General features: G+C 40.6%; 8 protein-coding genes across 18 annotated transcripts; 7 read left to right on the forward strand and 1 right to left on the reverse strand.

The window, feature by feature from the left end:
- Positions 1-11,398: 11,398 nt before the first annotated feature.
- On the forward strand, positions 11,399-31,299 carry LOC139814673 (uncharacterized). Its single transcript, XM_071781110.1, has 8 exons — positions 11,399-13,798; positions 14,102-14,332; positions 21,963-22,076; positions 22,284-22,370; positions 29,102-29,302; positions 29,438-29,623; positions 29,718-30,427; positions 30,597-31,299. Exons 1-8 carry the CDS (start codon positions 13,495-13,497, stop codon positions 30,636-30,638), a joined length of 1,875 nt encoding a protein of 624 aa, XP_071637211.1. The 5' UTR covers positions 11,399-13,494; the 3' UTR covers positions 30,639-31,299.
- Positions 31,300-63,735: 32,436 nt separating this feature from the next.
- Positions 63,736-138,339, reverse strand: LOC139814497 (uncharacterized). 7 transcript variants are annotated; one of them, XM_071780784.1, is made up of 8 exons: positions 138,141-138,339; positions 103,587-103,659; positions 76,919-77,686; positions 76,524-76,754; positions 72,125-72,250; positions 68,099-68,293; positions 65,683-65,976; positions 63,736-65,265 (listed from the first exon to the last, which is right to left on the reverse strand). In XM_071780784.1, exons 3-8 carry the CDS (start codon positions 77,229-77,231, stop codon positions 64,919-64,921), a joined length of 1,506 nt encoding a protein of 501 aa, XP_071636885.1. In that variant the 5' UTR covers positions 77,232-77,686; positions 103,587-103,659; positions 138,141-138,339; the 3' UTR covers positions 63,736-64,918. The 7 variants fall into 7 exon arrangements, with proteins under 7 accessions (XP_071636885.1, XP_071636887.1, XP_071636886.1 ...); XM_071780786.1 differs by lacking the exons at positions 103,587-103,659; positions 138,141-138,339 and adding an exon at positions 82,857-82,988; XM_071780785.1 differs by lacking the exons at positions 103,587-103,659; positions 138,141-138,339 and adding an exon at positions 82,115-82,837.
- On the forward strand, positions 106,507-110,350 carry LOC139814714 (segmentation protein Runt). Its single transcript, XM_071781185.1, has 4 exons — positions 106,507-107,153; positions 107,247-107,360; positions 108,779-108,883; positions 109,349-110,350. Exons 1-4 carry the CDS (start codon positions 106,835-106,837, stop codon positions 109,795-109,797), a joined length of 987 nt encoding a protein of 328 aa, XP_071637286.1. The 5' UTR covers positions 106,507-106,834; the 3' UTR covers positions 109,798-110,350.
- A 6,311-nt stretch (positions 138,340-144,650) lies between the features above and the next one.
- Positions 144,651-173,684, forward strand: LOC139814715 (uncharacterized). Its single transcript, XM_071781186.1, has 6 exons — positions 144,651-145,656; positions 146,463-146,693; positions 151,005-151,118; positions 155,973-156,284; positions 171,606-171,776; positions 172,303-173,684. Exons 1-6 carry the CDS (start codon positions 145,401-145,403, stop codon positions 172,776-172,778), a joined length of 1,560 nt encoding a protein of 519 aa, XP_071637287.1. The 5' UTR covers positions 144,651-145,400; the 3' UTR covers positions 172,779-173,684.
- Positions 173,685-177,476: 3,792 nt separating this feature from the next.
- On the forward strand, positions 177,477-192,252 carry LOC139814247 (brefeldin A-inhibited guanine nucleotide-exchange protein 3). Of its 2 annotated transcripts, none has more exons than XM_071780374.1 (22): positions 177,477-177,625; positions 178,013-178,146; positions 178,650-178,784; positions 178,949-179,114; positions 179,373-179,502; positions 179,570-179,854; positions 179,992-180,225; positions 180,400-180,627; positions 180,836-181,212; positions 181,333-181,517; positions 181,597-181,759; positions 181,881-182,189; positions 182,270-182,492; positions 182,579-182,752; positions 182,958-183,366; positions 183,450-183,662; positions 183,739-184,621; positions 184,727-184,859; positions 186,165-186,393; positions 188,704-188,933; positions 189,154-190,723; positions 190,942-192,252. In XM_071780374.1, the coding sequence occupies exons 1-22, from the start codon at positions 177,541-177,543 to the stop codon at positions 191,083-191,085; spliced, it is 6,639 nt and encodes a 2,212-aa protein (XP_071636475.1). In that variant the 5' UTR covers positions 177,477-177,540; the 3' UTR covers positions 191,086-192,252. The 2 variants fall into 2 exon arrangements, with proteins under 2 accessions (XP_071636475.1, XP_071636476.1); XM_071780375.1 differs by having other exon boundaries at positions 179,585-179,854.
- Positions 192,253-193,852: 1,600 nt separating this feature from the next.
- LOC139815270 (C-mannosyltransferase dpy-19) lies at positions 193,853-198,513 on the forward strand. 2 transcript variants are annotated; one of them, XM_071782061.1, is made up of 9 exons: positions 193,853-193,952; positions 194,052-194,164; positions 195,177-195,314; positions 195,399-195,467; positions 195,538-195,897; positions 195,988-196,807; positions 196,871-197,033; positions 197,128-197,256; positions 197,322-198,513. In XM_071782061.1, the coding sequence occupies exons 1-9, from the start codon at positions 193,853-193,855 to the stop codon at positions 197,539-197,541; spliced, it is 2,112 nt and encodes a 703-aa protein (XP_071638162.1). In that variant the 3' UTR covers positions 197,542-198,513. The 2 variants fall into 2 exon arrangements, with proteins under 2 accessions (XP_071638162.1, XP_071638163.1); XM_071782062.1 differs by lacking the exons at positions 193,853-193,952; positions 194,052-194,164 and having other exon boundaries at positions 195,237-195,314; positions 195,542-195,897.
- Positions 198,514-198,833: 320 nt separating this feature from the next.
- Positions 198,834-216,324, forward strand: LOC139815269 (uncharacterized). Its single transcript, XM_071782060.1, has 9 exons — positions 198,834-199,030; positions 199,133-199,551; positions 206,403-206,627; positions 206,970-207,547; positions 212,130-212,310; positions 212,948-213,082; positions 213,662-214,148; positions 214,535-214,799; positions 215,220-216,324. The coding sequence occupies exons 3-9, from the start codon at positions 206,405-206,407 to the stop codon at positions 215,592-215,594; spliced, it is 2,244 nt and encodes a 747-aa protein (XP_071638161.1). The 5' UTR covers positions 198,834-199,030; positions 199,133-199,551; positions 206,403-206,404; the 3' UTR covers positions 215,595-216,324.
- Positions 216,325-217,696: 1,372 nt separating this feature from the next.
- Positions 217,697-226,956, forward strand: LOC139815280 (uncharacterized). 3 transcript variants are annotated; one of them, XM_071782086.1, is made up of 4 exons: positions 217,697-218,009; positions 218,747-218,810; positions 220,995-221,100; positions 224,441-226,956. In XM_071782086.1, the coding sequence occupies exons 2-4, from the start codon at positions 218,769-218,771 to the stop codon at positions 225,175-225,177; spliced, it is 885 nt and encodes a 294-aa protein (XP_071638187.1). In that variant the 5' UTR covers positions 217,697-218,009; positions 218,747-218,768; the 3' UTR covers positions 225,178-226,956. The 3 variants fall into 3 exon arrangements, with proteins under 3 accessions (XP_071638187.1, XP_071638186.1, XP_071638188.1); XM_071782085.1 differs by having other exon boundaries at positions 217,698-218,652; XM_071782087.1 differs by lacking the exon at positions 218,747-218,810 and having other exon boundaries at positions 217,699-218,009.
- The last annotated feature ends 8,833 nt before the right edge of the window (positions 226,957-235,789 follow it).

Below are 235,789 nucleotides of genomic sequence, written 5' to 3' on the forward strand. Positions count from 1 at the left end.
TAAGCAATACACGTTCGAATATGGTTGCCTACATAGTACCGTCATCCTCCACGAGAAGCGCTACATTCGAACTCATTATAAACTACTATATATTCAAACTAAGCAACATTTTATATTGTAAACGAAAATATATACATACTTAAACATGTCTGAAAATTTAATTCAATAATGAAATTTCTATATCGTGGAAATATCGTACTTTGATTTCCTATCAAACACAAGCATAACTGAATAAAATACACGCATAGCTGAAGACTACGTCTTTCAATACACAGCAGAAATTGTATTTGCCCATTATTTACTCCCGACCTCTATTTGTCGAACAATCGCCGTGTGCATTTACCGATTTGGTTTCAACAAGGGGAACTGGGAAACGTCTGCAAATATCTTCCCACCTCGTCTTCGGCTTATTTGGACCGGAATATTTTAGCATTTCTATGCACGTGAATGAGATAAAAATACGCGCTGACAGAATTTTTAAGCTCAACTTTTCTCTTCAGTTAATATCGAAATACAGAATAGAATCATCATTTTTGCATTCTCTCATAATTATAAATTTTGGTATAATCGTAATATAAATTTACTTCGTGATAATTATGTGAAACATATTAAATATGTATAATCATGTATGTTAAAAGAATGCATAAAACGAAAATAATATTCTATTTTATTCTCCTCAGTCTTTATTTCTCCAAGTAATTGTCTGCCTAATTTGATCATTCATTCAACTGTGCGTTTGATAAATTGAATTTATCACATGTTCGGCGGCCCATTCCAAGTATTATTACTGCATATTGATGCAATTCATGGCACACAGTGGTGCTCAGAGTTGCGTAGTCATTGATATCGTACGTGACAGGGAAACATAAACAAAGAATACTAAAATCTCGCTGACACGTCGGTTCGTATAGGTAACCGGTCTCCCTGTGGGCGTTAAATAATTCACCACAACTGGGACTGAGAGTCGGACGAGAAGCGGGGTTTGCGGAGGAACGAAGGAGGCGGGGTTGGTTGAAGAGCCGATTAAATATTCAGATGTCCCTCAACGCAAATAGAGTAAAGTCAAGCGCGACGTCGAGCGCAGAAGCGCATGTAATCTAAAAACTAATGCGAGGTCGAAACGAAAACAGATCTTCACTTCTGATAATAGACTTCTTACAGCGTTGCGACGTATGTATCTCTGGCAGATCGTTTCCAAAAATCCTGCCGATGAAGAAGAAGATTGCCGAGGGATATCGTCCTCGCGGAGAATCGCGATGAATATTCCGGTCGGACAAATGTGCCATGGAAGTTTTTACGACAGCTACACATTTCCGGTCAAGCGATCTCACGGGGCGCCGACTTCAACGACCAATCGCACAACGTCGTAGCTGCGGCGCATAAAAATATGTCACTAGGGTGCCGTAATATCTCCGTTGTTGAGACTTATTGACGAGGAAATACGCCGTGCTCCCTGGTCTTGATTCCAGGGCAATAACACGCTCAGCGATCGTATCTTCCCTCAGTGGGCACTTTTGTTCCTTTATCGCTTCGCTCTCGAAAACATGAAACCGACCGCCGGCCGGCTAAAAAGAATCGTTCAACGAGGCGTGCATCGCTCATCGTTCTAATTATCTCAGTAACCCAATCTATCCGTCGCGCCCCGTGTCTTGGCTTCCCGCCTCCCTTCGGAACTTCTCGATTCTCTCGTCGTCTCGGTCTGCCGCCGCGCCGCGCCGGCCTAGCAGCAACCCTCCTCGACTCTTCTCCGCCGTCGTTGCCATCGTCTTTCGTACGCGGCGATCATCCTTCTTCGTCTTTCTTCGTCCCATTCACATTGGACGTCCGGTCGCATCCTTGTCTCTTCTCCTCTCTCTTCTTAATAGCTCGCCATCTTCTTCTTTCGATCTCGTAGTCTAACTGCGGAATCGTCGACGACCGCCCATCTAAGTTTAACAATTAACGCTCGAGCGGGGAAAAATAAATTAATTGCACACAGCCGGCGCGCGAGACATGTCACGAACATTCGATCTAATCGACGAAGATTCCTCTATCTGGTATAGAAGATAAATAGGACTTCTTTTGCCTACTTTGCGGTTAAAATATTTTTTTATGCGTATATTCTTGTATCATCTAGTTGTTTATAACTTTACATAAGATTAACATGTATACTGAAATGTGTTGAAATACTGGTTGATTGATTTTTAAGAAAACTGTATTATCAAACTTAATTCTAAAAATTAAATCATAAATGGATCTTTGAAAAAATGTCGAAATCGTCGTATCTTCGCCCTCAATCTTTTTCCCTTTCTCATCGTTCTTTTGTCCCGATTGTCAGGGATGTCAGAAACGACAAGACGACAACTAGCGGGAGACGAGAAGGGTGTTTGTCATATGTCGATAGGCGTCAGAATTGACACATTCGTCGAGTGCGAAACGGAAGTGGCGTTTGGGGCGACGTACTAGAGGGATTCGAGGGTGCAAGACAGATAAATATTTGAGGAATTTGTTGTCGGATGAAGGCGGCGTAAGAGACTCATCGCTTGTTTGGTGGTTCTGTAAAAGGAATTTGGAGCGACTTTTATAGTTTTGCATACAGAAGATGCCAAAAACTGCCAAAAATATATATATTTTTTAAATTTTAGTTTATATTGTCAATCATCGTCAGAAAAGTGTGATCTTGTGAGGAGCGTGATGTTTGCTTTACTTTGTGCTTAAAGTGTGCTACAATTAATATCTGATTACTTATTATCATTGTTCAAGAAGAAAGAAATGCTAAATTTTAGCAAAGTGCCAGACGTGAATGGAAGAAAGACACAACAGACGGAGGAGCAATGAGAAATTTCTAACCCTTCGATATACAGCGTTACACCCTCGTGTGCGGTTCGTAGGAAAAGTTTTAGGTGAACTGCGTACGAGGGTTGGAGACAGACCTTTTCGCAAAAGGGTCTAACGACAGTTTTGTATCCCATGGAAAATCACTGTCAACCAACAAGAGTCTGTAAAGTGTCGCATTATACAAATACATACATACGCACGCTTGTAGAGTCGTAGTCAAAAGTGCCGATAATCGCCGCGTTGGAAACATTTCTAGAATAAAATACATAAATATATGCAAAGTTTAATTTGCGAAATGTACAAATAAAGATATAAGTACATTTAAAGCTTCATCTTGTGTCTTAACATTTATGAACATTTAATATATTTTAAATAATAACGCATTACATATGATTAATCGATTTCTCTTTACTGTGGTACTATATAATAAAGATGTAAAAATGTATTGAGATACATATTAAAAATTATCTACACAGAGAGAGCCACAAATCAAAGTAATTGAAGCAATTTTAATTTAAACTTTTGTCAATGACCGTACGTGAAGTAAAGGCGCATACTCTCACATACACGTACACACACTTAACGGCGGGATGTAACAGATACAGACGGCGCCTGCGAAAAGCCCGGATACCCAGGGTAAAACGAGCCTGGGAAGTTCATTAATGGATTAAGAGTGCTCGATCGATACGATTAGCGCGACGTGGCCAGCCGCTTCTGATATGCACAACATGCATTCGAACGTAACCTAGAATCCATGATTTTGTCGTGCATAGAGGTGATTAATTGGAAAACAGGGAAATAAAAACGTTTCGTGAAAAGAATTATGTTGTCAATTTGACTCCGGATAACTACATTGATCTGAATCGCTAGTATTTCAATCACATTTTTTATTTCATGTTACGTAGAAGATAGAAGCAAGAGCGTTTGTTATATTTCATTCTAGAATTAGTGAGATTATAAAACTATGTATAATACTTAATAAATGTAATTATTTTAGAATGGCAATATCGTTTTTATCGCGCGATATAATTAAAAAATATATTAGAAACCAATATATATATCTCCCACCACGCCACGAACTATCACAGCTTCATATCGATCTTCGGGATTGATATGAGTGCCGTGTAACACACATCCCCCTAGTCCTTCGCATGGGGTTGAATTTTAAAACTATCCTCCAGAGAGAAGCAGGAAGCTCTGCGTCTTTTGAAATCAGACTGTGTGCGGTTCTGTTCTTGCGTAAGAAACTACATATCCCTCGGGATCGCGCATCGATATATGCGTATATCCCTCGTTGTCATTCAGAAGACTGACATTGAAGTTCTCTCAGAACTAGATAATTGTGATACGTCAACATATGCGTAAATAAATACATATGCGTAAATATACGCTGCTTTCCGATCACTTAGAAGACGGCCCTCGTAGTTCGATCTCTTTGAAGATTAAAGAGGAACACCAAGTATTTTAGTTCCATGCGACCCTTTATGTCGGACCATCTTTTTCATGGTGTTTGAACTATACGGTCGTGAACTGGTAAGATGAGAAGATCGCGACGAAAGGGGGTGTAAGGAGCGTCGAAGACAGGTGGTAGGAGAGGATAGATGGAAGGAAGCAAGGTGGTAAGACTCTGGCAGAGCGGCGGTTGGCCGGAGGTTTCAAGGTGGAGTCGGGGTCGCTGTCGCGGCTCTAATAAGCTACCCCCTCAAACCTCGTTCCACGTTACGACCCTTACATCCCTTTACGGGTACCGAGGGCAGCCTTGCAATTTGATAAACTGTCACGAGCGTACGACCATGTTATCCGAAACTAGCCGAGAACTTGAGAGAATTTCTTGACTATTGAATTTCTTCGTTCAATACCCATTTTGGTTTTCCAACGTTGAAAATTTCATGGGTATGATGAAACACGGTTTTATATGTCAAATCATGAGATATAATTTTCGTGGAACGCAGAATTATGCGGGGCTCTTTATGCGAGGTTCAAATGGATAACCCGGTAAATTAACAAACGTTACGTTTCCATTTCCATGTAAATTGCGTGATCATAAGTTGGCTACACAAGATCTTAAGAAAGATTGCTGCATTAGTAGTTAGTTCCGGGTGGAAGCCTGCCTTTGATGAAACCACCGGAGCATAAACCAGAATAGAGATTGTAAGGAAGTATAGCTTTATACGACAGCTTTTAAATCTACACATATCGATAAAGTATTTAGATTTACTCATGATAGGTTCTCTTATTATAAATGTCATTTGATGAAAATAATTGTAAAAATATTAAATTATCTGCACGTAGGAAATTAAAAAGATATTTCAAAATATATTTCTTCATAAATAAAAGAACTAAAATCGATGATCGATCCTTATGACTAGGCTAGCTTCATCGATTGAATGAATGGAGAAGGGAACTACTGGCCAACACAGCTGTGCCAGAGAACCCGAAGGTCGGGGGAACGTAGACTCTTGGGAAATGATTCCACTTTGCAAGGGGCAAATGGAAATGACCCTGGGACAGCCTCCGCACCGTTAGCTCTCTAGGGTTGTTCTTGGTCAGACGCGATGACGATTGCGAAGGGCAGAATAACGAAACTATCCTGATTAAGGAGATTCTGTTTCTCGAGCAGCTATAACCCGCCGTCTGCGGTCGATACTTTATGCAATAATATGATTTTTTAAATTATTATAAATTTAGTATTAAATTTCAATTGATATTATTTATCTTTTATCTTTGTATATTATTTATCTTTGTATATTATTTATCTTTTATAATCAATGCTACAAAATTTATAGGTATAAATAAATTCTTATTCGTTTGCATGTGATTACCCGTATATGCAATAAAATGGAAGAGTTTGAGATCCAAATTATATAAATCATACATAATGCAAATCATATATAAATCATATCAATTAATTTTTCGTGAAAATGGAAAATTTTATGTAACTACGCTACGGAGGTTGCTTGGAAACGATGAAGAAGTTAGAAGATAGCGTGTTGAAAGTGGCGGAACACGCGGCACGCTCACCCTTCGGACAACGAGTCATCTCGCGACGCTGCTAACGGACCCTCGTCGTTTCCTCGTACTTGCACCCGACAAGACATTACTTGATAGTTACAAGACATTTTCATCATACATCATCCTAGACAACCGTCTTGCTTGAGACATCTGCTACTTCAAGATTTAGTAGCAAATGTCTACGCGTCATTATATTGTAACTATATTAAAAATGAACCGTAGATATTTAGCATATAATGAAAATAAAATTAATAAAAAAAAATATTTATCACATACATATATTTATGTATGATCGGTGATCGTCAATTCAGTAATATAATTTCTAAAAGCTTGTGCAATATTCGACCTTGTCTTATTGTTAGTTATAATTTAAGACATGATTTAAGAAAGAGATTTTCATTGGCACGCGGTTTGTCCCATAGATATTCGGCAAAGAGATCCTTTAATTACGCTAAGTAACGTCTCCCACAGGCGTCGCGTCGCGGAAGACTGAGCCGGTCATAATATTTAATCACTACTCGTTTCTTCTCCCTCTGAAGGCAGTTTCTGTAAGAAGTTCCGTTGCGAGCGGAAAATATATCGTCCAAATTGAAGAAACTATAATCGCAATATTATATAAAAAATTACACAAATAAAACTATTTTATTATTTATTACTATCGCCAAGATAATAAATCAACGATGACAAGAAAGAAAAATAATAAATGTCATTGATGCCAAATTGTTAAAAATTCAACAAGATCAAGTTTGACAATATTTTCACATCACCATGAATACTTCGAACCCTTCCGATCTTAAAGATTACGAAACAAACAGGAGCGCGAAGCTGGCAAATGGGGTGACTATGTCGCATCGGGTTCGTGCCACCCCTTCGAGATTGTTTCACGAAGGAAAGCAATCGTTCAACTAAAGTCACGATCCTATATAACACATTTATATAAAACAAAAATTTATGGAGCAGCAATAAGATACGTAGAAAAAAATTTAAATTTCAATATATTATATAAGTAGATTATATGGTGTTGCAACATAAGAGCAAAATATAGAAAAATATGAAGAATGAGAGTTGTCTTGTTTAATATCTAATTAAATATCTGAAGCACATCGGACATCGAAGGAAAAAACGATCTGCGATCTTTTATCTGCGAAGAGCGGCGATCTTACCCTATTACGGCTTTTCTTTTCCTCTCTTTCGTAACTCACCATGATCCCATCCTCCCATCAAAAAGGGGGTTGGCAAGGAACGCAGTAGGGGTGGCATTTCATTTTTTGACACCCGGTGTATTTGATTCCACCCTTGTAATAAACCCCAGGGGTTGCCACCAGTGGGTCCCCCTCTCCCTCTCCCTACATGTCATATCGACACCTCACCCCGAGGGTAGGTGACTGCTAGGTAATTTGCTTTCTTATTTTCTCCGTTACGGAGCTCCTGCCGTGTTCTCTTTTCTCTCTCGCTCTCTCTCTCTTTTCCTTGGCTTTCACCATTCGCTGAATGCTCGTCGCGTTGCTACCCTTGCTTAAGAACCCGATTTCTCGCACCCCGCGGACTCCTGCTTCGCCAATTTTCCTCTCGATGCAGACAGCTGATGCCTACAGAAACGCGCGAGAATTAAATCACGACACGACTGACCCGAAAGGATTCCTTCCTTGAAATAAATTCTTTGAGAATCCTTATTCGAAAGAATTCTTCAAGGAATACTTTGACTGTATTCCGAGATCTTTTCTCTGCAACTTTTCTGAACAAATATAAGGTGTAGCTTTATAATCAAAATAAGACACAGTGAAATAAAAACGATAATTAAAAGTCACTGTTCTCAAATTTTAATTTGTTATAATATCACTCTCTTGGAAATTTTGAGAAAATTTTTTGCAAATGTTGCCTATTTCATTAAAATAGCGGTGCACTATTGAAAATAGATTAAAATGTGTTTTCGTCGAATGTCATTGTGTTAGATCTTTTCATGAAGACACAATGTCCGATAGTGCGAAAGACTGATGAGAAGCCCCGGTACCGATTACTCGTTTCATTGCTAATCCGATTTCAGCTACCTCTAGACCGAAAACTCCTTAACGCTACTCCGTTGGTTTCTCTCGATAATCTCGTTACCTCCATTAGACAGCCTTAGGAACCTCGCATCGTTTGCATGTAGAAAACGTCACCCGAACAAGAAAGTCGTAACCACGACAATTCTATGAATGGATCATACCTCCAAATAATTTGGTCCATTCGATTCTATTAATCATAGATGTAGCTCTGAAAGTACATTCAAAGATGTAACCTCGAAAAAATGCTTACAAGGCCATTCAAAACTCGTCATAAAGTCCGCAAACGCCGCAGCTAGTAGATACAACCCTTTTGAGTCAGACGAGTCGAAGCATCCGCCGACTCCTCCGCGACAACCGTGCGGCGGTGTGAGTGGGTGGGTAGGTGGAGGGCGCCTCGCAGGGGACAAAACTCACCCTAAGAAGCTTCTAAGAACGCCAAGGCGGTGGTGACGCTCTGGTGGGGAATAAAAGTACCCGCATGCGCAAACTCCTGAAAAACTGCGGCCCGCCTCCGGCGCCGCCTCTATCGTCTCTGACATCCCTCTGACCCCCCTCGAGCCCCTGGTCCATGGAGGGCCCCGAGATCTCTTCCACCCCTGCACCCCTTCGCCCCTCATAAGACGTCGTCCGGAACGATCCGCGACCTTTTTCGAGAATTGCCCCCCGGGTAACATGTGCTAACCGTGTGTGATTACCTTCGCTCTACAACGCGGACGCACCCGCGCTATCCGCACTCCCCCGTTAGCTCGCCCCGCTATCACCGCTTTATCACCTTCTCGTCGGTCTGCCTTTTTTGCGCCCGCGAAAATCAAAGTGCCGCAGCAACGAGAAAGACTGTGATTAACAATTTTTTCGGGCCGGTAAACAGGTGCATATTGTGTCGTACAAGCGGATAATCACCAAGAAGTAACCGAACTCACGTTAGAGACATAGTTTTTCACTAGCGAACCCACCAGTGACTGTGATTAAACATCAGGGTGTTGTGGGAATATAATAGTTTATTAAAAAAAAAAAAAAGAAAGAAATTTTGTGTGCGTGAAAAAAATGTTCCAATACTTTATATACTTTTTAAGCCAACGATGTCAATTTATCGCAATTTATATTTTTCACAATTTTTTATAATTTTTTTGTCGAAAAGTTTACTATAAAAATGAAGGTAATTTTATAAAATATGTCAAATATAAGTTTTTAACTATTGTTAAAATAACACGCTTAAAATGTTCTCTAAGGCATTAATATATTTTTTAATTCACGATTATTTATCGAAATCATCTTGCAAATTTTGATTAAACCGATTATCTATTAACGTAACTTTTTACTGGTTCTTTTTTTTTCAACAATGTATAAGCTCCAATTATTCCTTGCTAGGCAACACGTCATCGACAAATCCTGTCGATCTAATTGGTCGCCAGCAGATAATTGTTCGGCATCGATAATTGGTCCAATTAATTTGAACGGAAAAGTGCGTCGATAATCGTCGTGCATTCATCGATTCACCGATTATGTGAACCGTGTCGTATGCGGGTTATAGAATATCGTTACCGTCGAAAGGACATCGGCGAAAAAAATAGCCGAAACGCAAACAGAAACCAATCGTTTTGGCTGCGCGTGGTAGTGAAGTTATTGAGTTTTTATTTTGTTGCTATTCACATCGTATGATTACAATGCTCGTCAACAGATATTGGAAGACTATTAGATTTTAAGCGCATATAAAATAAAATAAATATAATATCATACGTATTTTTTTGTATAAAGACATGATAGTTAATCAAAATTTTGCTATCATCGAGGATATCAAAGATATAAAATAATGTAATATTTTTAATTGTTCTTTCTTTTAAATAATCAGCAAAAAGTCATATTTATTAAAAATAATTTAATATCGCAGCATGATTAAATATAAATTCTTTTTTTTATATAACGATTTTCAGATTATGTATCAAATCTACAATACTTGATATCGCACGTTATGTTCGATCTTTTGACACTATTTGTCTGCCAACGGTTAAATTGCCCTAGAGTTTTCTTGGCATACCAATCGCATTCTCTCTCACTACATTCTCACCCTAACTCGTTTCTCCTACGAGACAAAAATTTAAAAATGTCACGCAATTCCGAAACATTTTTTGACATTCTCGAAGGGTGAAACTATATTTCTCATCTTTTTCTAACATCTCTCTTTTATTTCAAAGTAAAATTTATACAAAAATGCAACATTCGCAACATTGATATTTCTTTTAAATTTTTTCCTGGAAACATGTCTATTAAACTATAATAAATAAGTTACAATGCTCTTCTCTCAATGTTATATCTTTTGTAAAATACATACACCAAGGTCCGGAATACTAGCGGATGTAATTGAAAGGGGACATCATTGCACAGTGAAAGAACCTACGCATGACGAAATGCATCTCGGAAGGTCTGCATTTAGGGACGCGGAGGCGTCGCATTGTTCCTCGTAGGGGCGCAGGATTATATAGGGGGCTCGTCTCGTTTAGGGGTTCTCGGCTCGGTACAGATACGTTATGATCGATAGTCTCGTGTTGTCTCTCGAAAGAGTGACGTGTTACAATTCGCGCGTCGCGTTCCGTTTTATTCAGTAATCTACAATCCATCCTTCAAATTCCGTCGGCCGCCTCTTATAATATGACAAAATTGCTTTCATGATATAAGATCAATGATTGATGAAATTAAACGTATGATCTTTGTCAAAAAATTAATAATAACGTAGAAAGAACACAAATGTAAAAAAAATTCACATTATTAAAATTTTCGTAAATGCAATGTTTGTATTGTGTTTATATCTGCTATAACGGGTCACCTTATGTCATGTTGCGTACAAAATTTTTGTGATATGTCTTACCATAATTTATACTATATTTCTTTATTTAGTCTGCTGAATCTGGTCTGGGAATGACTACTTGTGTGTTACAACATGTCCCTCTCTTTCTCTCACCCTGACTGGCGGCGTTCGTCTTCGACTCCGTTCCTGGCCCACACTCTCCGAGAACCCCCAAGCGTGGCACAACCCCCGTATTCCTCGGTGCTAAACGCAACTACACAAGGGGCCTTTCTGCAGTCTTTGTTTTCCCTTTCTTCCCAGTGTCGTTTCGCAGTCTCGCGCGGGGTGATCGTTGAACGACGGAAGCAGGAAGAAATCAACCGAGAAGGGCAAAAAGCCGACCGACAGACAAGCGATCGCGCGAAAGAACCATCAAAAATATTGTTTACTTCTGACAAATGGATCTTCAAATATTGCACAGAGTTAATTAATTGTCTTTATTTGATATCTGCATAATCAAATCACTCTACTAAAGTAGATTAAAAAGAAAAAAGAGTTAAATTTCTTTCTTCGCGAATATTAATACAATATTAATATTAGGTAAAAATTTCATTAATTAATTTATTAATCATCATGTATGAATAAGTGATCGGATCTAATTTGTGAATAATTTAAAAAGTTTAAATAGTGACACTAAAAGTAAAACATCATGATGTTTAAAGTGTAATTACAACGCTTCATAAATACTAACAATAAGTAAAAATATCACAATAAATAATTCGTGATATGTTTCACATATAACGTACGTGCAAAAAAATATTTTTCTCGAATGTTATTGTTGTTGAATGGCAAAGCGAAATAATTTGTTGCGTAGTGCGTGCTATCGTGCACCGTGTTTGGATCTACATCCTCCAAGACGTTGTCTATCCGTGCTTCACGTAAAATGTCTCACGACTGTGTATAGTTAAAATCATCGACTATAGAGTGTCAATCTCGCACCGCAATCATGCGGCGCGGTGATACGCGGTGCCGAGATTCATCTCCGGAAAATCATCTCCCCCTGAACATCCCACGAGTCTCCCGTCGTCCGGTGCAACGACGACGGAGTCCGGAAGACAGCGCGAGGTTTGAGTAGTCCGCGAGTCGTCATCGGCGGCAGTATCGTCAGGAACGCGGCGGCAGTCCTGCGGGAGGTTGTGCGCGCAGCAGTGACGGGACAAAGAGAGAAAAAGAGAGCCCAAGTTCCAGAGAGAGAGGTAGCGAGATTTTTCCCCACCGCTTGGAAAAACCAACCCCCCACCAGCCGGGTACCGTGGGGGCAGGCGGCGGTGGCGGCGGCGTGGAAGAGACGCGCGGCGGGCTGCGGGGGCGACGAAAAGAGGGGGCGAGGAGGGTTACCCAGGGTGGTCTCGGTGGTGGCTGGGGGCGGCAGCCTCAAAAATACACCGCAACCACACCGCGCGGCTCCACCGCAGAAGCCGCCATCTTCCACCGCCGAACCGAAACGAGACCGCGCGAGTTAAACACCCTATCCTACTTCCTCCGAGTAGAAGCTGCCCTGCCACCCGCTGAAGCAACGGCCAGGTGAAGAATCACCATCGCCGCGACGGCGACCGATTCTGACGGCGAAGGACATTTGGGATAGACATCTGCGATCCTTGAAGCAGAAAAATTTCGGATCGGTGTTGATGTGCGCGAATGAAGATATACCGCGCGGATTGTGATCATCGCCTCGATTGCAAGTTGAAATTCCAACGTCAGTGTTCACGAATTTTTAATCGTTATTTGATATGTACAGATAATACATTTTCGTGATTGATCAAGACTTCGATCGACGAGAGAGATACACGTGACGTGCGCGGTCCTCGCCAAAGTTCGGTGAAACTTGGCGCGGTGAGCGCCACGTACGGAAACATATGGTTTGATTTGAAAAGCTTTCTGATATATATCCTAATGAAATTTTAGTGAAAATACAGAAAAAAAAGAAAGTGTGTGAGCATGATGCCATCAATGATAAGGATCACCGGTGCGAAACAGTGTTTTAAACGCGCGGTAAGAAAGCCATCTCTCTAAGTCTGTTTCTGAAACTGAACTTTCGATTCGATGATCAGATTTAAGTGTTTCAAACAGTCGCGAGTGCTCCTTCGGCTTCGATAAGAAGACGGCAGGCTGAGGACTCGATCAAAGAATCGAGAATACGTGGAAAACAAGGGTCGTCGAGATTGCCGACGATTCCAATAAAACGAATTTTCTCCGCGAGTTGGCAATCGAGACGAAGAAGAATTTGCAAACGGATGCCCTTGCCTCCGCCCCGCAGCAGGATAATGAAATAAGGATCAAAGAAACCTAAGGCCCGCGAGGGAAAGCCCGAGAAAGCCGCCGAAAAGTCGCGCGTGCCTCTCTATTCCGAAGAAAACAAATCCAATTCTCGCCGGAAGAAGATATCGGCGTACATTCGTAATGTGTTCCTCGCCATTGGTGAGACCAATTTGTGCTCGTAAGATTCTTAGACTGTTATCGAGCAGACTCGATATATTTACTGATCGCGCATGTCGAATATAACAATCAATTCTAATGACAAAACTTCAGTTTGTGGAATAAGGGATTGTAACTACTTACATAATAAAGTATATCACAAACGCAGACGTATCATCAAAGGACCAAGCATCATATCGAAATTGATTACAAGGATCGATCTTCTCACGGGGATCACGTGTACAGATACTTCATCTAGAATTCGGGAAAGACAAGACGTTAACAATTGAGCAGCCGAAATCATTCGGAAAGCTTGCAGGGAAAGGTAACATCTCGATCAAGAGAATCAATGATATCGTTCTCATGACGAATCCTTCGCGAGATGTTCGACCCGAGGAACGGCCTCCCGGCCTAGACTATCCTGATCCTAGATCAGTACGTGGCAGTCATCAGGCACATCAAACAGTGAGTCAAATCGGCGGGCCCAGAATACGGAGGACCCGGGCTTCGTCCTCGAGGAGAAGAATGCACTTGGCCAACGAGGTTCCTCCTCAAGGTTCGGCCGGCGGAAATCATCTTCCCGATTATGCTCTCACCGCCGATTTGCTTGCCGAGAGAACATTGGATGGACTTCTCGCCGAGCATCCTGGCGAACTTGTTCGCACAGGTAAAATTATATTTAAAAACAACATTTATAGAATATATAAAAGATTCGTTATTATATTTTTATCATAATCATAGTATACAAACGAAGTAAAAATAAAAAATGTAGAAATGTAATTTTAACTTCTTCAGAAAACTATATAGAAACGTTTTATTTTTTTAAAATAATCTCAAGTTTCGGAAAATAATCTTCTAATATATGAGATGTAAATCCGATGGTACTATATGATTGATTAATAAACTTAATGAAAACAAATTTGTCAATGTAGATAAAGAATATAGCGTTTTATTTTTATGTTAATATAAGGTTCCCCACATGTGGTGTGCACGGTATTGCCGTCACATTGGAGATCGAACAAGACTTTGCCGGTAGCCTTCAAAGTAGTAGCCCTCGGCGAGGTCGGAGATGGTACCCTCGTGACCGTTCGGGCTGGAAACGATGAGAATTGCTGCGCGGAACTACGAAATTCTACTGCTCTAATGAAGAACCAGGTCGCCAAATTTAATGATCTTAGGTTCGTCGGTCGAAGTGGTAGAGGTAAGTCCTACACCGCACAACCTACATTTCCTTATGTAACAATTATTTTAAAGTAATCCTTACCTTAATCTATATAATTACGCTTTAAATATTAATATGATAAAACACTAGAGAATATATTTTCTCTTTTCTCATTCTTGATATCTTTGTATATTTGCTTTATAAAAATAACTCTCACTGATTGACGTCGAAAACTTGATCAGTTTTCTGCTGGTTCACCTTCTCTTCCTATCTTAAATCATTCAGACCCCGCTACATTAAGGTGGTGCCCCGACTGATGGCCTCGTTTTTCCCGTGTCGAAAGCCAAGCACGGGCTACCACCTGGCCCCTCATTCCATCCTCATTTTTAATTCACGCGACAAATATCGTGACCCGGTATCTCCTCACGACTGCCACCCACTCCATGCCATGTCAGGATAAGAGAGCGCACGCGGAGATTTTTTAATTCCCGGCTCCGCGTTTCAATAATTCAACGTTTCTTTCGTCCGAGAAAGCGGAACGTAGGGCGACGAGGGGAGAAAAAATTGGGGTCCGAGGTCTCTGAATAATGCTCCCTAATAATCGCAGCCATTACGGACGGTTAATGCAAACGTTCGCTCCTTGAAGAGGAGCTGAAGTAGGGAGAGGGGGGGGGGAAGAAGCGGCACGAGAGAACCTAGATCGCAGCAGGAAAGGAGCAAACTTTCCAACATCCTTTTTTTTCTCTCCCTCGTCTCTCCTTTTTCCACGTATAGGAGTCGAGGTAGAGAATCGGAAGATACGAATAACGAGGCGTCCTTTAATTCCTTTAATTCGACCGAGTTGCACCACCGTTCTTTTCGTCCGCCTTCTCCCGTCGCTCTCCCTTTTCTCATCTTTTTCCGACGACGTCGAACTTTCGAGAGAGCAGTCACGGGCGTACCCGGTTAACGAGGGGGTGGTCGACTTGTTTATGGCAAATTGGAAAAGGAAATTGCGGGGTTTGCAATATCGGTGGGTTCCGCACTACTTTTGTCCGACGGTAGACCCTAAACGGTAGACGGCACTCTCCTCCCTCCCATTGACTTATTTCGACGATTCGTTTGGGGCGCAGAATGATAAATTATTATTATTTGTTGTCGTATTTCTGTCTGCATATCAACCTATTTACGAGCGATATCTATTTGAAGCGTCATCCAAACGGCGCAGCGGCGTGTTAGGATACCATTGGTCTCATTCCACATTGGCCTCTTCCACTCCAAAAATGGAGAGATCCAAGATACTCGTTATAGAACAATGGAGACCGGGAAACGGTTTCCAGAATTTTTTAGCGGGACTCGCGAATAAAGATATCGCGGATATATAGGAAATTGTGGGATGGGATGGCGAAGCGCGAGCGAGAAGGACGGAGTGCGAGGGAGATAGATGGAGGTAGAGTGGTTGGCTGTAAGCGGCTTTGGTTTCCATGGCAGTAAGCCCTCATTACTGTATTACGGGCAGCCCCTAACTACCGCCGGTATGCAACGATTTGCCTCTAGATTCCCTATATGAAAGTGATGCAAGATCGTTCCACGCGCGTATCACAATCGCCGCTGGATTTTTCTTTCCGCATATCTGACGCCAGCAAATTTCCGTGTTGAGATAAATTTGAATCCTGTCCATCGCAATATGTTTCAAATATACAAGTTGGAAATTATGCGCGCGCGCGCGACAAATGCAATGAAAGAAAAGAATATTTGAAAAAAGGGGAAAGAAAATTAAGCGCGCTGTGTAAAAGACCAACTATAGAAGAGGTGAAACGTTATTATCTGCAAAAGAAAGGGCAAACAGATCCTGTTAAATAAATCAAAAATTTATGATGTTTGTTAACGAGTCACGTCGCGCATATCGCGCTGCATAATACCACAACGAGACGAGGAGCCCCGGATGCATTTTATATACAGATTCCTCACGCGTTCCACTCGCTTTTTTGCCTTCGTTGTTTTGCACGCATCCCGTGCTCGCGCACTACCGACTTTTTCGGCTGCAAATATTTGTCTCATGCTCGCCCGCGGGCTTTGTCAGGCCAATTTAATATTGCGAATGCGGACGTAGAGAATTGATCGTGGTCGAAATGCGTGACGACGTTGATGGGGTGGCGGCCGAAATCCGCGTACGAAGAAAACGAAGAGTAGAGCTTATCTGCTTGCGTAGTTCTTTGTGTCGGTGCAAAATTGCCAGTCATATTCGCCGAACAGCAGATTAGTTTAATAAAGTATAAATTTTTTTAACTCTCAATTTATACGGAACAGAGCTCTTGGAATCTTGGAAATATTTCTAAATACATAATTCTGCATAAAAATAATTTTCTATATAAAAATAACGGATGATGATGAATTTAGCATATCGTCATGTTTTTGGACGAGATACCATTTGTCCAGTTTCTCTCGCAGATGCTAGTTGATTGTTTCCCGAGAAATCGTCATTTTTGTTACGGATAAACACGGATAAAGTCGAATGTGAGAAAAACTTGGACGGTGTCAAGCCGACAAGTTTTTTCCTGACTCGTCGATTCGCTCCGACCCTTTTTAATCGACTATAATCGCTTTCATTCGGTCTTACGCGCTGACCCAAAAGAGGGACCTCTTCTAGTGCGATGTGTGCGGCTAGCGAGTGTAACGACTACGGTCAGGGGTTACGGGGGTGACGGCGGAATATTATCATACCGGCGCAGGGGCGTATATCACTCGGCCACCCCTTTCGCTCCCGACAGGGATTAGCGTCAACCTCCGACTGCTAGGAGTCACGGGCCGTACGGAGACGCGGCTATATATATACGTGTTTCTCTGCGATGCATTGGTGTTGGGGCGCGGATGAGCGGAGAGCACGGCACGGCGCGGCGCGGTGCGGCGCGACGGGAGAGGGTGGCGACGGGCGTAAAAACGACGGGCATAAATACCGGAGTTACCTGTGTTTTATGACGGTCCGGCCGAGGTATAGGCAGGAAGAGAGCGCGAGAATCCGAGGGAAAGCTCCGACTATCGACAGCCAGATCCTGACCGATGTCCTGGCGCAATGGATCCCCGTCTCGCCCGTAGAGCCGCCTCCGCTCTCCGTTCTCCGTTCTCCGTTCTCTCTTTTTCTCCCTTCTCGTGGAAGGAGGACTCGTTTTAGATTCGCCACCGCATGGCAAGCGTTGCAACATACGAGCTCGAGTCTGCCGCTGTCACGAATGCAGATCCGAATCTTCGATATCTCCTTTATGAGTCGAAAGAAAAACGCGTGGTTCGAATATATCGAACCTTTGATCATTATTATCACACTATAGAGTGCTTCTAAATTGCCAAGATTTTACTGCGTGCAGCGATATTACTTGCCAAACAAAATAATATGTTCTCAGTTGATTAAAACTATAAACAAATAATTATTATTTTATGTAAAACAGCACAAAATTCTTTCATGATAACGGAACTGCGAGAAGCTATTCGTGGAAGCTGCCGTGAAGAGTTTCGTACGAGACGAAAATGATTTAATAAGTCGTAAAGGTCCGTCGTCGTTGAAAAGGGTCGACGTTCGTTTTCATCGACCTTTTAAAATAGCGGATCTCTGTTCGGTCGACCGAACAGCTGTTGCAATCATTTGCCCCTGCATCGGCAATACTTTGCTTTGAAGCGTGTCCAATCCACTAAAAAGTTCCCCTCGATTTACTAATCTCCCGAATTATAACGAGGCCACAGGCACTTCATTAGTAACTTTCACCTAAAAAAATCTGCTGAATAACAAATAAAAGCGTCTTTTTTCAAAAAATAATAATTGATGTAAAACAATTATGGTTTCATCCAGTTTTCTAATAGATTCACTTGAAGCTTTAACAGACGTCAACGTTTCAAAATAAATCTAATTTTGAAATACGAAAATTAATTTCCGGTGACAACGATAAACAATTCCCTAAAGAAAGACTATAACTTCCAACGTCAGAAGATATTTTAGCGTTTTCAAGAATCCGAATACGCCAGTTTTAAATCTGCGAGAGCGGTTGGCAAATCTCGCCAGCGACCATCTCGCGGCGACGTTTTTTGCCAATTAAAAATTAAAAAATCCATCCCTCGGTCAAGTAAGGGATCGCGGAAGGGACTGCAAGGGCGCGAGGGGAGTCGAGGAACGCACGGTCCTATGGCGGATGACTGCGCCGAGATTTTCTACCGATTAAACATTATTTTCCGCTCTGGTCTGTAGTATGAGTCGCATACGTACGTACATATCCGTTTCTTTCACATATATTAATTCCACGTTTCCCTACTTTATTTTCTCGATATTTTTCGCTCCTCATTCCGTCGCGCCAACAGCAAGGCAGGCTTTTGCAAACGCTTCAATGACCGCTCGCCCGGTCGCGCCGTCGCATCTAAAAGTCGTTATGCTCGACGTTGCGATTATTGCCAGTGGGAATTGATCCTGACAGAAATTTATTCTGCTGCAAGATTCCGGCGAAATCATCGCGGAACAATCACCAAACATATTTATACGATGACGCTTTCTTCTTGCAATCAATGATCTATTTTCAACAATAACGCCGTACCGTCAAAAAATTGATAAAAATACAAATTATTAGTATTTATAATCAAATTCATAATAACCAATTTTTAATCCTAATTCCCAATATTTGTTTAAGACTGAACGAATGCGCGTGTGAAATAAAGATAAAAAAGAATTTCCTTTCAAACATGTCACGGCGGCACACGCTCAGCCTCGTTTACCATGATTCGGGTAGTCAAAACGTCAGAATCTTAAAACACGACAAACACTCCGAAATAACGATCCGAGCAACCCTCACACTCGCACTCGCTTCACCGGCAAACATGGGGAGTTTTTAACACTGCATGATCTCTGAGTAAACTTAGGGTAAACGCCAGCATTCTCGTGTCTTCTAGCACAATTTTTGTCGTGTAAGTGAACGCGAGCCAACTTTGCCCGAATTAACTTCTCAGCCGATTCGTTTGAACTCATCCGAAGGATATCTGAGAACATTTTGCGTTCTTGCAAAAACTTAAAACTGGACGCATCCCAGTTACAATCAATCGCCTTATGCAAGAATTGCATACCCGCATTTATCCTTTCAACTTTAGATAGTAAATTTTAAACTCTAAATTTAAGAAATGCTAATACAGGATATTGCCGCGCAAAAATAGCGAGCCCTTCAGTAATCTTTCGAAAAAGTCCAGTATGACGAAAAATTCTACATCCCACTCGGACATCATAATCTTTATGGATCCTCTCAATCGCGTCTGCGACCAGGCAATATTTTGTTGGATAAAAGTGACGTACGATGCGTGTGGATTAGTAATTTTTTCAAACTTGTTTGCGAGTACAAAGGATGCTAGAATGAGTAAAATCCTCGGTACATAAAGAAGCGCTTAAAGCAAGAAAGCGGCCAAAAAAGTTTTGCACAATGTTTTCCAATCTCATAAATCGCGTGGTAAATCAGAATCAATTTTGTTGCAATCGGATTATTGCAAAACTTCTAAGACTGAGAAAGCCATTTTCACGTGCAATTGACCACCATGAATCATTCGTGTACAACCGATGAATTAGAATCTCGCTAGACGTAGATAAGTCGGGGAAGAGGGGAAGAGGGGAGAGTGTTGTAGACCCCGAAGGGTAGATCGTTCTTCCAGCGAGTTACACATAATGCCTCATAAACACCCTCAAAATGCCTGCCATCACCCCTGCCATCACATTGCCGTCGCCCTCTCGCGCCTGACACCACGTTGGCAATAAACTTCGGTCTCGTTAACTCTCAGCCACGAAATCTCTCCAACGAAATCTTTCACACCCATCGTGAGACACGTGAGTTTCGATACATCGTTTTCACATTAAAGATGTGTAGTATTTAAATACGTATGACAAATCACTTATTACTTGGAAAATTGATTTTTTAGGAGAAACGAAAGAAATATAAGATCGAGATCACCTAATATCTTGATATGAAACAGAATACGAGAAAATCAGTTCTGATAGGACTTTGGATGTTTGGATAGACATCGTGAAACAACATTAGCGCGAAAATAGCGGCCAATCACCGCGCGACGCAAAAGGGAACGCGCTGGAAATGGCACGGCTCCCTTGGCGAAGTTTAAGTCCGGTATTTCGCCCAGCGACGGGCGGTAAGCCGGTTAAATGTCGTGGTTCACCGTAAAAACGCGGTCGTTTACCGGGGGCCAGCCGCGCCACCATAAAATAAAACTACCCGACCACGCGCGTGTACATACTATACATACCGGCCGCACTTGGCGACGCCATTATAAGCTGTATAACTTTATTGTCGCGGAGCGCGGAAAAGCGCGTAAATGCCCCGCTTTGCCCTGCATATATTTCGTCGCTGCTATTTTCTTCGTTTGGTATTGCAATGCGACGCGACGAGATGGCTGGCCGCCCCCGTGTTTTATTTCGCGTACGCGCGATTACCGGGACCGAGTTCGATGCGTCGAACGCGTGACGAATTCCATGCGACGCGCGCGTCATCGATTGAAATATTTGTGCCGAAAACATCGAAATTTAGTAAACGGCCCGGCCAGTTACGAGTCGCGCTTCATCTGCGCGTTTGCCAATATTGTTCCAGGTCATCGACGGACTTGGAGAACGAAAAACGCTAACGTGCGAAAAACATATTAACACACGCATACGAAATATTGAAATTATAAAAATCAGAATCTGTACTTCAATGTATCGTAACTTCAATGTGACCGATGAAATATGTAATCATGAGAAAGTATATCGTTGAAAAAAAAATAAATAAAATACAAATATGTACATTATACTTAAAAACTATTGAAATAATAAAAATAACAATATAAAGTTCACAAGACAGTACAATTATTATACAGTATTGTAAATATATGTTGTTAAAAGCAATATTTCAAGATCGGGCAAATTATCGTCTCAAAATTTCGAAGGGGAGGATATCTCATCTATCGAACTACCGAATGTTGTTGAAAGATAAAACAACGAAATCGCGCGTGACGGGAGACTGCGTATTTTAGGGGGTCGCGTTTAGCGCCGGGAACATTAACATATTCCAGCCTATACGGGAACAAACATCGACGCACTGGCGTCACTCGTTCACCCCTTACTTCCGGCACATTTGTGTTTTGTTTCCAGCGAGCGCACCGCGCGCGCATTGCCGTTTTGCTCGTGCATGCCGTCGAGCACATATCCTTCGCGATAGCAACGGATTAAATCTGCCAAGAAATTTCAATTCAATCAATCGCGATAGCTGCCAGCCCCAAACCGTTCGTGTATTAATTCGATGAATACATAAAGTGGCGGTCATCATTACGTAAACGCTTGTAAAATACATTTGTTTCACTTCAACATGCAAATGTAGATAGAGTATTTGGTTAAACGTTAAACAATGCAGAATATAAATTGCGAAAGCGAATGCAATTCATGAGATTGTGCGTCCTGAGAATATTTCTTTTCGTGGTCGGCGAATTGGATATGAATAATAGAGTCTACGAAAACCAAGGAGCGCGGAATCAACCGTGTCTTTATGGTTTTTGATCTGGCAACGGAGCCAAAGCACGATATGCTACATCGTCCCATTGGGAAAAACTCGTCTCTCGTTTTACCGCCAGGGGATAATTCTTTCTCATCTCATTCTTTCTCCCAACATCTCTGTGTTGATTTTTGTTTCAGGGAAAAGCTTCACCTTGACGATCATGCTGCAGACATCGCCGCCGCAAGTGGCCACCTTGTCGAAGGCGATCAAGGTAACTGTAGACGGTCCAAGGGAACCGCGATCGAAGACAAGTGAGTACAACGTTATCTACCGAGGATAATAACTTTTTCCTAAAGTCGAGCTATGTCTATATGTGTGTAGAAAAAGTTAATTAAGAATCTTAATTAAGTAAGCAAACCGACGAATATTATTCGACGGGAAAGATGCACGATCGCGCACTGTCGCGATTTATCATCGAATAGCACGACGACAATTCATGAATTCATCCCACGTTGTAGGACACCAGGCCTTTCATCCCTTTCACTTCGGACCTCGTCCATTCCCCTTCGGACACCCACAGGACCCGTTGGGATTCAAACTGTCGGGTAAGTCGGTACTCTCTAATCAAAGACACACGCGCGGCCTCCATCATCTTCGTCGCGACGAATTTGCGCGGATACCTGGTTCCAATGAGGCTCACCTTCAGCCTCTCGGCACGTCTCCCCGTCGATAGATAACTAAGTTTACAACCCCGTGCCGTGCTCCTCCCGAGAGGAGAGCAACTGCGGCAACTTCGGCGGGCCAGGGTCGACGCCCTCTTCTCGCGCGCTAGCTTCGTGGCTGCGAAGGGTGTCAAAATTGAGCGTCGGCAGGCACCGACTCAAAATTGAGTTTTGCCACCGGCCTCTAAGTGAAGAAGACTCTGATTAAGCCCCGGGCGCGAACTCTGCCTTTTCGTTTCGAGGAAGCCGCTCGGTCCCTGCTTACGGAGAAGTCACGAATAAACTTTAGCTCCCTTAACTTTGCCATCGAGTGGCTTACGACGCGGTAAAATACCTCACCAACTTAAACGATCAAGTTGAAGCATTTTTTTTTCTTTTTTACTTTTAATATCACAATTTTGATATTTGCAGTACTATTCGTAAAAAATGTTTTCTTTCATAAAATATTTCATTAAATAAATAAATAACGAAATATTGCTGCGGATTGTTTTTAGCGAGTACTCAATCAGTCTTTTTCTCGGAGGGCCGATAATGCGTTCGCTGTAATATAAATGATGGTTTAAACGATTTCACCGTCGCCAACGTTTTCAAAAAAGTTTTCAGGTATCCGGCCGGTTCGACAGGACAGTCGGGTGGCACGAATTCCATTGAAACTCGTTCGAAGCTCCAAATTTTGATGGGACTAGCCCGGAGCAGTGAGGGTCGGGTACTGATACTGGTGCACCGACAGTGTATTGTTTCGGCATGATAAGCGGCTTAACGGAGCTTCGCTCCCTCCTATCCCCGAGGCGTACTACGGGATGGCAGTCCTGCCGTCGATTTCTCGCTGCTACTCCCGTCCTACCCCGCAACCCCGGTCTGCTCAATCAAGAATCAGCCACTACCGCGCCCGGTAGTACGCCGGAGCTTTAACTTTTCTTCTCTTTGCGTCTCTTGCCATCGCGATTCGATCCACGGATTGTTCTAACATGATTTCTCAACAAATCATTGGCACTCGGACTAAATAATCAGAAAAATCATGCAACATTTTTAAAATAAATCCCAGGAACTACTAATAGAATAAAAAAAAAAAAAAATTACGTTATGAAAATTTTCACAAGCTCAACTTCGTTGGAATGTCAGAGTTCTTTGTCAATATTAAAGTATATCAATTCGTTAGAGATATAATGCAAATTATTGACGTACGGTTTTAGCACGTCATCGGATTAATTGTATTCGCACAATTGGGTCACCTACATTGTTTCGGCTAGGGTGCAAACGGCACTCAACGAATATCGATCGGTTTATTTCGAGTGATGTGCTCGCGAGTTTTTTCAACCCTTTCGCTCGGGGTTCGCCGGTCGGCTCACAGGTTGCGCCTCCATCCAGTCCAGCAGAGGGTCGGTCAGTCGAGCACCTTTCAAACTTTCAAAGCCACCCAGCCGCTGGGTATCGCTGACTAGGTAAGGGTGTTCAAGAGGTGGTTTATTAGATATCTGCGCCAGGAGGGTTGATAAGGAGAAAGGGAAGAGCACTATCGAGGGTGTGAGACGAGTGGCTGGCCGTGCAGGGTTGTTAAGGTGCCCATTGAGGTGTAACTAGGGGGATGTTATTAAATTTCGTTTGGGCCTACCTCGACAGCAGGGACGAATTTTATGATCTCCCCAAGGGCTTCGTGAGAACGCCGAGGTCCGACGGACGGGCTATGCGTCTTTTCTTCCTTTCGATCTCCGATATCGCTTTCAATTTCATCTTTTTCATCAATCTCAATATATCGAAATGACATGTTACTCACTTTTACAATGTAATTAATTTTATATTGCACAAGTATCTTTGTCTTGCTTAGAAAAGCAACATTTACAATTTTTATTACAAAAACATTTTCTTCGATAATCCATGTAATATTTTTCTTATTTTTACTAAAAATCACTTGCATTAATCATAATAGATACGTGAAGTATTAAAAATAGAATTATAAATGGCAAAAATTTTGTAATGTTCCAAAAAGCTGTGAAAGGTGAACTATTTCCGGCTTTTCTGCTACAATAATATTTAAGAGCTTCACAATACATTCAGGAGCGATCACTAGCAAGCTCAGGGAAAATTAATGTATCCGGCGACAGATACCACACGGTAGATCGTCGCTGAGATTGTCCACGAACGAAAACACCCCGATCGCGCGCGTCCCGGGAGGCCGAGCCCGTCGTCTTTGTCAGTCTGGCTAAGGGGATGAAAAATCGCGAGGTGCCAAGATTCGAGTTAACAAGAACAGCTCGTGCAGCCCCAATCTGCCCTCCCTCTTTCCGCTCTCCCGTGTCAATTAACCGCCTACGAGGGAGAGGCAGGGTGGTAGAGGAGTTGAGGAGAGAACCGGAAAAATCGCGACCCCTGTTTCAATAAGGTGGCCTTTACCTCATTTGGGGGAGATTGTTAGGAACGCTCAGTTTAAAACTGTCGCTTCGTTTCTGGATCGTTTTGCAGTAAATTCGCGACTTTCTTTAAAGCGGATCTCTCTTCTTATCGAACATATAATTTGCGACCAACAATTATCATAAGTGTAAAAATTTTATTCTATATACTGTATTACTGAGACTTTTATTTTATGCATATATATATATCGCTATTATAATACTACTGCTATAACTCTAAATGTGAAAATAACGTAAATCTTATTGACTGCTAGATTGGCCTAATCGCGACAAGTTCTATCGCGGTCTGCTACGATCGTCAGATTATATTCCTCTTCCAAACTTGGGTACCATCGTACTTGATTTACGATGCGACGCGTTTAAAGGGCTCTTTCACGTATACGGAAAACCGTACGCGGCGGCGGCAACCCTTCGGGCGTGCGGTCCTTAAAGGGAACCTTTTTAAGGGTTGTTCCTGTCCACCCCCGTGTCGAATCACTGCGGATCCTTTAAATTCGCGTCACATTTCACCCCCTCAGTGCGTCTTGCAAGGGCGTCTCGGGGTGTTCCGTCTTTTAATCAGGTCCGGCTACCGGGACCTTTCTCTGGAAGCGACGGTAACTAATGACGCTCTCTCTAGCCTCAGTCTCATCTCTCATCTCCTTTCCTATCGTCGAAAATCCACCGAGCCTAAGAGATAGAAACCCGATAGCGTCTCGCGATATATTCTCGAAATCGATCTATCTCAATCCGATTTCTCTTCAACACTATTCTACATTTATGTGATGTCATGGGATCAAATCCACACAGGCTGATACGCGCAGCTATTAAACTTAATTTTTTAAAACGCTTTGTTAATAATGATTATAAAAAACTTACGTACAAGTAGCAAAGTTTTAATTATTAAATGAAAGAAGTGCTATGTGTGTTGATAAAATTATTCTTTTTAATTTACATGATCAATTGTAAAACAGCAGCTTAATAAAATTATATAATTTTTTAGCGCACCCATTGAATCAATTATTACACAATTAATGATGATAAATCAACATTAAAATTAAAATTATTTATATAATCATGGAACATAATAAATGATAAGAATGAAAATTTATGCACCACTGAGAATTGCCAATTTCTTAAAAGATTCGTCATTTTTGCACTCTTTCTCAACTTCAAAGAGAAAATCTCGCGACAGCAGGATAAAGATAGAGTAGAAGGGAGAGAGAGAGATAGCAATTTTCTCGTCCTTTCTCGAAATATCTCCTCGTAGAGCTTAGATCGGTGCCAGGGACCTTTCCAGGGTGGCATTTTAGGGGTTGCTGCGACGCGATAATGAGAACGGGCGCAAAGGGTGGGTGTGCAAAGACATCCAACCAGCAGTAGCTAGAGGATAGAACACGGGGTGGAAAGAGGAACGACGAACGAGTTGGAGAGAGTAACAGAGAGGAAACGAAGAGGTTGTGGAAAGGGGAGGAGATCGAGCTCCGCAAGGGTTAACGCCTTAGCAGCAAGAAGGGCGTTTTTAACGCCTGTTTTGCATAGATTTGAATAGATAAGACAGACAGGAAAATACGCGAATTAATTTATTATGTATCTCAGAGTGGTGAGATCAAGGAGGTTTAAGGCGAAGAACTTGAAAGACTTCCCTCTTCGTTCACAAGCTGCGTGACAATTTTCAAATCAATGTCTCTAAAACATTTCTTAAGTTTCATCGCTGCAAACCCACGCGTAAAAGTTAAGACGTCGAACATTCAAGACAGTTTATAAGATACGATCCGTTTATAAGATATAATCTACGCGATTTAATTTTAGGCTCAAAAAAACGATATTATAATAGTAATTTAGTGAGCGAGTGAAAAGTGTAGTCGAAATTTGAAATCGTGTCGCGCCAACGAGTTCTGTAATCGACGTGACCAAATTTAATTCACCCCGCGGGTGGCTCGGCGGCGAAACGTATATAAAGCTACGCTTAAAAGCTCATATTACACGTGACGTCACATTACCGCATCTCGGGAACGGCGCGACCAAAGTACGTAGCACATTTTGAGCACGCTGCTCGATAATACATCATCCCTTAAAGCCCCCGATGGAAGGCACACGCAAAGGCAACTAACCCTAGGGCCGTAACGTTTAAGCTTAACATTTCTCACCCCTTAAAGGGTAGCAGCGGCTCCTTGAACCCTTTCAGCCTCGCGTCTCCCGCGCTCTGTCTCCCTCGCTCCTCTCACTCTTTCCCAGATCTCGCCGGGTCCCACCCCTCATTAGTCTTCATTTGTTTTCGGAATTATCGCCCGCCAGCCGAACCCAACCCGGCACGCGAGTTCCGTCGAAAGAGGGTGCACGGCATTTTCGAGGTTTATTAAATTGAAAATATGTTACATCCGTTCTAAAAAGGATGCATGTCGTGTCGAATGTTTTTACTTCATGCAAAATTGACAAAGCTGTTTTCGGTAAAGAGAGAGAGAGAAAGAGAGAGAGAAGTTTCTAAATATCCTTTATATATCAAACATTTTTTCGAAAAAAATTTATATTATCTTAGTAATTATAGAAAGCCCATCATAATTGTTACAATTATTAAATCATATCTCCTTGTGTAATTTTGTCACACAAATGTTTCACCATTGCGATATAGTCAATAAAATCCAACCTTTATTCAAACTTTATCGAAGATACTGGTGAAAAATTTTATTTTTAAGGTGACAATCTGATTAACAAACAAGAAACTGATTGTCAGTTATCGAACAATGTTCGCACAATGCTTCCGTCATCTAATAAGAATCCGGGTGTCTGGAGAGCTTACCGAAGCGGTTCTTATTCATGCACCTGCCAACAGAAGCCGTCCGTTGGCCTCCGTAAGCTCGGTGGCAGCGGTGCTTTCGCGCGTCTCTTATCGTTTTCTTAATCCCCCTCATAAAGCAGGAGGGCTACGAGCTCTCACACGGCTAGTCCGTTCAGTGTGCCACGCCGGTGTGGTAGAACGCGAGATAGCGGTGTCCTCCCTGGCGAGCGCGCGCGGCTTAAAGAGAGCTTAAAAATCACCCCTTCGACCCCTACCGAGCTTTTTCACATCCCACCACCCGTCGCAGCGCGACTGGTGGGAGCGTACGAGCAACCAATGGGGCGATCTGCGCGTCTTTATGGTCACGCCCTCGTGCCAGTGACCGGACAATTCTCCCCGCTCCGTCGAAGCAAATTTCCCCTGTTTGCCACCCCGCCGGAACTCCTACCCCCGTCGTACACGGTGGCTTCGCGGCAGCCTTCACGGAATTTTTAAACTGCCCCGCACAGATGACGGCATAATCTGTTATTGATCAAGGTCTTTCGAAAAACCGATACCACGTTGATGATCACGGTGCTTACTTCTTGCATCGTTCTTCTTGCACCGCGACGTGCCGAAAATCAATCACGTTACGCGTTACTTACTCATTATGTAAATCAAAAGAAATGGAATTTTCTTTTCATAATCTTTCGATAATCCAGGTAATCTTTGTGAAACAAATACGTTTTGCTTGTAAAAACATGATGAAAATCAAGTTATTGTTTTATAAATAAATACGCAGTAAGAGCAGTGATGCGACTTATGTCAGTTGGTTTGTCCAACCGATCACCCTTGAACGAACTTTTTGATGTCATAAATTTAATTGCATTCAAACACATGCTTGTGCGGCCGCGCGATATTGGCTATTATCGAAAAAAAGGTGATCGATCGTCTCTGCATTCTCTGTTGGATAAATTTAACTGTCCATCCACGTCAAAACCGCCTCTACGTCAAAGGGATGCGTTTCTACGACTCCAACTGTCAGTCGATCATCGTTTACCTGCCAAAAATTATACAACGCCACCGTGATGCCCAGAAATATGTTACGTCTTGTCACAAAACGATCGTATCAGTCACTTTCAGATGCTGTCGTCTACATTGCGTTACTCAGTTCTAAAAAATCGTATTCTATTGTGTGTATATATATATATATATATACACATATATATATATATATATATATATATATATATTTAATTTTTCATATAAATGATTATTAAGATATCTAAACATCTTCAGATTATTTTAATGTACAGACGTATATAAATTACACATATATTATATGTGTCTTTCATCGCAAATATTTCTAAACGATATGGAGGTCACCGCGGCGTGGCGTGATGACAGCGGAGACGCTGAACAAATAGAATCCTTGGAAACGTGTAATCTGCATTTCTTTGATTGCACAGGATTGCAACACCTGGGTCTGGAGCAAGGCGCGGGCCAGGGATGGGGTGGGTTACCTCGAGGATCTCTACCACCGCATTGTCTTCCACCGCCTCCCGGTCATCACCCACACACACATCCACAGCCGGTTGGTGCATCGGCCTTCAACCCTTTCCATCATGCCATCGAACAGAGATCCCCGAGGCTACCTGGACCTAACGCCGGTAAAGATACGAAATTCTCGTTATAAAGTATAAGAATTTCAGAGAAAGTTTAATTCGAACAAGAGAACACTTTATTTGAGTAAGACGGCATTTTCTCAGTCGATTAATAGACGTGTAATTTCATATGTCTATAAGAATCTTCGAGGAATGACTTGGGTCCTATCAGTGTGTCGGTGAGGGAAGTAACGCCGACAACGTCACCCGGGAACCCCGGACCGGGCTTGCTGACGACAGCTTCTGTGACGGCACCGACGCCTCCCGCCGAGTCGACCACTACTACTACGACATCCAGTCCGTCTGGACATCATTCGCACTTTCAAGGTAAAAGACACACAAACACGAGATCTGCTTAAAGATCCGATTCTTCATATATTCTTCATGGCCCAAAGAAGCTAATATCTTGTTTATAACACAGGTCTTCATCTGCTGGGTGCTACGGGATCCATCTTCGGATCGATATTCGCGCCATTGTTACCACAGTCCTCTTGGCTCTACAATCCCCTGTATCACACGCAACAGTACATCCTGGAGCCGGAATGGCACGCTCTGGCCTTGAGAATGGCTCAACAGCGATTGCAGAGGCCGGATCAGGCCCGATTGGAGGAACTCAGGAAACTCAGAAGCAGCAGCGACAGTCCCGAGAGCAGCACGAAAGACGAAGAACGGAGAGGAGACGATCAAGGCGCTTTACGTCGATCAGGACTGGATAGTCCTGACGATAGTATCGAAGTGGACGATAAGAACGATCAAGATTTGAATAGAGACCGCGTTAGAAGCGACGAATCTATACCCGAACAAGATTCCCCGAGAATTTCGCCGATCAGAAGCGACCTGGAAGATGCCGCGTCCACAGACGCCACCTTCCAAGAAGCATCGATCCACCTACGGCAGAGCATAGAAAATTTAAACGACTCGGACCTCCAAATCGATCAGGATCAGATCGCCCGTCGCGGTGACCTCACTGTAAAAATTCGTTTAGAAGGTACGGTCGATCTTAGCACGAAAAAGGGTCAAGATAAGGAAAATGTCGGTCAAGATCTGACGACGCGGAGAAAGGAGGATGGGATAGATGTCGAAAGAGAACCCATTAGATCACGAAGAGAAAGAAGTCCTAAGCCTAGACAGGTGTGGAGACCTTATTAAGAATTAAAGTCAGTATATTGTTCTGCGAGAATTCTTCAAGCGCGATGATTTTAACGAATTCGATAATCAAGACGAGGAATTTGATTGTCGAACAAGTCGGAATAAATTTAGTATGATCTAGGCAAATTTTATCATGTGTTTTTTTTTTCAGAAAAAACTTTGTTTCATTGAGAAATCAACGAATATTGATTAATCCCGTCGATAATCTGAGACTAATCCCAAAAGTGGAACTTGCACGATGTTGTAGAGTAGTTTAGCAATGCTAAGCGATATATCATCATCGTCAAGTTGTCGAGAGATAAACGGAACATACCCGTTGGGTGCTCGAACATCTCGCGGTAATCGTCTGCTTGGAAATTAATTATCAGAACTTTCGGACGAACTTTTTTGTCAAAGTTATTTATCTATTCGTGTGCCCGTTGCGGTATCGTCTAAGAACTGTCATGGACTCGAGGACTAACCAGGGTTTACGTTCGCATATAGTATGTACATATATACAATGACGTCCGATTATTATATAAGTTAATGTTTCCAGTAAACGTTAAGCACACTACCCTCTTGTCATTCCAATTAAGAATACTTCAACTTTCTGAATGTCTTATCGACTACACGAATATGCTATTGAAGCGGCGCGAGGCGCGCATACATGTGTATCTTAATCCTGAAGAACGAATTTCTTAAATTAGAATATATCTTTTTCCGTGATCGTATTTATTTTACTTCTATGAAATATTGTCGATTTCAGAAAAGAAAATACTCGTGTGGCAGATGACATTTAGGGGGTTTTCTGGTACAAGCGAAATTACGAGCAGCCTACGTTGTAAATATCACTATATTAAAAATTTCAAATCCTGGCCGAGTCACATCCTTTATTAAGCCATTGTTTTCTTTTTCTAAAACAACGTCATTTTTGAGGTACAGAGATATCGATATCCAGAAAAATGTCATTATACAATTATCATTTACATGATCTACAAGTCGTTTTGACGACGCTGTATGTATTCGTGAGTATTGGCTTTAATCAAAATCATTCATTGTTTAAGTACATCATCAAATAAAGTAATATCATCCGTTTCCATGATATCGATTTACTCTCTTATGTAATCAGAGTAGAATTGCGCTGAAGACGTGTCATGCAATTCAAATTGGTAAGTGCAAATTGTTTAATTATATATCATAGGATAATTATTTGTCAAAGCGTTATCTTTTCATGAAAACAATAATTATTTTTAAAATAAAACATCTCATTCTTTTGATACGCTTTGCGCGATAATTAGTTAAATCACTATACATCAAATAACTGACATTAATATACTCTTGTTTGAATACATATATACATATACATGTACATACATATATATGTATATATATATATATATATATATATATATATATATATATACACGCTTGAACAATCTTACTTCCATTACTTCTTAAAAATGCATTACACTTGAAATATTCTTACAGCGTTTCGCGATAAAGTGAACAAATTGCAATCGTGTATCGAACGACCCACGCGTGCAACCTAATCCGGTCGGACGAGATGCAGCAGATTCAATAATTCGCCACGATTGCAATCGAGCGGGATGCACCGCACGCAAAAACGGGCAGGCTCGATATCCGCACGGTGAAAAGGTCCGCGTGATTGATGGAAAACAGACAAAGCACCCGTCGGCCCCGCGCGCTGACCAGCGTCCCTGAAATCGAGATAAAAAGACCGCAAAACAATTTTCTACATTATTTTCCGATGCGCGCCGGATCAAATGAGCAATAATGCCAACACGTCGCCTCCACGAATCTCTCTTTGTTTCACATTTTTCAACGAGTCAATCTATCTCCGTCCTGCGATCACTCGTGACATCTTTATATCACAATTATTTTTGTTACAGGATAACTGTCTACATTTATCTAATTATAAATATTTGTACGAAATCCGTAAACGGAAACTGAATCAGTTTGTGCGATTTGCATAAATTGTCGAGAAATATTCGAATTTCCGCCATACAAATAAATTTTAGTCAACTTTTACTTTCGTACCGTTAATGAATGCAACGGGTAACGCGTGTCGTGCTTAGTACGTGGTCGATGTACTGTCCCCCAGAAGAGCACGAAAAAACGTATAAAAAAAAGGACGGTTATGTTCGGCGACGGCACGGTTTTCCACCCTTCGTTCTCTTTTTTCCCCGAAATCCGTATATGTCTATACTGGTCGGGTTATCGCAACAAACTACCCCAATGACGACACGATTAAAATTTCACGGCAAGCTGCATGAGCTCGAACGCGCTCTCTCACTTTCTCTTGCTCTCTTCTCCTTTCTCTCTCTCTCTCTCTCTCTCTTTCTCTCAACAAACCGTTTCTATATGATCCCTCTCTGCGCCGTGACTGCCCCCGATCGTCCGGTTGCCGTTCTATCCGATCCCCGTAGCCCGTCTCTCGTCCCACGGCTCCGCCACCCCCTCGTCCCTGTTGGGTGATTGGTACGCGACCGCAGCCACCCCCGCTTTTTAATACACCCGCACCTGCATAGGCTGCACCCGCAACCGGTGAGCTGCCATACCATATATATACATATATACGTGACGGGGTGCATCCAACCCCTCTACGCGAGCGATATCCCCCTCATTCTCCCTTTCCGGCCGGTTCCGGCATGGAACTCGTGGCCCTCGTCTCCCTCGCGCCAACGCGCCGCGTCAACGTCACGGTATACTGAGTGATTCATCGATCGAACGTATTCGCGTCGTCCCTGCGTCCATTCCCCAAAATGCGACAAAGACTAGTCCTCTCATGGCGCGTAGTTCGTATACAGGCTCGCGACACTAAAACCGCCGCCAGCAAGTCGCCGGATATAGGAAAATGCATTTCGCGACAGCTCGTAGGCTGATTGGCTGATTCTTTCGATCACGATAACGAACGGAGCTTTGTGTGCCTTTCACAAATCCTGACAGCTATTTTAAATGCAGAGGAAGTACAACTTTGTTTAACACATTAACCGAATTGGTCTTTTAGGTCATTTATGTTACTCTTAAATCTCAAACATAAAATTTGTATTTGTGTAGTTCTTAATTAATTAACTTTTTAAATAAAAGTTTATGAGAATAATGTACGCTTTCTATTTGACGAATAATAAACATTGACCAAAAAAAAAGTTCAACACACAGAATCAAATATCTATCAAAATTAATCGTAAAACAGACACTGAGGAAGAAGAGATAAGAATAAACATGTGCATATCAATAGAATAGGAAAAAGAAGAAAGAAGCAATCACGGATCGAATAAGAAAGGCAGATCGCTTAAGGGATGCTCGTTTATTTCTTTTTCCACGTTGGCGAAGGTGTTGAAGCTCAGAGAAAAATATCTCAGCCATAAATAAATTATAAGAGCCGAAAAAAGTTCCCCAGCACACCGGCGCGGCATCCCGTATCCCGCTGCCGCTCCGAGTTCCGGATAGCGCGACGTTCGCTAGGAGAAGGTCAGAGGTGTACTTTAGTACTTTTTGTCCTTCCAAGCTGCCACCGGTTCCGCCCGACCCTCCGCCTTTTCCGTTAGGAGAGGGTGTTCTTTTTTATTTTTTCGCTACCCTCTCTCGCCAGCCGAGCACTTTAGATAATAAGGCCAGGGCGCTCGCTACGGACGAAAGGGTAAATTGGGTATTCGTCCGAGGAATTATCTCTCTAATTTCTTTAACGTACCAGTCTCTCACCTTCCGTTCCTCTTATGTATGTATAATTTCCATCGCACCGCGCGCGCAACCCCCTTGCCTCCCACTTACTATCGGGACAAGCTCGAACCCTATCAGCGGATATCAGAGTCTCCTCGTGCTTCCTGAAGATGAAAGCTTCAGCCAGAAAGATTAGGAATAGCCGACCGCCTGACGTAATTATCCTGTCGATTCTTTTGATGCGGTTCGGCCAGTTAGATTCGCCACAGCCATTATCATCTTTTCAATATTCAGCATGTTAATTGCTAGATAAACGTAACTTATCTTGAAATATATTAAATTTATACGCAAATAGAAAATAGTAATCTCTTTCTATTATGCAAGTATCTTAGTATCAACTATCAAGTATATCAGCATTAAATTATATATATCAGAAACGTTTCAAACATATAAACAAAACTGTGTGCAATGTAAGACGTCCGCTTCCATCTCTTTTTCTCTTTTGTAGAAAATATAACGAAACTATTACATGCTGCACGTTGAAGCTAATAATAACAAACGATCGACGATGCAAGGAGGGATGGCGATGTAATTCGTACAAATGATAGTTCACGACTATCGGTTGACGAGGGTGGAAGCTCGTATCCATCGGAATGGCCCTGAAATTAGATCCTACCCTTGGCGCAGGTCCGAGTTCGACAAATTCGGTTAGCCGGATGAAAAATGAAGCGCTACTATCGACAGCCCAGCAATGAGATCAGCCGGTCGTACAATTTCTTTTGCAAACTAAAACTAATCTTTTATTGAACCTTAGTTACACGCGATTGTAAACGCAAAATTTCTAAGATTTTATTAAATTTTCAAAATTAATTTTACTTTTAAGTCTTCTCAAGTAATGTTAGCGTGCACACTTTTTATATTACAATGATCAGTTTTGACTCGAGGATTGCTTTACAAAGGATCAGTCCATCGTGACTCTCCCGCGGATCAGATGTCAACGCAGAAATAACTGTAAGAGAAGAGGTTTATTCCTCGTGTAGCCCGAAGCGTTCGTCATATTATGTTTGCTTCTGGTGTTTGCGACTCCCCGTGCTCCGGATGACGATATTTCGAATGAAGGGTGGCTCGGTAAGGTGGATATATCTGTATTTGTTTCCTGGGCGTACGAAATATTTAATGATATGCGACATATATAATAATCTAGCAATTAAGAATTATGTTAATCCTGATGGATATCATATCTCTATATATATATAATATATTTTTTTTTCTAAAAATTATAAAACTAACCAAAATCTCAACGGTGATTTTAATCTTAAGTATTGTTGGTAAATCTTGAAATCCTATTTTATTCTAGATATTCAGCGGTAAAATCGAACTGTACAGCAAACCGTCAACGACCTTAATTCCATTTAGGTGCGCTTTCCAAATCGTCGGCAGCATCTTTTCAATGGTTGAGACGAACGAATCGAACGGAACGAGTCGATGAAAGGGGAAGCGAAGCAGGAGGTGGCAGCATCGCCAAAAGCGTAACTCTGCCAAAGACAATATAAAAGTTGGGAGGGTCTCGCGGGATTGGAAGTCGTAAATATCATCTGCTAAATAAAGCTTCATCCTCGAGTACGACTTGGGTGAAAACCCCTTTGCACCACGCGCAGGAGGGGGACAAATCCAAGACAAAGACCCGTAACGCCGACTAACATTAAAATATTGAAAGGAAGAAAAGTGGAGTGTACTAAACGGTGTCTCTGCTCAATCCCTTATTTTTTGCATTTGCAATATATGTTTCGATTTTCATATTTTAACATTAAGAAAAATTTTACTAGGCTCGATTATTTCTTTCCCCTGAATGAAAATTTTAAATCAATATATTGCAACATAAGGCACATTTTTGCGTTGATATTTCGATCGCCCATTATTCAAAATGCAAGTAGCTTAGAAATCGTAAATGGCACAGAAGAAAATATAAAGCGTTTTAAAATTAAAATCTCCCCATCTCCGTGCATCCTAGAAACTTATTCTTCCGCATCGGAGTGTCACATCATGGTTTGCTTAAGGCATCCCTTCGAAAGAGTCGCGCGAACCATTAAGCAGAAGCGTTTGGCTAACCGAGACAAAAATCCAGCGATATTTTTCTATTCCCTTCCCCGTGATAGGCGGGCGACCGGAGGGTGGTTAAATTCCGTGCGTGCCAGCACGGACGAAAGACAAACGCCGTTGTCGTCGTCTTTCGTTTGTTTCAAGCGTCATTTGTTTGGCGGCCTGGATGGGCTCGTGGCTTCTCGAGATTCGAGGGGGTGAAAAAGAGTTCGTGGTGCATTCGCGGAGAAAGACGCGAGAAACATAGGGTTGTATGGTTTAAAAAGGCTACATTTGAATGCCACCGGAAAGAAGTACTCTTTCATCTAAGGCTTTACTGTGCCATTCCAATGTCCATTGCATACCATTTCAAGCACGATCAATGTATAAATTTATTATTATTAGAAGCGAACTAATAACAACTGAATGTTTTTACGAAAATTATAACTTGAAAATCGTAATGAGATTGAATTTTAGTGAAAGTAATTATATGAGCGACGGTGAAGTCAAGGAAAATTTAAGCCTGACCTCTTTTTGAGATTTTTGAGATCGCCGAGAACATCTTGAACATTGGAAAGTTCGCAAAAAAAAGAACGACAATGACGAAAGACGCAGCAGGAAAAAGAGCAAGCCACGTCGGGAAGGGGATTTCTTTCATCAAAAAATAATTAAGGTTTTCTATGGAGATGATGGATTCGACGAACCTGCCGTTCGTTCAGTCAATGTCAAAAGTTGACAATAGGTTCAATGGTTGGAACGCTCCTTTATTTAAAGTAGCTTTGTGTCCTCGCGATTGCCAAACCCTCTTCTTGCCCCCTGGTCCATGGATTTGGATCTAGATCTGGATCACAGATAGATTTGACTCACGGATCCGCTTTTCTATGTGGATGACCAGCAAAATTAAGAAAAGAAAAAGAAACTTATATACAGAATCGTGTCTTATAGTTAATTATATGAAAAATCTTAACAAAAATTGACAAATTTAATCAAGAAACACCAAGATCTTTTATATCGATCTATTTTTCCATACATACACGTTTATCGCTTATTTTCGTAGCAATTATAAATCTTATTCTTTCGAATATCGATCTCGATCAAGCACAGAAAATTTGCCTCGCCGTAAGTCAAGGAGAATATTACAAAGCGCGATACAGAGGACGATCAGTGCCAGTTTTACGTCTCGTACCGAATCGGGCTCGAAACGAAAACAAAGACGAGCATTTAACGATATTGTCACAGGAATCCCCTCGAGGGACCAGAGATGGTTCCTCCGAGCCGTGGCTGACGGGAACCAGCGCCGGATGTTGGGTGCCGGGCGTTCGGCTGGGTGGTATTATTCCGAACCATTTGTCACTCGGGCAAGCCAACAACCCCTTTCGCTTCTCTCGCTCCCTCGCGCGTCTCCGTTTTCTTCTCCCGCTCGCCGCCTTCGTGAGTTTTTATAGCCGCGAATCGTCGCAATATGCCGACAAGAAGCTTACGACACCCGCCTTAAGAAGAAACTCGACGACAGATTAAGAGGGTGCAAGGATTTTTTTCACTCAGCCCTGTTCTTCTTACTTAGTCGTCGAACAGATTAAGTCCACCTAATCTAGACTTGGCGAAATCATTTGGTGAAAAAGGAGACTCTACTTGACGAACTGCTTAACGCGAAAGGGTTCTACCAGACTGACGAAGACGTATAGTGTTTGTTTTTGTATTTTTTTTTTGGTCACGCGTACAATAAAATGGAAATGTTCTCAAGTACTCTCGTCGTCGTTCAATGTTTCGTAAAATAACGACGTTGCGTGCGATGCAAGCAACAAATGCGTAAATTTTCCCAATTCTCCTGAGAAGTCGAGATCTGAAATCACGGAGAGAGGAGAAAGATACTCGAAAACAGTCGTAATCTTGCGCTTCTTCTGAGCACACGGCGCGGCGTCCGAAAAAGAATCCTTGACGATTTGTCGCGACAGTGCACAGAATGGACCAGCGTGTGCGAAATCGCGAACATGTAATCTGCTAAAAGTCTGCTTAATTATGAGCGGTGGTGGCGCGGGGATATCCGAGGCGAGTTGGCGCGGGCATGCTTCTGTTTTCGGACTTTTCCATTAGCCGGATGAATCGTTAGTCTTTTGTTGACTTTTATTGGGGGATGCTGGCAGACGCGCCTGTGTTGGTACGTGGCTCCCGGTATCCGACGGTGCGAGACCGTGATTAATAAAGTAAGACATCTCTTTTTTGCAACGCGATATAATTCTCATCGTACGTTTCACGTGACGATTATTTTGTTCTTATTTAAGCGAACGAACGGAATTTAAGCGACATTAATTTTGTTAGGAATGTAACTATTGTTTCATCGAACATCGTCAATTGAAAACGCTACTTGCTCGCTCGGCGACAATCAACCAGATTTAAAAAGGTTCGATATAAAATGAAAAAAGATTGAAAGTACTCTACGCGAAAAGTTACCAAGGATTTGGCCGGTTCTCATGGTCTAGCTCCATTGGATCGACGGGAGGGTTAATTTTCTGGTCAGTTGGTCGCTTCTGGCTCTCCAGGGTTGTAGTGGCGATCTCAAGGCCCGTAACAACCCCTACTTTACCCCCACATAAATATCCGGAATTAGCCATTTCTCCTGGCTTCTCTCTCTCACTCTCTCTTCTTCTTCATCGTCCCTCCTTCTGTCTCTCTCTCTCTCCCCCTCTCCCTCTCTCTCTCTCTCTTTCTTCGCGCTCGCTCGGACTTCTCCTGCTTGCATTCCCCTTCTTCCTGCCGCGACTAGCATGGACTTCGGTCATCGAGTGGGGTCTACGATCACTTGACCGATTAAGGACCAAAGCGGAGGGCTTCGATTCGAGTAGTCGCTCCGTTACGCGGGGGTCGTGAGTGGATTGACGTAATTGAGGAGAAAACACGATGCAAACCGTCATTTCGCGGCAGAGTCGAGTAAAGCTCGCATTTCCCCCTCTCCTCCCTCCGCGAGCGTTTTGACCTGCGATTAATCAACTTTCGGCTTACCCTTGGTCGAATAACTTTTCGTGCATATGGTGATTCCGTTCGACCCAAAAAATCACGTTCGCACTCGTGCTCACCAAACATTTACCCATAAACCGTTTGCAATTTTATTCTAAAATGACCAATTACATTTCAACTTTTAAATAAAAATATACCTATATAAGGCAGCTAATTAAAGATTGTGATAGACATATAATTTCAATTTTCTCGAAAACAAAAATATTTTAATGATATGCGTGCCATAATGTTTGCTATTATTTATTTTTCTTGTTCTTTGACAAGTATCATTATATAAATTGATATTATCTCGCGCGCCACGGCGCGCGGCGAGCCATAACTGAGATTGCAACGCGTAAGGAGATTCGTCGAGAAGCTCTCAAGCGTGAAACGTTTTCGGTATTGCATATTAATACGTATAAAAATAAAAGTAAAGATCATCGGATACTTGTCAGTTCGATGCGAGTTCAAAGTTTAGGGAAACTGTTCCTCAACCGCTACTGATGACGCTGTCAGCTTCCGGCTTGATCCTACTGCCTTCGCGTCGGCGAATAGCGGGGATTTCCTCGCGAATGAGAGACCGAGGAGTGACTGCGGCACCGAGCGGCCGGTTAGATCGCTTCCTTTCGTTTTTACTCACTCGGGATTAAACAAAAGCCAAAGCTCCTTAAACTGCGGTAGCGGCTAAGCTGGATACATGCGAGGGTCCCACGAAGCGGCCTGCGCCAGCTCTCGCTCTTTTGTTCGACCCCGTGATCCTCTTTGCTCTTCGCGAACTGCCACGTAACAACTCTCTCGATACGACACAAGACTGGACCGGAACCTATGTTTAGCTTATTTGGCGAGCGCATTAGTCGAGTACAACCGACGTTTCGAGAATTTCCGAGGCGATTCGGAGAATGAGAAACTCCGACTCATCAAATGTTGCATTATTCAAATTTTATTCGTTTATAAAATTGTTGTCTTTCTATTTCTTTCGTTTACAGATTTTTTTAATGATTCATGAAAGAAATTCTTCATTGTCGAGATATCGATTTTGTGTTACAAGCAATAAAGATTCTAAAAATTTTTGCGAGTAAAATTTTAGAACGCGACACAATCTAACGCAATTGTTTAAAGATGACGAATAGATATTAAAAAACAAATAAAATGTAACGTTTAACTTAACATACTGTATAAAATTAAACCACTTTGCGAGCAGAAATCAACTAATCGATATATGTATCATAAAAGAAAATATGCAAATGTTATGATCAGATCAGCTTGCTGGATGTCCAGCCAATTCGCTTACCCTAGAAGAACAGGGGGATATTTTTCTCCTAATATGAATTCCGTCGGCTCCACAGCCGTGAATCACTCTGATATCTCTGTCTCTTAGCATCGGCTATGAATACAATATCGAATGGTAAGAAGCGGGGATGGCTGTGCCGGATGGGATAAAGTCAGAATTGGCGATAAAAACGCCAAGGCGAAACAGCCTTCGACGCTTTCGTTCGTTTCCTGCCATATCCGAGAGATATCCATATTTTTAATCTCCGTTGCAACAACTATTTTAACGTGCTAATCTCGCGTTGTGGCGATACGTAAAGGAACGTGCAGTTTTATCACAACGCAAACGCTAGCGAAGAATAAAAAATATAAATTATCCTGAGAGATTGATCGCCGGTCATTCCGTCTTGGTTCTCGCGAACCGTCGGCCAAAAACTCGTGTGGGAAAATTCAAGTCGCGCGGAGCACGTCGCGAATTCTCGAGGCTCTTTCCATCCCCTTCTCCCTCTATGCGACAAGACGAAAAGTTCTTCTCCCGAAGCAGCCAGCGGGAGAGATCGAGATCGGGATCGGGATCAGTTACGGGGTAAGGTCGAAGAAGGACTGATCCTGTATTTGAATACGGGACTCTCGGAGGACTACATGCATTTTAACTACCGGCCAGATGCCGTGGCTCTCACGCTGTCCCGTCGCCCAGGCATCGTCAAGTTTCTAAACTATCGTTACTCGGGCCAAGGATGTGGGGCCTTGAATCCTAAAGACAGCCTCCACTTTGAACTCCTGGCTATACTCAACACGAAAGCGATTCCCGTTAGAAGCTCGTCAAATAATAAGAAACCATCTCCATTGAGAATTTTTTTGGCTAATTTAAATCAGAAATTACATTCTAGTTTTAAGTTTGCATTATGTTTGTTTTAAAAAATTATTAAATTGGCAGCACCGCAAATGATTAAGAAGAATTAAGCATTAACGATAATTCAAACAACAATAAAGCATTAAGCAATATTTTCAGTAGATATTTTTTTGGAGACAAATTCATCAGCAGTGCGTTATTATTATATTAAAATTACGAATATAATTTTCATGATTTAAACACGATCTACGATTATAGAGTGGACGATTCGTTTGATCCTATATGTAGATGTCGATAAAGCGGGCCGACGAAGCGGGTGTTCCACAGACACGGGGCTTGCGAGGCATCTTATCTAGCGCCCGTTGCGAACATGAACGGCGAGAGGATAGCGTAGATTCTAAGAGAGACAAAGTGGAAAAGGGATAGAAAGAGAAAAGGAGAGAGAGAGAGAGATAGAGAGAGAGAGAGCGCATGCGAGAAGGCGAGAGGGACGAGAGGTTGAGTGACGGTGCTCGAAGGAGAAGGAGTAAGAGACGAGTCGGGGTGGAATGTGGGGTGGGGGTTGGTGTTGTAGCCGAGTGGGTACCACCAGAGGTGGGTCTGGTTGGCCGCGGCGTCGGCGGCGGCGGCGTCGGCTGTCTTGGACAAAATCAATACTGTGGCCACCCATCCCTCGACACCCCTTTGCCTCATCCCTAACCCTCCTCCCCCTTCCTACTAATCCCCCCCACCTCCCCCTCCCCCTCCGATCCCATCTAAGGCTGTGGGGCAAGTCGGAGGTAGAGGCGGAGGTGGCGGACGCAGGGTAGTGTGGGCTGGCTGCAGATGCCGCGTAATTACCACCCTCAAGACACGTGTGGCGCTCGCGCATCCAACCACCCCCTATCCCCGCCGGTCGACGCTATCCGACCAGCACATTGGTGTGTCGGCAATACCGAGGCTGCTGATGGTAGTGGATATCGTTTCTCGGTAGAGATACTCAGGAATCTCTTTATTAAAAGTATAACTTCTGATATCTATCCCCATCGGCATTGATCACGGATTTCACTTTTCCTTGAACCTTATAAATTTTCGCATTACTGTTGCACGAACCTCGGAAAAGGTAGCGTGCTACAATGTGTTCCTGATGATTATTTCGTAATACTCACATTAATTTTATTTTCACCTCTTTTAATATACGTAACGTATTTGATATTGTTAGACAAGCTTACTCGTGCTTGCTTTTATCTACAATGTGTTATTTTATTTTATACTTGATTTTTTTTCTTAATAAAAATATCATGTGCCGTTAATATTTGATATTCTTATAATCCGCAACACAATCCTTATCAATTACGCTAATATGTAAAAAATTGTCAATTAAACCTAGGTTATAATTGAGGTAATCACATGCGACGAAAAATCGTGAAATCGCGGACTCCAGTTGGTATTCCCATCCCACCAGCGCTCCCTAATAAATTAGCATTCTCGTTCTAACAAGGTCCAGACTTCATCCCTCAGGGGGCTGCGTCGAGGACTATCTACAACATACCACCCTTGCCGGACATTGCGAGCATAGCTCTTGCCAGACCCTCCCCCGCCCCTATTCCGCGGCACGCCAGGGCGGAAACTACCCTTATTAATATTATAAGACAAACCAGGAGAACACCAGGGCGCGGAAGAGAGAGATGCGCCCGTATGTAAATAACCAGGATATTTGTACGAACTGGCTGGCTCTCTGGACTCTGGAGAACTCGGACTTTAATTGCGTTTGTAACATCTTGATTTTCAGACCATTTTAACCAGGAATATCTGATCGTTGTATTTGATGATTCAACGAGCTCAAATTCTCATAAAGATTCATAAATTCTAACTGATTAAAAATAATTCTGTATGGGATATAGATGGCAATAAGCAAACGCACATATGTCTTTGTCACAATAAAATACATTGATAACATTTTCTAAAAGATCTAGAGTAAATATTCTAGAAGATCGACGGAGTTTCAAGGAGTTTCGATTAGCAGAATTATTATAGATATAAAATGTCAAAGATAAATTTGAACCGATTAGAAGACATATCTTTGGTAGGCATAATGAGCTATTGATGTGCGCGAGAAAGGGTTACCCACGTGACGTGATACGCGGTCCTCAGCCCCTAAATCAAGCAAACAACCCCCAAAAACACGAGAACCAAGCAGTTACGCAGCTGGTTGGTCATTTGCGGTTCCGACAATGTCCAGAATTACGATGTCTCTGATTTTTCGGTCATTCAGCAATACTGCCTCTTTCTGTATCTACTCGCGAGCGTTATGACATTGAATATAATATTTATACGAAGTTTTTGTCAAATTATACAAAATTTATTTGAACGAATAAATTGCTTGATTATTTGATATTGCATTTATATAACGTTACGATAAGTAGAAATGCTCATATATAGAAATAGATAGATATATTGATCTATAATAACGCAAATCTCGTGTCAAAACCAATCGGAAGCTTCGAATACGTGCTTACTTAAAACGAAACCAGCGCACGTATTCGACTAATCATACCGCCATTTCCTTTAATATCCGTAGGTGGCCACCCTATCGAAATCCGTACCCAGCGACCTACAGTACTCTCGCGAGTCTTAGGAACTTCCGGCGGGTTCATGCCACCGGCAGGCGTCTCGCATCCGGCGTCTAAATGTTTGAACCTTGCGTACGAAGGGTAAAAACGGCAGCAAAAATACTTACGCACAAAGCTTTATTTTAACACAGAATCATAATTCTCCATATTCCAATTCAAAAAGTTTATAAAGTATTCAACCATTGAAAATATATATTGAACAATGCTTTCTGATATTAATATATTATAATTATATTATAATATAACTTATATTTTACATTAAAGAATCTATTATTATTTGCACAATCAAGAAATGTTAAATAATTTTATATCTTGTACTTTTATTATAATAAATATACCATTTATAGCGTTTAATAAATGAAAAATGTCAGTAATATATATAATACAATGCCGCACAACTCGGCAAATTTATAAAATTAAAACGACATTAAAAATGTGTTTTAAGCATTAAATTGCAAAAGAATTGTAAATTTATCTTTTTCTACTAGATAATTTGTTATTCGACAATCGACACGATGCAAAAACTATATTCGGTTATCTGGCGACTACCAGACACCATTATATCATTGTCGTTATATAAGAGAGCAATAGGCTTTTTATTCGCTTAACACGATCCACGCACTAGCGTCCAGCATAGGCTAGGTATCGATAGTCCGAGCATGCTCTAATGACGTGCGTGTGCTGTGAGAGATTTGGCCAATGAAGAGAGAAGGAACGAAAGGGTGCATGGCGCCGTAGATTTAAGCCAAAAAAGGTCCAGAAGGAAACGCGGGATGTCCTTTCGTTTCAACTAAACCATTGCAACAATTCCCACAAATTCCCGTATTGCTTCAATTTCATATTTGTTATTTATTTAAAATGTTTTAAAGTCTATCGCACAAAACAATTAATCACAGTAATGTCGCGAAATTACGGATAATACTATGACAGTCAAAAACACATTCTATTCCATATCTAAGAAATAAAAGTCGAATAGGACGCTATATAAAACAAGAAAGAAGTAAATTTTTTTAGACAATTTCGCAAGCACGCTCTACGCGTCCTCTAGTTGTACGATCTAGCGCGAGCTTTATAGCTCCGGGTTTCCAATAAACCGCTACCACCCTTCTTTTTTATCCATTCGCCCTCATCCACCCCCGCCCACGTTCCCGTTTTCTCTTACACGGGGTTTAACATCGATCCCGGGCACGCATTTCCAATCTAACGAGCGCATCTACACGTCTAAACGGCCCCATCAAACCGAAACAAATCTTCCTTGGAATCCTTGCCCGGTGATCTCCTACCGCCCGAACTAACGGAGAGACACAAAAGCGAAAACCAGCTACAGCGAAACCTAGGACGATCTCCGCGGATGGAGTAGCGGCATAAAGGGAGCCAAGAGAAGGGGGGGCAGTGGCGGATGGTGGCGGGTTCGTGTGTATAGTTTCTCTCGGGGGTTGAAAATGTGACGACGACCCGGCCGCCCGAGATATTAAACTATAAATCCTTATCCCGCTTCGCGCGGACCGCCAGAACCCTCCGACTCCGTGTGCACGTCGAGGATCTTGTCCTCTGTCGCAGGATTCGCGTTATGCTGGATTCACGCGCCCTTTGTCCGCTCACCACGGTCTCCTTCCGACTACCGAACCGCGGTAACGAACTGATGCTTATATGAGCAGACTGGATTTATGTTACGCGCGGCTGTTTCATTTTATAAAAATCAATTAGGTATCAATTAGGTTAATCTATCTAAAACTCGCACAATTGTTTATTCTTTACAGTTTCGATCACATTTATTTATTATTTAATAATTATAATACCATTTTCTTAAATACCAAAAAAAAAATCAACTAATTTTATAATTTTCTTTAATTGCGTATATACCTAATAGCGTATAATAATAACATAAATAAATACGCGCACATGCACAATTTTGAGATATATTATCTGCGTATATATACTGAAAAGAGAAGACGCGAACGAACAAAGATGAGAAAATATAGCGGCCTTCCCCGCGAACGAGTTAACCCTTCCCATTGAACGCCGTTTTCACGCCGTGCGTATCTGAACGCTCACCCCATAACAAGGGTCTTTCTCTTTGTGGAGCAAAGTCGATGAGGTCGTCAGGTCGGACCTCTTCCGACTTCCTCCTTCCTTCTACGTCGAGTCGTCTCCCTAGCCAAGGTGTATCGTTACTTCATGGTGCTTTGAGTCAGTGGCAAGGAGTTGGAGGAGGTCGTACGGGTTGGCGGAGACGTAAGAGGGGTTGCTCTTAGCCGCGTTAATGCCTTGAGAGGGGAGCGTTAATTAATAATTGCAGGAGGGTGCCACCAGTCCCTCGAGGGAGAGAAAGAGAGAGAGAGAGAAAGAGACGGGTGAGAGAAAGGAGAAGGGAGAAGAGAAAGAGGAAGACCGAGAGGTGAGAGCCAGAGGACCATACGTGCAGCTAACAGCAAGTAGAGATCATCGATCGTCGTCAACAAAGTACGTTCACCTTTCTTTTCTCGAGTCGCGTCTTTATCTCGTTACAAAGTGCATCCATCGGTTGGCGCGAAAGGCTCGCCGATAATTCGGAGCAAAGTGCATTCACCCGCGCTATCGCGTTCTTGCCTTACCCTTGCAATCTCGATAAATTGCATTTTTCAAATTAGCAGAAAATGTAAGTATACTTTGATTTGCAAACGATATTTTCATTTTCAGATTGAAAACAATAATCGTGATAATAATCTTTAAAAAAGCGAAGCTCTTAAGATAAAGAAATGCTAATTTTATCAAGACTCGTTTGTATCTTTTCTACCTTAGTAATTATAAGATCATTAAAGACTGATTAGATTCAATTCATAGAATGTTTTGAGATTTTGTGGTACCGATAGAAAGTATCGATAGAAGGTGGATACCGATGGGATACCTACTCTGTCGTTTATACGCAAAAGGGTTTTGCCCTTTCGGCGAGTCTAGAATCTAGTGTCGCGAGGTTTGAGGGACCGAAAATCCAAAGGAGGAGGGAAAGAGGAAAGAGGGGGTCTAGAAAGGACGGGGTTAGCTGTCAGAGAGATAAATCGGTCCCGGCTTAATTAAATCTTCTTCCGTGCTACCCGCCCGGGCCAGTGCCTGCTGCCGGACACCATCCTCGGAGGGTCGAATTGTTTCGAGGATATCAACCCTGATTTAGGGCCACGCGTATTCCCCAAGTACACCGCGAGTACTGCCTAACCAGTCTGATCTTTCAGTATTTTGCGGATCCGCGTTATTCTCTTCGACGAAATGTCGCGCCCATCAACTTAATCGCCAACATCGCTCGTACTTAAAGGTATTTCATAAATATTAATATTAGTTTGAGTTAGACTGATCTTATATTAATTTCTTATACTATTAATATCGTAAGTGTTACTTATTCTCAATAGTTTATTCCCCCCCCAGTAGCAATATCTATATAATAAATAAACTTGAATACTATATACGAATAAAATATAATTACGATCCTTAATGACATTGTAGATTGTATATAATATTAAAGCAACGAATTCTATTATATCGTTAATTTATACGAATTTCAAATAAATAATTTCGCGATAAATTTAATCTTTCTTATTCCGTTCTCGTGTGTGTATTCAACGAAAAACTCGTTTCATATTCGGATTAATAGATTATTTTCCGCAAGACTTTCATCTTGCTAAATTATTAGATCTGGTCTATAGTCGGCATAATCTACGTCTAATACTACGTCTAAAATGATAAGACACGGAAAGCCCTAATTCGCCGACAGACGTCTCAATAATGTGTTGATTTCGCTCGTTCGTAGGCTAGGCCTCGCAGAAGGCAAGCAGCCGAGGCAGTCCTCCGACTGCATCTATATTCTCGCTATCTCGGCAATCGCGAGTTACAGAGGTCGGTGAAGCGAATGTGTCGGAGAGAAATCCGGATAGACGGACGCGGGAAGCATGTCTAGGAGAGAAAAGGACGGAGAACACGAGAGTATATCGGAAAGAGGAAGACCGCGAGGGAGCGTGAGGCCAAGTCGGAAAGAGAGAGAATAGGAAACGGAGTGGAGAAGGTGAGGAGGTGAGCCGAGGGTGGCTGTACGTCGATAGAGCGGCGCGCCACGGAGGCCAAGATACGACACCGCCGCCACCGCCAGCAGACCCGTAAAGGGGCGGGGGTTCTCTCTCTCTCCGAATGGGTGGCGAGGGGTTAACGGGGCAGCTTGCCTCACCAGGGTAGAGACGACACAGGAAAAGCGGGGTTTCGTGTGAGGTGGGGGCAGAGACGCAACCTCGCTCCTTCGCAAGAAGTACGACGGAGACACTCGGCAAGGTCTTCCTCCTTCCTCGCTTCGTCGCCTCCTTTTTGCACAGGCGGCGCAGATGTTACACCGACGGACGTGGATAAGAGTGCGTCGACTGCCTTTTCGGTACAGGATAGACGGAATTTTTAATCGGCCTTCTACCGTCCGATCTTCTTCTGCCCTTGCCATTCCGTTGCCGTTATCGCTGACCGAGAAAAACTCGGTTCGAGACGGCATTAACGTTACACTTTTCACCCACGGATTTTCGGCCGTCCAATTAATATCAGACGAGAATACGCGCAGAAACGATATCAAATATGAAACACTTTTCGTAGAACCTATACGCTGCAAGATTGTTTTATGTTAAACAGATAATGATAAAATCGTAAGTTGGTTCGACAACAACTTGAAATGATATCCATGTTTAATCTATATACATCCAACATAGAGAGACAATCTTCCTTTTATCTTTATCTTTATAATATTTAACAAGATAGTTTAGTTACCAAACTTCTACGTATATATCTTATTCATTTGCAAATATTCTTCTGTTATCGCATTAAATGGAAGTTCTATAAAAGGATCTGCCTTTTTTTTTATGAAAAATGCATATGACACATAATATACTCTCGCATGGACAGGTGTGCGTAGAATTACGCGCTGGTGGCTATATATGCGTCGCGTATGTCGCAGATGGAGTCGGGTAAGCGGGTGAGTATCGGTATTCGGTTAATTATGGTCCCCCATCGGGCCTGCATGAATTCTTGACGCGGGGGGTGTTGCAACACCCCGTGCCATGCGCGCCTGTCATATCCCCAGCAGCATTACTGCCAACGTCACGCGCCGATCGGTACGATAGGATCGTACGCTGACGCGATCAACCTAATGTAGGATAACGCCCTTTCCTCCATGATATATGTATATATGTATATGTACATATATATATTATATATAGTGACTGCTGTGTGTACCTGCGAATGATAAACCTCTGGCAATCAGCTTAAAAATAAACGGAGATAACCAATCGTTTCTCATTACTATTCAATAGCAAATATCGAAGAACCAGTAATTGCCAGTTATCTATCCATAAATAATTAAATTCAGACATGCGAGAGACGTCAAAGGATGTAAAAAGAAAAAACAAAAACGTAATTCAAATATTAGAATACAAAATACTGCACATTTTAATTAAGATATTTTAACGTTTAACGATATTTATCATGTCTGACTTCTGACACTGAGGCCAGATATGAGCTCATCCGTTGAGGCGGTTTTCGTGAAAAATATTGCTCGTTTTACAGGCGGTAGAAGCCGAGCCACGTCGGAGTGGGGGGGTTGTATTTAATTAAACCTCCAGGGGCTGCCTGATCGAGCATCAATACCCAGCGGTTCTCAGATCTTTCGAAAAAGCCAAACATTTAATAATCTGCACATCTGTACAAGTCAACTATGCTATCTCAAAAGAAGATGCAAGTGTATATAATAAAGATAAAAAATAATTATATATAGTACACAATTATATACATAATTTTGTAATTATCAACTTTAAAAAAATCTCCCAATATTTCTTTCTTGGTAAAAGAAATCTCACAAAATTTCTTTTATGGTAAAATGTCAAGGAGAGCTCTCTCTGTAACAAAGACACATATTTGCGCTTGCTGTAATTACATAATCTAATCAATTGACAGCTGGAAGCAATATTTTGCACAGTATAAATTAGGAACAGGATCGATCGGCGATGTGTATGCGAGAAACTCGACTGCCGAGTAAGCAGATTGTTTCTTGCAGCAAGAACGTATCTAAAGCATAGAAAGTCTACGGATGCAGCTGCAGCAAGAAAATTAATTGCATCGAGCTGCTGCGGCTGCGAATTACGGCTGATGTAAACCAATTTTCTCGGAACATTTATACAACAGAGATTTGTTTCAAGTTGGCGCAAAAGCGACAAAATTTCAATAATTACTAAAAATTGCGATTAAAATTTACAAAAAAAAAATACACATTTTTTATGTAATTTTGTGAAAAGTAATTTTAAAACGTACGTATCTCTGAAAAACTTTTTTGTAATACATTAACGCGAAAAAAGCGTTTCAAAATTGAGTCGCCAAAATTTGCTCTCCCTTGCGATAACTCTTATCGGGATTCGTCTGGATTAATCGGATGGCCGCGTGTAGCATTCGGGATGAGAACCGAGTAGGAAAATCCCTGTCGGCGGGATGTACGGAGGCTTGCGAAGCCTTATTAGTGATTTAGGGTGGGCCGCCCCTTGTATTGGCTCCAAGCGCCCGATCCTGGGAATTAAAAATCGCTAAATTCGGTTACGCAGACGCCGCCCGTCGTTTTATTTCGCGCAACCCCACGCAATTGCAGCGAAGTCTGGCCAATCAAGTTGAAAAATCCGTCGAATTAAAAAGTCACGTCGTCAAGAAGCGAAGAGAAATTATTTTGCCAAATAACAGGAAAGAGATTCCTATGATTTAAAGAAATCCGAATAATAGTCAGTTTCACCGAGAATAAAAAATAGGATTTGTCGTCATCATTTAAACAAATAATCGCATCGCACGCACCCTAAAATATAATCGCAAATCGCTTTGCGGATTCATCGATCGACAAAAATCTGCAAAAGTGTCGATTGGACAGTCCAAAGTTATTTTTTTCGGTTAAGCTCTCGCGGTTAAAATCTGGGATGACTTTCCAGTTAGTTGAATCGAAGCGGCCTGTGGAGGGACGAACGAGGCACGTGGGTACAACACCGCGAATTTTATTCGGCTATAGTGGCTGCTTCCGTAGACGCGACGAGAACATTTCCTCCACATTACATTAATTCCATGCATTTAAATGGTCATTACCTGCCTTGCAGAACAAACTGCTGTAGCACTGTGCACCGAGCCGCTGCTTTGTGCTGTCTCTTCTCGAAATGTATCGCGCCAATTTTAAGCAAAACACGACATACATTTCTCCTAAATTTTTCTTTTTATTTCTCCGACATTTCCAAAAAACTGACGGAGATATTATATTGTTCACATATTAAACCTCCTAATCGGTTTCATTGTGGTTCATCTCGGTATACGATAATTAAGGATGATGGGGCTTATGAGAACTAGAGATATTGGATGGTCTCGTATTTACACCCTTTAGGGTATTCGTATTAACCTCCCTTAAAGCACGATGCCCTTGAGTTTGTTGACCAACTAAGTAGAAAGGGGCAAACTTCAGTATCCCTTATGTTTGTAGGAGTAATTCGCAGATTACCTAGTACATGGATATTAATTCTATCTTATACTGTAAATAACAGATTGTCATTTATCGAGTCTACCTTTTCAAAATTATAATTAATCTCATTGTAAGCTATTGCGTATATACTATATATACAAGAAATGATTTCACATTAACTTGAAAATCTCGCATATAGATTATGCGAGACCATGTTGTTGGCACTTCAATCAGCTCCTTCCTTCGCGTTTCTGCCCTTCGTTACACCGGTCGTCATCGGGAAACTCGAGACGCGATAAAAAGAAAGCGCGAAATTCATGAAGAATGGCGATACTCAATCACGCCAAAGACAACCGCCTGGGAGTCTGGCGTCCGAAACAATACGAAACAAACGGCCTCCGGGGGCGGATATTAGTTTTTCGATTTCTCGAGCCCCAATCGGCGACCCCCTCCCTGTCCCGCTTCTCTTCAGCCCCTTCGGCAACCCGCTCTCTTCCGCCAAGCCCTCGGCGTTATTTTTCTCAGTCATATTCCCAACTGCGCATTTATCACTTTTAAACGAGACTGGAGAAGCCGATGGTGCGGGCGCTCTCCTCTTCTTCGGCCGTTCTTCTCCTCTGTCCCTTTCTTCTTTTTTTTTTGTCACCGGGCGCCGGATGCAAAAAAGAGAGGGCTCTTCGAGAGCCAGCCTGGAGACAAGCTCTCCAGCGACACCTCCAAGGGCCATAACTCTGCCACATGGAATTTCCCCTTTCGTGAGGTGGTGGCGGTGGTGGTCGGTGCCTCTGTGTTCTACGCTTCGGCATACAGACACCTCCCTCTCCCCTCCGTCCTCTTCGACGACGATCGGTAGGTATATCTACGCTCCGGTTTGTTTCGCACTCATGATTCACCGCGTATTTTTTTTTAAGAGTCCACTTCGTTCTCAAACATATACATCAACAAATTTGATAGCAAATTCAACGAGATACTTATACACGTTTACAATTTATACTCCGATATAAATAAATTGTTCTTCATTCTTCGGACATCAAGCAATAAATATTTCATGATATCTTAAACAATTTTTGTTTAAGATATGCTAACCATAATATCCGATATATCACTTTGACGATTCTTAATTACAATACAAGTCTGTAATTTATATGCTCAATTTTGTGACGTATAAAATCTAAAAGAATTGTGCAATATCACTTTTTATTTCAAGAACGGTTTATCTTAAGAGTAGTTTTCGGCATTAAATGACGACCAAGGCCCAAGATTCTCGCGTTTAAACCTGCAGCTAGGAAAGCATTCGATTCTATCTCTGTCCACTCTCTTTTGCACTCGGCTCGCGTGCACTCTGCCTTATTAAGGGCTGATTCGCCCTCGCCATCGTCTCCTACCGATAGACCTCATCCTCCGGACTGTCCCACAACCGCCGTACATCACCGACACTGGCTCCGGGGGATGAGTTATGCCCCCCTCAAGCGCACGATCCTACCTCGTACCTACCACCTACACCCCAGCAGACTCTGACTATCTCGCGCTCTCTATCCTCTGTCTGCGAGGTCTGGATACATGCCGCTGTTTTCGATATATATATCAAGATCTGTCTGAGGTTTGCCGGTCGAAGATTTGTTGACCCTGACTGCCTTACCTTTGCCCACAAGTATTCCAGTGTCTCGGATAAGATTAGGATCGATTCCCCGATTAAGTCTCGCCAATGTAAAGCACGCAGGAAATTAGCCATCCTCCTGAAATTATTAAAAGTATAAATTAAAAAAAAAAAATATATATATATATATAAATTTATCAAATATCCATTCATATTCTCGATAAATTAATTAGATATTTTTAATTTACATTATAATAACACTAATCAAATAAGATTATCATATGAATAAACTGACAGATGAGAAAATGTGCCGAAACGTCTCAAAAGCATCGTGATCTCCTATAAAGTTTAGCGCTAACATAGAGAATCCTGCTAGCCTTGAAATCAAGGGATCACTGACGTTGTTTGCCCAGAACGGTCACTTATTAATGCGGGCGCAGGGCCAAGCTAATTCCCTAGCCAGAGCACAGCTTAGAAAGGACTTAGCCGATATTTGGATCCTTGCTAATACCCGACTCGACGTACTTGGGGCCTGCTTGTCTTTCAAAACAGCAGCGGTTCTATTCAGTTCTTGCAGCCATTCGCGAAAATTTGTGAATCTGATATCCAGAATAAATTGAATTAAGTTTAAGTATTATCGTTCGTAACAACTCGGTCGGATTAATCATTGAAACTTGAAAAAAATACATTCTAATGGTAAAAGATTAATCACTTCGACAACGAAAAGATTTAAAAATATACGAAGAAGCATTTCATATAAAAACAATTCGTCGTAGTTTTCGACGATAGCAGGAAACCCGATGTTAAGATAATCGCCGATAATAGTCCGGCTACGCTTATAAAAACGGGAAAACTTTTCTTCGTTGAGTCTCCTGCCGCCGAGTCGACTTCCCACTTTCTCCAAGGCGGTAACGTCCCCCACGCGGTGCCGACCGAGAAGTTGGTTTACCACCCCCGGGGGTGGTTAGCGGGTCTAGTTAAGGGGCGTCTTAATTACCCACGGTAATGAACACCTTGTCGTAAAAACTTGCGTCGGTTTAATTATTTCAGCTGGCTCCCTCCTTGGCCGCCTTGCTCGGTTACCCTCGTTCACGAGCCTCGGTCTCGGTTTCCCTCAAAACTAAACGACGTCGACGACATGCGGTATAGATTTTCTCTCGATTATCGAACATCATCTCGACGATATCACTACGTGCACTGATTTCTCGATGCCTAGTATATGTCTGAATACAATCGCTCGATTAATCCCTTACGTAACAGCAATTGCTCACGAATAGTTTTTGTTTATATAGCACACTCGTAACTGCGTACAACTATTGCAATGTATCTCTACTGAAAATTTAAATAAAATATTGTTAAAACGCAGGATTACAAAGATACGGGCGAGGAGAGTGGCAATAAAGGCGCGTGGTCCTCCTACGACAGCGTCGGATCCAATTACGGGCACGTGGGATGGCAATACTTTTTAAGGGTGAGTCTGCAACGAGGAGGAACACGGAAAAGGCCGCGCAACGGGTATTGCGGCACGGTTTGTCGTCTCTCGCTCCTATAAATTCGCGGGAATTAAACGAAAGAATGCGGTCTGCCTCGACGTACAACCTACCCACCCTTAACCGTGGCCCTCTGGCCCCTTCTCCTTCTCTCTTTCGCGGGGAGAGAGAGTGCCCTTTCTCTCTGAGCGCGTCTCTCTTTCGCGCGCTACCACGGGGGCTCATTTTTGGGGGTTCGTTGGATTTTTAATTAAGGGCGCGGTGGTGACTCCCACGGCAAGAATGCGCGGTATCGCGCGAGGTATTTCGTCGAAAAACCTCCCTCCGCCCACCAAAGCAGCGCTTACCCCTTCTCGCGATGCGCTTCGACTTGAACGCAGCGTTATTTAATCATTTATGTTAACTTGTATTGCTATCGACAAACGTGATGCTTTAAATGTTTAAATAGAAAGCATAAAAGTAACGTATATAACGTTACGTTTGTTATATACGTTACATACGCACATATTGTGAAAATTATAGACGCTGTCTAAGCGAGGAAAGTATGAGCAGGTTTTGACAACAACAATATCTTATAGCCGTAGCGCTGACATTCTAACGATAAAATATTAAAATGATGAGAGTCAAGTTCATCGACGAATAAAGTGCACGTTAAGTCGTCTAAAAGAATTCCAGGTTCCCGCGCGGCATCAAAGCGCGCGCAAGAAATCAATTTTTAAGAGAACGAAAGATGTCGAGCGGATGTTGCAGACTCTACCAAGAGGGTACTTTGCTTCTCCTCTCTCATCACCGCGTGGATCTCTCTCCGCGGACCAGACCAAGGGAGGGTAGTTTTGATTTATGGAGACCGGCCGGCAGATTTACGAATATCAAATTCGCGTTTAAGGGAGTCGATGGTGCCACCGTGGAGAGGGCTGCAAAGGCTACAATGCTACCTAGGGGTGGGTCGCGTCTCATGTGTGTACATTACGTGGGGATTTACAGTGTTGTAGGGTACGCCAAACGTTGCGCATAACTTTCGAAGGAGATGAGGGAGTTCTTATTGGACCCTGCAGTCTGCCGAGGAATTTCTAGGTACATGCCCTTCGCGACCGTAATACCGGTTATAAAATTAGTTTCTAGTTACGTACAACTCTGATGAGATATCTGAGAGAGCGTTAGCTATCGGTAACGTGAAATGATTCTTTCGTTTGTAACTATAAAAAAATCGCTCAATAGTAAAAAATTATTTTCATAACTAAAACATCAGAAGAAAAGCATTGAGAATCTAACTACAGAAAATTTTTGCTGGTAGGAAAGAAAATCATTACATTTTTGAGTGCAAATAATTCGCTGCTGAAATGATTTCAAAGCCTGCCGAACCGCTCGTTTAAATAGTTCACTGACTGAGGATGTACGTGAGAATGCAAATTCCGTCTCGGGTAAACCTCACAGTCCGGGTAGTAACGCGACGAATAAATCATGCGAGACACTCCGAGCGACTAAAAGGCGAGTCGGTGCAGGGTGCCCTCGTGTTTATGGTGCCAGAATCGACATATTTCAGATGCGCTTTTAAATATTAAATCCAACGGAGGGTGCATGCCCTACCTTCGTTTCGCGGCAGCCGTTCCTCACATAAAGCACACTAATGCGCAGCCCGCTCAGTTGAACGAGGAACAAATGCTACACACCGACATGTGCAAACTTGTAGAAACTCTGCGACTTCCGTTGCTCGGAAAAACGACGGCTCGTTTATTACGATGGGAAATACTTGGTTGTACCTATAGTTCGTGGTGTGTGTGTGTGTGTGTGTGTGTGCGTGCGCGTGCGCCTAACTTCTTTAGTTTAATAAGAAAGAAAAAGAAAAATAGCACTTATTTCCTATTTGCATAAAATAAATTTAACTGTCATAAGTCAATCATTGAATTATGGAGATACCTGATTATGTAATACCTTTTTTAATTACGGTATATGTTATACTTTAATTTAAAATTGCTTTAGTCTCGGCGTAAAAATTCACGCACGCAGTAATCAGTGATCGCGAGCGAATAATTTGGATGATGCATGCGCAGTGAAGCGTGCTCGTCAGATTTCCTTTTTCTCCAACCGGCAAAGATAATTCTCGCTCTCCTCAGATGTTCACTCCAATCTCTTGGCGAATATTTGAAGAGGCCAGATCAAAGTGCGTCTGGTCAATTTCATCAACATTTGAATACGTGCCTCCTTTTCCTCTGCGAATCGATCTATCTTTCTTTCCCTTTCTCTCGTGTTTCTTCTTCCTCCTCCTCCTTCCCTCCCTTCCACCCTCTCTCTCTCTCTCACCACTTTTCCAGATCTACCTAAACAACCTCCAGCCCTTTGGATCTTTTTGCGTAGACGGCCAGCTAGCGAAAAGAGCTGAGAAAAGCAAAATGAATGAGAAGGGACGAGCGGGTTGGGAAGTTTTCAAAAGTGTTGGTTGAAACGAAAAGCGTTAAAGGAACACGCTCTGATAACGTAAACCTCGTAGTTTTCTAAAAGATACTCGGTTCGATACGATGCTCTCTTCACTTTCCATGGATTTCTGGTTTTACTTTGAAAAGATATTACGCTCCTTTTTAATTTTATTTTCCTTAACTCTTACAATCCAAAATTATTTATAATAATCGAAAAGCAATTTATATTAATGTATATTAAATTTAAGTATAATACTTCATAGATTTGGTATCACGGGGAAAGATAAGGACTCTCTGAATGATACCATATATTAAGACGGCAGACGGTGCAAAATGCCGTCGGGGAAACGGTATTAAGTAGGGGCGGGCACTGCGGCGCGATCAAAGCGTAATTTTAATTAGGCAGATTATACAGAAAGATAAAAATTATTAAAATTATTGCCTTAATGAAAGGGAGCCTTCGTCGCTTCACGGAGGGACGCGTAATTAAACGTCGGGAGTAGCTTCCCCAGGCGAGGGTTGTTTCAATGCTGGCTGAGTGAGCCAAGTAATATACAAGCCTACGAATTTGAAAAGATCGTTTAATTTCTACCCACTTGCTCATGTTAGACATACGGTACGCGCGTTGAGCGTATCACTGAGCCAATCATTGTATTCTATAACACGCAAAAGATTGCGGCAACTTGTTATATAAAACCTCGTATTTATGTGCATTATATCTCAGTATAGGTACATCTAGAACTTATCCAAGGAAAAAAGGAATGTTTTTTAAATGTTTCTAATTTATATTATTTAATATTTCGTATTAAAATGTATTAGAAAAATAAAAAATACTTCGTTACTTTATGATCGCTGACTGTATATTTTAATTATAAAATAATTGTATACAGTTTTTCTTCCCTTGTATATAATAATTAGTAAATAATAAAAAAAAAAGAAAATAAGTATAGGGAGACTACAGAACATAAGTCAGCATGTTGATTGAATCCTTCACTCTACAGTCAATTCCTCACCATCGTAAGGAGAACCAATGGAAGGTCGATAAGAGGGCCGCCCCCTTCTGGTGGCAGATCAGCCCGCAAACCGCAAGGTGCCACCACACCCCCAAAAACCACCCCTGACACCCCCGCGGCCAATGATCGGGCCTAGCCACCCCCAGAACCACAAACCAACCGCAAGACGATGCGCAGAACCGCCTCGTTCATGCACGCACCGCGCATTCCAACCGCAAAACAAAATGGAGCCCAGGAAACTGTTAAGATTTTCAACGGTAGGTCGGCATTCAAGGCGATTCTCCGAGAAATTTGAATTAAACGCGATAATTGTGAATATTATAAACGAAAAAGGGACTTATTGAGCGGATCATCTTTTAAAGAAATCATGACAAAACTTCTTATCGCTCATAATTAATACACGTCACCCACATTTCTTATTAATACCATACTCTACCTAGTCTACATGGCCAACAGAAGTGAATGCCTACGTTATGCATTAACTTGCTTCACATAATAGACTGCTAAAATTTTAATATTCATCTAATACGTATATCGGTCAGCATAATACCAATTTAACATAAGCTCAAAAAAGATTTATCTTTTTATTCTAATTTTATTTTTATCTTGAAAAGAAGGACAATAGGACATCCGTCATGACAATGTAGAGTGCGTTCACGTAGAAATCATGTCGCGTCTCTGTTTCATCTCCCCGGTGATGCCCGTTCTGAATAGCCGTCGTCAAGTTACGGCGATCGACTAGAATTTTTCCATGAGAGTTCTCACGAGTCTTGACACCTCGCGGAGGTGGGCAACCTGGCAGGTTGCAGCCTGGGGGTTCTGAGGTACCCCAGCGTGGCCGTTGCGGCAGCGACTGGGGGAACCCGCGCACCCGCGGTGAGGGAGGTGAGTGCGCGGCCGTAGGGGGGTGCCGGATGGATGGTCGAGAAAGCAGAGGGGGGGAGGATTTTGAAAGAGGGTCGGTGGTCGAGGTGGTAGTGGTAAAGGTAGTTGGAGGAGAGAAAGAGGAGGAGGAAGAGGAGAAGGAGAAGGAGGAGGACGAGGAGAAGGAGAAGGCACAGTCTCGTGGAGGAAAAGGTGGCAAGGGGTAGAGAGCGAGAGTAGAGATGAGGAGAAGGAGGAGACGGTGGGCCCTGGGGGTGGGTTGCCTAGCTACCGGCGAGACCCGGCCAAGATACTCCGAGATCTCTCTCTACTGCTTCAGGTCAGGCTCTCGCATATTTCTCTGGCGCGTTTGACCAGGTTCTTCGGAGTCGGAGAATCGAACGCTGAGAAATGGCTAACCGACCAACTTGACGATGACCCGATGCGCGGATGCTCATGATTCACACGAAAACTCGGCGGATCAAATATTGTTGAATGTCGCATTCAGAACAAGTAATATACTAATACTCTTGCACGTCAAAATTAATGTATAATACTAAAATATATTTATATTCAGAAAGTAAAGAAACATTTCTTGTATTTTCTTTTTGAAAAACAATCTTAGAGACGCATTTTTTTATGTACTTAACAAATAGCAGATATTTTAAAATATTTCCTTGGATAAATATCTTCTCGTAAGAAAGTTTCTTTCTAGTAAAGTTATTCAGATGTCGCAATGGCGAGAAATAAAAGGATAGAAAAATTATTCGCGGTGGAATAAAATAATTATAAACTTTATTTTGCAATCTCTTTTAAATAAATAAATTTGAGATAATCAGCGCTCATTATAGGAGAAAAAGTTCTCGCTGCAACTCACCGCGAATTAAACTTTGCAAACTCGTTATTAATGACAAAAAACTGAAGTCCAAATTTGAGGAAATGCAAAGTATACATAATCAGATTAAGATAATCTCATTGTCTTATCAATCTTTTTTCCTAAAGCGATACTGGTGTCGCCCTCGTACGAGGAAGATGGTAAAGACTTTTAAGAAAACTCACCCTCCTCCTTCTCGCAGCCTTCTTTAGCTCTAAGAAAACGTCACCCTCGTGGTAAGGCAGCTCGCCAAAAGGTCGGTAAAAAACGAGTTTCTAAAAATGCAAGAAACATTTATCACTAACGTAATATAATTCATTAGTAAATTCGTTAACTTAACATCTTTAAGAGAGGCCAACCTTCCAATTTTTTATTTTTCAGAGATTCAGAAATATTTTTTCTCACGGAAACTTGGTTTTCTTAATTCAGAAAAATATTTAAGAATTAAGAAAGACAGTATAAAGTCCCTCATTTCGAAGACTCGACTTTCATAACTTGTACATTTGCTGCTGAATCGACGTAAGATTAGCGGGTGAATAGCTATTAAACTTGGAGCAAAACGAGTCGGTAAGAAAGAAAGAATAAGGATATTTTCTTAAAGAAGGTGCACCGCCGGCAAGCGTCTTTTAAGAAGCCACCAGTACGCTTAGTCACCACTAAGAAAGATGGCGCCTTCTTTAAAGAATCTTATTAATACAATAAATTATACTTTTTACATCTTATCCAAGTTCTTTTCCTTTTCTATTGCTGTAAAATACAAGAAAAAACCGTATGTATCTTTCCCGGTTGCGAATTGTTGCAACATTGCTTATATTTCAACGCTATAAATATTTTGTACCGTTGATAAATTGTAACAGGTCTAATTTCACTTCACAATCCGAACACGCGAAAAATCCCAGGATCACCGTACAAGCGAAGCTTTTTTCCCCGACGTTCCCTCTTTTCCCATTCCTTTCGGCGTGTCGGCATTTTCGCCACGCTGCACGAAGAACAAAGGACGGCTTCACGGTCGGTTAATTTAATCTAAGCAAACATCATACAGATGGTACGGCAATGCGTTTCAGGGGGTGTCAGGGAGATCGAGAAGGGTGGAATACCTCGGATGCTGCAAGCGAACGGAGACGGGGAACGGGGATCCGCGGGCCATGGATCTAGATACATACGTAAGTACAAGAGTATTCAAGACGGTGCCGTGGAGCGATGTTTAGCATGTAGATGAAGATCTTGGTAATCAAGGGCTGGTGGCCCCGCGGGCACACTTCGTCAAGTCTCTCTCTTATTTCCAGGCATCGTCATGCAATGCACGAATCAGCGTGGAATTTAATACGATGCTGTCTACTAAGAATTTAATGCGATCTTAAAATATGAGAATTATGTTCACATATGTTGAATAAAAATTTGAATAAAAATGTAGGAAATTAAGGGTCTAATTTATAAAATATAAAAAATATAATAACGATCTCTCCTCTACTTTTTAACATCATCTAATAACTGACCTCAACGTAATAAAATAAAATAAATTCTATGATAAGTATATTTTAGTAACTGCGGTAAAAATAAAATACAATAAAAAAGATTAATTTCTTGGATCAACTAATTATTATTTGCTTAATTATTACTGAACCAAACAGCTCGTAACAAAGAATGGAACGTGGTTTATCACGATATTCATACGACACCCTTTCCCCGAGACGTCTCGAATCCGAGTCGTATCTCGTTCGAAATGATCGGGTCTCGTCCGAAAATTCACCCCGTAATCGACGGACAAAAAGTAATTTTCCATCGAGTGCGACAAAGGGTGATTTTGCATGGAGGAGGGGGAGTCGTGTCGGCGATAGCCAGGGGGTGGCAGTGACCGGTGCGTGTAACGACCATTCTCCCCTGCCGCCTCGTCACCGCGATTCCCTCGCTGCCACCTCCAAAACCACCCCCGTACCGCCGCGGCCACCGCCGCTGCCGACCAGAGAGAACGTTTACGGGGAACGCCACGTGCGCCCTATGCGTGGAAAAGATGTGGGAGGTATGCGTACGTGTGTACAACGCGTTTAGTTCGATTATGTGTTGGTATGTAGGGTTCTGGGGCATTTTTTATACGTGCTTTTTCATCTCCAGTTTCTTTCAAAAGAAAATCAGTCCAGTTCATCTCCAGTTTCTTTCAAAAGAAAATCATGCTGGGACAATTGTCTCATTAATGTAATAACTAAATAGCGTGTTGATTAAATGATTAACTCAGTTACACAAAATTGATGTCATCCGACATAATTAATGTAATTTTTAAAAAATTATATCAGAAATTATGCGAAATATAGAAATTGTACGTACAGATGCTATTATTTATATTAATAGTATAATTATGAAAATTGTAATGAAATATTACTATAGTATTGATATATCAATAATATTACTATCAATTGACTTCAAAAAAATTCCTTACAAAAATTTCTTATTGCATAATTTATTGTACATTCGAGCCATTCTTTTATAGTCTCTTCAGGTTTAACTTTTTTCATCTAGGGTCGACCACGTCATAAATTACATTACAGCAAGTAATTATTGCTATTCTTTATTACTCAGGAAGTACGCGCAGTTGCGTGCGCAAGTTGTGAGAAAAAAGTTTCGATATTCGAGATTCTTCCTTCTTCACCGTTTCTCTTTGTACGATGTATGATAAATTCTCATGCCACAAGGATGCCCGTGAGATAAAAGAGTAAGACAAAAAAAACGTGAGAGAATCGCACGGAAAAAGATGAGCACCAAGCAACGCCGACAGAATCGTGGATTTAGCGCGGAATCGGCAGCGTGGCGTGGCTGCGAGACGATAAATCGGTATGGCCAACTGCTCGAGTCAACGAGCCGTGTCCAGTTTGCTACCCCTCACCAGAGAGTGGCTCGGTGGACGCGAGTTCTCGCGAGGAGGAAAAGGGACAGGGAAACGAAGAGTCGCCGCGGGAAGCGGAAGGGTGAGAGGGACTATCCCGACATTCACCACACGCTATTCTTCATACTCCATTATCCGTGCTCTACTCCACTCTACTCCATTATGCCGGCACCGCGTATAAACGACGAGTCGTTCCCACTCCCGCCCCCGCCTCCGATCCCGACCCCGACCCCGACGCGAACCGCCATATGTCCATCAGGTTACTCGTCGTTCTCGCTGTGTGCAACAGCGATAAACACTAGCCCGTGCGCGGTAGCTCGGTTATCGAATGAGAAAAGTACGTTGCTTTATGCAGACCGCTTCATAATCCGCATCAAACTTCGCCAGAGTGTATCCTTTGACCAATTTCAAGTCAACTTTTTGTTTGCGATATTCAGATATAATTAATGTCGAGTGTTGTTTGGTATTAATTATTAAGAGTTTGGACAAGATAAAAATTGCTCTACGAAAATTATGATTTGCGACGAATAGCGATTACTCCATTCTTCTTCCAAGAATATTATATGTAATTATTATTATCAGCATATCTGCATTAGTAATGTTATAACAATACATAGTTAAAATTGATAATATTGATATTCGAAAAAGGATGAAGTTCCACTCCTTAAAAAATATGTATGTCGCTGTATTACCGAAATGTACCACATTCACGGTAATAAACTTAACTTGGTGTACTAAATATGAAACACGCCTTCATCATATACGAACATATGACTTGGCTAAAGCTACGAGGCAGACACAAATTCCCCTCCCGAGACCAGGTTTAATTAAATCTTTTGCAAATTTGCATATACGCACTTCCGTCAGTGAGAATCCTTTAGAACCCTTGGCGTTACCGAGACCCCTGTAGAGATTCGTTTCCCTATCTACCTGTTATGTAGATCTGCCACTAGTCCTCCGAGATGATGATGATAATCTGAGCGAAGACGACTTCAAGAGGAAGGATACCGTCCAAAAAATAAAACACAAAAAAGAAAAAAAAATTAAAATGTAAATATTACGCCAGAAAAAGAACAAGTTTTAAAAACGTATATAAAATTTTGATGTAATAAAAAAGACATCTTCTAAATTGAACAGGAATGTGAAAATTCTAGAATAATAAATCGAGGACGGTTGGAAACAGCGCAGGAGATTAAAGAGAAAAGTCATGTGTGAATTATATTTTGAAATACACTTTTACTTCGACTCGGTCAAAAACTACGATAACAATAGGTTGGTAGATATGTATATCGGAAATCATTTTCGGAAACGCAGAGTGCCCGTCGCCGGTTTACAAAAACGGATAAGCTTCTTGTCGGCGCGGCGCGGTGCTTCTCGCAAAACTATTTCGCGAGTTGTTCCTCGAGAGCTTTCGTTTCTTTGGCAGAAATTTCGATGTAAGATCTTCGATGCCGGCACGTTCGTTGAATACTTGCGAACATTTTGCCGCTCGCGCGCTCTCCGCGGCGACATTTTCATGCGACAGGGAACTTTTTCACTTCACGCGAATTAAATCCCATTCGATTTTATCGTTGGCTTGACCCGAACGTGACCGCACGTGATAGCCTTTCGCGAATCAGTCGATTTCTCAAGATAAGTCAGGGTCGCTGCAAATATCTCGCCGAAAGCGTGGAGCCGGATTTCTTCAGTCCAAAAAGATGGATTTTGAGGAAAACGCGGGTCGAAGGGAAACTGAACGCGTAACGTGGAAGATATATGTATTTACAAAAAGAAAGAAGCTAATCGCCGACGCCAGTTTCGACGATATTGCACGATCCCGCAGCAATCGTTCGCAATTATATACTATGAAAACGTAATCGATGAAACTAAATCGCATCGCTCAAAACGGCGAATAATAATTCGATGAAACGACAATGTTCTAGCTTTATGTACACGTATATACATCCTGTGGATATCATTATTGTAGTCGTCATCACACATCACATCCGTGCTCGCTCTTTCGTACGCAATTCGTTCTCACTTAATTACAAATCTCCCTTCGTTCATTTGCACCTCTAATTATAAGATTCATTGGCGTGAGACACAACCGATAAAACAATTATTATGTCTCGAAGCTTCCCGAAAAAATGTCCCTCGGTGAACGAACTCTCGCCCCGAGTTCTTTCCGGATCAAGTTTTAATGCCCACTAGTGCTAATTCGCCATCGAGACTCGTCCTCGACACTTGGATAGTTCTCAAAGAGAGAATCACCACGTCACACATTATAATTATCGATCTCGTCACAATAGTTGATAGCCTCAAGAGCAATCCGTTAAGCGTTACTTCCCTCTTGCCTTCCAGGAATTCCCCAATTTCTCGATAGTCGAATTGTTCGATAAGAAATCGCTCGCTTCTGCCTCTCAGTACGGTCTCCACACGTTGTTATCCGGTCTGACTTCCTCTTGCCTCACGCTGCAACTATCCGCGACGGCTCTCTGTTCGGCGCTCTCGGGATTCTGGAACTGATTCCCATAGAGCTGCGAGTAGAGAATGCTGGGAAGCACACCGGGCGTTGGAAAGTAGTTGCCGTAATTCTGTCCAAAGCCCTGCTCCTCGTGAACCGGACTCTCGGTTGTGCTAGAGTCAGTGGACAATGATCTGGGTGACACGTAGTCCTGATATCTCTGGGTGGAAGAGCTACCGGACATGAGGCTGCTCAGCGGATCCAACGGATCGGACTGACCCGGTGTCGTGGTGTCCGGTACGACTGTGACATTCGAGGAAGGAGAAGCTACGCTATTTCAGTTTGCCAAAGACAAACAGGACGACCGATCTAACTTTTTGAGAACTAAGATTCTACTCATCTTCCGAATGATTAGATTTTCAACCGTGAGGCATAGCCCATCACTCATTTATCGGTACTTCCGATTTATTTCTCAATTGGTTTTCACACAAGTAAAAAATTTGACAAATTATATTTCAGTCTGTATAATCTCGTTGCTCTTAAATCACTCTTAAACTTGATTTCAATCATAAAATTATCACACCTTTGGACAGTCAAAGTTCAAATAAACAAAACACGTAGTGAACAAACTACATAGTGAACAGACAGTTAAGCGATACCTCATGGTTGTTCATACGTCAAAATCATGGCAAAATTCGACGTAGAACGAGGTAAACTTACGAGAGGAGACCGCGGAAAAAGCATCCTGCTGCGGCGTGGTGCCGGTATTACCGGTGCCGGATGTGACAGTCGAACCCGCCGTCGAGTCCGGTGCTGTCGGCGTAGTCATGGAAGCCGTGCCGGCGAAAGACGCCAACGTGGACGACGGCGGTGGTGGCGGAGGGGGTGGTGGCGGAGGTGGAAACGAGGCCTGTGCAGCGCACGACGAAAGGGGACCCGGAAGGTAACCGGCATAGCCGGCCGTGCTACCGTATCCCCAAGAGTTGCTCGCTGTCAGGCCAAACTGGGACATATCTAGAGAAACCATCGATTGTACGTCTCGCCAAAAATATGAAATGCGAAGAATCGATAATCACACAAAGAGAAAGCGACGAAAGTCTTGGTAAAAATTAAATTGCGGAAGCGTTAACGTGGTCGAGATGTCCACTGCAAAAAATCAATAGACGACGAGACAAGCAGCGCAAACAAACACGTATAAGAAAAGCGTGCTAATATAAAAACATCGATAGCAATGCCGGATGGTTTCGGCGGTCACATCGGTGGAAAAGATAAATAATAATTGCAACAATCAAATAAAACAACACAGAAGGCTGAAAAGGCACGGCAAAGGCAAATTTTCGCCGGATTATATGCCAATTCGAATCACTTGGCGAGATGCATCGGCGACGGCGACGGCGACGGCGGCGGCAGCGGCGGTTCTGTGCGCCCCTTGGCGGATGTATTTTTGCGGGGTATAGGCAGCATCCCCGATAGATTTTCCAATGAGTCACGGGGGTTGAATGCAGAAAGGACTAGCACAAACGTTCGCGAGAGGGACACGGGCGGACACGGCGGAAAGTGAGGGGAACGGAAGAGTACATCGAGATCAAAGGGTTGGTCATCCCCCACGTAGCTGGGGCCAACTCAAATAACCGAGCCCGCCTCGGCGAGCGCCACCGGACCGTCGTCACGAGAGCTAACCCTAAATACTGCTATCCGCCCGGTGCTTTCACATCCTTCGGCATTACCGGATTCCTTGCGGTCCGAAAAGGAGCTTCCCTTTTTATGGAAAATCACCGAAAGTTGCGCACGAGTCTGTCCAAAGTATTCGGAGATTCGATGCGGGATTTAAATACCTGACTGAATCCACGCTTCAACCCCAATTCGTCATTTATAGAAAAGTTTATCAAGTTGCGTTGTCATATTTTTTAAACAAAACTTGTACTTTAGTTATATATTAATTATGTCGAAAAAAAGACAATTATATCGCAACACAATGTATCACAATCTAAGTTTTGGCAATTTTATTACAGAGAAGTAATACCGTGTACGCAAGTGTCTCTCGAAATCGAATCCGCCAAGCGTTATAGCGTGAGAATAATATGGCCACGTACGCATATTATATCGGACGACCAGATGCCCGATGAGGGAAAAAAGTTAATAAAGGAAATATTCGGCGTGCTTCGTATTTTATCGGGAAATTTGCTAGTAACGGAGCAGTCGGCCCTCATGTCTGAGGTAACTCATTAAAACGGCTGATCTCGAATTATTGTTTAAGCTTTTTTTTCTCGTCTCTTCTTGCGCACTACCGGAACCCAGAACCGTTTATCGATATACGCGCCCGAGAGAAGTATTAAAAATTTTATCGTATAGATTATATATGTATATTACGGATTATTATAGTATCGTATAGATTACATTATACATATATATATCGTTCGCACGTTCGGCGGCTAGATTTGACCAACTGCATAATTTTAATCAACGAGCAACAGCTTCTTTTTTTAAATAATCAAAATCAAAGAGCAACATTCTCTCGACATTACTTTGCCAATGCATTTTACACGCAAACTCGCGAATCTACGTTATAAACGCGGAGAGAAGGTGAGGCTGCGCCCCCAAAACAGGGAGCCAACCGACTGGGACGCGCGCTTCCGTGGCAACCCCTTTAATATAATATTTAATCTAGCTTTGAACAGGCTTGCGGTTTCCGCCTCTGAAGCCGAGAAGCTTGCTGCCGAGCCTACCCAAAAGCCGTGCTTCTGTACTCAGACCAGTAGCAGTCTGGCTGAAAATATTCCCAAACTCGACAGAAGCCACCTACTCGATGACAAAAATTATCTAAATTTCATAACGCCACTAAGCGAAAAATTGTTATAAAATAAAATTTTAAAAAGATACTTCTTTGCGTATCTATTCAATTTTTTGCATATCTTACTTTTTATATATGCTTTTGCTACACATATACAGGCTACTAAAGTAGTACATTTAAGAAAGTTTTAACACTAACAACAAGTGCTCATACACAAGTCGGCTACATTGCAAAAAGAATGATACATGCATACACAGAGAATAAGTAATTGACGATAAATTTAAAGCTAAGCCGTATAATTGAAAACGAGATTACGATCATGCGCAAACGCGGTCAATTACTTACTCTGACAATTGCCAGGCATCGCGTGTCTGAAAGAAGACAACGGATCCCTTGGCTGGAGCGGATTTGGTAATGGTTGCAACGGGTTTGGCAAAGGTTGCAGCGGATCCACTAAGGGCGAGGCGAAGAATGGACCGCCTCGTTGCGAAGCGAACGCGAAGGCATGAAACTGTTGTTGCTGCCCTAAAAGAGACAGCACTGCGATCAACCGTGCGCCTGTCCACTGGACCTCCGATACATGTGTCAATCGTATTTTTTTTATCTATGTATAATTTTCTTTTTATTACATTCGATTCGAAAGCGAACGTTTCAGCACCAACTCAACACTTTATGTACACATACGAATGTAATAGGAATAATTCTTGCAAAATTTAAAAATGGCATAATTTTTGAATTTTTCTGATAAACACGTGAAAATAAATTCGTACGTTATCTAGTCCGACAATTGGTGCAAGGCGCATCTTTCATTAACCAAAACGACAAACGGAACGATACGGGTAAACGCCAAGGCCGTCCCTTCGGAAGCCGGGAAACGAACGAGGGAGACACGAGAGAGGCATCGATACATTTTATTTCCCTGCAACGCGACGGTGTCGCCAACCCAATTAAAGACGTCCCAACAGGCGGACGTCCTATCCGGCTGTCCCTGGCTAGAGGTCGCCGCACAGGACAGCCGTGTGCCATACCATACAGGTTCGTTCTCTTCCCCTAAAGGCAACGATTCAACGTGGAAGGCACCGGAGGCCAGAGAGACCGACACGAAGCGCGAAGGGTCGCTGGGCGGAAGGGAGGTGGCGGACTCCCGCCGTCCTGATAATCCAATCGAAGCCCTAATTCTAACTCGGCAACCCGAAATTCCCGCCGGTTTGCTGAATAGGGTACGCTCGATCCGGGGACACAATGGGGGCGCGACGGCGGAATACCGACGGGTACCGAGACTAACGAGATCCTGTTAAACGACCGGCGATTCGTGCACGCTGCAGGACCCGAGCGAAGGAGAAACTCGGCAGAAAATTCTATGGCTCGTGCCGAATTTCTTAGGTAAGGCACCTTTTTATTTCCTTTTAAGAAGTAAATAATTTGTTGCGTCATAAGTTTATATACCTATAAAATCGATTTTCAACGTTACCTTTACGGGATGAGAAATGGGCACCCGCCATGCGACCGGAACGCGATCGGAAAGCGGCAACTTTGAACGAGGATTTGTTTTGAGATACCGGCAGTTTCCTACGTTGGCGGCTTGATAGATTTAATAAATTATGCCGCTCGACCCACGCATTTATCACGCCACCCTAACCCTTTGAATTCGGCGCACCGCCGCGCCGTTCTTCGCAGTATTTCATTAGGCGTCGAGCACTCGTGCGACCCTCCGAATAGACATACGTGCGATCGTTCGCTCTTCTAAATCTCCCCCCCCCTCCCCCCGATGCTTTCCCGTTTAAACGAAGTAACAAATAATCAGTGGTCAATCTTTCACGTAACTATCCCGATATTACTCTATAGATACACGAGCACGTATTTTTACACGATCTTTCAAGTATCTCGATCAGTTACAGATTATGCTCATTCTGGTTTATGGCAGCGGACGATCTTTCACCGTATTTTCAGATTTATTCTTTCGCAAAATGGAAAATGTTTGGCAATTGGACGACGTCGTAAGTCCTCGGCAAGTCGCGGCTATCGATTTCATTGGACACCCTCTTTGCGCGTCGTGACTGCCAGGGAATTTCTCGAGAGTTAGCAGCTGGCAACGACAGATCCTCATTTCGTCCCGTCGCCAATTCCCGCCTCTCTCCCGCCCCGCTCAACCCGCGTCCCGAAATCAGCTTCTCTCGATGTGAGCTGGTGCTGATGCTGGTAAGCGCGACGAGTAAGCCCATTTTCGATCTTTCCCATTGCCGCCGAGAATCGTTTCTCTCTCATTCGCCGAAGATGCATCCCGCGAACCCATTCGAATCCCGGTTTCGAATGGGCGAGTCCTCGCGAGCAGCATCGAAACCCAGGCTAAACCTCCCTCAATCAATTTCCTTGGCCCCGCAGCCTTTCCGCGGCAACGGCCACCTTCGGCTACCAGACGAGGGTAGAATGTGTAATGAATTGCTTGTTTAATTAATTACAACCCTTCGGAGGCATTCGCTCGGTATTGTCTTAGATAAGGTTCATTCGTTCATTCTCGCGTTTGATCGTCGAATGCACGAATGCACAATTTGTAGCATTTCTCTGAATGCACATCCGCTCATACATGTGTATAAAATTGCGATAATTTTCGTTACAAAAAATACATCAGGATTACCAATTAAAGTACAAAAAAGAAACATTTCAATAAATTGTATAAAAATAAACTTGTCACATACTGAAATATAATAATTAGAAGCCCTTACAGCCTATTCAAAGACAAGATGAGACACGTGGAACGTGGCCTCGAAAGAAGAGGACCACCCAGAAAGCCGAATCTCTTTCATCTCGCGCCGCCATCCTTGAAATTGTCCCTGATTCAGTAAACGGTTTGTTTTCATAGAAGATTCAAAGCGCCGACATGACGAATATCTATTTCCGACATCCTTACGCTATCTTAACGATCTCTAAAAATTCATATCCGCTGTTCGCTTTCAAAAACGTGATGCTCTGCAAAACATATTCTCAGACCGGAGTGACTTTAATTAATTTTAATTAAAATAAACTATCAATGTGTTTAAAAAAGCGATCTTCATAGTAATCCGTAATTCGTATCTCGTAATAAAATATCCCGTTTTTAATTCTGGATAAAATAACGAACACAGTTAGTAGCATTAATATCGCAAGAGAAATTACTTCTCTGAAACGTTACGTAGTGTTTTGCTTGGATGCGCGTCTCCGAGCGGTACACCGAAATTTCGCGTTTTCATATTTTGGATTTATGACGGAAGTTTCGTGGGTGGTCCGCAGATGCGGCCAAGCCGGCGGATGTGGTCGCAATTTCCCAAGGTACCAAACTTATGCCGTGCTACCCAGAGCGACCGCCTCGATATATTAAAGCTATCGGATATTTTTGGTACGTCTTCAGGGACGACATTACGCGTATTAGCGCTCTAATATTTGAGGTAACAGAGCAAGAATGGGATTGTATCGCAAATAAAGTCTCTTAAGAAAATACAATTGATTTTATAATCGATTCGAAGTACAAGCGTTACCTGTCAGAAATTTTCCGACGCGTCTATTAGGTTGAAATTGCCAGACCAATAACAAAATGTTTGTTCTTTGTCAAATATCCAACCTTGGACTAAATCTTTTCAAGGAAATCTTTGGCCTTGCAACGCCACAAATTGACATGCTCGGGACTCTCGGAAGCACAAAACGTACAATGCGTTATACGTGGTAGGTTACATGGTAGGTAACAAATGGAGAATGAGAAACGTCCCTTTCTCTTCACCCCTAAGGAGGGAACCCCCTGCAGACAGGCTCGACAGCGACCTACCGAAATAACGGGGAGAATTCTCGGTAATTGTATGTCTCGGCACTAGCTCTCGCGGAGGAGTTCTCGCGACCGGATATCCGTGAAGTTTGTAGGCGTCGCTCTGCGTTTTGGCGAAAGCGCCGCGATACACACCTCCGCGGGCAACGCCCGCAGCTTTGTCAATGTTATGGCGGGACACGGTGCCCCGCGGTTATAAATAATGACAATTGCACGAAACTTAGCCTTGGAGGGGTAACGGGCCGACCAGAGCGAAGCCGCACGCTGGAGCCATTTCGAACTTGCGGCTTTTACTGCCTCCGGTGCCACGCCGCTCGTTCGTTAGGCATTACGATCGTGTCGCGAGAGTCCCGTAAAACTCGTTTTCACGTGTATTTTACCCGTTCACCGAATTCCCCCATCAAATTATAAATCGCGCGATCGCGTTATCGTTGAGACGTCTTGATTATCATTACGAGAAATACGTAATTATGGACGAGGACATCCCGCTTGTACAATATACTTGATAAGACGCTACTCCTATTAACTAGTAGCAAGAATAAAATATAATAAATATGTATAAGAACAGCAATGCTTACAGTGATACTCACTGGTCTTGGATCGCGGCTCGCGCGGCCCGTCTACTGTCACCTTAATCGCTTTGGTATAAGTGGCGACTTGAGGCGGCGTCGTCGACACTGTTATCGTTAAGGTGAAACTTTTGCCTGAAACAGAGAATATACCTGTTACGTGACTGATCTGCGATGTTCTACATCTGAAAGCATGCAACTTTAACTTTAACGCACCGCGACGCCGACGCAGGTGTGGAATGAAAATGCTGGAAATTTGGCTTCTAAAAACAAGGCAAACGCGACGTCAGGTGTACGTCAGGTGCCGGTTTTTAGCGTCGGTTTCTGCCCCGCGACGCGTCGATTCGTGGACGCGCCTATTCAGCCGACGTCGAAAGTTCGCAAACGCGGTTAGCCGGGCGAAACTCCGTGGTAACCGAATTATACGTCGGTAATGTATCGAGGGCGTCGTCGACGGTGACAGTGGCCAGCCAGCGCGGCCGAGTTAAGGGAATAGAGGGTGGTCGTTCGTGGGGGAGGATTGGGCGGTGAGGGAGGAAGTCGCGTGATGCTAAAAAGCCTCGGTTGAGCGTGAAATAATGTCGTGGAAAAAGCGGGGCGGACCATCGGGTGAAAACGCGCGTGCAACGGTACACCGCAATTTCATCCCGCGAGCATTAAGCGCCAAAACTCTGCCGCGAAAACTCGCTCGCGCGATCGCTATCGATTCAACATGCAAAAACACGCGATAAAGCACACGAGAATTACGAGGAGCGTCCCAATGCGAAAAGTCACCGCAACAAAAATTGCACGCGCAAGAGGTTTACCGCAATTTTAACCCTTCCTCTTTTTCATCACAGCTGTGCATACCCAGTCAAATACACTTTTCCTTCTCCGTCGTATAAATTTTATTCACGATACAAGGATGGGTATTTACAACATCAGCAGTATACTACTTTATATTATATACTTTACATGAGACAGAGATGTAATAATCATCTTACTAACCCACATACCGCTCTTCGTGCGACAGATGTATCCTTCAAAATATATTTTCTTGAAATTAGATACGATAATGCTACAAAGGTACCGTGCTTTTATCCGCTACCGGTTTACAAAATGAAGAATAACACATTATGTTGTTTATATTTGCCCCTAAACGAGTCCTTTTCACTAATGCATTACAACGGTCGCGTTACCCTTTCAAGCAGCCATTATCGTATTTTTCTATCAGATCCATTAGATACGTTTCCGTACGTGGCGAATGCGATAATCGATCGGGTCAGAGTTCACCGTCGACTTGAACTCACCGGCGCGGTGGCGGCGGCTGCGGCGGCGACGTCGATAGAGACGGTAAAGTCCGCGTCGTGCTATGACGTAAGATGATCGATGGCGGGGAAAAAACCGAATGGAGGTGGAAGGTAGAGCATCGGAGAAATAATGGCGAGTGTCGAGCGTGGCCACACGGTGGTTCGCCACGCGAGCTTTTCGTTTTCTAGCGGGGATTCCCCTTGGTTTTGGCTGCGAGTCACGCCATTCTCGCCATGCCCTCACCCTGCCAACCAACCTTTTCACTTCTGCTGTCTCGGAGTCGATGGTCCCAGTTAGGTAGGTACGCGTAGGTACACGGGTATCACCCTCGGTGCCAGTCGCCGTACAGCCATTAAAGGCCGTTCGCGACCGCCCGAGCTTGAACGCCCGCCATCCTTACGTAGGTATATTTTAAACGCTCGACTTGTTAACTTATCCGAACGAAATTCCGACATTACAAAATTTTTTTTCGATCCCGCGAATTCTGATTTCACTCAGCGCGGAATCGATAAAAATAGATTTGATCTCGAAGAATTGTTTATACGCGAGCAACGATAAAATAATATGATTACACGTTAAGAATTTGTAGAATATCACGCATAAGAATATTCATCGTCAAATTTAGAATAAACGCAACATAGAGAAGCTCATCCTCGACCATTCGCTGATTATGCTCGTTAGCATATAGTCCTCTGCAAGCATGTGTGGAACTACGCGTGCGTACACATGTCTCGGCATTGTACGCTGTCGGTGTACTGTCGGGCCAATTAATTAATTTCAATTTTCCCGGAACGAAACGCAAATGCGCAATTGCAGTCTGATAACGAATTGATTACGGTCTGAAACTGCCGCCGTCACCGCGAGTGAATGCCGTTTTTCTTTTCGGAGTGAAACGAGTCTCGTGTTGTGGTCGATAAATCAACATTTCGCGAATAAATACGTTTCACCAATTCAATATATCTCATACATTTTTACATTCAAAAAGTCAATAAATTACCCAAATATATCTTGTTTAAACATTGCACGCGCACTCTTTCGAGTTATTATGAAATAATTTATATATATATATATATATATATATATATATATATATATATATATATATATATATATAGATCTGTATCTCTGTTTATTAATAAATTAAACCATATGAAATTTTTATTACAGGCAGTTAATGCCTTCAATTATTATTTTTTCTTCTTGTTCATGTTACATATCACAAGATGATTAATAGGTTTAAGAGAAAGTGTGTTGTAGAATTAGAGCAACTTGGTTAGATTGTCGACGTTCCCGTGACGAAGTTTATTCGCGGCAGCAAAGTCGAAGGATATCTTGCCTGCTATGGGTTGGAACTATAAGCGTGCAAATGATCTATCTCGTTAAAGGGCTTAGGGCCGAAGGGGTGGAAACAATCCAGTACCTTCAGGGTAGACTTTGCAGTGATGGAGCAGGCATTACGGTCGAACGTGCGGGAAGGGGGTTACGGCTTATCATCGATATTGCAAAGCTCTCGACTATCGTGGCAGTATGCTCAATCTTGTCCGGGCTAAAAGCGGTTTTAGGCGAAGACAAAAGCATGGTGCCGGCGTTGTATTTAATGATTCCTTAAATTTATTGCAATAGCAATATAACGAAATGCAAAGGCAGCAGCGATATTCTTATTTTCGTAGATTGCGTAAACGCATCACGATTGCAAAATCTCTATCTTTCTACATATTCTAAATGTAAAAAGTTTTTATAAAATTATTAATGTATTAATTACATGCATAAATAAGGCAAAAAATGTAACTAAAGAGAATCTCTAGAAATTTTCTTCCGCGAATCTCGAAAGGACAAAATCCTCACAAATTCATACATGAGAATATTTCCAAGCTCGACAAACAAGAGGATCATTAAGAATTCCCGAGAGTTCGGTGCACATCGGTTTTCAGGGAATATTCAAGAAGCCAGGGAACCGTTAGGAATCCTGATGAGAGAGAGACACTTCTCTTACATTCTTCATCCTAGCTTATGTTAATTCCGTGCTCGGCGAAAACAATTGAGAGCTAATCCCAGACAAATGACTGACGCGTTCCCGTGAACTTGGAAGAGAGTTTCCTGCTTCCCAGCTAGAGAATCTGCGAGTTTCCTGATTTTCAGGCGATTAGCCTTCCCTTATACTATACCAATACTATATCAAAAATATGACAACAATAGCATACTGATAATTATTATAATAGCATATTTCCAATAATTATCACGTTAAAACTAAGTTATAGTTTTAGAAAAATAATTTAGAAAAATAAGTTATAGTTTTTTCCCCCTATATTTCTATGTTAATGCTAATTTTAATATTGATATTAAAAAATTAATATAATATAAAATAAATTGCACGTTAAGTTGTTTAATAAACCAAACAACTTTGGTTGTCGAAATTGTTAGAAGTAGGTCGGATGCACATACAGCTACTTTAAGTTACGTTCAATCGAGGAACTTTAGTGTAAGTTCAAAAGACGCAGTTAGACGAAATACCGACTCTAATAACGTTAATTAAAACTCAACTGAAACCTCAATTAATATCACCCGCCCCTGTGCGTCTAGTCAACGCCGGCGGCTTCTACGATGCTCGGTCCCTCCCGTTTCGCCCTTTCCTCGACGAGGCTGGGCGGCAAAGTGAGAAGGTCGCACGGTGATGCGGACAAATAAAAGCCATTACCCACCCCAAGGTCTTTTCGACGCGAGGAACCAACCCTCAGAGCTAAGCGGAGATGCAAGACTTTTCCTCGAAGAGCCAAGGAAAAACGAGGGTTGTCTCAAGACGTCCACGACCTACCCTTACTACGCGGTATACACCAATTCTTTGAAGGGGTTTCCACCGTCGGTGCTTCACCCCTCCGGCATTTTCTTCCGGTATAAAAGGCAAAGGGCGACACGCTTCAAGCAAAGACCAAGAAACTTTGGAGTTTTATGAATGGAGAGGAAAGTAGGACAAGAAAATGTCACCCGACACTTGGACTTTTATCACTCATTTCGTTGCGATAAATTATTTCGAATGCTACGGATGCTCACCCGTGGCCGAATTTTTAACCAAAACAATATTAATAATAATAATAATAATAATAGAAGACACACGACTCACCTCTTCCGCTTCTACCGACGAACCTTAAGTCGTTGAACTTGGCAACTTGATTCTTCATCAAAGCTGTCGAATTTCTAAGCTCAGCGCAACAGTTCTCGTCATTGCCAGCGCGAACAGTCACTAAGGTACCGTCGCCTACCTCGCCGAGAGCTACAACTTTGAAAGCCACCGGAAGAGTTTTATTGGACCTCCAGTGTGCGGGCAGAACGGTACAGACCAAATGCGGCGAGCCTATAACCAAAATGTTTATGATCTCATTAGCTGCAACGTGGCTAATATTATTTATGCTTAATACATTATTTTATCTATAGGTTAGAATAATGTATTAAGGTTTCTACAATCTTTATAATCCTCGATAATCTCTAGTTATAAAAGCATTATCGTCATTCAATTACCTGTTCTAACTAGTTCGCCGGGATGTTCGCTAACGAAGTCACCCAGGGTTCTTTCAGCGAGGATATCGCTGGTCATCTTGGTGTAAGCGTCGGTCAACGGAGAGACGCCTGACTCCGGCGAGGCAGCCGCGCCAGGAGCCGAGGCTCCTGTCAACTGCATCCTGCCGCTTGCGCTACTGCCGCTCTCACTGGTACCGCTCGAGGTTCCGCCGCCACCCGCGGATTCGTTGCTGGACGTTCTTACTGAGCCAGCACCGTTTCCGGCTACCGTGCTTCCGCTGCCGCCGCCGTTGCAACGGCCGAATATATCCATAGGCAGTCAGAACGCCGGATGAAACATCCTTCCATTCGGTTCAGTCGCTGAACCAGGAGAATCTCGCGAGCATTCTTCAAGAACGCATGACCTTTTGAACCAGGCTCAACGGCCTGACATTTCTCTGCATAAAAGTTCAGTCTCTTTTCCAATGTTCTGAAGCGTAGTTTACTTTCGAGACGTCATTAATTTTAGCAAGTCTCCTTTATAATTTTGGCAATGAGGTGAATACTCAATTCATAATTTTTTTCTAGTTGTTTCATATAAGTATGCATTGTTGTATAAATCTGGCAGCGGATTGTTTATTCTGTTAATCTTTCGTGGTAGACTTATGAAGATTATTATTTCTGTTTAACGTCAACTTTTGTAGAAGTTAAACTTTTCGATGGGACGAACCAAGGCAATTTTATTCTTCGGAAATTTTATCTTCTAATGCACAGTTGTATTGCAAATATCTGAAATAAAACACAAAACAATCTATATGTAACGATACGTAAAGTTTCTGCTATCATTTATCGCAGGTTTTTAAATAAAATTATAAAAAATTACTAATTCTACAATTATTTATACATTTCTAATACATTAATCTAGAAATGTAATGCTTTAGAATAGTCGAAATGTTAGATTATCAAGAAACCGAAAGACTGATTTAGCAAGGAGAGTTCTTGCCGCGCGATAGTATCCTCGCGGCCGTCGGTGATCAGCGACGCTTTAGCCATCCTTAACCCATTTAATGAAATCTTTTACGTGCTGTTATCTTAAAACTGAAATGCTTTAACCAAATTGTCTCTGACCCTCGTGACGACTCGGGGACGATCGAGAAAAGCGGATGGAGTGATCGAACGGCAGGTAACGCGCGAAGAGAAACGAAAGGGGGTGAAAACGGTTGACACGAACAGGAACGACTCGCACACTTTTCACGCGGCTGGCTCGTGACGTCACCGTTCATTCAGTAATTTTTGCGCACGTCACCGGGGCTGACACGCCAGATCCAGGTGGTTCCAGGAGGGGCAGACTGGCATGGTGGTGGGGACGGAAAAAATAGGGGAAAAAGAACGCCCGCCGGTAGGCACCCCCCCACACGAATGCCCAACCCCTACGCACGTACGACCGCGTGTCAAACTGCACGTGGCTACGTTTACCACGTTGCTTCCTGTCAATGACGGTCTCGTAATTTCAAAATTACGAATCAGCTCATATTAAATTGCTAAGATGAAGATAACTGTAATCAAAGCAATTACGGACACAGTCTATTATATGGCGAACATGCTGGTTAGTAATCAAGATCGATAATTATATTCGGTCGCACATGAAGAGCTTCATAAAACAACGTTCGAAATAATTTTACTATATTAATTCTATATGACATACAAATGACAATTAATTACTTCAACTCGTGAGTATATGAACGGATATTCATATTGTTAAATGTCACTCAAAATACTGCGATGAAAAAAGCGCCTGCTACGTTTTCAACATTTTTTTAAAGACAAGACCGAAAGTTGACGGAGCATGTATGAAAACAATGCAAAATGTTTCTACGGCTAAGAACAGCAATAATAATGACTGCGTTGATTTTCTTATAATTCTTTTGTAAGAACGCTCAACGACGTTGCGACGACTAAGATTCCCGCTTAACTTCGCATTCAAATCTCTTACGAAACTCATTCTGTTTACCGTCTTCCGGAGGAATTAAAATACCGATCACCGTATTATTAATCACTTTCAAAAATCTTTTAAAGAGAAAAAAAATTATATTGCGATATTATCTCTTCAAGCATTCCAGAGAAAGAAACTAACAAGCTTGATAAAAAAGAATCCTATCTAAAAATATTATAATAAAATACAAATTTTTTTTTAAAGACACGATATAATATTAATTGAAACAAAATTATAACTGATTATTTAACAGTTTTATTAAAGCGTTTGACTTAATCAAAATGTATCAGTGTATCGATGCTGAAAGGTACCCCCAAAAACACACTTTTGGATTAATCGCGCAAGTAACGAAAAATAACTTTCCGAATATTTCACTTACTCGCGTCTCAAACAGTCGATTATCCGCCTAACCGAGCGACTGCAGTTACCGATCAAATACATGACATCACATTCGTCGTTATTCGACACTGAAACTCTCGCATAATCACGCACTTTAATGTACAAATATAATTCTATCGAAATAAGAACAAATATTCGTCAGCCTTTTCAAACACTTCACTGAAACAATTTATCAATAATCGGTAGAATAATCTAATCTCTCGAAACGCGTTTCATCAAAATCGCTCGGCCGTGCTCGAAAGATGGTCTTGGATGGTCCCCCCTTAGGTGATCCCAAAGGGATCCCTTTGGCGGTTCGTTAGCGGCACCCTCGAATCATCTTCATCTTCCGCGTGTAGTATGAAAGTGGCAGTTCCACCTCGGTATAGCGTTCTCGGTAGTCGAGAGTATATTCGAAGTATCCGTTGGGGGTCACTAACTATAATTTCGGCGGTTCGTGTGAGGCAACAGCCGTTGACGCACTGGTCCATGCCAACACACGCAGCATCCCTTTCCCCTTACCAGGTTCCTCTCTCATACCCCTCTGCCACCCCACTCCTTCCAACCTTCCTTCCCTATTTGGCTCTCTCTCTCTCTCTCTCTCTCTCTCTCTCCCTCCCTCCCTCGCTCTCTTCCTCGCCCTCTCTCTTTCCGTCCCTCATTCCGCCTGGCGTAACCTCTTTCTCTCGCGCGCACGCCGCTCTTTATCGCTTTATCTCCCACCGGACCCGACCTCTCCCTCTCGCGACGGCGACTCTCTTTCTCTCGACACTCTCGCTCTCTCGCATGCTCTCTTTCCCCTCGACCCTTTTGCGGTATGGCTCGCGTGCTGGACATCGGTGGGGAGCCGGGAGCCTTCGATCGATCTATCGAACCCTGATTTGATCGGTTTTCTCCGTTACGGCTTGTATGCGCGCGTGTACATTTTTCTCTTCTTTCGCGTGCGTAACTCGCGATCTGCGTTGCAACACCTCGATACTTCCAATTAGGTTCCCCGAGCAAAAGTTTCCACGGAATTAATCACGTCAAACCCGATGTTTGATTTTGCGTGCGTGCGAAATTTCCGGCATCCAACAACAACGTACAAGTGAAAATATCATTTGTGTGATTTCAACAATCGGCACACGCTCGTTCCGGATCGATCATTCCTTTCAATCGAGATCTGCGTTTTTTCCTCGAAACGCATCGTTGTTTCATATGCAACGGAACATTCGTACAACAGTATCTCGTACAATGAAGCTTCACTTTCGAAAATCAAACAGAGGTCCCAGCGCATCCTCGCAGTTGCACTGTTTGTACGAATGTGCAAACAATGGAACTACCCATTTCCTGCGCGAATATATCCTGACGATATCCAACCGGTCGCGAACCTGCCGGCAGGCAAACACTCGAGGTTCTACGGATATGTACGGATCCACTTATAGAAAATCCACACAAATTCAAGATTTTTTTCGCTTCAGTTTAGTGCTTTTGTGCATATTGAAATATCTTAATAATTGAAATTAATCAGATAAAAATTCAGAAAAAATGCTACTTTTTTATTTTTATTTTTAAAAAAGTGCTGAGTAGATTATTACTCCAATTTTTCTTTGACGTATTTTTATATTTTTTTATTTTCTATTATATAATTCTATTATAAAAGTGTCTATAACGCAGCTGATTAAATTCAACCTGTGTATACTGAGAGGTGTAAAGTTAAATTCAGACTAAAATCTTATCTCAAAAATGTTTTCTGTCTTTTCTTTCTTTCTTGCAAAAGAAAGGCGAACAATAATTTACTGATGACGATCAGCCGTAATATTCTTCGGACGGTTTGCTGTGTGTTCGACGTTTAACAGTACACCATGGCTCGCGAAACAAAACGAAACGCGCTCACGCTACAGAAGTATGCACCGGGTGTATTCAGTGGCGAACGATCACCGACGAGACGGTGACAAACAGCGATACCGCTGGAAACGTGGAAACTGGACGGCCGCCGTCGTATTGACAAACGACCTAACGCCCGTGTGGACCGTTGCGTTCGACGAGATTCGAATTATCTCTGTTGGAGCTTGTCAATGCAAATGCCATACCTACATTCAATTACCGCTCGTCACGCTCCGATCAACTGCCGGGCACGGCAAACCAGGTACTCCGCTATTCCACGAGTACGGTTTCTTTAGCCGCGCGCTCAAATCCGCGAATCTGCCTTCCGTTTTACAGCCAAGTCTGAGCTTGCAGAAGGATACGAGACAATCGCGGTTCTCAATATCGTAGACGTAATGATAGTTTTATACAAGCGTCTTTGAGAATATTTATATTTCAAATATCATAGCTATTTTATTTAAGATCTTAGATGGCTTTTATTTATTTATTCATAATATTGAATTAATCCAATTGCTCCATAATACTTGGATATTTTACTGATATATTAAAAGAGATAATGAATTATTTTACGTATTTCTGTTTCTAGATGATGTCATTGTAGGATACAACCCGATATGACGATTCATTAAGGGACGTTAATTAATGAGTCGCGCTATCAACATAATTGCCTCGAGTTACTAATGTCTAACGTGTTTAGGAAATTAAATATGAATATTTGCCTACGTCAAATGGTAAGTATTTTTACAATCTCATAGCCGTACTTAATAACAATTTAACTGAATGAGAATTTATTATGGGATACAATGATATAACATTATAACATGACCGTCTGACTAGAGACTAGAACATCTTATGTCACGAAATAAAGTAGTCTTTAATAATCGCTGCAATAATAACAACTCCAATATTTTCATCAAATTTCCGTTAATATTATCAAGCACAAAAATTAATAAAATCTTCTAAGGCAACGTTATACTCACTTAATCTTTTATATTTTGAAATAAAAAATTCCTTTCCTCTCTCCTCGTAAATCGAATACAATCTTTCGGCACAGTGCCACGAGTTGCAATCGATCGAAAGAACCATCATTCACCGCAGATCCTGACTAGTCAATTCCAGCACGACACTCTTCGTTCCTCGATGACTCTCGAGCTCACAAACGTCCCACCGACACGTGACAACCCCATCAAAGCTTGATGGGTTTTACAGAAGACCACAATCAATCGATGATAACACTGCTGGTCCACGCTGATCTTCGAACCCAAGCACGAACACGTGGTAGCGAAAACGAACAATTATTGCGCGGACATTGCGAAGAATTATTGCAGATTCGATCAGACAATCGTATGTGTAACAATCGTAGAAAAGTTACAATTATCGTTCACTCTTGAGCACCAGAAAAATGACAAACGGATCACCAAATAAAATCCAACGCACCACACGTATCAGAACAACGTTCGAAGAATCAGACTCTCATGCGTTCGCCGCGGTCTATAATAAAAATAAATACACTAGCTAAGGATCTAGCACCATTGCTGATCGGTGCGAATTCGATAACCTACGATCACGTGCGGATACCGCGAATCGTCGATAAAATCGTTGCAATAAATAGCAACGTCACCAGATCTCCGATCCCAATGCACGCGAGCATGTGTCACGGCGATCGACCAATAACATCCCGCTGTTCAATGACCGCCCACCCAAAAAAAGCTCGTGCCATACCGTACGAGCGATATTGGCGCGTGTGGTCCGGCTTGAAAACCGGTTCGTCGGTACGCTCGATTGGACAACAATACACGAAGAACGGCAGACCGGGGCGCTAGCAGAAGCAGCAACAACAGCAGCAGCACCAGCGATCGTGCCGCGTGAATACTACACCACCCCCTTGCCGAACCCCTCCGCGTCATCCCTGCCAACCCCCTTTCCCACCTACACGCCGCATCCGCCCTGAATGTATTCCGTCTCGGTTCCACGTCGATCTCCTCTCCTCGCCATCCACGAATACCCCACTGGCACTCTCTAACTCGTTCCCCTCCCCATTTCTCCTCTTCGCCCCCTCTCGCGAATGGCCACCCCTACTACGTGCCGTAGCCACCCCTACGCTGCCGTCGAGGGGGGTCGTACGTGCCGTGAGTAGGGGGCGCCCACGGACAGAACATGTGTAACGCGCAGCCTTGATTACACGCGGGCTTGTAAAAATTATTATTATGGCCGCGCGCAGCGTTCCACGCCGCACTGCACCGACCGAATGACGGGGCACAGCCGGACGGCTGATTTTCCGCGCCCTCGTTACCCTTGATTCTCTTTTCGTCGTAGCATTCAAGCGGGTTGATAGATCGGATACGCTAAAAAGCGCCCAACATTTTTCTAATGATATTAATCCTATGATTCGAGTCGCAAAAAATTCTTTGAAACAAAATTAATTCTTCCTAGTTTTGTTCCCTAATTGAACATTTTACAGTTAATCGTGATCGCGTTGATACATGGGATACATTTCTCGTGATTAGAATAAGAGATTAAAATAGGCTAATTCTACGAGAAATTATGATACATATATGTAGGTATGCGCACAATAAAAATATATTATTGTATTAAATATATTTTGTTATGATATTCAAATAATATTTATGCAACTTCGTGCATAATATTAATGCAAAGTCTGGAAGAAATAATTTGCTCATCGCGTGGACTATAACTGAATACATAATTTACGTATGAAGCTAAAAACATCCCTATTATTGCGTATAATACTCGGCGGATAGCTCGAATCGCGTAATGAAAATGCATCATTGATCGAAAGCTTGGTGAAACAACGTCGTTGAATAAACGCATACACACGACATACCCACATCGATTCCTGGTCATTGGGTGGAAGGAAAAATATCATTACATAGCATTCCGTGTCAGCGAATCAAAGCGGCAGCCACTCATCTCTACCTCGTAGAAATAATCGTAGCTTATCGTTATATGTACAATTATATCTCATGTACATATATAATATTATTATTAATTGTATTAAAATAATATCTTTTTCAAGATCTTTCAAAACTAACAATATATGATGTTTACACGATTAACATTGAACGAAAGAACAATTTTAAAAAGCTATAACTGGCACGCAATTTTCTACAATATTGTTTATAAGATCGGCTTGAGACTTCCGAAATTATAACTTGGCTTTACAAAAATGACATTTTCCGACATGAACGCCGATCATGTATTATGTCCGATCCGTGGGTCCGATTTGCGACCGTCGGATACAACCGGCTTCCCTGGTTTCTGGTCGAAGTGGGGCTAACCGCAGAATCGGAGGCAAGATGGCAAAAGTAAGTCGAGAGTCAAGGGGCGGTGCTGTGGCCTGACCAGCCCACTGGCGGCATCCGCGTTCTCTTCTCCCTGTAAGAGCTAAGATCGCCGGAGAACTCCCATTCTCGAAGACACCAGACGGCTTTTAACTCATTCATACGTATACTACTTCATATCACAACTACAATTTCATAATCACGCGTGTGAGAAAGGAATATGTAAACACAACACAAATTTCTATATAAAGCGCAAAATTGAACTACGATCTCTTTCGTTTCTGGAAATGGATGATTTAAATTCTAATTTAAGTAATTCTCATCTTTCTCATCTTCATCTATCGCTATCGGGTTAATCTCAGAGAATTTTGATCATGATATTGAGATACAGTCAGATCGATTGATAGTATAATCGAGGGGGGTCGAAAATAATCTTACAGCTAACAAAAAAGAATTGAGATAGTCTGGAAGAGCGAACGAATTCGATATCAAGGAAGTCGTAGGACCTCGAGAGAGAAGAAGTCATTGACTTCCAAATTGCGGGGACGAACAAAATCCAAAAATCCTTTGGAACACTTCGTAAAAGGCCAGAATAAACATTTCCTGAATGGTTAGTAGCTGCATGGTGTGAGAGCGAAGGGCGGGTAAAGGGGGCTTGCGGTTTCAGCGGGGATGGTTGCAGACTCCCGAAGAGTGAGCAAGAGAATTGTAGAGTGGGTGGTGCACGCGCGGTAGAAGAAGACGGCTTCTCGAACAACTAAAAGTAGTTACTAAAAGCTCGGCAGATAGAGAGAGAGAGAGAGAGAGAGAGAGAGAGAGAGAGAGAGAGAGAGAGAAGAGGAAAAGGGTGTTATTCTTCGTTAGAACAAATATCCAATTCTTTACGAACACGAACGTAATGTTGCAATGTATTCAACGAATAAAACTTGTATATAGGGAACTATCGTAAAAAACGGATATAAAAACAAGAGTCTCATATATATGAACTAAAGAAACTAATAGCAAAATTTTATATTGGCAAATATAGCATATATTTAACGTCATGGCATATACGTAATTGTGTAAAAATATATATCCGGTATCTTTTTTATCTATTTGTAGGTATATTGAACGTGCTAAACATGTGTTGAGAGATTTTTCATTGTGTGCCCCATCGCACAATTAGACGATAGCATCTTACGATAATTAATATGATACGTGTTTAATAATATCTATACAATTGCACATTATGTCATTTTTTATTTAATTTTATATTTGGTATAAATAAATTTTTTTGCATCCAGATGCATTCCCGGTATAGAACGCAGGAAATGACGCTTTCGTTCAAACCTAGGTACAGAGATGGCGACACGGAGGCACTTTTCCATCCATCCTGATACGGGTTATACGAGTATACGAGTATTCATACAAGGCTGCATCCGACACGCGCCATTACGGAAAGAGGTGGTCTCTCACGCCACTTTAATAAACAGATAGACACATAATCCACTGAATTCGCATAAATATGTCTATCGAAATATTAATTGATAAGTGGCCGCTAATATTTGTCATAAAATCAATCAAACCAAAACTCCGAAATATCACAGAGAAAAAAACAAAATTTTGTAAAAAAAATTTCGTAAAAAGCCTGCTAATTACATTTTAAGAAATAGTAAATCTCTAATTGTAAGTCATACGGAAACCAATTTTTTATCAACGAAATTCAATCTAAAATATCCATCGACATATATAACTTTTAATTCTGTTTTATTTATTAAACTAAACTCGTTAAGCTTGTACGTAATTCTTGAAAAACGCAAGTGAGACTATGCTGATAAACTCAGTAAATATTACAAATTACTATCAAACTGAAAACAGAAGATTAAGATATATTTGTATCAGCTTAGGGCAGAGCTACGCAATGCTCCGCGAGTTTGTAACGCTCAAATAATCATGACAGATAATCTAGACTCTCGATGGCTAAACCATCGAAATTTAAACGCCTGCGAAAGGTTTACTTCTCCGCAGATTACCGGGCGGGGCGCGCATCCGGCGGTCAGGTACACCCCAAAACCTCAACAATCCGACCAAGAGTACATCCGATGCAATCTGGACCGAGCCAATGGTCCCGCTTTAACGTCACCCGTATACGTACGACTTTGTCGTTCGGCCCCAGCACGCGTGTAACAGCGCAAGCGACAAACCCGAGCGACTACCGTGCGTGGAGAAAGAGAGGACGATTAACGGGACCACGTCGGCAGGGTAGCCGAAAGAGAGGAACGTGAAAGGGTGCGAGGAAAAGCGAGGGAAAGAGAGAGTGACAAGGCGAGAGAGAGAGTCCAGTGTTTTGTTCGCGCGCGATGGACGCGTCGCCATAGCGACCGGCGGTTGTTTATTATTGCGTCCAGCGGTCGTAGGGTGGTACAGGGCGGTTTACGGGAGGAAAGGGTGCGGGGCCCGCGGGGGAGCGGCGGACGGTGGCGGGCGGGGGGCGGACAGGGGGAGTCAAAAGGGTTAGGCAACGCTGTAGAGGGAATCGAAGGGCGGAAGGACACGAGAGAGAGAGAAAGAGAAAGGTATGGGATAGAGGGGAACGCGCTAGCGTTCAACGAGGGAGTGGCGGCCGACCACACGAGGCCGAAAAACACACTCTCCACCAAACCTACCCCTTTCTGCACCCTCCTCCCGTCGCCTCCTCCCGGTGGTAATGAGAGTTCGATAAAGCGCCGTTACCAGTGTGTGACGTCAGGCGAGTTTTCTCTCTCCCTCTCTCTCTCTCTCTCTCTTTTTCTCTCTTTATCCTTCGCTATCGTGTTATCTTTTTCTCTTCTCTCTCATTCTCTCTCTCTCTCTCCCCCACCCCCCTCTTCTCTTCTCTCTCTTCCCTATTCTCTTTCTCTATCTTTCTCTTTCTCTCTTACTCTATCTCTTCGTCGCTCGCTGGAAGTTTTATTGCTCGTTACCTTTTTCGACCGCCGTTAGCGGCAAAGTCGCGAGGTGACAGAAAACGAAAGCACGGAAACTTCGTGTCCGTTTTTTCCACAACGATGAAAATGTCCAGGCAGATTGATGTGTCATATTTTTTTAGGGAGAGCATAATTTTCATTGATATTATTGTATCCATGTCATCAGAAGAAGTTCGCGAGTGATGGCACTCGATATAACAGTCTAATTGTTGATCGTTGATGGCTGATATTAAAATGTCTATGCGGATTAATATCTCAATACTCTCCTTCTAATTTATGTACTGATTATGAAAAACATCTAGCTTAAAAGAAACTTTTTAATAATTTTAATTGCAAAATTATTGAGAGAAATTAACTGCTCTTTTACTAAAAGTTATATTATTATAAATAACAATATTTTAATATAAAAATTAATAAAATATTGTATCTTTTTTTTCAAAATAGTAAATCAATCAATGTGCCATTACTTCAAAATTTTTCATAATACTTTAAAACCTAAAATAATACGCATAAAATTTGAAAATATCTGTGAAAAAAAAAAATCTCGTAAAGAACTTCTGCTACTTTTTTATACGTTCGAGAATTTTATTCATACGGTTACTGACATTTTTAGATTTTCACGAGCTGCTCGACACGTTTGATTACGAGAAGTAGGTTTTTCTGGAAAGTGGAAATTGGCCGCGTGCTCTCTCCCACTATGACCGCGGTGGAGTCGAACCACCGAGTCGGTGGATCGATCGATCAAGCCCTAATTGATCCCGGACTCTCAACGCACCTGTTCGAATTCGCGTGACCCCACATCCTGACCCCGTGAATTTCGATTCGCTTTGTACCTTGTAACCGGCCTTTAAGACGCGTGCTAATTAAGAAAGGTATCCCACCATACAGCTGCCGTGGAATTGCAGCGATACTCGGAATTACTAACCGGGTCGTGGAAACGACATAAGGCTGACGAATACGCAGACGGTCTAGACTCTAGACTGGATGCCAATAGAATTACCTTCGTCTCTCATTATGCCTCATTAATCTTTGTGTCGATAAGATGGCATTGCTTAATGCAACGAGACGCCTTTGTAATTATATGCATTTTTCACATCTTATATGCGAGAGATCACTTATTTACAGAGTAATATTCTCTCAGATTCTTAATGATAAGAAACGGCATCATCATTATTATTACGTACATGTTATCACGAAATCACCAATACAATAAGTGTCGTCCGACATCTCTTGGACGGTAAAACGTGCGAGTTTACCAGAGACGCGAAAGATAACGAGGAATACGACTGCGGCGCAGGCGGTTAGATAGATATACATTCGAAAAGAAAAATGCCGACGATCGGAAGCGCTAACGATTTTCCGACGGAGGAAGGTCTCCGGAGATGGCTACGAGAGACGGGGTCAGCACCGGAAGTCCGGAAGCTTCCTATCAGCGCCTCGAAATCTGTGCCGTCAGCTCGACAACAATTCGACTACCTACATGTAGAGGTTCACGACTAAATGAAGCGAAAGAAAGAACAGCTCGACCAGAAGCTATCTGAACTAAAAATTTTCGTGTTAGTTGAACCCATACGCATAAACTAGTACATTGCAAACTGATTTGATTTCTGGTCCTAATGAGAAACGCGGGTATAAAATTATTTCATTAAAAATGCAATGAAATCGATTGATTCGCCATTATACAATAATGATGAGTGAATGGAATTGGATGGTAAATCGGATCTTGCATTAAAAGCTCACTCACTGATTTATTTCCGCTTACATTGAGTTGCTCTCATATTTCGATAATCTATTATATTATTATAAATAATTCTCACTTTTCCAAAATAGAATTCTGTGAAATGTTTGCAAATAAAAAATGTCTCATTAAAAAAAGAACTGTAATATCGAATGCAATATTAACTGGACTTGATTAAATTAATTGACGGCTCTACTTGGTATGAAACATCGCAGCTTAACAATTCTGAAATCTAAATCAGCGGCATCGTTCGATAACCGACCATTCCGCCGCATACGCGCCGTCAGAAAGCAGACAAAATTTCTTCCCAACACTCCTCTGGCCAGCGAGCATCCGCTCACCTGCTCTCAGTTGGCGATAATTTACTGTTTTTTCGGTTGTCGATTCGACCGCTCGGCGCTAATTTACATTTACGAGCGAGATCGGCTAATTGCCGGTTAACCGGTTGGCCGAGCGCGGCGAATACCTGGCTGCAGTTTGTTCCCTTCCAATGTAACCGTTGTTCTCCGTGAGAACGAAAGGGCGCGCATAAAGGGCACGGACATTAATTACTAGCCATTATTTTCCTACACTTACCCCGACGTAAACTTCCGTTCACTGAACACGAAGCGAAATCAATCAACGCTTTTATCAAACGTACGAGATCATCGGTCGATCTTTTGAACAATCCTTTCGGAAACGCAATTTTGACGTTTTCTAAATTGTGCAAAAAAAAATGTAAATAACTTCCAGCAGTCGGTGACAAAAAATCGCGAATTCTTTTACCTATTTACCAAGCTTTTACATATCTCGATATATATATCCGTCGACGGCTTTTTCCCCTGAATCAACTAAACTTTCGAAAGTATATCGTTTCCTTTCATCCTCTTTGTACGCGCAAAACGGCCCTTCGTTTAACTTTAATTTCCCCGTGCTCGTTTGCGCTCGAAAGCGCGGGGTCAGATAGGAGAAGACAAACAACCGTGTGATATGGAGCCCGTAAAGACCACCAAAACGTAAACCGTGATACAGGCGCCGCTGGACCGACTCGCCGCCGCAATGTGTTATCGTCGGTAAACGAGTCGCTCTGTCACTTGCTATTCGTCTCTAATTCTCCCCGGTCCTGCGCTTTAGGAAGATGAAACTTTAATTTCGCCCGCCCGCCGCGCCGGGGTCGAAAACAAAAGCAAAAGGCCAATTATCACGTCCGCGAGTGTGATGTCGTGCTCGATTCATCGGCTCATTTATTTCCAGCGTTTTCACCGTTATTCACCCGGCCCGTCTCGTACTAATGCCTCGTTCGTTCGTCCTCGCGCTCGCTTATGTTCTCGCGCGCGACTATCGCGCGATGGTCGATGTGCGATCCAATGCATTTTATCCCGCACGCTCTAATGGACGTCGATTCCCCGTGGCCATCGTTGGGTACGGTTTTCCCTTTGATTTCGGAACCTCTCGCTCAGCCAAATTTCATGGGCGGGAAATTTTTTGCGCACAGGCCCTGATACAGGCATAAACCTTAATGGGTTAAAGTCCATCGGCGTGACTGGCTAGGCGACGGGTTCGAGGCATTAACTAAAAACCGAACCGAACGGTTCGCCCGGCGTGGCCGCGATGCGATGGAACTACGAGGGCGATAGACCAGGGGAGGGATAACGGGGGAAGGATGCTGGAGGGCCATGACAGGCATCGCGCTCTGGACCTCGTTGCAGCGCACCGAGCGCACATTGTGTACGTGTACCCAGCTCGAACACACATCGCTCGATGCTGGAAAATGCCGATCGCTACGTTCATCGTCCCTCATGGCTATCGACGATAGTCAGTAGTGTCTCCTCTATCGTTTTATAAGCCGAACGTTTAGCTACATTTATTCTTGCAATTGAATTATTGTAATATGGAAATAGAATTTCATATAGATTTATCGAGATTGTGCGTTGTGCGTAACCTGTTATAATTAATGTGAAAAAGTAAATGCTACAGTTCCAGGCTCAAAAATTAATGTCATTTTATTCGTCACTAGGTACTTCCTATAATAAAAAATGCTCTGAAATATCAGCTTGTATAGAGACCAATCCCAATTTCAATTTTATTATATCGCTTATTGTTTTATCTTGTATATAATTTGTGAAAACACAGAATAAATTTCAGAATAATTCGAGACAAACTTTCTTTCTCTCTTTCTGTATCTGACAACCGATATATCTTATAATCCTACACACGTAAATCACTGACCTGCATCCAGGCCTCAAAATCCATTTATGCCTAACACTGACCTATTTTTATGCGGACAATATCTCCACGAAATAACGCTATGAAAATCCTCGCCACAGAATAAACGATAAATTACCGGCCGGAAAACTAAATACCGACCAAGCGCTGCCGACCGCATATTCGGGGGCAAAAAAAAAAGGGAACAGGAAACCCGCCCAGCCTCACGCGATTCACTCGTATACAGCATCTGACAACGAGAGACGAAAATCATGCGCCGTCGGTGGCCAGCGTGTGCAGGGGCGAGCGATCGTTGGATCCGCGGAATCCCGGTCGATCCGCTCCAGGGGATACGCTCGCTCGCTCGTTCGCTCGCTCGCTCACTCACTCGTTCACTCACTCCTCTCGAAAGCCGGAAGTAGCCGTGAAAAATTTTCCCGTCGACGTGTGGTGGCCCGTGTACGAGGCCAGGACCGCGCATTTCGCGGTGTTCGGGGTGTCGGGGGTGGTTCACCAGAGAGTGTACCGCGGGTTGGGTCACGGTGGGATGAGTCCTCAGCGGTGTTGGACCCGAGCGCGCGGTGAGGCAAGGGAGTGGTGTGCAGGGATACCGGGGCAAGGTGAGGGCAACGCGGGGGTAAGCGAAGCAGAGCGCTCCGAGCGGTGAGTGCCGAGGGGGGTATCGCGGGGGTGCGCGGAAGGAGCGAAGTGGCAGTGGTGGTGGCAGTGGGTGGCTGACGGTGAGGGTATTTGTTGGCGCGAGTGGCTAGCCAGTCGGATTACCACCGGGAGGGTGATTCGAGGGGGGTGCTCTCGTTGGGGTGGCCGCGTTCGGTTGGGATGGGGTATGGACGGCGGCGAGGCGAGGCGAGGCGAGGAGGCTGGGTGGGTGGCTGGTGCGGCGCGGCGCGGTATGGCGTGGGTCCGCGCGCGAGCGGCACACACAGTGGCACTCGACGAAAAATGTAGCCAGAGAGCGACCGCCGCTGGAAAATTTACACGCATCACGAGGGCGAAGCTGAATGGCGAGGGTTAAAAGAGCATCGCTAATGGCTACCGCGTCGGTTATTTTGTGGATTTTTATAATACGACTGGCTGGGTCCCTCCTCTCTCTTCGTCTTTCTATCTCTTTTCTCCCTCTCCTTCTTCTTCTCTCTCTCTCTCTCTCCCTCTCTCTCCCCCCTCCCTTTCTCTTTTTCTTTCTCTATCTTTTCTCCTGTTGACCTTTTGCAAACTATCATCAATTTCCCGAAACAGTAGTTTTTCTTTCACAAAATAGTCCCCTCTTCTCTTCTTTCTCTTCTTTCGTTCCTACCTCTCTTTCGAGCCATTTGAAATTTTGCAGCTGAAATCGCGCGGAATTAATAATTCCCTATTAAACTGTAATTCGATCGATCGTCCCGTGCGATAGAGTTATAATTACAGTAAAGCTCGTGGAAAGATAATTTTTTTTTAATCAGTGATTGCATATCGTTTGTCGAATATATGTACCTACCGTTATTATCGCTCCACTCAGCCACAAAGTTTATCGATAGAGTTAGAGGCTTCAAACTGGTTTTTATCGCGACCGTTTAAATCGGCTATTTAATCGAATTTCTCACTACTCAATCTCTCATTAACTAGAATACGTTGCGTTCACAGAAAACAGATATAAATGAGTCTGTTTTCACGCTTTTCGAATTTCTGGTCTTACAGAATGAAATATTTCGAAAGGAAGCGAGCTTTCCTCTTGCCGTTTGACTTGCCCCTCGCGTATCCTTGCGGAAACGCCGGTAATTAACATTACCTCTCGACGTCTCTCGCGTAGAACCGAATTGTTATTTCTTCCTGGCAACAAGTGCTTGGCAGTCGGATGCTTCGCACAAAATTACAAACCGGTGAAAGTAATAATATTGCCACTTCGTGATATGATTAGAAATAATTTATCCTTGCATCTGGTATTGAAATTTAAAATGCGAATAATGGTAAGTTATCAAGAAATACTGAGCAACAGCTCGGTCTTTACCGATTTCACGCGCTATCTCGATAAGCGATAAACGGTGGCTTCACGCATCAAACCGTGTGCAGGAAAATAATTTTAACCTATCAAAACCTCCGTCGAGCACGCTTGGCGGCGGCTCCGATTTCACCACTTGAAATGTACTAGATTCAAAGAGGCGCGTACGCGCGTGTACGGGCCGAATCATTTTGAACGTATCGAAACCCTTGTCGAGAGCACGCTCGGCGGCAAGCTGGATTTCATCGCTTTCTACATGTTTACCGGGGCAAGGTCGCTGGACGAACTCTCGGAGACGATTCTAGCGCGTAGTTACCCTTTTACTCAACGATCATGTAACGCTAACCCAGTGAAATAGATAACCATTTCTGGTTGATACCGTGATGGGCATCACGGAGAAAGAGAGCGCAGGAGAGGAGCGGGGAAAAGGGATTGAAGCGAGGGAGAGTGAGAGAAGGCACGTGAAAGAGCGCGAGGCGTCCGGCAGGACCGAGTGCGCGTACGGATCTACACGTAGCAGGAGTACAGCCTGACCGAATTCGTCCATATATCGTGGGGCCAACAAACCGACCGAATCTCGACAGGACGGATGGGTAGGCCGCGCGTTTTCACCGTCGCCACTCCGCACACGCGGCCACCACCGCGCCACGGCATCGATGAGAGAGCGAGAGACACGCTGTACTCACCCCCCGGTGTATATATGCGCGCGTGCGGACGCTCGCCGGTACTATACGATTTCTCTCGTAACGCGCGCGCGGCACACCGACGCACCGCGTCACACCGGCTACGAGCAACGAAAGCTTCATCCCGCAAAGAGCGATAGAGAGAAATATAAAGAGTGTGCGCGCGAGAGAGTCGAGACGGAGAGAGAGAAAGAGAGAGAGAGAGAGAGAGAGAGAGAGAGAGAGAGAGAGAGAGAGACCGGGGGAGGAAAGAGAGAAGAGAGAAAGCGCGCGATACTGGCAGTGCAGCTCGGCACTCCGCAAATTTTCAACCACCACCCACTCGACCACCACCCACTCCACCTCGTCTCATCCTCCGAGCCTCACTTCCTCCTACCCGCTAACCCCCGACCCTTCCTCTATTCGAGCTCGTTTTTGCCGCGTCCACCGCCAGATCAATGGGGTTGCTAACACGGGTAGGTATATATGTCCGCGTCCCCACCGCCCCTGGTCAGTTCAGTCCACCCCCTCGCATACCCCGCACCCTTCTTCCATTCCGCGAGCCCGTCCGCCCGATCCCTCGACCAAGCTCTCTTCCTCCCCTCAGGCACCCTCGCAATACCTCTCCGCGATTCTGTACAGGGTGATTATAAGTATCACGCAACTGATACTGATGGACCGATGAATGAATCAATTGTTCCTTACGAGGAAAACCAGAAATCGCGGATAGAATTTTCGCACGGAAGAAAAATTATACGAAGAGAATGACTTTTCTCTAATGGTATAAGAATAAGATAAGATATTACAATTAAAAAACTCCTGCAAAAATTTAAAATAGCTCATCGTTCGAATTAAGTAAAGAAACAAGAACACGCTGCTTAATAATTTGACGATTGAAAATTGTTTTATATTATTTTATAAGCTTCCTTATTACAAGAGCATCCATAGAGAGATTTATTTTATCAATGATATTTTAATATTTCTTACATCGGCTTTTATGAATACCGGCCTGTACATTTTAACAGCAACTTGTGTATTAAAGCTATGACTTTTTTATCAATCTGTAGCTCGGTGAGTCGCGACTTGCGAACCACACACGACAGTCGGACAAAAGGATCGATCGATAATTCTATTTCGGTTACGGACAATTACGACTGATTCGACCGCTAATCAACGGCACGGCGAGTAGTTTTCTCCCCAACAATCCGACAAATATCCTCGAAACCATCTGAAAATGTTATATAGATCACTGTGTCCATTACTCGCGCGACGCCCTACTTGTACAAGAACAGTGCCCTAGAAATACTAGACACAACCAACATGAGAACGATATTTTAATCACTACTACTAATTAACGTTATTAAATTGTTATTGAGTTATTGGTTTTAAAATACATATAGCTGTAAAAATGTCCAATTAGATTAATTTTGCTATTAAAAAAAGCAGATGAGTGGTTCGATTAAACATATTCCAGATGAATATAATAATTGGCAGCGAAAAACGCCCGCGGCTACCGCTTTCAATATCGCTATTTTCATAAGAGAAAAGGCACCCTCGCAAGAGTAGCTTATTAAATTCAGGAAACTTAAACACCACCTGTTGAAGGTCTTCGGCTGCCGCAGTGTCGTTCCGAAAACGCCCGAGAGTCACCTCTGTGCCATACACGTTAGAAACATTTTTCAAACGAGAAATCACCGAGCGATTTTATTCGCAGCATAAAATCGTGACCGAGAGTCCCACCGATTTGGCCGGTGGCCAGCCACTTGGAACGGACAGTCACCATGAGTAAAAATGTCTCGTGTGGCTTCTTCTCTTTTATTCTTTTTTTTTTACCTCTCTCTGGCCGCCAAATTAGTCGGCAACCATCATCGGTGTCGCACATGTGATCGCCAGTCCAATCGGCGTTCCGATTCAGCGGCTCGTAAAACAATACGCGACTGATTACTCGATAACTTTCGCACGACCGAGATAGGAAGTGAGGAGGGAGGGAAATGATGCAGTTGCAACGGCTCTCAGCCGAGTCCGGCTTTTGCGATTCATACGCAATGGAATTACTGGTTTACACACGCCGCTGCTACCGCCAGTGTCGCATACGAATGCCGATATATTACATCACGAAAGAGGATTACGAAACAAAGTGTGTGCGAAAATAAGATTCTTATTATATTCCTATTATATTAAAATAATCTCTTTGGCTTAGTTTTATCAATTGCAATTTATACTGCAAGCAGCAGAAATTAGTACAGCGAAAACTTTCCAGTAAAATATTGTAAATATAACAGAAAAAAGAAAAGTATGATGTAGCATAAAACGGAGACATAAATATGTATAATCAAGATGTCAATGAAAAAGGAAGCTAGTATTAAAGCATAATTATAGATATCCATGGAAAAATGCTCCATCTGGCATTAGTTAAGCACCATCTCTTTCAGATTACGAGCCACGCGACCGGTTTTTCTCGCGGTAGCCCAGGGATCGAGAATCGAGGGTAACAGAGACTTAGACATGCCTCGGTTGATCGATCGCAGAGCTTGAAGAGGTCTACGAAGAAGAGCGTTCGACAGCCGTAACACGACGAAGGGTGCTGCAGCGGGAACGGCTACTTCAAAGTCTCACCGGCCCGAGGCGGGGCGGGGTGCGGTCTCGTGGAACCTAAGAAATCCCAAAACATCTGTCAGGTATCACTCCTCTCAGTACCACTGTGTCCGCGTTAAATCAGGTGAGCGATTCGCACAAAGGACGACGACGCGCTCCCCTCTCGAGTACTCCGCAAAAGTGCATCGTCGCGGAAATGTTCTTTCTTTGTGCTTTTCTTTCTGTCATCTACGCCATCAAGCAAGAAACATTCAAGAATAATGCTAATTTTTCTTTGTTAATAAAAGCTTTCTTTTATACGTAGAATATATTAAGAAACAAAGAGCAAACAATATGTTATGTTAGATATTCTTTGTTACAGAGCCTAATTAAAAAGTTATGATAAAAGATAAAATTATAAAACGATGCAAAAATATACACCAAAGTAGAAAGTTTTACGTACCTACTTTAAAAAGTAATTGCGCTTAAAAAAAATTTTAGTATTTAAAAATATTTTTTAGCGACCATATAATTTATAACAATATATTATACAATGTAATATTTACTTCACTAATTGAGTTCTTTTTGAAAGATCTATATGTATTTAAAACATTTCTTTTACAGCAATAAATCTTCGAAAACATCCTTTATTTGAAAACATACGTTTTATTTTAACAATGAATGATTTACGATGACTAGTTTCTCTCTCTCTCTTTGGTACTATACTTAAAGCACGTTCCCATATGTAGTTGATGTCCCCTTGCTGTGAGACTCATCTTAATCTCGTCTTTCACTGAAAGACCATCTCGAGAAGCAAAACTTGGAATAAAGACATACAAAGATCTTAAAATACGAAAGTTTCGATTTTACAGTGGTTATGCTTTCTAATTTAATGTAAGCTATAGCCTAATCCGATTTGATCACCGGCACTGACTTCGTGAAAAATACGGGATGGATTTTTTCCGACGTTTATTTCAACGCCGTTTACACTTGCAAAACAATCATCGAGCTTTTAGCTGAATCGCAAAAATCCGCCAACTTTTTCCTGACACAATTTTTCCGCGACGTTACTTTTATCTGTTATATATACATATATTTTTTATCAGATATTGCGTACGAAAAATTGCAGTTAATTAAGCCGCTAGAATTATCGTTTACAACTGGCAACACGGATTTACGATAAATCAAATCTAAAGAAATTCCTGCGAGATCGTGTTAAATACGAAAATATCGTTTCTCTGATCATTTTCGTCCAATCTCCGTGAAATTCAATCGGACTTTCCAGCGTTTCATAATTGCGAAATAATTCTGATTTTTTCGTTAGACGCGGCAAAGATTAGCTAATTTTTTTAGGTAACAGATGCACGCTGTCGAGATGAAATATTGTACATGATTTAATTCATCTCGTAGAATACGATGCATAACCAGATTGATCGAATGGCTATCGTAGTCGATCATGTAAAAAATTCATGCGCGTGTACACATTTAGTGACGCGCTCCAAAGTCGACGTGCATCTGCTCCTCTTCTTTCTTTCTCTATTCCTATTTTTATTTTGAAGAATTCATCACTGAACGAGAGAAAGAGAGAGAAAGAGAGAGAAAGAATTGCAGCTAAACACGATCTATACGATTAACACGTCAAAATGACACAAAAGCGGTCTTGGGATGTGTCATGGGAATTATTTTCTTTTTTTGTTACATACTGCACCGGGGATAAGCGGACCCCTCCGATTATGTTTGCACACATGACACGTTTGTCTGTGGGGTACCATGATACACCGCGCGCCCCATCGTTACGACAGACCGTTTTTCATTTTAGAAAAGGCATCGAGAATAGTTGAAAGAGATTCGGCAAATGTTTGCGCTTCTTCAAGAGTCCATACTCCATAGTGATCCACTTGAAACCGGTGGAGACCACAATGGCGCTTGTGATGTAATCTTACCCGATTATTTTGTCATCCACTTCGCATCGCACTACGTCTTGCTTGATCCAAGAAAAGAGTTTAACTCAAAACTAAATATTTTATTCAACCTACCAAATCGGATCTTCTAGGTAAAAAGAGTAATCTCCTTGTAGTGTGTAAAAGAATTCTGTGGGAATAACTATTTCAGCAAATATTTGGCTACTCACTTTTCATTTCAGATCGAATAGGATATGCGGGACGAAGACAAGGAGCAAATAAAGGGTGCATATCCCCCAAGAACCTAAGTAAGTTCGTCAAAGCCACTCTCGCCAATCGATATTAGTCGAGAACGAAGGTGAATTATAAATCGGGCCGAGTCTTCAGACTTCGGGTTTCCCCGAAGCGCCATGAAATATGCAACGGTCTTAGAGGGTAGTTTCGATCCGGCGCGGCGGGGAGAGAACGAGCGTTAAAATGGAATTAACACCACCGTCCGCCCAAAAGTCCCGGGTGAGAATTCGCCCTAAACTATTCGCGGCGATCATTCGACCGGATGTCCTCTCACGTTCACGTTCAGAAGAGATTGACATATCCTTCGAGCGCCTTTCCGTGTCCTTCGATAATAAACGTAATTGTACTAGAGATTGATAATTCGCGCGGACTACTACGTATACGGATTACATCTTGAACTCGTTATTATTTACGTAGACTGTGTATATTTATGCCGAGAGGATAAAATAATTTCGAGTCGAGCTTTCCTTCGGCTGAAATCGCTTTAAATCCATAACCGCTAAGCCGCGTCTCATTAGTGTTTTACGCGAACGCCAGTCCGCGCCGCATTTTACGATTCTAATGATGGCCAGCTTGTTGGACCGAAGCGCAGCTACTCTAATAAAATAAATCATGCGCGGTGTGGAGGGAGACCGGTGCTGCGAACAGCGCTGCTGGTTCAAATTAATCCCATTGTGCCTGGATTTGGTCGGGGCGCCAATTAAACGGATTATTATCGTTGCTACCGTCATTACTTTTTGTAAAAACACTCCGTTGGTCCGAACAAATCACAAAATTTTAGATCACCCGTATTCTCTTTCTCTTGAAAACGAATTTCGCATATCGTTGCGCAAGATTAGATTTGTATTTTTCAAACGTTTTTATGTTTTTAAAGAATTTGCTATACACTTTCGAGAAACACATATCATGTTTTTTTACAATGATAAACGACCAGACATGGGATAGGATAGAATATAGCATTCTCCTGACAATATGATAAAAAGAGATATATAAAAAATGTGGAATGACAGTCACGTTATCAAATTAAAAACAGTTGAGAAAAATAGGAAATATGTGTGTGAAAGACGTATCTCTTTCTATTGTATAAAGGAAATTTTCATTCTGCCGCAATGTGTGTGTGTTAATCGATAAATGCCCCATACTTTGACTGCCTCTAATCTAACTAGATAGTACCGAACAACCTGCTCAGACACATCGTCCCTAATTCAAGCAAGCCCCTGCGTTCTCAATCCCCGCGTTTTCGAAATCTCGCTTCTACCCGTCACACGTGTGTTCGCGTCCCTCGCAAATTCTCGACTATCACAGTTGAGGTATACGATGGGTCATGGTGAAGATGGCTACCGGAAATTGCTGGGTGACCTTACTTAGGAGTTAGCGCTAGAACTTAAAGGGACGGAAGACCGTCGAAGGGTTATCGCATCGCCCAAGGCTCGAGGAGGGCACGAGCATTAATGAGGCAATACCGAGAGAGAATCTAACTCCGTTCCATCCCGACTCGATGAGCCATCCCGGATTACATTGTCTTCGGTCTTACTTGATTATGAGATAGTCTCTGATATAATTCTCGTAATACTACTATATACCATCATTTAATTAGAAAAAGATTCGTTAAAAAATTCAGATAAAACACATTAAAAATTTATTATAGGTACAATAATCTCTCTCTCTATTGTTAGAAACTTTTAATTAACTTTTAATTACTTGGCGTAATTTTCGCGCGTTTTATTAAATAAAACGTACCGTAAATCGAGCTGCGATGATATAACGACAATAAGCAGAAATATATATTTGACATCTCAGCTCGCGACGATGACTATCGGATTTCTAAGCTTCATCAGTACCACGTGCGTCATACTAAAATTGTTCAATCAAGATTTGTCACGTAGTACCGATTTTCCACACATATTGCATTCTCTCTTTCCCTCTCTGCCCCCTTCTCTTTCTCTTTCTCTCTCTTTCTTCAATCCACTGCTTTCGCCCTACATCCACTCGTCATAGGGTTCGTAACAATACTAGATAAGGGGCTGCAAGTAATAATGCCCCGGGGCATCGATCATGGAGCACGAATGCAAGCGTACGTTGGTATATAGTATTTCAAAAACAAGACCTAGTATTGTCTTCAAGTTGAGTCTAAAACTCTTCGATACAATCTACAGTCGAATGTTTTTTTTCTTTGACATAGCATATATATTTATCATAATATAATATATGTATATAACACAATATACAATTACTTTAACTTATCTTAACAGATGTTGCTATAATCAATGAGAAAATAAACCGTGCGGAATGCAAATGTAAGTCCGACAAATTCGAATAAAAGTGGGTATATCCAAATTTTTAAAGCTGCCACGAGAAAAACTCTATACCCATACGAAATCAAACTGATGGAAATCCACGCAAATCCAGGTAGATTGAAATAAAAATCCTATCTCCATCTATCGGGATGTATAGGACTTTACATACTGGATTCTATTCGATGTCGTCCAGAATTTTATAGCGACGTATTTTTGAATATTAAACGACGCAAATTTAAGGGGTCGCGTTGTCGGAAACTCGGGCCGCGTGTCACAGAATCACGCGAAACAAATCTTCGTATACATGTACGCTCGCAATCACATTTATTATCTAAAGAAAAAAAGATCTTTATACAAAAATTATCCAACTATGAGATAAAGTGACACTAACTATCTAAGTTCTGTGTTGTAACTATACACGCGAAACGAGATAATAGATACAACAAGTTACGTCTCTCTGCCGTCGATGTACACTATATGAAGATGTATATCAGTGAGCTATGCTGAGCACAAATGAATCCGTTTGTACATATATATATGCCGGTAATATGTGTACGTGTATGAGGGTGCGTAGACTGCGTAGCGTCCGAGGGGTGCGTCTCGAACACGTGACGCCTGATTCATACACAGACTGCTACGGAATCAATTTGTAATCTTGACTCGAATTAAGGACAGGAGGAGAGGGATGGAACAGCACGGTGAGAGGGTAAGAGGGTGAGAAGAGCGGGAGAGAGAGAGAGAGAGATACAGAGAGAGGTATAGATGGAGATACGTTTATTGGTAAGCGAGTCTGGCATTCGGTCCGAGAATGCGCTACGGGTATACTGGAATCCGGACTGTCTCGTGTTGAGGGCATTATAGTCGGGTTGTAGGTTATTAGGTGCGCCGGCTAATAGGTACCGATATAGCGTATTAATGGCAGGTAACCGGACGGTGATAATGGGTATCAAAGGACAGGGTATCGCAGAGCGATGCGGCCCGATGGGACGCGAACCCGATGGCTTTTACTTGCCGCGTTTTATGGAAAAATATGGAATAATGCCATTAACCTGACGCAATCCGGATCCACGCGTCCCTAATGCGTGTTTGCGTTTTTCGGACGGAGCGCCGAGAACTTCCATCAGCACGGTTGAACGTAAATCCATGAAAAACGTGTAACATCGTCGAGTAAAATTTAAAGCTTACTATAGACAAGTAAAGTGCCATGAGAGAGAGAAAGGTTGCAAATCTACTAACCATCCTGCACCAATCAGACTGCAATGTCGAACGTTCGAATATGCACTGTGCGGAGAAGAAGAATGTGCGAGCTCGTACACCGCGATTTTTCCTGACTCGCTAGTTTTGTGAAGAGAAAGAGAGAGAGATAAAGAGAGAGAGAGAAAGCGCGATAGGAATGCGTCGCATCCCGTAAGATCGTACATAACTCCCCTTTGTCGCGCCGTACCGAACTTAACGTACGAGTGCGCTCCTGACGAGAAGAGAACTAGCGAAAGAGAACCGGACGAAACAAAAGGACATAGCGGTGGCGGGCGGACGGGGGTGAGCGCAGGGGCAGAAAATGATCGGGAGCAACGAAAACGGAAACAAAAGCGACGCGGGGAGATACGGCAGTATGGCGACGCTTCCGGTTCGCTCACCGCACACAATGCACTCTCTCGTGTTAACTTCTGTGCCCCGTTCTCTCTTCTCGCCGCACGCCACCTTCCCCACCATCCTTGCATCTCTCGCGCATCGTATCTCTCACCTATCCTCTCGGCGAAAGGTATCCATCCCCGCGAAAATTCCGCGACTCTGATATGCGACTCCAACGTGTTACGTGAGTCGCTGTTAAGAGTCGAAAAGCCGAAGTCGCGCTTCTTGTTACCTTCACGCAACAAACGAGCGATACGTTAAGTATCCCTGAATTCTCATTAATGCACTTCTAATGGATAATTATGATCTTGTTATTTTTCTCAAGTGACAAGTAATAAGTTACCTTATTATTTTATCTCGTGCAAAATAAAGAATTGAGATACATAATCATGTCTGTCGCGTAACTGTAATCTTAGAAATATCCAAGACAATCGACGCTGACGATTTCGGTATTAACAAGTCTCTATCGACATTGACCGACGTCGTATGAACCTTTCAGAAAATCCAAGCTACGGCATTATATGACATTTGACGCGAGTCTCTATAGTGTCTTTGACACGGCAGGCACTAGACGATATTAAACCGGAGCTTTTGCTGGGCACTGGCAAGGAAACGGAAGCCTAACATGCAGAGAGATGTTTTAAGAAATTAGTTCTCGTTGTTATGAATCGCAGAATGACGCGATCTTACAGCTTCGTTTGACTTTCTCGTCGAGAGTGGCGTTATTAATTACTTCGTATCGTTAGAGCCGAGACCCTACCGCGCGATAAAATAATATTGTGTTAACCCTTTACCGCGCGAATAAATTTGTTCTAAGTTTAATTTTAATTATCTAATAAAATAATCTAATAAAATCGAAGGATATGACCATCCATTATTCAAACTAAATCCATTATTATATAGAACAATACCGATGGCAATACTCACGCATTACTTTATCCAGATTTTCCGAACAATTCTGACACAGGATGAGAAAATGGCAGGAAGTCCGTGAGCACATCTAAAAATGGAAAAAATAAGAATTACCTGATGCTAATTTTTCACTACACGCATCATTCGCCGCGCCGCATGGAAGCCTTGCTTAATGTACAAACTCAAGGACAAACTTAAGTATAATGACATTAAAATGAATGAGGTAAATTTCTAGCCAATACATTTGCATTATCTCTGGAAGATCGTTTTGCAGACAATATGTGAATAGTTTAGTTTCGATTTCACCAAAAAAGTTACAATAACAATACTTTAGTCAAAGTGACAATGCAAATTCAAAAGCAGAAAAAAAGATAAACGATTTGGTTTTCCCAGAACAATCGTGTAAAGTGCGTAAAATAAACATTTTCACATACGTTCGCAAACGCAACGCGTATAAAACACGCTGTTCATTTATTATCTCTCGCAAAATATATCCATTTTAATGGACTTCAAATTAGCGCGCTTGCATTATACGCGTTGTCCTCAATGTACTGCGCGTTTTAAAATGACTTCATGTCCAAAGAGCTGCTCATTAGACACTCAAACCAAAGTTTGGCCGATACTAATTGTAAGACTGAATACTAGAGATTAAAGCATTGAAACATTAAGTATTAAGTTTGATAAAATAAATATTTAATGCTATAAAAAAATACTTTTTATTGTTGTTAATAAATATAGATATTGTTTTATCAAAGCTGAAATAAAATATTTTCTACGCATTTTCTGTCGCCTAATTTGCCAACTTCTTGCTACATTTCTGTTTTCGCGTGTCCATAATAACAAAATCAAAATTCGTTGAAATTATCTGTTTTGAAATCTAATTTATACCGTCGGCATCGAGACTCGTTCAGACACTTATTGGTAATATAACTGATCAGAAATAAGGACACTATCGCTACGCTTAAATCCTCACGATATAGAAAATAAATCCTTCTAGGAATAGGAACCGACAAGAATAATGATTGTTGTCATAAATCTCGTGTAGTACATAATCAGCACTTATTGACTTAAAGTATTCATCTCTGTTCGAGATGATAGAAATTTCACTTTTATAATTTGTTCATTTAAATTAGTCCAGAAAGGAGTAAAATTAACTTAAAAAAGATTAAAATTAAGCATTATTTTATGTAAAAGTAGGTCAAAAGAGCAACTGAAAAACCTCTCTCTGTAATAAATCTTCCGTAGCTACCCCTCAGTGTTCCATACGTTATCCAATGTTAACGGCATTACCCCCATTACCGGTGTTGCACGGACCCAATTGTACCCTTCACTTGCCTCCTTTTTGCCTTCACAAGAAACTTTAATCGATATATAATTTTAAAGCAGGAACGTCTCTCTTAATAATAACCTTTTGCTGGAATTTATATGTATGTAATTTGTCTATGTATACATTTCTTCATTGATCGTGATCGAGTAGTCAAGGAAAGATAGATTGTTTATAAGAATTTATACTTATTTTATAAATTTCAAATGTTATTCCCCATTGTATGTCGTTAATCTGCACTTTCAATCACAAATAAAAAATCTTAATATACTAATTCTCAATTTCTGGGCTACAATTTGGGATCAATTTTTCCTCAACAAAACGAGACGTTAAATATATGCAATTATAAATCGTATTCGATGTTTAATACATAAGATTTTCAAATAAAGAAATCTTAATGCAAGTTTAAAAAATTGTTAACTTTATAGAATAATCTAATTATTTTATACAAATTATATATAATAAATATAATATATAAAATAAATATAATTATATATATCTATATATATAATTTATATAATTTATATTATACATTATTTGTTAAAATAACTTTCGTAAAATAATTTATCGTAATTTTATAGAATTTACTTTAAAATTATTTTATTGCAAACAATAGATCTTTATAAAAATTCATAGCTATTTATAGTAGATACAATAATATATGAAATAATATATAATTAACAATCAAATTATCAGGATGCTAAATATTTATATTTCTTACATATAATGTAAGAACACATTTAATATACTCTCGTATACTAACAATAAAATATAAGCAATGAGAGATCACACACACACACACACACACACACACAATCTCCCTTTATTTTTCACAAAATCTAAAAGAAATGGAAATTTTTAAAAATAAGTTAATGATGAAACAGAAAAATGTTGCCCATAATATAATCCCACTGCCAAAAATATAATCTAGGACATTTCTTATATTTTGTTTAAATTATATATACATTGCATCATATTTGGAAAATACCCTCCATATTTAGAAAATTATAAATAAATCGTAGTGCGCGCGAAATGTCATTCGGTTCACCGCTTGGACAAGACGCATTAGCCTTGGAGGTCAAGAAACGCGTGCAGCTGCCGGACCAGATCACTCGTGCGTGGTGGGGTAGTTTGAACACGTGCGCGTGAGAATTTACGTCGTCACGTAAGCGTGGCGTAGGTGGCTCGGTTGGTGGAAAGGTAGTGACGAGGCCAGCATGACGAGGAGAACAGAACGTGAAGGCAGAGAGACCGAGAAAGGAAGACAGATGAAGTAGGATAGACAGAGATGATAGAGAGACCGAGTGAGGAGTAAGAGAAAGGAAGAGAGATGGAGAGATGGAGAGATGAAGAGAGAGAGAGAGAGGAGAGAGAGAAAGAGAGAGGTCGAGTGGATACGTTAAGGAAGAGCGGAGGCGCCAAGCCACCCTTCGCGCGAGCCAGGCAGCAGGCAGGCAGCCCCTTTCGCAAAGCACCCCCTAAGCCTGGTTAGGGGCGAAGGCGGCGAGCCGCGGAGGCCACAACACGACCGCCGTCCTCATTGGTCGACGCGCTTGCTCTGGGTGGGGCTCCGGAAAAATTGGAGGGGAGAAAAATCCCCCCTAAATAGCTGCGGCTACGGCTGCGAAAAACTAGAATCCGCTCAGCCGGCATCGAGTGCGCGTCGGATTGCTTCAACATTTTACCAGTTCGCGGTACAAAGGTGCAATTGAAACAGAAATTCAAATCAGGAGCACACAGTGGAGTTTCTTCGCTGAGAGATAAGGGCAAAAAGAAGTAACATGTGTCTACTATTATTTGTACGAGTGTGGTAGTGAATATAACGAAAAGAACAGTGATCGATCGTGTTCACCAAAACAGTGGTTGCGCGCAGGAGTTTGAATTGAGTTGAAAAATAATCGAACTTTTCCCTATTGGATTTTTCGCTGGAATTAAAAGAATGCATTTACGGGATCCCTTGGGGGTGGACACCCTTAGAACACTCCACGATTCTCTTAGAAGATGTCATGGCGATTTGGTAACGACAGGAAGCCCCACCATCATGTGCAGTTCATTACCATCTCATTGGAGATCGAACAAGTCTCTTCCGGTAGCATTCAAGGTCATCGCTCTCGACGATGTCATGGATGGCACGCAAGTTACCATCAAGGCTGGCAATGACGAAAACTGTTGCGGCGAATTGAGGAATTGCACGGCGGTCATGAAGAATCAGGTCGCCAAGTTCAACGATCTCAGATTCGTCGGTCGTAGTGGAAGAGGTGAGCTAAGAATCTGCATTTACATGTACGAATGTACGAGCTCCTCCAAGTATCCACAAAACTTTAAGAAACAGACTTCACTTTCGTTTACAGGAAAATCATTTACTCTAACGATCCAGATCAACACGATGCCGTACCAAGTAGCCACGTACGCCAAAGCTATCAAGGTTACAGTAGACGGACCACGCGAACCGAGATCTAAGTCGAGTAAGTCGATATACAAATACAAATAATAACATATATTTGACTTTGTCGTAATGGTAATTATTATAGTGGCTTGCGACTGTTATTCTCTTCGAAAAATAAGGTCAAATACAAAAGTATTTCGCGCGAGAGATTGGCATTTAATAATAATACGTAATATTCCAGAATTCAAGTTTATAATAAAGCAATTTAGAGATTGATTTAGAAAGTTGTCGGAGTTGGTGTAAAAGTGGGTAGAGTACGTAGATTCAAGACAAATTCTAAATTCCATTCTTTGCGTAAATTAACGTCGCGTGAAAAAATACAGTAATCACGAAACTCAGTCCGACAATCCGATGAGGGGGAGGAAGGGGGCTTAGATACGACATTGTTAGAAGAGGGGTGGTATTCAACCGACGGTTGACGCGACGGGTCCGAAAGTCGTCGGAAGCTCCGTGACCACCGCGGAATCCGCAAACGGGCGTCGGAGCCTCGCGGGCGTTTAATAATCCGGCGTATATCTGGTGGACCTCAAACCGCGAGGTGGTGGCGGTGCCGCTGCCGCTGAACGGTGCCGAGCCCTCGACACCGAGCGTCGGCTCGCACGTGCACGAGCGAGCGCGCGCACATGCACGCCGCGCAAGAGCACATCAGCACATGCAGCATACACACGCACACGCAGCCGACGTACACGGACACAGCCAGATCTGGCATCGTGTCAAGCCGCGAGAACGAGGTCTTCGTCGGCGGTACGCTCTTTAGCTGCCGGCTGCCGCGTTTATTTTCCCCGAAACGCCGCCGCGCCGCCGGTTGGTCGTCGTGGCCCACTAAGTCAAACTGTTTATTGGTCGGCAGTCGGCACCCGGGGAAAGAAGTCAGGAGAGACGCGGAAGACGGTAACCGGCGCGGCGGCAGCGAAGGCGACGGGGACGGGGAAAGATAGCCGCCTGCAAAAGAAGCCGCGTTTATGCGTTTGTTTATCGCACCGCATATGGCGGTAGCATGTGCCGCGCCACGAAAACTCGCGCCACGTCGTAATAACGGATTTTATGCCACGCTCGTATAAACAGAGATACACTAGCTGCTCCTCCGGATCGCCCGGGGATGCGCCGTTAATCTTCGCTTTTATAGATCTTGGGTGGCCGAGTTCCTTTTTCGCGGTGTTTATCAGTTCGTTAGTCGTGTCTCTCACGAATATTTCGTTCTTTAAGTAAAATCTTTTGTAACGGCTTTATATGTCTCTTAACTTATCGCAAATTTAAGAACGCAACGCACAACCGCAATATAGACTGCGAGAGAATCCGGTGGATCATAAAACTTTAAACGTTAAACGTTAGTCGAACGCGTAGACTGAAAGAAACGATGAAATCTATTTCCAACGCTCGTAGCTGGTCGTTAGCGTACGTATATATAATCAAGCATCCCCGTCATTTATTTTACAGATTATCAGTATAGCGCCGGTTTTCATGGACTTGGCTTATTCAATCCCTGGCTGGATCCCGCGTACTTTGGATCCTGTTATTTGCCGCATCCTGCTTTAGTTAAAGGTAATCAAGCATCTCCGATGTATTTTACGGATTATCAGTATAGCCCCGATTTTCATGGACTTGGTGACTTATTCAATCCCTGGCTGGATCCCGAGCGTACTTTGGATCCTGGCATCCCGTTATTTACCGCATTCAGAAAAGAAAGGAAAAAAAATTGATTGAGCGGGAAAAATATTTCACACTTTTTTATGTATCGTGAACGTGAAAAAAGTCTTAAAAGAGAATCCGCGTTATCGATTTCGTCGAGTTCGCGACGCCTGCCGATGATTCATACTCCGTGAGCTGGACCGAGGGGTGAGTCTGAGCTCTCTTTTCCCACAGCGGACCCCTCTACGGTTCCCTCGCCCCGCTTTCCCGTCCCGTAGCCACGTACATCCCTTTCGTCGTTGAAACAACAATGTGACTTACTACTACGTTCGCCCCCGCGAACGAACGGTCGAGATTAACCGATTCTTTCTTCCTCAGGAGCGGTACCATCACCCCCCGATTTATTCAATTCGGCCTTCTCACCAATTTTGACGTATCCATTTGAATACGTCAATAATTATCCCGATTACGCGGCGTTGACGACAACCAATGTGTCAACGACGAACGCGATGACATCGGTTCTGACGCTCGCGCCGAGTCCGTCCAGAACGCCGCCCAGCTCTAGCGAATCGGGTAGTGAGTCCGCAACCGAAGAGGTTCGAAGTGCCTTCGTGCCTCTTCGACACAACACCTTACCACCGAGCACATCCTCGTCGTCGTCGCCAGATAGAAACGCCAAAAAATCAACCGAGGGCACGAGAAATGAATTAAAAGCGCCCACCGCGCTTATTTCCCAGAGATTATCACCCTCACAGAGGAGTCCGTCTCCGTCGACGAAACTCTCGCCGCCGTCTGCGAAAGTATGGAGGCCGTATTCAAAATCGTAGATCCAAGTAACAAGAACAAGATCCCGAATATCTTGGGCGAAGGCTAGTGAAAACGTATCGCCGTGATGGTAGACGAAAAAATTAATGATTAATTTTACGAATGAATAGAGTTTACAAACTTGATAAGTTTTATGAATAAATATAAAATTATATCAAACACGCGATAAATTTCAAAAATTGCAAAAATTTTATACATTTATAAAATTAATCATCAATTTTTTTAATAACTCAGCTTTCAGATATTCCGAGACGCATCGAAGACGTTTTGTCTACCATTGCGGACACATGTTTCAAGTTTTACAAATTCATTTGATGAATTTTATAAATTTTATTAAATCAAAATTATAAAATTCCCGATGAATTTTATAAATTTGAACATATGTATATATGGAAACGAATTGTATATGTACTGTGTATATAGTTCGTGGACAATAAAATAGTTACAGAGAGATAAAGATTTATTTACATTTTGTGTGTTCATGGAAGTACACATATAAGTGAATGAGTGAAGAAAGGAGGGCGAGCGAGAGAGAGAGAGAGAGAGAGAGAGAGACCAAAACAGAGATATTGATATTATTTATAAGCCAGAGTTTTAATGTAAATAGATGATAGAAATGCAACGAGAATGAATAAAATCGGAATCCGCATAAGAACATTTAAACAATCTGTCGTATTTAATCACATCCTTCTCAGCACCTTTAAAGTTAAATTTAACGATCGATCACCATTATATCCTAAGAATGATCGATATCGTCGCGCGCGAGATCTATTCTCAAAAGTGTCAAGGAAGTGTCGTCGAACAGTCGAGGCGTCGCGAATAGAAAAGAAGAATATGAAAGAGAGCGGAACGTCGCACTCCGTGCTGCTGCAAGGGGAATCCATATTTTTTTGTCGCGATTTAAATCTGAATGGTCGTACCGTCGCGCAATCGTTCCGTCTCTTTCGTGTGTGCGTAAGGGATCCCATACGGCGAACACAAGGGTGGAGAATGGTTTATATCGAGGGGAGTGCGTGAGATCTGTATTAGTACCTATAGGTTCGGGGACATCAGCGGTTCTCAGGTCTCTCGAATAAATCTGGCGGGTGTCAGTGGTTCTTTGCCAATCTGAGATCGGCAGAACCACGAAAGAGATGGATTATTTTGTAGAGATGTGATTTTTCGCCAAAAATTACGCGCACTTAATTTCACTCCACGTAAAAACACGAACATAACGCAACCGCGGTTCGATAACGTTCAGTTCATTCGACGAGATGTCGGATGACGCGGAATGTCCGTCGGGACTGTGCTGCATCACGCTGAAACACGACCTGGGGTAAGGGATAGTTTTTTTTCTGAATTGTTCCGGTCGTGTTTGTCAACTGGTGCACAGAGTACGAGCGCAGTTAATCTCGGTGACGTCGAATAACTCAATTCTCGCATTCCGGTTGCAGGTGCGACGTGTACGCGCCTCCGATATATGCCTTTGGATCGAAAACGCTGCAGCGAAAATTCGATACGTGGCATCGTGGCACGTAACATACAGGCGCGATGTAAAATCTTGATCAGATCGCCTTGATTAAAAATCGCGATCGAATCTGCGGACTGCGCTGATATTTCGAAAGTGACTGATCAATCGATCGCGTAGCTTGGCGATCTCGCAGCTTTGCGCCACGCTTAATGGGATTAATCCCCGGCGAGAAAATGAGAACCGCGTTGACACCCCGTAACGGTGGGGCTGTTCGTTGACGAGTAGACAACGGAACCAAGCAACCATGAAGGGTCACCACATCAACCGAGGCGAGCCGATCCAAGCCAATCCGACGCGCGAGCCAGCCGGCGCTAACTAATGTTTGCTCAAAGAATCGTCATGTATAATTGAGTCAGCCGCGGCATGGGATGGAAAAAATCAACGGGCGAACGCGGACGTGCGGATCCCCGAGCTGAATAATCGACTTTCGGTGTATACAGACTTCCACTTGCGATTTCGAAACAAGCCGCTCTTATTAGGCGAACCGTTTGGTATTTTACGCGTTGCAACGTGCGAGCTATCGCGTTTAACCTCGCGATCTCACAATTAGTATAAAGTATAAACCGAGGGAAAATGAATATTTTTCGAGATAACTACGTTAATTGCAGCAACAAAATTTACATATATTCGCAAAAGTTTAGTTATATAATGGTTCACATCTCGTGTACTTTATCGAATATATGTAAAAGATTCACAACAACGAAATAAAAATTTTATTTCAAGTACAAAATCAAATTTATTTTAATCAGTCTATGTAATAAGTGAAAGTCGAAAGGCGAAATAAATAGAATTATTTTAACTATTCCAATTAGTCAAACGGAGATCGATAGAGGATCAACGAGGACTTTGGAACAATTCAAGTATAATGCGACGCGGAAGGAGCGGTTGATTCGCTTCGTCGACACGCCAGAGGACGTCGATCCTCTTCGCTAGTCTAGAATCGTGAGGACCCTGGTTTGAGGGTCCTAGAGTTAGGCAATCAGCGTTGATGAGGGGGTCAGGTCGAGGGGCGAAGGGCTCGGACAATTAGTAAGTACCCCGCCCACTCTCTCCTGTGTGTGTCGCTCTCGCCCCGGTTCACCTGCCCAACAACGCACCGACCGCAGGCGCTACGCATGCGAAAGAGGCTGCTGGACGCAGGGTTGGGACGCTTCGTTTACGTACGTAGATCGCGTTGTACGCACTGGATTACGCGCTCGTAAAGGTCTCTTCACGCTTGCGGAGGCAGTGTCAACGCGATCGGTCGAGCCAAATCGGCGAACCGAGACCGGTCCACGTTTACGCTTTACGCCGATAATATATATGGTTAACGTTGACAAAAAACTTACTAAGTCGTTGCCACGAAAACGTGAAATATATTTATATTACAGAAAATGATATATATTTATAGAAATTGCAGAGATTGCAATAATGGAAAAGAGTAAATCTATTAACAATTTTAATGTTAATATAGATAGTTTTAGTTTCTCAATTTGCTTGTAGCTTTTTCATAAATAATAATCGAATTTTCAGATCAAGCAATACTGATTGTGAGAGATCTTTCCGAAAGATGCTGAGAGCAGTGGAACATAGCAGTATAATAAAATAAAAATAAACCGAAATAAACAAAAGACTTTCTCTGCAAAGTTATTCAAAGGATTTTTATTGATTTTGCGATTCATTGTTGCGACTAATTGTTCTTGTGAAACGTGTCGAGGATTACACGGCGTTTCGTAAAAGTCCGGAGGGGGATGTACGGCGGGGAATCGAGGAAATAATAAGCTTCTTTCGAGAGGAATTCGCAACGACAGTGAAGACGATTCTCTTCCTTCCTCTCTCGACGAAATACAGAATCGCTATCGTCTTCGACAGACGCGCCCCGTCTTCGAACTTAACGTCTTTTGCTCGTGGCCGCTCGAGGACGAAGGTAAAAGCGAAAGCGCGGCATCGCGCGATCTTAGGAAAAACGTTTAACGAGCTGTTTTGCATCGCAATGCCCCGACCTCGTTATCGGTTATCGACCCGCTCGCGGCTGCTGTCGCGGATTAAAGAGTACCTGCCCCACAGGCACGTGTACGTCACGTAGTGCGTTCACACACACACACACGTCGTTGTTTCGTCGAGGCGCTGGCGCTGTTTGATCGTCGATTGGCACAGCGAGAGCCGCTGAAAAGGCGAATTGTTTCGCGGAAACCACCGATTTTCAGGCCGTGTTCGCCGCTAAATCGGCGCGGCACGGCGCGGCGCGCCACGCCGTCGTTTCGCGGAACGCGGATCGATCTTTCTACATTTGTTTCCGAGAGGAAACTTGTTTTTCGCTCGTAGAACGGGCCCGCCGCCCTTTTGTTCCTTTGCGTGTTGAAATTTTTCACTCATTCCGACCATCCATGTAATCAAAAATTCTTTTTCTTCGATGTTTTTTCATTAGCGATATCGCGAAACTGCGGATACCGAAGAGACCTTAGATTAGATCGATCTTAGGAAAAGCAATAAATCGAAAAATTCTGCCACACTATACATTTACCAACCACTTTTAAAGTCACATCCAAGTATTTGCCAGAACACATTGTATTTAAAAATAATTTGACTATCTGTAAAAATAGCTTTAAGTAATCTTAAAGTAAAAGAGAATTTAACCAACTAAAATGCAATTGAAAAGAAAAAATCGAACCTTTCTTCTTGTACGAAAATAATTTATTCTCAACTGTCATGATGGAATGTGTCCTTGGGACCTATGTCAGAAAATGACATATGTTAAAGATCAATTGCAACCACTACCTGTCTTTCGATGAATTGATGTCCATAAAAGAAAAACCAAAAAAAGCAATAAAGGTAAAGGTAACAGCTAAAAGAAAAATTAGAAAGTGATTGCAGGTCTAAATTAAGAAATGAATTTGTGGCTTTTATCTAGATTCTAGAATAAAGGCATACATATATATATATATATATATATATATATATATATATATATATATATATATATTCAAGTCCATATCTTGATTTACAACTCGTTGCAACTTTCACTCGATGACTTTCACATGCATTCAGAATTAAGTTACTCGGCTCGAATACGAATTTCACGATTTTACCACGTTACGCTGACCTGTTTCAAAATCCACGAAATCGGTTTCCCGATCAAATTCGTAGGTAAGTTCGAAGCGTTCGGACCGGACCGGACCCTCGGTTTCTTTTTGCGAGGGTCCACCCAGCTTCCATCCAACGGCAGAACGGAACTCATCAGTCCGGGAGGAAGTGGACACGTCGGAACAATTTCCTTACACCGTCTCTCCTTCCACCGTCCTGGTACAACCCAACACCACCCTCTCGGACCAGCAGCCTCATTTCTACCCCGTCATCGCAGCCGCTACTGAAATTCTGACCCCTCAACGATTGACCAATTTGCCAAATCGATTCACATCGAAATGAACCTACGTAATATCTCCAGTTAGCTTCTCTCTCTCCCTCTCTCTCTCTCTCTCTCTCTCTCTCTCTCTCTCTCGTACTCTTTTAAATAATGTATAGAACCTTGTAGGCCTCTTCTTGCAACACGCGAAATGTACATATTCTCAAGAGTCGAATGCATCGTGTTATGATAGCATTGCTAAGATTTACAAAAATAGCTATACCTTTTTTTTTAAATGGGAATTATACCCAGCAAAAAGAATTATAAAAATATAAAAATATTGAAAAATTAAAACGAAAATTTTCCTCTACGTTCTCGTGAAAGGAAAATTGACTTTTAAGTTCATCTGAAAATTATTGTCGTCAAAATATTTTTTAATGTAGACATATTAAGAATTTGAGATATCAAATTTTGTTATAAAAGTGCAACATGTACATATTTTGCAGAAAGTTCGTTTAGATTGATAAAATATTCGACAAAAATATATTTACAACTATATTTTATATCTTATATTGGCTATCGACGGAAAGAGAATAGAGGATGCAGAAGGTTGAACTAGATTGGGGTCTAGACGTACGTGGCAAAAGCATCCCGGCATTTTTAATGCCCGAGCAAGTAGGTACTTAGTACCTATCCTCTCGCAGGCAGAAAGCTCCGTGTACCCACCCTCCAGATATTACCCTTTGGAATAGCTGCAAAAATTATGGACAGCCGATAGGCCAGCAGCCGCTGCAGGGGTGCGTCTCATCCATTTAGGTCCATCACACATGACTGGATAGGGTGAGACTTACCCCGCAGAGGTTCTCACATAGATTACGAACTTCTCGCCCTTTTTCCCGACACTATCCTGACGAACAACGAGAAGTATCATTGGTTTTCAATTTTAAACTCGCTCGCTCGAATGATAGATCTTATCACATTCCATAAACAAACAGATTTCTTTAGTGATTTTAAAAAAGCGTGATGATATAATCATCTTCATAATTATTTGAGTATAAAATTGAAACCATTTAAACATTTTTACATTTTATTTGTGCGATATCAAGATCGCATTCGATATTAACATAAAATAAGTATTAAATAAATCGTTCTGTTGTTTACATACACTTTTGTAAAAAAATCGTGAAAATATTATGGAGGGAAATCCTGCTTATACGAACATTGTTCATATTTCAAAGGCGACACCGCGGCACACTTTTTCAAGGAGCAAGCGTGTCGTTACTGATCCTAAAGATCGCTTGGATGCAGACTACAGGGGATGGGCTCGCCCTTCTAGAGCAGATTTATCGATTATTCTTGGTCCAGTGGTCCCCTTTCGTTGAACACAGCATGCCTTATTCAATGTCATACGTGGTATAGCGCATGAAGTTTACGGAAGCAAACATTCTAAACATTTACGACATTATTTCGAAATTAATATCTATTAATACAAGCAAAACTGACAATATTTTATTAGTTAAGAATGTAGCTTCAGCCAAATAAAGAAGAGTACGATTAATCGTACATATTTTTCTTGATTGATAAATAATGATCGCTAGTATTTATAATTCATAAAAGTGTCTGCTCATTTAAAATTGGAGCAGTTAAGAAAAGGAGTAAAAATTATTACATAGGCTAGAATACTTTTTAAAAATTCTACAAATAACATATATAAATATTTAGACATTGCAAACTTCCTTTCTTGCACTTATGATCAATGTCGTCAACTATACACGAAAGACGCGGCTACCCACGTACGTAATACCGCATTCTAACATGTGTGCACGTACACAAACTCGTATACACTCGCTGCACTCTCACCCCTCGTACAGCGTATTACGGTCGTCGGGGGTAAACCACCCTGGCATCTAGGAGCCGAGAGCGGGAGCCCGCAGGGGTACGCCACGACAACCCCCGTAGCAACCCCTCAAAATCAACCAAACTCCCCCCCTTCGCCTTTCAACTGCACCTCCGCCTTCCTTCCTTTCTAAACCTCCTGATCCATTCTGTAGACGTTAATATCTCGTGGGTATCCGTCCATGTCAGATTTTCATTTGGAAAGCTAATCAAGCCTCTGGTATTGATATTGCACGCGATATCTGGGAACCGTTGATAAAAATAAGAAAGCTTCTTAGCTCTGTCATATGTAAAATTTTTTTATAAATTTATGAAATAATATTATACAGTGAGAAACATGTATATAGAATTATATTATTTTACAAAATTATTGTATTATATCAATTATTAAGAACTTTTCTTCTTCCTCTTCTTATATAATAATAATAATAATATGAATGTTACACAAATAACAGATTCTATCTTAAAATGAGTTAAAATAAATATATTCAAAACAGATTTTCTTTATAAAATGTTAGAACGTTAACAATTCTTGACATAACAAACAGAATAACACTATTGACGAAACATGCATGCGACAACGAGACCAACGACAATACGCGCATTCTGCTTACGTGCGTGTTGCATACCCGGAGTTCTTTGTATCGAGGCTACCACTAAAAATAGGGTGACTGAATATATTGGGGACAGCTAACACCATTATCTAATACTCCCCGACGGCCATATGTGGTGCCTCCTCTCTCCTCCTCTTCTCCTCCTCTCCCCCTCTCCCCGGCATCGTGCCATTCTTAAAAACTCCTGTCACGTTCGTCTCAAAACTGCAATGCAATATCGTTGTGTTTCGTGAAAAATCGACACCCTATCGCCATAAAACTGTGAGTCATCTGTTAATTGCTTTCGTTCATTTTCCAATACGAAATAAAAGCCGAGTAAACCGCAAGCATTATAAATGTAACGAAGATAAAATATTATAAATTGTTATATCGAAATAAAATAGCTATTTATCTTCAAAAACTAATTTAATTAGTCTCAAGAAAAGAGATTTATACTTAAAATATTATAAGCATAAATTCTTTTAGTCCAAATTCTAACTGAAAAAAATATATCTGTTTGCAGCTAAATGGGTAATAATTTCTTAACTATTATCCTTTTTCAAAGCTCTGATAAATATAAAACAAAAGCAGTAGCGCGAGTCAGACGTATTAATAAGAAAAAATAGTCAGACATATTAATGTATGTGTATCGTCTTTTCACTTTCACTTGACATAAACAAACTTTTTCAAATCGCTGGCCCATTATGGAACAAACATGATGGGCTTTGAACATGGACTACAGAAACTTGAACTAAAAAGCCATTTTAATTGAATTTTAGATCATTTGTCATGTTTTCCTTTTGACTAATTTGACGTGAATAATTATCTTTTATACCGTGAAAAATTGCTACCGTGCAAAAGAAAAATGTCAACCACCCGCATCGAATTATATAAATTGAACTGAATTCTTGACCATAAATATCTAAATAACCAGTTACCATTTACGTAAATTTGAAATTACAAAACTGAAATATTAAAATGTTATAGACTCTAATAATCCTATTATAAAATATATTTTAATTAACTTTATAAAATCCTCTTGCAGTAACGCTTGTCAATAATCTCACTTGATTCGTTTAAATTATTTAGCGTTTTTTGTCTAGTCACTTTCGTTTAAATTCGTATAAACATACATAAAATGTTACGGAGAGAACAACCGAGAACAGATTGTAAACGAGATACTTTATTAACGACTCAAGCGAATGTCTTACAAGATCCCTTTAATCTAACCACGCCAACACGGAAATCCCAAATCGCATTCCTCTCTTTCTGTAAGATTGAAGCAACCCTCGCACAACTATATCGAAACGTAGAGCGAAGGGTGAGGCGAGTAAGAGGGTAGTCGGAAAGAATCGCGATCCGGTTCATTCGGTATGCTCCCATTTCTATACTAAGAAGTGAAAAGAAGAACAAAAGAAGAAAGGAGGGGAAAGGAAAACACAGATTCTTCCTAAAAACAAAATCTTTAAGGCAGTACTTGTGCGACAATATTGCACGGAATAAAGAAACACGACCTAATTGATCATCTATAAACTTTAAACTTTTATTGGCAGCTCGTGCCTTCTACAAATCTGCTCATTGTTAAAGATTGAAAAATGAAAGTTTTCTCCATACTAGAGAAAAGGACAAAATGCTTAAAAAAAAGTACATTGAGAAAGCAATACGCTTCATGAAATTTTTGGGAAATTTAACGACTATATCTCACTTCCTCTCGCACGCGCGTACTGCAACGAATGCGTCTTTCTTTTTTCTCCATATATTTTAGCTTAATGCGACGCCAATGAAATTTATGGCGAGCCATGCGCCCAGAGTCATCCCACATTGTTAGAAAGCTCCTAAAGGCACAACAAATTGTTTCAATTTTATTCATTGTATATGGCGCGTGGCTCGGGTAATAAGATAGTCTGGGTGAGACATAGAGGTTTTTGTCACACTGGGTAGGGCACGCCCGCACGAGCGAAATATAATATATCTAAAAAATATCGTTAAACCAAAACCAGCGGGTGCCTTAAGTGAAAGTTCCACAATTTCAATGTTGCCTACATGGCCTTGACCACAATATAGTATCTATCCTAGGGTGACTCCATTATGTTTCTAAAAGTGAAGGTCATTAATCAAATGTTGGAATTATATTCTTATTTTTCGGATGCATTTCTTTCGACAGTATTATGTCCCAGAGAAACATTTTTTTCGACAATAGTTTTCTAGAAAATATGATGGTATATTCAAAGCAAAAGTATATGTTTGTTCTCAAATTCGTTGATTTAAAGTGGTAAATTATTTATTATTTTTAATAATAAATTTAACAAAAATTGCGGTATTCAAATCAATTTTGCAATCTCGTAGATATATCATTGAATCTGTCATCGTTCATTTTTCTAAATGCATCCAACTTTCATTCGCACGTTTTCCCGCATAAATCATCAGGTAAAAGTAGGTAAGATCAAGTAATTGAGACATCTCTATTCCCGAACGGGAGATGTCATCAAAGATGCGAAAGTACAATCATCCGAAACTTTATACGATCCTCCCGCGGACAATACAATTCGACGGTATAATACCGAGCATCCTGGTGCGCGCCGCGCGGCCAGAAAGAACGTCTCTTCCGGGACATTCATCGAGGGGCGATGCGTAAGCATAGGATCTCACGGGACGCGTGGGTGTCATTGATCTAAAGATTCATGGCTCATCTTTCCATAGGAGCAGGAAAAGATAAGTCAAATGTTGCGTTGTCAATTATATTTTTAAAATATTTTTACTTATGTAAATTTTTTCAATGGTAAGAAATGTCAATAATGTACATGAATACATATGCAAAAAATAAATTGATTAATCAATATCTATACTACCATATAGATGCAACGTTTAAATTTGATAGATTCATAAGAAAAAAATCACCGTTTTGAAATATTTTATTGAATTCAACAGAAATATATTCAACTATTGCGAAGCTATATTTGGGGGCCGAACGTTCTCGGTTTCATCGAGAGATGTGTCTCCCCAACTTTGGCTAGGCATGAATGAAATCGGTTCGGGCATGAAAACCGCGCGGATGAATGGAACACGGCGGCCGAAGGCGTTTTCACGGCGATGCGCGCGGTATGTTTGGTGACTCGACGTAAATCACTGGAAATCTGCTTTATGCTCGCGGGCGCAAACAGCGGCGGGCCCGCCTCCCCGCATCGGGTTCATCGACAATGGCGATCCGCCCTCTGAGCGCGTAACTTCGAGGCGGATCGCATAATAAACACGTTTCTCGTCAGCACTCGATGCAGCGTCCTGGAAAACGCGAGTCGCCTGTAAATAAAGAACGTATTCTGGCACTCGACAAAACGCGAGATAAATGGACACTGCCCGGCACGATCGCCACCACCGCCATCCTCCACTCTCACCGTTTGCTCGATCGTTCGCCCCCAGAGGGACTGCACTTTGCTCTCACGATGCAAGTTAAGCGATTCTGCGCTTTTATACAAAAAGTGTAAAACAATAAACACTAAATATCATAGATATAACATTTATCGCGATTAATTTTTTCGAAATTCTCTCTCTCTCTCTCTCTCTCTCTCTCTCTCTCTCTCTCTCTCTCTCTCTCTCTCTCTCTCTCTCTCTCTCTCTCTGCTGAAAAACATCCAATTTAAATGAATCAAAGAATAAACTGTTAGAGTTTGGATTTTGTGATTAAGTATATTACATAGTATATATTACATATTGCATCTTACGACGTATGATAATTAAAAAAATAATTGAAATATATGCTTTTTGATACACTTTTAGATTTGGTAAGATTGATGAGATATCTACAGACGCAATTATTTGTTCCGGAGAACGCCCCTATAAGAAATCAAACGTCAACGAAACGGAAAGAAGGTGATCGTACTTTTATTCATGATGCAGAATACAAGAGAAACTACTTTAGTAGACTACCTATGCAACTTCCAAAATATTATATTCCAAGAGAGGGAGAAAAATCGAAACTTTCCTGTCAAAAACCCCGAACAAATTATTCTCAGATCGGTTGAATGAGTGCACCTGGCCGAAGACTGACCTGCGAGAGCTATTGTTAGATAAATTATATATATGTATTAGCGGGGATCAACGTAGAAAGTATGTAGTATTTTCTGAATTTTTCACGCAAACAAATTAAATAAAGTATCTTAAAGTATCTTAAGAAGTTTATAATATCTTAATATAATATCTTAAGAAATTTAATATTGAAAAAAGAAATAATAATAAAATAAATTGCAATTTTGTAAAGAACATATAAATTTGAAAAAATATTTATACTAATATATATTTTACCCATTTCTTCACATAAAAGTAAATCTTTCTATGTCTCACCAATACAACAAAAATTAATTTCGTGTTAACTTTGTTCGCCACCAGAATACCATAGAGCTATTCTAGTCTTCATATTTTTAGACGAAATCGTGATCTAATTCGTCATTGATGTCTCCTTCTATCAGTAACAAAGATAACAATCAAAAATCAGTAACAAAAGTTCAGTGTTGCTAATATTCCGAAATATTAGCAACATTAATTCTTTATAGCATATATACTATGTAGAACTCTTAATTGATTACAGTGCAAATAACAATTTAGCTTTTCATGTTTCTTTACATAGGATAAGGATAACATAATGTTTTCATAAATATAATAAGAAAAAATAATTATTAAAGTAAAAATCTATATTTTTATTATTTAACGTCTATAATAATTAACATTCTAATCTTTATTCTAATCATTGTTTATGCTCTCAAATCATATCTAATCAAAACGGAAAGTTTTGATAAAGAGTATGTAGCGCGCCGCATTGCTATCTCTTATACCATGTCTTTAAAGCCGTAAAAGAGAGGCCAAAAGAATTCCCACATCAAAAGCTATCTCAGTCAAGACGCAACCTCAAGAATTGTAATAGAAAACCTCTTGCTTGTCAAACGACGAATCAATTCTCAAAAATACAAACTCAGCAAACAAAGAAGAACGCGTTATCGACTCAACGGGGTTCCGGTTTCATCGATTCTGCCAATTGTTCCGCTCTCACACATGTATATATGCGTAGCAATGCAAGGTAAAAAGGAACTATTTATTACAAAGAAAAAATACTACCCTCATTATGGATACTAATCCCCCGCTGTTACTGACCTTAAAAATCGCACTGGAGATCGTTTTAAAATCTTCTCATCGGATATTCTTGTTTCCGTTTTCTAAATCTAAACGTTGCGTTTTACTTGAAATAACTTCAATTAGCTAGCCTATTTCTGCGACAGTCTTTTCTGATAATTTTTAAATAATCCTATAACAGGGTCTTGTAATAAAACCATGAGTCAACATGAGTCTATGATTCGCTAAGATTACATCAGACTTGAGCTTTCTTTTCGTATAAAAAAATTAACAAAATAATTTTCTATTAACATATAAAAAGACGTATATTCATCTCATAATCTTGCACTTGGTTTACCTCCTCTGATTATATTAACGAAATGTTCTAATAAAATGAAATTAATAATTATTATTATAGATATCAAGTACAATAAGTATAGATATTTTAAAGAGAGCACACGTTATTGAACTTTTAATGCAATTTGGTTGTGATTCTTTGAAGTAACCTCCGCGTGAGCGTATTCTGGACTATCGGTCATCCGCAATAGAGAGGTTGCACGATGCGGCACAGAGGTTGGGTTTTGCGGGTGTTTATGGAGCCAACAGCACGCCCATTCTGATCCCTCTTACCTATCGTCCGAAACCTCAATTGTATTCTCTTAGGACTTTGACTCTTACTGACAGTGTGGTAGAAATGCATTGTAATGTAAGTATTATCGTAAATTTTGCGTCATAGGAAACATCATAAATTAGTGCTAAATATAATTGATATGAAAATATTACAAATAATAGAATTATGTTCTTATTTATGAATTCATATAAATTATTTGTCTAAGAGTCTGCATAGAAATCCTAATATCTGGCTAATCTGCTAGTCTACATCTCTCCTCTGTCTTTCCTTTTACATATTTACTGTAAATTAAACAACTGTATCCCTTTTCTCTCTTCCCTCCCTCCCCCCCCTCTTTCTCTCTCACACACACTTTTGATATGTCACTCTTGTTTTACATCTTTTCCTTCTGCATGATAGTCCGCACAAATTTCGTCCATATACTCTCTCCATTTTCACGATAATAAGAACGAAAGGGAACCGGACGGAGGTCGCACAACCGTGAACAAGACAGTTTCCCTAAATTTCAGAGGTAACAGAACGGATTCGTTCCGGCTATAACGCGTTTATGGCAACACGTCCGGCACACACCACTGCGTACGGTACAGGCTCGCTCGATGTGTTAAGGAGACCTAAAGAGTCGGTTTTGTTCATGCAGACCTCCCCAGAGAACGACTAAATTTTACCATGCGCTCGTTCATCCACATTCCAGCGATGATGATTCAACTTTCAAGGCTTAAATTTTTACATTGATTATGATAAACAGCCTAATGCTATAAAAATAAAAAAACGTAAAAAAATCAAAAATTTGTTGTTAAATTTGTCATACATTTTATTTTTTATTTCTCGAGTATATCACTGTTAATTTCTCGTTCAAAGTTGCGGATACGAGCGCGAGTAGAAAGTAAAAATATAAGATGAGGTTCGATCGAAGGATCCAACAGAGGATGAAGTCGACCCGTAGCTCCGTCACATATAACCACGGATTGCTGGGGTTCTTTATGGGCAATCTATGGTGATGGAGATGATAGGCAACGAGATATACGTAAACTTGATTCTGGAGGATCTTCCGCGACCCTACTGGAAGAACAGAGTACGTACACTGGAGGCGCTGGGAGAATCGCCTCGATTCCCCAATAGTTTAACTTACGGCCGGATTTACTGGCGGAGATAGGAGAACTCCCGCGCATTGGCTGATAGACTCGCGACACCTACGCTCTCACGAATTCTCAGCGATCCTCAAACTTTTCCGCAAATACCTTGCTGTTTGCCGATCGTGATTGATTACGGTTCAAAATATTTGTCAATTTTAAACTTAATCGTCGTAATTAAAAGAACGATAACATTAGTCTTGCACGCTATCGGATAAAATATATCATGTTATTTTTTTACTTTCTGATGATATTTTACAATTCCAAAAAAAAATTAAGTAGGAGAAATAATAAATTTAACGTAAATCAGCAGACTGATCGATTGATTTGATCACTCGAGCTATTAATTTAAATAGGAAAACAGACTGTTCATCAAAGTATTATAGATAAAAGATCAACTATGATCTCGATAAACGCTCGGAAAACGTCACCGGACACCATATCCGAGACTAGTTTCTCGTATCTATCGGAAAAAACGTGGACAGGAAGCTTCTCGAAGCGACGTGGAAGCACCCCTGCTTCCGTGGCAGCCAGCGGCAAAAGAGAGCGGCGAGCAAAGCGCCGAAGAGAGCGTGCGCGAGTGAAAGGGAAAAAGAACGACACAGAAAGGGAGGCGGAAGGGTGGAGAGAGGTCGCGGGAGGATGAGAGCAAAGAGCGGAGGGATGAGCTTGGTCTCATCTTGCCTCCACAAAGCGGCGCCGCATCAGATAGCATTTGTTTTAAATATATGGATCGGGGGGTATGGGCCCAGGACGCGATGGCTGGAAGGGATGCCACGAGAAAAAGAGAAAGGGAGCGGATACAATACCCCATATCCTACGCAAGGACCACCCCGCCCGACGCGAACGTACGACAAAGAGAGGAAAAGAGAAAGAGTGGCTGGAGTGGAGGGCAAGAGCAAGACGGAAAGAGAGCTCCACGGTATACGACACAACTCGTTTCCTCGGTATTCCCCAGTTTCGGGAGCCAATACTCCAACCCCCTACCCCCCTCCGAATCTACCGAACGAGTCTGCTCTCCGTCCGACCTCCTCTATCCTCCCTGCGGCCAGATATCGGCTTCCCAATAACCTAACCGACTGCTCCGCGCCGGCTACCAGCGGTATCCGTGTCCTGGTTTCCTTCCAAAACCTCTCCGAATATCCTGCGATCCTTATGTGAAAAGAAGAAGGAAGAAAGAGAGGATTTGTTAAGAATTACTTATATTTGAACGTGCCTATAAGCGGGTGAATAAAACAACAAAAATAAAGAGAAGAAACAAAACTATAACTAAATGACATAATAAATAATAAATTTGTTGATTGATTCGAAAGAACTTAAAATCAGAAACAATTAATATGTCCATGAAAATAAAACAATTGTCATTTATAATAAGAATAGTCCTTAGACAATTTGTGGGTCGTTTGTCTTCTTTTCATTTTTCTCGAGGCAAAAAACAGGCCTTTTCTCCTTGAAAACTGTAAATTTTCCAATGGTTTTAAAACTGCTTATTGGTCACAATGGGGCTAACAATGCACACTATTTCGTGGCAAGATCCGGACCCCTCCCGCGCGCGCCAGGACTTCCCGGAATAACTATAAACGCATCATGGACAGAACGAATAACCACTAACCTTCTCCAAGAAAAACCTAACCCAAGATTGTTGTCAACGCATTTCAAATGGTTCAAACCTCGAAAGAATGTAATCAATGGTCAGTGACGTAAAAAGAACCTCACGTAAGCGAGAATACTTTGCTACCTAATGGGACACGATATAGCTTCTCAAGAGAGAATGCTTACAAATTTTAAACTGTATATATTTTACTACCGTCCAAGAATAAAGATATATGTTCATACTACATTATTTCTATAATAATATGATATAATGTCGACTTATATCGTAGCCAATTAAATCTGGTATAAAATCTTACTGATATAAGCTATATGGCTACACACACACACAAATATAACAAATTTCATCAATTATTATACGAATTTATCATATTTCATGATATTTCGAGAAAACGGTGTATGTGAAATTTTCGATCGACAAATGACAACAATACGACAAACGACATTCGTCCGGTGGCATTCCTTCGTCCCGATAGAATCACGGTAGCTGAAGCCCGATACACGCAGCACGAGTGAGATGCGAGAAACGGCACGGTGGCGGAGAGGACAGAGGGGAGAAAGGCAGGCACTTTGTCAGGGGTCAGGGGTCACTCGAATTTCACACGTGGATTAACTCTCCGGCGAGTGGAGTGCGCTTTACCTCCTTCCTCCTCGTCCTCTGGCTTCCTCTCGTTCCTTCCTCGTCCACGCTTCTATCACCGCTTCCCCGCGAGGAAAGCCTTGCTACGCGAATTCCGAGATCCACCCTGTGCAGCCGCTAATGAACGCCCGCGAGCTGCGACAACCACCACCCCCGTCCCTCCCCCTCTCACAGCCACCACCCACTCCACGGCAATATCGTACACGGGAGTGCATGACAACGAGCACCTGGCCGATGAAGTCGGGGATGCTCTCTAGGGGTGGGGTTCGGTCGGGGTGTGATATTCGCGCGGTGATCGTATTAAATCTCCTTCGAGCCGTGCTTTTCACCTTGCCGCTCACGCCCGCCGGCTGCGTCGTCCATCGGTCTCGTAATTTAACCTGACTTCAAATAAAACCATCCGACGGATATTCGCAGCCCCCGATCCAATTTAGAAGTCGGAGAACGATGATCGCGGGACTCTGACGAAATATTTAAACTACTTACTACACTGATCTGATGATGAAAAATTTGCACAATGTCAGTAAGCACCTGTTTTATTGGGAATTTAACATGATTTATTGCTAAGGACATTGGTATATATGTAGAAAAATATCTATTGATGCTTTTAGTCTTAAAGACAATTCAAATGTATAAAAAAAATATAGTATTCTATACACATATGTATACGCATTAATATAATAGCACAGTATTGTATATTTAACAGAGCATAAAATCGAAAATGTCTAAAAAACATATATTTTATAAATCTGCATCAAAAAGACATATTTAATGAGCCCAAAATATCTCAATAATATATACTCAGAAAAGAGTTTTTCGCTCTTGTACTCTTGTAGCGGGAGCGGAATTTAGCTTTGAAAGCATAACGGAAAACATAGATTTGGTCGAAAAATTGTTTGGCAAAGTATAGCAAATGATACGCTTGTTTGCAGTAAGCGAAAATTATACCAAATTTTTTTTTCCCAAAGTCGAATAAAATTTACGATTCTCTTGGAAAAACAGTTTCTCGATGCGAAGAAAGACTTTCGGCCGCGGTACCGTTAATTTTTTTTAGCCTCTTTTTCCAAGCGTTGTTTTTGCGTAAATTTTTACCGTTTGCATGTACCGTACCGAAATATTATTTTTTTACATGGACGTCAGCGAGTAAAAATAGCAAAGTACATTTTACGAGCGCCGGCTTACTCTGCCGCGTAGTGAGATTCTTTATGAATTTAGCGAAGTTGCTTTCCCAGGACCGTTTACCATACGGCAACCCGTTTCCTCGGTTTTAACTTTAAGGGTTAACTTATATTGCAGTGGTCCAGTCGATATCGGTGAACTCGTACGATTTTTATTGCCTTTTTCCGTTCCTTTTTTCACTTTCTTCGATGAAACGAAAGAATAAAGAATAACTTTATTACAAAGAAAGGGTTAACGGCATAAAATCAACTCTTTTACGTATGGACGATCTGTTATTTCAAAAATGAAAAGAATATGCGTAGGAATCTTGAACCCTTTCTCATTTTATGATTCTTCAAAGAAAACTGAGAAAGCCATCACTTTTTATATTATATGGGTCAGTCCATATATAACAGAAAAAATATTTTCACCGTTTCTTGCCCTTTATTTAGCTTTATACAAGGATATTGCTGACAAGTATAAGCAAGGATAGAATACGAAAAAATAAATCTTATTCTTATTCATGTCATCATTCACTTATATATACGCACTTTAATCAATTAAAAATAAAAATAAATTTAAAATATGAGTAAGAGATGTAAAGTTGATAAGTGTTATATTATCAATTTAAAAAAAAACAGTATCTACATGTGTTATTTATTATAGTACCTAAACGAGAAAAAAATAAGAAAAAATATATTTAAGAGGTAATTTACTTGCAAATACTCTCAAACAAGATGTAATAGATCAGCCAGGTAGCAAAAAAGCTTGGTCGAATTTTTAGGGACACCACTTTCTTCTTAAAGTCATTTTTTGCGTTAAAAAAATCGCACAGAAAAAGCAATGCCCCAGATACAATTAACGCCAAAAAATATGCTGACTTTTTTTAGCTTTTAAAAGACAACAGTATCCATGAGGTCAAAAAACGGCATACCAGAATTGGGAGATCCCGTTTCGTGCAATTCTCGACTGGGACTTTCGTCTTCGACTATTTTTACAACAGTGTCGTATATTTTTATAGGACGCACCATTTTTTCTGCCTCTCTATTTCAACTACGCAACACCCAGGTTTTTTACGTGTTTATGCCTTCGGGTAGCATGCCGCATTAATTTTTAGCCGGAACACTATAGTGATGTTTTTTTTTTAGGTCTGGCCTTGCAAAATCGAGGACATTTTTTTAATGGTGCATAGTAAAGAAACTGTCAAAGCAATGCGGGGCATTTTTTAAGGACCGCGGGGTCATCGAATATGTAACAGTTTTCTCTCACAATCAATAAGCAGTAAAATGATCAACTCGATACACTCCACAATAATTTACCATCAGAAAATTTACGATTAAACGGATAATTTCTGTCTCTCTTATTAGACGTTCTTAAAAAGTTTTCTTAGAATCTAATTGTCCCTACTCAAGATTTCAAAAAAATATTTTAAAAAAAATTACGTAAAAGAAATAAAGATACGTTTGATTTGAAAATATATATTACAATTTTCACATGATTTATCATGTAGATCTTCGAATAAATCATATCGCTTAGTCTAGAGGGTATAACCCAAAGAGTAACGACAACCCCGATTTTAAATCGAGAGAAATAATCTCCCCTAATGCGCATTTTAAGATTCACGGCGTGATGCATGTTGCATCGCGCCGACAGCTGTCTGTAGTCGACGTTAACCTCTTCGAGGCCAGCGCACTGCCGACCAAAGTCAAACATGTCGTATCGGCCCTAATGCTCCCATTTAAAGCGGAGATATCGTACGTGCGAGCCAACGACGCGTTTCAACCGAACCGGAGATACAAGCGTACATACGGAACGCATAAATGCATGTTGCGTCTACCGTAACATGCGAGTAAGTCGAATTTTTATCTACTAATACCATTAAAAAAAAATTTTATTAATAAAATTTGATATGCATCTTCATTAAAAAATATATGTACATTTTATATACAAGGAAAGATGTATAAATATAAATTTGTTCAGTTGCCTTGTACAGTAACAGAGTAAAGACTTTAAAATACATGAATTTCATTTCAATATTGTGAATGTTAAATGCAATTAAAAGGACATATCGAGTGGCACACACTGTGGATGCCAGTTTCTCGCATCGGCATTTTCGACTACCGTTTTGCAAAAAATCTCGCACCTAATGCACGCTTTAGAATACACCACGCAACGCGCGTTAACTTCTTTCCCAATCTCCTCTCTTTTTTTTCTCTCTCTCTCTCTCTCTCTCTCTCTCTTTCTCTCTCTCTTTCGCTCACTCGCTCTCATCACGGGTCTACCGCCATCCAAATTCAAACATCCCTTCTTCCCGCTCGCGCTCTTATACACGTGCGAGTCGAGCGGGCGCACGGTTGCGAGCGGTATGCGTGAAAGGGCTCGTGGCTGTACAAAGAGTGCGGCCAGGCCAGTCCACGGTGTGTTGGTGACTTAATTCGGTGTGAATATATGCAAGCCCCGCCGAACCAATCTCTACCCCTACTCCATCGGTCGCGCTCGAAGCATACACGTAGAGCACCGGCCGACCGGTCGGCTAATTTCAATACCTCTCTGCCACCCTCACGTCCACACCGAATACGTTCGTGTATGTACGTGGTCTCCGAGCAGTCCGAGCCCCAGCCTCCAAGCCGCCTCGCCTTGTGTATATACATATGAGTGCGAGAGTGTGTGTTACGAGCGCGACAGAGACGAGGCTTGCGTGCGGGTCGGGGTGAATTGTTTCGCTCGTGACGTGCGTGTGCGCGTACAACGACACGGATGTATTTGACGCCGGAGGGATATAGAGAGGCCGGCAGGCGAGAAGGGCGCCGGACGGAAAAAAGGGATGCGTTTCTACACAACAGGAAGCACGATGTAGCATATACACGAGTGAGAATGCCATGGGATTTCAGAAGACACGACGCGCGCGCGTGATATCCTCCAATTAATATCCTCTCACCTTAACGCTCGGCTTCGTTTCTGCGTGTCGCGACTGCGTGTCGAAAAGATTTTCTTTCGCTTTCGTGTCGCCAATTGAACGGCATGAGGCATAATTTAATTACGCAACCATTTTTCGACATTTTATAATTTTTTAGCATTCACTCGTTCTTAACCGAGGAACACGTATTATAAAGTTTGGAATGTCTAAATTGACTCATGAAAAATATTTTTGTCAATTCTCGAAATTAACGATAAGTTTTACTTCGGCAACATTATTTACTTTTTACGTCATGCTGCAAGATAAAAGTGAGAGAATAATTTTGGCACAACCTAATCGTATACAATGTTTATAAAAAGAAAAAGAAGAAGTCTATTTTCTTCTGACACGTGTATCTTTTTTCAACGACCAATTTCAAGCGCGATGATCTGGAAACGAGATCACACGGAAATGATATGTTAAAATCTCGACATATCACAGACAGACAACATCGTTATATGATGTCGACCGAATGAAAAAGTGATTAATTCTGTTGACTTTTACGCAATGTGAGACAAAATATATAATAATATACCATTACACATCTTAACTTAATTGTTCTAAAACATACATAACATGATATATCCTGAAAGTTATTTACCATTGAAAAAATTCCTTTTTAAACGCCTTATTTAAAAAGGCCGCAATCTCTCTCTCTCTCCTTCTCTCTCTCTCTCTCTTTAGCAGCTATCTAAAAATGGGAGATCAAAAAGTACCACCAGCCGCGATCGGCGGAACTTTTCCACAGCAGGAACTACCTGAGCAATCACGCGTAATCACGGCTCGCATTATAAAACTGTCCCCGAGGGAGAGTTTTCATGTTCAACACTATGCGGTGATTGAGGTAGGAGAGGAAAAGAGAGGTTGGAAAGCGGAAATGCGGGGTACGATTGGCGGAAGGTTAGATCGCGGCAACTCCTCCGTTGGAGATTTCACATTTCACCATCTCGAAGGGGTCCAGAATGTGCCTGCGTCGTACATGAACGCGACGTAACTACGTATGGTGATGGCGAAGCACGTTGTCCGAGACAATGGCTCCCCACGTGGGGAGCGGCGTACGGTCGCGGCGAGAGGGGATTGGGAACGTAAACTGGACGGTACGTATCTTTACGGGCCATAAAGGCTAGCCCTCGTTACGGAGGGACTCGTACCGCACCCGTGGCCACTAAGGCGCCGCACCACGAACCTTCCGTGTCGCCTTTAACTCTCTTTCTCTCTCTCTCTCTCTCCACGCTCTCTGTATCTTTCTCCCTCGTTCCGGTGAGCTCTATCTTCCACGCCGATCACCCTACGACCCTCTCTCGTTTCCCACTTAACCCTTGATTCATCCGCAGTATTCTAGATATCGTGACGCGGAAAATATCTTTCTATAAAGGAAATAGAATGTACTTTCTATAAGAGAAAATCAATTTGCAGACAGATTGCATGTTTTTAAGATAATGAGTGAAAAATTTGTCGTAAATTTTTCTGCCTATTAAATTCAATCTAGTCAATCACGAATTTAATATTATTAATTAAATAATATTAATTAAAATTTTATAAGGTTTAAGATATTAAGTCTCTCGAAGTGTATGACACATATACATTTAATATAAATAAAAATGGTAATCTTGAAATATTTTAAATACTTTCAAACCTTTTAAAACTGTCATTTCATTAATGAATGGTTTACTATTGTAATTTACTGTAACATTAATGACGGTTAAATTGATTTGCTGAACGAAATGAATTATATGTTGAAACGCGAAAGGGGGGCCTTGTGGCCGCAATATAATGAAGATATCTCGTCGAGGTACACGGGTTTTTCTCCGTGCCACATAGGTCCCGTTCGCCTGTGGAGGGCCGCGGGGGTCGGACGTAAATGACCGCCATTGTATACCGTCAGCAAAATTGAAACCCCACATGAAATCGGCGAAGCTCTCGAAAAAGGACCCGAGCCTTTCGCTCACCCGACTTTAAATAGCTCTGACGTATAATTGGGCCCCAGACCTATTGAAAGAGGTTCTCGCGAGGTTCGTCCCCCGTACCGTGCGTCGAGTACTCGCGTGATCAATGGGAACGAACAAAGACATATGTTGCAATATGCGCACAAGAATCTCCGTTTTATCCGGCATCAGATATGGCTACCACTGATATTGTAAAAATTTTATCATAAAATGTAACGTAAAAAAAACACGGTAAGAAGTGATAACGATCATATTCATAAAAAAAATCTTCTACTCGTTGCTCCATTGGACTTTGCAAATACAGAGCGACGGTTTAGGATTGATAATCGCTGTCCCCCTCATACGCACAAAAGTCAGACTTGCAAAGCAAAGAGCTGGCTTCGAGCAAACTTGTATAACGACGCGCGTAATTCTGCACGAAAGCAATGGCAACCCCATGGAGTGCCAAAATATTGAGGGGCAGTTTCTCCATGATACTTGCAGAGAAGGAACATCGAGAAGGAGAGCGATAAATAGTAGGCTAACCTCATTTTTCATGTGGCCCATAAAAATCGTCGTCCATGTATGGTCGGCCTGAATGGGGCCCCCGAACCTTTCAGCGAGTCCCGAAGAAGAGGAGATGTCGGCGGCCTTCATTGGCGGGCGCGGAAGCGTGACATTATATTTATGTTGTCACCCCGTATGTCAAAAAGAACGACGTTGCTACCGACTCACTCGTGAGAGCGAGAAAGAAAAAGAAGAGCGAGATAAAGAATCGCGACACCGTCGAGGGGCCCGTTTGGGTCTTGTCTGCAAACATTGCCGTTGACGCATCCCGATCGCTACTCATGCCGCGAGGACAACAATGCATTATTCTTTCGATATCTATACACCGAAGCTAGCTGTCGTAAAACCATCGAATCGAATCGCGAAGAAAGCGATAAAGCACTTCTTTTTAGGTCTTTTCTAAATTCTCTAAATTTACCGATAGGAAAATCAGGTTTATTGTTAAATATAAATAAATTGGGCAGTGTAAAAATGTCGCATGTGTTATGAAAAAAAATTTCGCTCCATGTGTAATTTTTGGAAGAATTTTGAACCTAAATATGAAAAATTAAAACAGATGACAGAATATTTTCTACGTACTTATAAATCTTGGGATCGAAGGAAAGAATAGCAAGTTAATGCAACAATTATTTTAGAGTAGACGTAATTAGAAAATAAATGGCAGGTTCTTTAAGCTAAAATCTCAAGCGATAAAACGAAGAAATCGCAGGGGGCCCTTCCGGCTCGCATTACACGCGCGTGCCCCTGTTGTTGCAACTGTCGTGCTCCGAAACAGTTGGCTCCACTCTCAAGAATGTCTGCGAATTGTCAACGTAAGATCTCGCGCCGACACATCCGGCCTTTTAAGCGATATGTCGCCGGCTACTTATGGCATCTTACGATCTATCCATGATTTCTTTCTTCTAATAATAGAGAAACTCATTTGCGGAAACAAAGAATAATTCTCTTGTACGTGCGCAACACAAATTCCTGGACAAATTTAAGGCGCAGCTACAGTTTTAATTAAATTATTATTATCAAAAACAAAGTTCTTACTATTCTATTTATAATTTTGATTAAACTATACTTTCGAATTATCAAATGTTCTAACAATATTCTAACAATTTTCATAACTGATCGTTTCGTAAAACGTTTCGATTAAACAAATATCGATTTTAAAAGTTTGTCAAAGAAACTATGCTCGAAAGAAAGTTGTGTACAATTTTAGGATGTTCTATATACTTATCTAGCCGACATCTAGTTACGAGACACATCATGTGTACATATCAAATAAAATCTGACGCGATTCTTTCAAATGGGAATACTAGCATCATCCGATAACCGAAACGTACGAAAGGCCGTGACGAATTACTCGAAGCTGGTCGAAAAGCCCGAAGAACAATCAATATCTGTCGTTCGTAACTGGCATAAGTCGTACGTGCTCGCGAACGTTATACAGGCGGGCAACGCGTGCCAGTTTCCATCGGGAGTGACGGTAACAGCTGTTGCACGTCCATTTCGGAGCTTTCTCCGTGGAAACTCCACGGGGAAAAGAGAAAGAGAAAGATAGAGATAGACGGGAGAGAGAGAGAGAGAGAGAGAGGGAGAGAGAGGAGGATATTGGCGGCGGTGATCGTCGCGTAAACACAACCTAAAAGCAGTAGATCACCCGGTTCCTCCTCGTACGTTTCTGAACACGCGCGGCCGCGCGCCACGCACGGATATCTGTACGCTACCTTGAAACACCGCGCCCGATCGATTTATGCTTGTCAGACAGGAAAGGAGCAAACGAGCCGAGACAACGTCGACGCTGAAGAATACATCGATCGCGAACGGGCTTGTCTCTCGTTGCGTGTTTTAAATTATTTAATAAGTTAAATTTCGAAGAAATTCGCGGCAAAAACTCCAATGGATTTCACTTTAGAATAACATTCTGGAGAATTCTCTGTGTGTGTTTTTCCGCAACGTATGTATGTATGTCGCAAATCTAATAAAGCACTATGGGACTTAATAAATTACGCAATTCGATTCTCATTCTATACGTAAAAACCCTTTTTCTTGCTGCTTGTTCCCGAATTTGTAAACTGGAATTCGTGTTAACCGCTGATAATTGGTCTTAAACGTAGTCCACGGGAGAGATACTCGATGTGGTTCGCAACATCGTTGCTCGTTATGCTCTTTTTTGCAGGAGTCTTCTCTAACGCGCACTTGTCAGCGAGTTTTTTCGCAAGTTTTTCAATCGAAAAGCACGTGTCCATTATTAAGAGCTAGATTGCAACCTGGGCCGATGCTTGCTCGACACGTCTCACTCGAAAGTTTTTCCGTTGTTTTTTTTTTGTCTCTTTCCGGCGGTGAGCCACAGGGATTTTACAATCCTAATAAAAATCCCACGAAAGGAAAATTCTGCTCGTTCAGTATACATATATAGTGCGCGCACGCTTGCCTTTTTAACCCAAAAACCTCATAAAAATTAAAAGCAAGGTTTACCGTTGTCGGCGTATCATTGTCCCATGCGGCTCCACCGTTTCCTTTCGTGCCTTCCTCTATTTCCTCTTTTTTTTTGCACCAAAAAAAATCGAACCTTAATGGTAAAAATGCGGACTTGATGAACGTTATAAAAAAAAATTCTTACGTCGTGGTCACTGCGTATAGAAAGATGTGGCAAGCGGTACGAACAAAAGAACGTGTGAGAAGTTTTCTTTCGGAATGTTTTTTTTTTCAGCAACCGTAAAAACGAAGCAATCGTCAGTCGGCATTGTAACTCTGTAAATTGTCGTTCGGTCATATATCACTCGGTTAAAAAATAATATTCTCCGTGGTATATATATCTGCGTTTTTTGCGTCCCACCGTCGCGTCGCCTCCACTGCCGCCGCCGCTGTTTCGCGCCATCTCGTCGATATCCTTTTTCTTTCGGAGGACACGATCCGCCCCGTGGACCCCGTGGTGCGACACTTGAAATTCTAATTCGCGCATATTTACTGTCTAACGGAGTAGAGATATTTCACCGCGCGTCCTAATGAAACTGCCTCGATATATGCGGCGCTTCGCAACGCTTCGAAGACGGACTTGGCGAGGATATACGGCGCACGTGCAACTGGTATAAATGAGTCTCTGCTGAGATTCTCGCAATTCCAATCAATATCAATACGAATGTCTGATGGTAACGAACGATATCGGAGAAAAGTAAACGCAGCAGATCGTGGGAGAAAGAAGTGAGAGATAAGGCTCGCGCAAGTTTTTCCTCGCTGCAGTTTTACAAATCGGCGGCTCCCTTATTCCAGGCATAAAAAAAATCGACCATTTATTCGAGGCAATCGATAAAATCTGGTCGCTGTCGAAAACGCGAGATCGTATCATAACGTAGCTTTTACAGCGATAGGTACGGGCGGTCGCGGCGTGGCGCGGCGGATGTTCGCCGTATCGCTTTTACCATGAGTCCATCCGGATGCTTGCATTGCGAATACGCGAGAAACAAAACAGATTCGAAGGGTTTTAGTTAAACGTGCTATTCTTGTTACAATTATTTTTCCGCAAAGAGAGAACGAAACGCACGGATAATTTCAACCGACCTCAGTGGCGAACATGGTGAGAGCGAATCGCCTATGTCCGATAGCTTCCCTAACCGATGGTTTGCACGCGAGATAACCATGGAAAAAAAGACCTACGCAACTGTGTAATTACCCTGCGTAATTCTGGGGCCGGCCGCCGGACTGACGCGAAATTCGGTAGTTCCGCCGTTCCCGCGAGCGTTGTGTGTGGCGATCGCCGAAAAGGAAAAAGACCGGCCATTCATGCGCGTACGCGATACAATCTGAGAGCTGCGCTGAAAGCGCGCCAGATCGTATCGGCCAGTAATGCGATCCCCCAGTAACATAATGGTGCAAAACCCGGCCCATTGTTGTCGACCGGGGTGCATTTGGTGCACAGGATGTGCTCCCGATTTTCTCGGGTGTCGTATAATGTGGCTTACGCCTAGCGGGGGGATGATAGGAAGGGGGATAATGGATAATGCAGCGAGATTCAGCGATTTAGGATACCGAGAGAGAGAGAGAGAGAGAGAGAAGGGGGAGGTAGTTGTAGCGGCCAGGCGGATAAATATTCTGTATAGACTTTTTTTGCCAAGTGTAATCCGTAAACGTATCTTCCTGTAGAATTGTAAGAGGACCGATTTCCCACGAATAGTTTAATTTAAAAAAAATTAATAGGATTTTTTGTTAAAAATATAATTCTATAAGAAACTTGATAACGCGTAATTTTAAAGAACAAGTAAAAATGGGTCAAGCTTTAGCTTCGAAAGATACAAATTTTGCGAGTTTTGCCTTTTTAAAAATCAATAATTCATAATCATTAAAAATGTAATAATTATCCTACATATGTGTGCAATATAGCAAGTTTAATATTTTTATTTTCTCTAGTAGTCTAGTATATTATTTTTAATTAAATGTAGTTTAAAATTATTTGATTTTTCGATAGAAAATTAAACTGTATAATAGAATACAACCAAGAGATAATAAAAGGCACACTATAAAAACCAGAAATAATTTTATCTCACAATAATATACTATCGGGCACTCATCAAATATTTTTTTATTAAAAGGTGTAAATAAAAATTTAGCTTCAATTTTTTTATCATGCTCCATACATATGAGTCTTGTTATTCTTATTGTTTTTATTTCTTTTTCAGCTGAAATCGTATCTACCACTTTTCCTCAAATGTTTATTGCACTATCGCTCGTAAAAACATGTATACTGACCGGCAGAAATGCCTGGACATAATACATATACATATACATGTACATATCATATATGTCATATACATATCAAAATGTCCAGGCATTCCTGCCGGTCAGTGTATGTACATACATACATACATAAATGGCTCAAATGACTGCGGAGCAATCATCCCTAACCCCAGCGAAATCGCAGAAAATACACGTGGCCGTGGCATAGCGAAGTGGCGCCATCGGCAGTGAAACATGAAAGCGCATCGCAACCATCGCAACGGATAACATAACTGAACAATGTCGCGTGCGATTTCAGAGATCTACTTTACCGACCTCTTTTTTATCTACTACAAATAAGAAAGTTTGCCAAGTTGTCGATATACGACGATCACGCAGTATAATATAATATAATAAATGATCGAACAAAGCACGATTACGAATTATATTTTCCGCTTATCTATCGTCGGTCTTGCACACGTTGTGAAGAATATAACGACGTTTCCATTAAAGCACAATAGCATTGCGTGATGTCAATTCGTTTTGAAAAAGAGTAAAAGACAGATAATTACAGATACGAGGATGCAATAAATACGTAAACTCACCGGTCGTTGTGTCACCGGTGTCACCGCATTGCCATCGTCAGGAATGCCGACCGCAGCTTCGAGAACGTCTTCCATTTCCTTCACTCCTGCTCCGAAATTCTGGTTACGTGGTCTATCCAAGATAAGTTCAAAATGTCACAGAGTTCTAGTACGCGTTTATTCACTCCCGAGCCCGAGCACTCCCGACAGTCCCGACCGCTTCCAAAATCCGCTCCGATTTTGAACAACGCGACGCGACGCGGCACGCAGCGCAAGTGCAACGACTGCACATGCGCGACTCGCGACGCGATTCGCGAATCACGACACATTCTTATTGAATCAAACTTTCGCGAACGGACAATTCCCGCGCATCGCGCTAGACGATCCACAGCCACAGCTCGACACGATCGATCCCGCACTCCCGATGACCGCGCGATGACGCTTGGAAACGCACAAATCACGCGATATGCGCGACGATCACGTTTTCGGCACATTCGCCAAGTAGCCAAAAGTAACCTTTCGTCACGAATTGGCGCGTTTGCTCGCGCTGGCAGATAAATATCGCGACACCGAGGGTTGCTCGTTTTCCCTCGGCAGTCTCGGCACTCGCGATCATCCTCGAATGCTTTCGACACTTTATTCGCGCACGCGAGACTCGCTTTCAGCGAGAGAGAAACCGCGGCCGCACCGCTCCGGAGCAACGCACCGTCGACAATGGAGAAGGAGCGAGAAGGACGGCGCGAACTAAGATGGCCGCGCATGCCCGCGTAATTTTGCCTACGGGCCCGCGCGCCCGCGCCGCGGTAGCGTTAATTGAATCTAATCTTTACTAGTTTTTACCTGGAAAAAAATCACACAGGCCGTCGTTTTATATGTAATAAACGTTGTTGCACGTAATAACGAATATGTAATTACTCAACGATACTACAATGATAAAAAAGGAGCAAAAATTAAAAATTAAATTATATAAATATAAATTGATCAATGTTGGTACAACTGCCTTAAAATTTATGTTTTCCGTTTAAAAGAGAAGAAGGAATTAGTTTCGAATTATTATTATTTCTTAACGTTTATAGAAATCTGTAACACAAATGGACTCGATTTTTCGTGAGCACTTTTGATGAAAATTTTGATTAATTATTCCGAATAAAACAAATAAGGTTAAATAAAGCTAAAATTACGATTACGAACAATACATTATGGTGCTTACGGTAATTACTGTAAACGTAATAAGAATGATAAAAATTCAGTACATCTCGATGTATTTTAAATGAACGAATAAAATGCATTATTTAGTTTATTTCGCTATTTACTTTTTATGCAAGAAAATAAAAAAGTTCTGAAAAACTAGAGCAGTTTAATTATTTTGGTGATAATGTTATTTTGAGATTTAAAATTTGTAACATTGAAAGAAGTTTTTCAAGATAATCAAATTATACGAGAAGCTCTTCGATAAAAGAGATTTTGCTGTTTTAATCCTGATTTACGAGTTATAACATTTTTATATGGGATAGTTTTTACTTGAACGCTTCCATTTAATACTTCAGTCAATTTACGCTTTGCAATCCAAGCCAAACGAACGAGCAAGCTCGTACTTTAAAGCTCGTGCGCGACCAAATAGGATCCGAACGCGAGAGAGAGAGGTGGAGCAAATCTCACGTCTGTGTATTATCATCCTTTTGATGTCCTTCTCAAAGCCGGACCTTGTCGAGCTTACATTCCTCGCTGTTGTAAGTACAGGGAGGTAGAAGCTATAAATTTTGGCAACCGAGCAGATGCGTCGCTCGCGCGATTGTTATCATTTTCTAAAGTGCATTATTACGTGTATTTCTTGACATCTATGTTACAAAATAGTGAAATATATTATTTATACATTTAAAAAAATCATGCAAAGCAAAATAATTGACGATATATGCAAAGAAGCACACGTATCACTTTTTCGAATAATGATTTAAATCATTAAAAATGTCCAAGTTAATAACGAATGTATCAAATTTTAAATGTATCTTGTAACGTCCACAATCTGTGTATTAATCTCATATAACTAATAAGTTACATTTCTCAATGACGTCTAAAAGTTTCATGAAAACGTAATTTTTCAGTGATCGATGGCATTGTCAGGTGCTGCTTTCCCAAGTTACGTGAGACTCGAGTGCCATCCCTGTACCTTTGGAATCTGGAGTGTACTGGACAATACAGGGAGACAGTCGCAGCGGGGCTTTATTAAGCTTATTAACGGAACATACAAGGGTGGACGTATCTACGTCGCGGTGGTCGGGGAAAATATAACCGCCGAGAGGGACGTGCGGATGGAAGGTAATGGTGACGGGAAAGCTGTATTTCAACTCATTTAATCGTGGCGCATTTGAGACCTCTATTTGTCGTATCTATTATAATATCGTAGCGTCTCTCTTTCTCTTTCTCTCTTTTTCTTTTTCTGTTTCCATTTTTATCGCCTCTGCCACTTATCCTTCAAACGACACGGTAGAATAAAATGAAAGAGAAGCGTTTCGAGAACAATCTTAATTAACCATTAATATTTCACGGTAAAATAGTGTTATTTCAAACAACTGGTATACCTCGTAATTATTATTCCGTTGTATAAAATAAAAGTGTTCCAATAATTGATACATCGATAAAATAAGCTCTATTTTATGAGCTCTGTATAAGTAACATTCGTATACACAGTAAATTAACGAATAATTCTATATCTAGGATTAAATATTGATCTTAATCTTCTATGCATTTTAAGGCAATCTTTTTGTGTTTGTTCTTTCTCGTAGCACTATCCACGTACGTTCATTTGAACATGTTTGTTTATTTGTATCTATTTGTATTTTAAAGATGTAAGAATAATATATATTTTTTTTATGTAGCAACCCTCGCCTACCATCTTTTCGACAAATTTTTTTCTCGATTCGCCCGCCCTCGTTTTATCGCGTGTTCTGCACAAAAGGATTATTAACTGCACGCTTCGTAGCTGAATTAACGAAAGACAAATTATATCGGAAACGGAAACGAAAAGAATCACTCCGTATGGTCACGAACAAACCACGTTCTTATTTTTCGTTTCTAACAATAATACTTTCTGGTATCACGACATATTTGCCGTTAGGCCATTATAACTCCAAATTATTTAACTACAAAATGGTTTCAATGTATGATTTCAATTTTCATATACATTAAAACTTGTATTAACTTGCATTTTTTTTCATATTAGTCATGTTTCTTTAAATTAATTTTTGGAGAAGCTTTATATTTGTAATAAAGTTATCTGCTACTTACAGATATACACACGCGTGTAAGAACCGAGGAAAATGAACGCTCAAATGCGTAAGGGCCGCGGCGGATTTGCTGGTAAGCTGACGGAACAGGAACGATCCTCGTCTAATCGCATCCCTAGTCCTGATTTAGGACGGGATTTTAATTACGAAGGGTCAGTAAGTGCGGCTGTCCACTTGGCACAAGTATTCCTCCCTTATTTATAGTTCATTAGCTCGGCTTTCGCGTAGAAGGCAAATTAACTTATGCCTAACGATACACCGCCTCTATCCACCGAAAGAACAAGAATTTCTCCCTTTCACCGTTAAAGCTTGCAATGAAAAAGAGGTAAATATATTATAAAACATAAATATGTCCTTTGAGATTTTGTAATATAATTTTTATTATATTAAACCATAACATTGTAAAACTTATATTTCCTATAAAAATATAGCATTTATTTAAGATTATAATTCAATTATTTAATGGAAATTTTTAGCGAGAGATAGAATCAGTGAGAAACGAAAAGAATTATTTTATTTTAACAATCAAATGGCTTTAAAAATTTGAATCTCTCTACCAAAGTAAATTTCCTAACAAGAAGAAACCTAATTTTGTAATTGTTAAACGAGTCGTAAAGCACACATCGCAGAGAATAATATACTTTGTGTAAGCCAACACTTTTCTGAGAAAACAATCAACGATAAGGCGGTCTTGTAAGCTTTTCCGGTGGCGCTGGAAGTGGCTCAGAGCGATATCGTCGCACTGATAAAAATGCGTCAAAAGATCTTTCTATTTATTTTGGCTACCCGCTGTTAATCTATTATCTCGTACTGCCTAATGCAGCCGTCGGACATAATCTTGTCGCTGTTGAAAAATGTTTTACTAAATCTCTTTTCAATCGGATGTTGGCCGTAAAACAAATGATTGAATTTATCATCTAAAGATTAATTATTATTCTTGATAGTCTTTCTTATTGCAATATTATTTGCTAAATGTATTTAATTCAAAAGAATCAAGATCATTATTTAACGTATCAAATAACAATATTCTGATATTCTACATCTACAATATATTTAGTTCATATTGAACGTACTAATTCTTTGTACATGTGCTTCATATACATATAAACATAGACGCTTCTTATCTACCGAATTGCTACTAACGAGAAAAAATTCGAAAAAGTTAATGTCTTAATTCGTGCTCGTATACGTTGTTACTTGTGTAACATACAAATAATGCGGTCGCGGCGGTTGCGGTTTCGCGATTGATCGTAGTGCCGATTTTTGCGGCGATTCCGAACATTTCGCGACGCGGATAGGCGAGCGATTGATAAATTTATCCCCATACACAAGGAGCACATCCAAGGGGTTAATCACCTATATTCTTGCGAACACGGCAAACCGCATCTACCTTCTCGATTACGCTTGAGCACAGACCACAGTGCAATGAACAGTAGCATCTTGCGACCGCGATTCAGAATTTTTGGTGAGCCTGAAAATATGACGGTCCAAAGAACTTTCTAACAAATCACATAAAAATGATAGCACCTTTGACGTTTCTTGTTGTCTAATGATTAGTTATAGATAATAGATAAATTTATTTATATATATAATTTCTTTGGAAAACTTGTATAAAATTGACAATTTATAAAATTATCATTATTTGAGATTACGTAATGTAATTACAGATAACAATATAATTTATATCCATTATTTTTTATTTGAACAACAAATTGTAAAACTATATAATCTGATGTTAAAATTGGATCGAACGATCTCGAAAGAGTCAAGCCAATAAGTTCTTCAAAAATAATCGAGAATTATTTAATAAACGCAGTAGTCGATTACTATAAAGAATATCGTTCTTTGTCATCATTATTTTAATATTCCAACAAGAAGCATTGAGATCCAAGCTTCCTCGAGAAAGGAAAAGGGGTCAAGAGAGGCAGGAGGTGGAAAGCGGTAGAAGCGCAAAGGAACAAAATCGCGAGGGTGGGGCAAGCGATGCATGATGCGGGAGAGTTCGACCCCTCTACCTGCTTCCCCAACGAGAGGCTCCGCCTCCAGAAAGCCGAATGACGTCACACAGACACTTGTTACGCCTTGCCGTTGCTTGATGGGATGCTGTATCGTTGAGATTTTGCATAAATCAAAAAGAAACCTAACCAGTCACTCTACACCGATATATCTATGCACCGAAGAAGTATTTCTTCCTCAAAATATTTGTTCATCCTTCGATCATAATTTGATCATTTTTTATCTAGAAAATTCTTCTAATCAAGTATATAATTTATTTATGCATAATTAAATGAATGTATTATATAAAAAATTACGGAAAATAAAATATAAAAAGACCACATTTATATATACTTTTATGAAGTAAAGAATAAAATAATAATACTACTTCTAAAGTCATATTATATATAAATAAATTATTTGAACATGTTCTTAATTTAATTTATATTACAGTGAATAAGCTTAATGGGAGATTCGCTAGCTTGTATTATACTGCAGCAAAACGCGTTCTATCCCCACATCGCGCATTTCCACTTTGCAAAGAAAGGAGGGGAAGAATCACTCGAAGGCTGGACTCATCATATCGTGGCCACTGGGAGGCTGGGCCGTCCTGAGAAATTATGCGATAACATCGATAATTTTATCGGTACTTCCCCCTTCGCCAAGAGAGGTGGTCTGAACGGCGACTGATCGTCGTTGACCAGACTACGTTCTACGACCGATGCACTTTGAATAGAAATGTATGAAAATCTATAATATACTTTAATAAGTAAATTTCTATCGTCGACCTTTAGTCTCGAGACTTAAGTGCTTGAACATATAAACACGATTGCGCGAAATCGCTAATCAGTGTATAGGAAATATAAATGTTTGTGCTGACACACAGGGAATCCCACGAGTATATCCCGACGTATATCCCGATGTATATCGCGTGTGTCAGCTTGTGATCTGGGAAATTTGCAAACGTCAATGAAAGTAACGGTAACGGTCGTCGGCCGGACGACGGAAACTCTGAAGAAAGAACGTCATCGTCGACGAGGGGCACTATCACGTTGGAGATTCCGCCGCGGAGATCACGGTGCGAAAAGTGGCGCGACGTGGGGCGGGCGGTTTGCGTGGTGGGAGCGCTGGAGCGTAGCTTGTTCCTGCCACCGAGGGGCGTCAGTTCGGGGGCAGAAGTGGAGGCGGGGGTCCAGAATCGCGGGGCTTAGGCCGTCCCGGGCCGCTTACGCGCGGAACACGCGGTCCACCGAGCCGCTCCGCGCGGCATTACGTCGCGCACCGTCGACCGCGACTGACGTTCGCGCGAGAGGATCGTCGACCGGCCGCTACACCGACAATCGCGATCATGACTCGGTTCGTTGCCAGAAGGAAATGTCAAGAGGCGTTATGTAGGAAAAGTGCGCTGTTTATCCAAGTGTAACGCTGTGACGTTATATCGGATTCGAGAAATCCTCACCTACGTCATCTCGTTGCGACAACCTGTAGGAATAGAAATCTCGACAGATGATTTAACTAGTGTCATCGGCGATAGTGTTTCTAAAGAGATAGGGAGGGAGAGAGAGAGAGATTTCAATGTGGTAACAAGAATGTTGGTGACGATTTAAGATATTAAATGTTAATAAATTGACGATAGACACAGTGACAATGTATTTCAAATTACCGGTCTCTCTGATCGCGCATCGCGCAAGAAGTGCAACGGTACATCGCAAGACTCAGTTGAAAACAGCTGCTGCATCGATCCATGGATCAAGACCGGAACGAAATTTCGCCGTGTTAAGCCTGTAGTGATGATCTCGCGACCGATCATGAAAATCGATGCAATCGAGAAGAAGGAACGACTTATTGATTACGAAACGACTTATCGACGGCGAAAGACCTGCTGCGGAGGCTGGTAGCGAGGCACGACCAAGTCGCCTCCGTCTGCGAAGTAAGTGAAATCACGACGTCCCAGCCGGGGGGTGCGTGCTTGGGCGACGAGGGGCGGCTACTGGCCGATGGGATGCATCTACCGGTGGGTTCCGTGGGCTGCGGGGAGAATTACGGCACCGTTGGATCTCACGAAGGCGCCGGCCCGTGTGGTCCCTCCCTGGCGCCGCTGCAAGGTGTAAACAGCAGGTACCACCAAGTAGACGACGCCGACACCGGAGGTGGAGGCGGCGAAATGAGCGAAAGTGCCGCCGTCGGCGAACTATGGTGGACCGAAAGGCTCGTCGGCGAAGCGCAAGCCGAACATCCTGGAGAACTGGTCAGGACAGGTTGGTGTCAACGATATCAATTAAATTATTGCGAAGAAATATTAAAAATATTATTGAGAAGAGAAGTGAAAGAAAGACCGATTTTTTCGCATACTCTTCTCATTATTTTAATTAGATCAAGCAAATATTAAAATATTAATATTAAAATATTCTCATCTAGGCATTATACGCTTCTATTGACAGTCAGGGTTGGTTGTTTACGCGTAAAATATAATAATCTACATCTACATGTGCACAATGTAAATTATGTTTGACGTGTCATGTAAACAATGAGTAATCTATCGATCATCGAACATTCGCATTTCGTTAGAAATATCGGGAATTTATGTTCGCACAATTTTATTTTCAGTAAGTACTACTAATTAGTTTGGGCACAATTTTTAGCATGCCACGAAAAATTAACAAATCAGCGAGATATAAATAATAATATTTCTATATAGTACCATGTATCGTTTAATATAATGGTAAAGTTAATTAATTAATAAATTATAACTGAAATATATCTATAATTCAACCCCTAATCTCTAAAACTATTTTTTATTCTTTTAGGACTGTTTGTGAAAGTATAGTTAAAAAATCAAATAATTAATCAATCAGTTAATTTATAATAATTTACATTGCTTATATTATCTACATGAAAAAGGTTCGTGTATAATACACATAATATAAAAAATACGTAAACAATCCATGTAGACGTAATCTTGAAATGTACCGCACAACCCTGATTGAAACTACATTTAAATATTTTAAATTAGATATTAAATTAGATCGAGCGATTCTACATATGATAAAAATCTTTGTTTCAGGGTCGCCGTACTTTCTGTGCAGTCAACTACCGACGCACTGGCGATCCAACAAAACGCTTCCAGTGGCATTTAAAGTAGTTGCCCTCGGCGAGGTTGGCGATGGGACTCTGGTGACAGTTCGCGCTGGTAACGACGAGAACTGTTGCGCCGAATTGCGAAACTCTACCGCGTTGATGAAGAATCAAGTCGCTAAATTTAACGACCTTAGATTCGTCGGCAGGAGCGGCAGGGGTAAGTCCTGATTGTTACATTTTTTTGTCTTCCTCTTTAAATTCATTCTTCTGTTCAGCAAAAAAGTATTTCGTGTTTAGTGATGTGTCACGTTTACAAAAGACATCGTGCGTTTGTAAAACAAGTCTATATTCATATTCCAATTATCTTTCCGAAAACAATTTACTATACCTTTGATCATATTGAAGTTCACAAGAGAACGCTGCAGCACTGTGTGTATTAGGATGAGCAAAAGCGCGTGCCGCGATTTCCAGCCCTCTAAAATCACGGTTATTGTAATCATCATCATCGTGCCACCCTCGTCCATCCCCGTGTCCCCATTCGCGAGTTCCCGCTCTCCTGCCACCCCCAGAGTCATTACTCGATGTCTGCCACAAGCCCCAACCGAGCATTCGAAACAACTGGCCGTTAATCAGAAATCATCCAACGGATATAAACAGATATAGACGGAGAGGATGACTTGCCAAAATCAACCAACGCTGTCGATCAATGCTCTTGATTTGTTTAATTTTCGACCTTAATTTTGTATCCCTTTTCTTATCTCTCGCGGTCCTTTCGTACAAATATTAATTGATAAAAATATCAAAGCAACATCAACTAAATCGTAATGAAAAACAATGTTAACACAACTACGTTCTCTCTAATAATTATAATATAATAAAATATAATATAATAAATATAATAAGAAGATGCATCTCCTGTACGCGATACAAGGTAAAAATATTAAGTCCTTAATTGTTTTTCTTACGAAATCTTCATAGTTGCACATTCGACCTCATTTGCGTTCTCGAAATATCGATTTGCCAGCCTATAATAATTATTCACGGATCAGCAGGCAGCTTTGTCAAAGCCTACAAATGCATTTTGCACCCCATGATCCGGAGGGCGCGTTTATGAATTAACGGGTCGGACTGCTCGTATACGGCGGGATATTCGTCCCGTAGCGCGTCATCTATGTTTCATTTGATTTGATCATGAAGTGCAGGGTCAGCGATTTCGTTCTCCTGACGCACAGGTGCATCGGTCCCCGGAGTCAATTAGCGAAAGAGACACTTCCCTCGCCCAAAATCCTTCGATCCCTTTGTCCATTTTTCGGCTCGTTGTTATGTTTTTTTTTTTTTTTGTCGTTTCAATCTCTCCCCGATAATCCATAATACTCAATTTCGGCGATTGACCAAACCGCTCTCGGTGTGTTGATACTGGCCACCACCATCGGGCGACCCGGCCCTCCTATCATCGAGGTTTTGTTTCCGCGACTTATTAATTTGATTGAATTGCATCGCATCGGCCGGCAAACTGATTCAAGAAATTGCAGCGAGGATTTTAAAACGACGAGGCCACGAAAAATCGGCCGCTGCCTCCTCGATTAAAAAGAGCGATCGCGCGACTCGTACCAACGCGACGAGATTATTTTTCGGCGACTTCGCGAATCGAGGCGAATTGATATTCCTCTGACGATTTTTCTCACCGCACAATTTTCTCCGGCAGTATATATCTGATTGAAATTGCTTTTACACGTGTCTTCTGTGTGTCATGTAAGAGATTACAACCGATCACACCTCACGGTTTATTACCTCTAATCAGCCGACTATTAAAGTCAGTCTACGTTAAAAAGGAGATAACGCGAAATAACCGCAAGCCGGTCTCGACGATCATTTTTCTTTTTATTTAAAACTATCATAAACTGACGAAACATTGACCGCTGTTTCAAAAGAGTGTGAGCGCTCCACGCGTTTAGAAGATTCTATGATTCTGGTTATTATCGCCTCTCGTACACTTATATATATATATATATATATATACTCTTGTACTTACGAGCAAATAATTGCAAAAACGCACCGTCGCCGCGTCGCGTCGCGTCGCGTCGGAAAGAAACGGGATATGGCAGCGCCGAATCAAAGAAGACCGGAGGCTGAAACGACGACGGCCATCATCATCGCTGGGGTCGAAAGCGGCCCGTGCCTATAATTAGTAATATACCGCAGTCTATATCGACACGGCTGAAATTACCACCGATAGTAATTATTTGACAATTGCAGAGACATCCTGTTGGGAGACTCTGGGACCTCCGCTCCGTCCCTACCACCAACGTGCGTCCGCTCGTCCCCTTCGCCCACCCACACCCCCTTAGCCTTTCTACCCCGTATACGCTGCTGCTCGCTTAGCCCTACGCGATCTCCTCCCCTCCGCTCGCCTCGTCGCCACGAGTATTAACGGACGGTTTCGAGTGGTTTCGGGCGGTTGTGTGTGGGCGGTTTGGGTTGGCGCGCTCATCTCATCGTCGGTGTATTGCCAACGCACCGACACACACGCATACACATACACATGTACACGTGCGCAGGGAGAGAGACACACGGGAGATCGTGAGTAGTCAAGCTGTGATGCTGCACGTTATATAGGTGCCACATACGCGTGGCCCGGTTTTGTCCGTCCGTCCGTCCGTCCGTCCGATCGCCCGTCCGTCCGTCCGTCCATCCGTCCGTTCGTCCGACCGACCGTCCGTCGTTCGCGAATGCACAGGCTGGGTCCTGTCTCTGCAGATGACCGTTCCCATCATCGAGTATTAACCGCAGGTTCGGGCGCCGGAGAGGGGAGTCGGCTGTGCGGCATTATTAGCCCCAAATGCGATGGACTCGGCCGGGGAAGAGGGGGTCTAGTTCAACGCGCGACCCTTCCTCCGATCGGCCGCCACCTTCCCCCTTTCCACTCTTCCGACTTTGGTAATCCTCGGATTTCCCGCGATTTTCCAATTAAAATCTTTCCATCTTAATCTTTGATTTTAAAAATTTTTTAATGATCTTATCAATCTTACGATTGACTCTAATTTCGTTGACCCAGTATTTTCCAAAAAGTTAAGCCCTATCAAGAGAACTTATAAAAATTATCTACATATTATCCTCGTTGTCCAACGACCGTCTATTTTTGCATTGCAAAAAAAAACATCACGTTAGAGAGAAATCGCCTTTTGACGCAAAAATTTGAATCGACATCCCGGAACGATGCTCTTTGCACGCGACAGATGAACGATGACGATGGCAATGACGGCCGCGGGAGGTATCCTGGGACCGGGCGGAGGGTGCAACGGGGGTGATTCTATCGCGGAAGAGCGGAGAGAGCGCGATATAACTGGGATATAACGCCATGTAGCTCTGCAGTCAGTTGCAGTTCCCGGGGGTAGTGCGGGGGTTGGCGGTGTTTGATGCCGGTTATCATGTTGACAGACACAGCGAGGTGGAACTGGGTGTACCAAGGGGAGACAATTACAAATCGTTGACATTTACGCCAACACAAACGATTGCATGTCCGCGACGCGTTAGGTATCGTCTCTTTTGGGCGTAAACAGCAGTCTTGGTCGTGTTTCGTTTCGTCATATTGGACAAGTTGACACCGAGTGTTTTGGCGAACGGTCCTCGCGAAATAAATGGCATCGTACGAATTGTTTTCGTTAAGTTATCGCCTGCTACGTCGGGTCGGCTATTACGTAGGCAACTCGTTTAGCTAAAACATACCGAACTTGTCTGTTTCTAATTCCGGAGAACGTAAATAACGAGAGGCTAAGTTCGGTGTAAATTTCTCGCCGCGCGAACGGACCCTCTGTCCGAGCAGTCCGAGAGGGACACGTGGTCAAAAGGGACAACTGGCTGCTTCTACGGAAGAGTTGCGAAAGAGCGGCGAATTACCGAATGCATATTAGCGCGCGATGGGTCGTTTAAGAGCGCGTAGTCAATCTCTCCGACGGACGTTTATGGAGAAGGAATTAATATACCGAGCCTTCAACTTCCAGACCTTCACTGATGATATATGTACACGACGCTCCACCCCTGAGTATCCACTCCTCTTCTATTATCTTTTAACGTGCTTAAGAATACCGAGACTCCGAGTTAAGATCTAATAGACACGGATGTAATTGCAAAGTTGCAAATTATAAATTGGGCCTCACTTTCGTCATATTCAAAGATAGAAATATGTTTATTAATTTTTAATTGATAAAATAAATAAACAAAAACTACTTGTAATATATATAACTATGATGCAGAATATGTAATAAATAAAACGTTCCTTTTAAATCACGTGCGTATTTTTCAAGAAAAATAATTTTGTATATAAAAATAACACACATTTTTATTAGGCTATACGTGTAGTGATTTTACGAAGAAATTGCGAACCGAGATATCTTATCTAATTTACTTATATCCATTTATAAATTAATTGAACAATACAAAAGAGTAAAGTAAATTAAACGATGAAAGCTCAAATCCTTCAGTATACAGGCAATTTATACATAAATATATCGTATTCTCTGTGTGACAGGAAAGAGCTTCAGCATCACCATTACTGTGTCGACGTCGCCACCCCAAGTAGCAACCTACACGAGGGCGATTAAGGTGACCGTCGATGGACCACGGGAGCCACGATCGAAAACGAGTAAGTGGAACATGCGACACTTTATGCAACGGTTCGATCGCGAGTTCGAATTTCTATTCGACGCGGTTCTGCACCGTCCCGGGGATTCCCTGAAAATGTACCGATAATTCAACGAAAGTCCCTGTACGCGGTAATGGGGAGTCATTACCGAGCAGATGGTGCGCGATGATGCAGTGGTCGACGTGCGTATCGCGTTTGGTGCGTGTTTCGGGTCGGGCTATTCGCGTACCTATACACATGCATGGGTATACACGCATACACGCGGGAGACAATGCTTTTACAAGCGCGCGCGCGCGCGCGCGTTTGTGCGCGCCGGATACGCTAACTCACTTACGCTAATTTGCCGCGGAAACACCCGAAAAATTACTAAAACATTCTGTTGGCGGATTCATTATTGGTCGGCCAAAATTGATAGAATCACGCGAAACGCAGTAAAAGTCGATCGGGAGTGGCTGCCCCGACCCTCCAGTTTTATAACTGCGGGTCCGTCCTCCGTCCCTCCGCGTCGCGTCGCGTCGCGTCGGATCAGAAGGAGATATCGCGCGCTTGTGCGCCCGACGATTCAGCCGACACCTATTTTCGGATGCATCCGCGGCGAGCAAAAAAATGGTCGTTATTTCGATATCAGATTAATAGCCGTTGCGGAGTTAACCGCGAAAACGGCAGTTTTTTGCGGGCGTTTCGCATTTGTTGTATAAAGTATTGATAGAAGCAGGGCGCCGCGTACACCCGCTGGCTCTACTATTTTTTTCGAAATGGTCGAGCGTGATTGATTTTACTGTTGTTTTTACTGCTTGACTCAGGCCGCGTGTCGGGCGGGACCAGGTGCAAAAATGCGTGAATCTCGTCAATTTTCCAGCCAGCATAAAGTGCACTTAACGACGGAGTTAAAGTTTCAAGTCGCGCCCGTGGACTTTTATACCTTTGTGGCATCCAACGCTTCAACGTCCCAAAGATGTTTGATTCCGATTCGAGTACTTCGATACAATCCATCATTTGATTTCATCATCAACAGATTACTAATTCTCGAAAAAGCTTATATAGTCCTAAAGGAAGAAATTTGACAAAATGTTTACCGAGACAATTGAAATCCATCAAGATCCATTTATTTACCACTGAGAAAAATTTGATATTTAATAATTAATCTAATAATGAGTCTCAGTAGATCTGTGAAAAAATAAAATCATTATAAGTTTAGAAATAATTTGTAGACTTTATATATATTAATTCCGATAATCCACAAGAGTGTGTGGTAGGTGGAACCCGCTTTAAACGAGAAGCTTGTTTACGTCGTTTAAGCTGTCGCGTCGGTTCAAGCATGGCAGACCGGACGACCGGACGTCGCATCGCCGACCTACTGGCCTTTTCCGAACCGAAAGAGACAACGCGAACGAACGCGTGTCGCGTGGCACGGACCGTCGGCGTCGCGGAATAGAACACGCATGACGACATATTGCATACACGGGTTTGGCATCCCCGATGGCGTGCTTCATCGGCTGGCACGCACCAGGGAGACAATCTATGCAGCAACCGGCGCGGCGCGGCGTACGAACGCCGTCGAGCAAAACAACCGGCAGCGCTTTCATTGTGCTGCCAACAATGCGCGACGCTCGATGCCCCGCAGACACCTGCCGACTCTCATTATTGCGTGCATAATCGCAAGCTTTTTGTTATCGGAAATCATCCCTCCGCGCCGCGCTCCGTGTGCCATAGGCCATAGACCAATGTGGCCAATAATCGGGCAATTTTCGTAATTCACCGCTTCGCAACACTGGCAGCGAAAGAGTTTAGAATAGTCCTTCCTGTCCTCCAGGAAGAGAGGCGAATTTGACAGGAGAAATGTCCTTTCTTTCTCTCACATTCAATCCCCACACAAGATAAATTATAATACATTATAATATAATACATTCCGTCGAGAAGAAAAGATATATATTTCTGATAACAACGATAGAAAGAGAGAAGAGATTGTTCTCTAAAAATTAAAGCACAAGGTGATAGCTTTGACCTTTCGTGATAGACGGATCAATGACGGCGAAGTAGTGTCCGAGTAATTTGTCAGTTGCCAATAACTGAAACGGCAGTAGCAGTAGCGTTACGCAGGACGAATCGAGCGCGGTACGGATAAATCGAGAACGAGAGAGGCGTCCGCGAAACAAAGTGGCCGCTGCCCGTCACCGTGGCCCAAAATCATCGAAATGCAAGTGAGTGAAACGATATCGATGCCATGGATGGGTGCTGTCAGTCAAAGGTCGAAATTGAATTTGCTTCGCTCCGTAATTGATCCATATTTGAAATGTCGTCTATTAGTAGGATGCCATAGATTCGCGAAATGATTTTCCGTTTTAATACGAACAACGACGTATCGCCTTTGGTACGTCGCGTCGCCGACGGTGAATTTTCCGCTCTCGATATTTTTGCTTAATAACGAGCGACAGAACGTGACGTGGTATTTCTTTTTGAGAAACTCACGAGACCCGGATTTTGTATCGTAAAATACGCGAGAGGTACCGATTCGTCGATTTCTTACTACCAGGTCAATCAATATTCCGTTTTATCTCTACAAAATCGTACGTTCGTCAATCGACATTCTCTTAAATATTGTTTTCGAGAAAACCGATAGCGACGAAAGGAATCATACGAAGCAATTTCGGCAGTCGGTGGCCGTCAATCAAAATGTTAAAATTGGACCGGGCTACTTCGCGATTGGATTCCCTCGTGGCCAACTCTTGATCCTGATACCGGTCAGAGGAAGGCTCTATCGGCGACCGAAAAGTCTGATTAAAGACCACCTCCTGATAAAGCGACGTCGAAAAGTGACGGATCTAGCGAAGCTTCCGCTCGAGCGTCTAATCGTAAATTGTAGTCTCTGGAAAAATTATTCGCAGTTATCGTTACAACGATCTGAAATCGAGAGCGGATGTACATGGATATGCCAAGTGCGTTCGTTAGAAAATGAAAAAAGAGCAAAGGAGAATGAAATCTAGGAAACGCTGCGTTGGCCTGGGCACTGGCGTCAAGGAGAACGTAAGACGGGCGAAGAGAGAGAGAGAGAGAGGCTCCGTTATTAGAGAGGAGGAAAAAGCCGCGCTATTTCCGTCCTCCCGGAGCCGCCACACTTTGATTAGATAAGTCCACCACTCGTGCTGTAGAGATTGGAATTATTGCTCTCTCCGTCCTACCTTCTCTCTCTCTCTTCCTTGTTCTCTCTGCTTATCCATGCTTCACGAGTTAGAGGGGCGATTGATGAAGGTGTTATATCACCATCATTCTTATTTATTGTAATTAAATTTTTTCATGTGCCTAATTAACGACCATCTTCGTCTTCGCATTCTTATATCTTGACTATCGCCAAATTGCATTCGCGATTATATGGTTCTTTGTGCAACGAGAATCCGTATTTAATGTGTTTAAAAATCCTGCAACATTTTATTTACCACGAAATTATCTATATTTCTCAAATTTCTCGGGCATAAGGTTTTTGCGGATAAAGTTCATGCCTACCGTTTAATCTTTCGCGAGAGCGAGCCCGAACCGAGCAAGGAGTACATCGGCGGGCCCATCGCTGCGTAACGTTCCGTACGTTTGAAGCATTATCGGTGTCCGGTACGTGAGAAGTCGTGGGATCCGCGCGGAGCCCTATACACGAGCCTCTTGCTTGTAGTATCTCCTGGCGCGGGCCGATCGTGGTAGTCGCCAGTCGGTAGCAAGGAATAATCTTGTAGGCATCGGTCAGAGCACTGAAGCTGACCATCTGGGCTCGCCGACAATTTCGTGCAGTTTGTGGTCGAACTTTATTTGTCGTTCGCCCTCGTGGCCGGAGGTGTTTCTCTCTCCTTCTTTATCTTCGTTTTCCCATCTTCGTCTTTCTCTCCTCACTGTCTTTCCTTCCTTTTCTCTCTTCTTTTCTTTCTTTCTTTCTTTCTTTCTTTCTTTCTTTCCTCCCCTTCTACTCTCGAAGAATAACAATTTGCGCCTAGGCTCCCATTCTTCGCTTCTCCTTCGTGCTGAAACCATTGAAAGAGAGAAAGAAGAGGTTGAGAGAAGCATGAGAAAAACGGGCAAGGCAAACGTGCTACTTCTGTTGCCTATCGATAATTAATGAGTAGGCCTCAATGTTTCTGTTGTCTCTCTACAGACATCAATATGCAAATATTGAAAATCTGAAATTATAAAAATTAATTCTCGACACGTCGAAAAATATATGTATCACACTTAATTCTTGTCTGCCATTTTCCATCCGGGCTTGTAACTTTTTAAAAGTTAACGTTATTATTTCACATTTAATACATTTCATCTATGCATCTCCGATCATTATGTAAACGTCCGGGCTTATGCACGTGCCGAGTCATGTGCATTGTCGTGTAACAATATGTATCAAACGTGTATTAGGATCCAACGTAATAGGGAATCGGAATACCCGCGTTATGTGTACGTTGCGATACTTGGCTCGCAAGAGATTCTGCCTATCCGTGAGGTCCCGGATATGCGAGGAATGCTATTGAAGTCTATCAAGGGAAGAGAGGTCGAGTTTCTTCATTATCCCGTTCTATTGGGCTAATGACGTAGACGCGCGCTGGTCGATCTCCCCGATTTAGAGATTCCAATCGTGTCCGAATCGTGTCAAAGCGACATAAAAATCCAGATGGCCTCTAAAGGAAATGTCTAAAATATATTTCGGAATTCTTTACGAAGCAATTTGTAATCGAAAAAATATTAGGACCTTTTTGTCAATTCAAATGTTAATATCGATTTCGATTGTAGGTAATAAATTTAAACGACTCTCAAGATTACGAACAAGTAGTATGATGTATGTGTGTATATATATATGTGTGTGTGGTAAATCATTTTTTTCAGGGCAGCAACATCAGCAATTCCGTGCGCTCGGTCTAGGACAAAGACCTTTCCTCGACGCGCCGACCTCGTTCAGGTCCCACCTGCGGGAACTCGAATCCTTCGGGAGGAATAAGCATCACCATCATCACAGCAGCAGTCACTTACACGACCAGCAGACTGGCAACAACGTCACCACGAATTCGGTTAGCGGTGCCTGCACCAACCCCAACAACACCGACCCGACCGCATCACCGGCTTCCAGTACACACCTCGGGGCTACCGGTGGCTCTTCTGTTCATCAGGATTGCTACAAGCGCAGTCCTCAACACGGCGGTGAGTTCTGATCTTATTGTTGCATATTTTTAGTGCGATCCGATGGTTCTAAGTCAACCTAATTTGTTTTACGCGAAGCTCTAATGCATATGTACCTATATAATCTCATTAGCATTTACATGTTAAAAATTAAATAAATGAAATAGAGATGTTCTTTCTATTTAATGCTTAAGCAAGCAGCAAGTAGATCCTCATTACGATACAAATGAGTGCGAATCTCTGGGAGATCTTTTAGAAATCGAAAACAATTATCACACTTGTTTCGACGTCGCGCAATTTTAATATACCCATTTCTTCTTGAAGAAGAAGAAAAATTTTAAATTTATTATAACAAGAATAGTTTTAAGAGATATTTTATTTTATTTATTGTGGATAAATTTTTCGAAGGATAGTCTTTACGTATGTTATCATATATAAAGATTGGCTTGTTTATATCTCAGTGGAAATTTACACGCCACTTGTCTAAGTGTTAAGCAGAAACAACATCTTCCAGTTTATTTGCTTCTTTGGCTCGTGATGAATATCCGTGATGCCGCTATCATCATCTCGCGCTCTCTTCGCGCAACATGCCTCGTGAAGAGTGACTCGATACGCACTCTACCCCACCCAACCCTTTGTCGCAAGAGGGTGAAGAGGTAGGAATCGAGGAGGGAGATCCCGGATTGGGAGGGAAAGAGAGGAGATCTCTGCCGTTTCGCGAGGTAATAGTTTCATACCTCGTTCCGGCTCTGCACCCTCTAATTCAACGTAATAACGACATTCAACCTGCCATTTCCATCTCCCTCCTTGCCGATCTCTCTCGATGCACCGTTGCGTCGCCGTAGCACGAGGAAAAAGTGTCCTCCTCCTCATGGAAGAACGTCATCGGTCACGAATAAGCTACTGAGATCTACGAAGATATTTTCCTCCGTAAAAATCTTTCCACTCAACAAAAATTTTCCTTTAACAAAAAGACAAAGAATCGTCGGAAAATTACCGCAGCGCCAGTGGCTTTAAATCGTTCAATTATGGTTGAAATTCGTCGTAGCTAGTAAAAAAGTGATCATTTCTCTTTTGCGCGATGACGACAGAAACTATTCGACGCGCGAGCTCCGCGCCTGTCGGATAGCTTCGATATTTCGAACTATCGAGATAATTTAGGATGCAAAAAGGCGGGAAGGTCGAGGCAAGGCACTTTATTTCTGCGCGGCTCGTCTCGCATCAGCGGTCTCGACCTGATCAAAGTTAAGTAGACGCGCCTCTGGCTGGTGAGACCTCTTTGAAGCTACGTTGCGGTTTCTCTTTGCCCTAATCTCCTCCTCCGCAACCCCGGCTTCCTCGCCTCTTCTCGCCCTGCGATCAGGTCCTCCGTCACCTTCCGGACTGAGACTTCTCGTCACCCGAGACACTTCTATGGATCGACCATCGTAATTAGCTCGTTTATCCGCGCAAAGCTTATCATTGCGTGCCCGAAAGAACGCAAACTGACTCGTTAGCCGCTGTCAGAATCTGAAAGACCGTCAAACGCCAAATCAGTCAGATTAGATCAACGATGTATTTCACTCTCACTACCTTAGCTTGAATGAATGCAATCTCAGCAGATATTCCATTTACCGCTCATTCATTCGACACTTCTTCCCTTCTTCGCGTCTCTAATGAGCAGTTTCCAATTTCGATACGCGCCGGACTCTCATGCTTGCGCTTGGTGCAAAATGACTAAGCGCGTCGGTGGATGTAATCTTCTTCCTCCCGTCAGATTCAAGGGAGAAGAAAAAGGTAGAGAGCTATCCGTTTTGTCTTTAGCAGCCCTTCCATCCTCGGATAATTCTTTTCACTCGATTCGGACCTTTCTGACGACGGCATCGGCACACCCGACATGCTCGTGCACTCACGTATAACTCACGTGCACGTCTGCGTAATACCAGGGATCGATCGGTCGCTTCTCGATCGATCCGGAGCTGGATCCATGTTGTTTTTGCCCTTCGCTCGCGCGATTCTTCCTTTTATCTTCTGTTCGCTTCGCTTGCGACGTTACTGAATCGAACCTATTCGCCTCCTCCTCTTCTTCGTCTCGTTTCTCCGTGATCTTCTTTCGTCATCTCGTGATTGCTTTCTAAATCTCACGTACGTGTCGGAAAGTTCTAAGAAAAAGTGAAATCATTAAAAATTCTATCATAAGAGTAAAAATGTAATAACAGGTAACTATATATACATGAAATTGATAAGATTTACGGTTCGGTAACTTGGAAAATAAAATAGAAATAAGAAAAAAGTTAAACATTTTTATCCAATTTTTCTTGAATATTACAAAATAAATTCTACGATTGTTTTCTGTGCGTGTCGCAATTCCATGTGTAAATTTCAAAATACAAATACTGCCGCATATATTGTCTTGACTGAAAGAGTAAGCGCCACGTCGCGTCGCGTCGGTCGGGAGGTCCCTAAGTAAAGAAAAAAGAGAAGCGAGCATTATTTCTGTCTCTTATAATATAACCGTGTCCGTTTCTTCCTTGCCCCGCCGAGTCTCATTTCGAGTCATGATCGGGGTAATGAGGCCCCGCGCGCAGTGGCAACGGACCGAGTAGGTACCCGAAGAGATGATGCGAGAGGAATGAGAGGCGAGAGAAGAGAGGAGAGGAGCGGATCTCAAGTGATATCAACGTGAAAGGAACGGAGAGGAGTGCCTGCTTGGGCACCAGGAAAAGGAGAAACGCGCGGGCGGGAAGGGGTAAAACGAACGGTGAAGCCACGATGCTGCCAGCATAGTAGGGGTAAGGACGCTGATTATGGGGTGTCAAACAATCATGCTGATTGTATATTCTGTGCTGACTCTTTCTGCTCCTTCTGTCTGCCTCCACGTCTACTCGTATAGGTTGCAAGCGAACTCTTGTTTCCCGTCTTCGCGTCTTCCTTCTTCGTTCTCGTCGTCGTCGCGTAGTCATTCTTTTCCTCTCTTCTCTTCGGCGAGAACGGACTATGTAGAAAGAGAGAAAGATTGTCGGACATGCCTTCTAACAGGTTCGCTGTTGGAGAAAGGGACGAAAACTACGTTTCTAAAGACGCGTCACAGTGGTTTACGAGGAGGAAGTTATTTATCCGGCTAAGATAAATGAGCAGTCGAGTAAAATTAGAAAAATCCGCCAGGTACGAGATAATAGATAAAAAGTTTTCCAACTAGAATGTCGTAAATTTTTTTTAATATGACGAAAAAAATATTGTGAGAGGAAGGAATGAAAGAAAAATATCAATGATTCTCGATAAGAGAAACAATCTCTCTCTCTTTCTCTCTTTCATGATCACAATTCGCCGGCGTATTTTTCGGCCGCGCAAACGATTGACGATTTTTACGTGAGGCCAGTTACCGGGTGGTTAAGGTTAAGAAGCGTGTAATTCGCGTTGCGAGCTTCGTCCCCGGGAGGTGCGCGCGAAGAATCCAGGAGCAGCTTGTCGCGAGTTAGCAAGAAGGAAATCATCTCTCTCATATCCTCTTTGCCGGCATATTACTCGCCGGCGAGAAAGAGACAAAGAGGCCGCGCAGCTGCACCCGACGACCGGCGCATCTCTCGACTCTCTACCTATTTACCGGGATGCTCGTACTTTACCTAGAAGATATCCAAAAAGACGACGAGTCACGCGAGAGAGCAGCGTTACATCGCCGCGCCGCGCGCCGCGCCGGGACCGAGATCTACAGAAAAGGACCTTGTGAAGAGAGCATTGAGAGAGGAGGCCCGATCTCGCGGTTCCCACGTGCCTCTGCAGCTACCAAGAATGCGGCTACCTTTCTGGCTGTTCCACGCATTTTTTCCACCTACTGATTGTCCTACCGTGAATCTCAGTACCCAACTCCTTCGGCCTTGATGCACTTTACTCGTTAGTACTTAGAATGCTGCCGACGCGGCTTAATGGAAGCCTAGTGCGTGCTTGTACGAGATTATTACGCCTCCTTGCTGCTACTTGCTGCAGCTGGCACTCTTACTTAAACGTTATTTCGATGTTCTTGAGAACGGCACGATCTTATCCATGTACGCATTATATGGCGAGTCCAATTCCAATATCTCATTTTAACCGACATCCGACTGCCGTAAATCCAATAGGCACAATCACAATTTTGTCTCACCATCGAAATTATTAAAAACTCAAATATATAGAAAAATAATTTAGCTTCTTTTTTCATGTGTGTGTGATTATCATATTATCATATAATAATATATTTCTGTAAAAAAATGTAAAAGTTTATATTTACTGTAACGCGTTTATAAAGTTATTTATGTTTTTTAAAGCTAGAGCTTCTTGTATAAAATGATTATCTTTATAGCACAGTAGAAAGCAAAGGATTACGTCCAGTTGTTCGTAAGTTTCCCGATCCGAAGTCTACCAGCCCCGCGAGAAACAGGCGGATAAGGGTTGCTTTTCTTAAACAGGGGAAAGGGCAGGAAGTTGCGAGGCAATTAGGAAAGTGTCACACACACTCCTATCACGACTCACCCTCGCAACATGGCGACCCCTATCATGCTCTATCACGAGGTTATTAACACGCACTAAATCGTTTGTGGGATGTGAAAGGATCTATAACACATTAAGAAGCAGCGTTTAGCACGTCAGTGCATTTATTTACCTTTTTTTAAAATTTTCTCAAAATAATTTTAGACGAATTCTTACACGTTAAATTATATCGAGTTACACCTTAATGACATCGAAAATTTTCATGAAAAAGACTCGTGAAGAAAATGAGATTATCGCTGCTGCACAATTTGAGAAACGACGACGTAAACTTTTCTTCTTTGCAATTTGTACTTCTCGTAAGAAAGCGAAGTTCGAACCTTGGCCAACGAGCCTTCGATGCCTACTAAAATGACAAACGCGACCGCAGAACTTAATTAAACTCGTAAATCCGTTGGCACCATCGTAGACTTCCACGACAGTTGTTCAGTCTTCTAGTACTTATTTACCTCGCAATACATTCTACTCGTATAAATGGCGTCCTGGCCAATTAGAAACGTTGGCTGCATCGTGTACCTGCGCGAACCATGTTCATGACTGACTCTTAGACTGCTACTTTGCATTAAACAAGTTAATGCTAATAGGACTGCATAATGATTTGATATAGTAATGACATTTTTATAAACTCTCTGCAACCACACAGTTGTAAAAAGCGTTTCTAGATTTCTCGCAATTTTTTTATTCAAGAAACCTTCAGTCAAATGCAAACGATTTTTTTAAACAAAATCGTTAACATTGTTGTACACCTCTACAGTTAAAGAATTTCATATCAAAATTCTATTGAAAGATAATTAATTGGAAATTGTAAAATGAAAAGTCTTGCTATCTATTTGCGCTTAAAAACATATTTCTTTAGGAAATCTAAGAAAGAGTTTTTTTTTACGGATTCTATTATAAAATATTCGCTAATTGCTGAGGATTCCGGACGCCCTCGAATCTACTGGGAAATCTTACAAGACGCCTTCCGCAAAGTGGAATTTCCGAAATCCTCCTCCTCTGCGGCAGTACTCGGTGGAACTTTATCGCCTGCCGGTTTATCGCGTATCCTGGTGGTACAACATCCTTCGTGTCCGTCCAATCAGGCGCGCACTTGGCGGACGGCTTAAGGAAACCCGTGTGGCGACCGCTTAGTCCAACCGCGATAATAAACGGAGCAGTCGTGCCGTTCCGTTTCCACGTATTCTTCGTCACACGACAGGGGACCGAGCGAAAGACTTAGCCGCAGATAGGCGGAAGCACGGGCGAGTCCTTTCCTCTCTTCCTTACATCGAATCCCCGAAGGATCGCCGTATCTCTCCACGGCGATAAAGTCAACGAGCGTGTCCGACTAGAGAAGCCTCCTTAATTAGTTCTACCAATGAAGTATATTGTATATTCATCCTGGATTCGACGATCATTCTCGCCCACCTGCAGCGAAAGGTCGAACAATCGGCGCGAGGAGGTGGTCCTTTCTCTTTAATCCTAGAATATCTTTATTTTTCTGTCACACGAATAACACTATGACAAATTAATTCTTACGAAATTTGCGTTGGTTTTATACTCCTGTTGATAATAATCATTGTTTATTATTAAAAATTAAAATAACTTTTAGTTATAAATTTAAATATAATATTAGATATGTGGGTAAAAAAATACATCTTCGAATACGACGATTTAAAAAATGCATCACCAAAAATATGCGACACGATAAAACGTTGCTTTGTAGAAAGGGCAAATTTGAATGAATCAAACCCTTTTGCTCCGATGCACCCACCGTTTTCCCACGCGATCGACGCGAGTTCCAGACCACTGGAGACAGACTATTGCTACATCCCGCGTTTCTTCTGCCCACGCTTTTCTGATCGTCGTCTCTATTGCCAATTTAACTTCCGGTATTTAGATCAAAAAATCCGTCATGAATTTCACGTTGAGCAAGCGAGCCTTAAATGGGATTCTCAGAAGCTCTAACGTAAGAATTTTTTATTAAATAACAATTTTCAACAATTTTTCTCATTGTCTTCTACTTTTCCAAATATTTCCGAGATTTTTAAAAGCGTTAAAAGTACATCAAAGTTCAATAATAATATATGATTCTAGCATCAAAATTTTCTTTTAGACAATCATTGAAATCTCTGTAGGCAAAATGGAAAAATGCACGCGAAACCATTGGAAGATGATGCGGATTATGTATAAGGGTGAGTGTTCAATGCCAAAAATCGAGACGTCCCTCAATCAAGAATACTGATTCGAATCGATTTGAGTTGATCGAGGAACGATCTCGGGCAAATCGATCCAAGGTTGATTCGCCGACTGAAATCGTAGAAAGAATCATGTCGGACGAGTGAAGCGAGAAAGTGATTCACGGAGATCGGGATCGTCATTTTACCGAAACATTCGTACACACAGACAAAAACGCCTTAAAAGTATCTGAATAAAAACTAAGCTTTTTATTTTATAATAATGAACAATTTCTTTAATTAACATGAGTCATTTTGAAAATGTCACATTTTTCACTTTTTTAGTTTATAATGATAAAAGAACTTCTTAACGTCATTCGCGATTCATGTCGCGTTCCTTTTCGTTACTTCTCTAAATCATAAATAATCCCGACCTTTGCCGGCGGATTTAAAGTTCCACCACGTTCCTCGTAATCGTTGCCATTCGCAGAAAATATTCACAATGAATTAGCATACTCTTATTCAGGCCGCTACAGGAAACTTTCTTCCCATCTTAACGAGTTTGATTTTATGAATCATATTGAAGATATTAAATTGACCGGATAAGTTCATGGTTACTATTGAGTCATGTATCTCGAATGTGTGTTCGGTCTTTTGAAGTATACTTAATTTTATCCTAAATTCCACAATGTAAATTCGGCATTTAATCTTAATGCTCAGCAAGCAGATTCCATGCGTGTCGATCCTTTTTTTACACGATCTCGCATCTATGCCGGAAATTCCACAAATCCCAATGTCGTCACGTGACCCCGTCGAGTTACCTCGACCCCAATACGTAGCTCATAATCTCGGTAAAAGATCTTGTAACTGCAAGATCGACGAATAATCAGGTGAAATAGCTGATTATGAAATTCGGTATTTCCGAAAAATATACATTCGTGTAGCCCCGCCGTGGACGCCGTGTACCGTCGGCAAATTTCATGCGTCTAAAGATGATCGGGGGGCACCTACCTATAATTGAAAAAAACAAGAGGCTCTTTGTGGGAAGAAAGAGTACTAAAACGGGTGAACGGAAGTACCGAGGTGAGGTAGACGAATTAGGATCGGGAGGAAGCCCATGCTCCCAGTCTTTTTTTCCTGTACGAAATTCTTGTACTCGTAGCATCGCCGGTACACTGACTCGATCGTGTCGACGGAAGAAAGGAGAAGAAAGACGAGAGAACAAGAAAGAAAGAGAGGGAGAGGAGAGAGAGAGAGACTGAAGAATAGAATGGATACGTGGAGGGAAGAAGAGAGTACCTCTCTTGGAGAAACGAGATAAGAAAAGGAACGAGAGACAAGACAAGAGAAGGTGGAGGAGGTAGTTACGTGATCCACGCTCGAGAAGGCACGGCTGCTTCCTTTTGATCGTACCATTTTGCCTCACAATGTTACAGGTCTCACCTGTTCTTATTTATTTTTTAATATCGGCAATACTCAGTGAAGAATTTTGCAGATATCTGCCAATACTTTTTTGCTTTAACTATTAATAATTGACTTTCTCCTATCGGAATGGCAAACGCAATAACTTTGATTTGAAAGAAAGAAAAGGGGGAAATGCAATTTTTATTATTTATTTTATAAAACTGGAAAACGTCTAGAGATTCATTGAGCTGTCTAATAGACTCGTACGGGCTACTGGATGGCTTGAAACGTGAAAACGGATTCGTACGTGCGTGATGGCTCGCGAAAAAAGCGGTTGCGGACGACGGCAATCCACCGGCAAAAAAGTAAGCGAGCATTGTCGTGACAGAATTCAGCCGATAAACAATAACGGAATCAAAGACCAATCGCCAACGACCCATCCGAAACGCCGACCCAGCGCAGTCGAGTGGCAAGAATACTTCGAGACCCTCTTCAGCTATACTTTTTTCTTACTCTGGATTAATTGATAGCCAATCAACGATACGACTTGAGCGTGGTCAATTGATTAACGATCTACTACCGCTTTCGCTGCTATTCCGCTATACCGGCAACTACTGGAGTAATTCGCCGTAAAAACGCAGAATTATCATCGTCGAGGAAACAATACTTTTGTGTACTTTCCAAATGCAAAGCAATATATAGAATAGCTATATTGCATAAGCTACATAATAAATTTCAATTGCAATTATAAATAAATAATGTTAAAAGTTTTACTTTTGTAACATTTAAAATTTAAATCTTACATAAAATATTTACAAGACCACCAGATAATAAAGATATAACAATAATATTGTATTGGAATTATGATGTTTACCAGAAAAGTCTGGAAATGAGAAAGAAAACTCGTCGTCACTATATCTGAAGAAGGGCAAGGCCACCTACGCGAGTCCGTCGGCCCGGATCCTAATGAAAGGCCTTCTGTGACCCTGCCATGCTTCAATACAAGGAATTTGAGTATACTGATTTAAACGAATCCGGATGAAGTCGAGCTCGAGCTGAAAAATTGTAGAGTCTCCAGCAGACAAGAAGTTATTCTTGGAAGTAGCAATGTCATTGAATGAAAGGTCTTCCCGATCCGATTTATCTGATTCTTCTATCTTTACTGCACTACTTTCTTGCTGCGTGTTCCGATGCGCTCTAGATTCATTTAACAATCGCAATCGAGCTGAACGCGATTATAGAATAGTTTGAAAAAATCGTGAAATGTTTTCTTGCTTTATTTAGAAAGCACAATATATTCGTTTGAGTTAAAAAACACGTGTATGACAGACGATCGTCATCGAAACGTCTCAGGCGAAAAAATGATCCTAAAATTACGTGAAGAAAGGATCGCTGAATACACGTACGTATGTATACACGAAGCGTACTGTTACCTCAATTATCCTTTCCGTCGCTTTTCGAAGACACAATAAATAACCGGCCTTTCAGAAGCCAAAAAGGCGTAATTGAAAGTCGCTTCCTTTCAGCGCCCACTTTTGAGGCGGTCCTGTGAAAACGTTTAGTGTACAAAATTACAAGTAAACTACGGAAACTCGTTCGCAAAATCTCACACCAACAATTACCAGCGCGGGGCGATATTTTTACATGAAAATAAAACAGTTATTTAATTGTTATTACAATTTTATAAAAGTTTTTTAAAAGTATAATAAATAGTAAATATATGGTGTGTATGTGTGTGTGTGTGTAACAAAATTGTGAAATGTACAAATTGCTTGGAGCATACGAAAATATATCAATCGTATTTATTTTTATCAAATAATTCAATATAATTTTATTTTTATTTTAAACATTCTATTTCTATCTTTATTTTAACTCTCTTGTAAACAACTTTGTCGTTGATCGCGATCGAATCTTTATGTAATCTTGACCAGCAATTATTACGATGCTATGCGGTTGAAGCCTAAGATCTCGGTATTTCCGGGCGCATCGATGGAGCTCGCCATTCATGCTTCGTTCTTCATTCATCTTGAAAATTGCGCGGGAACGAGCGAGGAAGAGAGGGATGCACAAGAGAGATAATCCTGGCCAAGAGATCATATTGAGAAAGGTGCAAACACCCAAGATTCGAGCGTTAGAAGAAGAAAGAGATAAAGCAAGGAACTGAGAAAGAGCGAGAGAGGAAGAGGCAAATTTGTCAATTAGTTCTTTTTCTCGGCACCTAAGCTTGTGGTCCCATTGTCTGGACCAGGACAAATTACAGCACGATGCATGCGTGCGAAACACAGGGTCCCAAGTCTTCTGCGGCCAGCGCAACGTTACGCTAAACAGATTTCCTCCTCTTACAATTTCGGAACCGGCGAATTGAATGGAGCGTCCAGGAACGGCGAGATAAAGGAATGCACGGGGGATGAATGGCGATGTGAATGAGAACGGATTGTGAAGAAGAGGTGAAAGAGAGGGAGAAGAGGCACGGGAGAACACAAACCGAGAGCGAACGAAATTACTGGCGATGGTCATTGAAGTCGAGCAGCGCGTGAAGCAACGGCATTGTCGATCTCGGTTTCTCGCAGATTGAATCTTCAGGTTACTGACTCCCATAGGAGTCGATCTGTCGATCTGAAGGAACGGCGCTCAATCAAATTATTCCGAGGTGGGAAAATATGTCTGATACTTTTCGTACTCCTTCCCTTGAAGCAAACATTTTGCTTCACGTGTACCGTTGGACAATATATAAATGCATTTGATGCCTTTTTCATAAACTTGACATAGCACAAATTTTACGTATCTTCTTTATAGGACAATGAAATAGATATTACAGAGATAAAACGGTCAAATTTTACACATCTAACGCGATTTTTCACAGTGAGAATTTATTCAGAAAATTTTCGATTTATTAGTTTCAATCGTTAAATATTTTCTCTCAATCAGACGTATTGCCAGATATCAAAACAGCAACTCGCCGTGAGATCTCGTCGTCTCCGAGAAGAAACATTATCCTCGAGACAGGATACTCGGTATAAGAAGAAATCGTTGATGGTAAGCGATACGCGCGAGTTTCCTGAGCGCGCGTATCCATAAGACTTCTCTCTTCGCTACGTTATGCCTGGTTTATGTGCAGCCGACATATCGACCGATATATCGGTCGCATATAGACGGAGCTCTCGGCCCGACGTTATATCAAGACGACGCGACAATATCGACTTACATTACACGACCGAACGAGCATCTATCTCGGTGGGAACCGAAGCCCCACGAGCTTCTTGAGTTCTTCTTAACGGCTAACGGCTATGATCTCTCGGTTCGTCCGAGATTCTGAATCCTGTGCATGCCACGTCGATCGCTATGCCGCCGAAGGATGAGATCGACGAGGTGGAACCGGCGCTCGCAGAAAGCACGTCGAACTCGCGACAACGCATTTCTTTCTCTTTTTCTCGCCTATTTTTTCTCTTTTCTCTCTCTCTCTCTCTCTCTCTCTCTCTCTCTCTCTCTCTCGTCTCGAACCACTTCAAGGAAAAGTTTCATTTACAGGAAAACGTCTATATCTAGCTAATAAGGAAAAAAATACGGAATACATTTTCACGGTAAATTTACGTATTTCTCAGCAATTCTGAATTATGCAATTATCGGCGCATCGTACGTGCGATCAAATGTACAATACTTCTAATTAGCTCAAACCAACTTGTGAGAATTTAATAATTCGAGACGAGAAAAGATTCGATTTTTAAATTGCAACGTCATTCTGATAACAAAGTGACTACTATGCAACTTCTATGTTGCTCGCGAATATCAAGGTTGACGACAATCACGATCGCCTAGGTTGGATCTCTTTTCTCGGTGCGGAGAAGAAATCTCTGAACAATCTTAAGTCAGTAGCGAGAAGATGAGGTCGATCGAACCACCGTGTACCGGATAGCGGTAGCACGGGAGAAGAGATGGGGGATCGAAATGGAAGAAGAACGGGGGCGGCGGCTAGATGGGAGGGAAACCGAGAAACGGCGAAATGACGGCGGTCGATGGATGGTTCGTTAAGTAGATGGCTGGTCGGAGGACTAAGCACCAAAACCACCTCACTGTGGTTTCACACCCGCGGAGTGAAAGAGAGAGAAGGAGAGAGATGGAAGGGCAAGAGAAAGAAAGAAAAAGATATAGGGCAGCAGTAAACAACTCGGAGTTCCTTTGGTCAGGACTCGTGTGTTCTTTCGGCCGGGAGAGACGACGACAACACTGCGATCTTTGACGCAAAAGTCGCCTTCTGAGAATCGATCATCATCACAACGCGAGCATTAGCGTAACGACAATGGTCAGCTGTGCGATAAATGTCGATGGAATCAACGACGATGACTACGAGCGTACGAGCGAAATAGAGCATGGACTGTGACGTTGATCGTTAAATTATTAATTAATAACGATGGAAAATCCGCTTAAAGCTTACAATTAGTTTCGGATTTTACGCTCTTCATTACGTATAGATAAAAGAGTGGGTTTTCCTATGCGTAGGAGAGTGCTAAAGATGTAAATGACGTAGCTAATTTACATTTAATTATTTATCGCTTAATACTATACAATAAGTAAATTTCAATCCACATTTAACTTTACCATAATACGCAATATTTTTTTATCATTGTAATTAATGATCTGTATCTATCTAGGTTGCGAAATCTAGTGGTTGGAAAATGCTGTTATTATATTTCTCAAGTTCAAATTCGGGATAATGTTTATTGGTCTGATCTGTTATCCATTATATTATAAAGACGATTGTAATGCAAGGATAATAAAGTCTGTAAAAGAAAATGATTAAATGCATTATACATAGAATATTATAGCGTTAACTGGAACGACAAATTCGGAAATGTCACTAAAAAACCGGGGACGTATGGTCACCGTACTAATAAAGCATTGTTAAGCAAAAAGGGAAGAAGGAAAGAAGAAGAAGAGGAGGATAAAAAACGATCCTTCGTTCTGAATGGAATAGGACGTAATTTTTCTTTTCTCACTCGTCCGCTCATAGAGAATCATTCGGGAGAAACGGACTATTATCTAACAGATGGTCCTGCCGACACCAATCCGAGTAGAGTGTTGTGTTAGTGCCTTTGTTTTGTTACCGTTGTTCCGGTAATTGCGGCAAATACACGGCCATTTTCGGTAATCATCCCCTTCTGCACCCTGCCTGATCGCCCTGCACGGCGGTCCTCTTTGAGAATTTCGAAACGACCTCGACCTTCTGCTTAGTAGGCGTAACGACAGTTTTGCCCGACCGGTCAAAACCGATCGGTACCGACCTCGACCTCACCTCATGATAGAACTTGGCCGATTTAAACGATATTCGAAATTATTTGTACCTGTCGCATGTATCAATGGCTTGAACTTGGTGAATTCTATACATTTCTATCTGAAAAATAGAACATTAGACTAAGAAGTATTAAATGTGGAAATCCCAATCTACCATCGACGACTAAGCGTCACAAGTATAATGTAACTAATAATGACAGATTCCAGTTAGTATTGCTAAATAGGGAAAACTTGGAAAAGATTGTAACGAATTCGCGAGAATAGTATTTTACATATAAAATTTTCCACATAAAAAGACAGAGGTATTCCCCACGCGTGGAGGCTTGCACGCGAAAGAGGTAATTCCGACAAGTTTCGTGTTAATTTTCCTCGAAGCTGTGAAGAAAACGTTTAGCAGCGCTGAGATATAATTATTGCTGGAGAATGATAATTATATGATGCTATTAACAGAGATTTTATTAAAAATTCCACGATACGGAATTTATATTATCTCAAAATCTTATTGAGATAATGATTTCTACAAAATAAAAGATTAAAGTAAATTTACATTTTTCTATTGAAGAAGTCTTTAGGTTAAAAATTTCTGAAAAATTTTCAATATATATTATTTCTTTTTTTTAATTTTTCTAAAAATTTATAGAGCTTACTTTCAAGCTTACTTTAAGAAAGACTAGTGCATTTCGAAACTCGACAATGATTACGATAAAGGAATTCCCAGAACAAAGCGAATGATCAATAAGCTCTTGAAAACCGAGTTTTATCACTAACCGATCTCTATTTGTCCGGCGATAATCATCAATGTTTTCACGGATTTTCCACCGATTTTTTTCTATTTGAAAAACGCTTTTGTCATTTACATGCACTATTGCACGTTAACATCGGATAAAAAAGATCACCGTTCACGTGAATTAATTAATAATAAATAATATAAAATAATATAATACCAAAAATATATATAAAATACACGCTAGACAACTATACATAAAACTAGATTTTATATAATGTTGAATATCAAAAAATCTAAAAAAATATCTATATATATATCTACATATATATATATATACATATAGATATATATGGGACAATGACACCGAAAAATTTCTCCGAATCGTTATGAATCATCGCATTATCATTTTTCTCTCTTTGTCTTTCTCCATATTAAGAAGGATTCTATACGTAATCCCAGATAGGGACGTATAATGCTTTAGAAATCCCAGTACTTATGATGATATATCCCAGTAATAGGTATAAAAGAAATAATATTACTAATACTTCCGACACGTATAGATCTGCGAGCTGCGAAGAATAGTGATTTGATTTCTTTCGTGAGCGAGCTCTTCACAAAGTGAAAGTACAATATATGAGATTGCAATTATAAAACTTGATAAAGTGATATTGTCCGATGAATAATATTGTTATACTTGGTTCACGCAACGAGAAAATTACTTATGCAGAACAAGATGCGGGAGGAATGGGAGGATAGTACGATTTGAAAGTTGCGAATCGTTTGATCGTATATATTTACACTTTTATCAGCACTATTGTTGCGCAATCGCCGCTTTACTTAATGATCTCGGTCTCACGATGCGATGCGACTCATCTGTATCGTACGAGATGCACGCACGAGGCACATACGTTCCAATACGTTCACTTCCAGCGTTTAAGTTTCCGTCGCGCCTACTTCGACTCGTGAGTCGTGACTCATGTCAATTAATCTGCCTATATGTTACTCACTCGAAACTCCGTTACCGACTCATACGATTTGCTGCGCATTTTAAGAAGCACGTTTTACGGTACATGGCTGTAAGATTCAGTTCTTTGGCTTCTGATGGATTACACGCTAAAAATTTGTATTCTATTAAAATGATATTCAATTAAAGCCTAATGAATAAAATATAAATTGCTTGTCTTGCAAAATATTTATGTCGTAAGTCTTATCCGCATAGAAAATGAATCAAATAATTCTAAAGAAAAATAACATTTTCTGTTATAGATACGGGTATAGGTTCCACAGAATGGACCTATCCATCCACAGCACCGTCTTATCCAGCTCCTCCGGTCAGCAGCGGTGGTTCCTATTCCCCTTTACCCGGCGGTGCATTTTCATATCCGGGAGAATCACTGTCGCATCATCCAACGACGGAACCGGTGCCATTACCAACTGGTACGATTAATTAATACAGGCAATCAAAAAACTTGAATTAATTTACGTTGCTGATCCAGCAATGTGATTCGCCGACGCACTGCTAATTAAGAAACACCTACGATGGTTTAATAACATTCTGACGCATAACTCGTACCAGGAAAAAGTTTCGTAACACACTATCTTGAAGGTGTTTCATTTATATCTATTTTAGAAATTATATTACAGTTGATTTTTTAAATATAGAAACTCACAGAATATAAATTGCTTTGCCAACAATTATTTATATAAACGTAGAAATATCTTTTGTAATAAAACCTAGAATTGTTAAATTGTGTCTTAGAGAGTCTGCACATCGGATTAATTAAAATTTTTCAAAGATCTACATTACAACTTTTTCTATGACTGTCGTTATTTGCACAGTTTGCTCGTTACAAATTTTCTGTCTAGCGCATGAAATTTTATTGTAAGAACTCTGTAGCTGTTTTCACGATTTTTGAACAGTTTGCAATTTGCAAGTCAAAACGATATTATTTTCTGCTTGCAGTACTTCCTTCGGAAACTCAACAGGACACCTACACGCCGAATTGCGTTTCCATGTACTCAGGACACGGCACTTCGCCGACCACGTCCTTGCCCTTGGTGCCGACCAGACCCAGCGACCCTGACATCTTTGCCGGTGGTGGCACGGGCAGTGCGGGTAGCCCGGGTTACCATTACAGTTCCTGGACACCTGGCCCGGCGACCCCGGTCCCAGTGGCTTCTCACAATTACAACCCCAATTATCAAGGCTACTACAACAATCCGGGTCAGAATTACATTACGGGTCCGGCACCAATGGTCCTCTATCCTCAGCTCTACAGCACCGTCAATCAAAACCAGATTCATCTGCATCTGCATGGCGATTTGAGCGAGGAACAAGTCACCATAGCAGGTGGCAATCTTACCATCAGTAGCATCCGAGAGATCGGCGTACTCGGCGAGGAGAGCGAGCAGAGAAACGATGTGTGGAGACCGTATTAAAAAGAAGAGATCTCTGTTAATATAATTGAAATTGCCAGAGCGGCATATCATATACGAACAATGCGCGAATTTCCAAGTGTGGCAATGTAATTTCTAATTAGTGCTCTAATTAGTGTAACATATAACAAAGACAGCAGGATCTGTACCAAGTACCAAGTTACAGAAGAAGGACGTGCATAAGACAATTGCTGTATGAATAGCAATATTTCTTCGGGTCATCCACAGTTACGCGAACTATCGCGTCTGTAAGAACCCAGTTGGTGAATGATATCCGGTGTTTCGTAGTGATCGCGTATATGAAAGTGAAAATTATTGACTCATTCACGTTGAGTGGATGAACGTTTCACGAACGTTAACACGAAGTGAAACAAACTTTACTTAAAAAATTCCTCAATTTATGAAAAATCAACCATTAATGGAAAATTTCATTAAACGAAACTATAATAATAACGAAACTAATCAATGAGTGAAGAATCATCATTGTGCGCACAAAAGTGGAAAGCCTCTTGGCGTTTCGCAGTGATCGCGTCTATGAAATTATTGATTCATTCATGTTGAACATGAGATCAAGTGAAACACAAACTTTACTAAAAAAAATTTACTTAAAAGATCAACGAGCATCTATGAGATCTCGTTAAACAAAATTGATGAAACTAATCAATGACTGGAGAATCGTTTTGTGCGCACAAAAAGAGATTCATCTTCATTCGATTGTTTCTTAAAACGAGTTAAGAATCAGATCACGAAAATATCGGTTGATTCTTGAGAAGTTAGTCAAACCCTGTAACGTTGTAAATATATACACATATTTTCAGAAATGAAATAAATTTGTCCGATAGGTTTCTACATCCTTTCTCTTGACCGCTTGACGTGTCGTGGGAAACGTTCCTATACGAGTATCAAAGATAAATACATTTGAAATTATTTCTCTTATATCTAGGTCTAAAATATATCTTGTGAATAAACTTTTTTAAACTCTTTCGCAAATTTAAGATTAATTTCAGAGATAATGAATGGATAATTCGTTTCGACGTGGTCTTTACACATATATACGATAGAAAAATCTTCATTCGTATGGGAATTAACAGACTATAGCAACGCTGTTGTCTCTTTCGTCATGGGGGGACGGATAACCCTTTTTACGAGCGCAGCAAGCTCTATTTAATATTTAAAGCACGTTGGAAATGACGAACGGATGGATAGTTGCGGTCTGGCTGGTCGCGACATCGTCGGTTCGTCGTTCTTGCGTCCCTTTATTAGCGAGTCACCCCATGCCGTTTCGTGTCAGTTAAATCTTTAAACTTGCCTCACCTAAATTAACCCCTAGCATATTTTGCGCAATAGCTAATTTATTTACCGATAAAAAGCACGGCTAAATTTATAGTCAGATCACATCGTTAAATCATAATTCAGAATAACTCTTTTAAAATTATACACGGTTATGTGCTAATTAAACGTGAAAAAATTAATTAATTTTCACTCAAATTTTCCATTTTTGTTCCATAGTTTTTTGCAATTTATCAGATTTGCACGCAATACATAAATCTTAAATTAGAAAGAACCGTTGAAGACAGCACAAAGATATACCATCGCATAGGAAATAATAGAAAATAATAGAAGATTGTCTAAACATACGTTGGAGTGAAATTACTACGTGGCTAAGAACTTAATAAGCGTCTTGGCAATTTTGCCGTTTGACAATATATATACGACGACGAAGTAATCTTCATAAGTAACTGGAATCAAAGTATAATAAGAGACTGGAAATACTAAATGTCTACTTCCCAGTTATAAGTAATTTCCCCTTGTCTCCTTCTTTAATATATAACCACATTATTTGTTTCTATAAATAACTAAGACTGCTAGAAGTATTCGGAAAGCGCCTAAAACAAAAAGAAACTATCCCATTAAAATTAATTAAAAGTAATTGTCATGAGTAATTACATTTATGAAGTAAATCTACACTCCATTGCTTCATCGCATTCATCAAAAAGTTAAATATCGTTAAAGAGAATATGTAAATTATGGTATCCCGCGCATTTTTATTCCTTTTTTTCTTGACGATAGATGAAGCGAGAGAAAAAATACGTTGGTACGATCAGAAGTGCTGCGTGTTAATGGCTGCGAAAAACCGGACGAAAAATTCTTCCTACTTCAATGACTTCACACTTCAGAGAGATCTCTTCACTCTTCTCCCACTTCTCTTGCCGCGATGTTTACAGCCTCGACGCGTCCTGCGAATGGGACGCCACGAATAAAACCACGGAATAAGCTAAGGCGGCCGTCGCTCGTAAGCTTCTCTCTTTACGAGGATGACTCGACTCGTAGTCAACCGCAGACGAGAGTCTCCCGCCCTTTTCTACGTCCGTTAAAACGAACTGAAATACATTTCGTTTCGCAGGAAATGGTCGACATCTTTGGTACCAGCCAAGCATGGTTGATGAGAATAAATCGCGAAGTACTCGCGACCTCCGATCAAAACAGTCTTTAAATACTTGATAAAATATTGCTCGAGGATCTTACACATCCAGCTTTAGTAAAACAAACCTGACAATAAAGAAAAGATTGAAAATATTTACAATATATACATTAAAAACAAATATTATATTCCTAAACAAATCGCGCAACAATCTAAAATAGTATTCAGATATTAGAATTCATTTATTTTAACGTTCATACATCTTGTTAGAGATACACGTTTCATACCATATATCGTATATATATTTCATGGACGCGCTTTAGCTGCATTGAATAAATTGAAATTAATTTTTACTATATCGTGGAAAAACGAAAATTTCTATGCCTTTCCTCCCTTTGCACTCATTCTGCGAACATTAAGAAAAATAATTAATGATAAAGCTATAGGTATTATCGTAGTACCATTATGGCCTACTCAACCGTGGTATCCGCTTTTTACATCACTCCTCATCGAACCCACCATCACATTCAAACCTAATAGTACTCTATTAACATCTCCCTACAGGAACAGGAGCCATCCACTAGCGTCCCACCTTTCATTGGTGGCAGGCAGGTTATCAGGTCAGCATATTTGAAAAGAGGATTAACAGAAGAAGCTGTGGAGGTGATGGTTAACTCCATCGCAAAAGCGACGTTGAGACAATATGAATGTAGTCTAAAACGTTGGTGGGAGTTCACTCATTTGAAGAAAGTAGATATGTTTAATCCAAAAACGACATATATTATTAGTTTTTTGAATAATCTTTTTAAAAAAGGCGCAAGTTATAATACATTAAATACTGCTCGTTCCGCAATTTCCTTAATTTCAGTATATAATATTAATAAGGATAATTTAATTTCTCGTTTTTTAAAAGGAGTATTTAAGCAAAGACCAACCAAACCAAAATACTCCACAACATGGGATGTTACTCCAGTACTTAATTACCTTGAAAAGTTACATCCACTTAAACAACTGAAATTAAAGGATGCTGTGGAAAAAGTAGCAACTTTGTTAGCTCTAACAACGGCCCAGAGGTTACAAACCTTAGCGTTAATAAATATCGATAATATAGTAAGGTCTGACACGGGAATAAATATTAAGATTACGGAACAAATTAAAACATCAAAGCCTGGAGCTTTTCAACCAGAATTAATATTACCGTTTTTTAAAGAGAAGCCAGGTCTATGTGTAGCATCTGCGGTCTTAGATTATATAGATTACACCAAAGAATTGAGAGATAACGATACCAAAAATTTGTTTATTGCAACAATGAAACCTTTTGGCGCAGTATCGTCACAAACTATTGGTCATTGGGTCAAAGCATTATTAGGTAAAGCTGGTATTGATATCAACCAGTTTACAGCGTATAGCACACGACACGCAGCGGTATCTATGGCTCATAAACGAGGAATAGATATCGCCACTATAAGACGAAGTGCTGGATGGGCGCCGGGTTCTCAAACCTTTTTTAAGTTCTATAACAAACCCATTCAGGCCCCCAATGACCAATTTGCGCGTGCAATCTTAGAATAAAAATAAAATAAATTAGAAATAAAAAAGAGAATTATCACTCAATCTCTAAAAACCTACAATATTATCATCGAGAACGAGACATGTAATATAATTGTACGATCAAACGAGCCCGCCGAAGGCGGGCGAAGTTTGATCGAGATTATATGAAATGTCTCGTTCGAAGATGATAATCTCCCTCCCTTTTCTGACCCAATGAAAAACAGATAAAGAACAATTGATGAATACATAAAACTAAAAATATACCCATTATCATCTTCAAAAATACCGCGTGATAATTCTATGCACATTACACAAAACAATATGAACCTAGAGGGCTAAGTAACAGGAACTAGATGGCAGGAGGGCGCCACTTGTTCAAAAGTTACTAAGCGTTAAACGTTGTGAAGTTAGGCATGACAATGCACAATTACCTGCACAATTTACGTTAATATTACTTTAATGTACAATTTTTTATTTATAAATGCTTAACTTTATAAATAAAATCTACTTTGAAACTTACTAATTGTAAGATTAAAAATATAATAATTGTCATTCCATATTTTGAATTTTTGTTCCGCTTTTATTTTAATTAAAATTTCTTTTCTTTCCGTTTGATTATTTCTAATCTAATATGTCAGCATTTTCAAGGGTGATAGTTTTTACGTTCCTGGAAGTGCGCATGTATAGCGAAGCGTGGTCAACGTGGTGCACACACATCGGCATCGGCACGGCACTCCCTCCTGTTATCGATCAGTCGCGTGGTAGCGGTTAGCAGTTGTAGCCCGTCGTGTCATGGAGGATCTCCTGCTGCAGATCATAAGGGAGTCGAACAATGCGAGGTTACAACATTTACGGAAATCGGCGCAAGAAGCGCACGGTGAGCGCATCAGGATTTTTATTTTGATTCGATTTTTTATTAAAGATTTATTCCACGAAAGCCGCTATTATTCGAGACTTCTTCATCATTGGGATTCAGACATGCAGATGTCAAGCAGACTTGACACTCGCATCTCTCCCGTCATGAATATATAATGGCATACATATACATTATTATAAATATTTCTAATTTAACTTGATTATATTTAAGTATTTTTGCGTTCATTACAAATGCAAAATTATTTTTTAAGTTTATGTCAATTTGAATACGTGTCATAATGGCGCAGTATGATTGATAATAGTCATCGAAAACAAATATTATTTCTCAAACATATTAGGATTTTCGGACTTGCTTTTCTTGTGTTGAGGATAATCTTTTTCCTTGCAGATTTTCTGGAGAAGCAGCAAGGCTTACTACGAGATCCACCGCACGAACTGCGCGCAAAATGCTTACATACGTTTCAGCTAGCACTGGAAAGTAATAGAAGCAAATTTATTGCTTTCGGACTTGCGGGATTGCACGTAAGTAACATAATAAAAATAATTTTTTGTGCGAAAAAATAAATTTTCTATGCATAAAAATGCAAATGTGATCTTAAAATGTTCGTACTAAAGAATGCTTTTATGTTTTATCTTTGGACTATTTTTCTTTCCGCGTATGTTGGCCAGCATTGATGTAACCGCTTGTGGAAATGTATGTTCCGGAACTGTACGCGATAAAACGATAGATACCGACGAACAGCTGCGACAGTTTAAGTAAAGTCACGTCGCTGCGGCAGATGACATTTAATTAGCTTTGATCGGAGTAGTTTCTTTTGAGGCTTTTTTAGGAATTTTATAATAAAGATTAAATAATTTGGATAGATTAATTCGAGGATTAATTATTGCAATTAATTAAATAGAATTTATTCGGGTGGATTTGATTTATAATTGCAATTTTTATTAAACATTATTGATTAAATTATAAATACAATGGTCAAATTAATGTCACAAAATTAAACTAAAAATTAAAATAACATTTGTAGAAAATGTTAAGAGACGACAGATTCCAATCACCTTACGAGCCAGAAGATGATTCGTTATGGTTGCCTGCACAAATGTTGCACGCCATGAGCTCCATCGTCTCGCAATCTGATGACACACAAACGGATATGCTCAAAGTGAGTTTTACTGTAATTGTAAAAATATTTCTATATCGAGTATTGAAAAGAATACAAGAAAATTAAACAGAATCTAAAAAAAAATTAACATGTTTCTTGTTTTTAATGCTTGCTTTAAAATCATAAATTTAATCGCAGGTAATGTCTCATCGTTTCTTTTCTAGGTTTTGCTACAAGTTGCTTGCTCTCCTTATTGGACTATGAACGGCCGTTTGATTATCGCTATATTGACTACTTGTTGCGAGGCGTTCGAGAATGGCAATCAAGCTGTGCGTACAGCTGCACAGGCTGCAACTAGTCAAACGTTGCGATCGTTTTGTCTTTTTTTAGGTAACATGGAAATTTGAGCGAAAAAAATACAAAATTAACGCAACATCGCTGACGATGCATTTTGCCTTAAAAAGTGATAATAGCTTCCAGACATAGCACTTTCGAACACAGTTGTTTGGTCGATAAATTACAAGATCGCGTGCCGATGGCATGCGGGTTGAAGAATGCCTGACGATACCGTACTGTTAATACCTGCAAATGCATCGCCAGCGTGGCATTTCGATATTCATTATTATGCGTTATTGTATTTATTTGCAGACGAGGAGTGTCAGGAGATGGACGAGAATGCTAAACGGAATAAAAATGTACGCGAGCGAGGTGTTTCATGTTTTAACGAGGCTTTGCCGATTTTGCAGTACATGTGCAGCAAACTGGACGAGGCTCAGAAGTAAAAATGCATTTTAGAAAATTAATGGTGTAAAAGTCATTATGTTTAATACTATAATAATATTTAGGAAATCCTGTTCCAGCAATGGCAGAAACGGCAGCACTGTAGTCTTCCTATTGGAATGCTTGCATACGCTCATATCGTCACTACCGCAAAAGATTCATACTAACACACACTTTACGACTTTCCTATGGCAGAAGTTCTGTCCAGCCTTGATAGCCTTTTTAGGCACTCCTCGAGTAGATAAAACCTTTACCTCTCGAGAGGGAAAGGAGAACGAGGTTGGTAGAGGTTCCGGATACTTGGCTACATCGTTGAGTTTCGACAGTCATCAGGCTAAAACTGTTTACAGGTAAAAATATAGAACGTTTAGAATATATCATTGTCATGTCATAAACATTACTTTACGATAATTTTTTGTGTAAAACATGTGTAATATTTTGTAAGTGATATAATATTGTACAAAACATGTAAATATATATTTTTCAGCATTGGCACGGAATTAGTAAGATTAGTAGGATGTGTTGGCCCGTTGCGACCAGTTTTGGAATCTGTGTTCCACAGAATGTTGCTATATCCACCACCACAGCAGCGTCTAGAACCCTTAAAAGCATTGAAGGAATTATTGCGTAGTCCCAGTCGCATGGTTGATTTTGCTGGACCATTGCTTGTTGAAGAAGATCGGTCGAGCCATATACAAAGTGACATGGCATTGATGAGATTGTAAGTATTTTTTGCAACACAATCTTTGATATGTGTGTATATATATATATATATATATATATATATATATATATATATAATATATAATATATAATAAATAAAAAAGCTTAAATAAAATTTTGTTTAATTAAGATGGTTGAATTTTTTTTCAAATTTTTATACATTGTGTTCTAGAGCCATGGATTCGATAGAGGAATCAACAACGGGTGGACTGGCTATATTGCACGCGAGTGTCTCCTGCGTTGTCGCCATGCTGTCAGCGCTTCAAGAATTATGCGAGGGCAAGGCCATTAATCATAATTATACTTGCACGATTAATAGTTTGTACGAAGATTTAGAATCCTGTGATTATCGCGGACCTCTGACTTACCAAAGCATGGCACGATTGCCAAAAACATATAGGTAAATGCAACGATAATGAGTCATTCAATAATTTTGCTAAATTATTTAAAAATTTCAATTAATAAAAAATATATGTTATTAATATTGATTTATAAAAATACAATATAAATTTTTTTAACAATTTTGTTGTATCTCATATTTCTCATATTATATGTATATATATATTATATATGTAGACATATAGTTTATGACAATATTTATTTCTCAGGGAACAATTGGAATTAATGAAGAAAGGTATAGGCTCAGATTCCGACTCATCTGGGCATGGACCATCAGAAGATGGCGATTCAACGGACACTGAAGGTCCGCAAAATGAATCGGATGAGGTTCAGGAAGAAAATAGTCTTGACGATAATGATTGCGCAACGGAGAATGAATACGAGAGACTGAGATTGAAAAAATTACCCAAGTGTCTTCATGTGGGTCGACAAGTGGCCGACGAATGCAATGTGGACGTAGAGAGACACAATGCCAGGCGATTCGTAAGAATACTTAGATCTGATCTCATACCCATGGTCCTCACTTTGCGAAGTAATATAGAGGTGGACGAGGCGTTGCAGAACTTTGCTTCTGAGTATTGTCAAGGTATATAACTGCCATTGAGATAAAGCTATAAAATAATGCGCAGAATTTACATTATTGTAATATTGAGATAATAATGACATTTTTTGTTGATAAAAAATTTATATATTTGATATATTTTAGGGGTGTTTGTAGCTCAACAAAAGATACAGGAACAAACTGACACTAGTACAGATTCATGTGCGTTAATCACGATCATGAACGCTGATGGAATTTACCTAGCGACGTATGCGGCATTGCTTCTCAATCTGAAATTAATCCAAATAAATTATTATCACGAGGAAGGTCGGCAAATACCAATTAGCGAGGTATGTCTAATCGCAAATAATTCTTTTCTTAATTCTTTTTAAATTTGTTGTGTTCATTTTCCTTAATTTTATTTTTAAGGAACGATTTGTGGAAGAGGTGCACGGATCGGGTGTATTAGTTTATCTTTCAGCCACATGGCTCTCGGAATTGTATCAACAAGTTCTCGCATGTAATTTACTCGAGAAGTGTGGTTACAATCCTAGTTCCACGGAAAATAATGCATTGGTCAATGTTCTCACGGGTACGAAGTATTAAGTTTTAGTAAAATAAATATATTAATAAAAAATTATATTTTGTAATACCTAACTAAATCGCAATTTTTTAATAAATGTAACTATTAAAATTTATTATGCAATTTATAGACGTGGATGGAATACCCGGCAGTCACAGAGGCGGACAATTGCTTTCTGATTACATAAGATTAGAACGAGCCCAACTTTCTCGAAGTGAACCAACCCCGGAAGCGGAGGCTGGCGCAAAACTCTCCCGAAGAGTGTTGACTTGTTGCTGGGGCAGTATGATGACGGTTCTCACAACGGGACTGAATCCTCCTAAGGAGGAAACTAATAAAGGCATCCTAAACAGAGACGGTGGTAGACGAGGAGTTAGAGACACGGTTGTCTTGGCGCTTGAAGGTCTTCACAAGGCTGCTACATTAAGCAACGTGCTTGGTATATATATATATTCTTTCTTTTAAATAGGATTTTTATATATTTATCTTCTTATCATATCTTATCCTCCTCTATTACAGGTTTACAGAATCGCTGCGGCTCCATTTTTGCCCTTCTCGCAAAAGCTGCTTGCACGGAACAATCCATTTCGAAGATTACTCGCAAGAAGGACGTTCTTCGACTTAAATTGCAGAATAAAGCGACTAATCTTCATACATCTCACGCGCTCAGTATGGATGTGCTTCTGGGAAGAGGTCTGGAACTAGGCAGTCATGGTAGCGATTGCTGGCCGCATGTTTTCACGTAAGTGACGCTCCAAAAGTCCAAAACACAGCAACGTGTTTTTTCTTACATATAATATATTAATGAGATTATGCATTTGGAAAAAGGTGTTGCCTCTACGTGAGTAAACTGGAACATGACTTCTTCGGACGGAATCAAAATCCGTCACTGCCTAAAGTCTCTCAGAAGAAGGAAAAAAAAGATGCTGTAAATGGCGACGCTAAGAATGGTCAAGACAGACTTCGATTAAATTTTAACATTGTCGATGATGAGGAATCTTGGTACAATTCTATATTACAACACTCTAATTATTTGATATTATTTCTTTTAAAAATTCTCTCAGGCTCTTATTCTCTAATTAATTAGTATGCCGATTGATTAATAAGTATTTCACAAGATTTTATTTTACAAGATAAATATTTTACAGAATTCTAACATCTTGTATTTAATTTATTTTTTAATTTTTTGATTATTTCTTTTATATAGCGTGGACGTTTATAGCTTCCTGTCGAGTCCTTACACGCAAAATCCCAGTTCAGACACGATTCCGGAGATTATCCAAGAATCGAATGCTGACAGCCAATTTAATGGCATTTTGCCAGCGGATTATGCTGCCAAGATTATTTGCGTGCTGTCGCAGCAAGTCGATAGACTTTTCGAGGATGCGGCACTTAAACTGAATCTCAGAGCTCTCTGCTCATTTCTCATGGCTCTCTGTAAGGCCAGCAAGGCGCAATTATTCAAGACCACCGATGGCTGTAAAGACAATAAGAAATTTTGGTGGAGACGAAGTAAGCCGAGGGAAAACGAGATGAATGTGTTGCTTCTAGCTCGTTTAGGTGAAGTTATGCTGAAGTGTGTAAAGAGTGGCAGACCTTTAATACATATAATGGGGGTAAGAGAGCAGTATATAAATGTATGCAACTTAATAATTTACAATCGTAATTTGTACGATTTAAAAATTAAATAATTTTTCAGGTATGGACTATTTTGGGACCACACTTCATGGAGGCGGCTTGCCACGAGGACCGTAGCATTTCGAAGAAAGCCGTTCAATGCATTCACGATTCCATGGCGGCCTTGTTAAACGAACAGATAGAACTTCCGCATTTTCACTTTAACGAGGCGCTCTTCAAACCTTTTGAAAACCTTTTGTGTCTTGAGCTTTGCGATAGCGATGTACAGGATCAAGTAAGGATTAGCCATTCACAATTATGTGTAAAGCACAAACTTAAAAAATTGGGATTGCAAACTATAAATTTTTCAGATTGTTAGTTGCATCTGTGAGTTCGTTGAAACAAATCGTACTGAGATACGTTCAGGTTGGCGTCCACTTTTCGGCGCTCTCCGAGTGGCGTCGGTTAACAATTCAGATTCGGTGGAATCGGCGCCTTTGTTAGAAGTTTTCAGAGTCTTCCTCTCAACAGACAACACGTTGGTTTTTGCTAACGCCGCTTTGGACTGTATCTTATGCCTGCTAAAACACGTGAGAGGTATCGGTGATAACGAAGCTCAAGCTGAAGAGACTGAGAATATCGATAGCGCAGAATCGAGAAGAATGAGACTCTGTGTTGAAAGTTTGAAGTATCTGCTGAGTTGCAGCGATATTCTGTCGTCGATGTATCGGATGCCGGCCTGCCCGATCTTTCATTCAGCCCAAAGAATTCAAGTCTCTACGATTCCGCAATACGTGGATCCGATTATTCCGAATCTCGAGCTGACTAGGTTCGACAAGCATATCGAGTCGATGCAGGAAGTTATTCCGGAAAAATCATACGACGCGCTGACTCCATTAATTGACAAGGACGCTCATCCTATCGCTACGTTGCAGAGTATGGACAAGCCTAGTGGTATCCTCAGGGTCTGGTACATCCTTATCGAAGGCTTGGCAAGCGCAACTATGATCTGTCCAAAGCGTTATCAACCGCATACTCTAGAGACTCTATTCCATCTCTTGCGCGATATTTTGAATGTACCCGGGCCAGCGTTTGGACTCTACTGCGTTAATCATCTATTATTGCCCATGGTGCAAAATTGGCTAAGGAAAACGTCTAAGATCTTTCGTGGATGGGACAACTTTGCGCCCAATTTCAAACAGTGTTGCGGTCTCACAACAGATCTCGTGGTTGATTATTTGACACATTTACAAGGTAATACAAAAAACATTAATCTAGATAATAAAGATAAGAAGAAATTATGCGAAATACTGCGATTGCTACTCTGTTCGTTTGTGTTTATCTTTAATTACTGTTTAGGTCCAGAGATCGTTAGAAACGATGCCTATTTACCTGCCACGACGCTAATGTTGAAACAGCTTTTGTTAGTGATGGCGGAATGCGTTGTACAGCCTACGGAGAGTATAGCTCGTCTTGGCTGCGCTTGCATCAGGTAAGTCAAAAGCGCGGAGGACATTTCCAGCTCGCGACATAAAAGCCAGCCGAAGCGAGCCGAAGTAATTTGCTTGTCCGCTCGTTCGCTCTTTTTATTGCGATTCGCGCGAGCTTCGTTAATATTTACGCGGTTTAACGCGCGATGGTTGTCTGTGCATAGAAAATCGATGTTTGATGGCATTAACAACAATACGAGATTGCAGTAAAAATGAGAGAAAACCGGAATATAATGGCGATGGTACCAAAGGTGGTTCTTTAATGGCTGATTGAAACGACGTGTTGTCGTTGGTTATTTCGTAAATTCAATTAGGAAAGCTGGATCATAAAATTAATACTGGAGAATAAAGCGTAGTACTGTTTCTTACATAATTTTGTATTGTGTGTGATTGCAGTAACGCTGTATTTATTTATATATTAGCGTATCGATTTTCTATCGCGTCGATTTTCAGTTTTTCGGGGTGAATCGGTGTATCGACTAAGTTTGATGGAATGTATCTCGTGGTGGACAGATAAGATAGGTATATCGTTGTTACGGCGGCGCGGAGCGTGCGTGTAAGACGATAATGAAGCTTGACAAGCTGTCCGGTGGGATAAAGTAGCCACCGACACTCGACACCCTCGGAGCGTCATGCTAACGACTGCACACGTTGCATGTTGCATCCACCTGGAGAGTCATCGGCGCATTTTCTCTATATTAACGTGCACGGTAGACATATACATCCAACCGGACCGAGACATGAGCGATCCGTAACATGATCCCGCGAATCGGTGCCGATCCCGAGGTATCGATGTACACGTGTTGTATGTACGCCGGAATTTAAAAACGGAGCAGGTTCGTGTACGCGAATGACGAACCGAACGGTATCCTGATCTGAAATCTTAGCGTCACTTAGTGTAGGTAGACAACCCATTTCCACAACATTCAGCGGATCGGATGATTCTCGCTTGATCGCCATAGCTATGAAAGAGCGCGTGCTTGAGAGACCGCGCGGAAGGGGTTGGCCAACTTTATCGTTGACACGGTAGCACGAGAAATCCGATTACCGTTCACCGATCATTGCTCGTGTCCTTGTGAGATTTATTACGGAACAACGCGATAGCAATGTAGACTGTAGACTGTAGAGGCGTTGAAAGGCTCTTTCGTGTTTTAATTATTATAAAAAATTAAAGAAATCCGTAGAAAAAAATTTAAATCTTTCTACTTGATATTATCGTTGCTATTATTTATCATTCTATTTAGAAATCACAAGTGATATTAAGCGGTTTAACAAATTATAAAAAGAATTAAATCTATTTTTGTCAGGCACATTTTGGTGAGCAGCGGACCACTCCTTACTCCGGAACAATGGGAAGTCTGCGGTGTCGCGTGTTACCGCGCCTGTTCGAATTCGTTGCAGGAGTTGCACCAGCTAACCATGGCTTTCTCACCCAGATCGGAATCCTTTTACGGGGACGTCGCCCAAGTGAAGGTCGCAGCGCGCCGAGACGCGACACCGGAAGAAACGGAAAGGCTGCGACAACTTGCTGCTCAAGTAAGTAATCCGAGATTTATTTTCGAGAGGTGACATACGCGAGGGAGAGTACCGATATTCTCCGTCGTTTCTAATTGTTGTACGTTCAATGTGCTTTATCGATGTGCTCCTCGCAGCCACGAGACGAAACATTCGGAATATATAGATTCTGCTCTAACTCGAGGAGAGAAGTTCATTTTTACATTTATCATTCACATGTCACGATGTTAAAATTGTTCTTGGCTTATATCTCGTGCTAAGTACGATTAATTCTCAGTCAAAATAATAACATTACATAAAACAGATAAAAATCTAAATTGATTGTGACAATTAGTGCCAAATATCATATCGAAAATATCATATGTTTAAAATTCACAGTTATCACGAAAACTTTTACGATCGGCCGCTACCATCTATTTGATAATAGATGATGAGTTTTCTTCTGTATAGACATCTTGTCACCCAATAAACTTCTAGTATCGCGTTATTCATGTGTGTTGTGTTGCGACGAAGTAACGAGTGCGAGAATGTCAGGTGTGTGTGTGTGAGGGAGAGAAAGGTAGAGAAAAAAGATAAAGATACAGGGACACAGGTGGTTCCCTCCTGACCTGACTTGCTCCCAGGTGAGCCAGCTGCGTGAGGTATTGACTGCCGTCAAGAGGCAGAGCGCGGCGTCACTGCCGACGACACCTTTCCAGGATTTGACGACCATTGAGACGACACTGATCGATCAGCACACTACTTCCTACCCCATCGGTTGTAGGCAGCACACGACACCCCCCGATTACACTAACACTACGACGAACACAGGCCCCCAATGGCTCTAGCCGACCACGGTAACTCACGTCATGGATTTTAAGAACAATCAAACCCAGAGAAAAAAAATTATGTTATTGTATCGTATCGAGATTCACCATACTGACCGGCAGAATAACGTGGATAAATGTTTGACATCCACGCCGAGTGATTCACAGAGTCGTGGAGGCGTTCCATCACGTTGTCGTCGACAGGCTGAGTTTTAGCATTCACGTCTTATAATTTGAATCAAGAGCAATTCCAGAAGCTACTTTCAGCTAACAAATAATTTCGTATACCGAGTAATATACTTCACCTATGTATACATTGAACACGAGTATTTTATATGTACGTTGAGTATAATGGCGCAAGCATAATCGACTGATCGCTTTCGATGTATTCCAAGCTTGTTCGATGTGGCTGATATTGACGACGTGACAGAGTCAAAATGTTTCCTATGTATTTTTGTACCGCTGAATGACTGTGTTCAACAAATATAAAGCTTCCTATTATAAGCTGATTGACTGTTCACTCACCCTTTACCTTGAACAAAAGATCATTTATTTGGAATACGCCTGTCGACGAGAAAACGTCATTCGATCTGGATCACCATGTTTTTTTTTTAACATTTGCACATGCTGGTAGAAGGCACGAGTTGGGCTGCAGAGGCGCTTCAACGAGATCCTTTTCAAGTAATGAAGATATAGATATCGTCAAATAAATTGCACATAAGTCCTTGATAGAAAAGAAAAAAGTTTAATGATGTGATGGTAATTGTTTTTTTACAAATCAAATTTTTATTTTAAACACATACATTTTTTGTTTTGTTAATATCTATTAACTTTGAAAATAATTGTCAACTGTTTCTTTTTTTTAACAAATTGCTGAAAAATGCTTTAAATATTCTGATTCAAAGATTATCAATACGGATTTTGTAATTTCTTTTCTTTTCATCTCGTAAAATTTATGAAAAAGGATCTCGTCGTGTTGATTGAAACATCATTTCAATTTTATTTGGCACGATCTTGCGAATCACTATTAAAATCCATGGCTTGGGTCCATGGCTAGAATTTCACTGTCACAGCAACATGTAGGTAACGGTACACGACACCGTATTATAGAAGCTGCAGCTTTCGTAGTTTGCACACATTATCTTGATCGGAAACAATTGTGGAGTCGTGTTAGACTGAGCATACCGTTACTATTACTGTAATTAAGATTATTTCCTCACAATCAATTAAAAATTATTAGAAACGATTTATTGCACATATTGTATGATAATGTATTCTTAATTGAAAAACTTTTTTGCATAAAATTTTTAAATGCATTATTATGAGAACTGATAATGATATACATAATCTTACTTGCAACCAAAATATTACCAAGACTTTAACGGTTGCTTTATTGTAGCAAAGTGTAGCAAATTTTCACAAAATTTCACCAGATCTTCAAGAACTGCGTCATAGTCATATCATACATTCAGAATTCTACTTGAAACTAGTTTAGACTTAATAATTCACGTACTTGTGTCTTTAGGTGTTCCTCCTAGAGGAACAAACACGAGTTGAAGATGCTTCGCGATCATCCGATGAAAGGTCGTACGTGTTCCTTTTGTATCCTCCTGCCGTAGGCGCTACTCTCAATCCCGACCTTTACATCGTTAGAGTCCAGTTGCGTGCGTTGGTAGTCGGACTTTTGGTACATCAGATGCTGCTTCATTGCATCGCGAGTGTTCTTCTTCAAGGTGCCGGCCCTTCGATTTCAAGGTTAGTCTATGATTATTTCTTGCATTTATTAATCCATAATAATGTAGCAAATATATTTTATTAACACATATTTGATATATCATTATAATATATCGATTACTTATTACGCGGAATTTGATTAACGGCAGTTTAATTTACGTTAATAACTTTGATTAAAACTTGGTAAAAATCAATGTAGAATTATAATTGCGTAATAACTTGATGTTCGACTTTTCCATAGTTTATCTCACGTCATCCCGCATTCAACGCCATGCAGTTCACCTAATCCTAACGTCAAACGGAGTTACTTGTCTCATCTGAGTCCGCATCACGTGGAGATTTTCCTTTCTGCTCTGGACTTCTCATACGTCGCCGCACTAAAGTTTGATTGCCGACCTGGCCTGAAATTCTTGGTGCAAAAGGTGGCAAATCTCGAGCAACCGGCTAATCTATATCGTCAAGCGGCCGCTGCTTGGACCATTAAAATCATCACGCTGTTCGAGCTATGTTTACGCGAGATAGAGGAGCTTCACGCGACTCTGGAACTGGTAAAGACCATTCTGGGCACAGGGCTGGGCGACAGAGAATGTGTTTACGACATCAAGCACCGAAAACTTAATAAATATCTGCGGCAACTCCGTACAATTTTTGATGAGCTTTGCGAGACTTACGTCGAGGTAGTTCTTGACGAGGATGGCAAGTATACCAAGGTCGACAGTTTTGCAGAGAGGAAGATATTCTTGTTGGTGGCGCAACCCGATGATTATCCCGAGATTACTAGAAAGGAGCCTATTGACGATCGGCTTGTTTCTAGTACGCCAGCCCTCGTTGAGTCGTCGGAGAAAGAAGATCCTGGTATTCGTCAAAATCAACCGGATGGTGACGAAGAGGATGATCAAGATTATCCAGATGACGTATACAATCCGAACTTGGATGACGAGAGTGGCCTGGAAGAGCTTGGAGCTGAGAGCGAAAACGACCCGAGACCTTTCAGGTTGTCGGATCTGGCCGCAGAATATTCAACTGATTCTGGCCCACAGTCCGAACCGGAAACCGACGACTCTAGACCGATGTCCAGATTGGGATCGGTCACAGAGAAGATTGTTTACCTCGATCGTTCCGGCGGAACTTCCAGTGAAGGTTACATCGATGCCAAGTATAATGCTGTGACTCCAGCACCTCCCAAGATGATGTACAGTCGTGACGATATCTCTTATAATTTGGATTCGCATTGGAAAATGGAGTCAATCTCTATGAGAACGTCCATGGCTGATATGAAGACGCTAAATCGAAATTCGTTTTCCGATGAAGGCTTTTTACATAAAAAATCATATTTGGAAAGAAGTGGTAGCGACGTGGGTCCATTATCCAGGCGGAAATCTTTGACATTCGTCATGGCTGCAGAACTTGAAGATAAAGATAAGTCATTGCTGGTCGATTCTGTGGATCCTCGACCAAAGTCGGTGATGGAACTGCGTAGAACACCTGCTTGGACAATGTCCGATGGTCCTTCCAGCGAGTCTCGCGAACCTGAAGAAAGTATCAAAGAGGAAGACAAAAAGAATTCTAAATCTTCACAGATCCTTGACAATATAGATGAATTACTGCGCGATTATGAACGTAGCAAGCGTGGCTTTAGAACAAATCCCTTTTTGCGGGACGAAGAAGAATCATCTACGGTTGAGAGCCAGTCGATCGTTAACCAGGAAGTGCAAATTCAAAGGCGAAACGTTAATAAAGACAGCGAGGCTCATAGGAAAGCTTGGGCAGACACTCTGAGCATTGCATTGGAATGGGCTTTAGCTTTACCAGTGAGTTTTTTCAATCTTTCTCTTTATCTAATACATATATTATGTCATTGTCATTGTAATATATCGTAATAAGTTCTAATATCAACGTCAAAATTGAAGGTAAGAACTTGTTTCGGGAAATAATTTTAATTTTTTAAATAAGAATTGTTGAATTTATGATTTATAATTGTTATCAATTTAAATTATTTTTACATGAATTTTGGCGGATCTTTTTACAGGATGAACGATTGGAACCGTTGCTTCCAGTTTTCGTACGCGGCGTACGAATATTGACCAGGCATGCCATAGATCAGAGCTTGAAGCAACGTCTTTCAGCTCTCTTTCACCGTATCGCTGTGCTTTATGGATTGACAAATAATTAATAGCGATCGAGTTTAGCTATGTACGCGATCGCGGCCTTAGTTACTAAGACTTTTCGAGAAACGAAGAAATAATTAATTAACATGCTTGACTTATTTTTCAAGTTCTTTATTATTATTACTGTGATAGATACGCAAAATTGAAAGGAGAAATGGGAAGATATAAAATCTGTCGATATATTTTATTTGGAATTGTCGATCAAATTGATATATCAATCGATACAAGTAAATTGAATTCGAAAAAATACGATGTTTCCGTTATCACGCGGGTCTCTATTTTTTCATATGCCGACACGTCGACACGTCGGAGACAAGAATTTTATTTACGATCCATTCCGCATGCACGCATCTCTCGATTCTCATTTTATGCTCTTTGCGCTTAACTGTAGTTTGCGGTCCGGTCATAGTGCCGGGTGTATCGGATTTTTGCTTCCAACGTAAAGCTTTGAAAACACGAGCGACGAATGAAAAGTGTCTCGTGGCAAATGCGACACAAGTGATATTGGCACTCCTCTATTCTTTTATCAAGATGATCTCTTGATAAACAACGGAATATATTATCATTTTTGTTGCGCAGGTTTTTTTTGCTAGTATAAATAGCGATTATCTTTTTTGTAGAAGAAAAGAGCGAAAGATTTTAACGTTTGAAAAGGATTATTATATATATATTCCTTGCAAGTATTCTATTTTATTGTATATAACGTAACATTGTTGGCGTAAATTTAATTAAGATAATAGTAATGTAATAATGTTTTATATTACACATTGCGTAAGCGTAGTTGATTATATTTGTTGATTAATTTATTTTCCTCGTTTTGCGATTGATGTAGAGAATATATAATTGAACGTTGATGTATACATCAGATATTATCCCCGATGTTTCTCTACGTATGGTATATTCCATAAATGTTGTAAATGTTGTTGAATATCAGATGGTTTAAATGGAAGGGTTGATAATTGATAATAAAATGTGCCTATGTATCCTCTGTTTTTCTCCAAAATGCATCTAGATGTATGTACGAAAACGAGTGACTGGGAATTACGAGAAATCGTTATGGATCTCAATGCAGCTAAAGCGCGTCCATGAAATATATATACGATATATGGTATGAAACGTGTATCTCTAACAAGATGTATGAACGTTAAAATAAATGAATTCTAATATCTGAATACTATTTTAGATTGTTGCGCGATTTGTTTAGGAATATAATATTTGTTTTTAATGTATACATTGTAAATATTTTCAATATTTTCTTTATTGTCAGGTTTGTTTTACTAAAGCTGGATGTGTAAGATCCTCGAGCAATATTTTATCAAGTATTTAAAGACTGTTTTGATCGGAGGTCGCGAGTACTTCGCGATTTATTCTCATCAACCATGCTTGGCTGGTACCAAAGATGTCGACCATTTCCTGCGAAACGAAATGTATTTCAGTTCGTTTTAACGGACGTAGAAAAGGGCGGGAGACTCTCGTCTGCGGTTGACTACGAGTCGAGTCATCCTCGTAAAGAGAGAAGCTTACGAGCGACGGCCGCCTTAGCTTATTCCGTGGTTTTATTCGTGGCGTCCCATTCGCAGGACGCGTCGAGGCTGTAAACATCGCGGCAAGAGAAGTGGGAGAAGAGTGAAGAGATCTCTCTGAAGTGTGAAGTCATTGAAGTAGGAAGAATTTTTCGTCCGGTTTTTCGCAGCCATTAAGGGGTTAGTCTACCCTGAAACAGGCGAATTTTTAGGAATTAATTTCAGACAAAATATCGGTAATACATGAATGATTTTTTTTTATTATCTTTATTAGGGTTTCAAGAACATGTACAAATTTTTTGGTGTAAAAAAATTTCAAAATCGCGATGAGGCACTCCTTCACGCGCAACTATGCTTTTCAGACGGTGTACATGGTTTCTGAAATGTGGATGGTCTGGAAAAAAAAAAAAAAAAAAAATATGGTTATTATTAATAATTTATATTATTAATATTATTATTATTAATATTATTAATGCATTTTTGAAAAATTCAGAAATTTTTTTCTTGACGCCAAAAACGAGGAGAGGAAAAAAGCTCCGTCATTCCGAAGACAATACAATATAGTTAATAACCATATTTTTTTTTTTTTTTAGACCATCCACATTTCAGAAACCATGTACACCGTCTGAAAAGCATAGTTGCGCGCGAAGGAGTGCCTCATCGCGATTTTGAAATTTTTTTACACCAAAAAATTTGTACATGTTCTTGAAACCCTAATAAAGATAATGAAAAGAAAATTATTCATGTATCACCGATATTTTGTCTGAAATTAATTCCTGAAAATTCGCCTATTTCAGGGTAGACTATATAACCCCTTAAAGGTGCCAATTCATGAGACGCTGAAAATGAGCGTCAACAAGGTGAACGTGGTGGTTTCGCCTTGACGCTAGCGTCAAAGAAATGAAGTTGAATTTGTTTAATATTCAGCGTCGTCGCTGAATCGTCGTTAATCGTCCCAGCACAATCAAACATAGACTTCGAAATACGTAAAATATTAATTATTTTCAAATAATATCTTCAAGTAATAATATTTTATGGATACATATATAAATAAAAGATATTATTTCTGAAGATTTTTACTTGCTAAAAATGAGCGTCGAGCGTTAACGTGAAAAGGCACCTTAATAGCGTGGTCCCCGAACGTAGCCTAAATTTCTGTTTTTTTGTAAAAAAAAAAGACAGTAAGATTTTGAAGAATTTAAAACTTGGCGCCGTTCTTTGTGGACAGATAGTAGTCATGTGACCCACAATGTCGAAGATGGCAACGAGGAGTGACAGGAAACGTAGAGTAGCCGAGAAACCGGCACACGAGAGCACCGCTTTTTATCATTGGGCTATAAATCTTTTGGGTAATAATATTCGCTTTCCCGCATAAAAAGTTGAGCTTCCGGCGTGATCTGCGATCGAGAGATTGTTTAAAAGTGAAATATTCTTTGTTCCAACGGCAGGTCTCGGTTTTGGTTGTTTGCATCGCTGGCATGTATCCACGCTGTTCGAAAATGACCGACACTTCTCTTATCTCTCGGAAATCGAACGAGAAATGTCCTTCAGGACTGAGATGGTATGGATAATAAGTGATGATATTTTATAATCATACATGACATTTGCGTAAATCGATCGTGTAGAAATTTATATCGACCAAATCGAAAGTCGAAACGCTTTTGTCCATCTTCAAATCGAACGTTGTCGAATGCAATGCTGTACATACAGAGCTATAAGTATGTAGGCAACACCGAAGATCTCCACAAACGCATAAATAAAACAACAAATTATTGTGGATTTATTATTCCTCGAAATGTTTGATAAAATATTGAAAGTTGTACTCTTATCCCTTTAATAAATAATCGTCATAGCGTTGGGGTCACTATTCTGACGTCAATTTATTGGAAAATGTCAATCGCTGCTTCTACAGTGCTGAATCATTCACACGTTTTATCCTGTCTTGGAGAAGAAAAAATAGTGCTAGGTCGGGATTGTAAGGGAGACGACTCGTTAAGTCCAGATACCTGAAGTGACCAAAAATTTCTTTGTGAAAATGATGTATAGAATAATGATGGGGGTCGGACCCATTAGAAAAAGATTCATACTCACAATTTTTTGTTATGTTGCTGGCAAACAAACTGGTGTGCTATTTTACATTAATTTACAACGATTTCATCAGAATAGTGGTAATATAACCAACAAAAGAATAAGACTATCATTTTCTTCAGTGTTCGAAAGCATGCTCGTTCGACATTCGTTGATTCCTATTCAAAAGTGTTTTATCTTCAAAGATATTTTCATGCATTGTTTATGCGCCAATAATAATTCAAAACTATTGTTAGAATATCCATTTATTAATATTGTATTTTAGTGAATACTAAGTGTTGAAAGCTTGAGGAAATGTTCGATGTTGCCTATATATGGGAAATTCCTAATTTAACTTATTGTTAGCTCTTAAAACAATACAGTTATCTGACAATTACAATTTTTATCTAAGAATGTTTAAATGAGAAATTTAATTACTAGTGATCGAGGAGGTGATAAGTAAAATATCTAAATTGTATGTTAAATACAGCTGTTTTCTTTTTTAGGGGATGTATTATTCCTATTATAAAACCATTGCTGAATCCAAGGATTTTTTCGACGGAATGGACAAGCTCAGTCACGACAATCTGTCAGAGTACAGCAATGTCATTGATGCCAGCAGAAAATATAGTCTTTTACCTGAGGTAATTCTTCTCGACAAAATTTCTTCTCAATTATCCAAATCTGAATATATAATGATTGATTTTATACTATTATTTATTACATAGATTCTAGCAGGTTTCCTTTATCATATTGCAAGGAATCTTGGTGTTATATCTCAGGAACAATGCTGGCAGGTAAGACTTGAAGAATTTATTTGTGAAACGTACAAATTTTACGAAATACTCACAAGTTGATTACTTTCAGATAGAAAGAGGAGATGGTTTGCCACCTGTAACTAGCTGTGAAGGCCTGGGTGTACCTGTATACTTCTATTTAGAAATAGTTTGGTTCACCACAGTTATCACAGCGGCAGTACTCTTTTACTATGCAACGTACTTGAGTAATTCCATTTACGGTGGATTTATAACAATTCTGTTCTTCTTTTTTAATCATAACGAATGTACTCGCGTTCAATGGACACCGCCGTTACGAGAAACCTTTGCGTATCCTATGTTGCTCTTTCAAATGTACAGCGTTACTATGGCTATCAGAAAATATACAAAACATGATACGGCAAAAGAGCCAGCTTCGTTAAGGAACAGAACTAGGCAAGGACTATTCATGGTGAGATATAAAACAAGTATAATTATTTATTAAGTATATAATGTATAAAATTGCTTTTATTACAAATAACAGTATTTTTTTTTTTTTCAGGATATATTTGGCTCAACAATTTGTAGCTTGTGCACTTGGCAATTCTCACATTTCGTTTTTACTACGCAAATTGTAGCCATTCTTATATTGAAATGGCTGAGGATCGTTCCGTACGAGTTCTATAAAAATTTTTGTATGGCACACGCTTTAGCAATCGCAGCAGCAACTAAAATAACAAACGGCACTCTTATAATCTGTTCACTTTACACGTGCATCATAATCAGTAGTAATGTGGCCAGTTTTATAATGAAACTGTCTCGATTTCAAAACATCAAACGAGAAATTATTCTTGAAATTGCCATAACGATAACTTTTACAAAGTGGATAAAATCCTACGTTCTATATTCTCAAGACGACGCCCACGTGTTTAATATATTGAAATCCAAGTTAACGAACTATAGAGATTTCCATACTATGCTTTACACGTGTTCCGCAGAATTCAACTTTCTACAGTACAAAACTTACGAAGCGATTATTAAGACTTTATTATTACCAACAGCAATACTCGTTGGAATGCTCGCGCTGTATTACTGGTACAGAAACTTTAAGACGAGCAATTATCCATTTTGCATAGAGGCTGATATGGCATATAATGGCCTACAGACCGGCGCCTTCATCATCATGGCCATTTTTATTATGAGATTAAAGCTATTTATGATACCACATCTCTGCATAATAGCTGGTGCCGTGTGTAGTAAACGATATCTCGAAAAAATCGGTTTAAAAAGTGAATTTATGCGGCTCGCCATTGTTATTCTTTTACTAGGTGGCATGTCGTATCATGGCATCGACAGATTCCAAGAGGAACGCGGATTCATAGGTGATTATATTATCAAATTAATTGACTTTCTGCAGCTTTTAATTGCATGTTATTTTTATACAGGTGAATATAGTAATATTGAACAAGAAGAGTTATTTGAATGGATAAAAAGTAATACACCGAAACACGCCGTATTTGCGGGAAAAATGTCATTGATGGCGAACTTAATGCTGTCCACTAGGAGACCGATCGTCAATAATCCTTACTACGAGAGCAAAGAAATGAGGTATAATTAATCAGGAATTAACATTACTATGATACTACTTGTAGAGTTATATCTATATATATAATTTATATATTTTATTTTTATGATATTGTAGGGATAGAACTATGAAAGTTTATGAGATTTTCAGTCGGAAAGATGCTGCCTCTGTGTATACCTCTTTAAGAAACATGAAAGTTAGTTATGTTGTATTAGAGGAACCATGGTGCCTTGGATTTGCAAACATGTAAGTATGAGAAAAGCATAAGTACGACAACAATTGCGTAACATCGAATTCTTTTATTTCTTCAGCCCGCAAGAATGTCAAATGATCGATTTATGGGACATGACTGATAATGGAACGGCGAAAGCGGTGGACAAACAGCCTCTATGTCCACTTTTATTCAAAGGAAACGCGTATCCGTTCAGAAGAGCGTTCGTTAACAATAACTACGTTGTGTTGCAGCTGGATTATTCGCATTACGTAGAATTTAAACCAAAGACTTCTATGCCATTGCATTATCAGTTCTAAAATTCTAGAGTTCTACGTTTCCAAAAATAAGTAAAAATTTCCTCAAGAGAATATGGCATACCTCGTGAGAGACTATAAAAGCCTATTTTTCTTAAAACAGAAGTATTATCTATATGAAAAAAATATATATACATATATATTTTTATAATATAAAACGCAGGTTATTCTTCAAGTTGAATATTAAATATTAATATTCCGAACTTGTAAAAGTTTATCAAGTTTAGCCTTATATGTGCAAATTGTGAAGGGGCATTAAAATATTTTAAGAGGCACAATATTCCCGATATTATAAAATTTAGATTTATTTTCTGTTTAGTTAAAAAAAATCAATCTTTGTTTTAGCATAGGAATCTCTTAAAACATAATTTATATTGCAACAATTAACAAGATGCAGTGTGCATATTCGTAATATTATATTTGCTAAATTTCATAATAATAAAAGCAGTTGTTAAGTTGACTAATAAGAATGAACGAAAAATAAGATAAAGCCTCATTTCACAATGTGATGTACATACTTGTGATAATTTTCCTACATTTAATATTATTACGCACTTATATCAATATGCTCGATTTTTGACGACGCGAATAGTTTCGAATATACATATAAGTACTATATTTAATCACATATGTGTTCATTTACCCGCTATATGACATAAGACATGTGTGCCAACATCAAGCACTATTTATATTTGTACAACTATTAAAAAAACACATCTTTCAAATTTAAATAAGTTTCTTATCAAATAACGAGCATTTCGTAATACGCATATTGGACAATAATTCTCCACTTTAATATCGATTGTAGGTACTTATTAAGATCGCACATCCATCGTAATATGATCATACATGTTATCGTAATTGTAATAATGAGATTATAAATATAAAAAACAACGTACGAAAAAAAGGAATTGTTATAAGAAGACAAGAATGTATCTTTCTCTTTGCTTAAAATATAAAAAAGCATGCTATAAATTTTTATTATATTTTGAAATTTGGATGAACTGAAAAACGCACCTAAAAAATTTACGTTTTCAGACATTTTTAGCATGTGAATGATCTGAAAAAAATCTCAAACGCGCGGGATACCCGGAAGAAAAATCGAACCACACGGCGAAGATAGCTCCGTTATAACGCACATAGCATAGCACCTTCACTCCGTAGTTGTAACAGATAGTATAGTCGAGAGGCAATCTTTGGTATACTACGTTGTGCTGCTGACCCAAATGAATCCTACTGGCCGCCACTGCATGCCGCCAGTCGCCGAGTCGCCAGTCAGTCCCGCTCCGGGCTTCTTCGCGTTCGCGGCAATATTGGTCGCTCGGTCGCATTCTCGGTTACATTCGAATCCATTGCATTAATTGTCAATTTTTTTAATACCTAGCGATCGAAACGCACGAGTATCAAAATTCTTTTGCAAACATCGTTTCGTCCTAATTCTTCTTCTATCTATCGTGACCACACAGTGATTCTTCTTCTATCTCACAACAAAGTGATTGTTTCTTAAAAAAAAAAAAAAAAAAAAATTACTAGTGTTAATTACTATTAATTTAATTTTAATCGACAAATTAGATTTAAACGTTAGTTTTTCAAGTTTGCGCACTGGATATCGATGATCCATTTCGGTCGCAGTGCGTTTCTGCCGATTGATCGATGCTTGGTCCAAAAATCAACGAAAACAAATTTCTCGTGACTGGTGTATCGTGCGTGTTAAAACGGTGCCCCTACTCTTCTATAAGTGAAGGCACTCCCGGTTTGCGATTACAGCTGCCACTCGTCAAAGTTAAAGGCACGGATAGACGCGAGTTGATCTGGAAATATACATCGTGGATAGTGGAGCAAGAAGAAGGAGTGGCATTTCGTGCATAATGTAAAGAGAGCTGATGCCCAAGCGAAGAAATCGCAGGACATTACCAGGGGACCAAACATCTGTCCAAAACGCACGCATCCCGCAGGCTCGTCCTAGCAATGCGACATTCCACGCTGGTCCCGCGTAATCATTGACAATTGGCAGTAAGCAAATCAAAAATAAGTAAATATAGTAGAGAAAGTATGAGATTATGCTTTGACCCACTAAAGTTGTCTCTCAATTCCGGTGCATGCATTCCAGTTATGCAAATATACAAACTATGTAGACATTACACCGTAACACACCGTGGTTCTACTAATGTAAATTTTTATATTTTTCGTCAAATCACATTGCATTATTGCAATGCCTCAAAATGAAAAGCAGATCGCTCGGGTAGTCGAATTAGTCTTGTTTTGCCTAATTTAAATTTCCAACTCTTTGACTCGGGCATGGCGGAACGTCAAGGACGTGTCTTCCTCGCGTCCTTGCGTCGGCTTATGGACGGTGCATTAATTCGCTCAATGAGCGTAACAATGTAAATGCAGTCCTCAATCAGATAGACCGCCCAAGATCGCTACTCCGCTCAAGTACCGCAATTTCACGGTAATATCCGCTCCACCTTCGCGGAATATCATATCTGCGATTGTTCCACGGTACACGGCACGGATTTTGAATATGTATAGCGCGTGCGTTTCTACACGATCACGGCAGATGTGCAATTTTGTAAGCACGTAATCCGCATTTGCATCGGAATCCAATCTGCGTAACGTGAACTCGTTCTCTTGCACAACGCGCGCGTACGCGCACGCGGTTTCGCATAATTTGCGTCTCTCACGAGTTAGCAAGAGTTCGTTAAACATTGAATCTTTAATCAGTCGCGTCATTACGATGTCAATAGCGAATGCGCGCGTAATCGTCTCGCGCAAACAGAACGAAGAATAACTGTATGCGAATGAATAATAATAGAGTACGTACGTTTGCATTCTTCTCGGGCCTGTTCCTCGTATTGTAAATCGACTCTCGTAACGCTATATCGAGCATCGGCAACGGAACCCTTCACAATTCGCGTAAAACCCGTTCCTCTCTGGCCTCAAAACCGCGCGGATCACTTGACCGGGTTGAGTTTAGGAATTTGGCACGTGCCGAGTGTACATACATATATTATAGTTAGAAACATTTATTTTACTGAAACGTTTGAAAAAGAAAAAGAAGATAGAGAGAACACGTCTCTCTATCTTCATTAGTAAAACTTATAAATAATATAAAAACGTTAATTCCAATAGACTTTCAACATTTTTTTCTATTTTTTTCTTTAACGGATTTTCGAAATGTTTTATCTTTAAAGAAAGCGTTTTTGATAGTACCGATAATGTAGTTTTTTTAAATTATCCTCCGCATGCAATTTTATTTTTTGACCGCAGAAAATATATTTTACACATAGTCATATCTATATTTGAAACAGAATTTTGATCTTATTCTAGTGAATGTACGTAGCTAATCATGGTGAGCGAAACGACGAGATCAACGGTATTGGTTACTTTCTCAAAGCACGATCGTATTCGTAACCTACTTTAAACGGCGATGCACTAACCGGGTGCAAACAGCAGACCGATGTTCGTGCCAAGACTCGAATTAGAAAGATCTAATTCGCTTTAGCTATAGGATTCTGTATATCTCCTTCGCATTGCCCTAGCGTATTCTGCAATTATTCTACAAATTACTTAGAAATTGATAAAATTTGTAAAATGAATTTTCTAATTTTCAATTTTAGGAATTAATATGAAAATATGCCATGTCTTTTGAAATAAATAGAAAAACATTTTTTTATATAGGAAACCAAACTCTGGTATTAAAATTTTAAAATTGTTTAAATAATAATTAAAGAATATAAACAGCATTTTCCTTATTCCTTAAAATATAAAAGTATAATTACTCTTGAAGAAAGTCTCGGCAGAACCTTTTCGAATCGCTCGAGCACTTATCTAGAAAAGCAAAGCAAATACAAAGAGATCGACGAAAACTCGTTTCGTTGTAGCAAATAGAATTTCTAATCTGGTGATGAAGTACTTTACAGAAGAGTTTACTTTCTGGTTTGCCTGTTTTTGTTACCTGCTCGAAAGGTGGTCCCGACACTTGGTTGGACAACCGTGAAACATAATCCCAAGGCGGAGGTCGTTAGGCATTCTTTTGGAATCAGTTCTTAAGAATGTGTGTGTATGTGTGTGCGAGAGAGAGGGAGAAATCAAGCGAGAAGCAAACTAGAGAAAGGAGGAAACACGAGTAGTAGGTGGTTTATCGTAAAAGTTTCACATGACCGAGTTAGAGCTCGAGTCTACTCTGCGACAATGACTATGATACGAGGGATCATTTTCACGTGGGCGCCACGTTGGATGTACGTTGCACGTCCCAGCACGTATTAATTGGATACGAAGGTCATAATCATAAACGTAATTCCATCGTTCGTCCGTAATATTTCGCGTAATGTACACGCGCACTCATGACCGCGACGATCATCACCATTCGTGCGCACTCGTGCTATTGCGCGCATTCAAGTCACGGCACTTACCGACATTTGACCGCCCTGCTCTTCCGCATCAACACGCTCAGATATCCCGTCAAGCATTTCACGTAATCTCTGAATATCTGTTGACATTTTAAAGATAGATTCTTTGAAAAATTCCAACTAAACTTTGCCAAAACAACAAGATAACTTTATACTTTCAAATACTTAAAAATATATGAATGATACGATGGACAGTAATAATCATTTGCACCGTTTCGTAATCATTTCAGTCTCGTTTAAGCTTGATATGAATGTTTCTGGCTTAAACTTTACAAAAATTGAGTTATATGTATATAATTATATACATATATATAAGATATATTCAAAGAGAAAAAAAAGAAGGAGATATTTGAAGCATAGATTTTTCAATTTTAAAATTAAAATTCTAGAAAAGCAAATTCGATTTAAATAAACAATAAAGAAATCGTTACTTAATCGCGCAATTAAATTTTAGATACTTGATTCATAAACACTTATTTTCAATTGTTTTAATTGGAAATAACTATAAAGGATTTCTGGATTTTTATTTAACAAAAATTGATTCGATTTTTCGGTTAAATAATCCAATATTCAGATATTGTACTTTTTCAATTTCGTGCACTTGTTAGTATTGGAACAGAATCATGGCTATCGTTATTTTGCTATGCTAAACTGGTTGCGCAAGCGGAAGAAACCGGGTTAATTTTCCCGCGAGTGATAACAATGTCGCCCCGAGGAAACTGGACCGATAGTAATCTCGCGTCGCTATTATATTCAGCTCGTATAATTGACTCGTCCTTGTTCGTTATTACACTTTTACGTGAAGGAGTGGGCTATTTTGAGGAGGAAATTTGCATTTAAGTTTTGCCTACGATAAACTTTGCGAAAGAAGACAAGAAGAGTTACGCGAAGAATCTCTCGACATTGAATTTTACGAGCCACTATAAAAGTCGACCCAATTATTCGTTCTTTAAACATACGTTAAAATTAGAAATGTGAGTCGAGAATGGTTTACACGATTTGACTGGTGTTACCGTTATTCAACCAGGTTGAAATTCCTTCGTGAGCGAGGCGACATGTTCGGTGCATTAGTAGGAAGTCGATTCTACTTCCGCAATCCGTACCGCTTTTAAAGTGTCTCTTTTGTATTGTAGCTTAAACGGAGACGAATGGCGATTTAATTTCATACTGTATAAAACGGACTCTTAGAGAGCTTCCTTTGAACTTGCGCTATTTATATAAGAAATAAAATTACACAGAATTTATTGTAAAATTGTAGAATTAATTATAAAATGAAATATTATTTATATGTAATAAAATACAATTATGTAACTAAAATAACAATAATGTATTTTTAAAATGTCATTTATTTTTTATATGTAATGCAATTCCCTCCAGTAGAACTTAATATTTCATACATATAACTTATAATATGTAATTAAATATACTTTTTATACATAATTAATTAAGCTTCATATGCAATAAGCTAGTATCATTTTTGATTTTTTTTAACAATTTGTACTCATAAACAGTTTACAAAATGTATGCTTTCCATGGTTTTGCGTCAAGTGTTCTACGCAGTGTGGGGTTAAAGGTGGGTATATGCATCAAGGTGCGTCCATCGGAATGCATTCCGACATGGGTATATAGGTATAGGTTTGCAAGGTCTGACTTGTCAGCGGGAGGCGTATCTCTCTCGATTAGATTGGAATGTCGAGAGGTGTAGAAGCGACCAAGGTCAGAAAAACAACTCGTGGAGATGAACCTGAATCGTCAAAAGGGATGCTGCCGATCCTGTGGACCGGCGCCCGACCTTGTTTTGGTGGAGCCAGGTATCGAACCAGTTTCACCGATAATATCGCCACAGAAAAAAATTATCCCTGGAAAGATGCGTAAAATCCTGAGGAGTCCAGGATTCACTGTTACAAGTGCGATTTAAAATGACTAGGACAGAAATTGACCCGCGTTTTCTTCGTATATTTAACTCTCAACGCAGTTGTAGAACTTAGATAATAGTAAAATTCGGTATCCAATTTAGCTTAAGAGCGGACTTTATTATTATTATATCATATAAATTGTCATAATTTGCAAAATTGAGTTTTTTACTAGAATATTAAATAATATATTACAATTCATATCATTTTAAAATGTATTATCAATAAAATATTTGAAAATTCTTTAACTTTCGAATGAAAAGATAGCATAGCAGCATTTACTGTTGAATGCATTGCGTGGATGTGGGACAGTGTATTACGAATAGATCGCGCGGTTACCAGTAGTTTAACCACTTTTTGTCTGTATATTTATCCGAGCGTCATGTCAGTGACAGTAAATAGGGAATGAAACCGAGGAAAGTCCGACAAGTTTAGACACCGATTGGTTAAATAGTTGAAGCGTATAGACAGGCGAGAGATAATTTTCTATTTAATCAATATTGCTGGTGATTGCCTCAAATAATTAAAACGTATACAAATAAAAGTAAAGAATCTCCTAAACATTGTATTTTTTATTATCGCTGTCTTTCGTAATTTTAATGTCTGTTATCGAGTAATATGGTTTGATAACTTTTCATAATATAACAATCGATTATGCAATCTTAAACTAAACACATCCACTTCTATTCGTTTTTTAATTCTATTACCGCCTGTTACCACCTGTTATTATTTTACTATACTAACTACCGCTTATATATTAATTGTTAAAAATTTGAAAAGTACTCCGTACTCGCTGTGCTTTAAAATTCAAGTACTGAAATATATTTTTCCATTGTTATACTAGATTATTTTTACATGGCATTTTTAAGGCTGCAGCAATTGATTATCCAATTTGCCAGAGAAAAACACATAATCGTTTTTATCGGCGAAGCGGAATAAGAATATTTATTTATGTTTGCACGTGAAAGTGCGCGCATCATATTGTAAAAAAGAAAAAGACTCTCAGGCATTCGGAAGTATGTACACATTATGAGATAAAAGATACATATCATATTTACTATTCCTTGAGCAGAAAATTCGATGCGTTTTCGATAAGCATCCGCGTGAAAGTACAATTACTCGCTCGCCATATTTGCCAATGTTTTATAGGAAACAAACGGTATTTCCTCATATAAATGTAAATGGCAGAAAAAAATAAAAAGTAAAAAATTTTTACATTTATAATGTACGATAATACGCTGCGTGATCAATTTTTATTACAATACGATATTTATAATATCATTTTCAATGTAATAAATTTTTGTCATGATATTCATAATCATTTGCGAGGTGAAAAGAACTTGGATGCAACATTCGAAAGGCACCTCGAGAAATGTATGTGCCGTTACGCGATCGGAAATGTATCTTCCTCTTCCTATGTGTATCCGCATCTTGCGCGTAACTCCGGTAACGGGAAAGGGCCCGACATCGACGCACGAGGGGACCATTCCTCGCGATTCAGACGGAGGGGAAATTCGCTGCTCAACATGGGCAAGAGTCGACTTGAACGACAAATTAGACCGCGACGCTGGTACGCTGCGGAATAGAAAGTTGCCTCGACGCGACGGTATAGTGTGAGAAGCATTGAGTAAAGAGAGATGGAGAACGTGTCCTGACTTTGTACAAAAAAAAGAAGGAATAAGGAAAATGAAAACAAATCTTATTTTACTTTACGCTAAAAAGATAATCCTTTAAGCACACAGCAAACATTTACAAATATTTTCCTAAAAATCTTAAAATATGCAAACAAGTAAATAATAACAGTCTTTTAACGTGTTATAAGGACACAATCGTGATAAAAACTTTTAATCAAATAATTGCTTTTACGTCACACATTAGTATATCTTTATATATCGCGATATTTTTAAAAAGATATTATCTCTCTATACTCTATAAAACAGATTCTAGTAGATGGAGAAAAAGAGAGTCACAAAGGAATGAGGATAGGGAAAGGAGATACGTGTCATGTGAAAATGTCGCATCCCCTCCGCGCCATTCTCCGTGACATTTATACACCCCGTTGCCACTTCCATCGCGTTAATAACTTAACTGTAACCGCCACTGCCGTTGATTAGAAATAATTCGCCGCTCTTCCTTGCGCGCAAATATAATTCGACACGGCGCGTTAATTGCCACAACGCAGGCTTTCATCGAGATTAGGATATCGCTACTCTCACCGGGAACAGTCCTGCATGCCTCATTCCGCGGGCGCGGTGGAGGACGAATGCGAGAGAAATTCCAAACAAACCGTCTTGTCTCCATTGGTCGCACATATAACATTATTTGCTGTGGAGATGCTGCTATACCTGACTAATATGCTAGATATATTACTGTTCAAAAAGAAATTTAATGCAATGAAAATTTAAGTTAACACAATGACAGATTGTGACACTATACCACAAAATCGTCGGTATAGTGGTAGGATACAATTATTCATGAATTACAGTATAATTAATCATTAAATGAATAAACGTTGACGGCCTTTATTCTTCCTCCGCAGAGATGCGAAGCGAAGTGGGCGAATGGCTGGCCACGTGCGTAGGTTCGCCAATATGCATCCTGCTGCTGTCATGGTCCCTATTGATCTACCAGAATCAATCTTCATCCGCGAAAAGAAAAATTGATGTGCTGACAGTCGCAATTCTCTCTCAAAGTCTCACGCATCAATTAGGATTGCTGCTATACGCCATTCTCACTTTGATCCGTCCAGCGAACCATTTTGGAGGTAACTGTAATTATATTGCTTTGCTGATCTTTTAGTACAATATATAAATACTCTGTGAGTATTGCATTTTATTTCTGTTAAAACTAAAAATGCAATAACATATCCTATTATTAATCATATAAAATTTGGTACTTTAATTTAGTCACAATCTCCCTGTATAACGTTACTGCGAGATCATTCTCCTCTTTGGAATTCATGGAAGTGCCAACCAATTTCCAACGATTATATCATATGTAAATTAATTCGGCGAAACAAATTAACCTGACGCTCGAAAAATATTACGCCAATCGAGCCGTACAATTCTTCAGATTGAGAGAGTTAAACAACTTTTCTTTGTCACAGAGTTATGCTCAACTTTAGTCTGGGTGCTGAACTCGTCGAGTATCCTTCAGGAACTAACCTTGACGTCGATCGCAGTGTTCGCGGCGATCAGCAGTCGCGATGATGTTATCAATCTCACGAAGAATCACCTCAAGTACCATTTGGTGAGCTTGAGCGTCATCAGCGCCTGCATCGGTGTCACTGGCGTTCTCAACTTCGAGCCGGAGACCTGCGTTTTTCTGGCCCACGAGATCTCCCATAAATACGGAGTCTTCGTCAACTCTCTAAGGGGTCTATTGGCTCTCACGTCTCTTTTCGGCGTGATGGTCGCACTCTTTAAAAACCTCTGCCGTCCACCGACTTCTGAGCTGCTCAAATCGGTCTCAGATCTGTCCGAGGCAAGCTCGAAGAACTCTTCAGGAGCATTCGATTGTCACCCACAACATTGGGATCCCTCAAGCGGATCGTGCACCAGCGGTTCAACCAACAGCAGGGCGTGTTTGAGAAAAAAGAGGGTACAGGTGGACGAGGCCAGCGGCAGATCTACCGTTTACAGCATACTTTTTGTCTGCTACGTCTTCGAGCATTTACCTATCTTGGTAATTATATATTTTATTGATTTACGATTTATTCTTACATTTTACATTTATCTTCTTTATTGTTTTATTCAATTACTTAAATTAAATATCATTGCAACTTTATTTTGCTATGTATCTATTTTGCTATTTTGCTATGTATCATAGCGCATAAGACTGATTTTTACGCTATTAAATTGACGATAAATTAAACACAGTAAAATAATCTAAAATGCTCGTAAACTTAGCATGTCATTAACTGATTGTCTTCAAAAAATAACAGAGTCAACTATTATACAGAATGTCGCGAAATTCTTTCCATATTATTTCCTTTAGCAAATTCTTTCTTTAATAATGCTCATAATTTACAATTTAATACTTATTAACGCCGAGATATTTTCCTAAAGAAAAAATTTCATTATAAATTTACCAATTATAAAAAAAGCCTATATACGAATAGCTGCTTACTTTTCCTACGAGTTGAAAGTTAATTCGACGAAACAGGAAACTCGTTTGCGGAAAATCATTTTGATCGTTAGCATAATCTCGTTACGTTAAAGATCTGAATTGCAAAATCCGTTTCTAATTTATGTAAAAGTATAAAATGTAATCCAATGCTATCGAGATCGGCGCGTTTTTCCACACGATTGGTTTAATTATTATTACTTTCGAATTGAAACTCCAACGAACTGGTAACGCTAATTGTCGACTCACAGTTGAGATTTATTAAAGGACACGTGATTTATTAAATCGTTCCTCGATCGCGGCTAATCTAAACGTTTCTTTGCTCGGTAGTGGAATCATTTTTTATACGCGAGCATCTCGATATAAGAAATATTTTGCAATATCCTCGAAATTGCGCGTGCCAAGTCGACCGTAGCAACGTTACGTAGTTAAAAGTGGCCGGCCTAATTTATGGTACGTCCTTGATTATGCTTTTCAATAGCGAATAATAGAGGATATTCTGCAAGTTTTTTAAACTGAACTACAATCTGTCATTAACATGTGTTTTTCGAGCAACATAGAATTTCTCATTAATCACGCATAATACCCAAGGTTCAGGAAACTTTAAATCATTTCGTCCCCCTTAAAACAAAATGCCAGATACTTTTTTGATAAGGAGAAGAATGGTGACGTAGAGAAATAACGTAATTGCAAAAAATTCTATTACATATTCCAAATATCACATATCTGAAAAAGGCTGAGATTTTACAATTTTTTTATTTGCCGTGAGTCGAATTGTTACAATTAGTCACGCCCCTGAAAATTTCATCGTATCTCACAACAAATCCGATACGGTGGTCGGTCGAATTGTCCGATCGCCGTCACAGCAATTACATCAGTACAATTACATCAGTCGAGAGGATTTTCATACGACCGAGCGCAAGCCGGACGCGAACTTGGTTTCGAGCATATACCATCACTGCCATCACTGTCATCCGGAAGTGAGACAGACCCTTTGCACGTAAACGCCACTCCTCTGAGAAAGTGGACAAGAGAAACAAAGGGGACCCGAGATGGAAAAAAGGGTCGGCTCGACATAAAGCGAAATTCGAAAGCGCGATCTTAATTCGAACGACGACCTTAATCGGCGAACTAAATTAAGAATTCGCGCGACGGCACCGGTTCGACGTTCCGCAAAAGTCGTCTCGTGGAGAAACTCCCATGACCTTCCTCATTAATATTAATGATCGCGGCTATTACATGCGTGACGCATACTATTTACATCGTATAGGGACAATGCGACCAATTAGGTTATCGCCAGGTAGGCGTATCTCGCGTAAAAAGTCGTGGAACGAATGTTAAAAGATTGTTCTTATATATTATTTCAATCGTCATAATAGGCGCGCGATCGCAAAATGCGAAGTGAAACTCATGGTACGTTATTCACTCGTCGCTACTAACTACCTCTCTTAACGAATGATATTTTATGAATCATCGTTTTTATAATTGACGCGGTATCTAAGCAGTTACGAAATGAAACGATTCGCCGCTCGATACACGTAAATCCATGCTCAAGATTCGCACGTATTAGTTCGTTGAAAAATAATAGTCGGAGCACCGTTCGTCGAAGTAAACACCGTTCTCCGCTTACACACGCGCAAACAGCGTGACGGCCGTTACACTCGTGTTTTTTGTCTAACGATTAAACTAAATCACCGGTATAAATTTTAATTACAAGCTCGAACAAAAATATATCGACAACCGCATTAAAATACGCATTGGTAAGAATGGTAAGATCAACAAGCTTCTATATTTTTTTTTCGGCATATATATATACTGATTATTTTTAACGCAAATAATCTACGTTACATTTACCTCGAAATTCGTAATTCTTGAGAAACTTTGAACCAATGCGATGGTTTCTCGCATATTAGGCAATTATTATCGGAGCTTCGATCGTTCTGAACGCATTTTTAACAAACGCGAAGAGCGTGTCCGCGGCAGGCGTTACGCTCGCATTTACCAGCGGCAATTAAAGTAAAACATCAATCCGCGCGGGATCAGTACAGGTTGATGAGGCTAAAACCAACGCTGGAGAAACAATCAGATGGAGAATAAATTGTAAAACAGCTGAGAAAATACATATGGGAAAAGGAAGAGAAGCATGACGCGGTTCTCCATTTATTGTAGCAATCGAAGCGATGTATTCGAGATAATAAAAAAATTAGAGATTATAAGCGGAATATTAGTTTAAATTAATATTAAAAAGATTTAAATACAAAATATTAAAATAAAATATTTAATAAAAAATTATAAAGATACCGACATAATCTTGTATCAACTTCACAATGTGAAATAATACAAGAAGGAAATTTAATTTTTTCGCTATATATATATCACTTCCACGTATTTCAAAATCTATTAAAATACTATTGTGTAATATGTATAAGTATGAGATATAATTTTGCAAAAAATAATTTTACGCACATGTCGTAACATTCCAAAAGAGTTAATAAGAGATGCAATATAACAGAAAATTTATGATTGTGGCAACCATCGCGCCAACCGGAGCGATACGTGTTCGAGAAAAAAAGAGAGAGACGGGGTCGAGAATTGCGCGTGCACTTTATACACACACGCGTATATACGTAGTGCCGCTCTATTCTCTAATTAAGGTACAACTAGTTTCGATTTCATACCTCGGACTAGACCAGCCGTTACTCACGTAACCAGCAGCGGTACTACCGCACGATATACCGTTCGTGATCGTGATAGAACATACAGTGCGAGTACAAAAGTACACCGACTGAAAGGAAGGCCTTGTTACTCGTAAATTAACGATAATTTGATTATCTTGTCGCGATTAAAAATTTACATAAAGCAGCAGTAAGTGTGAAAGCGTGTAAAATTATTTACACGAACAAATTATCTTGAAAAAGAAACACACTTCTTCTAAATTTGTAAAAATATGCATTCTATATAACCTTCACGTAGAATTATATTATATATATTCCGAAAATGTATAAATGTATAATTTTACAATTATGAAAATTTAAGGTTTACACAACAAACAAAATATTTTTTAACTTGTTAGGAATAAACAAAATTGAATTAATTCGTAATTAAAATCAACTTTCTATTTAAGCAAATATATGGGGTCTATTCGCGTTGCTAACCAATATATTGAACTTTCTGTCAAAATAAATTCCATGGCTATATTAATGTAAAACCAAGGATTTCAATTTTATGGACAAAGAGATTTCATTTGTCTATCGTGTCATTTACAAAAAAAAATTCGACAGGATTATCCATCATCGCTATTATATTTTTGAACAACATTGTAATAATGGACGAAACGATTCACGTATCATATACATGTGTGTTCACAACGTACGTAAAATTGCGTACCTGCTCGCACATCGCATCATATCGCATTGCATCGTACACTTTTGCGCGTACTTTTGAAAGCGCGACCGCGGAGTTTTCACCGCAAATTCTTGCGCGAATCCACGGTTATAAACGAAAGTTTTTTTGTCGTAATCCCTCCGTAAGAGGCCTGTTCGGATATTTTCAATGTGTCTTTCTATCTACGAGATCGACCCTTTCGTAGAGTCGAAGATGCTAGATATCGCATGATTAGGTATGACACACAGACATCCGTCGAATAATTAGCCACGTGTAATTGACGCGATCCAAATGTTCGACGTACATGGTGGATTCCTCGCAGCGAAAGCTGGACCCAATTTCTGAATATAGAATCTTCTTGACACGATTTCTGGTGAAATTTATTAGCGCGAAGAAAAACCCGCCATGATCTAGAATGCCTAGATTACATTACTTACGTTGCATTAGGCGCAACAAATTGCAGGGATACCGTTTTCTATATACATTCAACCGTAATGATCACATTCGATTAATGATTATCGCATTTATAAGTGTTATTAAAAATATTGAACATACTCCGCGCGCCCTCATAAAAATATTATATATAGTATAATAGCAATAACTGTATATCTCCCTATTATTACATTATATATATTACAGTGTTGTGCTATATGTTCTGTTGCAAAATTTATGGATATCTTTATACTATACAAGTTAAATAATATTATTTTGAAGCATGATAAATCTCTTTAAATTAATTAAACACAATTTCCTATAGATCATCTCCATTAGACCGAGCCTTCTAAAGAACTTTTGCACACCCCAAAATTTGGCGACGTGGCTGCCACTGGTGAAGGATACGCTGCTTCCGGTTTTCCTGGCTCTCTTCGACAAGATGTTCTGTCGATACGTGGCCAAGGTGTATACAAAGCAGGATCACGCAAGGAGACTATCGCACGGTGCGTCTTTTTTTTCTATCGCAAAAATAGGTTTCACGGAAATTTTGTCGCATTTCATAACACAAACGGAGACACTACGTGATTTCCATTCTTTCGTTAAGCAAAAACACACTGACCTGTTCGCCGTGCGTGGGAAAGTAAGACGCCTACCGTGTAATAATCGTGATACCTGCCCGCACAGCGATATTCCGCGCGACAACCGGCAATTTTTTTCGTTAACGACATTTGAATGATTTGCTCGACCATATTTTCATTTTGCAACATATGTAACTATTTGTACAGTTTCACGTGTATTCCCACGATTGGCAGCCGTTGGAGGATTTTTTTTATTAAATTATTCATTTTTTGCATTCTACACATTTTTGTTCAATGTAAATTAATAAGATTTTGAAAATAAAATTTAAATGTATATACATATATAAAAATATATCGTTGAACGATTCTAAGTATTATACTCTGTTTCTAAATTAAAGTTTTAGAAGAGTTAACTTTTTATTTTTCCAAAGGAGGAATACCGATTTAAATAATTGATATCATTATTACATTTATTGCAATTAAAGAAAACGTTTTTATGACATAGGACTTAAAGCGAAATTTGTCGATGTAATAAAATTTCTCTGGAAAATTTCTCTTTCAGGCGGTATAGACGGTAAATTTCGACACTTCGAACAAGATACCGAATACAAGCTGCAGTTGAACTTAAATCACGGGTTAAAGTTTCCTCTGACTAACGGAAGCCTCTACGGACGGTTGCACAGCCATCAGAACAGAGGTGAGTGAGCGAGATTTAACGATGCGAAAATATTTCGATCACCTGATGGTTCTCTCTCCCGGCCTATATATTGTTAATTGCGACGTTTCGTGCAGCTTTGTTAATGCACCCATCGAACACCTTGACGCGATCACGTTAGAAAGTCCGAGAGACGAAACCTCTCATCTCTCGCCTCCGCGTGTTCCACCATACCACCACAACTACTACCATTACCACCAGATGTATCAGACATTATATACAGGTTACTGTAACGTGAAAAGCTGAATATTTCGATATTTTCGATAGTGATGCTTTCACGAATCCGGTCTCTTTTTTCTATCAGTTCAATCCGATGATATTTTAAACCACGAATGACAATTGTTGATTTTTCCAATATAATCATTTTTAACCTAATTGAGACTTTAATCTCGACTATACTGACAATAATTATAATCGTGGAAAACGTCGTGACAAATCGTCACCCCAAGGATTCTGGTAATTCTAAAATTGATGTAATTTTAGATGTTTATAATATAAGCATTTTAATTGAATAATCATTTTTATTTACTCAATAACTCTTCTTATGTTCACACATTGCAGCGAAAACCGGCACGATTACTATGGGAATTCAGCAACACTATCCCAAGACGCAATCCATGAACGAGGACGGCAACTATGCGTCTTTACCAGCGGAACTATCGTCCTTCACGAGTTCGACCTTCGAACCACGTCAGGATAGAATCCCCGAACCGCCAAAGAAAAACTCAGTGGAACAACAACAGTCGGGGTACAGCAGAGGACTGAGACTAAACGAGAGCTTGCACGAGTTAGTTAGTAATCGCAGGAAGATCGGCAGCACCGACGTCTTCGGGCAGAACATGGAAAACTTGGTGCAACTGGAGGATCCTGCGAGCAATCGAAAATTCCAAATCAAGAATCTGGACGAGATTCGCGAAGAACCATCCAGGCGACACGCTAGGAGCGTTCTCGGTCTGGAGAAGCTAATTCTAGGGCTGGAAAACAACCTCCAACAGCAGCACTATTCTAGAAACGTTTTGCGCAGAAATCAAAGCTTCGACCATGCCAGGTGCTACTTACTTGTTGGTTCGCCCGGTACGCTCTCGCGTATCTTTTAGCGTACCTTCACTTTTACCTGTGCCATTAAGCCGCCGTCACGATATACGGCAACTGGAAAGTGAGACGCAAAGTTTCCTATAAATTATTCAAAATGCATGTTTCTACGTACATCATACGTATATGATGACCTACATTCATCAACTGATCTTTCTATCTCACGAATTTTAATATAAAGTGCGTTAAAAAATATATTTGTAAATACATACGTATATTATTAATATTTATAACACATTATTTAATATTTCGGTATAACATATCTCTATTAAAAATATAAATATATCATATATTTTTTGTAAATTATTGTTAAACCATAACGCTTTTCTCTCTCACACGTAGATATCGACCTATGCTCGACACGAGGACCTACAATTTGAAAAAAGATGATTTTGTGAAAGAAAATCTTCAACAAAATCTTAATTTAAATCTCCATAGACGGGATAGTCACTGCGATGGATATGATAGCTCCGATGATGAGAGTTGCGATCTAGAAAACGGTGACTTCGACACGATGAGCTCCTGCAGGAGCAGAAGCAGAAGCTGCTGTTCCGTCACTACGGTTGCCAATGATGATTTCGAATATTTCCAACGTAAGGAAACCAAGGTAATTTCATATAATTAAATCTCGCCATTTCTGTAAATTTTTAATAATTTTTTTGGCACTTTGCACGTTATCCTAAAGCAAATCGCGCTAAATTAATGAACGTTATTATTTATCACGTCAAATAATTTTTTCTCATTTTTATTCGTTTAGATATGATTTATTTGGTTTTTATTTGCTTTTTATAAATAAATAAATAAATCCATTCACCGATAGCAGTTAATGACTAGTTTCTAGATTTTAATGTTAAACGCAAGAGAATGCAATACGTGCCAGAGGCACTTTCACGATGCGAGAAAATGCATCGTTCGAGTAGAAAAAAAATGCTTGCTGCTGACGGAACGTTTCATCGGCCTTTTCGCGGCGATAAAGGCGCGCGCACACTTACGTAATCTCGCATCGTGAGAACGTCCTGTTTTACAGGTGGAGTTGCTGCCCTCGAAGCGAACCGGCGAGGTAAAGGTCAGCATGCGATCTTTCACGCCGCGTATCATAGAGAACGGTACTCCCGAGGATCGGGAGGACAAGATGTGCGGTAGCAATACGAAGCTATCCGATACGAAGCCTAGCATACAGTCCTATCATTTGAAAACTAAAAGGATCGCGCCCGGTTATTCGATGAATGACCTAGATAAGCTGATTATCAGTAAAAAGTTGCCGAATCTCTCGATGGAGAATTTGAAAAGCATCTTGAAGAACTCTGACGTGAGTTATCTCGACAATGGCGACGTATGCAAACACGACATCGGCGGCTCGGCACCGGACTTTAAGAAGATCTTTGTCACCGAGTTCATATGAAATCCACGACACTATTATACAAACTGTTCATAAACGTGGAAAGACTGTATTCATCCTTGCATTGTGGCAGTGGCATAGATAAATTTGATACAGACGGAAAACATTCTTCTTGGGACAGAATGTGTGAAAATTCTTTCGTTTTTAAAAGATCATGTTGATAGTAAAATTCAAAAAAGTACATAAATTAGAGCATTTAGATTTATGACAATCTTAATTCATTAATAGAATAAGAATGATTATTGACATAAATATTTACATCAGCTATCGCACATTGCGCATATTCTCAAGGCATGAGAAACGATTTCTCATGTTGTCCTGTTGTTTAAATAATGCGAAATCTATGTTTTTTATATAAGCATTTTTTTAATTATGTCGCATCTCCGAACTTGTTATTAATCGTAAGTTGCGATCAATAAGCATCGGATGAACGTATACATGCAATTATTGTAGACGTTCACGCAGCATATCGTGCCTATTTTTGTAAAAATACTGTAAAATACTTTACGATACGTAGCGATAATTTATCTAGGACGGGGAGTTGATTTTGTAAACGTTACTTGTAAATATTTTGTATATTTGTATCACAATATTTAATATAGCGATTATGTACATGTATACAATTACGCGTGGTTCCACAATTAATCTATTCATTTAATTGACATGGAGAAATGACGAGCGGATTGTATAAATTAATCATAAATATATTTTACCTCTGGGTTTGTAAGGAAAATATCAGTGATTGTCTTTACATATCGCTTCGTGGTAAAACTAAAGTTACTTTAGTACAAAGTAAAAACTTGGTCTCAAATTTCCATTATTTTTCCATTAAAATACTTATGTGATCCTTAAAATAAGCTCAAATAAGTGTATGTGAAGCTAGCGTCTCATTTTGCGGAAACTCAAACAATTGAGAGTTCTGGTTTCCTTTTCATTCAATAGTTCTAGAGTTTAAACTTCCTAGTAGTTTAAACAAATAGTTCTATAAAGAGTTCTGCTATATAAAAGCAAAAAAATTAATTATATATGTATAAGGTACTAAAAACAAATTTACAATGTAATGAGTATACCGAGTTAAGACGTCAGTTGAAATCTCGGAGTTCCGGTTTATGTAAAATATTATTCGAGTAGTTCTGAGCATATTGAAAAATTTTTTTAAAGAGTTCCGAGCGTTAGGATCTTTGTGTTATATTTAAAAAAATTAATATTATCCGAAAAGTAATCATTATGACAGAACAAGGTGAGACGCTGCGTGATCCTAGCGTCTCTGCAGTTTGTACTGACGCGTTTTTTGGCTTTAATGGCCAGAACCATTTGTTTAAACTATCAGGAACTCTAGAACTATTGAAAAGGGAGCCAGAACTCTCAATTGTTTGTGAGTTTCCGCAAAATAAGACGCTAGCTTCACATACACGTCACTGTTTCGACACTGTCATCGACAGAAAAAACAATATATAAAAAGATATCTTATCAAGTATTACACTTACGTGCCGAGAGAAAAAAGAGAGAGCTGCAACATAATGTTTCTATTTCCAAACTATTGATTTTATCATTTTCTTCCTTTATATTAAAACAATTAGAAAACAAAAAAAATTATAGATAAGTTCCTTGATGGCTCAGATTCTAGAAAGCTAAAAATGAATGAAAGATGCGATGTGCACCTAATACGTGTGATTTTATAATTAAAATAATTAGAACGCTTCCTGTCAAGAAAACCCGCTGTCAAAAATAAGAAAATGAGAAAAATATGTATAAGATAAGATAAGATAGTAGATACGTAATAATAAATAAAAGATATGAAATATTTAATTAAAAAGTATAGAGATGTATAATATAAGATTATTCACTTTTATAAGTTGTATATTTTTTTATATAGATCAGCTCGATATAGATTTCTGAGCTTTTGGCGACTAGGTAACGAGAGACGAGAGAAAATTAAAATTGCAAAAATTATCCAAAAGAGGCTGAATAACGTGCAGGGGCGAGTGAGAAAGAATCGGATGAATCAACGTAGGTATATCTTCAACACTAGCGAGATAGAGAAAGCAAACAAAGTGAGTAAGAAAGAGGGTCATCAGAGGCGGCGCGGCGGTCGAAAGACAGAGAGAAGACTGGAGAGTAAAGAGAACGAGCGTGCGCCGAGGCTGTCGGGGACGACGGGGACTGTCATGGAGGCAGATCTGCCTTCTGGCAGGAGTGGCAGGAGTGGCAGGAGGGTTTCAACCGACGCGACGCGACTCGACCTGCTGCACTCGGCATTCTCTTCTCGGCAGTCGGCATTACCTGCCAGCGGCCCAGCGCGCGAGCACGTTGGCAGGCGGCTGAAGTGAGGAGCTAAGGCGGCCAGTGTCAGTCATCAGTGTCTTCGAAGTCGCGGACTCCGATGGATCGTGGAGCTTATACGAGCAGTAGCGCGTGGTGAGTGATATCAGAACTCAGAAGTTCGGTACCACAAAAAACGGATTACGGAGCACAGCACGCGTCGCGAACGAGAGCGATTCGCTGCACGGCGGCGGGGACGCGCCAGCCGCCAAGTGCAGCGTGCGCGTATATCGCGCTGTATCGGTAGAATCGCGGCGAGCGTCGCGTAAATTGGCGTGAGGCGTGAATTCGCGGTCAGTTACATTTCGGAGACTCGCGCGACGACGACGACGAAGACGACGCGGGCGGTGCGAGAGGAGGCGAAGAGGCGCAAGGAGAGCGACACATCGCGATACGATCGATCCGTCAAAAGCCGTGCAGTAGCGGCACGCAACGCAACCCAAGCGGCGGCGAACGCGCGAGAGACCGCCCGCCCGCTGGCGATGGAGGAAATGTGCTGCTCGTGACGTCACGGAATTCCTCCTCGGTGCTGCTGCTGCTGCTGGAGTAAACGGCCGCGAGCACTTGTCATCGTGCCTTCTTGTTCTCGCGTAGCTGATACTCGCGGATACTTGCGAGAGAAAAGGAGAAGCCTCGGGGGAGCAGGAGAACGAGAGAGAAGGAGCGCGCGCATATCGGTATAACGACGGTGTAAGAGAAACGGAGCGAGAGAAACGTCAGGCAGAAGTGAGACAGGAAAGTAAGAAAATAGATAGATAGAGCATAGAGCGAAGAGGAAAGACGTGGAAGAGCGGTGGAGAACGTGGGCGTTGAGTGATTGTTGTCGGTGCTAGTTTCTAGTTTCCATCGGGAGTCATGAGAGACACGAGCGATATGATGGAGGACGCCCTGTCAGAGGTACGTAACAACACTAACAACCGATACATGTATGTATACATAATACATATAATTATACATAAATCGACCCGCCGCACCGCGTCACGCCGTGCGTTCTCGCTTTCGCGCAGACTTTTAGAAATTTAGATTAATGTGCCGTGCGTTTCCGCTCTGCGAGAACAAACTCGTGTCTCGTGTCTCGTGTCGTCGCGTTAAATCTCCGGAACTAAGTGATATTGCGGCGTACTTAAATCGGTCCGAAGAATAAGGCGATTGGCAGTGCCACCAAGTACTAACCAAACCGGATGTTTCTTTCATTATTCTCACGGATTCTCACGATTACTTAATTTGATATCGAATCCTTCTCGCTGAAAGAATATTAAAAACCGACTGTAATTTTTTAATAAATCATAATTGGAAAAAATTTTACTAGAGTTTTTACATTTGATACTTAATCACGAAGACGATACATGACGATAGATTGCAAAGATGCCATGAATAATAATACTTCTCGATACCTTCGTCAGGTATAGGAAATATTGTCAATTTGTCGTGTATGTGAAGCGTCTCATTTTGCAGAAACTCATAAACAATTGAGAGTTCTGGCTTCCTTTTCAATAGTTCTAGAGTTGCTGATAGTTAAAACAAATAGTTCTAGCCATTAAAGTAAAAAAACGCGTCAGTACAAACTGAGACGCTAGGTTCATGTTCATGCAGCGTTTCACTTTGTCCTACACAAGTTCCGCCACTATATCTTATCAGATTTTGCGAGATCTATAGTTCTATAACAGTTCTATAAAGAGTTCTGCCATATAAAAGCAAAAAAATTAATTATAATAAGATACTAAAATCAAACTTACAATGTATAATGAGTATATATACCGAGTTGAGACGCCAGTTGAAATCTCGGAGTTCCGGTTCATGTAAAATATTTTTCGAGTAGTTCTAAGTATACTGAAGCGCTTTCTAAAGAGTTCCCGTTAGCGTTAAGACCTTTGTGTTATATTTAAAAAATATTATCCAAAAAGTAATCATTATGACGGAACAAGGTAAGACGCTAGCTTAAATATCAGAGTACTGGCTTTTTTAAAATAGTTCTCGCATAATTCTCAACGTATTTATGCATTTTTTAAAGAGTTCCCGGCACTAGCAGTGTTGTATAATTTTTTAATAAAGCCTCTCACACTATTCTCTCTAAGTACTCGGTGCACGAGCGATATTAATTTATTAAAAAATCATACAACATTGCTAGTGCCGGGAACTCTTTAGAAAATGCACAAATATGTTCAGAACTATACTAGAACTATTTTATAAAAGCCAGAACTCCGATATTTAGACCAGCGTCTCACCTTGTTCTGTCATAATGATTACTTTTCGGATAATATTAATTTTTTTAAATATAACACAAAGATCCTAACGCTCGGAACTCTTTAAAAAAAATTTTTCAATATGCTCAGAACTACTCGAAAAATATTTTACATAAACCGGAACTCCAAGATTTCAACTGACGTCTTAACTCGGTATACTCATTACATTGTAATTTTGTTTTTAGTACCTTATAATTAATTTTTTTTGCTTTTATATGGCAGAACTCTTTATAGAACTGTTATAAAACTATAGATTTCGCGAAATCTGCTAAGATATGTATAGTGGCGGAACTCGTGTAGAACCAAAGTGAGACGCTGCGTGAACCTATAGCGTCTCAACTCAATTGTTTGTGAGTTTCCGCAAAATAAGACGCTAGCTTCACATACACCTTTTGAAAGTTTTTAAATAAAATTTTGATAAATTTGCTACGATTAATTATTACATCCTGTCATGTATTTATTTTGATTGTTTATTTCACAGTTGTGTAACATTTTATCATGCTACTTAATATGAACGTAGTTCACACGGACTTTAATTAAATTCCATGCACCCATGATTTAATTGCGATATACTGCGTTAAATAGACATGTTTTAGCGATCAGTGGTATTGGACAATCTACGCATAGCTTTTTACTACATTGTCAATTTTGCTTTAGTAATATAACTGCACAATTAAATTGATTTCGTTATTAATTACCTCTCAATTGACGTAATCAAATAAGTAACAATTATCAAGATTTTATTAATTTAATTTTTATTTTATTTAGTCTTGAGCTTGACATTTGTAATATATTTCAAAGAATGGATTTTTCTTTTTCTTTATATTATTTTGTGCAGGACACAATGATGGATTGCGGAGGAGATAGCGGAGAAGATAGTGGAGGTTTGGAGGACTTTGTTGACTTAGCCACTGACATCACGGATAATTCACGTACAATACGAGGTAATTTATTTATTGTATACTTCTATTGTATTTATTTATATGTATACTTTTACATCTTAATATTATTTGTGCGTTACAAATATCCATGCCTAGATAATTGCACAATTATAAATAAACCATTAAAAATCTATATTATTTTTAAAATTCAGGATTTGAAAGAGTAGATATTTTTATTTCTTTGTTGGCGTTGGATTTATATGTGAATGACATCAGTAATCCGTATAATATACGAAATACAGTAGATCTTATAAAATACTTATAAAATACGAGCTTGAAGTGAGAACGTGATAATAATTATGTTTGTGTATTGTGTCAATCGTTCAATGTGATTGTTTCTAATTACGTTATTATTCAATACTTTCGTTATTTTTCCGTTTCCGTTATTTTTATGACTTTGTTTCCTATTTTTGTAACATTTTATTGTTTTCTGAGATATAAAACAATTTTGAAAATTTGAAAGTTTGAATTGACCAGTGAACACGATAAATTTAACCTCTTTTTAAGACACAAATGTGAAGTAAAGCATTGCATCTGCGAATAAAGGCGCGGTGGACTCTCGCGTTGAATCGACGACAATAACCGGGAGAATGCATTATTGTAACAACCGGACCGCGATTCGATGAGTAAGTCCGCCGCAATGAGGCCGACGCGACGGCCCGGTTTTGCGGTCCTGTGGGAATCCTGCCCCATAAACGTCCCACGGGAACTACCTGTCGCTCGAAACCCACACCCTGTCGCATCCGCTCTGCGAATCGCCGCATTTCGCACGAGTCCTCTCCTCTTTCTCATCTCCCTCGTCCTTGTGTGGTGTGTCATAATGTGATTCGATGCATCGGTACCGTACATGTGTGCTACTCGCCCGTTCACACACCATCGCGAGAGCGGTAAGGTCGTTTATTCGACGAGGGTAACTTTAAGATACCTGTTCCTGGGAACGGGAACGATTTCGATCGAAAAGTGGCGATTGCGGCGATTAAATGCGTTTGGTCGCGGGATTCGGATAGAAGAATTTAATGAGTTGTGTGTGTGATTAACGTTACAATTATAGAAATCATCTAATAAACGAATCAACACAAATGAAGAAATATATTTAAAAAAGATCAGTCCAATTTTTAAATATATTTAAATAATATGATTAAGTTCAGATATACATCAATGCCGAATTAAAAATTGAAATAATAAAAAGACATACTTGAAATGCGAGCATGCGAAAATTTTATGTAAAAAAAAAATAATAGTCTAATTCCAATATACATAAATTAATATAGTAATTCAAATTAACGTAAACGACAATCGAAAAAAATTGATGGAAAAGAGTATACGTGTTTAGAGACAAATTATCTATCTCCTCATTATTACCATATCTTTTCTCGACGTCACAAAGGTAGTCGATCAACGTTTTTCAAACAGGCCCGAACGTATATTACCCGCGTTGTACTTGTTCTTTTTTTTTCTTAACGATAATAGAAAAGTCTGGACCAGTCGCGAGAGCAAGTTCGTTGATTCTTCTTTTTTTCATCAGACATCTCTTTCTCTCTCCCTCTTCAGGAGGCATCAATGCGACTCTCCGTGCCGAACGTTCCCACAGGGATACCCGCATTTAAATGTCCCGTGTCCCGTTCCTATAGTCTACGAGACGTAGCAAAGTTTGGATTGGGTTGGGTTAGGTTAAGTGACGATTTAAAAGGACTGAAAGATACTTAACGAACAAACTGTTTGTTTCTACTCAAAAAATATGTGTGGACTGTAGGAAATAAAGATAGAAAATTATAGTACCACCATGACGTTATATGCCAAGAAAGTGCACCGATTATTGTAATAATTTGTCGCATGTGCAAGAGAAACATGTATACCTATCGTACTCAATTTATAATTTATAAAATATTTATAAAATGTATCGTGTGTTAACTATATAAAATATTAATTATTTTTTACGTATGAAATTACCTCTGAATAACAGAATTATTTGTGTATTCTTGACGCAATTAAGCAAGTACGATTTACGATAACACAATCATAAAATTATACTCGATCATCAATAATGATGTAACATATTGTGACTTAAGTTATACTCAGATCGACTTTTATCACGGTCAATCAATATCGGCGTCATCGTGACCGTAAATTTGTTTACGCGCATTTTAAAGTCGTATTGTAATCTATATCGTTTAGTGACATCGCTTGAAATTGCTCCGACGAAGGAGGACCATAATTCTTGTCGGCGAATAGAAATTCTTGTAGCTGTACGTACACAGAAAGCCGACATTAGCATAGAGAATTCATATTTCAGGAGAAAATCGGCCGAACTACAGTATAAGCGGCAACGCAAAGCTATTCTCCTAGCGAGCAGTATCCGACTTATATTCTGTGATTAATGACGTCGACCTAATAAATTTTAATGGCTTACTCGTGCGTTACCGCTTTACGAATAAATATGGGTACAAAGTTTCGCACTGTTACGTTACTAAAGAAGGTATCTACGTCATTTGCACCTTATTAAAAGTTTTAATCGAGGCGACTTGGATATTGCGCTCCCATTGCGCTTTCTGGCGAATCATATTTTATCGCCTTGAAAATCTTTCAATTTAGCAAACTAATTAGATGGCTGTTATACAAATATAAAAACAAGCTTTTTTAAATATAAAAATAAAAAATATAAAATGTTAAAGCTTAAAAGAAAGTGGAAATAAATTTATACTTTATTTTGAAAAATTGCTATTAATACTTTATTATTTATATATTGCTACAACAGTTAATTTAATGTTAAACAAAATTAAAATAAAAAACGTTTACAAGCCCTTTTATTACAAGTTTATTACAATAATCTTATTCGCGGAATATTTGCACGCTAACTCTAGTATTTAAGAAATAGGCCAATCCAACATTAAAAAAAACAGCACGGATCCAACGTTATTATAGGAAATACCGGTGACGTTTTACAACAAAGTGCAAATAAAGATCGCTTCTTTTCTAGAGCATGAGAACTTCTCTTGCAAGTATTATAATATGATGTCGTAAAATATTGCTTTACACAGTGGATTATACCATTCTCAGAATCAACTTTTGTTTTATTGTTGTATTCTTATCTATCTTATTGTTACATTATTGATATACATATAACAGTCTGTTATAGTATTAATCTTAACTTTCTATTTTATTTCACATGCCATGCAAATTTTGATTCTATAGAATAATTGATTTTGCCATTATTTTATCTACAGATATCTTTATGTGATCAGTCTTTGTTTGTTAAAAGAATTTTTCACTTCTTCGGGTTTTATTTTTTCGAGTCAATCTTCTCGCATTAACAGATAATTTAGGCCATTTGCAACCTGCGTAGATGCCGCCGAACGGTTACTGACCTTGTTAGGAATGGGCGAAGATGACGAAGACCTTCTGTCATCGTCAGAGGATGAGGGTGTTGAGGTAGACATCGATGAGCTCGAGGAAGACGACGAGGAAACGGATAATGCCAAATTGCTGCATCAACTCGCTGCATCCCTAGCCCAGGAACTCAAATACTCTCAGAAACAATCTTCGAGCAGCAGAGTGACGTATCAAGATCAAAGTGTGATACGTAATGTGGAGATGCTGCAGGATACGAGTTATCTCGGTCGCGGTTGCCTTCAAAATCAAGTGGACCATTCAAAAACATCTGTTTGTCAAAACGGTTTCGATCACAACGATCTTGATTATTTCAACGATCTCAATGAACAAAACGCGAACTTGACAAAGTTTACAAATTTCGGGAACCTCCGTCAGGAACACGGTCGAGCCTTTGATTCTTCGAACTTAGATCATCGCCTGTGGACGGACAATCCAGCAGTCACGATCCAGCAGACTGAAAAGTCCTTCAGCAGCCAGCAGGAGCAGAATCCCGATTCCTGGACAGCAGGATGGGATGCTTGCGCCACCGAGGCTCTCCGGTATCTCGTCGAAGACGAGGGCCTACCGCTTCATCATCCTACGGTTATCGCCATGAAAAATTACCTAGATCTGCAGAGGGAGAGAGCGTTCACTCAACACACCGGGTATACGGACACCAAGTCGCAGGACATGAGTCTGCTTCTGGATTGATGAGGCTTCAGCATTAAAGTAGCGAGCGATTAAATTTATTTCTTGCGACGTGTCTCATTAAAGAATTTTCGAGAGAGAAATCTAGGATAAAAAAATTAATCTTGTTATTTAAATAAAACGAGCATAAGGACGTGGCGTGTTGTGAAATCGTTTGCACAAGACTCTTTGCTTTCTTACATATTTCGTCTTCTTTTGAAGAAAAATTTCAATTTTCTTGAGCCATAACGATTTATTTAATATAATAAATAATTCGATTCGAATATTCGAATAATTTTAGCTTTCGACGATTATAATTTCGAATAATAAGCGTTCATACGCTGGATCGATATGAACGCCGTTTCTTTTTCGTAACGAATTATTGAAAACCTTCAAGTTTCTTGAACGTCTCAATCAAGGATTAAGATCTTTTTTTCCATTTTCGTTTTCAAAAAGTGGTGATAGTTAATTCCTAATAATATTTCCCGAGAAGATGGCTTCGGGTATCATAAAAGAAAATATTTCTAGCAGTTAGAATCATCAAACTGTAGAGAAACGACCGGCGAATCACAATTAAAATTATTCTTAAAACAAATTCCTAGTTTAGTCTGTCATAAATAAAAAGGTCGAAAGAATTAAAATACAATAAACGGGATGACAGAGAAAAGAAAAAAAAAGAACGTTACGTACTTGATACGAGAAAGAAGTGAGATAAACATCGGTGATCGCCGACAGAATATTGCAGAATGTTTTCGATTGTTATAATAAGAAGTAATTTTTTACAAATAAAGAAATTACGTTTATACAAATAATATGAAAATAAAAATAATTATTTTTAAATTATATCTGCAAATGACATTTTTCTCTCAAGTAATTTAAAGAATTTAAAGATTTCATTTTTGAATTGTGCCATTTTGTCGGCGATTATGCACGAAACAATTTTCAGTCAGATCGTATACGAAGAAATTGGCTACAGTGTCGACAATAGAAATGAGAAACGTTTAGCCCCCGAAAATATTGTATATAATTTGGATTAGGCGAGAGACGACGAGAGCTCCGAGACTTAGATAGGAACTTATTCGGTCATAGATCAGCGAATCTTTATTTGTAAAAGAAATTACAACGTATGGCAATAACGAGATCTCACGAGGAGTCCAATTCGGATGGCCTGAAATGTGTGTCTTCTTAATGACACTAAGTAGTATAATAAAAGGGTGGTTTTGTTTAGAGTAATGTTGCTTAAACAACGATGCGTGCGAAAGGGTGCACGTCGGCCGCCTTAACACGTCTCAACCATCTACAAAAAGCTCATCGTGAAACCTCAGACATTTCCACATCTTAATCGTTATTTAGATCGTACGATCATCATTCCTCATGTACGGGAAATTGATCAGGATCGTACGTCAATTGCAGCGTTGAATCGATCCTGATGCGTTAATAAAAAGAGTAAAAGCAAACGAGATAAATGAAACTTGATCGTCAGTGACTCAGGATCGACGATCGACTTCGATCGTGCGTCACTTGTCAAAAAATCAAAGAGACTTTATATCGCGATTGATTGCGTGCAAAGGATCGTCGAAAAATTACGACTGTGAGTGAATTGCGGAGAAATTTTTAAGTTTTTTTTTCCACACAATTTTTTTATGGGAAGTAGTCGACGCGCGACGTTCTTCCCACGCGACCGAATAGCAAGCTGTACATATGTATAATATCGTTTTAACTTATACACAACTATTGTTACTTTTACAATAAAGCTCTGTAGATAACATTGACCAGTAAATAAACGACCGATAAATTAATTAAGCCCGTCGTCTCGTTCTCGTCTTCCCAGTCCTTAAACTTAAACTTGGCCGAAGTGTTCAATCTAACCATTCAATCCGCTGCAAAAACTGTATTTTTAGATAATTCTTAGAAATTTGATTTTAATTACATTTAATCACAATCGGATTCTAATTAATCAAATCAGGGGCACAACTCGTAAAATCGAAATTTTATCTCTAAAATATTCTTATACCAAACGTTATGTGTACGTCGCGTTTACGTGGTGATATAAATGTAACACTTTTATAATAAAATGGAAAGTTTTTAACAACGTATTTACTGAGCTAAATCAATATATTTGACTTTTTTCTCAGTTGTTGACTTGTCAGGAAAATTTTGTTTTTAATTTGTCACAAATGCAATACAATATATGTATGTGTATGTACATGACATACATGTTTTGAAATATGTTTATAAATGTTAATCAGTATTTGTAGTAAAGAAAACTAGACTCGACTAGCAAAGTTAGCTGTTTGAGGGCCCATTGGACGTTTCCAATGTATAATAACGTAACAACGGCCCGCGATGCGATGTGATATGTAATGGGACTTGTGGAAGGGAACATACGCGAACGAAGAAACGGTTGTGGATCTGGCACGCGACTAGCTTGAAAGGAATCGCGCGCCGTCCACCTTTATCGGGGTCGTCCGTCGAGGAGGGATCTCTCTACGCCAATGGGGCATCTGGTGTCGGTTCGTAGCACATGCCATGCATCTGCTCCGTCGAGGTACTTTTGTTGTCTTCGACGTTCGCGTCCAGCGAAAATAAGCCAGGGCAGCAGTTCGCCGACTACTGTTACCAGGAGAATCTATGTGCTTTCTTTCTTACCGTCTCGCAATCCTCGAAACGCGTTCGCCGACCTCCTGGCCATTTCGCGATTCTATGATCGCTGCTGGATTTGTTCGAGGGAGACAGAAGGACTTGGTACCCGAAGAAGAGACCTGACGATAGAGGATAATAGATATACCGACGGATATGTTGTCAAGGGACATTGTAATTTCATTCTATCTTTTGCTGTATAAACATGCTATAATTTATCTTTCAATTAAAATATTCAAACTTTAGTTTCATTACAATCGTAATAAATATTGAATATACATATGTTGCTACACTATGTGATCCCACTGTATATACTGTCGATAATTTCTCCCCTTTCGTTCCTACCGCGGAACATCCTGCTATCCGAGATAAAGCATGCGGTTTTTTTGACTTTTTTTGCCATATGAAATCGTTTCGGTTTTTTGAACGCATTGGGCCAGCGCGAGAGACGACGGAGGAAGGAGATGATGTACGCGAGCCTCGCGAAGGGGAGAGAACAGCTGTCCCGGGTGGTAACCGTCAGGTGGTATCCCGTCAGCTCGTCGTCAGCTGCGGGGGTGAGAATACGAAAAAAGGGTTGAGAGGACATTGCGCTCGGGCGACGGCCGTTGACGTTGCATTCCGCGGATCATATTGATTATATTGGAAAAAAATCGACGTGTCGATTTTACTGTTGTAATCCCCCAACATAACGACCTAAATATTTCAGAAGTCAACCTTTTAATTGTAGAAATAAGCGACATACATATCACAAGGTTTGAGCGTGAAAACCAAACTGTATAGATGTATAATCCTATGTTCTATTTCAGATTGCAATATAAAATTAACATATGACTACGAGAAATGCTTAATTTTATTATAAAGGCTGCAATAATTAAAAGATATGAATAGAAAAATAGAATAAAAAATAATCATCGTTATTAAAAAATAAATAAATAAAAATTACAGTTGAATGTGTGTGACATCTCAGCTCTTTCTTTATAAAAAAAAATTAATCTTTCTTGTCGCTCGACTCGAGAATACGGGCGACTTTAGAAAAACAAATGTCGCCTTAATCTCCTTGCTACATGGAGGTGCTGTGGGAATATCAACGCCAAAAACGAATTGTGACAATAATAGGCGCGGGTGGGCAGACAGGCTTGCCTTAAGTGACGCGTATTTAATTCGAGACGTCTGCATTCCGCGGCGCGGCGCAGCGGTCCCATGTCGAAGACGAAAGACGCCAGGCCACCGTGGCGAGCACGGCCATACCGTAGGCCATAGGGGCCATGTCCATTGTGACAGCGACGGGGAAATCAAGTAAATTGGCTGAATTGGCCTGTCCGTGAACCGGTACAGAGCGACCCAGCGTACGCAGATGCAGATATGCGATAGATCCCGTATTGCGTAATATAAAACTCGCAGGCCATCTTTACCCGAAAACTCAAACGGATTATTCAAACGGTATTTGTAAAATGCAAAATTATAAAACTTATCTAAGTTTTACCTCTCCAATTTTAGAATTTCTTAATGGAGAAAAGAAGAAGAAAATTATATCATGATGTTTCGATATGATATGATATCTATACGTAAGAGTATTAATAAGTTTCGATTTACATTTATATTTTTGTATACGGTTGATAACCAAAGACGGAGAATTTTAAACAAAGAAGAAATGAAATTATTGATAATGCGTCTCGCATAATAAAGCTAACGTCGCAATGGAATTTAATGGAATGTGTATGATAAAATTTATTTGTGAGAGAGACAACTCGAAGAGTTTGGTCGGGCTGTGCAAAAAATTGTTTTAAAAACTAAAGTAGCGGAAAGAAGCTCGTGCATACCACTGCGCAGATGGTAGCAGCATGCTGTGCATCAAGAAGATGGAAGATATTTAAAAAATTCATATAATGAACGGTCGTTATTTTGTGCATCCATCTGCTGATGAAAAAGATACCTACGAGTATTCAATAGACTGTGCGTTGAATTCTACAGATGACAAACTTAATCAACTCTTAAGATTGTATATCTTATTGGGTCTGCAAAAAGACATTGCGGAAAAATTACATAAACGTTCAATTTATTTGGTCTGATCGAATCGAGCGTTGACGTGGTACCTCGGTATAGAAAATTGATCTTTCACGAAATCCGCCAGATGCGGATCTAATGGCCAATCTGTGTTCATTGTCTCGCCGCGTGCGTGTCGAGGGCGCGTGCACCTATAAAAGAGGTACAACACCACTTTTACAGCTGCCGGAAGTATACATCTGCTAACGCAGAATCTACTAACCGTGTGGAGGAGATTGGGCCGAGTCCTCAGCTAAGTCGCTATATTGCACTCGCGTCGCTTTGTAATTTTGTGTAATCGTGAAGACGTGTAACGTTGACACGGCAAATAAACCGCGTTCCTTACGTCGAGACGAATAATCAAGACGGTTAATTAAAATTGGAAAAAAACCGACGGAATGAGATAAAGATCTTTACACGTGGCGGGTCCGCGGACAGACGGCGGGGCCCACCTTTATTTTCGAAAAATAGCGGCAGCTGCCCGGAAGAAACGATCGTGGCTCGTGCTGAACACCTTTCGTCTCTAAATCGAGGGCTTGTAGATCCTGGCTCGTGGATCTTGATGAAGATTCGTCACTAAATATAAAAATTCTTATGCATATATATATATATATATATATATATATATATATATATATTGTATATATACACACACAAATTAATATATCACATAAAAAGAATAATAATACTTTTTTGTCGTTTGTTTATTAATTAAGAAATTAAAACAAGTTAAAACTGATTAATTTAAAAATTTTATGTAAGAAGAATAAAGACAATTTGTTAAAAGTAGATAATTATTAATTAATTTGTTCATTTACAATTACGGGAAACTGTCGTGAGGATCAATGTAGAATGAATAGTTACACAATCGAGTACAATGATACCTCTTCACTGAAACGCGAAGAGCTTCGTGATTATAACACCAGTTAACCAGGTAACCAGTAAACGCGCATAAAACGGCTCGTAAAACATAAACTCGCGTGCGTATCGATTGGAAGCAATCTCATCTCTTGTTGGATTTGAGGCGTCGCTGAAAAAAATCCGCGACACGCGAGTGGCAAGCGAAAAACCGGAAACGAACCCCAGCCAGCCTCGTCTCGTCTAGGGTGAGACTAGAGGGGTGAGAGAACGAGGTGATCCCTCCACGTATCCGGCATTGTTTCTCAACGGCACCCCCTCCGTCGTTCCCCTCCCATATGGTAGCCACATGTAGGTTCTGAGCACCATCAGAGGGGGGAAAAGTCATCGCGGAGATCCAGCTGATGGTCGACGCATTGGTCGAGCTTCCTCAGTTACTGTTGGACCGCACGCAGGTCTGGTCTACGCGTCTCGCTAGATAAATCCGGTTCCGATATAAATTGTTCCAGAAGAACGGAAATTCAGGCTGCGGAGCAGTAGGGCAACCTTGACCCTTGAATCGCGAGGTCGCGCGAGAATCGGCGGAAACCAAACCACGCGAAGGTGAGCAGCGAGAAATGATTAGAGGTCCGAACGCGAAGTCGTTTATACGAAAGGCAGATTTTGACACCCAAGATTTTGAGAGCTCAATAACGAGTGATTATAATTACGGAAAATTTCCAAAGGTGCTTGCAGGATTTTTATTATATTTTTTTATGATTTTTTATCTATCTCATGTGTAAAATGCAACGTAAATTTCTAAGACATCAAATAAGAAATGATATGCTATTACCGACAAATTAAAATCGGATAGTTTCAAATAGAATTATCAAGGAATGCTGCAGTTTTATCTTCTCTTGACTTTGTATTTATTTCAACGGCATCCGTTCCGTTTTGATTGTATCAGATTGGCCGGCAATCGAGCGGAAGGAAGTCCTAGAAGGTTTATACGAAACGAGCATGACCAATGTTTGCTGAATGCATCGTAGACGCGTGTAACGCTACCCTAAACCCCGAGTCTGAAATCAATACTCGAACGGCATATTACACTGTTACTAAGGATGCCCATGCCCATCCCCATCCCCATCCCCATCCCCATTGCCAGATTTTGCGTCACCCCTGCGCCACTTTAACCAACTTGGAGTTCAACGACCAACGCGAGCCCGTGCCAATTGCCGTGATATCACGGTACCGCAATCATTATTTTTTCATTATTATTTACTTAACTTTTAATTATCGATATCGACAGATCATTTGGCTTTATAACGGTCAATTACAACCATTTACAACAATTAATTTCATAAATAATTAGGCAACGGTAATACACGCGATTGTTACTATTAATAAACAAATATGATTAATATGAATTATAACAATTAAGATAATAATTACAAAAACTACTCCCTTGGTTTATTCACGTGTAAAATTCATGCGAATAGCAAAATCACTTTATACGTTTCATGTAAACCTATAATATCTCGATGATCAATCGACCATGCAGAAGAGATCCATTATCCGTTATTACTAAACCCGTTATCTAATTATCGTCCCGTTAGTTAATTAACAGAGAATCAAATATTCGCTTTGCTGCGTACCGTGTCTCTTGATAAAACAATGCGCGCGATAATTTCCTGCGCCGTCGATCATGGAGAATTCCAATGACAATATCGAATCATACGATCGCAACTTCGTAGATGATACCGGATGCAGAGGCTGTGTGTCAGACTTCCGAGGCTGCGGTCACCAGCGGCGGCGACGAGAAGATTAAGGACCGGCCGGAAAAGGAAGTGGCGTCGGTGACCGCCTGGAACCGATATCAGCGACTAGTGGCCGCGATGGAGTCCCGGGGTGGTGAATTCAACCGAAAGTCCGTGATCGAGACGATCTTTCGCGGTAGCGATCTAGTCTACGTTACTCATTGATCGGCGAATCGATCGGACGCGAGTGGAAACCTCTCGCCCATTCCTATACCAAAGTCCCAGCCAGTATCAAATCGCTTTCGCGTAGTGGCGTAGAATTCGCGAGTCGCAACATAGTAGTACCGTTTGAATATGAACCTACGTACAAGTAGGCGAAATTTTTCATGAAAATGAAAATGATATTTATATTACTTCTTTCTAAGATAAAATAATATGGAATATATTATTATTGCTACAAACACATTAGAAAACAGTGATTAATGATCTAATTAATTATCGCTAAAAAATTAATATTTATTAGTTAAATAGTAAATAGTAAATAGTAAATTGACACTTGTGTCACTTGTCATCTGTAGGTGGATGTTATTATGAAGTTATAATACGTATATTCAAGTACTAGTGGGTATTTTTTTTATGTACTGACAATGAGATTGCTATGCGACGACGTCGAGAATAGGATGTAAGAGCGCAGTTTTGACGCGGTTAACGTGGCTGTGTATTATATGTAGTTCGATGTCGAGCGCACTATTTTTAGATCCACATGAGGGGAGTTTAATAGTTCCGAGAGACAAATGCTTTTATAAGTTTATACATACATAAAGCAAGTATCGTTATATACGTGTCCTTGGAAAATTCCAAACAAGCGATTCTTAAAGTCGAATATAAGATATAAGGTATACGCACATGTCATTAACGCTCAAGTGCAAATTGTATTAACAAATCAAACATTATTCCGATATATGCGACATTTTCGAGTGAAAATAAAATAAAATTATGTAATAACAGCGAATGTACACGCACCGCGAGGCAGACACATTAAATGCTTTCGAGATAAAATTTTGACAAACGTACTAGTTAATTATTAACATTGACGAGCTTGGAAAATTTCTTATGTGCTTGATAAAAATGTAGCAATCGTTTACTCTTCGAAAAAAAAGATTTTATCGACATTTATGAATGGTTATGTACGTCATAATAATAATAGCGAATAATGAGTTAACGCAAACGAGTGCGCCGCGTTTCTACGCCACTGATTAATGCAATCATAGATTGAAATACGATTAACGATGCCAAACTGTGTATTACTAGTCAACGTGTGCATACTGAATCGTGAAAGAATAGGATAGATCGTTTAATAAGGCAATTATGACAACGGTGACGATTACGACGTTGCTATCAACGCGATAGACGACGGAAAGCGTATCTGTAATCGCTGTAATCTACCACATGAATTCATGCGACATTGGCTATGCTCAATCTTGTCAGCGCGAGCAACACTCGCTATATGTACATATATAAGGACAAAATAATATGCAAGAGGCTGAAGCTAATAATTATGATTAAACGTAAAACAATTGTCGCTAATTCTGAAGTATTATAACGTATTAAGACGATTGTGTAATTGAATGATCCAGAGATAAATAATGTTTTAAACTCTAGGAACAAACTGTAAAAAAATTAATTTAATAAAATGGACTATATTTATTTGAAACTTCAACATTGCGTATTATCAATCACCATGATAAGTATTGTTTTTGACAATTTGAGCAAAGACATTAGAACAAATACTAAAAATTTAATATCTTTATTTGAGATGTATGTGAAGCTAGCGTCTTATTTTGCTGCGGAAATTCACAAACAATTGAGAGTTCTGACTTCCTTTTCAATAGTTCTAGTCCTGATAGTTTAAACAAATAGTTCAGGCCATTAAAGCCAAAAAACGCGTCAGTACAAACTGAGAATAATTGTAAATGGATTAATAGTAGAAAATATATACTTTTACCTCTGTTTTGTATGACATGTATACATATGTACACATAATAAAAATTTTGTCGTCCGATTATATAAATAAAATTACATGTTGGTGCAGATATAAGGGCCGATATCACAGTCTCCGATTAACGTGATCCTCCGCGTAAACTCATTCTGCATCTCTTTCTAACTGTCCCCCTAGAAAGAGACGAAATGTGTTTAATTGGAGGATCACGTTAATCGAAGACTGTGATATCGGCCCTATGTGATCAAGAATGTGTGACTATCGTCTGCAAAAATCCGTAACAATTAAGCCGCACATCAGGTTACTAAAATATCCTTCAAGGATATCGAGATGCGATAACAACGTAAAAATTAAATGTTTGGAAAAAAGGACGTAATTAAATTTCATTAAGTCTTTTTTCGCGATCCTGACCAAAGATAGATTAACCATAATAATCGGAGACGCGTGGTGAAAATCACAAAGCGCAGTTTTAAAGAAAAACCACGCTCTCGGAATTCTTTCGATTCTGTTGAAACGCAAAGCGTTTCTTACAAAAAGTGACAAGACGTATCTTCAGTCTCGTCTTTATCAAGAAACTTGCAGATATAAATAGAACGCAGACAGAATTTATGAAGGCGAGTAAGTATAGCACACAGCAAAAGGACACGTTTGACTACTTCGATGCAGTCGTCTCTTTATTAGTTGCAGGTCGGATATAAAGGACGGATATAAAGGCATGAAATGTCACAGATAATATGATAACAAATAATATTCCGTAGTCTTAATAGTCTTAAGAGAATGAGAGATTTTTCTATAGGAAAATATCTCGAGATTTAACCGAGAATCAAAACAACGCGCTTATTTTGTAAAGAACGTAAATCGGATCCATACGCGAGTTGAGTTAATCCTTGAGTATTACCTATATAATAATAGATAGGTATATAATAGTTAAAATGCAATAAGGATGTACCATTGATAAGATCACGTATACTATAGATATACATAATGCCACGTGTAAAAATATATTTTTATAAAGCTGAAAGAGCGTGTTTGATTATATACAAATACAACTGATAACTTATTGCTTGCATACTTTCTACGTTCTAATGTTTCAGATAAAAAAGTTTAGGATATCAATCTTATTAATCCTATTAAATAAAATATATATGTCTGGTCTATATATATGTCTCTAAAATCTTGGTGGATAGCAGAGACGTTTCTACTTTTTCACATTTTCAACCAAAAAGTACGATAGAACTAGTTGCAATACAATTAGTTATCTCTCTGCGTTCTTCTTTTGTCTTTTATTTATTGCCAGTTATTGTGTTACTTGTGAAATATGGTTTGCCTGTCTGCCGGAACTGACTAATAGCTCTTC

Source organism: Temnothorax longispinosus, chromosome 6, assembly GCF_030848805.1.
Source record: "Temnothorax longispinosus isolate EJ_2023e chromosome 6, Tlon_JGU_v1, whole genome shotgun sequence".
Taxonomy (NCBI): Eukaryota; Metazoa; Arthropoda; class Insecta; order Hymenoptera; family Formicidae; genus Temnothorax; species Temnothorax longispinosus.

Bases quoted from the DNA above. Each gene is read 5' to 3' on its own strand.
- LOC139814673 (XM_071781110.1), top strand. From the start codon at position 13,495: ATGACGAATCCTTCGCGAGATGTTCGACCCGAGGAACGGCCTCCCGGC. The intron at 29,624-29,717 runs GTAAAAGACACA...TTTATAACACAG, and splicing joins ACATCATTCGCACTTTCAAG to GTCTTCATCTGCTGGGTGCT. The intron at 30,428-30,596 runs GTGTGGAGACCT...TTTTTTTTTCAG, and splicing joins GAAGTCCTAAGCCTAGACAG to AAAAAACTTTGTTTCATTGA.
- LOC139814497 (XM_071780784.1), bottom strand. From the start codon at position 77,231: ATGGATATATTCGGCCGTTGCAACGGCGGCGGCAGCGGAAGCACGGTA. The intron at 68,294-72,124 runs GTAAGCATTGCT...GGTTGATCGCAG, and splicing joins CAAGACCAGTGAGTATCACT to TGCTGTCTCTTTTAGGGCAG. The intron at 65,266-65,682 runs GTAAGTTTACCT...CGAATGTCACAG, and splicing joins TTTTTCCGCGGTCTCCTCTC to TCGTACCGGACACCACGACA.
- LOC139814714 (XM_071781185.1), top strand. From the start codon at position 106,835: ATGCATTTACGGGATCCCTTGGGGGTGGACACCCTTAGAACACTCCAC. The intron at 107,154-107,246 runs GTGAGCTAAGAA...TTTCGTTTACAG, and splicing joins CGTCGGTCGTAGTGGAAGAG to GAAAATCATTTACTCTAACG. The intron at 108,884-109,348 runs GTAATCAAGCAT...TTTCTTCCTCAG, and splicing joins GCATCCTGCTTTAGTTAAAG to GAGCGGTACCATCACCCCCC.
- LOC139814715 (XM_071781186.1), top strand. From the start codon at position 145,401: ATGCATCTACCGGTGGGTTCCGTGGGCTGCGGGGAGAATTACGGCACC. The intron at 151,119-155,972 runs GTAAGTGGAACA...CATTTTTTTCAG, and splicing joins GGAGCCACGATCGAAAACGA to GGCAGCAACATCAGCAATTC. The intron at 171,777-172,302 runs GTACGATTAATT...TTCTGCTTGCAG, and splicing joins ACCGGTGCCATTACCAACTG to TACTTCCTTCGGAAACTCAA.
- LOC139814247 (XM_071780374.1), top strand. From the start codon at position 177,541: ATGGAGGATCTCCTGCTGCAGATCATAAGGGAGTCGAACAATGCGAGG. The intron at 182,493-182,578 runs GTAAGTGACGCT...ATTTGGAAAAAG, and splicing joins TGCTGGCCGCATGTTTTCAC to GTGTTGCCTCTACGTGAGTA. The intron at 186,394-188,703 runs GTAAGTAATCCG...TTGTGTCTTTAG, and splicing joins TGCGACAACTTGCTGCTCAA to GTGTTCCTCCTAGAGGAACA.
- LOC139815270 (XM_071782061.1), top strand. From the start codon at position 193,853: ATGTCGAAGATGGCAACGAGGAGTGACAGGAAACGTAGAGTAGCCGAG. The intron at 195,898-195,987 runs GTGAGATATAAA...TTTTTTTTTCAG, and splicing joins CTAGGCAAGGACTATTCATG to GATATATTTGGCTCAACAAT. The intron at 196,808-196,870 runs GTGATTATATTA...ATTTTTATACAG, and splicing joins AGAGGAACGCGGATTCATAG to GTGAATATAGTAATATTGAA.
- LOC139815269 (XM_071782060.1), top strand. From the start codon at position 206,405: ATGCGAAGCGAAGTGGGCGAATGGCTGGCCACGTGCGTAGGTTCGCCA. The intron at 212,311-212,947 runs GTGCGTCTTTTT...TTTCTCTTTCAG, and splicing joins CGCAAGGAGACTATCGCACG to GCGGTATAGACGGTAAATTT. The intron at 214,800-215,219 runs GTAATTTCATAT...CCTGTTTTACAG, and splicing joins TCCAACGTAAGGAAACCAAG to GTGGAGTTGCTGCCCTCGAA.
- LOC139815280 (XM_071782086.1), top strand. From the start codon at position 218,769: ATGAGAGACACGAGCGATATGATGGAGGACGCCCTGTCAGAG. The intron at 218,811-220,994 runs GTACGTAACAAC...TATTTTGTGCAG, and splicing joins TGGAGGACGCCCTGTCAGAG to GACACAATGATGGATTGCGG. The intron at 221,101-224,440 runs GTAATTTATTTA...CAACCTGCGTAG, and splicing joins TAATTCACGTACAATACGAG to ATGCCGCCGAACGGTTACTG.